General features: G+C 40.6%; 3 protein-coding genes across 3 annotated transcripts; 1 reads left to right on the top strand and 2 right to left on the bottom strand.

Moving 5' to 3' along the window:
* Positions 1-54,355: 54,355 nt before the first annotated feature.
* On the bottom strand, positions 54,356-235,178 carry Cwc27 (CWC27 spliceosome associated cyclophilin). The gene is made up of 14 exons (XM_028884035.2): positions 234,767-235,178; positions 227,722-227,818; positions 224,287-224,399; positions 220,725-220,868; positions 219,205-219,303; positions 218,557-218,660; positions 216,665-216,734; positions 206,317-206,396; positions 205,419-205,452; positions 201,889-202,046; positions 131,203-131,300; positions 89,662-89,771; positions 85,510-85,613; positions 54,356-54,774 (listed from the first exon to the last, which is right to left on the bottom strand). Exons 1-14 carry the CDS (start codon positions 234,806-234,808, stop codon positions 54,612-54,614), a joined length of 1,416 nt encoding a protein of 471 aa, XP_028739868.1. The 5' UTR covers positions 234,809-235,178; the 3' UTR covers positions 54,356-54,611.
* A 59-nt stretch (positions 235,179-235,237) lies between these two features.
* On the top strand, positions 235,238-258,318 carry Srek1ip1 (SREK1 interacting protein 1). Its single transcript, XM_028884047.2, has 5 exons — positions 235,238-235,425; positions 245,749-245,796; positions 252,130-252,273; positions 253,378-253,450; positions 255,779-258,318. The coding sequence occupies exons 1-5, from the start codon at positions 235,413-235,415 to the stop codon at positions 255,960-255,962; spliced, it is 462 nt and encodes a 153-aa protein (XP_028739880.1). The 5' UTR covers positions 235,238-235,412; the 3' UTR covers positions 255,963-258,318.
* A 4,317-nt stretch (positions 258,319-262,635) lies between these two features.
* Positions 262,636-278,465, bottom strand: Shisal2b (shisa like 2B). Its single transcript, XM_028885119.2, is given in 4 exon segments — positions 262,636-263,370; positions 273,372-273,529; positions 277,922-277,964; positions 277,967-278,465. Coding segments are annotated over 4 exon segments (480 nt in total). The 5' UTR covers positions 278,112-278,465; the 3' UTR covers positions 262,636-263,236.
* Between the last annotated feature and the right edge of the window lie 9,893 nt (positions 278,466-288,358).

The raw sequence follows: 288,358 nt of genomic DNA, 5'->3' as shown, positions 1-288,358 counted from the left end.
CCTGGACCCCACACCGTGGAAGAAAAAAAAAAAAAAAACAACATCTGTAAGTTGGTCTCTGGTTGCCACACTTTACTGTGGCACACATGCCCACATCCCCCTTTCCCAAATAAATAAATAAAATCTTGAGACAAACAAACAAAAGCCCCAGACACTAGAACCTTATGATGAGACCAGTTAGCGCCTTATTGTTGACTGGGGCATTGTGATTGACCTGCTGGGGCTCTCTGCCTTCAGTAGCCTCTAATGCAGAGAACAAGCCGCATATTCCAGTCTGGAGGCCGAGCCAGGAAGGAGAGTAACTTTCTGTTCCATCTCACTGCCCCATAGACTCACAGAGCTTCTCGCCGCAGTTGCCCATCAGATTGCAAGGCTGACAAGTCCTAAATATTCCAGATACAGGCCAGAAGCCTCCTTAAATTTCACGTCTAGGGAATTCATTCCTGACTTTCTCTGAGTCATGAAGAAAAAGAAATGCTCCTTTCAGGGGCCTTCAAGCTCACCTTCCAAGCCACAGTAATTCTAGCTCTGTTCTGGCGTCTTCGACCCGGCGCTCACTGTGCAGCTGCTCCCGCGATGGTTCCCTATGTCCCTCGGCCCGGAGAGCTGCAGATATTTTCTTTTTTACAGATCATGTCAGCCCTTTAGGGGTCTTTAACTCCAGCACGCATGCCATCCCCATTGGGTTCCAACGTGCTAGCCAGACTTTCCTCTGCGCTTCGCCCCCAGCTTCTTCAGTTCCTCAGCCGGCTGAAGCAGCTGGCTGCTGTTTTCCTTGGGGGCTCTGTCACGTTCTGGGGCTTATGATAGACTTTCCTGATAGTGAGATTGTCCAGATCCTCGGTTTGTTTCACAGCCTTCTTAAGCTTGCCCATCAAAACTGCCACACATCGGGCCTGCTTATCGATCGGTGTGCCTGTCTGGGACCGTCTGGCGACGTCACGCGGTTGGTTTCGCCTTCGTTCAGGAGGGTTGCAAGTGGACATCTGCATCTGTATTGAGATTCCTCAACATCAGTATTCATCCTGGCAGACTCAGCCACAGCTCTAATATGCCCCTAAGTGCCACTTTCTGTTGTCCAACTGTCTCAGGGCATAATGTCTCACAGAACAATGCAAGAGTCCATTCTGTTACTCGCTGTTCATGATGAGAATCAGCCTGTAAGTCTCACATTATGTTTAATCATTTTTTTTTTTGTTCAATGAGAGAGAGAGAGAGAAACAGAGACAGAGACAACAGAGAGAGATTTTGTTCATTTTGCTCCAAGGTAGGCCAAGTAGAGTAACTTATTTTCAAGACAGCTGTCATTCTTCTCTGTCAGAGAGTGACATTTATGCCTCTGCCTCTCTGAGACTGAGCTGACCTGTGGACATCATGACCGATAGAATATAGATGTGATCTGGGTCATAGGAAGCTTTTCAGATTCTTTGTGGAATTCTCCTTAATTTTCTTTTCTATTTATACGGTGGGGGCTGTATATGCCGATGGTCCATGCCACACATGTAGACATCAGAGGACAACTTGTATGAGTCGATTCTCTCCTTCCATCATGTGCTCCTGGTACTCAAAACAGGTCATCAGGCTCCGCAGCCAGTGCTTTAACATACTGAGCCATTTGGCTGGCCCTCTTTGTGGCTGGCTCACTAGAGAAATCCAGTCACAATATAAGAAATCATACTATCCCGATACCACCATGCTATGAGGAAGCCCAAGGTGGCCACATGGAAAAGCAATGTTGATAGAAATACGGCCCATAAATCCTTCCTTCCTCCCGCCCACATACCACACATGGGAGTGATTGGGCAGGGATAGCTTGGTGATTGCATTTTTGCCTGGCATTGTAAGGCATCAGGTTTGATCCTCAGCCCTGGGCTGTGGGGGTAGGGAAGCTATAGCTTCTACCTCTGCTCCATGCAACTGCACTGTGTGAGAGACTTCAGAAGAGAACCGTGTGTCTGAGTCCTGGACCCACAGAAGTCAATATTAACTTGCTGTTGTAAACCACGAGGCTTGGATGTGGTTACTTATATAGCAACAGACAACTGAAATGCCAGGGTGTTTTTGTTTTGTTTGTTTTGCTTGTTTTTTGGGTTTTGTGTTTTGAGACAGTATCTCATTGTGTATCTCATTCTGGCCTTGAACTTTCAACCCTCCACCCTCAGCTTCCCAGGGCTGGAACTGTCAGTGTGTACACGACTCCCAGCTAAAGGAAAAGTGTTATAAGAAAAGATCTGTGATCTAAAGTAGCAAAGCTACTCCGTCTACCACAACCTGGTTTTAGAGGATGTGCCATGCTCGGTCACTCTAGAAAGGGCAAGGGGCATTTGTGCAGATGTGGGGGTGCTGTCTTCCAGAGCTTGGTGGTGATGAACAGGAGCTCAGTGCTGATACACTAGGGAAGAACTAGGAATTTATTCTTGGAGAGTCTAACTTACAAAAACTAACTTGTTATATGGCAGGGAAAGCTGTATACTTGCCTAGTATATAGGCCTTGGCTTTGATTCCCAGTATCACACCCACCACAAACTGTATAGGTTTGAAAATAGGCAAAAATCATTGAAAGTTATAGGAAGAATGCCCATATGTAAAAATAATCACACCATCGAAATAATCATCAAAAAGTTATAAGAAGAATGCCCTTATGTAGAAATAATCCCATCCAGCCAAATTTCTTTGCACACTCCTCCACATTTATCAGACAAGCAGATAAGCATAAGTACACAGAAGTAAACTGTCTTTCACGGATTTCAAAGCTGCATGATGATAATGCCCAGGCAGTTCCTCAGTTGGCCAGGAACAACTCCATGTACCACGCCATGCTGGTGCATGCACGCTGAGAAAACCAGAGTGCAATCTGGATGTTCTTCTCTTCCCTTTGTTCGTATTCTCCGTGCATTTCTTATGCGACAGCGATCTGTGCAGTGAGGCAAACAACAGTATTCCTTAGCCAGCGTTTTCCCTGCCACAGTTTTACTTACCTGTAGCCAATCATGTCCAAAAATGTTACATAGAAAATTCCAGTCATGTACAACACATCAATTCCAAATTATTTTTATCATAGCACATTGTTATACTTTACACTGATTGTTGTTATTATCTTGTCGTGCCTAATCGATGAGTTAAACTTTATCATAGGATTGTATGTGTAGGTAAACAGTATGTATAGGATTTGGTTCTCTCCACAGTATCAGATGTCCATTAAGAGAACTGATGCATACCTTGTGGACAAGGCAGGAATATTGCAGGTTTCCCCGGGATTTCTAGGAGGTGCGAAGAGATGGCCTATGGAAATTATTCAGCACTTGCTCTGTACTTAATAAATGGCAATTCCCTTCTTTCAGAGCCTAGTGAAACAAGTCCTCAAGCGATCATCCCAAGGGCCTTTAGGTTGAAAGACTTTGCCCACAAACAATACCCTAGGTATGAGAAACCCATCACTGGGGGCGGGGGGCAGGGGGGGGGACCACAGAAGGGAATTCAACATCTCACCCTAGTTCTAACCCAGACAAGGAGACATTTAAACGACCTGTGAGAAATGAAAGGAGCGGTTGTGGATAATTAGCCGGAGTGCATGGAATAACTTACCCTCCTTCGAAGGGAAGCAGACGCGGCTGAGTCAGCTCTGGACACAAGAATTAGAGGAGAGGAGGCCTGGATGTCTGGAGTTCTTTCTGTCAACTTTTTATAAAACTAAGTACCTCTAGCTGTCTGTCTGCCTGCTGAAGAGGAGATCCATCACCCAGTCTGTAAACGTAGCTTTCCTTGCGCCCGTCTCCCCAGACTTCTGTTGTGGTTACGTGTCTCGCTGTGGTTAGCCCCACGTCTGCTTCTCTGTCTCCCATGTATCATATGTGCTGCGTGTGTAAAACTCTTTATGTGGAGTCTGGGAATGTTTTTTAATACATTTGGAGCCATAAGCCAGAACCTCCACCTTTAATACCTGCTTCTGCCATTTCTCATCAGTGGGTCTGCAAACACATGTGGGAAGCAGCCGCCCATGACGGGTCGGGGCCCCGCCATGCAAGGAGAAGCAGATGGGGGAAAAGGGAGCTATTGTGCTGAGCACCTGTCCAGCCATCAGGAGCAAGCCGAGGAAGTGCTCTCGGGGCCACGAGGCACAATGGACAGAGACTTGGTATGGGCATAGTAAACAAGGGACACCCTGGGCGTAACTGTTAGGAGTATAGGTGAAGAGCAGAAAAATCGTTTTCACTTCTTTTGTTGTTGTTGTTGTTGTTTTGGGTACACTGAATTCTAAGGTGAAATAGCATGGCCACTGTCACGAGGCATCTTTGGAGGTAGACTGATTTTGATTGGTCAAATGCCAGATCCACCCCAGGCTGGTTTTACAATTTGTAGTGGGCTATTTAGCTCTGAGCTACAATTTTCTTGTGCCCTAAAATAAAGATAATAATGCTCCCTGATTTGCAGGCAGATTGTAAGGAGGATCACAGAGCAATCGCACAAGTGATATCACACAAGAGCATATCACTGCCCTGGCATATTGCAGATGCTCCATAAATTATAAATAAATTATTTGTTGATAATGATTTTCAACAGTAATGGGGGAAATGCTGCAGAATGAAAGATTCTAAACTAAATCTCCAAACCAAGACTTAAAATATCACTGGACCTCCTTCACCTTTCAGGAGGACCGTCATGCCTGCCTCCTTCAGACTTGAACCTGAGGTCTAGCAGGTCTCCTTTTCCCCTGGACCATCATGATACTTTGCTACAAAAGTTGTGAGGACCTTAGGGTTTGCCTGGATCTGTTAGGCGATGAACTCAGAGTTGTTGTTTTCATGGAAAATTGTTTCAGTTGCTTGTCAAAGGAACATGTCATAAGCATTTATTACTGTTCATGTTTTTTAAATGCGGTTGTTAGGTGAGTGGGATAACTCATCAGATAACTAACGCTTCTGCCGACAAGCCTGGCTCCTTGGAATCAGTCCTCAGGACCCACATGGTACCAGGGAAAAAAGCAACTCCTAAAAGTCGTCCTCCGGAGGAGGCTCATGTGCACATACACACTGAAATATAAATGCATGTCATTCGTAACACACTGTTGTTTGTCCGGAGATGAAAAGGAGCTGACAGGCCTGCGCACTGAGGCAGTTTTCAGTCAGTACCATAGTGGGCTGTGCTAACAGACGTCAACGAGCAATTAAAAATGAAATGGCGGCCTTCCTGGTGCCGCCTCTTAATGTACACCGCCTGCCTTCCTCATCTCACACAGAAGCCGAGGCTCCTGGGGGACCCAGCTCTCTGAAGACTCTGCTGGTCATCAGTGGCATCTGTCCCACAGCTTCTGCTCTGTCCAGCCCACTTTCTTGCCTCAGCTCCATTTGCTGGATGGTCGGTCGTAAGGAGTCAACAGGAGCCTGACCACACAGTTCTGCTGTGCCGTTTAGATCTAGAAAAAAGTCCTACCTCTCATTTTTGAAGAGGCCCAGCTGCTTCGCCCTGGGGACCAGACGATAGACACTCTCCCAATATGTCAGTTTATTGCAAGATGCTGAGTGCGAAACTTTTAATCAAGTATTTCAGGGAAAGGCCACATCTGGAAGCAGTTATCCAGATGTTATAAACCACTTTGGCCAGCGTTTGCCAGACTGCTGTCCAGGTGATGAGTACAGGACACGCCGCTCCATCTGTGCAAGACTGTCTGGACAGACGAGCTGGGAAACTTTTAACTACTGTGCTGCAGGCTGTCCTCAAAGGGACACTGGGACCTGCGTCTTACCCATCTCCAAGACCAGTGTGTCCTGATGACTCAGAACTGAGGCTCCAGGCTGCATCGCACTTGGTCTAATTTCTTCACCCTGGCACCTGTCCCCCATAGCCTGATTTAGCAACTATCGGCTTGTTTATGAGTTGCTTTCCTTTCCACTAAAGGGGAGCAGGGGACAGGGAGAGGGGGGATTTCTGAATTTCACAGCAGCTAGAATGAAATAAAAGATGTTCCTAGGAAATCGAGTTAGGGAAGAGGCACAAAGCCAGGCTTTGTAGCAACTATAGCACCATACAGCAGTGTCTGGGCTCTTGCCATAGTAAGACCAAAATGACATGGGTAACAGATTTCTTTTTTCCATTTCTTTTCATTTGTGTGAGTGTGGTATGTGTGTATGGTACATGGCACACATGTGGGTGATGCGCGTGAGTGTTGACATGGGGGTCCAAGGTTGATGTCTAAAATTCCCCTCTGTCTCTCTTCCACCTTATTCTTGGAGGCAGGGTTTCTCAATCGAACCCAGAGTTCACCTGGTCTCACCGGACTGCTCACTCTGCCTTACCAGGCTGGAGCTGCCTCACCTAGCCAGCAATTGTGTGGGTTCCAGGATCGGCACGGCAGTTCTTCTTTCTGAGTGTCAAGTGCCTCAATGGGGTGACTGATTTCTGGCCAAACTTGACAATTGGATCTGGTTCACACAACCGTTTTGGTTTGGGCACTATTACCTGCTGATGCTCCTAGTTGCAGACTGAGCCCATTTTCCAAACCATGAAGCAATACAGCATCAGGTAGAAGAGCTGTGACGTATAGAAGTAGAGGGTGAACTATTTACGTTCAGTTCCCGGTAGCTAAAACATGAGGCAGAGGCTCTCTTCACATCATGTTTCAGATAAAGAGGCGGGTTCCAGGGACCAAGCAGGCATAACTTTCAAAGGTCTGCCCACAGCAAACTATTCCTGCCAGCTAGGGTCCACTTCCTACAGGTTCCGCAGCCCCCCAAAACAGTGCTATCAGTTGAGGAAGAAGCATCAAAACATAAACCCCAGCCGGGCGGTGGTGGCGCATACCTTTAATCCTAGCACTCAGGAAGCAGAGGTAGGCGGATCTCTGTGAGTTTTTCGAGGCCAGCCTGAGATACCAAGTGAGTTCCAGGAAAGGCGCAAAGCTATACAGAGAAACCCTGTCTCGAAAAACCAAAAAAAAAAACAAAAAACAAAAAAAACCCATAAACCCCACCACGACCTGTGTGACCCAGTATGTATTCACCTTAACTGTAGCCTCAGTTAGCTTTAGCCTAAGGTTAGGCTTTCTTCTTGAAGACATAGGAACAGTGAGAGGTCTGGGTGAGTGAAAGCATCCACTGTGCAAATGTGGTGATCTGAGTTTTATCTTCAGATCCCATGGTGGAAGCAGAAAACTGACTCCAGGGAGTTGTCGACGTAATCCGTGGCATGCTCAACACCCCGCCACCACCACCCCACCCCACCCCACCCCCCACTAATGTAAGTAAAATAAGGATTAAAACATAGGGATGTTGTAGGGCTGGGGATATAGCTCAATGGTAAAGTGCTTACCTGGTGCTGCTGAGATTCTGGGTTCAATCCCAGCATGACAAAATAAGTAAACAAATTAACACACAATGTGAAGATAAAGGAAATAAAAGGCATATGGGCATATTGCATATATTGCACTTGCTTATAATTCCAGAAAGAAGGAGGCTATGACAGGAGAATTGCCAGTTTGAGGCCAGCCTGGGATACAATGTGAGCCCTTGTCCAATAAACAAGTAAATAAACAGAAACAAATAAATAAATAAAAAAAAAATGACTAACGTTACCACCAACTGTCCTAGCCTAACTCGGAGGATTCAAACAGATAATGCATACAAAGGCTTAGTGTGGACATTTGTGCTAAGCAAACTTGGGCGGGTGTCTTCCTGTTAGTTGGAAGGCCAGCAGCCCCCTCCTGGGATGATGGGAGCTGGGATCCTTTGTGTTAAAACTCAGATGCTTGGCTTGTGACTGGGATCGGGGAAGGAAAGACTGGGGGACGGCTTCAAAGTGGCTGAGGCCTGCCACACTCCCACTTGTCATCTGTCCCAAACAGCCTGATTCAAGAAAACCAGCCTCCCCACAGGAATTTCACACATGCAAATGAGGAGTTTGATGGTCCTTATAAAATAACCTCTAGTTTAGTCTGAAGAGCTCTTGCCATTTGCACAGCCAAAGTCCCCAAGATGGACCCATTGACTGCACAATCGCTCTTGTCTGAACGGCCTCGGGGACCACAGAGCGGCTTTTCTCAGCTTTCCAGTCTGGGAGGATCCACGGGCCTGGCTGCTGAGTTGAGTGTGTTATTCTGGTTCGGAGTGCCAGTCAGCACTCGGTCAACCCCAGACCCAGGAAAACAAAAGGAGACCCGCGTTAGCTCCCACCTTTCAATACTGGGATCAAGCCAAAAGGTCGATGCAGCCTGTCAGAGTGAGAATCCTAGTCGGACATGGTAACACATGCCTGTCATTAATCCCAGCATGCTGTAAACTGAGGCAAGAAGATCTAGAGAGTAAGACCCTGCCTGGGGGGGGGGGCAAGCAACATGCATGTATGAAAGAGATGAAGCCCACGGTACTTGCTAAGGTGCATTCACATATTTCCCGCATTTGGCAAGCTGGTCCTCCTTTACATGTCTCTGATTGCTTACTAATGCTTACTTACCTCTTCGAAAAGTTTCCTCTTTAATTTTTGTTCAGGACAGTGAACTAGTTGAGCTCTTGGAAGGATTTTAGCATGGTTTTACATTGCTTTATCTCGTACATCTGGATTCATCCCCCCCCCACAAAGATCCATTAGCATCACATCAAAGTGTATTTTTTGATGGAAAATTTCTACTTTCAAGTCAATGACATTTTTGTGACTTGATAAAAAAAAAAAAAGGCTTACCCATACTCTTATTTCTTAGATGGTCTTTTGTACTGACTTCTATTTTCCTTGACTACCCCAAATATATATATATATATTCAGTCTTTTCCAGTCTCAACCAAGCTGACCTCAGAGATCCTAGACACCCCTCTTGTTATACCTGTCCCCACTCTTCAGTTGCCTTAAAAAGAACCATGCGAAGGAACAGACATGAATTACCCCTGCATTATAAGTACTGAGTTTGGAGCTAGTGATGTTGCTCAGCAGGTAAAGAGGCTTGCTGTGAAAGCCAAGGACCTGAGTTCAATCCCCAGAACCCATGTAGAGGTGGAAGGAAGAACCAGCTTCATTAAGTTGTCCTCTGACCTCCACAGGCACACTATGGCATAGAGGCATCCCCTTCCATCATATGTGCACAAGCGACAGTAATAATAACAATAACAATAACAATAATAAATGTTTTTTTAAATGTTGAGTTTGAACCACAGGATATCCAAAGAGAAAAGTCTAGAACAGTGGTTTTGAACTTCCTAATGCTTTGACTCTTCAATACAGTTTCTCATGTTGTGGTAACCCCAACCACAAAATTAATTTGTTACTTCATAACTGTAATTTTGCTACTATTATGAAACATAATGTAAACATCATCTGTGTTTTCTTATGGTCTTAGGTGACCCCTGTGACAAGATCATTTGATCCCCATCCCCCATGTAAGGATTATGTCCTTAATTACATCACCAGCCAGCGACAGCATCCCCCCCCACTCCCTTTCTCTCCCAATAAAGCTCTAGAAAGGTAACCATGTGCTCGTGACTCTTCCATCACCAATACATCCAGCGCTCTCCTCCAGCGCTCTCCTCCAGCGCTCTCCTCCGTCGGCAGCGGCCAGCCATGAGCGCTGCCGCTTAACCAACAACCGACAAGTTAAGAATTGCTGGTCTAGCAATAGTCTGGCATGGTGATGCAGGGCTACAATGCCAGTGTGTGGGAGGCTGAGGCAGGAGGATCACAAGATCCAAGTGAAAGCTGGAGCTGCATAACGAGACTGTAAAAACAAACAAACAAACAAACACACCTTAGCAGATTTATTTTCCCCAGAGTGCACAGAGTGTCTTCAGCAAAGGCCATACTCATTTTTGTCTTTTCCACTGTTATGCCTTGGGAAAAGTTCTGTCTTAATAGCTACAGGTCATTTCTGCCTGTTAGAAGTCTTATGAAGCAGGTCTCTCTTTCTGATTAAAAAAAAAAAAGTCTATAGAGTCTTCCATTTCATACTTGTGTTTATTCATGGTTTATTTGCAATGTCCTAGTAAATGCCTATGCTATGGGATCGTGTGGACATGAAGCCTGGCTCAGGTATTCCCCATGAGTGCTGCAGTATTTAGGAGCATGTGATAATGTTTTACTGTCAAAGATACAGGGGTCTCACTGTGGTACCCAAGTCAGGTTTCATGCTCTTGGCTGAGGAAGACATTCAGGAAGAGGACCAAAAGTTTTACATGGGTCCAGTCCAAGCCACCATTGGTTTAGGAGCAGGAAAAGTGCCCATGACACCCTTCCTTCAATTGAATGATGATATTTGGGGAATAAATGACTTCTCTAATAAAATTTTGCAAGGTCTAGTACCCCTAGGATCTCTTGCCTGAAGATAGGACCGAGACCTATCAGCTCCAAGCTCCTTCCCACTGCTGTCTTCATCTCCACGGGAAGTCCTGAGGCGTCTGTCTGTCCTGCCTAGGGTTAATTTAGTCTGTCTGGCCTTCAACTTCAGTCCTTCTGGGTGTTGAAACTATGGACAAACACCACCATATCTGGTTTTGTCACACTCTTTCTCACTTGTCATGTACTGTGAACTTTCTTCGATGGCGAAGATTTTTTTTATGATTTTTTTTATGTAATAGAAGTCAGATGTATGGTTTATTTACTCCAATCTATTTTTGTAAATTATTTACAATAATAAATTTTCTGTGTATTTGTAATTATTGTCATGAAATAAATTCCTGGGCCTGGATTTGGCCAGAGGTGCTCATCACAAAAAAAAATTAACATTAAATAAATAATGATAATGATTTTAAATGTTTTTAAACATTGAACTGATGTTTCTCAATTTCTCTGGTGACAACTATTTTTTAATTTTAAAAATTAATTACATAATTTTCCTCTTTCCCTTTCCTCCCCCAATCCTTCCCATGCCTTAAATTCATGACCTCTTTTTCTTTATATATATATATATATATTATAGAAGCATAAATATATAAATACAGACTTCTGTTGCTTGCATGTATATTGCCTTCAGGGCTGACCACTTGATAATGAATACCAATTGGGGGCTCATCCCTGCAGAAGACTAATTCTCTCACTCTCAACATTCCTTAGTTGCCTACAGTTCTCGTTTATGGGTGGGGCCCTGTGAGCTTTTCTCCTTCCATGTTAGTCCTGTCTATTAGCATTGTCCTTGTTTAGGTCTTGTTTAGGCAGCCATATTGTTGAGGTATCGTGGGTAAAGCTGTCTGTGAAGACAAACTACCAAAAACAAAACAGATGCCAGCCTCAAAGGAATGCATTTCAAGGAATAAGAACCATTCATCAACACAAAGGAAGAATTTTGAGTATTTGAGAGCTTGTTAGAAACTGACATTTGCGCACTCTAAAATTTGAATTAGATACAGTATTCATGCGTGGAAATTTTCAGCATTTAAATAAAGGGAAATGTAAATCACTAGTGATATTTATCAGTAAGTCATACAAGGTCAGGCAGACGTGCTATACTTTACTTAAAAGCACGCTGAAGTTTGTGAATTCTCTACTGGGAGGTATTTTAATGTGCTAATGGTCCATAAAGGATTGATTGGGATATATGAGTTACATCCTTCACTAGATTTTAAAAGAAAGGAGTTGTCCCCAGTATATTTTGACCAAATGAAAGTCACCACCAAGAACCGAGCTTGGAAAAGTAAGGGTAGCTGGCTGCCCCTGGCAGGTCCCTCATTCTGCACTTTAATAACTCACTGGCAACATGAGAAAGTAGTTTGTGTTCCAGACTTTGCCTCCTGGTATCTAAATTTTTATAGGTGTTTTGACTGAGGTGTAGAAGAGGCATTTTGGGGGCTGCTGATTTCTATTCCAGATTGTGGGATGTGAATAATTTGGTAAATTAACATCAATGGGTTAGACTGTTCTTTGTAGCCAGCAGCCTCTGGGCTGCCTGTTCCACTGGATGGTCACATTAATTTGCAACCCACAGGAGGATGGCTGCTGGGCACATACGCCCAAGCTAAATTTCCTTTTTCAGATTTCCCCCCTATTTTGGATATTCAGGTAGCCACGAACGTCTGAGGCAGCTCTCTCTTGTGCATTCATAATTCTGGCCAAACCTAGGGCTTCCAAAACTAATATCAGGCAGGAAAGATCCAAACCTTAGTGCTTTTGTGGCTTTTTTTTTCTTCCTGGGGCCAGTTTTCAGCCATATTTCCAATGATCAGTCTGTATTCATAGTTATACACTAAATACTTAAACTGTGTGTGCTACAAATGATGTTTTTCTAGCCTGTTCATATAGCCTATTAAACCAGAGTTGGCAGTTTTCCATCCCTTAGGAGAAGCATTTGGCATAAATAATATTGTCATTTGGGCAGGCTAGACATGGTCTGAAGAAGTGACCTTGTATAAATATTGTCTGAGGTATGACTGAGGCTAAATTATATGACAGGGAGCTAGTGTGTAGTCTGGGCTCTGGGCCCTCTTGGTAATGAAGTTGCTTCTTGTAGTAATGAAGCCATCTGAATTCAAAATGCAGTCAGATATACCAGAGGTTGTTAAAGACCCAGGAGCCAGCTTTGTTATGAACCCCTGATGTCCTGAGGATGGCAGGACAGGACTGGAGTGTCTTCGTTGTTCAAATGGTTTTGTCTTTTCAAGAGACAAGTTGTCCTGGAAAGTGCCTTTGTGCCACCAAACTTCCCTCGGTGTTGAGACTACTCAGGAGGCCAAGTGTTTGTTGACTTTCGGCCCACTCTTAGGATGAGTGGCTGGCACTGAGCCTGGAGTCTTGGGTATTGCTGGGCTGTTTGTGGTTTACCTGGTATATTGGTACCATAACACAGTGCCGCCAGAGACAGTTGCTTTCTATATCCTCTTTCAACACCCACATTTAGGATTTCATTTCCTCTTTCCTGTCCTCCGTTGTCCGCCAGTCGCCTCATTATCCAGAACATCTTTCCTTCCTTCTCCTCCCCTTATTAATTGATCTGCCAGCCTTGTCTTTCAGAAGCATGATTTCATTTTCGGCGGTATGTCTGTTGACCCACCCAGTCAACAAATATGTACTGAATGCCAATTGTGTGCCAAGCCTTTGGGTCTCTATCATAATAAAATTTACATAGTAGTGGGAGAGTTAGATACTTGACCGATAACCACACAACAGGCATAGAGTTGTAAGTTAGAGTGAATGTTCTTTAGGAAAAAAGCAAGCTTCTTTGCTAGCCTACAACAAAAGAGCTGAGCCTGGGGGTCCAGGAGAAGCTCTGCTGGGAAGGGACAGAGGGCCACACCAGGAGTGCCACGTAGACCCCATTAAAAATTGGTATTTGTATTCCACCAGCAAAGGGGAGTCACTAAAGAATTTGTTTTAGCTGTCCTTTATTTTACTTTATTATTTTTTAATGTGCATTGGTGTTTTGCTATGGGTGTCGGGTCCCCTGGAATTGGAATTATAGACAGTTGTGAGGTGCCATGTGGATGCTGGGCATTGAACCTGGATTCTCTGGAAAAGCAATCAGTGCTCTTAATCACTGAGCCATCTCTCTAGCCCCACTAAAGGGGTTTTAAGCAAGACAGCAATTGGATCGGATTTGTAGTGTGGAAACCCCACTTGGTTTGCAGTGGGGACATATGACTGGCAATGACCACAGAGACCACATGGGAGAGGTCAAGGCCAATCAGTTACAACAGTGGAGTTGAAGCACCGTGCATGGGGACAGGGAGAACAGGACTCCAGGTGGGCGAGGGGCAGGAATTGTTAAGGATGACTGAGAGCTTCCATTTGAGCAATGGTTTTGGTTGCACATTTACTGAGGGGAAAACACAGCAAACGAAAACTAAATTGCATGCACACACACATACACACACACACACACACATTTATTTTAGTGTGTGTGTTTGTGTGTGTGTGTGTGTGTGTGTGTGTGTGTGTTTCCTGAGCAAAAGCCTTAAAGCACAAAAATTCTTGGTGATTTTCAAAGAACAAGTAAGGGTGGGGTGGGGTGGAGTACAGAGTATCCATAATGAGAAAATCTGGTGTCTGAGGTACCCTAAAATCTGGACCTTTTGAGTACCAAAATGACGCAGGCGGAAAATTCCATGCTGCAAGTTGCAGATAAAATGCAGGTGCACTGAAGATATTGTGTAAAATGACCTTCAGCAATGTGTATGTGAAACACATGAATTCTGTGTTTCCACGTGGGTTGAATCGTCAAAATACCTCATTATGTATATGCAAATATTCCAAAATTTAAAAAAAATCAGAAATGCAAAGCACATTCCCATAAGGGATGGGAAATTTGCCGTAGGAGATAAGGTCACGAAAGCATGGCAGAAGAGGAAGGCAGTCTGAATCAAAGAGCGTTGAAGGGCATTGCAAAAAGGATTTTTATACTTGAGCTGGACAGTTTAGAAAAGTATCAGATTTCAGGCAGAGGAATTATTCGGTCAGAATTACATTTTTGAAATGTTGGAATAGCTCCTGCAAACATAAAACATTCTAGGGTCAAGGCCAAAATCAGAGACCAGTTGTGTGACAATCATAACATCCCAGGTAGAAGACGGTGGGATGACTTAGCGCAGGGCGGTAGCTTAGAAGGTGGTAAGAAGTTAGGTCCCAGTCGGAACTTGAATGTCAGAGTTACCATTTTCTGACCAACTAGATGCTGCCAGAGAGGAAGAGAAGAAGAATCGACAAGAGCAAGATCTTGACTTGAGCCCCAGAAGTGTGAATGACCACTGACTAAGATGTAAGAGACTCTGGGGTAGCCTAGGTTTGAAGTTCTTAGTAGACATCCAAGAGGAAAGATGGATTTGGCTGTTGGATGCATGGACTGACTAAAATTCAAAGGAACCATCCAGAACGGAAACATGCATTTTGGGTATATTTGAAGTGAAGAAAAGAGATTCTCCAACCCAGAGCAAAGCATGAGCTCACTAAGGAATAAGAATATTATAGAAGAGGAACAAATGTTGACAAGTTGAGCATAAGGATGAAGATAACTCAGTGATGTTCGAGGTTCACGTCATCAGTAATAACACATAGTGACATCAAGGGCCATCCTGAAGCTATGTGCAACATCACTTCCTATGTATTTTTGCCAAAAGAATGCCATTTCATCTGTGTAAAAAATATCAGACAAATCTACATGGAGGGGTATTTTACAAAATAACTCACTGGTTGGTACTTCTGCAAAGAGCCTAGGTCACAAAAAGCAATGAATGGTGGCACTAACTGTCATAGCTTTGAGGAATCTAAGGCAATACAGGAACCTGGAACAGACAAATGGTATTGGGGGGAAATGACTATAATTCAAGTAAAGACTGTAGTTCAGTTAATAGTTTTGTGCTATGATTATTTTGCTGTTTTGATCAACGGATTAAAGTTATATAAAATGTCAGCATTCAAGGAACTTGTTAAGGGAATAGAGGGATGTTCTATTTTATTGTAACTTGTCTGCAAGTCTAAAGTTACTTTAAAAGAAAAATTAAAGAAAATCAAATTTGTGGCTTTTGGACATGTACCCCCAAGGATGTTACCACCCTCGTGTCTAGTCTGCTAGCTTAGCCCAGAGATGCTAGGGATGTGGGCAAGGCCACCCTACGGAGCTCTTAGGCTGTGTTACAGCTTTTGGACTCTCTTCTAAGAACTAATGAAGGATTAGACAGGCTATGTGGAGGGAGATGGGAAAATGGGCATGTTTGTTTTAAGCAAACAGAGACAAGAAAACAGAATAAATACCGGGTTAGGCTTGGATTCAGGCAAACACTCAGTTACTTTCAATTATTCATCCTGTTCTCCAAACAGAGCTGACCATGAGTTAGCTCATGACTCACAAGGGTGTTAGCACATCGTAACGTCTGGCTGGGAAGATTGCTCAAATCCCTAAGGATTATCCTCAAGGAGCCTTGCAGCATCCTGTTTCCTCCTAAATTCAGGCACAATTGCAGTGGGGGATTTTAAGCTTGTGAGCCCAAAAAGTAAATTATAATTCCAGTACACATATCTGATTCTCCCTGTGTGGCATGACTCCAGAACAAAGATTATGGTTGGATTGAGATACCAACTTGTAGTACATGGGAAAATGCCCAAAAGAGACCTCTTAGGGATGAGCGGAGAGACTCTTCCTCAGTCAACTATGCTGAGGGGGATGGGATAGAAGCCTTCACTATAACAAAATACCTGAGGCTGTTGGATATAATAACTAAGAAATAATAATTTAAAAATCATATATTGTAAAAAAAAATTCATAAAGAAGACAGAGGAGGGCTTTGAAGCTGTGGAGTCCATACTTTGTTCAGAGAAGCAAAACCTTCACTGTTGACTTCCCTGCTGTCCCATGGAAAATGGGACAAAAGTAAGGAAGGGTATGTGTATGTGTGTGTGTTGGATAAAATGATAGCTTTTGAATCAGTTACTGTCACACAACACCTGACAGAAACAGTGTACGTTTGGAGAGCTATTTTTAGCTCATGTTTCCAGGTCATCAAGGTGTGGGAAGGTTTGGCAGAGCCCATGGCAACTGCAGCCTGTGGTGGAGGTTGTTCAACTATTTCAGGCCAGGAAGTAGAGGAGGCAGGGAATGGGGCAGGAATAAACCTTCAAAAGACCACTTCTCCTGACCATTCCCTCCTTTCAGTTAGGCCCCATCTTCTGAATGTTCACAGTCTCCCCAAAATAGCACTTCTGCTGTGGAACAATCCTTTTCTACACTATGAGTATGTATTACTCTCATTGGCTGGCTAACAAAAAACTGACAGGCTGGTAGCTGGACAGGAAGTTAAGTGGGAAAGCCAAATAGAGAATGATGGGAAGAAGGAAGATGGTGTCAGGACATGTAAACAATGAGGTAACAAGCCATGAGTTGTAGTTGGATAAATCTTTCCTGCCCACCGGTACTTGAATAACCAGTCAGAGGCTTAATATTAACTACAAACTGTTTGGTCTATGGCTCAGGCTACTATTAACCCATTTCTATTAATCTATGTATTGCCACGTGGCTGTGGCGTTACCAGTATGCTGGCATGTTGCTCCTTGGGTGGCCGGCTGGCGTCTGCTCTTAATCTGCCTTTCTTCCTCCTGTATCTTTGCTTGGATTTCCTGCCTGGATATAACCTGTCTTGCCATAGGCCAGAGAAGCTTCATTATTAACCAATGGTAGCAACACATGTTCATAGCATTCAGAAAGACCATCCCATAGCAATGAGTCATGTGGCAAAGCACAAATAGAAATATGGCTTAATTTAAGTGTACGAGTTAGCTAGTAACAAGCCTGAGTTATTGGCCAAGCATTTATAATTAATATTCAGCCTCTGAGTTGGTTATTTGGGATCAGGCAGTCGGGACAGGAAATGTACTTTTATACACTTCAGCTAGAGAAAAGGCTGGAGTGGTTTTTTTTTTTTTTTTAGACTAATATAATTATATCATTTCTCCCTTCCCCTTCCTTCCTTTAAACCCTCCCATATACATTTTCCCACTTTCTTTAAAGTTCACAGCCTCTTTTTTCATTGACTATTGTTATATGCATGTAAAACACCCTCTATAGGATATTTCAGTTCAAATCATGATGAATTTTACTGTGACATTTCCACACATGTGTGCTTTTATCACAGTCTCCCCACCCGTCTTGTTTAGACTCCTTCCTACTCCAGACCCCCTTCCTCTTCAAGGAAAGTCATAAACCTAGCTGCCTCTCTCCATGAGCTGGCCTCATTGCCTGGCACGGTAGCCAATTACATGTCCATACTTTGCCCTGGGCCTTCTGAACTCCTATAACCTTCCCCTAAGAGTCTATTCCTATAATAAAACACCGTATTAAGTATAACTGTCAATTGCTGGGTGTTTGTCTCACAATAGATTCCTTCCACAATTGCCTTTAATCCTTTCAACAGCTCTTCAAAGCAGTCTTTATCATCTCCATGCTTACAGGGTTTTTATGGGTGAAGAAGTAAAGTCCTGACTTGTTGAATGTTAATACCCAGTGAGTTGCCCAAGGAGGGATTTGAACCCAGGTCCTGGGGACATGGAATTACAGAGCTTTCAGCTTGCCTTGCCGCCTCCTCTGTCTTAAGGGAACTGAGTGTCGTGGTGGTAGTCACCCCTCAGGGGCCCTCAGGTGGTCTGGAAAATGCAATGAAGACCACCCTCGGTTGCTTCCAGAAGACCCTTCTTGCACACCACTAACCGTAGGGGTGTAGGCAGTTTCCCTGGGGCCTGGAATCGGCAGTGACCTGGAGGAGGAGAGGGAGGAGAGGGAGGACAGTGCCTGCTGGCCTGCTGTCGGCAGTGACAGCTGTGGAGGCCTGAGAAGAAGCGAGAACAGCACACCTGGGCTCCTCATGTTGGAAAATCACCAGGATGTTCTGTCAACATTGGCCTGCAGCTACATTTCTGGCCGAAAATTTGGGTGGCTTTACCAAACCTCAAAGGCGGAAAGAACAAATCATGCTGAAAGAGACAGGCTCTCTGACAAGCGAGCCGGGCTAGGTGCTGTCTGGCTCCCGGCCAACAACTTGACACATTGAAAGGGAGCAGAGATGTCCCTTCTTACTACCAGATCCGGCCATCTGCCCTGGGCATCCCACAGAAAGGAGGCTCAGCCCTGCCTCAGTCTGTGCAGTAGGCCTGAGGAGGCGAGGGGTCCAGGTTCACAGAAGACTCATAGTGTGGATAAAACAGTCAGCTTGGAGTCGTTTCATTCAGGGCAAACAGTGGGGCCAGGGCATCTTGCACACTGGGCGAGTTTTAGGAAGTCAGCGTTTTCCCCAGAAAAGGTAAAGAATAACAGATTGTGGGTGTGATGGAGAAGAAATTGTGACTTCCGTGGACAAGATCCGCCCTGGCCTCACCCATTTGTAGCTCCACCTTTTTTATCAGAGGCCACAAGGCCCTCCTGCTTTTCTACCCAGAGGAGCCTTTTCCCAGCTGCACCGCATTGTCCCATAATGCATCCCCCATAATACAGACAGGAAATTTTCTCTAAATGGAGCCAGCTCTCCAGTACCACCCCCACCCCCAACTGTTTTTTTTTTTTTTTTTTTTTTTTTTTTTAGACAGAGTCTCCCTGTGTAGCTCAGGTTAGCTTTGAACTTACTACACAGATCAGGCTGGTTTTGAACTTGCTATGTAACCCAGGCTGGCCTACAGTGCACATGGCTGGGATTACAGGTGTTTGCTACTCTGCTCAGCTAAAACCGATGTTTTGCAGGGCAGACGACAACACGTGGGAACACAGAGAGAAGCAGCTCCTTCTAGGTATAAATTCAGCTTTCTAAGAGACACAGAATTCTTTCTGTGCACTTGGTTGGGTTTCTCTGGCTGGACACTCCCCCTCTGGACCAGTGTGTTGGCCAGAGTTCTGCACACAGGTGAGGGGCCCTGTGTTCCTTCCAGGTGTCAGCATTGGCTGCTGGACTCAGGACCAGCTTCTCAGCCTCACTCGACACCTCCAGCTGAGATCACGTGGGCTTGAGTTCCTGTTAGTAAAACAAATAACAACAAAACCAGAGCGACCTGTCCAACCAAAGTGAAGAAAGAGGCCTGTAATGGCTAATCTTGGTTGTCAACTGGGCTGAATCTGGAATAAAGGAAAAATACAAGCTGCTGGGCATGCCTGTGGGGAATTATCTTGATCAGGTTATCTGAATCATGAAGACCCACTCTAAATTCGGGTGGCAGCCCAGGATAGAGAGACACAGAGAGAATCTTACCTCCTTTCCTGCTTGCCCTCCCTCTCACTGGCCAGTTCTCTCCTGTGCTGCAGCATCCTCTTCCGATCTTAGATCCAACATTTTTGGGATGCTACAGTACATTTGGTGCCCAATCAGGACTGCTGCAACACCCAGCCTGGTGGTGGACTGTGCAACTATTGGATTCTTGGCCATGAGACAGCTGCTGTTAGATTACCCAAGATGTTTCTCTAATACCCATCCTGTGTGTGTGTGTGTGTGTGTGTGTGTGTGTGTGTTTACAGAGAATGTGTGTGTTTATAGAGAAATGTGTGTGTATGTATGTATATGTATATGTATATATATTCTTCGTTCTGTTTCTTTAGAGAGTGCTGACTAACACAGAGGAGATGCAGGGGAGCAGTTATGACCTTTCCTTTGTTTGCTTTGAGCACACTGTCAAGCTGTCCTCAAATGAAAGAATCTCTAAATTTTGAAAAGTCAAGCAATCGTCGGAAGGCAAAGATTTGGAAGTGCAAGGATAATCCTCACCCTGAGGCTTTTGCGTAGGCCCAGCAATCTGATGGACTGGAAGCACTTGAGAAAGAGGAGACAAAACCTAGAGTTGGACCAATGTGGAGACTGGAAAATGAGCCTGGCACAAACTGGCATGAACTAAAAACCAAAAACAACAGCTCTGCACACGGAAAGGAGGTCGAGGAGACCTGCCTGTATTGGCCTAGTTTCCAGGTGGAGAGACGAAGCAATCTTTTCCCAAAGATCATAAACCTTCACTGGGCCCTCACAGGATGTATTGATTTGAGTTCACGCCACTAAGTGGCCGGAACCCTTGGAGTGAAGAATGAAGCCTAAGTCATGCCGTGCTCACTGTCCCTAGGATGCAAACAAAACCCTTTGGTTCCTCTCGACAGGAACTCAACTTCAGCCCTGCCCTCAAGGAATTTTGCAGATAAAGCTGACAATAAAATAAAATAAAACTTAAAACCCAGGCTAGGGGAGCAGGGCCCTGTGAATAAGAACAAAAACAAAAAACAAAACAAAACAAAACAGAAGCAAAACCACAATGGTCAGTTATCAGAAAAATCAGACAGAGAATTCTAAAAACTGTGTGTAGTTGATTTAAGAAAAAAAAAAAAAAAAAAAAGACTGAAACACACTTAGGGAACAAAAATGGATTTGAAAAAGGACCGTAAAAGAACTTGAAAAATAATAATAAAAAATATGAATTGAACTTTAAAATCCAGTGGGTGAGAACTAAGTAGACGGCATTGAAGCTAAAGAGAAAATTGGCAAACTGGAAGACAGAAAAAAGAAATTAATCAGAATGCAGCACAAAAAGATAAATAAAAGAATAATAAGAAAGATTAGATGGGAACAGACTAGAAAGGCCAGCATACTTTACTTATTTGTTTATTTTTTTATATCCTTGAGGCAGTCTTGTAGGTGGGGTTTGTTGTTGGGACAGTTGGTCAGCTCCCAAATAACCACACAGAGACTTACTATTAATTATAAATGGTCAGCTGATAGCTTAGGCTTGTTACTAACTAGTTCTTACAACTTAAATTAGCCCATATTTCTTATCTAAGTTCTACTACATGGTTCATGGCTTTCTACACATTTTCTACACGTCCTGCTTCCTCTACGTCTGGCTTGAGACTCCTCACATTCTGCTCTTCTTCTTCCCAGCATCCTCTTAGTCTGGCTCTCCTGCCCAATCTCTTCCTGCCCAACTATAGGCCAGTCAGCTCTTTATTAACCAATGAGAATCATACATACTTACAGAGTACAAAGACTGTTCCACAGCACAGTCCCACGTAGCACAGGTTGGCCTCAAACTTTCTATAGAGCTGAGGATGATCTCGAACTATTGACCTTTCTGCTTCTTCCTCCTGAGTGTTGGGATTTCAGGCAAGTGCTACCATATCCAGTTTGTGCTGTGCTGGGGTGGAGCCGAGGTCACCATGTAAGCACTTTACCAACTGGGCTACATCCCAGCCCACAGGAAATAATTGGTAGAACACAGAAGGGATACTGGCTGACCATTTTTTTTCTTTTTTTTTTTTTTCCTTTCTCCTTCATAAAACAATAAGAAAACTATCAAGTTTAGTTCCAGGAACTCTAATGAAGAGATTAAAAAAAACCACACTTAGACATTTAATAATGAAACTGAAGGAGACAAAGTATAATAAAAAAATTTAAAATCCATCAAAGAATTGTGCAGCCACTTTGATAAGCAGTTTGACATATCCTTACAGTGTTAAACATCAAATTACCAAAACTCCCTGTAATTCCACTGGCTAAGTATATACTTCAAAACCATGTATCCCCACGAGGCTAGAAGATTTGTGTTCACAGTAAAATTATAGATATCAGTACCAGATTGCAAATAACCCACAGTCCTATCAACCAATCAACAAATAAACAAAATACAGCATATCTATACAATGAGGAATATTATACATCCATAAATCAGAGGGAGGACTGATATTCTATATGAATAAACATTGAAGGGCTGTGCTTAAGTGAAAGAAACCGGTCAGGAGAGGCCATGCACACTGCAATTACATTCATGTATGATGTACAAACTGAAGGGACCGGAGTCGGCACAGGACACACCAATACCAAGTTCTGAGCACAAAGATTTGTTTGCCCCAGAGGGACAGAGACAAGGGATAGACAAGGGAGAAAAGGAACAAAGGACTTCTTCTGGATAGAGAGGAGACAGATGTGGTGGCCCGTAGGCAAATGGAGGTTTATAAAGGGTTAGGGAGAAACTTTGTGTTAGTGTGAGTTAGTTTGTTTTGGTTGGGCATATTAATTGGGTTAGCCAAAAGGGAGCTTTTGATTGCTGGACTTCAACACTTTGATAGCTGGACCTTGGTGGTCAGCCTCAGGAGGAGGAAATGGCCATTAAGGGAATAGACCTTGGGGATTAGCTTTAGGGATGTAATCTATGGTTTAGCAAGGGAAAAGGCAAGGCCTGCCAGTGTCATGCTTGCCATGCTCAGGCCTGCTAAAGCCCCTTCACAAACAGAACAAGGAAGAAAGGTTACCAGGGCGTGATAAAACATTCTAAGTTCGGCTGGAGAGATGGCTCAGAAGTTAAGAACACTGGCTGCTCTTCCAGAGCTCCTGAATTCAATTCTCAGCAACCACGTGATGGTTCACAACCATCTAAAATGAGATCTGGTGCCCTCTTCTGGTGTGCAGGCATACATGCAGGCAGAACACTGTGTACATAATAAATAAACTTTAAAAACAAACAAACAAACAAAAAACATTCTAACCTGGTGATTGTGCTTGCATAACCATGTACACTAGGAACCTCTGAATTACATGCCTTAGACAAGGGCTACACTGTGTGGACTATAGCTCAAGCTACTATTCAAACAACAATCAAAGAGCAAACACTGGTCACTTTCCAAGGACCAGGGTTCCCATAATTCCCTCTTTCTAGCAACGACAATGAAAGCCAGAATATAGTAGACTAATATCCCTAGTCCTCCGCTGACAGACTAAAAACATGTTCTATAAGTAGTCAATCCTTATCTTTCAGTAAGAATGCCCTTCTGCAGAGGAGTGATGAACAAACAACAGTACTATGAAGCACATGGGCAAAGCAAAGCTAATTGTGTGTATCTAACAGCATTGAGACAACATTTAAATGTGAAGAGTAGGCAAGAAAAAAATCAAAACCATTCAAAAAAAAAGGCAACAGTGGAGGAGGGGCTGGGAGAGGTGGGAGAGAGCCAAACAGACGGCACATGATGCTGTGGTGGGAACAGGTTCAAATATGTTGGCATTTGTTGTGAGCTATATCATGCATAGTAAGAAGACAACACACAGGCTGAATAAAATTGAATTCTATGTGGGTGTTGTTTTGAAGGGAGAGACCCAGCACAAGGAGGCAGGAAGACTTGCAGGATGAGAAGGGAAACTGGGACCAAATGAAAACTGAAGTAGGTGCTGGAGAGATGGCTCAGCGCTTAAGAGCATGGGCTGCTCTTCCAGAGGACCCGGGTTCTATTCCTAGCACCCATGTGGTGGCCCAAACCATTGAGTTCCAGGGAACTCCAAAGCCTTCTTCTGGCCTCCAAGGATACCTGCAGGCAAGACACCTATACACACAAGATAAAAGGTCGAAAAAGAAAGAAAAAGAAAGCTAAAGTCATATTAATTATATAAATATATAATGGAAAAGGAGATTCAGGACATAATGGACTTTTAGACCTGATGAAAGTCCTTGTGTGTAGTAATAGAGGACTCAGAACAAGATGGAGGAAGAGATAGCCCAATGTTCATCCAAGAACAGCAACTTGGACCTCCATCAGTCGGTGAGACTACTTCTCAGGACCCAAGGAATCCAAGCTCATGTTTTAGTGGAAATACTGAAAGATGTATGTAGAAGCAAATCCAAGAAGAAAATATGAAAGTGGTTTGTGGAGAAAATAATAAACTTTATTAAAATAGATTAAGAAGGACCTAGGAAATGGAGCTGTGTGGCAATCTACAACAGAATGATTGATAGTGCATGTATTGATAGACATAAACACTCCATAGAATTCCAGTCCATATTCTATTGGAGATTCCTCTGGAACTTGACAATATATCTTTTTATGTGAGAGCAGAAGTCTAGAAAAGTCAATAGTCTCTGGTGAAGAAAAATTGGGGAGATTTTTGACCATTTACCAAAGCATCCTGAAACAAGAGGAATTATCTGTACACGTGAAGGAACAGATAGACCAATGGAATCAACTAGAAGTCTCTAAACAGTTTCCAAAGCACGTATGGAAACTCTAAGATACAGCCACTGTAGATTAATGTGGAAAAATACATGGTGTTGGGTCAATCAGTTATCCTTCTGCAATAAAGTCAGATTTCTCCTTTTCCCATACACAGACATGAAGGCCAAGTGGAATAAAGACTTAAATGGAAAAAGAAGACAAAAACACTTTTGGAAGACAAATTAGGAGGATATCTTTATGATGTTGTAATGACAAAGAAGAATTTCTTTAAGTAAGATATAGTAATATAAATCATAGAAAAATGGAAAATTCAATTCTGTTAAATATCTGTCATCACAAGGTCATCATATATAAAGAGAAAAGTCATTAAAGTGAATGTAACATTCCAGGGCATGAAATAGAAAAGCCCACAATTCAGAGTATACTAAAGTGTCCTACAAAGACAACTTAGTAGAAAAATTGGAAAGGAAGACAGGAATGAGAAAAATTGAACCTTAGTAGTATGCATCTTTTTTAAGACGTCAGGAAAATCTAGAGTAGAATTATAATTTCATATAAAACTAGTTTTGAAAAAAAATTAATTTTGGTAAATCCACATACTGACAAGGACGTGGAACAATGAGATCTCTAACTCATAGTTAGCAGAAACATAATTTGGTATAAGCATTTGAAAAAGCCTTCCGTATACCTAATAAAATTTACCTGTGGGCCTAGTTAGTGTTTTATTGCTATGAAGAGACACCATGACCACAACAACTCTTTTTTACAAAGGAAAGCATTTCATTGGGGCTGGCTTACAGGTTCAGAGGTTTAGTCCATTATCAACATGGTGGGAAGTATCGCAGCATGCAGGCAGATATGGTTCTAGAAAGAAAAAAAAAAAGCTGATAGTTCTACACAGGGATCCACAGGCGGCAGGAAGAGCGAAAGCCACTTGGCATGGTTGTTCCATTGGTCTATCTGTTCCAACCTCAGTGACACACTTCCTCCAACAAGACCACATCTACTGAAACGAGACCACACCTCTTAATAGTGCCACTCCCTGGTGACCAAGCATTCAAATCTATGAGCCTATGGGGGCCATTCCTGTCTAAACCACCACACTATGTATATCTTAAATCTGTCTATTACTGGTCTCAGTAAATGACTTAAGAGAGACTGCCGGTAAGCATTGATAGCACATAGAGGAAACTAACTAGCAACATTGTGTATAACCGCGCTCACTGATCATCTTTCAACTGTGTCTTAAGAGTAGAGTAGATACATTTATACAAAGGAATATTTACATGACAGAAAAAGTGAACCAACTATTGCGGCATGTACCAACATGGAAGAATCTCAGAGGCCACAATAAAGATAAAGAAAACAAGCCACTTGGATTACCAGCACTGTAACCCTACTTATCCAAAGAACAAAATTACTTCAACTATGTCTCATACTTTAATACTCTTGGTCAACTATAAAGAGCAAGGAATGGTTAATATAAAGTTCACACGCTTGTTAGGTTTGATTTTTGTTTTGTTTTTTTGTTTTTTTGTTTTTGTTTTTTGAGACAGGTTCTCATTGCATAGCCTTGACTGGCCTGGAGCTCCCTATGCATATGAGCCTGGCCTCAAACTCACAGAGATCCTTCTGTCTCCGCCTTCAAAATACTTGGATTAAAGGCAAGTGCTACTACACCCAGCCACATGCTGTTTCTCTTACAGTGTGGAGTGGGTAATTAGAGAGAGGTATATAGAAGTCTCAATAACAGTGGTTAATGAAGAGGCCTAGCTTAACATTAGTACAGCCATGACAGCTGCAGACTAACAATACTGGGACTAGGCCTCTCTATTACAATAAATAAGCAGGAAAAGCCACAAACTGTACCCTGCATGGGACCAACCTGAATTGAGACAAGCAAGCACTAGATGCTCCAGAACACTAAAGATAGCTTACATCACTTGTATATAGGTTGCCAATTTCCTTGCAGCAATGCGAGTACCAATCTCTGTTTTAAAAGACTTCTGTTGTCCCTCTCCTGTCCAATAAGGAGTTCAACCCCCATCTGAATCCAGAATTCCCCTACCCCCCATCCTTTACTCCCTAAAAACCCTGATATAACTGAGCTCAGAGAATGGAAAGAGAGGCCAAGCTTGGGCTTGCAATAAAGAAGGCTCTTTGCTCTTGCATACAAACTCGGATTCTTGGGGGTCTGGGGGGGGGGTTCATGACTCGGCTATAACAGATAACAGTCTAGATTTTTAAAATTCTGTGTTTATGATTTCTTAAATTCTACAATAAAAATTGTTAATTTTATGCATATATAATATACCTCCCCCCAATTAGATTAAAAACTCAGTTTCTTGTTACTGTGGCAAATATTGAGGCTCTCAGTATCTAAATCTAAGAAAGAATCAAAGAACTCTTCAATGGACTAGTGTAGGAGGCATGCGGGCCAGTCACAGCGCACCAGGCTGTGGCTAAGAGGCACCTACTCATGGGCCCCTCACTTGGGATGCAGAACCCAGGCATGGGCTGGAGCTCATCCAGCCTTGGAGGAATCTGCCAAGCCAAGTGGGCAGATACATTCCAAAGGGTGGAATGTTTGCCTGACATCACTGTCATAAACCCAAACAGGTCTTTTTAATGTAAAAAAATGAGCCCTCGGACGTTATAACCCCCCAATGGAACTGTCACAAATCTGTGTGGGAGAAGATGATCTTCTTCTCTGTGCACCTTTTTACACACCAGGCCCGCAGAGATTCAGCGGAGAGTGATGTTGCTCACGACCTCTCTTGGTTCACAGATCTCCCAGATCTCCAACAGACCATCAGAGAGCCATGGTTTTGTTTGTTTGTTTGGTTGGTTGGTTGGTTAGTGGCCTTCAAGATTTTTTAATAAACCTTAACTGAACATCTAATAAGTACAAGGCATTTTGCCAAACACATGACATTATGTGTTAAATTTTGTATTCCCAAAAGTTAATGAATTTTTAACAAATGTGATCTTATCTAGAGATAGGGTAGATGATCAAATTACGACAAGGTCTTTAGGTTGAACCTCAATCCCATCTGAATGGTGTTCTTATAATAAGAGGAACTTTGAACACAGAGAAATACATATATGAAGAACGTCCATTGATCAAAATTATACTGACACAAGACATGGAGCTCCCAGAAATTAGGAAGGAGGCTGAATGCTTTTATCTACTCCCAAGTTCATATGCCGAATGCAAGGGTACACCTTAGGGAGTTTCTTGGGACATTAGGATGGAGCCATTACAAATGTAATTAACACCTTTCTAAGAGACACCCCCCCCCAAAGTCCTTTACTCCTTTTGCCATTTAAAGACACAGGTGATCATCTGTGAACCAGGGCACAGGGCTTCTCTGGATGCTGAATCTGGTGACTTCTGAGGCTGGAAATCCCCAGCCTGAGCCACATGGCATTCATTTCTATTGTTAATAGACTGCTTGGTCTATAGCATATTCTGAAGCAGTGGGAATGGATGTGAAGCACGGGCTAGAAGCAGATCCCTTCCCAGGCCTGCAGTGGGGCACAGCCCCAAGCACACCTTGAGACAGATCCTGCTTAACTGTTACAGAAGTGGAAACAACCCCCATCCGACAAAGAAGCTGACTAGTCATCCAACACAGACTGTGTCTTCTTACCGCATTCCACAGTAGAAATAAACAGAAAGCACTGGTTTGCTTGCCAGGAGAAAGCTCATGGTCTGGTGTCATCCTGCTCTGAAAACCGGTGGAAAAGTGAACGATTTGAATGTAACAGAACTAGTACCGATAGTGAGAGGAATCAAAGAGAGCCACGCTGGTTGCATCTCAGCTTCAATGAAGCATTTATCTAAATTGCTCTATTATCAATAAAGACTTGGGAGTCAGATATTGGGACAAAAACCTGATAGATTGAAGAATCAGCAGAGGAGCAACCAATTGATCCTCTCTCCACACTTCCCAGATGGAAAAGAACCGGGAATCTTTCTAAGCCCTTCCCTACACCTTTCCGTGCCTCTCTGTCCTGGGTCATCCAAAATCTCTATGGTCAATTCTTGTCAGTGGGTCACTGGCTCTACTCCCTGATCCAAGTTTAACTTTATTAACACAGTCTTGGAGTATCACAGTGTGATCAGATATCCCTCAACACTTGAATGTGGATCTCTAGGCTTTGCTAATGCAGACAGCAGTTGGTGCTGAGGATGAGCTTTGAATCGTAAAGTTCGTCCAAGAGAGGACCGCCCCAAGAGCAGAAATGAGTATATACACAAAGTGACAAAAGCCAGGGAGAATAAATGACATTTGGAGATTGGCAAATAATTTGTAGCCAAAGCACAGGCTTCTAAATGAAGAGAGAATCCTGGGGGAAAATGGGCAAGAACCATACCTCAGGAAGCTTGCTTTGCCAGTCCAAGGCATTTGGATGCCATTTGTGGGTAATACAGAGAGTTTTGAAAATAAATATGATAAGTGAGAGCAAGTGGCCTTGAGATTTGTTCTAAAAGACTCGGCTTTAGGTTTAATCGAGAGGAAACAAAAGATGAACAGGGGCCAGTTGAGGGGTGGTTATCACATTCAGCAAGATCACAAACTGAAGACAAGAACTAAGTCAGGGGTGGGGAGGGAGCTAGTGTAGTAGTGTCAGTTGATAGCTGAGAGTGTGAGTATGCGTGCGTGCGTGCGTGCGTGCGTGTGTGTGTGTGTGTGTGTGTGTGTGTGTGTGTGTCTACTGCACATTTCTTGACCACCCTCCCATGCTGATGAATTTTCTAGTTAACAGGTCTATCTCTACGGGATGAAGCCAGAAACTCTTTCCCAGTCTCCTAAACTGAGACCCAGTCCTTGCGCATCTGGTGCCGCCAGACTTTGATTTGGAAGAAGGGGCTAGAAAGAAGGAGCTGGCACATGGAATCTCTTCTAGGCTGGCGACAGGACACTGAAAGCAGCAATCCCAGCAGCTGGTGTCACCCAAGATTTGGCATGTGTTGGCGGCAACAGCAGAGTCATAATAACTACTTGGTTTTCGCTTTAAAAATGAAGTGGCCAAAGCATGATGAATCTCAAGCTTAGGTTTAATGATTTAGTTCTCTCTCTCTCTCTCTCTCTCTCTCTCTCTCTCTCTCTCTCTCTCTCTCTCTCTCTCTCTCTCTCTCTCTTCCTCCCTCCATCTCTCCCTTCCTCACTCCTAGAATACATGTTATTGTTTGTCACTAAGAACCCAAGTTAATATCCATGGAAATGGCAGGTTGTTGATCAGGTGGGATGGTGGTGAGGAAGGTGCTTGGAAGCATCCCCAGACACTGTGTCTTGTGTGCTGGGTGAATGAGAATGATGTCACCTAAGTTTGAAACGACTGGGAAAGGACAACCAGGAAGCCAGTGGAAGTAATAAAGAGTTGAACTTTCTGCATGCTGAATTCGAGTGTCCTTTGGGACACACAGTCAAAGACAGTGAGAAATATGAATCTCAGTATCAGTAAAAAAGGATAAAAACCAATTTAGGGTTTGTCAGGATGCATTTCCTTATTAAATTATTATTAATTCAGTCCTTGCCTTGTGCCAGACAGTAAGGAAATGGCTATGAATAAGAGAAGACTCTGCCTTCATAATCCATTTAAGCTAATAGAATAAATCAGAAATAAATAAACAGCAATAGAAAACCTGATCTCAGGAGTGATAAACAGCATAAGGAAAATAGATCAGAATGAGAGAGATAAAGGGCGAGGCTTAAGGTTAGAATAGCGATTTTCAGCAGTATCCGATCTCTTTCTGGAGGGACATTTGGGTGAAATTTGAGAACTCGGGCTACACAGGTTTCGAGACAAGGAAAGGCAGTCTAATCAAAGAGAAAAACACGTACAAGGAGGGAAATAAGTGTGGGCATTGAGCGCCACAGGGAAGGGAACGAGAGGAGAGTGGAGATGACCCCAGAGAAGGGGCCAAGTCCAGGTCCTGTGGTCCATGTTGTTGCCCCAATGAGGAGGTTTTAAATCTCTTCTGAAGTTTGATAAGATCCACTACAAGACTTTGGGTAGTAGAGGAATGAGTTGACTTCCATTTTCAGGGCTTCCAAGAGGCATCTTGAGTGTGTAATGAATAAAAGAAAATAGGAATAGAGGGAAGTTTTTAGCTTCTGGATGGAGAGATTATCGCATGAATGTGTGCTGAGAGGGAGGAGCCAGCAGAGATGTAAGGAGAGAAGATTGAGGCTGGGGAGCTGAGTCAGGGGGGAGAGGGGGCTGGCTACTAAGACCGCCAACCTGAGTTCACGCCCCAGGACCCGCATGGTCCTGAAAGCTGGCCACTAATGGCCACACTCAATTTGTGGCATGTGTATACCCGAAACCACGCATACACAAATAAGTAAATAAACAAACAAATAAATGTTAAGTTACTAAAAAAAAATGATGAAGGATGGAAAGAGAGAATGGGGTTTAAAACACTGGATGAAAGAGACAACTTTTCCTCTGTTGGGAAGGAGATAGGGGGAGAGAGAGGCAAAGAGGGCACCCAAGAGTTAGGAAGCATTTGTGGATGACTTCTGTGTTTTCCCTGAGTGGGGGAGTTGAGACTCAGTGGGGGAGGGATTCAGTGGCGAGAAGAAAGGGCAAAGAGACCTTTGGAGGTGCTAACTCACCGTCTTCACAAAGGGCATTATCTATCTAACATTTTGGTGTTGTCTATAGGTCCCTGTGAATCTCTCTACTTAAGGCCAACAAGCTGTCTCCCTCCTCTCCCCTCCTGCTCAAAATCCCTGCTCAGATATCCCACCTGTAGCCATGGGAAGCTCCCTGCCCAGAGTGAGTTATAGAAGGAGTCTTTTATCTTTCCTCTCTGGCAAAAGTCCTTCCCCAGGAGGTCTGTGCTGATCCCACCACAAGTAAAGCATAGAACACAGGAAAAGCCGAAAACCAAGGCAAGAAATTTTAAAGAGAAGCACATTGCAAAGCATTGTAAATTTTAAAAAAATGCTAGACGAGTGAGTAGATACAGATTATGTGCTCCATAGTCTCAGATTTAAACTCCTGCAAGGCAACAGTAGGAAGCAGTTTAGAGAAATGGTTAGGGTCACTGGCCTTGGAGCGCTAGGGCTAGCTGTTAACTCTCTCAGTGCGCCGGTGTCTTAATATGTCACGTGGACATCGCAGTAGACCTACCTCATCCGTGTAGATCATTGAAGCAATTAAAGGGTTGAATGTAGGTGAAGCCCAGGTACTCTGGTTGAAAGCGTTTGAAGATTGCTAGCTGTTGGTGCTAGGTGGAAACATGGGCATATTCCTCCATAGGAAATGCTCACAAAGAAACTAAATACTTCCCTAAGCATGTTGTTGGGGAATGTCATGTAAGGTGGGAGGACACCCTCTGATCTTAGATTTCTTTTCCTCCTTTGGGGAAACTTCACTGCTGCCTTGGAGCACACAGTGGTGGCCTTAGGACAAAGTGTGAGTTTGCTGAAGGGGGACTTCTTGGCCACCATTCCCTGCTGCCTTCTTCCTTGAGATGTTTACTCTTGCCCCAAAGAGCCCTATGACCTGCACGCCAGGCAACAAGCTCTGAGTCAGCTTGTTAAATCACCTTTCCTGAGTCCCCAGCCTTTAGATGAGAGCCAGAAACATTAACACATCATTCCTCCTTTCAGGCCGTGTTTGCCTTAGGTCAGAGGCAGTAGAGTCTGAGCTATGAATGAGCAGGCACACTCCCGCGAGAGACGAGAGAGGGGAATGTGGAGCTTACACTGGACAGATTGGTGAGGACAGTTACAGGTACCTGGGGTTCTTCCAAAGTGTTTGAATCCCTTAAGAGAATTAGCCTGCCTACAGGTTAGAGTCCATCCTCACGGGCGGGGGGGGGGGGGCAAGGCAGGAGAGGACAGGGGAACAGAAACAGAGACCATGGAGGAATGCTGCTTACTGGCTTTGATCTCAGGCTCACATTTGACTACCTTTCTTACTCCTCTCAAGGCCACCTGCCCAGGACTGGCATAGTCCATAGTGGGATGGACCTCCCCATATCCATCAACAATTAAAATGCCTGATCGACAGTTCACAGGCCAACTACAGGCATTTCCTCAGTTGAGGCTTCCTCCTCCCGTGTGACTGTAGTGAGTGCCAACTTGACAACACAAACAAACAAACAAACAAACGGAACAAAAACCAACCAGCATAAGCAGGACGGAATTAAATTGACCTGAATTCTGAATCTGCAAATCAAAAGCTTTACCACATCTCTACGTGGCACCAGACTGCATTGTCTCTCTCTGCTGGGAAAAGAGAAGGTCTTGAGTTCTGGGAAAAGAACGGCAAAACTCTCAGGCTGCTCTGCACTGCAGTGCCGCCGGGTCCCATGCATCCCTGGTGCTATGTGCAGTTTGCACGAAAATAAAACAAAAGCTCTCACAATAGAGTTATCCACCATGTTTCTCTCGGCACTTTACAGTGGTTACTGGTGCGTCCCAATGGCAAGCCCTCTCTGTCTTTTGTTCTCAAGGTTAGGAGGCAGGTTCTGGTTGAGTACTTAAAAGAGCTGGAAGGGGTTATCTTGAAAGGAGAAATCTCAACACTATCTCCGGATCGTTTTATAACTAAGAGGGCAACCAGTGAAAAATCTGTGCCCTCTGTTCTAAAGCAGTGGTTCCCAACCTTCCTAATGCTGTGGAGTTTCATACATGTTCCTCGTGTTGTGGTGACCCCCCAACCATAACATTATTTTCATTGCTACTTCATAACTATAATTTTGCTACCGTTATGAATCACAATGTAAATATCTGAAATGCGGGGTGTCTGATACGCGATCCCCGTGAAACGCTCATTCAGCTCCAAAGGGGTCGCGACCCGCTGGTTGAGAACTACTGGTCCGCAGCCACAGCCAGCTCTGCACAATGCACAGCTCCCGCCTGGATCCGGAGGAGTGGAAAACAAGAAGTATAAAGGCTATTTGGGGACAACTGAAGAAAGGTAAATGCAGAGTGTATGTTAGATCCCTGCTGCTCTGAGTTTGGGCTGTGCACCAGCCCCAGTCGCACCATTACCTGGAAACTTGGTAGAAGGAGAGAGTGGCAGCCCCCAAAGCAGTGACTGACATGCTGAACAAGTACGACTCAGACAAAATGATCGCGTCAATGTTAGATATTTCTTGTGTTTCATAATGATCTGGCTGGAGAAGTGTGTGTGTGTGTGTGTGTGGTGTGTGTACATGTGCTTTCTAAGAGGAAGAGTTCAGAAGCAAATCTCCAACTCATACCTCATACCGAAGGTGAAACTTAAGGAAACAGGACCCAGACTCTTGGGTAACACTTTGAATTGTCCAGATGGAGCCATTAGCAACTTCCAGGTGAGACAGGCCAGGCAGAAAGACAGGTGGAGGGCAAGCATGGTGGCATGAGACCACCTTCTCAAAGGAAGAAGGCCCTACCGCACATAGAGATTGATTCCCACTGCAGACAAGCCAGCAAGGTTGGAGGACAGTTGAAAATTCCTTTTTTCAACTGTTGCAATTCTTTTCTTCTTTTAAATTTCTCCAAACCTTTTACCACCGTGTCGCGATACCCATGACCTATCGCTGGTGACAAGACAGAATGTCCAGTGCTCTTTGTGTGCTGGTGCCAGGCAAGGAGTGAGACCTGTCCCCTGGTGGAGGCGTTTTGCTGAGTCAGCAGGATTAGTCCAAGGAGTGGCAATTGCTGGACACCAGGATGCACGTCTTCGGAGATGTCCAGAGAGGCTGCCAACCCCTGTGGCTCTTTGGAAGAGTCATCGTCTCCTCAGAGTATCTGAGTGTTGTGCTCAGGGCACCTAACCTTTGCTGGGACCTTCTCTAGAACGGTCAAATCACGTAACAGGAAGTGGTAGGGATGAACTTTCCACAGCCTCATCCGTCTGTGGCTCTAGAGGCTATTGAGTCATGGCAGGGCATTTATTTCAAATAAAACCCAGCGTAAAGCGAAGGCTAGAGGAAGCTTCTCCACGCCCACCCCCACCCCCAGTTCCACATTCCACTCAGGTTTGGAACTGAGCTGAACAATTTTCATTTTGAATCATGAAAAGGTGGAAGAATTTGGCCTCTTCCTGCTAACAGTAGACGAAGATACGCATCTCTCTCCAAAGGTACACGATCATGTTTTCTCTTCTGGAATCCTCGTCGCCAATTCCTCTTGTTTTTTTTCAGCACAATGCTACCCATGAGGCCTAAACCAAAAGAACCAGACATTCCAGATTGACTCAAATAATTCCATCTTCTAAATGTAATGTTCTGGCACCTCTGCGATCTCCGTATTGGTTCCAGTTTTCATCGCACCCTGTGATGCTGAGTGGCAAGATCGAGAACAAAATGCTTCCCGTTGCCCGGCTGCCTGCCTACCCCACGAGACTGCAGCTATAGAGAGCAGGGTGTCTTCAGTTAAACGAAAATTCCATTCAAGGATTTCATTCTCTTCCACGAATGAGAGGTGGAAATGGTTTTGTGGTTTATTTTGGTGAAGGGACATCTTAGAAAACAACAAAAGGCAAATTCCTAATGGCAATTATCGACTGTTGATGAAGTTCTCATTCCTGCCCGATTAAGGAAGTCACTAAAAATCCCACAAAAACACCTTCAAAATATGTCTCGTTGTGTCCTCCCCAAGTAGTTACTAGGGGACAGAAAATGACATTACTGACTGCTGAGCCACGTGACTTTTAATTACAGAGTAATTTGACTCTTCTGAAGGCAAGTCATGATGTATCTAAAAATCCCAAGATAGTAATGCTAAATCCTTTCCATTTTCTTAGGTAAATGCAGACGTATCCACAGCCAGGAGCTGGGATGTCTGTGTACAGGCGATGTAGCATAGAGAGATGCTTTCTCTCTCTCCATGAAAGACGACTTTCCAGACCAGGGAGAGAGCCCCTTCCATACCATGACTGCTCCATGCAGGACAGACTTACTGGACTTCAGGATTCTGAGATAATTACCCCCTTGCCAAACATACTTCTCTGAATTATTCCATAAAATACACTTGATAAATGGTTTTATCAAGGCCATTGTGTCTTGAAGAACTTAAATTAGTCCCAGATGAGTTTCTTTTCAGTTAAGATAGATTTAAATAAAATGTAAGTGTAAAGCTGTTTCCATTTTAACGGCTGGAGCACATTCTGGCACTAAAAAGTGCACCACCTCCTTCAGACATTTATGACTTTTGTGTTTGTTGGAAACGAGCGAGATCTCAGGTGGCTGCATCTACTTCTTATATTTATGACTTTTGTATTTGTTGGACGCAAACAAGTTCTCGATTTTCTATCTGTAAAATAAAATAAGAACAGCTGCTCCAGAAGGCTCTTGGGGTGATTAAAAGAGATAGCAGACCCTGAGTGCTGGCCACTCGGGGGATGCTTCTTAACGGTTCCGTTTAATTCCTTCTCCTCAGCAGGCGCACATGGTGTGCGGAGGAGCTGATTTAACTGTACTTTTTTTTTTCTGTCTGTTTTCAAGTGACCGTCTGTTTTCAGGTGAACATGCATTATAAAGCAATGGATTTCAACAGCAACTCCAAACTGTGTGCATGCTTCCTAGATGTTTTAACACTTGCCTGAGCTATAGCTCAGGGGGTAAAGCACTTATTTAATGTTCAAGATTTGATCTCAGCACCACAAAATAAAGAAAAAAACCTTAAAATTTTATTTTACGCTGAGGTGCCTCTGCTTTTCCGTTATTATGCCACATTACCTCTTTATCACTCAGTTGTGCAGTTGCGGAGAGCTCTTCACTGTCCCTGTACAGACGCCATGTTCCTTGTATTGTGTCCCTCCCTCCCTGGCACCCGCCCTCCTGTTTTCTTTTCTAATGACCTCCTTCTTCCTTTATGGCTCTTTTCAAATTTCTTTTTATCTATAAAGTCACTTCCAATTCCCTTGATACACGACATTTAAAAAAAATATATAATTTTACATTTAAAATAGGGCTCATGCACAAAAGCTGTAAAAGTTGCAAAGACGGTTCTCATAGACACCTTCGGTCAGTTTCCCCTAATGTTCACATCTTAGTATGGTGTGTTGGCCAAAACCAAGAACGATTAGCTCATATAAAGGCTGAACACTCTGGAAACATCATAGAAGAGGAGGAAGAAAGGAATGTAAGAGCTGGAAGGTGGAATGGAGCGAGGTGGAAGGCTGTTTTTAGAACGAGACGATGTTTTGGCATTCTTGGTCTCAAAACATTTCTGTTTGCTGACAAAGGACCCACACAAGAACTGGCTATCCAGCCCCATGCCATGAGTGGCAGGTACTGATTTCCCCAGGAGATCTCGTCCTTCCCTGAGTAGCTACAGGCAGTTTTTAATGGTCGCTGGGAGAAGAAAAGGGCATTTTTTTCAGCGGTATAACTACTGGCAGGGACCACACTTCTGTAAGTGATCTTCATCCAGCTAATCCAGGAGAGAATAAGAAGCCCAAATAAAACACAATGGGGGGGGGGTCACCAGAACAAGAAGACGGAGAGAGGAGAAGAAGCAGCTGAAATACGAAAATATTTTAAAAAGTGAAAATAAAAGACTGGGAAGAAGGGAGAAGCAGTGTGGAAGGGAACAAGAGAGCTGTGGGATGAACATGATCAAAATATATTTATACACATATGGAAGTGGTGTAATGGAAACCATTATTATCTATAGTTAGTATATGAGTTAAAATAATTACCTGTCTATCTATCTATCATCTATCTATCTATCTATCTATCTATCTATCTATCTATCTATCTATCTATCTATCATCCCTATCTATCTATCTATCTATCTATCTATCATCTATCTATCTATCTATCATCTATCTATCTATCATCCCTATCCATCTATCTATCTATCTATCTATCTATCTATCTATCTATCTATCTATCTATCTATCTATCTATCACCAAGCCAGGTTTTATGGTCCCACACTTATATTCTCTGTAACAGATCCCCGTGTTTGCTTACCGACCGCAAGGTGGACACTAAAATTATGCTACCAATGAAGGGCGGGACAGCCTCAGCTGCCTACCTCAACCAAATCCCGCTTTCTCTTTTTCAAAATCACACTTACTAAAGTCGGACAAATATATAGAAAAATATGACTATAAATAAACCCAATGAATTGTGACGGAATGAAAACTACCAGCCAGTTCTTCAAATAGAAGGTTTCCTGCACTCCAGCAGCCTTCCACGGGTCCCTCCCAGTAACTTCTGCCCTTCATCTCGACTTCCCAGCCTGTCCTCACTTTCGTTTTAATAACAGGACTCCGTTGTTGCGGTAAGAGTTATAACGCAAACCACGTTTACACTGTAATTATATCCAGACAAAGTGGCATGAATCTATTAAAAAAAAAAAGTTCTGATTAAAATCGGCACATGCATCACAGTAGACACTCCAACAACCAGACAATGCCCATTGTCCCTTCTGCATTGTGAGCTTCTGAGTTGAGGCTCAGTTTGTGGTTGGGTGTACCCGCTTTGGATGGAGGGCATTTCCGGTCCTGATAACAAGCAGGCCAGTGTAGGGAGTGGGACAGAAACCATTTTTGTTTCTGTTCCCTTAGAAACACATGGAACAAAATAGAGTTTGCCAAATGGAAATATACAAAACCACTGAGGAAATAAATGTTATTTTTAAGTTTCTAAGAAGCCATCACAAATAACTGAGAGGAGAGTGGAAAGAATTCCAAAACCCGGTGACCTTTAACAGGACAACACAGCAGGGTCAAAAAGTGTCTCCGAGAATGTTGTGACTGGGGGAAGGGTGCGGAGAGCCCAGGCCGGGAGAAGCTGACCTCACTGGCTATGATGAGAATGGAGCTGGCTTTCCTCCAATCTTGTGTGAGCTGGATGGCAAGGAGGAAACCATCCTTCAGAAATGGGAACAGTGAGGATCCCACTAAAAGAAGGGAGTGGGTCTGGAGGTCTGGGTAGAGGTGTTGTTGACAGGCATCAAAAGACTGGGTCTCTGCTTTCCGGCACTATGGCTTTTCAGCGAGGTGGAGGTCACAGATGACAGTCAAGTCAACTAAGAGCGTGATGGCTTCACTGCCAGGGAGGGCACTGTTCCAGCGAGAGAGGCGCTGCTACTCACCAACTCTGGGACTGGGAAGGGAAAATCACCATGGTTTTGTCTTCTTCCTTAGGACCCTGACATCATTGTTACTCTGGTCCATCTCCAATGGCCCAAGGAACTGATGGCGCCATCGACAATAACTTACCAACGCCTTTATAAATCTAGACAGAGAGTGTGCGCCGTTGGTCAGCTAGCCTTCCTCACAGATTAGTACCGAGAACACTGACTCAGCTGAAGACAAAGTTTGTGACACATTGTCTCTCGTCGAGAGTCCCCCCATGGCAAACGCGGGCCAAGTCAGGTTCTTCCTGCTGAAGCTTTGGTCACACTCCCAGACAGGCAGCAGCCACAATGGCTAGACACCAACACAATGAGCGTGACTGCTTGCCCTTTCCTAACCAGGGTAACTACCAACAGGGCGTCTAAGTCCTTCAGGACTAAAGGCCACCGGGGGGGGGGGGGGGGGGGGGGGGGGGGGGGGGGGGGGGGGGGCGGAACTGATCCTCCAGCCTATCTTCCTCCCACCGTTCTCTTCTATTACCACCACTTTCCGTCAAGTTAGTTTTTAGGAGACGGGAGCCCAGGCAGGGACTCAGAGAGACATTTCAAATGATTCACGACCTGGAATCTAGCGGAAACTTAATCCCACTGTTTCACAACACGGGACAAGGACTTCAAGGGGCGCAGGCATGCGCTGAGTCCTGTTACTCCTCGCTCACTTAGGCTAGCTCTTATGACCACACTTTTCGGTTCTTTTAATAAAAGAGACAAGTACAAAACCCACGAATAACGCCGGGGGCTTGTGACTAAGGGGATATTGAGTGTTTGCTATCCATGTCCCCCAAACCACCAGTCATTTCTTTTTCTCAGAGCGCTGTCCGCTTCAGACCACGTCTGGCCCCTCTCCCCTGGTTCCTCTCCTTGTGGCAAGCTCTGCCCCCCTAATGCAGGCAGGACTAGGCCTAGATCATAGACGCAGAAGCTGCCTGAAAGAACCTGGCCCTGCTCGGCTTCCCTTCCATCAGCAACATGGAAAAGAGCAGATGTTTTCCAAGTTTCAGCAACTCCACCACCTACAGGGTGTCAGACTACCAGGTGTGTGTACTCCATGGGCCATCGAACACAGGCCTGCGGGGAGCGGCGTGGTGTTGAAAGGGTTCTCTACTCAGCACTTAGTAATTACAACCAATTGGAAACATCAAGATAGGGGATGCTCCCCAGTAGAAAGAACATTTCATACTTGATGGCGTGTCAATTACGACGACTCTAAAAGCTTTACAGCAACATTTTGTAAAAATTCACCTTTTTTTTTTTTTTTTTTTTTTTTTTTTGCTAAAAACAAACACAACAAACAAGACCTCATAAAAGGTCCGTAGCTGAGCAATATTAAAAACCTAAAAATGTGTTGCCCAGGGAAAGAAAAAAGACTGGAAAGGAATACATCGAAATGAACAGATGTTTGTCTGTAGAAAAGGGCTTTGGACGATTACGTAAGGTTCCCCCTTTGAAACTATTTTGTTTGAGACACCTCAGCCCAAACAAAGGGATTTACACCCACAGGCAAGTCTCTTACTACTAAGGTACCTCCTGGGCCCTGACACTTCACCTTTAAAAAGCCCCATGTCCTAATTTTACAATCATGATGGGAAGGAATTTTGTATTTAACTAGTCAGCAGAAGCAAGCAGGGGCACTGTGGGTAGACTTGGCTGTGGCCTTGTGGGCCTGGGTGTGACCGTCTTGGGGAGCCATCAAAGCCCTGGCTGGCAGAGATGGCGTCACCCTAAGAAGGACAGAAAGCGGTGATTAATCAGAAGTCGGGACTGACCTCTGAAAAGTAGGGCACGGGTAAGATCCCAGGGAGTCCCAGAAGAGATAGATAGCCATCAGCCTCTGGGCCCTGCCTGGCCTCCCCGGGACGCCTTGGGACGCACGTGTGCGCACAGCAGGAAGCAGTCCTCCGAGCTGAGGGTTCATTCCGTACCGGCTACAGTCGCTTCTGCTAGCTGTGCTCTTAAAGATGGGTATCACCACTGTGGGGAGACAGTTGTTTGGCGGAGGCCTACTCGGGTACCAGAGCCAAAATGGGTAAATCAGATCCTGGACCGCTTGGAAGCCACTTGGAGGGAGAGGCCACGCTTCTAAAGTATAGGGTTTTACAGCAGGGGAGCTTTAATGAGATCTGTACCATAGGCACACGTCATTCGCCATTTTATTTTTCATTAAAATCATTTTAACGATTTCATCTCGTTAGAACACGGCAATCCGTAGCTTTGGGGACGTTTTCTCGGCTCGCAAGCGTGGGTCCCAAGCCATGCTGGAGGCTCACCTTCCCGACCAGCCTTGAGAGGAGGAATCAGGGACCGAGAGGAACACGGGACCTATGAAGACCACATGAAGGAGAGTATGGACTTGGTAGATTGAGACTGGCCTATCCTTGCATAAAGAGAGGGAATCTACATAGACTGTGTCTTCCAGAAGGGTGTTTGAATGTCAGTAAAGAGACGGTATGTTCATATTTGGAGTGGTTTGTTTGTTTTTTGTTTGTTTGTTTGTTTTTGGTAAAACTTAAGGATTCTGGGTGAGGCTAGACCTTGTTTTCAGTTGGGCAAACAGGAAGAACAACTTCAGCATGTGAAGTGGGCAGTCACTGGGCTCGGTCTGGAGAGACCACGGAGCAGCAGATCGGAGCGAGGGAGCTGCCTTCAGTGATTTCCGACTGCGACACTATGTCGGCCTCCAGGGTCAGTCCTGAAGGGGTCCTCGCTTGCTCCGGGGCCTCTCAGTCTCCAGGTGCCCATCTGTGCTGTCTAGTTGGTTAGTTAAGTAGAACGCCCTTCCACGGCCCCGGAGTGGTCAAGGTGTAGGACATGACCTGCACCCTGCACCCTGGGGGTGTTTAGGTCCACAAGGCAGAACAGGCATCTCTCGACAATATGGCCCCCTGCCACAGGCCCCCTGCTCGTTTATTTCAACCACATCAAGGCTTTCCCCACAATCTTCTATTTTCTTTCCCTTTCCCTTTCTCTTATAAAACAAAGGTCCCCGGGTTAGGAGCACAGTAAGTGCTCTGGCGTGTCAGATTGCCTTGGCAGAGAGCAGTCCTTTTTATCTGCGTTTTGATCGGTGGTGTTGAGTCTCCGGCCTTTAAATCTTTTGAACTCTTATCCATTGTTCCAAACAAGCTGCTGCTGATTCGACAGGCCCCGTGTTCTCTCTTGATTGTATTACTTTGGCTCCAATTTGATGTCCTTGTTCTCTCCTGGGCTGACGGGGTGAGGGGTGGGACGGAGGGGTACAGAAGCCATAATCAGCGGCTGGATGCTCTGTGATCTGTTGGAAGCACATGGTGACTGTTATCAAAATAACAGGATAACTGGCAAATTTTATGTGGTTCGGGAAGGACAGTCCAGGTCCAGGAGGAACAAACTGGGGGCTATTCTCAGCACGGTTTCCAGCCCGGGGTCATCAGGATGGCCCAAGAACCTTTTGAGAATGGGGTCCCCGGTTTGGGTGCCAGCCACCTGCTTCTCCCCACCTCCCCCGCCAGCTAAAGCCCCCCTGTGATTCTGCACCAGCCAGGCAGCACCTCTGGCTTATGGCCTTGGTTACCTAATATCCAGCACTGCATTTGGCTTAGGCACCACAGTGCCTCTCCTGGGATGGATCTGCTGATAAGAACGGCCCAGGTTTTGAGAAACACTTGGCCCAGCTTTCCACAATTCTGGCTTTGCTGTTGTGGGTGACCTTAGGATTTGACCCGGAGTTGAAGGGATCTTCAACGAGGACTTAGGTTTCTGATCTCCTGAGTGACCAGGAGGAAAAAGGCACTGAAGGATCAGGAAAGGATTGGGGCGCAAGTCCATGAAAGAAGGGGGCAAGGGATTAGACCCAGGGGATGGCTGCACAACTCTTGATTTGAAGCTCATCTAGCCTGCAGTGAGGGGCTGTAAAGTCCCTTTCCAGGAGTACAGAACCCAGCCTGAGCTAGGTGTTCTAACACTTCCAACTGACGAGGAAACCCTAATGATAACCATTACTAAACACTAACTAGTACTTGTGGCCAGCACTTACCAAGCTCTGTCTCACTTGGGCAGAGTTAGCCTCTACACGCCCTTGATCCTTTGGGGGTAACCAATATGTCCAGTTTCCAGATGAGGGAACTCAGAGTGTAGGCAGACCATTGAGGGATCCAAGCCAGTGGGTGGCAACAGACAGAACCTGAACTGTTCATTTTATTTTTATTTCCTTTTGGTTTTTATTCATTTATATTTTTTGCTGGGCTGGCAGGCAAGTGACCCAGGGGCATCATCGTGCATGTCACCCCTTAGGATTTATTTAACTAATTTTATTGTGTGTACAGAACTCAGACTCTAGAATGTGGCCTTTTTTTTTTTGATGTTAGAAGGCTTCTACAGACTTTTGAAATCCAGAAAGGAGTAGAATACAAGTTGAGGAACTGGGGAGGTGGCGGTGACAGCAGCTGGGGGGAATGAATGACAATAATACTGAAAAAAAAAAAAATGCCAAGAGCAGTTAGTCCTAAAACCACATCTTACATATACAAAGTTGCTCACGGACTGAGCGCTTCGCAGGTCTATGACATTCTAACGCCACCCTGAGAGGGTTATGTGGGGGCATAATAAAACAAAGTTGGGGAGTGGTGAGAGGGTGGCTATTAAAATCACATTTTACTAAATAACTATTCCTAACTCTCCAGAATATTTCAAAGGAAGCCAGTGCTAACTGTCAGGATGACTTCCCACTTTAGTGGTGTCTGGGAAGTGTTTACCAGTTGGTTTTGCAGAGATTGGCGATGACTTGCGGAGCTTGTTGTCCTTGTAACACCGGCTTGAGGGTTCAGTAAGGAAGAGTAAAGGAAATGACAAAGCACCCTTTGGGGGAATGATGACAGAAACCTGCGTAGGAAAATAATCACACCTTGGGGACCTCGGAGGATCTGTAAACACTACCCATTACTCACCAGTTGTAAGATCTCCCAGCATTAATCCACCTTGGCAGAGAGAAGGACATTACCAAATGACTACATTGCCTGCTGGCTTCTCCCAGACTCCTGGCTGGAAAAGCAAACGAGTATCCACTCTGGAAGATGCAATTGTTTCCCGTAGAGTCCATCTCATGGAGGTCCTGCAGGCGAATCAACCAGGATTTGAATTTTTTTTTTTTTTTTGGTTGAACCATTCCAACAAATCCTGGAGCATATGAGTCCTGTGTTGGAAGAAGTTTTCTTAAGGTTTAACTAGACACATGTTGGGTTTGTGGCCACCAGGCCATTTTCTCACTCTGTAGTAATTTTAAAAGGTGATGGGAATGCCGGAACTTGCCTCTCTTAATGTGGGCCCAGAAGAGTGAGAACTTGCTGGGTTTTTGAAAGTTTGAGCATTTGTAGATTAAGTACTTTATCCTCAGTATGGAGAGAAAAAAGGAGAACGAAACAAAACATTTCTTCCTCTCTTGTGATAAGACCTTAACTACCAACAGCAATGGGGATACAGAATAAAAGGCAAAGAGGGCAGATGTCCAGAACCCAGAAGACTTCTTTGGCTAGTAGATTTTGGAAATGGCTTCCTCGTTTCTACATGGTTCTTGATGGGATTGTTGAGAAACAGAAAACTCTGTTACTAACGAACAAGCCTGGGAGGTGTTGACTATTTGGGATATTCAAGGGGTTAGTATATCCTCCTAACCCATAACTAGCACTTGACACAAAGGGCATTTGCTCAGGAGAGGAGACACTTCCACACACATGGGGCATATGCAGAGGGCTCCCCCTGGGTGCTACAGGCAGAGGATGGACCATATCAGCATGTTTCCAAGGAGAGAGTGATATACCAGGCCATAGGTTGTGGAGACCTGAGGCTATTACCAGCCTGCAGAAGAGGCATATTCACTAGTCATATTCCACAGGGCTGGGAAGAATGTCTTTGTTTCTTATTTTGTTGGGTGGCCATTGGTTGGCAAGCTTGGTAAAGAATTATCTTTCCCAAAGCCAAGTGTCAGAGGCTGTGGTTGGGATCCTGGTCACTGAAGGCTCTGGAGTTCCAGTCTAGTCTGAATTTCCAGGACTTTTTTTTTTTTTTTTAAAGAATACCAAGCCTCTGCAGGTAAGACAGAGACAGACCAGGCCAAGCAGGGCCCATCTGCTGAACACTGGCTCTAGGGCCATGCTGTCACAGGGACAAAAATCTAGTTCCTCAGAAAACTAGAGTGGAAGAGAGCTCACAAGCAAACAGTGGGACAGACTGCAGATTGAGTAAAGGATTTTCCCAAACGATACAGTACATTCTTGGAATTCTGATGCATGAGAATAAAGTGTCTTGGGAATGGTGCCCTTTTCCAGTTTATACATAGTCATTGTATGGGCTGGCAATTTCCCTCAAGGGGGGAAAAGCATACAATACTCAAAAGCCACTCTATGTGATGAATCACCCTAGGGTAGTAGAATCTACTAAGTACCTAAAGAACCATCTATGAAGCGTTTGCCCTTATCGCTGCTGTGTTCAGATCAAGGTGGTGAACATTAACCTATTTATATAGACGATAAGAAGATCAATCAAGGAAATGAATCTTCCTGTTTGGATTTGTTTCAGGACACAAGACCTTTATGTTGTGAAAATTCCCAAGGGTTCTCTTTCACAGGCCTCTCTTGCCAGCTCTCCCCCTGTCCTGGGTCCCCTCTACCCCACCCCCAAACCCCCTGGGATGGGGCATGACGCAATTGCTGTTGTTGCTAGAAGGGACTTGAAAGAGGCTGGAGTCCATAGAAGTGGGAAATAATCATCACTCAGATCAAAAGGAACTGGCTTGTATTTGAGATGTCTGGTATATTTAAAAAACAATGAAGTGAGTTAAACACAGATTTGACTTTCCACTTTGCCGCTTCATTGGCTTTTAAATAAAAAGTCTCCTAATGTCTACTTCTCCTACAGCTTGGGAAAAAGAAGGTTGGAGAAATAAGTTGATACCAGGACAAACGAAACCATAGTTATCAAGGAGAAAACAATCCAGTCCTTTTTCTTGTAGTTTGTTCTGCCAAAAGGGCACCTAAGAGAAGAACACTCTAATCTTGGTGTTAGGGCGAGGACATTCCATCGATTAGCTTTCTGAAAGAGTTGCTGCTATCTGCTAAATCTAGTTCTTCTAATAGCATGGCTATGGGAAGCACATAGGAAACACCTGAATCCCTCATTGTTTCAGAGAAACCAACTGGTGTTCTATTTGGTAAATGAGTGACTCGCTCAGCCTTGGAATACCAGGAAAGACTTATCAAGATCATTAATTACACCCCCACCATGCACCAACAGTGTTCCTGAGGGGGTGTAGCAGTACTGGGAACTGAGAACAGACAAGGGTCCTACTCATCTTCTTGGCTCCTCAGGCTCATTCCATCAGACTTCATGCAGTTTCTATAGAAAATTCTGCCCTTAAAGAACATAGTGAATTTGCCTAGGAGCTCATTTCATAAAGGAATCTTTAAGGTCATGTGATTCTTAGGTGAGAAAAGACATTCAATCAATTTTTTACAGTTTGAGAGTCTCATATCTGTGTTAGGTGTTTCTCATTCTTTACTTTTTGCTTTTTTCTTTACTTCTTCAGCCTAGTGAAAAACAAAACCAAGCATGAGAATTAGTTGGGGGAGCTTAATAAACACACACACACACACACACACACACACACACACACACACACACAAAACAAAACAAAACACCTAACCAACCAACCAAACAAACAAACAAAACCAACAGGCCAGGCCCCTGGACCCCTACCCAGACCAGTGGACTTGTCATTTCGGAAACCAGTGATGACAGGATTCCTGACCCCTTCATCTCCTCAGGGTGATTCTGCCACACAGAACACATTTCAGCTCTAACGGATTCTGTGTTCTTCTAGGGTGTTGGTGGGGCACTGGGGGCGTGGTTGGGGGGAATAGTGCAGAAACCTTGAACAGAGGGAGCTTCGCCTCTCTGAAAGGCTTTTTCTCTTGTTAGTTTGTTGTTATTTTGGGGGACTGGGGCTTGAACCCAGGGCACTGCACGTGCGAGACAACGCTCTACCATCGAGCTGTATTTCTAACTATGGAAAGAATTGTTTTGCTTTTTATTTATTTATTTTTTTCTCCATTGAACAAGCAAGCATTTGGAGAAGAATCTCAGTGTGTTTCTAAAGGGCACCCAACCGGCTGTGTGGGCCGAGAGGCTGGGAGCTGAAAATGCTGGGAGCCGCACATGCACAAAACCACGAATTCCATAAATACTCAGGATGCTTTTCCGTAAGCGAGAGCACACACCCTGTGTTAGCTTTCCCTCACTGTGACGAATACCTGAGATGAATCAATTGGAGAGAGGGGAACATTGCTTTTGGAGCATGATTTCAGACGTTGTGATCCACGGTCACTTGGCTACGTTGGTGTGGGGCATGGGAGCAAAACTCGTCATTATGGGAGCATAGAGGTCGCTGACCTCAAAGAGGGCGGGAAGGGAAGAGAGAGATAATATCCCCTTCCAGGGCATTCCCTCCATGACCTAACTGCCATCCACTAGGTCTATGCCCTTAACTTTCATCCTAGGCTAGGAACTAAGCTATAAACAGATGGGCCTTTGGGGGACATTTGAGATTTAAACTGTAGCACCCTTTCCTGGAAGCATCACGGGGTTGACTCTAATAAATAGGAATCCATGACTATGTCTAAGGAGCAGCTTGATTCTTATCAAGTAAGATTTGAAAATTAAAAAAATATTCTGCGAAATATCTACCTCAACCAAGGCTTGTGATCTCCAAAGTTTTGCAAATCCGACCTTTAAATAACATAAGCGACCACTTGCACTCAGCCTTATTAATGCCTGGCTGTCTGCAGGCTTTTCTTTCTTTCTTTCCTTCCTTTGTTTCTTTTGAGACAGGGTTTCTCTGTGTCAAACAGTCCTGGATGTCCTGGAACCGATTTGGGGACCAGGCTGGCCTCAGACTCACAGAGACCTGTCTGCATACGCCAAACAGGCTTTTTAAATGCTAATCTGTCAAATCAAATAGGTACTGTGCAGTTTCTCATAATCTCACTGCATCTAATTACGGTTTATATTTCTTAGCTTGTGTTACACACTACAGGAAAGCCAATGCCATTAAATGCTGTTTACACTTTTCACTGGTTATGTCCACCCGAGAGTGTGAACCTAACACTCTCGGTCCCTTCGTGAAACAGTCCTTAAAGAGGAAATCGATTTAGGAAGCACTCAACTAATGAGGGACCCTGAATCTGAAGTCTCTTCATCCTCCATACCTGCTGATTATAGGCCTGGCAGTGGCCTCCGAATGGAGGCCTTGGGGGAGGGGTCTTTTGGGGATTCCCTCTTGGTTTACTCCTGTGGCGAGACTGCCAGCAGCTGCTTTCCCAGGCTCCGTGGTCTCCAGCCTTGGGGTGATGTGCATTTCACTCCTTCGTCTAGCCCATCACGACTTCCTGTTCTTTTTCTGTAATGCTTTTCAGATCCGCTCCTTCCTGTTGCCTTCTCCACATTCCCGTTCAGGCTTTAATTACCTCACACACACCTGCACTCTCCTAAGATCCTCTTTCCTGTCTACAGCTTTCCTCTCACGGTTGCTTTTTGATTCTTTTCACACACAATTCTCCTCCTGAAGCATCATTTCCACCGCACACCTCTCGCAGCAGCTCCCAGTTGCATGCGGGCCAGGCCCAGGTCTTCTGCTCCAAAGCCCCCCCTCACTGCTCGGACCATCCATCTCCTTTACAGCTGGACCCCACTCCAGCCAAGCAATGTCCTGACAGCGTCTGTACAATGCTACAACGTTTGGCTAATCCAGTCAACTCTGTCAAATCTTCAGTTAATCATCTGGATGTTTTGTCTACAAGACGCCAAACATCTGGATTGACTGAAGGAATTCACTACAATGATGGAGGTTGGTTTTTTTTTTTTTAAAAAAAAAAAGTGGAATCGACCAGATGTTTTGGCATTACGTTGACACAACATTGTCCCTAACATTTATCTTAATAGTCCGTCTGCACAACCTTTTCTCCACCTGGAACAAGACCTGTCTCCTCAATGTCTTGTTTTCCTTTCCTTTCAGATTATGGTCAGAATTCCCTGTCAGGAAGTAGTTCTAGGCTAATCTCACTAACCCCATCTCTTGGTCCCTCCTGGCATTCACTTCACTTTTACATATATAATTATTTTCAATTGAACTCCTGTGTTCTAACTGGATTATAGATGGTAGATGGTCTACCAGAAGGACGCCTTGGTTCAGTGAGAGGCTCAGCAAACTGGTGACCAGGGGCAGAGAAGCTCTGGGGTCTGAGTCTGATAGTCGAGCTCCGTTGTTCACCATGGGACATTGATAAATTACTTAGCTTCACTAAGGCCCAAATCTTTTCGTGATTTGGAAAACAGAGATAAAGATAGAGACGAACACTTCATATGGTTGTTTATAAGAGTCAAATGAGTTAGCACACAATGCTTAGAAGAGGATCTGGTATATAAAGTTGAGCATCCCTTAATCTCCAGCATTACTCATTACAGTCTTCACTTGTGAAAGCAGTTTTCCTGCCTGTATTGTCTTAGGCTATGACAGGGTCTTGGTGGAAGGTCAGACGGATGTTGTTTCCATCTGAGAGAAGGGAAACTGGGAGATTATTTATACATTGTTGGAGCAGTCCCTGAGCTGAGGTTATATCCTTCTGCATTTTTATCATAAACACAACCTCTCTTCATGAAGTGATATTGAACTGTGAGCATGTAATAAATTCATATTGGCCCTCAAAGGTTCTTTCTGGGATGTAGTGGTTTATCTGTCAATTTAACAAATATCGATTAGGTATTTGAACAATATACCCAATCTGATAGGTTCTGAACACTGAGATACCAGTAAAAAAAAAGTTGACAAAAATACTTGTTTTAATGGACTGAGTGCAAAAAAAGAAAAAGAAACCTTTAAAAAATGTACTTATTTTTATGTGTATGGATGTTTTGCCTGCATGTATGTATTTATGCTATGTACATGCCTGGTACTGGTGGAGTCCAGAAGAGGGCATTGGATCTGCTTGGGTTGGAATTACAATTATGAGCCAACATGTGGGTTCTGAGAACTGAACCCAGGCCCCCAGCAAGAGCAGCAAGTGCTCTTGTTGGCTGCACCGTCTCTCCAGCTACAATAAATATCTAACCCTCAACTCCCTCACCTGTAAATGACTAGCAAGTTCTGACCTCGTAAGACCGTGTGAAAATGAAATAAGTTAATCGGGCAAAGTGCTTCGGTTCATAGTATCTACCACTGACTGCCAACGCACAGGCAGATTGAGACTGAACATGTGGAATGGAGAGGGTTGCAGTTCCAAAGGAGGACTGTGACTCTGGGATTCTCTGAGGCATCATTTGAACAAAGACCTGAAGGAGCCAAGGGATGCGTTGTCAGGATGTCATGGGAAGCATGTTGGAGATAGCAGGAGCAGCCATTACAAAGACCCTGGGATGGAGGGAAGAGACACAGCTGACTTGATGGGCAGCCAGCGAGGAGAGTGGGTGGGGGTGGTGGTGGAAGAGGAGGCCAGAGAGACTGGGGAGCAGGATGGCAATGGCACGGAGCCGCATACACCACCGCAAGGGCTTGGGCTCTTCCTAAACTATATAGGGTGTAAACAGAATATGACACTGTGATATCCTTTACAAATGTTCGCTGACTGCCATGATAATCAGCTCCAGGGACACAGGTGAGTGCAAGGGGACTGGATATGGCCCTCTTTTAGGAGTCCACGTGCATATGGATGGGATCTTTCGCTTGAGTGGTAACAGTGGGAAATAGTCATATTCTGGGTCTGTTTTGAAGGGAGAATCCACAGAATATCCTAACAGCTTGAGTGTGCGAGGTAAAGACAGGGACTCAGGTCATGTGCCCTGGACAACTAGGAAGCTGGCCTTGCCAGTGCAGAGGTGGGAGAACCGTCACGAAGCAAGGCTGGGAGTGGCAGCTGTGTTCAACTCTGGATGCATCAGGTTTGAAACACATGCCATTTCCTAGGTAACGGACGTAAACCCTGCACATCGCACATCCCTTTAGGTTCAAGAATCACGTGCTGAAGTCTTCGGCTGGTTGGGAAATACCACTGATTCTTAATCGGTTTATTCATTTTGCACCCATAATACAGTATTATAATGAGAATTTTTTAGAATAGAGGAAAAATGTCCATGCCTCTCACCCCAAATAAAACATTTGCCCCAAATTGAAAATTCAAACATTTTATACATATCACATGGAAAAGAGAAGGAAGCCTGCAGATTATAAACTCACTGTAACAGTTGAGAACCAACTACAAAGCATGTATTTTAAGGGGGATGATATATTTTCTATATGTGGGACCCTTCATTTCTAGTGCATTTTTATTAAAGTATTTGAATATCCTAATACAGTCATAACCTACATTAAGCACAGAAAATAGATTCAAAAGCCACTTGAGTGTTTCTTAATTTCAAAATTATCTCCATCGTTTAAAAAAAGTGATAGCGTTTAGCTATAAGGAGCACATTTGGCATTATGAGGATGAGAAAAATAATAATTTTTCTAGAAGACAAAAAAAAAATCTTTTTCTTCTTAACTGGTGCAGTGAAGAAAGCCTCCAGAAGATATTTTAGCTGATCAAGTAACATAAATTAATACCATGATGTAATCTTCAGGGAATAATTTCCAGCAGATGTGGGAGACAGAGAGAGCAGACTTCTGCCTGCACTGCATTCAGAATCCATGTTTTTCTTTGCAGGTGGGAATCCCCGTCTCCTAACTCAACACTGCTCTTTTAAGTTAAATGATGAATTTGTACATTATCATTTAAAGTGGGTAAATCAAAGACCCATCATTCTATTTCTTACATCTCCTTTTCTCCATAAGGTTTGGTTCCTTTTTGAGCTGAGCATAAGATTTACTGGAATTAAAAAGTAGGGGAAAAAACCCAAAGAGAAGCTTTGGAAAATGTCACCAACAGAGAATCTAAAGATACAAATCCATCGTAAACTGGTAATCGCACAAAATAGAGAAGCGGACTGTGGCTCTGGAAACGGGGTCACAATAGAGTGAGTTCTTCAGTGCCCATGCGAGAGTCAGTGTACGAAAGCATTAGCCATGGAAGCGGATGGCAAAAGGCTCTCTCAGAGCAGGGCTATATCAGGGTTTAAAATGAGCCATGGGAGACACTCTGACAAATGCTGTGCATTCTTTCTGAGCTTGCTTGTCACCACATCACTGGCAATATTTCTCCACAGGGACTGAGGAGACTTAGTGGCTGTGACGGAGACGTGGTCTATGGGTTTGGTGAGGGGTGTGTATGTCTGGGAGGTGGTGGGGATGGATGGCCGTGCTAATGAACATTCTTTCTACAGACCCAGTACTTCTACCACCACCCTAGTAAGGGCTGATGTCTTACCACTTTCCTTAGAATCTGAGTTTCATCTAGCGAGGATTTCTCCACAGTGTGGTGCCTGTTTCACATCTCTCCATTAAAAGCTGAAAAGAAGCAAAGACAGGAAATGTACTGTGCTTCCCAGTAGGCAGAAATGGGGCCACCCGACGGACGCCGAACTGCTCGGGTGTTGGCTGTCGCGGTGATGGGGAAGGCAGACCTACTCTTGTTTGTGAATGGCAGTGAAGAACGCCACCCCTCTTGACTTCTCCACATCGACACCCCCGTATAGACAAATTGTTCACACCGATAAGCCCCTCAGTGGCAACTCACTTCACACCTCCCCTCTTCCTTGTTATCACTAAGATAAAACAGCATGTTTCAGCTGTACTCTACCTCTATCTAACCTTTTCTACCCAGGCCACATTGACACGACGTGGCAGGTTTATGTACCTCACACATCCGATCTTATCGAGAACCTGGCAGTGAAGGCGTGAGAGAGACGCCCACCATCACTCACTGAGTGAGTTCTAAAAACAGCAGCAAACTACTCATCCCCTCACACGCTTTAATGACCCGTGTTATGATGTCCCCATTTTTAGATGCATTACCGACTACGTGGCCTCAGAGGGGCCACAGCTGAGGGCATGTGGCCATGCACATTTTTATAACATCAAGCATCCCAGATGGATCTGCATTCACTTCAATTACCCTTTGAGAAAGGAAAGGTCGAGGGCTGGTTTTAGCTCTTACCTGCCACCAGCTTCACTCAAGGCGGAAGCCATAATGAGAACAGAAATGCCAATTGTTTTCTCTCTTTCTAGCATTCCCAGGCAAAGAACAAGAACTCTGACAGGCTGCTTTGTCTCAGGATAATATCCCTGACCAAAACACATAAACAAAAAATAAACCCAAACTTAAAAATTAAGTGAATTTAAAGGCTATTTTTTATGTTTATTTTAGTTTTTTTCTTTACATTTATTTGGCTTAAACATTTTCCTGTGACTACAAGCATGTTTTATACCAAATTTAGGATCCTATTCTTTTTGAAAATTACTTACGTAGTTAAATTGAGTGAATTTTGTAATGGTGAAATCCCACAGTCACTACTACATTTCAGAATCTCCTGCTTCTTAGAGTTAAAATGGGATGATCATTTAGCTAAACTAAGATCTTAATATCTTTCATGGTTATCATCAGAAGGTGCCAAGCAAGCTTCCAAAGGAGGGAAGCAACCACCAGTTCTACCCAGCTCTGAGACCTATGAGTCACAGCCATCAGCAAGATACTGTCAACCTGAGTGCTGTAGTGGTACACACACCTTTGTGGTAACCAACCACTCTCTAATTGGATTCAATACCCACTCAACAAGCATGCCTAGTACTAGAAACCGAGTAACTATCCAGGGCTAATGAAGTCATGGATCTTGGAAGAAAACCCCCAACTTCCACTTTACTAAACCAGCCTAATCCCTCACTACATTCTCAACTTATATTACTTATCTGCTTTACATTTTGATATATCTAGTTTTGTTTGTTCCTTTTAAGATACAGTAATATAGTTCTGTTTACTTATTTTTTTTCCGTCCTGAGGATTTAGTTCAGGGTCTGGTATACTTTAGGCAAACGCTGCTCCTTTAGATACATTCCTGGAGTTTAGTGGTCTTTATCACTATAAAGAATTCAACAGTGTGGCTATGTAACACATATGTATACTCTGCTTTATGATGCTTCAATGTAGGTTAGCGCCTACTCATCTTGACCAGTGTCTGAAAATTTCTTTAAGGTCCAGGCCTAGGATTCTAACTTTCTGGTCATGGGCTATGACATTTTTAAGTTCCCTGGACACCGACAGTCTAGAGAGGAGGGTGCTGCTGGTGGTGGCTGGCAGGCAGCAAGGCAGAGACTAGGGTTTCTCCGTCCTTACGTCTGCTGCCAGGGCTGCACCTGGGATCACAGTTGAAGAGCCGGCGCTTTAGGAAGAGGAAACCGATTTCATTACTTCTTCTGAAAAGATGTGGCTGGTGAAGTTTTATTAGGTGACTGAAGTCAGCCTGCTGTACAATTTTAGCAAGCAGATTTTAGAACTAAAAATAGGTAACAGAAACACCCGGTGTGAATGATTGCATCAAGAGCTAAATTCCTGATGTGATCTACTGGTAGTACGGGTCCTGTGCACCTACCTGCTCATGGTGCCGCTGCGTTGAGGTGGCCCAGCCTCAGGATGTGGTGTTTGCAGAGCATGGCAGCAGAATGCTCCCATCCTGGATGCATTCCTAACACCCAGGCAATGGCCTGGGTAGAGATGATTAATTTGCCTGTGTATTTCTCACAAATTAAAGTGAGAGTCCTACTGGTCTGACTATTTTTATATGTTTATATACAAAAAGAGTCATCAATGTTAATGTTTTTATTTTATAATTTTTTATTTTATATCAAAGTGTCAGAGAAGTTCCCCTTATTCTTTCTGTGAGCACTTATAAAAATCTTGACAAGAAGACTTCACACATTTCAGGGTAAAGGGACATAAACAGACTTATACAGTCTGCAAATGGTTAACATTTAAACTGGAAAGAAACTGATTTTATTTCAGATTTAGCAATATAAAAGGTCAATTAAGGACAAAAAAATGTATCAGTAACCAAAAGCATTTGCTTACATCATTCCAAATTTACAAAACAAAGTATCTGTTTTCTGAGCCAGAGAACAGGTTCAGACATACTTTCACACCCGTCCGCCGCGGTCCATGGCTGTCACAAGGACACTGACTGCGGGCACGCTGCCAGCTGCTCTGGCGTCACCACGCTGCTCTCACCTCCTTTCCTTCTTCTCTCTCAGCAGCTTCTTGCTCTCCTCTCTTCTCCTTTTGTTCACTGGGTTCCGAGGATCGTAGATCTCAAACGTGTCTGAGTCCTGCATGCTCGCATCCTTCACCTTCCTGCTTCTGTCCTCAAACTGGAGCACGTGTGACATCCTGAAGAGGAGGAGAGAGGCCCAGTGAGCTCAGGCTGGGAACCCCAAGTAGAAATTTATCCCCCACTCTCACACAGGGAACCAGGCAGCAGCCGGCACCAGGAGGGGTCGCTGCTTACAGGTGCCCATCTCACCTGGAAAGCAGTTCTACAAAACACATGCTGTGGTGAGCAATCTCACTCAGGGGCGGAGTGTCGAGCCCTGGGTTTGGGTCCCCAGAACTGGATAGCCAGAAACAAAGCAAAACTTTGGAAAACATGCCCGTCTTCTCCACTACTATGCATTTCTAGGAGTCTTTGCCCTCATGCTCAGTGCGGATTCCTCCCGGTGAGAAACTATGATGTCTACCTGCGAGTCTCCTAAAACCACATTTGGAACTCTGTCCTCTTTCTTTAAGAGTACACTCAACCATAGAGAGCCAGCTGTGGAGCCAGATGCCAGCCAATAACCAGACCTATCTGCTGCTGTGTTCTGAGTGGTTCAAAGGGTCAAAAGCAAGGATTACACTAAAACCAAAACAAAAACCAAGCCCCCCCCCAAAAAAATCCCACCTTTAAATGATGTGTTAGGGCTGGTGTGCAGCTCAATGGCAGAACATTTGCCTTGCATGCATAAGGTCCTGGGTTCAATCCCCAGTACCACTAGCAAATTAACAAAAACCAAATAAACAGTGACAAACAGAACAAAAAAAGTGTGCATCTATAAGACAAATGTTTAAAAAATAACCAAAAGTGATGTTCAAATTGTGTTGTGGCTGTCTTTTCTGGGAGGGTCTGAGCTTTCTATCCTAAAGGGACTGGAACTTCTGGCGCAACTCCATGAACTACTTTTCTCCTCTCACTGTGGATTACAGAAAGTTTACTATCCTGCCTTCCTACTTCAGCAAATGCTCACTGGTCTTAAGGTATCAGCATGTGCTTGATTTCTAAGTGGTCATAAGCTAGCTATCCTTAGCAGCAGGGAGCTGTGCCAGCCGTTAGCTGTGCCCCCATTGTGAGGAGCCAGCAGGAAACAGCGGAGTCAGAAGACGTCAGGGCAATTGAACAAATTAGAAAAGAGAAAAATTCAGTTTTTACATGAATAAACAAAAGTGGTAAGAATTTTCTACTAGTTATTTAAGTGAAAAAATCCAGTTAGTATCAGTGCATCTTAAATACGTATTTCCTTCATCATAGCAGACAGGGAAAAAAACAAAACAAAACCCTGCATATGCCCCTTGCAACTTTCAGAGAAGCTCACATATGACAGTGATTTCCTTTGATCTGTCTAAGCAGAGATTTGGACAGTTGGTACTGTCGGGAACTCCTGCTCTTTTCCCTGCAGCGCCATAGATGATGAGTGACATTTATTTGTATAGAAAACTCTATGAGTATATTCAGATTTTGAAGATTCCTCAGGAGATTTTGGGAGGAAAGGAAAATATTACAGATACTGCCCTTTTGGGGATATGCATATGGACCATTGCTACTTCCTTCTGTTCTACTTTAGAAGGTCATGGTGATGCAGTGAGTATCGGTGACATACAGATGACCTACATCATATTTACACGGGGTAAAACACATTCAAATTACTATGTGTTATCATTAATAATACAGTTTGTTCTGACTTTAATAACTGATCTCAACACAGGAATGAGCCACATCACATGTGAGAACTTCTGACTTCTAACAGGTACATGTGTACATGTGTAGATTCCCTACAGATTCTGATTTTCTTGTGTTTTAAATTTCCTATGGTGTTTATTTGGGTGTTAACTTCTGAGAATGGCCAATTCCTTGAAAAAGGTTGATTTTTTTTTTCCAGTAACCAGGGAAACAAGGAACCAGTAGATCCAGCTGGAAACACAACTGGATTTAACCAATTAATGCTGACTTACCTAGGTCTAAACAATCAGTGACAGCTCATGTCACTTCTGAAAGCCAACTACCAGCAACAGCTTCTTGCTTCTGAACATTGGCTAATCGATGGAGACTCACCCAGTGAAGTGCTTCTAAAAGCCAGCTAAACAGCATCAGCCTCTACTACTGAGGCTGCTGCTAAGCCCTAAGCAATTTCCCTCCTCCGGACTCTACAGAACATCTTCAACTTGCTTCCCTTGGCATGCTGGACAGGTGAGAGTTATCTGAGAGGAGAGAACCCCAATTGAGAAACTGCCTCCATAAGATCTGGCTGTGAGGCATTTTCTTGGTTGGTGGTTGATGGGGGAGGGCCCCGCCCACATGAGTGGTGCGTCCCTGGGTTTGTAGTCCTATAAGAAAGCAGGATGAGCAAGCCATGGGGAGCAAGTCAGTAAGCAGCACCGCTCCATGGTATCTATATCAGCTCCTGCCTCCAAGTTCCTGCCCGATTTGAGTTCTGTCCTGACTTCCATTGACGATGAACAGTGATGTGGAAGTGTAAGCCAAAGAAACTCTTTCCTCTCCAACTTGCTTTTTGGTCATGGTGTTTGGTCACAGCGGTAGACACTTGGAGTCACTGAATAAAGTAAAGCTCTTTACATTTTGGTAGTGCACTGTATGACGAGGCCTCTCCTCCCATACTCTTGCAGTCTGTCCTGTGCACCCCACAAAGTGCACCCTAGGAAGGGGAGCACGTGCAATAGCGTGGCAAGGCTGTCCTGCTAAAGGCCCTTTACACACCACGGGAGCTCAGGCCCTGCGCTGTCACTCCTAACAGTCTCCCATCACCGACACCTAAGCGAACACCTAAGTTGGCATCACATGTCTTTCAAAACAATTGTATTTAATACTTCGACATCGACGCTTCACTTACTCCACTACCCTAGTTAGGTTATTAGCCTTTCTACAAATTCATTGTTCTATTTTAAAAAAGAATCCCATATTCTGCCTCCAATACAGATTTTTTTATAACACCTATTTCTAGTAGAGATTATTCACATGTTTCAAAATGACTTTATCAGACTCTGTCAATTAAAAACATAAAAAGGTACCTTCCTCCTTTCAATGCCATGAAACAATCTTGTAACTATCGGACCTGCTTGGTTCTGGTATAATAAATGAAATCTAGGCAAGTGAGCCACAGAACCAAGTCTACAGGAAGAAACCTCTCTCACAAATCTGAAAAACACAGAAAGCCATAAATTAAAGGAGCTGTCTGCTTCAGCTGTTTGTTTCATACGCCACTGCTACACAGGCCCAAATTTTTGATTAATAGCAATCTTCAACCCAGAGGAAAGGAGGGGCTCTCAGCTTACAGACCACTTCAGATTTAATACCACAACACTTGGGATGGCTGGCTACTCCACAATACTGTGGAATCTTTAATAGCGAAGAATGGCTCACCCATTTATCTTTCAACATGCTTTGGTCACTTCATTTTTAAAGTGAAAACAAAGTAGTTATTATGATTTTGGGTATAATAAACTCCTGACCTCTGTGCCTCCATAAATCACACACTGCATGAATTGAAAGCTTGCCCACACTTCAGTCTCCTGGGAGGGTACATATGTGGACTGAGAACTTATTTCATCCATCCTGGAGGTGCTGGCACTTCAGTCTTGTACATCCCAATAATTCAGTCTTATCCACTCGATGACTGGTTATAAAACTGACCAATCAGAGCAATGACTTCTATGGAGTTAATTACACACTAATCATTTACATGTGAGAATTTCAGAACTTGTTTACTTGAAGGCAAAGACAGAAGTTTCATTCGGATTAACACAATCTTTAGCATAGACTTATGAGATGGGGGCTTCCTACCTCCAGAGTGGTGTCATACAATGAATTTTATTCTGATGTAGGACTGTGTAAAAGTATAAACCAAGTAAATAAATGGCTCTTTCCTGACATGACATTCAGTATTAAAGTTCTCAGATAACTGGGAAGACAAATTATGGGATGGCAGTGACATTTATACAAAAGCCAGAAGATCCAATTCTGAGCTCAGTCAGAATCCCAACATTAGCAACTCATTTCTGATTAAAATGAAGTGAAATGATTTATCCCACGAGAATGTAAACAGCTCTCTTGCTAAAAGATTTCATAGCCTTTCCTTCTCATTTCCAAGTCACCCCAATTTAAGAACATTTTTCTCTTGAAATAAACATGTTTATTTTGTTTTCTGAGATGGATTTGCTATGCACCCCGGGCTGGCCTGGTACCTTTCTGGGTGCTAGGATTACAGCTATGTGCCTCCATGCCCCGCTCAAGAAACAATTACTCTGCAATTCTACTTTATTGTTTTGACTACTTAACTATTCTTCCTCTTCAGAGTCTTCTAGATTCTGAATAGCGTTTCTTATTCATTTTCTCTCATCATATGCCTTTACTCAGGAACACTATCAGATCAGACTAAAGTAGTTCAGGCAGAAGCATGCGGCATTCCAACATGCAGCGCCTCCTATCTCCCCAACCTTGTCAGCTGCTCATCACCGCTCACTGTTTTGTAACTGTCTGTTTACTGAACTGGAGGAGATGCAGGTGTTTGAGACAGTAGACGCCTGCTTCACAGCTGTATGCCCAGTGCTGAGCACGGTGGTTTCTAATGAGAATGAAATCTTCAGACCCTTGGTACTGGCCAAGCCTGGCACCAGGTTTGCTAGGCAACCACTTGACCTTCTGTGAGTAGGAGCTGTCTTTTATTTTAATGATAAGCTTCCTGAAACACCTACTGGGCTGCAGAGAGTCTCAAGTCCATTTTCCGTGACTTTTGCCAGCTCAGCACACACTAATGGTTGCTCTTAGAGTGCACTCTATCAGGCACTGCAAGGTCTTGCTCCGACAGACTTCAGTGGGAGACCCCTCCTGCTCCTCTGCACCTCCCACAGCTCCTAATGGAGAGCTCCCTCCGGGAGAGGATTTGTTTTGAAAGCAACATTTTTCTAAGTGCTTTTAGAACCCTTCCATCAGACACAGGGTGCACGTGAAAATCAGCTGAGTGTTTTTAAAAACCATTGCCGCCAGGCTTCTATCTTCAAAGGTATCCTAGAATTTAATTATTCTAGCATAAGGGTCCCAGAACTAATCATTAAAAACATCTCACTGGTTACTTTTAAATTTAAGGAGCATAGAGCCAAAGATGAAAAACTTTTATATTTCTGCACTGACTGATTTAATTCCATTTACCTTTGCTTTGTTCCTTCAGAGTGAGAGAACAGCAGGTTCTTTGGAAGAAAAAAACCCTTATACTATTTTATTTTTGTGTATGAGTGTTTTGCCGTATATCTGTATACCATGTGTGTGCCTGGTGCCCATGGAGGTCAGAAGAGGGTGCCAGGTCTCCTGGAAGTGGAGTTATGGTTAGTTGATAACTACTGTGTAGCTGCTGGGAACCCAAGCCAGGTCCTCTTGAAAGAGCAGCAAGTGCTCTTAATTGCTCATCATCTCTCCAGCCCCAAGAGTGGGTTCACAATGACAAACTATTAACACACCCGACAAGGCTTAAGTGGTCCTGAGTCTGCTCCACAAACTGAGTCATTCCAAGGGCATAGTCCAGTCCCTCTCAGTGGTATGAAAACGAGGCAATGTGCTAGACTCAATCATCCACTCGACAAACATCTGAGGGCTTCTTATGGGTGAGTCCACTGCTAGCTACTGACGGTAAAAAGGCAAATGTGACCCAGGCTCTGCTCTCTAGAAGCAAACTGTTTATTTGGGAGAACACATAGACACCACAATGTGGCAAACATGTGTTTTGGAATGTTAACAAAGCGTGAGACAATAATCAGAGCATCCCCTGATAGTGTTCTCCAAAAGCTTTCCCATGCTGCCTGGCGGTGTCTGCACTGGCTATGGAGAGGCAAGAAGAGGTTTTCACCCCCTCCTTTTTCTCTGCAGAGCTGGAGGCTGAATCCAGGCCTGAGCAAGCTGGGTAGGCACCCTACCACTGAGCTACACCCCTAGCCGACCAGTGCAACTTCTGAGAAGGCAGAGGAGTCTGCAGCTGCTGACCAGGTGGTTTCATGACAGTTTTCAGAGGCAACAGGCTTTCATCTGCAATGCTGGAGTTTTAACCCTGGGAATCAGTCAACCGTTAGTTCAGGCTAGGTCTAGGAAGACAAAAATCAGAATGGGGAGTGCTCATTCTGGAAAACAAGAAATTACAATGTAGCTCTAAAGGGAGGATCATAAGGGAACCCCAGGCTGGCCTTTGTTTGAAGCAGTTCCAAAAGAGACACTGCAAAGGCCTCAAGAACGAGGGCACATCTTTGGGGAAAACACTGCTTAGAAACAGCATTAACTTCCATCATGAATCTTGTTAATGTCTTAAACCCTATTTCTGGAATTCCAGTCCCAGCTTCTTTTTCTATTTACAGTTAAGATGCCAGCTATGACCCCATCCAACTGCGGGTCTTGAGGGGAAGAAGCAGGGCTCAGGATCTGTCCCTGTGACGACGACGGGTGTCTGACAATGTCAGGGGTGAAATCACAAAGGGCTGTAGGGTTGCACTGTGGCCCATGACAATTTCCCCGTCTTTTCTTCTTTTTCTCTCCCCACCTTCCCTCATATATATTTTTTCTTTTTTTCTTCTCCCCCCTCCTCCTTCTTCTTCAGAAAATGCAGCAAATCTAGCTGTGAAAAACTTTATGGTTTAAACCCTTTGGTCCATTATCTACAGAAGGAACCCTAAATTTCTTATGTGTCCTCTTTTTTTTTTTCTTTTTTCTTTTTTTTTGGCTGTGGTTTTTCGAGACAGGGTTTCTCTGTGTAGCTTTGTGCCTTTCCTGGAACTCACTCTGTAGCCCAGGCTGGCCTTGAACTCACAGAGATCTGCCTGCCTCTGCCTCCCAAGCGCTGGGATTAAAGGTGTGCACCACCACCGCCCGGTCCATGCCTTCTTTAATCTGGCTTTCGCATGCCTGACCATGATCTATCTACATGATCCTCTATCTTCCATTCCAGACATGCTAGACTCTTGGGAGCTTCCTGAAGAATGCCTGCTCTCTCCAACCTCCTTGCTGCCTCTGTATTTCCATGTCTTCTCTCTCTCTCTCTCCTCCCTGCCTTGGCTGTGCCGTCACCCCGGCTCCTGCTTGGCTTGCTTTCTCCTGGCCTCCCTGACAGTCCTGACCATGGCTCTAGCCTTCTTTTTGCAAGCCCGCCTCTCTGGGGTGCTGTGAAGAACAGAGCTGTTTCATTGGCCTTTGCACCTCATCATCCAGCAGTGCTTGTTCAGAAGAATGCTGATGATAAGTACTTGTAAACAAGTCAGTATTTCTGGGACTCCTATCACCTCTAAAAAGACCTTTGGCTAGAATACTGATTGTCTTTACTTTTCTCCTTGATAGTTTTAATATACAATTCCAAATTATTTAGCAATTACAGGTTGTATAAACTTAGTTTCCAGCCAAGTAATTCACCTTTCAAACGTTCTAGCAAAGAAAAGGGCTAGTTAGTACTAAAAGCAAGGAATTTCTTCAGACAGCACGTTTGTGCTATAATAATCTAGTGCTGACCTGTCTCAAAAGGGCCAATTAAAGAGCTTAAAGATTAACATCTGCTCATGTTTGCTCACACTGAAGTGTGGGAAACGCACTCACCGTCCTCAGCCTTCTCCTTCCTGGTTTGAATGACCTTGTCACTCTTTGGGAACACACACATAATTTGTTATAACACAATTAGTTTGCATATTGTTATGACTTTGTATTTTCCTATTAACTTAGAATTCTTAAGAAACCCAACTAAATAGCTCCTGGTTGTTATTTAAGTTTGTCATTCTCTAGACTACAGATCACAAATGTACATGATTTGGGGAAATAGTCTGAAAGGTGGAAACAGCCTTTGTTTGTAAATACACATTTCAGCAAGACAAAACAGTTTCTAAGTGTTGCCTCCATTGAGTCTTTGAAGGACCACAATGCTCTACTAGAAACAGACTAAAGCATACTTTTTTTCTGTCAGTGTCACTTCTCTGGAATGTTCTATCCCCTCCTTTTCTGGTCATTTCAAAGCCCATTTCTTCCTAAAACGGTTTCTTACTGCTTTGGTCCTTAGAATCTGCTCCTACATTTGAAGTTCTTCAATACTTCCTAGGGAGACCCGCATGAATGAAGTCAGACTTGAGTTTGACCCACTCACAGGCCTGCTTCCTTACCTGTGATGAGAAGATGGTGAAGTCCAGCCTATTCACTTCACACAGTGCTAGAAGGCTTGGCCACCATGGCAAAGGAGTCTGAATATCACTTTAACCCATGTGCTTCCTGTGTCTTTCTCAGGACTATAACTAAATTCCATGGACTTGGTGTCTTACAAACAGGACTTTATTTTCCCACAGTTTGAAGACAGAAACTGAGTCACTTGACTAGGCGCTCTCTCCTTGGTCTACAAGATGGCTTCCTCTTACTGTGTCCCCACACAGTGTGTGTGGAAAGAGAACTCTTGTCTTTTTTTCTTCCTAGAGGAACACTAATCTTCATGGTGGTCTCACCCTTATAATCTATCTCATTGACACCTAATTTCTTCCCAAATGCTCTACCTCCAAATACTATCATATAGGGTATTAGACCTTCAGCACCTGAATCTGTGTGTGTGACCAACTATACTACCTACAAACTATGTTTGTACAAAAAATATTTATCACTTTCATAGTTTGGCATTTATAATATTGACATTCATTATTTTTATGTTATATCATCATATACTTACACTTTACTTGGACCCAATCAGCCTTGGATGCTTACATGTACATTTATTTCGAAATATGATCTGCTTCTATCAGACCATAAACTAGTCAGGGACACTATTTATAGTAAGAATTAAAGTAGACTAATGCTGAGAGGAAAAGGAAGGATATGCTAAAAGGTTTCTTCAACTTCCAAGAAGGCACACTAGGAGTATGTGTTCATAGTGGACAGCCTTTGGGACAAATTGAGACTGGTCACCTGTAATCCTGAAGTGGACTTTTTACTAGGTATCGGCCTTACCAGTATTAAATTCTCTAGCTTCCAGTGCCCAGGCTATGGCAAAATAAATGTCTGTCAAAGCTATCCAGCATACTGATCACACTAAAACACTCACCATTTACCCTATGTCTTTTCCCTTGTGAGGACTTCATCCAGGACATCTGAGTACATTTCACCGTTGTGTTTCATTAGGCTATATCTTGTCTCTCCCTGTGTGTGTGTGTGTGTGTGTGTGTGTGTGTGTTTTTTTTTTTTTTTTTGTGTGTGTGTGTGTGTGTGTGTGTGTGTGTGTGTGTGTGTGTATGCAGAGGCCAGAGGAGGACACTGGGTGTCTTCTATTGCTCTGAGCTGCATTCTCTTGAGGTAGGGTCTCTCACTGAATCTGGAGGTAGACCAGTAGTCGGCAAGCTGCAGTGATCCTCCTGTCTGCCCTGCCCATCCCCCAGTGCTGGGAAAATAGGTATGCTTGAGGCCAGTCTGGCTTTTCTTTTCTTTTTCTTTCTTTCTTCTTTCTTTCTTTCTTTCTTTCTTTCTTTCTTTCTTCTTTCCTTCTTTCTTTCTTTCTTTTTTTTTTTTTTTTTTTTTTTGTAGTTTCTGGGGATTTGAAGTCAGGTCTGTTCAGCAAGTGCTTTTACCCACGGAGGTGTCTCTGCAGGTCAGAGTGTCCTGGTTTTTGATCCCCTTGTGTATTTTGCGGAGTGCTAGTCAGGTCTTTGCTATGTGCCACGCCACTGCAATCTGATGATTTTCTTATGGTAAGAAGTGGCTTCAAGGTTCTTGAGCAGGTGGCATTTTTAATCACATGGCATCCCCTTTCTCCTTTTATCAGAAACTATGCTGGCCACTTTTGTTTGTTTCTTTTCCTCCTTCTACTGGTATTCTTATTGGATTATATGAAACTTACAGGATAATACTGTAAATTGGAAAGATAGTTTGGTTTTGGATCCAGAGGTGGCACTTACCTATCTCTATAATAGTTTGCAGTTGGTCTTTTACATAAAGATTCAGAGAATTATTAAGTCTGTTGTAACATAATTGATGACTGATGGGTCAGGTTATTTTTAAGAGTTGTTATTTCAGCTCCTCTGCCTTTTATGGATCTGTTCTGTACCTCACCACATACTGAAGGCACTCTCAGGACGTTCAGTAGACATGAAGGTCAGCTGGAGTTCTCTCTTCCCTTTTGCAGATAACAGAGCTGAGGCTATGGAAGGGCCCAAAGGAAGTTCCTACTCTGAAGTCAGAGTCCTAGGTCACAGTCCTGAAAACTGGGAAGCCTAAAGAGAACTGCTGCTGCTGCTGGAGAAAGTTTTCTGCTAATGAAAAAAAAAAGACCAAAATAGTTTCCAGAAATTTGAAAACTGCTCACAAACACTTGGTGCTTACTGTGAGTTTGCTAAGAAGGTGCATTACAAAGTCACGTGTACTTCAGCTGCTGTTTAAACTACAAATGGCTATCTGATTAAAATTGAACACTTCTTATATCGCTTAGGATGTTTAAACACGTTCTAAACAACACTTTTATTTCTGTTTTTAACTATCAGAACGTTATTTTTAGGTTAAAAACTTAAGGATTTTTAATTTTAGATTTTTCTTCATGTCTGATTCCAAGAAACTTACTTAAGAATTAAGAGGTTGGGTTTAGGTACTAGCATGCATCAAAAAGAAAAGTGTAAATCTTTTTCTAAAATGAAGTATACATCTGAGACCACAGTAACACATGTGAGCAGATGGGGCGGACAGAAAAACAGACACGTGCCCTGAGATGGAAGCAGTTAAAAAGAGCCCCAGAGAAGCGGGGCCGGGCACTGCTTGGGTCTAGCAGAACAGGTGGCACAGACAGAGATGCCTAAGAAAGGGGCGGTGGGAATAGGAAGAAGAATCAGGATGGAAGGAGGCTTAACTGGGCAACAGAAACTGACCTAAAGGAATTAGACAGACGTGAAGCCAGAAACAAGAGACATGTCTAAAGCTGACAGTAGGAGAAAAGGAGGAACAGAACTCAAGCTAACAGAATGAAGTTCAGGAAAAAGGAGCTTAATAGGCACAGACCTTTGGAAAAAGACAACAACTACAGAAATCAGGGTACTGTCCCTGTTCACCACTAACATGGAAAAATCTCCTCGTTCGGAGTTTTAAAGGAACACTGCCCCTCTGGGGTTTTGAAAAGCCAACTCCAAACACTGTCTTTCATTTTACTTAGTTAAAAACGATTAGTAAATACTGGGTACTGTTAGACTAAATGTGGAAGATATACTTTTCCAAATAACTTCGGCAGCAGGAGAATGCACTTCCTCGGCTTTCCTGCCCATCTAACAGCGTAACACTGAGCAGAACCAGGTGGAAAGATTTAAGACGCTTTCCAGAAGACAACTGCAGTGTGTGTCCTTATACCTGCTGGGAGCTTTAACTGACAGTTCAGCCAGGAACAGGAACTCTGTGGCCAGCAGACTAACTGCCGCACAGAGGGAAGACACAGCTCCCAGTCAGAAGGTCTCTGAAGCAGCTAGGGCACAGGGCTGGCTGCTCATCTCACTCAAATCATACCCATGATCAAAGCTTCCCTCATGATAGAAAAGTATTTCAGGACAAATTGCATGCACAACAGAGTCAATGCTGAAGAGCTTTCTTCACTCAGAAGACAAAAGAAGCAGCAGAGGTGACTTCAGAGGCTGGCTGGAGAGCTTAGCATTAAAATAATCACCATTCCAGAGTCAGCAACTCTGATGAGGCCCTATTTATAACGAACCACACTGGCCTTCTGCAGGATTATTTATAGTTCTGTATAAAATGAACAGTAACCAAGGACCCTGGTCTATAATCATATTTCTTCTGGCTTCATTTGATCCCTACCTAAAACCTGGCTAAGAGAGAGGAATGGAATAAAACATTTGTATTACATCGAACTCACGATTTTATGCTATCCAAAGTTGAACAATGTCTGTTCTGCCATATCGCTTCTTGTTTCCACACTTTCGAGTCTAGTCTCATGGAGAGAGTCACTACTTCATTAATGAAGCATTACTACACATAAATAAAATAGACACAAAACCCCCAAACCTCAAAATGTATCTCCACTGTTAAGGATTATGATAGAAACTAAGCTCAAGTTAGCCACTGTAAGTGGTTATAGGTCAACTAAAGAAAAGTTCTAGAAGTTATCAACTGTAACAGAAATGGTACAAATTCCAATTACTGTCCTGACAGATCTACTGACTTCAGTGGTGACTTGAGAACAACGGACAACATCAACGATGACAGCGACACATTTACAGATCACTGACTGCTCTTAACGTCTTACTAACCCTTTATAAATAGAACTTCTCTTGATCCCAAACTGACCCCAGCCCACAAACAAAAAAAGTGCCAGTATTACCCTCACTTTATAATCTGAAAAACAATGACAGAAAGATTCCATAATTTCTCCAAGATCACAGAGCTAGGAAATTTCCAAACTGGGATTCAAGATTAGGTCTAACCTTAAACTCCCATGCTCATAACCACTCTATTATTTATATTTCTATGAAAACACACAGGAACTTCTAAGTCGAGCTAAACACACCTATAACTTTCTCCCCAAATTTTAATTCTTCAAATAATACAAATAATGTTAGGGATGTGAAATTTAACATCTTCCAAGATTTACAAGAGGTTGGACAATTTTTTATTTTAAGAGTTACTAAGTCCTAAAGTTACATTGGCAGCTTATTGCTACAGTTGAAAACAACAATGCTACTGTATCAGGAAACATGAAAAATATGCAGACTAATTCAGAAAAATCGTTGCTTGGGTGGAAAAACCTCAAATGGCATTTGAAATAGAATGCCATAAAACACTGATATATTAACTTTCCTTATCTAAGGGCTGGGAATGTGGCTAATTTGGTAGAACATTTGTATGGCATACAGAAGACTCTGGGCTTGAGCACCAGCACTGTGTAAACTGGACATGATGGTACAGACCTTAAATTCCTGCACTTGGTGGCGGGGGTGGGGCATGTAAAGCAGGGTGACCAGAAGTTCAAAATCATCCTTAAATACTTAGAGAGTTTCAGAGTAGCCTTAGCTATATGAAACTCTGTTACAAAAACCAACCAACCAACCAACCAACCAACCAACCAACCAACCAACCAATCAGTTTCATCAGAGTAATGCTTTACTTTTTATAGCTTGCTATGATATCTTAATCATTTTGATCTTTCACCATCTCAAGTTCCTCCCATATAATATACTAACAATATCTAGCTTGTAGGGTTAAATGGGATTGGTGATATGTGAATATTTAGTATTTACTTATACTTCTACTTTTTTATTTTTCTAGTCAAGGTCTTATTGTAGTCCAGGTTGGCCACAAGCCAACTATGTAGCCAAAGCTAGCTTTGAACTCCAGATCCACCAGCCTCCATCTTCTGAGTGTTGAGATTACAGGCATGTACAATCTTGCCCAATTAAATAATTTCTTTCTTTTCTCCTTTTCTTTGAGACAGAGTCTCATTCTGTAGTCCTGGTTGACCTGGAACTTGTTATACAGATCAGGCTGGCCTCAAACTCAGAGATATCTATGAACCTGCTTCTACCTCCTGAGTGCTGGGATTAAAGGCACATGCCACTCTCTTGCCCTGTTTTCCCTTTTGTTTTGAGACAAGGTCTCACACTGTAGTTCAGACTAGTCTTGAACTCAAGGCAACCTTTTTGCCTCAGCTTCCTTTCAGGTGCTGGAATTTTATAGATATATACCATGCCACACACAATTTAAGTTTCTCACTTGGAGGCATGAGGATCAGAAGTTCAAGGCCACCTCAGCTACACTGCAAGTTTGTGCCAACCTGAGTTATATGAGTATTTACCTTAAAAGAAACCAACCAACTACCAACCAATCAACCCACCCACTCACCAACCGAAATTCAAAACAAAAGAGCTCAAGTGCAACAGTTTATCAGTTTAAATAATTCCTCTAAACAAAGAACAAAACATTATTGCTACATTTGACTAGGCAGTTAACTGCAGTAGTACCAGAGAGGGAAGGGATTATAACTAATTCAAAATGTTAAGTGACTGAAAGCCTAAAGATCTTTGGAAGAGGATTTTGTAGCTTGCATTTATACTTGGCCATCCTTGCCATGTTCTGGGGATTCACAACAGATAAAGCATGAGGAGCTGAGACATCTATTCCGAGACTTGGTTCAAATTTCATGTGTTTCTGGTCAGTGTACCAGAGAGGAAATGGAAAACACCTTACCAAATGTCTCATTAAGAACACATATATACCTGGACCAGAAAGATGGCAATTAAAACACTGTATTCCATTCTTTTTTTCTACATGCTAGTTATTTTCCACGTGTGATCTTTTCCATTTCTTTGAAGGGTTTGTCTAAAGACTAATTATTTCCTTCTTGGCACCGAGGTTGCAATTCAGGTAGAGGCCACCTGTTAAATAATGGGGCTCTTTTCTTCTTTATTATTGATTCCATGGTCTATTGTCTAAGTTTCTTCCAGGTGTGGACAACTCAAAGAAAATACAAATGTAGCACATTATCCACGCAAGCTTTAAAAGTAAAAATGTAAGTGCAGAACAATAAAGGTCCACCTTACCCTCCATGTACTAACCAGTAACATGCTGCCAATAGCAATTAAAAAGTGGGATACTGGCAGAAGAACAGACAAAAAAATTAATATAAAATAATGAAATGAACTTAAAAATATTCCAGACCTCACTCTGATAATATCAGTTGAAGAAACAGGATTATTCATTCGGTAGTGTACAATTTAGAAACAAAAAGTTCTAACGTTGGCCTAATATAGCAAATCAGTTCCAGGTGGGCTTTTGATGGCAGTTAAAAACAAAAATAATGGCACAGAACACTAGGGAAATATATAAGCATATTCATACAATACAATTGGGATTATGAAGACTACAAGAATAACATCAGGCAGAAAACATGTAGGGAAACCCCCACATAAGTAAATTATAAGGCAGTGACAAGTTCTTAAAAATATTTCGACAAAAATAATACCAGTGATATTTAGTAGCTTTTGCATATCAATTAGAAATGTAAAAATAGGGCTGGGGACATGGTTCATGTGGTAAACTGCTTGCATGAAGGCCTACGTTCAATTCCCATCACCATATAAACTTGATGTGGTAACACATATGTGTAATCCCAGTATTTGGGAAGTGGAGGCAAGCAGATTAGAAGTTCAAGGCCACCCTCAATTACACAGTGAGTGTAAGGCCAATCTAGTATAAAGGAAACCACATCTCAAAAAACAAAAAACAAAAATCCTAACACTAAATACAAAAGACATAAAACATAAACTTCATTACTAAAACCAAGGGCCAGATAATGTTTTCAAAGTGCTCAGTTTCACTATTAAGTCAAGAAACACAAATTAATACAAAGTTGCAGAGATTAGCAAATATGTATCTCTGAACTGGGATGTAACACACACCTACTCATTCTCTGAGAAGGGAACTAAAGGCCTCTGCCTTGCTGCTGTGGGTACAGAGGGTTCGACCTTCTCCAGTGCTGTCTAGGGAAACTTGTTGTCGGCTGCTGGGGTGGTCCTTATGAGTGGCTAAGGGAGACGCGGAGCAAAGGGGCCCAAGGAACTCTCCAGGGTGACGCAAATATTTGATCTTGTTTGGTTGATAGGGGTGCACATACTTGCCAAAATTCATCACAGAGATAACAACTGTTTTGTTTGTTTTCTCATTTATAAATTATACTTTAATTAAATTTTTTGTGAGGTTTTTGTTTGTTTGTTTTTTTGAGACAGGATTTCTCTGTGTAGCTCTGGCTGTCCTGGAACACCCTCTGCAGACCAGGCTGGCCTCAAACTCACAGAGTTTGCCTCTGCCTCTCTGCTAGGATTAAAGGTTAAAAAAAAAAATCCTTATTTAGCAGTTTTATTTCCTCTTAGCCTCAGGAAATAACAACCAATTTATTAAACAGTTTATCAGTTCATTTACTCATGAAGGGTTATTAATTAAAAATTAGATGAATTTTTCCAAAAAAGGACAAACAGTAAATTTTGCTTATGACAGAATATAATACATCAAATGAGACACTGTAAAAAATGATGTGGAGAACACTGATGATCCACTGAAAAGACAGAGCATATAAAAAGAAACAAGGTATGATGGCATCCTGGAAAAAAATCTTAATTAGCTTTTTGGGCCCCCAGCTGGATCAGGCCCTCTGAATAAGTGAGACAGTTGAATGGCTTGATCAGTTTGGGAGGCAACTAGGCAGTGGGACCAAGTCCTGTGCTCATTGCATGAGTTGGCTGTTTGAAACCTGGAGCTTATGCAGGGACACTTGGCTCAGTCTGGGAGGAAGGGACTGGACCTGCCTGGACTGAGTCTACCAGGTTGATCGCAGTTCTTGGGGGAGGACTTGTCCTGGAGGAGGTGGGAATGGAGGTAGACTGAGGGTAAGGGAGGGGTGGTAGGGGGAGAATAGGGAACCCATGGCTGATATGTAGAACTGAATGGTATTGTAAAATAAAATATATATTAAAAAAATAAGTAAAAAAAATCTTAATTAGCTTTTCCTAAGTATTATTTAATTTGAGATACGGCTAAAGTCTCAGATCATGTGATGATTTATTAGTTGCTTGTGTACCATGGAAACTAACATTCTCCCTCTCTCCACGCCCCTTACACTGGCTTTGTTCCTGTATGTAACAATCACAATGAAGTGACTTTCTCCACTACGTTATACCCACCCTTAGGACTCTTACTCCTTAAACTTCATTTCTAATAGAAATAGTGGGCTTTACGTGTGCACAGGTTTTTGTCCATTTAAGATGATCTTATTAATAAAATTAAACAAACAAAAGGCATCCTGAAGAGAGCCCAATGGCTTTATATTTCCAACACAGAAAAGGTAATCTCTCTTCTAAATTTATATTAACTAAACTCTGACAGCCTTAGCATTTTATAATCTGGATTCAGCTAAAAAATTAAAAAGTCCATGGTTTCTAAAAACAAGTCCACTGTAACCAGCACATACACCCATTAAAGCAGAAGCAGCAGTTATGAGTGGTACACTGTGGGGACATATCCACTGTCTCTCCAGGTCAGAGACAGTATCTTTGTAACATTATCTTTCTTCTACTATTTCTTTCAGGGGATTAGGCGAAGAGAGCTGGATCGGTAACATTTTTGCCAGTTTACAGTGTTTTCATGCTGCTTAGCAGTGGGTCAGGCCTTGCTAAGACGTCCCAAGCCTTTCTCTCTCCAACACCTGTTTCCAGAGCTTCTGCTAAGTGCTAGGCACTGTGGCGAACGCCTTACATGAGTGTGCTAACTCATTCTAATAACTGTGCTGAGCATGGATATCTCCATTTTAGAGGTGAAGTTAGGCTGCTTCCTTGAGGTCATTCAGCAATCAGTGTCTGAGCAGGGATTCGAACCCAGGCAGTCTAAGGAGACAGTCTACTGTATAAATGTGTGATAATTCAATACCTGGGATGACAGTAGATTTTGAACTCTGAGTAGAAAAAAGAATGTGCAATGCACTCCACAGCTGAGAATGGATGATACGTGCTATAATCTGCTCCAGAGGGGGGTACTGTTGTTTAGAAGCAAAGGCCCCTAAAATTCACCTCTGAAAGTCAAGTTCAACTTCTTTCTTGTCCCAGTGGTCATTATTTCATGGTGGAATCACTGTTGGTAGAATCTGGTGTTCTGAAAGAAACATGTGCTCTTAAAAAAATTGCAAGCAGGTCTGGAGAGGTGGCTCAGTGGTTAAGAGCACTGACTGCTCTTCCAGAGGACCTGGGTTCAATTCCCAGCACCCACATGGCGGCTCACAACTGTCTGTAACTCCAGTTCTAGGGGACCCAACACTTTCACACAGACATACATGAAGGCAAAACACCAATGCACATAAGATAAAAATAAATGAATTATTAATTTATAAAAAAAAGTCTATATAAAAAAAGAATTGCAGCTGGGCGGTGGTGGCACACGCCTTTAATCCCAGCACGTGGGAGGCAGAGCCAGGTGAATCTCTGTGAGTTCGAGGCCAGCCTGGCTACAGAGTGAGCTCCAGAAAAGGCGCAAAGCTACACAGAGAAACCCTGTCTTGAAAAACCAAAAAAAAAAAAAAAAAAAAAAAAAAGAATTGCAAGCAACCCTACCATTTACCATGGGGGCAAACGGTTTACTTTCTTTTAACTTCAGTCCTACATTTATAGAATGGGAATAATACTAATTATCTGATGGAGTTGGGCAAACACATCCTGCCACAGCAGTCCCTTACCCTACAAACCTGTTCTTGTGAGGCTAATGAGGATGAGATAGGATACGGACATGTAGGATGCCTTGGATGCAGTGCATACAAGCATGTGTTTCCTGAATAAACTTGTGGGGACCAGAGCCACCTCCATCAGCAGAAGTGTTAGAATGAAAGACCATGGGGAAAAGGGAGTTTATTTTATCAACAAGAAGTGATTTCTATCATGAGTTACTTTGTATAATTTTAATAATCTGAATAAATGACAGCTGCTTAAGTATAATCAATTAGGGCGTGAAAAGAAATGAAGGGATTCCATATTAAAGTGACTCCTGAGGTATGTCCAAACAAGCAGAAGAGTCTGGAAAACCTACATTCACTTCGGGCAGAACAAATTCCGTCATTTTAAGCCTTTCCTTGGTTTCTATACATTTAATGTAGTGTACTGAGATAAATCAAATGAGTTGGACAAGTAATAGTACTCTCCAGAACCTCTCTCGGGCCAAGTAAACACCTAGCCAAACACTGAAGGGCTGGTAGTATTATAACCCCTCAGGCTTCAGTGTCCGGCATATTACTACATCCTTCCTCCTGTGGTCACTCATGCTCTTTCTAGGCAACAAGAGCACAAGGGTCCCAACGTCAGGGTCACATCAAGTCCTACTGTGTAGGCCAGGCTCTTGCTGCAGAAACACAGCCTTCATTCTCATTGTCACCCTAAGCAGAAACCGTCCTCACCTCGTCACACCTGGACCAGTGTCCTGTCTAACCTCACTTCTCATTTCATGTCTCACATTATTTACATTGAGAAAATTCAAGTAAAATAAGGATAACTTTCACAATATGCAAACCTACTTGAATAAACTGAACCCATAAACACTGTGGCATCACGGATGACACTGTGAGGTTAAAGCACAGAAGCGGGGAGGGTTGGTATTTACCAATGATAGACCCCACATGTTCCAAAGCACATTTTGGGGGGGGGCATGTTGTCTAAGTTCTTTTTTATTTTCATTTATTTATTTATTAAATCTAGAGTCTCTACTTGATAAGCAATTAAACAGTGGTTTAATGAGACTCTTCAACTGAATGTAAGCATACAGAGCAAGGGGAGGCAGATCTGCTTCTTTGAAATTACTCAGTAACAAGTGTTTACAACAAAACACTCTCCTTCCGACTTTACAGACTACCAATATTTTGTTCTGATTAACTGAACCAAGTGAGTTTTATTAACTTGATTTATGGCTTCAGGCATTACCCTGTTATGATAATGAAAAACTATTGCATGGGTCTTAGCTGGGGACCCCTGTATCCCTCCATACTCATGGAAATCCACATCCCTCTAGGGATTTCTGCTAGCTGTGATCATGCCTATGCTCTGCAGGCTTCACGTGCTTTAGTTTGCTCTGGTATACAAAACAGATTTGAATCTCAGCTTTCTCAAGTCTCCAAGCAGAGACCACAAATATGACAGCTATGAAAGCATCACATCCCCACGGCACCTGCCAAGTCTCCCCCTTCCTTCTCATGTGTAGCAGCAGTTCGGCGATCTCCTTCTATGCCTGAATTCAGAGTGCTTCTAAGAGTGCCCTTTAACCCGTGAGGTGGTCAAGGCACAATACTCTTCCCAAGAAATGCATTATTTCACAATGTACAACTCAGCCATTAAGGTAGTTTTTAAGGAATATACTATTCACATTAAGAATTCAGTAGTATTTGAATTTTCTTGAAAAAAAAAAAAAAAAAAAAAGGATCTTACAGCATGTGGGACCTGAAAGAAAGAGGACATTCTGCTAGGGGAAATGGTGTACTATGACACCATTCTGCTAGGGGAAATGATGCACTATGACATGGTCTAAGGTACTCACCAAGCCTAAGTCTTCCAAGAACAGCAGGAACAGCAGCTTGGATATGAGAATCCCCCAAGTGTGTGTGTGAGGGTCTGGTACTCATACTGGCCTAAGAGGGTGGCCTAAAGCTTTATGGTTCTCTGCCCTGTGGTTCCCATGCTACTACAGCCTGGTCCTGAAGCGAGCTCATGCTCTCACTTTCTGGCTGAAAGATGGAGAAGGGAGATGACTGTGGAAGATGTCAGTATCGTGAAGAAGGAGAGAGACCCATGAAGTCAGTGCATTTGGGAACCTTACTCTAGACTGTATAATAAGAGATGTTACATGAGAGACAGACCTCTAGCCAGGACTCAGACTGGCAGTGCTCAGGTAAGACAGACGCACAGCAATTTAAGGCACCAGAATCAAGACAGATAGTGAAATCAGATTCTGCACAAGGCTGTCAGAGTAAAACCAAACAGGCTACTATAACCATTAGCATTCATCACAGGGTTCAAAGAAGACTCAGAAACTTGTAATATTCAAATGTTTAGGATACAACAAAAACCAATCAGCATGTAAAGACCTAAGCAAACCTTAGTTATGTGGAAAAGCACAGTCAACAGACACTAATAACAAAATGACAGACATTGACAGAATGTGACTTAAAAATATGCTCCAGGAAATAAGGGCAAACACTCTTGGAATACACAGAAAAACAGAAGGAAGGCTTCAATGTAAAAATAAATATAAATAAAAATTTTAGAACTGGAAATCACAAAGCTCAAAGCTAAAAAACCATTGGATGGGTCCAGTATCTGCATGGCTGTGATAGATAAAAAGGTCAGTGAATTTGAAGACAGATCATCAGAAAGTATCCAGTCTGAACTGGAAGAAAAGTGAAAAAAAAAATTTAATAGAGTCTAGGGACTTATGGGAAAATACTAAAAGTCTAAAATTCAATACCGGAAAGCCAACATGGCAAGGATACCAATTGATTGATTAATAAACAATGGAATTCAAATAAAACTATAGCAGATTTATTTGTACTTAAGAGAAACTGATTCTAAAATTTACATGGAAAGGCAGAGCAACTAGAAAGAATAGTCAAAGCAACTTAGAAAAGAGAAAAGTTTCGAGATTTCTATTACCTGGCTTCAAAAGCTGCTCTGCGAAAGCCAGTGTGGTGTTAGGGTAGGCACACAGATGAACCGATAAACAGGAGAGCCGGAACAAACACAGAGAACCAAGGGCTGCAAGGCACTCAGGAGAGAAAGGCAGTTTTTGAAACAATTACATTGTAACATCCAGACTCGGAAATGAAGAAAATAAAACTTGGCCTGAACCTCATACAGTCTCTTACAAAAAATGGGTAGTAGACCTAAATGTAAATGAGTGAAACAGTTATTGAAAACTTAGAGGACAATTCTATGTGAAAGAGGTCTTAAATACGATCACTCAAAGCACAATCCATAAAAGAAAAAGAAGTCAGTCAGACATTGTATGAATAGTGAGACACTGTTAATGAAAAATAATAATAAAAATTTAAAAATTAAAAGCATGAGAGAAAAGTAGCAAATATGATCAAGAACTCTGAAATCTCAGGAGCCAGAAACAACATAAAAGAAAATGGGCAAAGGCCAGAGGCAAGCACAGGACATACTAAGAATGACAGTTGCCTTTCAGAACACCAAGTGAAACAGCTGAACGGTATCGAACAGGAGTTGGTACATCTCTGCACACATGCTTGTGTTTGTTGCACCTCAACCCCCAGGTTCAGTGGGAACAATGTGGCATACACTGAAACACTCCTTTCCTTAGGAAAGATCTCCATGAAGTCAGCAAAAGTATCTGAAAGCTTACTATAGGCCAGGCATCAGATAAATCACAAATTACGTTTTATTAAATCTATATAAGATCACAATGACATTTTGACTTAATTTGCCTCATTTATGTATCTTATAATCAAAAAGACGTGACTAAGGTGATAATCTATTTTGAGAGGTTAGGCACAAATAAGTAATAGAAAAAATGATTCAAAACTATAAACACTGCACAGTATTTTCAATATCCCAACACATTTAATTCAGAAAGTACCATGACAGGACTACCTGAAATCCAAATGGTACTCAGGAAACAAAGCTTTGAGGACCAACACGTTTGGTCCTAACCTCTGATAAATATGGACCAACATGACCTCAGAATTAGAGAGTCTTGCTGCAAGCTGCAAAAATATATGAAGCAGGATTTCAGCTGATTATGACAAGCTCATACGTGGAAGAAGCCAAGGGCCTTCCAGAAGTCAAGCTGAGGCTCAAGGAGCCTTGGTGATATTTGGCTTTTGATTATCAGCCGTTTCCTGCTATGAATTTCTCGTGTGCTACTGTAGCTTTTCCATCATTTATTGGACACCATTTCTCCTCTACTAATGGAATATTTAGATAACCTTCTGCGCTGACAGCTATGCATAGCCAGAACCCCAGTTCAAGCCTCCCTGTAATTATCATCATTGGCAGCATCTGGCCAGGTCTATCCCCAGACAGAGGAAAGTACCTTATCAGACACATTTCTGTACTCTCTAAGAACAGACTTAAGTGTCCAGACTACCTGTTTGAGAAGGCGGGCGGATGTGCTAATTAAGCTTAACTTTCTCCTTTCCAAAGTCTTATCTCTAGTTTTAGTTCCACCCTTAACAACTAACTCAGAACTAAGGGTTCCAACTGTGGTGGTATTCTAATTGTACTGAAATGTGATTTTGATTGTATGTTAATAAATAAAGTCGCCCGGGGGTCAGAGCTATTAGAGCCATAGCAAGATTGTGGTGGTGGTGGCACATGCCTTTAATCCCATAGATCTCTGTGTGTTCAGGGATACAGCCAGCATTGGAGACATATGCCTTTAAGACCTAGGGGGCTGTACATTCAGACAGTGACGAGGCAGTCACGTGTTTGGGTTTACAACCAATGAGAAGGCAGAACAATACTACAAAAAAGACATACAGACAGGAAGTAGCTCTCTTTCGGGAAGCTGGGACACCGCAGGCGGAAAGGTGAGATTTTAGCTCTGAGCTCTGACCTCTCGGCTTTCTCTTTTACATTGTTTCTGTGTTTCTTAATAAGACAGTTAGTTACATCTACATCAAACTTACAGGTACATCCAGCTGTGGTGGAAGTTACCTAGCCAAGTTGCCTGGCGACTGATCACTCACCAAAAATGGTGGGAGCAGAGATAGCTTGGAGAGATAAGGGTTAAAGGAATAAAAAGGTAGTTTTATTTTCAGAGACGAGATGGAGAAGAGAAAAGAGAATGGAAGTACTAGATGGGTAAGAATTGGAGAGGAACATGCTGAGATGGGGAAGAACTAGATTGAAGGGCTAGAAGAGAGTACTAGGGGTATGACATGGAAGATGAGGAAGAGCCAGACGGGGAAGAACAAGATGAGGAAGAATGAGATGGGAGAGGAGCTAAGATGGGAAAGAACTAGATGGATGAGAACCTAGATGGGGCAGAACTAAGATGAGAGAATTAACATAGAACTTAAGAGGACAGCAGTTAAATGTAGAGAAAAATCAGGCAAGAGAGGAGCTAGGCACGAGAACAGAACTGAAGCTGTGTAGATAGGACTTTATCCCAGAGGAAAAAAGTAGATGGACAAAAAGCTTGGTGTACTTAGATTATTTTCCCAAAAATAATTCTCAACGTTTGTAGTTTCTCTTCTGGGCCCCTGGGAAGTATATTATTAAGGCTGGCCTTCATTAATATACAAGAGAGTCTGAGTCCAGCAGTCCTCCAAGTATGGTATGGGAATACTGTGTCTACAGGGTCAAAGTCACGTATGAACACCTATGAACACTGCATTTATTTGTTGTGGGATAGAATATTTGTTTAACTATGTAAAGATGTGTTGTATTTGTTTATGCTTCATTTGTTTAACTATGTAAAGGTGTACTGCTGTTTTACTTTGCCTAAGGCACTTGACTGATCTAATAAAAGGCTGAAGAGCCAATAGCTAGGCAGAGGAGGGATAGGCGGAACTGGTGGGCAGAGAGAAAAGGGGAGTCAGTCAGCCAGCCAGGGAGGAAGCAGGAGAGCAGGATGGACAGTACTTAGATGAAGTAAATGAGCCTCAGGCAGCATATAAATGAATAGAAATGCATTAATTTAGGTTAAAAAAAAAGCTAGCTAGAAACAAGCCTAAGCTAAGGCTGAGCATTCATAATTACTAGTAAGTCTCTGTGTCATGATTGCCTGCTACGTTTATTTGCCATTTTTATTCTCATTCTTTCATGAGGATATAGTGACATCTTAAAATCACATTCATTTATTTGTGTGTCTGTGTCCATGTATGTGTTACTTGTCATGTGCATGTGGAGGTCAGTGGACATCTTACAGGAGTTGGTTCTCTTACCATGTGGGTCCACATGACCAAACTCGGGTTATCAGGCTTGGTGGCAAGTACCTTTCTTTACTTGCTGAGATTTTTTTCAGAGAGTACATGTGAAAGATCACAACATTACAAAGTACACATACCTGCTCCTAACATGCTAGACTTTAGAGATTTGAAAAGTAAGGCAATGCCACTCTTCATGAAAATTTTCTGTTTTGCAGTTATAATTAGAACCACAACAATGACCAGGATAGAAAAATACCCCTAAGGGGACAACAGTGACATCCATATCTCGGCAGTCACCAACAGCTTCCTAATTGGACTTATGGCATCTTCAACAGGAGGGAAATCATGCTTGGTACTGGAAACCTAGCCAATTGTCCATAGCCAACAACTTCATGGATCTTAAAGGGGAATCTTCACCACTTTACTAAACTACCATGATTCCTAACTACATTCTATATACTTATCCTTATACAGATAGATAAGTATAGCTCAAACTCCTCATCAAAGAAGCTTCTCTTTGCAATAGAAACACACATGCACGCACGCACGCACGCACGCACGCACGCACGCGCACACAGTTGCAGAGAGCAACTGATCACGAGGCCCAGTCCCAGTGGATACCTTTACAACTTAACTCCTGCACATAAGGTTCAGGGAACACTGTGAAAGAGGAGCTAGAAAGACTGTAAGAACCAGAGGACCTGAGAATCTGCAATGATATTGTGTCTCCTAGAAATGACAGAGAAATTTCACCCATGATTCTTCACAATATGGCTCCCTAAACAATAGACATGCTAATGGAGAAGGGGGAAATCTCATGGGGTAGGGGTACCTCTAGCCAAAAATCTACAGGCAACTAAGGAATGCTGAGAGAAGGAGAATTAGTCTTTCCCAAAGGTGAGCCCCAACTGGTTATCCAATACCAAGTTGTCAGCCCTGAAATTAGATACAAACAACACTCAATGTACTCAGTCGGTTGTTTTATATATTAATGCACATATATATGTAATAATAACAATTAAAGAAAAAAAGGCCATGAGTTGGAGGGGAGTGAGAGTGAGGGGACATGGGAGGGGATGGGGGGAGGAAAGGAAGGGCAGAAATGGTGTAATTATATTTTAATAAAAAAACCCTGCTATTTATGTTAACATAATGGCTTTAAATAAGTATTTTAAGGATTTTTAAGCCTTCTTAGTTTTAATTTCTAATAAGGCAAACACTGGGAGTAATAAAAACCATATAAACAAAGTTCTCAGGCTTGTCAATAATTTTTAAAAAGCTCAAGGGTCCTGAGATCAAACTTTGGAGAACATTGCCAAGCTAGCATTAAAGGAGACCCCACATGGCTAACGTGGGTTCTCATTACATGTTGGTGTGTACCAAATTGTTACTCAGGCCTGTATAAGGTGACGGCCGTTACTAAAACATTTATTTATTGATACTCTGCCCTTTGTTCTCTACATGGCTGAACTATCTACAAATAATAGTATGCATGAATATAAAATACACTTAAAGCTTTACCCTGTATAAGCAACAAGATGAAGTTATGTTCAAAAATGAAATTTTATGATACGATCTGACCAGGTGGGTCTAAAAGTCAATAATCATTTTTCAAAAACATGTGCCTTTAAAAAAAGTCACTGTTTTGGATACTCAGACAAGTGGTATTCATTACTTCTGTTCTAATAACTCCAGAGGAAGGTTTTAACATTTCTTCAAGTCAAGTCTTGGCTCACAAAACTCCAATCTCTAGCAGAAACAAACTACAACTGATGGATAAAACTGATTTTTAACGCAAGCCCCGGTGTTGCAATAAAGTAGAGAGAAAAGAAATGCAGACTCTAAAGTCCTAACAGGCAGGGCTATTCTAGAAGGCCAGGTTTTCAGAGTCAACATTAAGAGTATGTAGGGATGAGGCTCCTGAGAAGAGCAGCTATGCTGAAGATTGTACAGTTTTATTAAAAACAGAAGCAAACCAGACCACATGAGTATTTTCGTTTTTTACAAAAGCAAAGCATTTCTTTTAAAATGCTACTCTCTTTCACTAAAGCCAGCAATGAACCTTAATTAATTCTTGAGACGTTAACTACCCTAAAGGCAAATCTGAAGTGATGTTTACTTGTGAGTATAAACTGGAATGACATTTGGGGAGGGACACAATGAAAATATTTAGCAGAGGCCTAACACGTACCCTCACTGACTAAGCAATTCCAGTCTTAGCAACTGAAAAAATGGGCAATGAAATAGATAAAAGGAAATTTCTTGTAGTATTGTTCATAATACCAAAAACTGAAAACTGGAAAAGAGCCTGAATGTACAGTAACATGGTCAAGTAAGCCTGTTCTTAACTACATGATGGAATATCACACAAGATGAAATATTAAAATTATATAAACATTATGCAAGCAGAAGTAGTCCCTATATATTTCTGGAGGGAAAAAATGAGATAGAAAATCAGACATTTTATTTTTGGTTAAAACAGGCATGTACAGCCGGACGGCAGTGGTGCTCGCCTTTAATCCCAGCACTTGGGAGGCAGAGACAGGCGGATCTCTGTGAGTTCAAGGCCAACCTCATCTACAAAGTGAGATCCAGGACAGGCACCAAAACTACAGAGAAAAACCCTGTCTTGAAACACAAAACAAAACAAAAACTCAAACAAAAAACCATGCATGTACAAGTATGTGTGGAAGAGGCTAAATTAATATATATGTGTGTATATATATATACATACATACATACATACACACATATAATATATATACACATATATACACACACAATGTAAATACATTTTTATACATTCCACAGACTATCATATAAATTAGTATATATAGTATTTATCTTTGAGTTTGAGATTTATATGCTCTTTATTTACTTCTTTGAAGGGTATATCACTTACTTTTCTATAGTAAATATTCTTACTTCTGCAATAATCATTAAAGTACTGATTTGACATAACCATGCAATGTTAGGATATTTGAATTCTTATGATATGGAAGACTGTATATACTAAAGAGGAAAGTGTTATAGGAAAGAGATGAAGAGAAAGAAGGCGGCAGTGGACTAGCATATTAGTTATCACTTTATCATGTGTCTTTGATGTACAGTTTTAAGACAATCTTAGCAACCCAGGAAAACATTTTCAAGAGAACCTGAAAGTACACAGTGAATATCTCCAGGGTTTCAGTCAGCTCTCACAGATTTAATATTTTTGTGGAAGAAGCAGGTGTCTTAAAAAAAAACAAAACAAAACAAAACCCAAATGTCTCTCCACTGCCTTTTTAGCCACAGCTAGCTTCTCTCTACCCTTGTTTGGAGCTAATCAAGTTTTATCTAAGCAAACTCAAACTGGCATATTGACTTCATTCGCATGGTCATATGAGTCCTCTGGCTGATGCCTCCCGCCACGTGTCTAAATCATTTTATGAAATCCATGCTTGAAGCAGGTCCTCCAGCAGCATGCCTCTGATGTGTGGGACTAAGAAATACAGTGCCACAGAGACCACTCAACCTGCTAACCCTGAATCTGCTGTCACCACTGCCACCAAAACCAGTGGATGTCTGACCAAAGGAAAAATTCTAGTAATTTTGAGTGAGAAGTTTCTCTCATGCACTTCAGCTTCGTTTACCAATAACACATTTTAAGTGCCTTGCTAGACAGTGAAATCTGGCAATAATTATCAAACACCATACACACTGTTTACAATAGAATCCTATTTCTTTCCTTTCTTTCCTCCTTTTTTTTTTTTTTTTTTAATGAAAAATAGAATGCTGCTGCTGAGTGGTACCCAAACGCCTGCTGTACACCATGCCAGCACAGCAGCTCAGCCAAAAATCTGAAGAGAATGGTTTGCCAAGGAAAAGAAAACCTAACAAATTGGTAATGGTTTCTATCTTGACAGAAACTGAAAATGATCCCTCAATGTGTGGCCACTCATGTGGACACATAAAAATGTCTTAGAAGCAATCATTTTACCTCAGATAACAGACCCTGACAGTGCCATACAGCATACTGGCTGATTTTCACGTCTCAAAAAAGCGGCAACCATGACCTACAAAACAGTCTGGGAACCATGTAATTTATGCATAACACACATGCACATGCCATGCACGCCTAACATTTGCTATAACTCATTTTGAATATGAGACCCCCTTTCCCGGGTAGAATTCATGTTTATGAGGGAGAAGCTAAATCATCAGAGACCCAGTGAAGCTGAGTTGGCCACTCTGTGAACAGAAGTGATGCAGTTCTTATAAAGCTACAGAATTCCATGGTCTGCAGCGCAATGCAAAGGCCTTACATAAGGACATAGTGCGTTCTAGAGGGTTCTGCATAATGCTGTCATCACTAGAGATATTCTTATTAAGATGCTACATTAAGCAAATACCAAAAATATCCTGGAGGTACATGACATACAGATTTGATTTTCTGCTTAGAAGGCGACCACTGGAAGGAAAAAATGAATTCCCGAGACTGGCTGATGACCACTTGAACTTATCTCCCTCTTTTACCACGTTTTTTCTTCTTTCCTTTACCACATTTTTTTCCTTCAGATGGAGAACCAGCCAACATCACAGACCGCTGACCTCCCCCCGCCCCCCATTTAAGGAAATTTTCTTATTTAACTTTCTAATGAGGAGATTAGATGGAACATTGATTATATGGTCAAATCCTTTAAAAAATAAGAGTGACCCTTTGGAAACACATAATTGGTATCTGAAGATAAAGAGGAATTCAGGATGAGGAAATACTGAACCAAAGACCTAGGAAGAACGTTAGGAAGTTAACTGATCTTACCAAGTTGAAGGTAAATCTGAATCCTGTGGGTTATGAGATTTGAATGAAATTTCTGGGGTTTGAATTTGATGGTGATTTTCCTGTTTAATAAAAAGTGCTTAGATGGCTAATACAAAGGTTAGAAAAACTTAATGGGCATCAAGCTGCTCTTACAAAATGCCCATCTTGATGAGTTAAGTGTAAATGAATCAGAAACACATGGGTCATGTTTCCTGAAAAAATGCATAGATTCAAAAATAAGGGGAAGAGGACTTGGCAAAGTGTGTATGTGTGTCTGTCTGTGTGAGTGTTAGCTGACCCCCAAATAAATATTTGAAAGATATTTTGAGACACAGAAAGAATTCAAAATAAAACTAGCCCCGTGGAGTTACATAAAAATGGAATGTTCTTCTACGCACTTGTCTCTATGGGTCATCAACACTCATGGAGCCTTTGGCACAGAAGTGCAGGAGTAGCCAGCTTCTGCCTTCAAGCAACTTTGAATTTGGGTATAAACACTATATAAGTACTGAAAACTGGTTACAAGAGATCAGGGATTTTATAAAGCTTGGCATCATAACCCAGATCCTACGGAAACTATAAATTAATGGAGAACAATATAGATATTTTTCAGGGCCCTGGAGTAGGTAGGCTTCATTCTATCCAAGCCATTCTCATGGAGCCCTATTGGCTAAAGTTACATTCAGTTGCAGAGTTTTACTTGTTTAAATGTTTTCTTAATAAGTGTTTTTATGTCTTTTTAAATGTGTGTCCAGCCTCTTTCCCCACCCACTAGATTTGTGAGTGCTCCACAAATCTTGCTGACTGCTTTCCTGGAGGATGGGAGTGTTGAACAGTTTTGAAATAGGGGAGATACTGGCAGGGCGCATGGGGCCATGATTCTAGGTTGGGGTAATGGCACACGTGACGGTTCAGAGGCTCCAGAGGGTGAGTCATGCGTGTGGGGGGTACTATACTGGTTGGCTTGTTTCAAATGTGCCTGAGCCAGAGTCCTGTGGGAGGTGGAGGCAGTTAGGTGTGGGGAGGTCTAATATACTGCATGTGAAGTCAACTTGAGGACAGGGGTGTGATAAGGGAAGACACGGCCTGACTGCTTTTGGTCTTTGCTTATACCTTCTTCCCCAGAATAAGATCGAGTTCTCAGCACAGAGCATGTACATGTCTTTGCTTTAAGAGCTGAGAAGTATCTAAAGATAAAATTAATCATGCACATGTTCCTAGGATCCTGTAGATTCACTTGAACAGGAAGTTGGAGGGAGTATGTTAGTAAAATAGATGACTGAATTCTAAAATGTTTATGGGAAAGTATAAGAAGATATTGATTTACTGTCTTCTAAGTTTGTTTCCTGGCTGTCTAACATAAATCTTATCTTTTTTTATAATTTAGAATGACTTAGGGCATCAAATCTTTCTTCGACACTTTTTTGCTGGTTCACATAATACTGACATTAAGTGAATGATTGGCGAGTTCGTCTATTCCACTTTGCAGCCAACATGAAGCAGAAGGGCGAGGAGGCCTGCAGAGCTGAGGGTGAAGTCTGAAACGCCCCGGTGTCTTCATGCCAAGCCACCTGTGCAGGGTCAACACAAAGAAACCCACGTCCTTACCATCCTTCATCGTCTTCCACCTCCGCTTCCGGAACGCTGCTCTCAGGCGTGTCAGTGATTGCTTGGGTGAGCTTAGATTTAAACTGGCTGAGCAGTGCCAGGGTCTGAAATGACAAGAGATGCTACGCTGGTGATAAAGGGCACCCCACGAGAGACACTGGTAGGAAAGAAAATAGCCTGCTGGGATGTCAGACACAGGGAAACGTTGGCCTTGAAATATCTTTTTAAAATAAAACTGCTTTCCGGCTATAGCAGCGGCCTTAGTAACCCAACACTGTCCTGCTTGGATCCGCACTGGCATCTTCCCTTAGAGACATTTCAGTCTTTTCTATCCCAAGACTTAAATGTGCTCACACTGGAGACATTCTAACTCTGGAAACTACATGCTCATTGACACGTTGTTAGCGCTTTCCCAACAGAAGAGCAAGACACCAGCATATGCTGAATCAAATACAAGATGTGAAAACATCCACACTAGGGAGGTAGAATGAATGAACCCGCCAATTGGTGGACTATGGGTAAAGTGAAATAACATTTTAAGAAAACTCTTGACATGTCTTAGAAACTAAAGTGAGCATTCCCTCTAATTCAGCAACTCCAACCTGGGGACACACTTAAAAAATAATCGGATGCCAGAAAATGACTTGAGTAGCAATATTCATCTACACGGAATAAGAATGCTATCTAGAGAAAGAGTATTTCTCACCAGGCATTTTTTTTTTTTTTTTTTTTTAAGAAAAAGAACATTACTTTAGATTATTAGTTTTCTCTTAGCCTTTGTGGGCAAGAAGCAACAAATGGCTACACTTTTCTAATCACATCTCCTGGCTATAGTTAACAGTCTTCTAGACTATGAGCAGAAAGTATGGGCTAGTAATGAAAGTTTTCCAGTCTAGGTTTTAAAGAGTTCTTCTTTGTGAGGATGAGGGATGGAGCCCAACCTGCCTGAAAAATCAAGGGCCTAATAACAAGTTTGGTATTTTAATTCAATTCTAAATTCCTCATTCTTCAAGGGATGTGTGAAGCTGGTGTGCAGCATATGAGTGACGGGAACTGGAGACAGGAGAGGCACTTAGCTCCATACTCGATCTTGAGATCATTAAGATTGTAGTTCAAGAAACAATGAAGTGTATTACAGTCTAGTTCAATAAAGGTATCAAAATACTTGCAAGAAACATGGCAGCTATTGCTAAAAAAGGTAGTGAAAAGTATATTACTTTATAAAATACTCAATTCCCACATGGGCAAGAATGGAAAATATACACATTACCATGGTTGCGACATGAGAGAAACTGTTAAAATGTGTACATTTCAACAAAATATCATCCCAGGCAACCTGAAGGTCGCCTGTGTTAGGACTTGGGCATTTTTATCTGCTTTTAGAGTAGATATTCTAGAATTAAGATCTTCAAATAATGTTAACATTCCTTGTTTTTAATTTAAATTCGACTCAGTAAAAACACAAAACACTGTATTGACTATAATTTTTATTGTGTTTAATTTATACTAAGAAAAAAAGATTACTGCAGAGATTTTTGAAAAACAGAGAAACAAAACAGAAACAGCTACTGCTTCATCACTCAGAACAGCCAGTGCTAACAGTTTTGGTAATGTCTTCACGACTGTGCATACATGCTTGTTTATGCTTTAAACACGAATATCTCTGTATATGCATCTCCATATCTAACTAATTGAATCTTAAAAGTAAGCCATATGAACTTTTAAAGGTGATCTCTTATATAATTGGAAATATATACATCATTTTAAACACTTATTTTTATTTTTAATTACGTGTGTATCTGTGCATACACACAGTGTATGTCATTTGTGTGTGGGTACCCACAGAGGCCAGAGGCATTGGGTCTCCTTGAAACTGGCATCACAGGCAGTTGTGAGCCACTCAACATGGACTCTGAACTCAGGCCTTCTGCAAGAGCAGTATGTGCTCTTAACTGGCTGGGTCATCTCTCCAGCCTGCAAATATATGTTTCTGGGAAATAAAGAACAATTAAAAACAAGGAACAAGAATTTCTTAGTGGAACAAAAATGTAAAATTAAGCTAGATGTGGATCTTCCCCCCTGAGTTAGAGTGGAAAGGTGGTTCATTTTTAGGGCCAGGTATCATGCTACTGACATTTTCTTTAAACGATAAAAAAACAAACAAAGATCTCCTTGCTCATTCTGAGCTTCTTCATTTAAGAACATCAGATTTTGTCTAGGTACAGCCTAAAGAAACAGATGCAGGTCATAAGATATGACACTGCATTTCTGGGGCACACTTTAGGTGATGATAGCATCCACAATGGAGGCATTTCTGGTTGGCTTGCTGGGGAATGACTCAGTATGCTGGCCTTCATTAAAGGAATATCTATAACAGGCCTTCTCGTTGACGGCTCTGCTTCCAGTCTGCTCTTGACTGTTTCAAGACTGGGATAGATGGTCCCAGAGTACAAACAATACCATGTTACTTCCTGCTAGTGATGCTTCCTTACTGCATAGACTAAATCTAAATCCTTAACAGGATTCAAACGAGAACACTCCTGATGACAGACTTTCCTCTCTCAGTTTTGTCTTCTAGTTGGGTTGGCCATACTTAGCATCCTTCCTCTTTTAATGAGGGCGAAGACTTTTCATACAGACTCCTCACACACTGATCCTTCTGCCTCACCACATACTGCTTCTACTTCTCCTGGGTATCTCCGGGCTGATGTGTAAACTTGGAAAGATCCTTTTCTCAGAGAGACCTTCCGAGCTCTCTGGTCATGTGCAGAGCCTGCTGTCACCACTGATACAGTTCCTTGCGACAACGCTCACAGCCTTTTGTTGGTATTACTCACTCAATTGGATCTTCTCCTGGATAGTCCAGAGAAGTCAGAGAGCTAGCTACCTACTTGTGGAGATACACTAAAAGTAGAGATTAGGTTCTTAACAGTTATTTGCTTTAAGGCTGGGGTGGGGTGGGGAACTATGACAAATGTAGTAGCTATACAGAAACTTTATGACTCCACGAGAACAAGTTAATAATGTGTTTTTTCTTAATTTCATTCGGTGTATCATTTCTTTTGAAAACTGCATATGTTAGTACTCTCTAATTAAAATCTCCAACACCAGATTTCTTGTTGAACTCTCTCTATGATTATTTCCATGTTAACTATCAGGATCATGATCCTTTATTACCAGTAGTTAAATGTCATTTATAACACAGTTTCTGATTAGATTAACTTAACCAAATAGGTTTTGGATTTTAATATGCTTTTATTTTGCTTGTTTTATTTATATCTCTAAAATAGCATATGCTCATATGTGCAAGGTAACACTAAAAATCTATTTTAGATACCCCCTTAAGATTTTAAAATTTCATGTGTATGAGGTGTTTGGCGTGCATGTATGTATGTGCACTATGTACATGCCTAGTGCCAAAGGAGGCCAGCAGAGGGCGCTAGATCCCTTGGAACTGGAGTTACAGACAACTGGAGTTACAAATGGCTGGGAGCCACCATGCGGGTTCTAGAAACTAAATCCTGCTCCTCTGTAAGAGCAGCAAGTGCTCTTAAGCACTGAGGCAACTCCACCTCCAGCCTCAAATCTTTTCAGTGTAAAGGGCAATGGGAAGATTTGTTTTATCAAGCACCATACTACCTGGCCAGCTGGCCAGCTTATTCTATTTCTTCTCAGCTCCTAACTTTTTCACACTACTTCTTTAAAACACTGGGAAATTTTCTTGCAACAAATAGGGAAATCAGTGGAAATCTGTACAGGGTAAGAAACCCTGTAATCTTAGGCAGTGTGCTATTTCATGTCCAACATGGGGCACACCGGGCTAGAGGAGGTCCTCGCACTGTCTGGAGCCATTGCTGCTCCATGGATTGCAGGAGGCAGACTCACTGCATTTCTGAAAACATGGGGCTTTATGAAGCTCTTGTATTTGACATGAGGGGACCAGTTGACATTTCAACGTTTCAAGGATTTTTCACATAAGTATCTGAAAAGAATTTTAACATTTGGATCCCCATGAGTAGCCAAGGTCACTGCATTCCACCCCATACATTTTCTTCTTCAGGGCTTTCCTGGACACATAATCATATTACAGCATCACTGGAAGAGAGTAAAGATAAGCATTGAACTACACATGGACTTTGGTTCTGAAGTTACCTGATCTTCCCGGGAAGTTCCCTTCTTCGGCTGCTGCTTCCTCAGAGCTTCGTACTTTTGCTTTTCTCGCCTGTATTCTGCAACAGCGCCATCTGGGGCAGCCTCTTCCTCTGCAGAACAGGAGCATGTACTCAGTGCGGCTGCACAAAGGTCTGGGAGTCATGTACACACTCAGCTCTCCAAATAGGGAGCTCAATTATGCCTTGTTTTCCCCCATTAATTAAAACAAAACCAAAAAGAAAAAACAAAAAAAAACAATGCAACGTGATCCCCCAAAATCTATTATTTTTTTCAACTACAAAGTGACCTGCATTCAATTTGTTAATTTTTGCAGTTTTTCCTATACTATACTATTTTGTTTTTCTTTTATATACTCACTTAAGGCTGACTGTAAAATAATTTATTTCACTTTAAAAATAATTTAGATTTTTCTAAAATTCAGTAGTACTACTTTATATTGTTTCTTTCCTTATGATATGCATTTTCAAATATTGGTTGATGTTTCAATTATTCATCAACTTTGCTCCTCCCACAGTTAAAATAACAAAAGTGAACTTCAGCTTGATGGAAAATAGAAAATAAATATGCCTGCAAATTAAGTCAAGACAGCAGAAGGAGAAAAAAAAAAGTAAGTTTTACTAAGTCAGAATTTGGACAACCAATCTACACACTCCAGCACCACAATGAACAAATGAACAAACAAACAACGTATAGTAATAGTGTCAGAAACACACATGCTTAGTAACCGCATGTGAGGAGAGGATCCCTAGATGTGCTGTACATAAAATGATTTTCACACACACACACACACACACACACACACACACACACACACACACAAGCCAGGCGGTGGTGGCGCACGCCTTTAATCCCAGCACTCGGGAGGCAGAGGCAGGCAGATCTCTGTGAGTTCGAGGCCAGCCTGGGCTACCAAGTGAGTTCCAGGAAAGGCGCAAAGCTACACAGAGAAACCCTGTCTCGAAAAACCAAAAAAAAAAAAAAAAAAAAAAAAAAAGATTTTCACAATAGATTGGTAGAGATTCCTTTCACATTTCCCCTGGAATTACAGTTTCAATTCTCAGTCTCCTTACTGTCCCCTCACAGCCGCGCTTGCACCATCCTGGGATCTAGCACCTTGGTGCCTTTAAGATCCTTATATGAGGCAGTCAAGGCTTTCACACCCCGTGCCCCACTCCCCCCACCCCCCATGGTGCTGGGGCTCAAGTAAAGGGCTTCAAATTTGCTCAGCACATGCTCTACCGATGAGCTACACACACCCTGGCCCTGATGCACTCCTTCCTAGGCCCATCTCTCACTTTGCCCTGTCCACCTCAAAGTGTTTTCCTTCGCTTTCCATTCCTCTAGAAACTCACCCTGCTGTCTCGACTCCCTCCTTACCTTTTGTTGTTGTTGTTTTTTTTTTTTTTTCTTTAAGGAATACTAAGAACATTCCATCTCCATTCCCCAATTACATTTTCAGCCTAATTCCTGCTCATTCTGTAGGTCTCAGCCGGGCTGGCACTTGGTCCCAGCACCCTTTCTGGTTGTAGTCATTGATTCTGGTCTGGAGGTCCCTCTGAGCTTGTAGACTGCCTCTTAGCACTTACCAGACTTTATGGTAATTTATTGTTTACTCTTCTTTCCCCACTAAGGGACATTAAAATCCTTGAGGGAAAGTCATCTTTTCCCATCGCTTAGAGCAGAGCTTGGCAAGTGGTACATGCTGATAACTAACAAAGTCAATAAAAATGAAACTTAAGAGGAGGGAAATGAACAGGCCGTGGGTCAGTCTGATCCCCAGGCTGCAGCATAACTATTGTGGCTCTGGATCTGTCATATTAGGCAGTCAGTTATATTCATATTCTGCTGTTTTCTTAGGGCAGAATTTTGTAAAATTCTAATGCTAACAAATGTCCTCAGAACTAGCTAGTGTTAAAAACAAAAGACAGGTCTCCTAAGATCTTCAGGTACAAGACAGTGAAAGCCTTTTGTGTGTGTGTGTGTGTGTATGTGAAGAACTTAAAAATAAAGGGGAATATTGATAGATGTGTTGAGCTACGATTGCCACAGCTAAGTCAAGTTAATATTCAACCACGCTTATTTTAATGATTCTAACATGCATTCCTTTATGAATGACCTCTGTTAGTAAGGGTTAGTCTCTTGATTTCACTTTTAAGGAGTGTTTACAAAGTCGACTTTAAAAACATTGAAATAAGGAAGGTCTTACTCTGTAGCCCAGGCTGCCCTCAAATGTTAAGATCCTCCTGCTTCAGCCTCTCCAGGGGCTGCAATTACAGAGGCTTGCTACTGCGCCCAGCTTCAGTAAATATAGTCTTTAAATTGTGCAACAAGGAAGCCTTCTAAATCAAAATTTAAAAGCCAGCGATAGATAAATTTAGGCATATAATAAAGCATGAAAATTCTACAGCTGTGCTGGCTAGAGTAGAAGCCTTCACATAATTTATAGAATAGTACTAACTTCATCTTGGAGTCCAGTAACGACAAAAGTTTTAAAGAGCTATATTGAGGGATACTTTATATACAGTGAAATTCATTTGGGGTATAAAATATAGCCACTCTGGTATTGTGTGTAATGTGTTTTTCTACTCTCTCTCTCCCTTTTGTGAGCTATCTACGAATTGTTTACTCACTCCAAGATCACAGAAGTTCTTTTCCCCCACGTTTTTCTTTAAAGTATACAGTTTCAGCTCTTTTTCATACTTAAAAGTAAGAAATTTTTACTCTGTTACTGATTTTGATCAACATTCCAGGTATATTTTCACTCTTGCTTGAGGGGGGCTGATCTGTACCTTCTCTCTACTCCTGTCATTATGAAAACCATTTATTCTGATTGAGGGAAACACACGTTACTTTGAGCGGAGTCTAAAGCTACCCAGAGTCTGACTGAGATAAGGATCCCTGAGTAGGTATGCTTTTAGATATGGAAATAGTTCAGTTTCACTCTTTCTCTGCAATTTCCACATTTTAAATTACAGGGAAAAGTAAAGGTAACTTTAATGAATCACTTTATCCCCTCCATATTTATTCAACTATATCTTTATATATTTCCTAGTCATGATAATGAAAATACAGGTACGTAGTACAGCTATAACTGAACACATTGCCCTGATAATATCCGAATATCGTAAAACTCAGTCATCCTTCCTAAAAGTATGTTCATACCTACTTTCACCAAAGTGTTGTATAATGTAACTGGTGGTGTTAACGGCAAGCATCTAAAAAGTGAGTGAGTCACTCATGAATTTTAGAATCTCTTAAATGCAATCTCTCTGGTAAGTCAAATTAAAATGACCGAAATTGTTATCTCCAATTGACAAGTGGCAGAATCAATTGTAATGTAAAAAATGTTAAGGAAAAGTTGGATAAAACTGTGGGACTTTCCATCATTACTTAAATTATTCCAGATCAAATAACAACTATCGTTATCTCCACGCTCTCTCTTTGGGGGTTTGAGTGTGGTCTCTAGCACTTCTTGTACTTACCCCCTCCCCCCACCCCGTAACTACATCCATTCTCAGGAAAGCTCCAGGTCAACAGTTCTCAAGAGGCACACTGAAACTACGCAGAATTCTAGACTACCACCTATCCCCCACCTATCCCCCATCGCTAAAGCAACTGCCATCCAACACAGTTCTGGACTGTAATCTTACCTTGACTACAGCTTTGCCTTCCGAAGAGGGATACTGTAAAAACGAGACTTTTAACTCTCTAGTGACAAGTAAAAGCATTTTGACTTTAATATAACTGACTGAAATTTGTAATGAAAACTAAGAATGTGAATACTTGGAACCTTATGGTTAAATAGGTAAATCACAGACTGCAACCTAATGCTCCCCACCCCTTAGAATGTTCTAGAAGGACCCACAGATTCTTCGGTGTCACAGAAGTTACATTTTTCAGCTGTAACTACCTTTGTGCTTGATTACTTGAGTGCATTCTGGAGGTTCTTAGTGTTTATTGGTGATTTATTCCAATTTAATTTGTGTTTTTAATGATATGCTCAATATACTCAATAGAGGTAAGAAAATGCCAGAGATCCACAGCCAAACACCAGGCTGAGCTCCAGGAAACCAGTCAAAGAGAGAGAAGAGGGATTCTATGAGCAAGGGCATCAAGATTATGATGGGGCAAACTACAGAGACAACCAAACCAAACCAGTGGGAACTCATGAACTTTAGACCAACGGCTGTAGAGCCTGCATGGGACTGGAGTAGGCCCTCTGAATATCGAGACAGTTGTGTAGCATGATCTGCTTAAGGGGGCCCCTGGTAGTAGGATCAGAATCCATCCTTGGTGCATGAACAGGCTCTTTGGGATTCTATGATGGGATACCTCGAACAGCCTTGAGGCAGGGGGAGGGGCTTGGACCTGCCTCTACTAAAGGTACCTCCCCATGAGAGGCCTTCCTGTCTTGTAGGAGGGAATGGGGGGTGGGTTGGGAATGGGGAGGTTGGAGGGGCAGGAGAGGGAAGAGGGGGATCTTTGGTATGTAAAATGAATAAATTGTCTTCTTAATAAAAAAAGGGGGAAAGGTCTATTTAGTTATAAGAGAAATCTTTAATTAAATGAAAACAGATTCTAATAAATCATTTCTAATAGAAAAAAAGAGGTAAGAAAGTGCCCCATTGCTTCTATTTACAGTAGACTGGTAAGAAATGAGAACACAGATGCATTGCTTGAGTTTGGGGATAGGGCAAGACAGACGGCTGGGCCCTGCAGATTGTTTTAAGGGTGGTCTTGCTAATCTGCTTATTTCCAGAACAGACAATTTTAGTAGTGAAATGTGCTGCACTCTGGCTCAGTCTGATCTTATCCTGTGATAATTTTCTCACACAGTTATAAAATAAAGACAGATGCGCTTCACAGTACTTATGAAGGGAAATTGGTGCTGCTTTGTGTTTGTATGCCTGCATGTAGGGTTAAAATTTGTTTATTATTATTTTTACTTTTATGTGTATGAACATTTTGCCTGCATGTATATCTGTGTACCACCATGTGCCTCACACCCATGGAGGGCATCAGATCCTCTGGAACTAGAATTACAGTTTTGAGCAGCCATGTGGGTGTGCTAGGAATTGATCACAGGTCCTTTGGAAGAGCAGCTAGTGATCTTAACCACTGAACAATCTCTCCAGAAATGGATTAGTTGTTTTGATTCACCTCCAAGTAACTAAAATACAATATACGATTAAATGTTATTTACTAAGATACATTGATGGGATAAAAGAGAAAGAATGTATCTTATGGAACTGGTATTTTCTTCTAAAAATTTAAAAGATTTTCTAAACGAAAGTTTGTAAAAAATCATTTCAGTTATAGCTGAAAATTACCTATATATCTACCTAAAGTAATATTCAAAATCTTTAATTCTTACAAAAGCAATTTTCCTGTTTGCTTACAAAAGCAAATTTGCAACTGTTTCACAGTAAATAAGTCTCTTCTTAGAAATGTAAGTTTACGCCGGGCGTTAGTGGCACACGCCTTTAGTCCCAGCACTCGGGAGGCAGAGGCAGGCGGATCTCTGTGAGTTCGAGGCCAGCCTGGGCTACCAAGTGAGCTCCAGGAAAGGTGCAAAGCTACACAGAGAAACTCTGTTTCGAAAAAACCAAAAGAAGAAAAAAAAAAAAAAAAAGAAATGTAAGTTTACTAATGAATTCCATCTCTTACAACCACAAGAAATAATGACAAGATTTGGTTGACTCTGTTCATAGAAATTAAAGGTAGAAAAGATTTATTGCATAACTTCTTTTACCTGTTTGGCAAAGAAGCGTTTAAAAATGAAAGTCAGTTTTGGATCAAGAACCAATACAATATAATAGCATTTGAGAGTCGTTGCTGCTCTTCCAGAGGACCCAGGTTAGGCTCCCACACCAATACAGTTGCTTACACCATCTGTTACTCCAGTTCCGGATGACATGATACTCTCTTCTGGCCTCCACAGATACTAGGCATTCACATGGCACACATACATACATGCGGACTCATAAAATAAAAATAAATTCTTTTTTAAAAAAAGAATTAAGATAATCTGGCCACTAATTTTTTATGTGGGAAACATACTAGGCAAAATAGAATGACCTAATCAAATTCATCATATATAATTTTCTTTTCTACAAATTAGTAATTCTAAAGCCATTAAAGCTGGACAAGTCTAGGTAGGCATATTGCCTTCAAGACATATTCTCTGGCCATTCTAGCTCTTTGTTTAGTGAAGTGAGGTGGTTTTTAAAACTGATTAATTAATCTATCTATCTTAACATCACTTGCCTTAAGGATGTCTTTTCCTTCTGCTTTCATTTCTAGTCAAAAAGATGAAGGGCCTGAGATGGCTGCGGGGTCCACGGATGCTTCACTGGGAAGGGTCTGTGACACCAGGATGAAGCCTAGTCAGGTTCCATCTGAACTGAATGGAAACTGTAGCTCAAACACTTTGACAAGGGCAATTCAGCTAAAGGTAAATGAATCTTCTATACAAATGCTGTTAACTCGTTCACTTCCGAACAGTGTGTATGCATGCTGTGTCCATATTAAGATAAAGTATGATATACTATGAATACTCATATAGTCACGGAACACTTATTTTCCATGTTTTCAGTTCTCATCAGTAAGCAGATTAATTTTCTTAGTTCTGAATTTCAACTTATCAATTCTGTTTAGTTGTGTCTAATCAGTTTTGAATCGCCTACTCAGATACTGACTTTAAAAGCTATATGATTTTTATTAATTTATAGAAGTTATATTTGGCTCTTTTTCAAATTCATTTACCTTTTTCATAACTATATTCATCTATTCTGGTTTTTATTCTTAAACAGCCTCTCCAGCTATTAAAACATACTTATTTCTTTTAGACTCTTGGGGTCCTTTTGCTATGCCTTCTGGCTTTGCCTACAGAAGTTATTTCTCATGTTTCTAAGATTAGTTTATTTCAGACACGTATGTATTTTCATCATACTCCACAGGAAATTTTGTCACATTTATTGTGTAAAGGTTCCTTTGCATTTGTTTCTCCAAGACAATCAAGGCATTCTATTGGCCCAAGGCTATCTTTTGACATTTTGATTTAACATTCCTATACCATACAGGTGGCCAGACTTTATAAGCATGTCTACTGGAGGCTTAGAGTCTTGTTTTTGCTTTAACGAGAAACTTTCTTTTTCCTTCCTTTCATAGTCCTGAAAAATGTCGGGTTTTTTTTTTTTTTTTTTTTTTTTTTTTTTTTCCTGGATCTTTCCAACTTAAGACTGCATACTCTGTTCAACTCTGAGATTAAGACTTCAACTCTGGCTATTAGAATGAGCTATGAGAGCATACACCTGGGTCCAGTGCCCTCTGGGCAAGCACAGTCTAGCAGCAGCTTGCTCACTGGACATTCCCTCTGTTTCTAGGATCTAGGACTACCCTTCTTTCTGTCTCTCTCTTCCCCCACCCTCCTCATAAGCATGCACAATTGCCTAAATAATAAAGTGGAGTTGGACCATAGTTTATCTAGCACTTCCATACATCTGTAGAACAGAGTTGGTGAGAGCTGCCAGACCAGGAAGTAGTGCCTTTGTTCTGCCTACGTTTGAGTCATTCTGAACAAACAAAAACTGAATACGCAACTGGATGTTTCTAGTAGTATAAAACTGGACAATAAAGTATGCAAGAAATTAAAAAACATTTAGTTTCAGAGTGGTCTATGTTTTATTAAGCTTCTTATAAATCTCAATTAAATTGGACTATGATGCAGTAATACAATATGACTACTTATCATCAACCAAAATTTTTATGGAGTATATTATAAATAGGAATTTAGGGCAGAAAGAGAGAACATTTATAAAAGACCTGCTGCATGTTAGGCAACAAGTTGAGATACTCTTGATAGCCATGAAAGAAGTGTCCAAAATTTATTTTACAAATGAGAAAAACAACAACAACAACATAGGATCCCACAATAAGATCTGGTGATACAGGCTTAGCCCAGGTCTACAAAATAATAGAGACCTACAGTATTCTTGAGGTTTTTCAATTAAAACTTCAAGTTCAGAACACTTCATGTGCCTAATACTCAAAGAGATGTTTGGAAAGGGATGTGAAGGGTAAACAAACATAAAATATGTGAAAATATTAAGAAATCCAGCTACTTATTATAATGTAAGCACCAAAACTGGCTTCATGTGTAGAATACCACTATTCTAGAGGGTTTAAACATTTCTTGTTAGAGCATTAGGAAAAAATGTGAAACTATTAGCTCTCTCTGACACCAAGACAGGTCAGATCTTGAAGGGGCTTGAGAGATGAGTCCCAGTAACACCAGGACCACACCCTCCCAACTGGAGGACCAGAGCCATATGGTAAGCCGAGAACCTTCTAAATCTAAGCTCTTTGCTTACGGATGAGGCAACTAAGTGCTAAGTAAATAAAGTTACTTAGCTAGTGTTCCATGTGAGGCAGTCGCTACAGCTTGTAAGAGTACAAACACCTGTGTTCCTGCCTGCCATAACCTTCCCTCTACAAGCTAGTCAGTCGTTTTTATCTCCGTTCCACCTGAATTTCTAACAAATGAACTGATGGGATCTACCCACAAACCTCATTCTACAGGTAAAGAGTTTAATTCTTCTATGGCTCTGGGATCAGAACTCAAGGAGCTAGCAGCCCCATCTAAGAAGTAATAAATTTATTCATTAAACCAAGCACGCATCAAGCAAGTGAGCACACAGCAAGCAAGGCATTCCGCAAACATGCAACTAACAAGCCGCCAACAAACATGTATTTAAAGGCTTCTGTATGCCAAAAGCCTGCTTATAAATGGTTTTGAGTGCTACTGGATCCATCACCTCAAAAACAGTTTGTGAAATTTCCATAATAAATAAAAATTTGTATGTAAATAAAGGTGGTCATAATAATAGTAAATATATTTGGATGACCAACGGCAAAGACTGCTACTAATGTGCCGATGAGTTTATCATACAGTCTGGAAATGACAAAACATTTTTTCATCAAAATTTTAATTTATTAGAACTTAAATCCAGGAAAAGTGTGCCACACTTGACAATAACTACCACAACAGTAAATATTTAAAGTAAAGACTCACTATGTGCCAAATACTAGTAAATGAAGTATGTTCTTATAACCATCAACCCTATAAGGAAGGCATGCTATTAATCCCATTTTGCTGATTGGTAAATTAAGGTACCAAAAGATTTAATCAAGTAACTCATAAATATTAAACTGGGAGTAGAGTGTAAACTCATGTCTGGCTCTAAAATAATAAGCTCTTAATTAGTTTAGGGGTGTGTGTGTTGCGGGGGTAGGCAGGCAGGGAGGCAAGACAGACAAGACAGACAGAGACAGAGAAACAAAAAAGAAAAGGAAAGTTATAATTGAACATGCAAAGGAATCAAGAATACAACCATGTTTTAGTAAATGAAATTGAATATAGAAAAGAGGCCTTGTGGGACTGAAGAGATGGCTCAGTGGTTAAGAGCACTGACTGCTCTTCCAGATGACCCAGGTTCAGTTCCCAGCACCCACATGGTAGCTCACAACTGTCCATGTAACTTCAGTTCCAGGAAATCCAACACCCTCACAGACATACATGCAGGCAAAACACCAATGCACATAAAATAAAAATAAATTAATTTAAAAAAAGAGGTCCCATACTTCCCTCTAGTTTCAAATATACGGCTCAATGGACAATGAAAGAGTACAAGAACCACGATTTCTACCTCCAAACAATCTCTTCCGGACTTTCCTTGACTCCCCACAATCCCAGCTCCTCAACCACTGAACACATACTGTAACTCCTAAGGGACTGTATGGTGAGCGACTGCTTTTGTCTGGAGCAATTTCAGTTGTGAATTCACAGCAGTTCCTGGCCTTGCCTAGCCCTTGGACTGTATTAGGTGCTCAATAAATAGGCGCAAAATGGACAAATAATCTTTTTAAGGCACTGAATTATAACAATGTCTGCAGTCATCTTTACTTCTACTGGATGGAATAGGTCTTTGAGGGTTGTTAAAGGTTCTAGGGCTCCAGAATATACAGACTTTTTCAATAGGTGGCTGACTAATCAAATTGATTTGTAAGGAAATTTGGGATTTCTAACCATGGTCAAATTGATGGGGAACTTGAAGCAGTTCTCCCTGAAGAAAGCCATGGATAACAAATGTCCTGGGTAGACTCTCTGCAGGAGTTGTAACCATTCACCATCTTTACCTTCTCCCATAAGAAGCTTCTGGGGATAAAGGACATAGTTCCCTAATCCCAGTCATAATGACCTTTCTTTCTTTTGAAAATCTATTATCGCAATGATTGTAACAGGAAGTCCTGTGATACCTAAATGACTGCACAATGCAATACATTATTTACTATTGTTTTTCACAATTATGGTAAATAATATTTATTATGTGACCAGAATATAAATCCTTACCTTATCTAAAAGACATGTTAGATTATAATAATAATAAAAAAAGTTTACTTTGCTATGAGTGAAACTTCACTTTGGCAATTTCACTGTATACACAGGCTGGGTTTTTTCTTCTTCATCTTTGAAGCATCATCCAGTGTATTTTCATGCTACAATGAAACAATACTGGCTCCATCTGGTGGTCAATACACCTCTATAGTTTCATAAAATTCAGTCAAAGCGGTTCAAGAATTTCGGGGTTAATTGCAATCTATCTGAACACTGAAATAGCTGAATGCTGATATTAAGCAAGTTTAATCCCATCTTATTTAGAAGGAATTGCTATTTTTTCCTCTATACTTACTCTCACTGCTTCATAGTATGTAGGTGCTTACACTAGTTCTTAAATAACACAGACTGCTTGCCTCCGTGCTTTTCTATCAGCTAATTTCAGAATATGCAGGTAACAAGTTTCTGAGAACAATAGTCAAAATTCATCCAGATTCTCAGACTGGACTCCAGTTGGACTATAAAGTATAAAAATATTCACTGATCTCCAGCTGTATTTTCCATTAGGCATTTGTAGAACAGTAGCCTGTGGGAGCTCAGATTTAGGACTTCTGTACATGTGCATTATAGTCAAAGCTTCATCTTGACTTTTAAATTATGTGTCAGAGGACTGAGTCCAGAATCACAACATGAACCATCAATGTTCAAAGTCCTTAGGCATCTGCTAGCATCTGCTAATTTTACAGACGGAGAAAATGAGGCTCAAAGAAGTTAAATGTGCTAAACTGGGAATTCCAGAAAGCAAGTTACTTAAACTGTTTTTATTACTTTTATTTATTTCCTGTGCGTGAGTGTGCATGTGTCATGGTGCATATGTAGAGGTCAGTGGACAACTTGCAGGAGCTGTTCTGTTCAGCAAGCACGTTACCCACAAAACATTTTTCTGTCCTACCTCAGTTCTGAGGCCAGGTCTGACTAGACTATTGCTCACCGATGCAGCTCTAGCGACCAGCCCGCCTCTGCTCCTCAGTGCTGGGGTTACAGGCATGCCCAGCCATGTCTAGCTTTTGTGTGGGTGCTGGGGAGTTGAACTCAAGTCTTCTTGCTTTCACAGCAAGTGCTCTTACCACTTGAGCTATCTCTGCAGCCCTGAAATGAAGTTTTCTAACAGGCCAATGCCTGTATTCCACATGAACTAGTATGTGCATTTCCTCACTGCCGATGAACACTCCCTGCAGACATTTCTCCTCCTCCTCCTTATTTTTTTGGTTTTTCCAGACAGGGTTTCTCTGTGTAGCCCTGGGGGTCCTGGAACTCACTCTGTAGACCAGGCTGGCCTCGAACTCACAGAGATCCGCCTGCTTCTGCCTCTCGAGTGCTGGGATTAAAGGCATTTGCCACTATGCCTGGCATTCACTGCAGATATTTTCAATAGCACAGTGTGATCATTTATGAAATGGACTGTATCCTTAGCACTTTAAAAATTATGGAGAAATGGCTCAGTAGAAAGTGCTTGCTGCTCTTCCAGAAGACCCAAGCTCAGTTCCCAGAACCCATGTTGGGCAGCACAAAGGCACATGGAGCTTCAGCATCAGGGCACCAGAAGCTTACTCCCGGCCTGGTGCACACACAAACACTAACATTTTAAGAAAAATTCCCTACATACTTCCTTTCTTTTACTTATAGTCCCTTAACATGCTAGAAGTAAAAAATGTTTTAATATCCCACTTTTATCTAAATGTAAAATTTTACTGCTTTTACTCAGGGTCATATTATTTTGTTGGGTTTATAATTCAAGCAACAGCTTTTTTGGGTAACAATTTATAGTCACAACAATACTTAATTGAGGTTACTAAAAAATATCATACTAAAATATATTTAAATTGATTTAGGTCATATTACTATATTTATTAAAAAATAGGGAAAGTAAGGTGAGGTTGTAGATGCTTATAATCCCAACAATTGGGAGGCTCAGTCAGGAGATGAACTAGTTCAAGTTCAGCCCTGTCAGGTACATAGGGCGGCCTTGTCTCAAAAGTCAAGAGTTGGGAATATAGCTCAATGACAGAGTGCCCTGCATGCACAAGGCCCTGAGTTCAATTCCCTGGTACTATTGTAAGGATGGATTCTGAACAAAAGATATTAAATTGGGTTTTACTCATTACTAAATAGTGGATTTACTCTGTCTGATAAGTAGCCCTTCCCCACACTTCCCCATTGTTAATGATTCCAAGAAAGAACTATAATATACAATTGACTTTTAAGGGTTACTGAGAATTACTGGGGGACACGAATAGCTTTTCCGTGAGGAGATGCAGCTTTCAACTTATCAGCTATAGTTTGTTGCTTCTGTTCAATTCACAGTCTCAACAGATGTTGACTAATGTCCCCACAGGTCCCTCTACAGAGCATACTTTGTACTTCTCCAGATGGTGTGACCCACAATTCTTACAGTTCAATAGCCATTTTGACAACATCTCCATGATACTCTACTATTCTGGATGGAGAAACTACAAATTACGTATGTAACATTAAAGCAATAAGGGGAAAAAAAAAAACAAAACCCAAAAAACTCCTTAAGTTCAAGATAAAAAGTTTTCTGAAGCCAACTATGTAGACAAAAAAGAGTGGCTAATTAGAAATTGCTGTCGGGCGGTGGTGGCCCACGCCTTTAACCCAGCACTCGGGAGGCAGACGCAGGCAGACCTCTGTAGTTTGAAGCTAGCCTGGTCTACAGAGTGAGATCCAGGAAAGGCTCCAAAACTACACAGAGAAACCTGGTCTTGAAAAAACAAAAAACAAATAAACAAAAAGAAATTGCCTACAGCTATGATCATATAACAGCAAATTAAAACATTAGAGAACATTTATGATTTTAGTAGTACTTAAAGGAAGTCTTTACTGTTTTTATTAATGCATGAGATAACATTCTCTAAATAGTAGCAAGAGTTTACATTAGTCTGTAAAATACTTGCAAGTGGGGCGTGCCAGGGCATTCATTATTTCTCCTATGTGACTGTAGAACTGAAGCAATAAAGTGAGTAAAATACAACAACTACCATCCACACCAGCACACTTTTTGGGACCTGACGTGACCGAGACACAATTCTAAGAAGACTGTGTGTGCTTTCTCACTTCACTCCATTCTGCAACAGAAGGGGTATTCTTATCCTGATTTTACCGGAGGAAGCAGAGGTTCAGAGGGTCAGTCTCCTTCCTTAGGTTATAGGGCCAATAGATGCAAGGGCAAGGGCTTGAAATCAGGCCTTTCAGACTTCTATCCTGTAACAAGGCAAACAGTTATCGTGGGGCGGGGGAGGTGACGTTGTGTATGGAAGGAAGGGAAACAATACCAGCTCCTGACATTAAACGTCAGTACACCAGACAAGAAACAAGACACACCCCACCAACTGAGGTGGGACAAATGACAGGAGAGGTTCTGAGGAGGCACTTGGGAGATTCAGGTAGCTGAGTGACAGGGAAAGCCAGACAGAGAATGAGGTGGCAAAACGGGCCTCGAAGGAGAAATAAGATTCAGTCACAGCAGATGCAAGGGGCCAGAGAACCACGGTGTTAGGATAACTCATGCAGGATGCACATGAGGAAGAGAGGGAGATCACTCTTTGAAAATGAAGAATGGATGAATAAGATGAGGAAGAGAAAAAATAAGACAAAAATGTGACCCTGAAAGTGCTAGATCAAGGGACTGAAACTTGGTAAAAGGCAGGGGTTCCCATTTATAATCTTTGGGCCAAGACTGCAAGAAACCATTCTTAAGTGTGTTGAGTCTCTGTGAAACTCCAGAACGTTTGAAAGGGTTATTTTTAAAATTATAGCTCTAGCTTGGGGTAGTTAATGGGATAACAGGTCCAAGTTTCTTACCCTCAATTCTTTTAATCAGTAGTTTTAGTCTTAGCAGAGTGCAGAGAAAAGGAGGGGGAGGGGGGACAGGGAGAGAAGTAGAGAGGGAGGGAGGGGAGGGAGGGAAGAAAGGAGGGAGAGAGGGAGGGAGAGAGGAGAGAGAGGAGAGAGAGTGCACGCTTTCAAACTTTGGAATTTTCTCCTCCTTTAGGTAAAGCTATTTCTTCCAGCCTTTTCAGAATACTACAATCTAAATGGGAAAACACACATGACTTTTAAAAGAGCATGGTCAGTTGCTCTGGCTTTGCTTTACTGTATCAGCATAGGTTATCTGTTTGACCATGTTTTCTCCCTATGAACTCAGTTTACGTGCAATGGTCTTCCCTAGTCTCCAGGGTTAGTGACAGCCCTAACAAATTAAATTGTGAGATGGAGGGAATATAGGAAAAAGTCACCAAACTGTCTCCTCTGAGAAGTGACTGTGTCCAACTGTCTTTCTGGAACCTGAGTTTAGAGCGTGGGTGGGGCAGGGGTCCCTCGGCTTAGCTTTAGCCTGATGCTGTGCATTGCATGCAAGTACTCAGTTTGCTGAGCCCAGCACTCAGCAGCAGGGCCTGTCTTTTCTTTTGAAAGGCAACAGTGCTTTGCAGCTCTACAGTGGAAACAGCGCTTGGTAAACTTCTGACTCCTGAAGCGCACTGGTAAGCTACAGTAGGCACTAAGTACCTTCAATGGTTCAGACGCCTCATTTGCAAAGTGGAAACTCTCCTGGGTTAAGTTACTTCTCAGATGGGTAAGAATGAACTGTAATGAAAGCTGTGGCAGGACTCTGCACAGTGTCTGTGTTATATAAATATGAGGTATTATTATTTGGCAGTGACTAATAGGCACTGTATTTTACACTTATAAGCAATTTTTTATAGTCATAACTCCTTTCAAATAGTTAAACCTCACTTGAAGAAGCAGAAAGTAGATACAATTTTTCATTTAGTTACATACATGTTTGAATAAAATATATTTCTGTATATTCAATTCTATTTTCAAGGCACCAATAAAAGTCTAAGGAGGAATGTTAAAAATTCTTTTGTGAAATGATCAAAACTTAATTTATATTTTCTATGTATTTGGATGCTCAGATGTATAACAGCTTACCATGAGGATTACCTATAATTCTGAACTTGCTTAATGGAACCCTGACTGGTGGACCATGCTTCGCCGTTCCTGTTTTCTGTTTACAGCATGCACTTTCACGGAGCCCTGAATGAGGGCTTCGGGCACAACTCACTGAAACAATTGGGAACTGGCTGCACTGGAAAGCGCACGGGGTTCCACTTGGAAATCCGTCCATTCAGTAAAAGCTGCAAACTGGAAAAGCATATGATGCCCAAATGTCCACCATTCTGAGGCTACCCCACGTGAGTTTCCTAAGGGAAAGACCGTTTCTTTTTCATTAATTTGTGTTTACTATCCAAATTGTGCCTCGGCTATCATGCACCAGATACGGTCCATCTGAGGAAATGAACGAATGTTTAAAACAGGGCAAGTGACCATTCAGTGCGAAGGTATCTTAGGAAGGAAGATGAACTGTGGGAAAGTGGAACGAGGTGCAGCAGTGAGGGTTTGTGGCTCTGGCTCTTCAGGAGGCAGCAACAGGATGAACGGCCTGAGCCCAGTCTCACAAAAATGTGAAACTTCACCTAGGGGAAGACAAAAGGGAGGAGGGCGAGGGAAGAGATGAGAGATGGTATAAGCTGATGCTTCCTGGTCCCAAACCTTGAAGAGCTGTGCTAAGCAAGTGCCTTTTTAGGCTACTGTCTCCAGGCATTTCCTTGGACATTCTAAAAGCTAGACTGCTGGCAGGGAGAGGATCAACCAACATCAAGGACCTATTAAAAGTATTAGAAAGAGTCCTGTAATGGGAGAGCTGATAAAAATAAACAAACAAACCATCTCTCTCCATCTCCTACCAACTGAACTTCCTGAAGTTTACATGTTAGTGCCCTAAATAGATGAGTAAAGCTGCTCCGATCCCAGTGCCAGCTGGGCTACCTCCCTCTAAGTGATGTGTTAGGGAGGCCTCTAAACCCCGCCCCTACCGCCCTCAAACAGGCCATACAGCACTTGGTGTGGCTGCTGGTTTCCCACCAAAAGTAGACGGCAGGATCCTACTGCTGAAGACCCTTTTGGTCATAGAACATGAAATCAAGCTGAGGCTGAGACAGAAGCCCCTTCCTTATTGGTTAGTCTCCAAAGTGTCAAGAGGTACTATGCATACTCCATACTCCCGAGGGAGAATTGTCATCCAAAGTCCTACTCAGCTGAAGTGCCCACTGGCACAATAATGCCAAGTCACACGAGCATAAGCAGTCATCCTTTGATCAGATTGGAGGCCTACTTCACAGGAGGCAATCCACATCCTGTACTTGGTCAAAAGCCTATGGTTGGGGAGTTCATAGGCCTTAGTGTTGCTGCTGTTTTGCTAAGTGGGCAAGATGTGACCATCAAATTGCCACCTAAATAATTAAATTTGTGCCTACAGATTAGTGCTCCTTTCACAGCAGGCAGCAGTGACTACAAGGACCCATAACTGGTCAACATGCTGTTGAAATGTGACTGTTGAATGTGTAGCCGTAAAAGGGACTTCCAAGGCTCAGGGGATCTCACAGAAGATGGGGTGGAAACAACATAAAAGGTCGAGGGAAGAGTGAAGTAATGCAGAATGCCGTGTTGGGAATATGACATCTCTCTTTCCCTCCTGAGTCAGAACACTTGAGATTACAGGCACAAACCCCATGCAAGACTGGGCCTGTCAGTATCCTGTCATGGGGAGAGAGGTGAGAAAGTAAGAAAGGCCCCTGCGGTATCCCTTTCTCAGGACCTAGAGGTCCATAACAGAAACTAGGGGGAAGAGGCTCCAGACCTCAGCCCTTCCTGAGTATGTACTTAATTGTCATTGGGGGAGGGAGAGATATTTTCTTCAGTAGTGTAGCCACTGATAATGAGCCCACGGACCTACAAATAATTCTTCACTTAGGACCTGCGAGCAACTATAATAGAACTCATTAGGTAGCTGAAATAAATAAATAACTGAAATGGACTAGGTGGGAAGAGATAGGGGATCAGTGGAACAGAGGGGAGCAGGAGAAGGTAATGGAGTGAACATGATAAAAAACATATTGGAAATATGTATAAGATGTCATGATGAAACCCATTATATACAATCAACACATTCTAATTAAAAAAGAATCAATAGAAATATATTGCTCATCAGGATGACTTATCAAACTAAAGTCTCCAGATGTGGTATTACAAAACATACTTTCTAGATAAAAGACAAAATTCAAAATGGATTCTGTTTTGAAAGAGCATGAATTAATACTTTAATGCAGAGGATTATTTGGGTTTGTCTGAGAAGTTCCATAAACAGAATTGCCACTACAGTAATCTTACACTCTTTCTTGGTGAAGTGAAATATTTCTCACTCTTATTTTGGATTAGAACATAATTAGAGTCACATTCTCACTGATTAATTAAAAAAGTCTTTGGCTTAGTCACTGAATAAAAAGAACAAAATGAGTAAGTAGATGGGATTGAATATTTGGGGTTAGCAGCTTCTTAAGGTTCCAGGTTTGTCCTGCAAATTCTTTGTCTCCATTTTCAGAAGAGAAAACACTACTAATTAATATGGTCTTCAAGGCATGTAGTAAATACATTAAGTCACACAGATTAATAACAGTTCGAATGACAGAAAAACTAAGTAAAGCAACCTTGAGAAATATTTTCTGAGTAGCCAACTTTATTCTATTCTTTCCCAATCCTCACCCAGCATCTTTACGAAATACATGCCACAGACTAGCAAAATCTTTGGCAGAGTAGAGTAAATTTTGAAATTGTTTTCCCTTCAACCACACCCAAATGAGTGAAAATAAGCACAATTATTCTTCTATAGATGCCTCACATGGCAACTTAGTAGAACATGGAATAAAGTATGAGGGATTTCTGTGAGTTTTGTAGCAGGCATGACTTCTTTTTGATGTTGTTTTCCTAGAGCCGACTCATGTCTCCTAAAGTCTCCAATGATGCTGAGCTAAGATGTGCAGAAATGAACCGGAGGGATGAGAAAAAGGAAAGCAAGGTGCTGATTCTTGGCTTGGCTCATATGAAGGGAGTCCAAGGTGTAAGGATGCTTAAGATCTACCGGTAAGGTATGCTAACACAGTGCTGGGCATGTCCTGCCACCAGCAAGAGCACGACTACAGATCACGAGGTGAGCACTCTCTTATGCGACAGCCTTTGCTGGGTGCCCGAGAGCAGGCAGCTGTTCTGTCACTGCTCTTGAAGTTATCCTCGGGAAGGAAGAGTGGAGATGACTGAATGAAGACCCACACCCTTTCCACCCCGTCCGGTTCACACACACACACACACACACACACACACACACACACACACACACACACACACACACAGTTTACAGGAACCGTATCATTCCTGCTCTCGTCTGTATGAGCTCACGGCGCTGTATCCTGTCTGAAGCACTGTCTATTTAGCTAAATGTACTCATCTCAACCAGGAGCCTAAACATGGGTATAAGCAAGGGCCTTTTAGTGCAGAAGATGACCCACCTAGGAACGGAAGCAAAGTGCTGGGATGCTACTTACTTTTTACTGTATCTTTTAAACTTTTTTCTTTTGCTGTTATACACAGTATACAACATACACATTTAGCAGCAACTACTCGTGAGTACACAACTTGAAGTATTCCAAATTTATTTTACAACCTACCTGTCTATCTATTTCCAGATATTCAAAATATAAAATAGGCATACAATAGAAGCTATTTGGTTATTAAAAGGCAAAGAAGTGCTTTGACACATGCTATACTATGGATGGACCTTGACAACATGCTGAGAAGAAACCAGTAATTTAAAAACTATATATGTCCTGCTGTGGTTGGATTTAGAACCACTTAGGAGACTAGTGAGCCAAACCTCTGGGATTGGCTTGGATGGCATCTCCAGAGATGATTAACTAAGGGAGAATATATGGACCCTGAATGTAGGTGGCACAATCTATAGACCAGGTTTCTGGAGGGTCTAATATGGGGGGAGAGGGAGGGAGTGGGGACAGACAGACAGACAGAGACAGAGTCAACTGACTGCTGGCATTCTCCTATTCTCTGCTTTCTGGATGGCCATAAAGTAATTATCTCTCCTCTGCCATATGTTTGTCTCCTCTGCCACATGCTTCCTCTGCCACATGTTTCCTCTATCATACATTTTCACTGCCACAGGCTTCCTCTGCCACAGGCTTCCTCTGCCATGTCTTGTCCATGGGACCAAACAATCACAAATCAAAGCCTGACACAGTAAGCCAAAATAAACTCTTCCTCCTGCTTAAGTTGTTTCTGTTTGGTATTTTGTCACGGCAATGAGAAAAGAAACTAAAATGTCCTGGACAGAGAAATCTCTAGAGATAGGGAGTTGATTAGTGATTGGTTAGATCTGGAGACTGAGGCTGTAACAGATGCTAGCTAAAGGTCATAAAATGTCCCAAAGTGACTGTGACTAAAAACCATTAAAACGGGTGAGTTACACAGGATGTGAATCACCTCAAACAGCTTTACAAAACGACCCACCCTCTAGTCTACAGGTGGAATGGATGCCCAGTGCCAGCTGGTTCTAGCTGAATTACTCTATCCAGAAGCTGAGCTAGAGTGAACAGCCTCAACTGTCCTTTCATAAACCATTCCATGTTGATTTAAAAGACACTTTGTCTCCTTCCCATGCTACATATAAACCTCATTCATATCATGGGTTAAAATAATTTTCAGACTGCTTAAGCAACCAAAAGTAAATCATAAAATAATTATAAGAAAACATCAACAAACATTTTAATGATTTTCCTCAGATATATTGGTCATTGGAGACATATCTCTTGTAAAAATGTCTAATAATGAATACTATCATAAGACTGAAATCAAGATACTAAATATAAACTGGAAAACAAAAGCAAAAAGAATATTATGCTTATTTATATAAAAAATAACATAACTGTATGAAACTTGCAAAAAAAGGAGTGGGAGATGCATGTGTTAACTCCTTTTGAGTCAAATACTAACTTGATATAAATTCTATGCAGATACTGAAGCCTCCTTCACTACAAGGGCATCTGCTGGTCTCAATAACTGACACTGAATTTGATGGTGAAAGACTGAATGCTTCCCTTGGAAGACGTGGAACCAAGCAACTATATGTGTTCTCACCGTTTCTGTTCCTTATGCCCCAATAATGCAAGAAAAAATCAGAACAAACACAATGAAATTATCTTTGTACATAGAAAATTCAAGTAAAAAAATAAACCTCAGAAAATCTACAAAAATTTACTAACTAGTACTACTGACAGGCTTAGTTAGCAAGGCGGTAACAGTTACTAACTAGTACTACTAAACAGGCTAAGCAAGGCGGTAAAAGTTACTAACTTCTATTACCAAACAGGCTTAGTAAGGTGGTAAAAGTTACTAACCAGCACTCCTGAACAGGCTTAGCAAGGTGGTAGGAGTTAAAGTTAATATACAAAATTCAGCATTTTTTTTTCAGGTATTAGTAGTGGACATTTAGAAATTAAAATAAAAATATCACTTAAAGTGATATTTAACATAAGTAGGTAGGAATATATTTCTAAAATAAGTGAAATATCTCAACACTAGGAAGCTATACAACACAGCTGAAAGAAGTGAAGACTTAAATAAATGGAAGAATAAAGTATATTTGAAAAAATTAAATATTAATGCCAATTCTCAAATTATTTGTAAATAACAAAATTCTAGCAGCATTTTTTTATTATTAAACTTTAAAAAAAAAGATTCTTAGCCAACCAAACAACCAACAAACAAAAAGAGGACATGAAGTTGGGAGAGGGTGGGGAAGTGGATCTTGGAGGAATTAAGGGGAGGGCTACATAGTGAGACTCTGTCTCTACATAAACATATGTGTGTGTATACACACACACACATATAAACATGTACATATATACACACATATATGTATATATATATGATGGATGATAGATAGATGTACATTTTGAAGAGTAGGTATTTTAATTATAGTTAAGTCCAATTTATTAGTAGTTTTCTTTTGTTCTTTTGAGATTTTAAATATCTGTATTCTTTGAGGATTTCATACAGTGTACTTTGATCACATCCAATAATATCCACTGTGATGGATATTATTAGTTGTCAACTTGACTATATCTGGAATGAACTACAATCCAAAAGTGGAGAGCACACTTATGAGAGATTTTTTTGCTTGTTTTGAATGGGTGAATCCACTTCTAGTCCTGACTTTCAAAATAGGAAGACACACACTTGATCTAGATATTGAAGCAGGAAGACACATGACTTTAATCAGGATCTTGAGGTAGGAAGACACACTTTTAATCTGATCCATATCTTCTTTTGGAAGTCTATATAAGGACATAGAAAAAGGAAGCTTTCTCTCTTTGCCTGCTTACCTTCACCTTGCTAGCACATCCATTCCTTCACTGGCATTGCAGCCTACTTCTCTGGGATTCAAGCATATCCTGAAGACCAGCTGAGACATCCAACCTTGTATACTGAGCAATTACTGGATTCTTGGACTTTATATTCACAGCCAGCCATTATTGGATTAGCTGGACCACAGCCTGTAAGTCATTCCAATAAACCCCATTCATATATATCTCCACAGAGATTCATTTTGTAAGTTCTGTTACTCTAGAGAACCCTGACAGCAGTCCTTTCCTGACTGAAACATTATGTGATGTATGACTATAGTTCAGTATAAATTATGATTTATTCTATATTAGCATTATCAATAGAATTATAATGAAAGCCACAATTAGAATTTAAAATAATCTAGCAATTATATTAAAAATAAAAGGAAGTAGATGAAATTGTAATAGTTAAAAATACTTAATCTAATATTAAAATACTGTATCAATATACAATTAACATAATTACTAATGAGCTAACTAGTAAGTTTTGGTTTTAAGACTAAAATCTAGTTTATATGTCACACTTATAGCACATCTCAGTTTAGAATAGGGACAGTTCAACTCAGATTAGATTCACCTATAAGGCTTCAAAAATTACTGATGCCTACGTCTTACATCCTGGACTTTGGAAGCTCCAGGAGACTAAAATGCAGACAAGTTTGAGAACAAGCAGTCTAGCAATTAGGAGGTATCAGGAAGGGCATCTTAGAGAAATGATCTTAAATAAACACTTGAATACTAGCACTCATTAGATACAGAAACCTTTCCAAGAAGAGGAAGCTGTGAGGCCAAAGGCCAATAGGTGAAATCGGTCTGAGTGTTAAAGAATTTAGTCTGGATGGAGCATAGCATCCAGGGTGAGTGATGAGATCTGTGTGGGAGTCACAGGATAGGCCATATAAGGCCTGCATTCTGTGCAAAGAACTTTATCCACCAGGAAATGAGACACTATTAAAGAACTTTATGAAAGGGATTGACACATGATCATGTTTGTTTTTAGGAAAAGCCACACACAGAATGAACTGGCAGGTTCTGAGATTAGCAACAGCAATCTGTTGGCAGCCTGTTAGCAGGTTGTTAAAATAGCCCAGCAGAAACAGTGTGGCTAAAATGGTCATGACGGGACATAAGGCTCTGGCTAGGAACTTATAGGGAGAGTATGCAAATAGAAAATACAAAGAGCATATATATCCCAGGATAACCCAAAATTTTGCAGTTTAAATCTAATTCAGAAATCTAATTCATTCAGAAAACGATGGATTAGAAAGCAAGATACTTAAGTCTTCCCTAACAAAATCTTCCTGACACTAAATTAAAGTTGGTTTTAAAATTATTTTCTGAGCCCATTTCATAAGAACTGTCTACTATTGACAATTTTTGACTAAATATATCTTATTTCTTCTACGGACTTAAGTCTCTTTAGATTGTTGCTAACCTCATATTCATCCACCTAGCTCAGTGGGGACACTTCTCGACATTCACTCCTGCTGATGAGCATGCCTCTGGAGCATATGCACACCAAATCTTGGCTCTTCAAACACTGATCACTAAGAATGAATGCTGTGTAATGATGACTGTTAGATGATCATATCTTAAGATATAGGCCACAAGATAGTTCCTTCATTTGACTTAGAATTGTTTTGTCCAGCTGAGGCTAGCTCCTTTAGAGATAAGGGAAGTGCCTTGTGGATTTTTCTGGGCAAACCACAGTACTATTACACATTTATTCTAACTCAGTGGCATCTGAATTCTTTTGACTAGACACAAGTGGCAGATATATTTTTATAAGTTTACTATTTATATAATATATAAAACGAGTATCAATAAGATTAAGGGCTATACAATTACTATTTTTATCAACAAAGATGTCAACTTTATATTGTTTAACAATAAAAAATTTCAAAATTCACAAATAATATTTACCCTTACTATATATGACCTTCTCCAGCATGTTCTAGCCTATGCCTTACCACTAAATAACAGCAACAACAATAAAGCTGATTGAGACAAACTATTGCTTTCATGTTCTACTAGTGAATTTCTGTCTATAATTAAACTTTTTCTACCCCTTAATTTATACTGTGTTAAGAAAATAAAAGTTTTTTTTTTTTTGTTTTTTGTTTTTGTTTTTTTGAGACAGGGTTTCTCTGTGTAGCTTTGTGCCTTTCCTGGAACTCACTCTGTAGTCCAGGTTGGCCTCGAACTCACAGAGATCTACCTGCCTCTGCCTCCCGAGTGCTGGGATTAAAGGTGTGCGCCACCACCGCCCAGCCGAAAATAAAAGTATTTAAGATAATATATCTGTCTGGAAACTCTAAGTACCTAGGAGTACTTGGCAGAACTGATAAGGACCATAGCAAATGCAGGTGATTCAAAGATTGAAGAATTTCTACTAAAGCTTTTCTGATTTAGACATAACTAAACTGATCATATAACACAGTTGATTCTTGTGGTGGTCTGATGCTCAAAATGAAGATCCCTGAATCCAACAAAAATGATGACATTACATATAACACCAAATTCCTTCTACAGAGGAAAGCTGGAGGGAGTATTCTGAGCTTTCTGAAAGATCACCTCCAGTGAGCTAGCATTCAGCTATGGAGCATTTTCTGAACGTGAAGACGATTCGGTTCTATTAATAACAGTGAACTGGTACAGATGATGAAATTGTAGATAAGCTGCTGTGTTCTGATTAAGCTCTGTACCTTACTAAAATGGTGTTTATATAAAGATCACGAACAAAAGCTTATTAACAATTTTGTCAAGGCAAACCAGAAGAGAATGCATTCTTGTCCAAATGGACTCAACTGTTATCAGACAGATGCTCATACTTGCAAGGGCAAGAATCACCCTCAGCACCAAGGTACAGATAAATCAGACTAGACTTCAGCCGAGCAATGAATGCAGGCTAAGAAAGACAAGTGGGAATGCTGTTAGGGCTGCTCATTGGTGATGGTGTGCACTGCACCAAGCTCATCCTCTGTGTTACCAACAGCAATTTATCTGATGGACTAGTGTTGACAGAACTTGGAGTGGTGCCAACCCTACTGATGAGAAACAAGGTGGAACAGGCTGGCTGGAGGGAATGCTTCCTTTTTAGGAAGCAGCAGTAAGACGATACATGGAAACAAGGGTGGAACAGACTATCATAGGCTGCTGATACAAGAAACGTTTCTAAGTTTCGAAAACAAAGAATCAAAGAATGTCAAATAAATGGCCAATGTGTACAAGAAGTTACTCAAATACTCACATGAAATACGTGTCTAAAGGAAATAAATGGTCACCTAGAAGTGTGTACCCGCAGCCGACACGAGCTCTAGTTGATGTAGTCTTTTTGCATCAGGCAGATTATGCAATAGAAGACAAAAACTGAAGACAAAAATAGTAAGTCCTAGTCTGTGACAGGCCTGACTACTTACTATGCCAATCAAAAACCACATTCAGCTTATGCTGAAATATAAAAAGCAGATGGAAATCAAATTGCTTGCCTAATTGCAGAAAAGAAGTAAAACCTGAGACAGTTTTATTAAGCTAACTAAGGGCGAGTGGAAACAGTTTCATCAATAAACCTCTTTCTTTCTCAACACAGATGTCTTCGTTCAGTCCCAGACCAAAAACCCATCACTTTCATCTGTTTCAGCCCCAGACTTATGTTCGCACAAGAGGGTGCCCACTGCGCTTTCTTCAGTGAAGGAAGTCCGAGGGGCCATCACTGTTCTCCACAAGTTTTGTGAATGAAACATCTGTTTATCTATAGTGCAATGATCTGTAGGTCCTGACAGACACAGGAGCCCTAAAATCCCAGAATGTATTCTGAAGCAAACGGAATCAGTGACATACACAGTGAATTAGTGACTGACACAGTGAATGTGCTGGAGTTCAGCATATTGTAATTACTAGGAATAATTTCTTCTCAGTGAGAGAGTTTACGGATATCTGTGGTTTTTCTATAAGCTAACCAAAAAAGTAACAATCATATTGTTTTTATGTTAATTGGTTGATTTATGATCTTACTGACAAAAATGGTCTTCCCTAGGTTTGCTGTGAGTATTTGGCTGTGCTTTGTTCTTGAATGAGTGCTGTAGGCAGCAACTGCTGGCTGAGAAGAGGACGATGCTGGGGAAATATGGAGGCAGCTGCCCACAAAGGAACATAGTCTCCATTTCATTGTCTAAAAAGTATATAAGATTAGAAACTAACTTCTTGGTTATTTTACAAGAATTTAATTCACGATACAGAAAAAACTAAAATCCCAAATACACAGTCCATTTCTTTTCAAGTTATAGACATTAAACAATCATTTTTCTGGAGGAAAGGCTAGTTTCTTGACTTACAAGGATTATACAGCATTTTACAAAATAGTATTACACAGGACTTTGACTTCTAATTGTATATATTCTTGGACAACATATGTCCCGTCAGCTACAAGGTGAACCATCAGCTACGGTTCTGATCCAGGAGGCTGCTGGGCTGAGAACAGAGTGTGGAAGAGAAGCACAGGAAATGGAATGAGAGTGAAGGACAGGAGCCGAGGGTGCAGACTACACAGGCTGCAGGAGACACACGAGGGCTCTGGCTTTAAGAAACCCACTGATGCTGGTTTGCTCGTTTTTTAAAGCACTGATAGGGTCTGATGCATTTCCAAGGAGACTGAGGAGAGAAAGAACTGCTACAACGACATCGGAAGGAGGTGATGGGGCGGGGGACGAGGAACAACCAGAAGAACTGGCCCAGCACCACGAGCTGTGCAGTACCGTTCCCAGAGGGCAGGGCAGCAAACGGCATGGGTTCGGGTGAGCTGGTAGCAGTGGCAACAGCAGTTTCCTTCCAGTTGTTTAGAATTAGGAAATCCTACTCTTGCCCAGTGATGGTCCAGATCGTATGCATCCCAGACCACATTCTGAGCAATTATGTGCCAAACAAAGTCAGGGGGAGCTGCAGCAGGTGTTTAGGACTAGGAGAGTTAAGTGGCAACTCAGTGGACACAAAGGTTCAGGAGGGCAGAGGGGAAGACAGGTGGTAACAGGGCTAGTACAGGAGGATAAGTAATTGAGGCAGACCTATCTACCTACGGTCGACTTTGAAAGATGATCTACTTCCTGGCATATCGTAATGACAAGCAGCTTGCCACTCGGTAAATGCTGATAACAAAATGCTTTTCTCTGTGTTAGGAATTCTGACAGCATGAATTCCTTTATAATATTAATTTGAAAACAACAACAATAACAACAACAAAACCTTCATAAACTTAGGGTTTTTTCCTTAGTAAGAAATATACAAGGACATGATGTGGGGTGACAGTTGTTTCGTTCATTAATGTCATACCCCTCCCTTTGTCTCTGTCTTTTTTCTTTTCTTTTAAACAAGCAGTATCACCATACTGATGGAACATTTTACCACAGCTATCACCAGTTTATACTGAAAAGCATACAAGATAGCCTGCTATAAACATTTAAGAGTTTCAGGATCTGCTTTTTCCTTTGGAAGAGTGTTGTTCTACATTCTGTACCAGCACACTCCCCCTTCATTTTAGCAGATACCATTATCCTTTACTTCTAGAATTACTTCTGTATACCTGAACCCAATGACTCATTCCCTGTTCAATAGAAGATAAAATATTTACAATTTTATTATGAAACACATATGGGACATTGCATGAACAGACATAAAATTAAGCCTGAAGTGACCAAAGTCTGGACTAAAACCATATTTATGCTGCTGAAGGCAAGAAAAATTATTTAGTCTACAGTAATGAGTAAGTAGCAGCAAAACAAATATTTGGTTGGCTGTGGAGAGCCAATGTTTTCATTACGGGTTGCAAGCATGAAGGCTAAAAACAGGCTGACCAAGCACATTCTGCCAGCAAATAACACATGTATTCATCACGCCTTTGTTGCACACAAAGCATGATTCCTAACTTATGGATTTATATGCTTTAGATGTATTATGTACATATTATATATAATTTATGTGTGTGTGTTAAATGTTTTCACATCACTCATTTGTTTAAAAAGGATTTTTAGCAATACTTAAATACTTAACTAGTGTAAAGTACACCATGTCTTAGCCTTGAAAGTGCTTCAGGATAGGGATGTCGCTTAATGGCAGAGCATTTGCCTAGCACATACCAGTCCCTGGGTTTGATGCTTGATACCACCCAAAAACAACTACAACAAAAATGCAGAAAAAAGTGCTTTAATCTCAAATAATATATTCCTCATACCAACAAATTATGAATGTGTTATTTGTCTACACACGCAAATAAGTGCTTTGATCGTTACATAATGGTTGTAATTTGCTGACTGCCATGCTAAAGATTAGTTATTAGTGATCACACACACACAAAGTTTAATAGACCACAATGAATTTACTTATTTATTACTACTTTCAGGCAAGGAAACTAGGCTCAGAAATTACAGACTCAAGATTGCCGAGTCACAAAATCAGATCAAGGGAGCCCAGCTGTAGATGTCTGTGACAGCAGTATATGGGAGAACACACTCCTGATAGTGTGGCAGAGGGGCAAACATGCCCCATAAACACTTACCAATGTAATTGCCAACTTCATTAAAAGTATAAGAATCCCTTATTTCTTTATTTTTATACCTATATGATCATAAAAGAAACATGAATGGAAGTAGAATTATACTGGTGATACTAAGAACAAAGGTAAATTCTTTTCTCTTATGATTAAAAAGAGAAACAACAAAGAACTGTAGATCCTTCCTGCTGGAGAACACAGTTAGAAGAAACAGGCAGACAAGAATGTGCCCTGCAAAGGAGGGCTGTTAGACTGTGAGGGCCTCTCCTTGCTCTGGAAACAGGAAAGGCCTAGCAGCAACATCCATGAGCACCCAGCGACCAGACTTGACTGCTAACATTATTTCATGGTGGTACGCACAGCTCCTGAGAAAACAGGATGATTTCAGGCCTTCGGAAGGCAAAGGACACTCTGCAGCTAGAAGAGCTTGTTAAAGAGCACCAAGTGCTGAACACCGTCAGGAGTGTGTCAAAAGAAGACAGGGAGGAGGAGCTGAGCTCCTGCAGCAAGTGAAAAGCCAACAGCGGACAACTGGAGTGCATGGACTCGGGTTCCATGGCTTACCCGAAGTAAGCAAGCAAGGAAGAGAGGAAAGCTGCTTGTCCAGTGGGATGAAGACTAACGACCGGCCACTGAATACTAGAACTAAAGGATGAAGTCTGAGGAGGAATGAGACCACAATCTTAAAGGCTCCCACAGAGACACAGGTGGCATTCTAATGGTTTAGATCCCAGCTAGGAAAACAAAGGCAACAGCAAAACTCATTTGAAAAATAAAAGATGAAGCTACAATTTTGACGATGAGTGTTACTAATGTCCTAATTCTGGTAACCCTACCAGTTACCCAAGACAAATCCTAGAGAAGCTTCTGTTTAGTGCACAGGAGACATGTGTGAGAATGCTCTCTGTTAAGTGCCTGAACTAGGAAATACACAGAAAGACCCTCAAAATAAACAGAACAACCGGCATGTAAGTGTAGTAACATGCACCACTCAAGATGAACGAATATGTACTAACTATGAAGACATAGACAGATGCTAAAGGTGTATGCCAAGGAAAACAGCACAAGGAGACCAAGCACTTGATCTTACATGATGCAGCACAGGATGGTACTGTCACTTTGATGACTGCACAGATTACGAGTTGCAAGGTTTAACACATACACAGAGAGAAAAGAGAGAGAGACAGAGAGAGAGAGAAAGAAAGAGAGAAAGAGAGAGACAGAGAGAGAGAGACAGAGAGACAGACAGGGAGACAGAGAGAAAAAAATCACACTCATTTCTGTATAGTGAGGACATTATATGGAAGGGGGGAAAAGGAAATTAGAGAATAAACAGGGGTTTATACTACATTCATGCTCAATTACATTAAAGTCCAAAACAAATATAAAATATATTAAGGCAAGTTGGGTTAAAAATGCAAAGCCCCTGTACTCTGGTATGTTTATCACATTTTACAAGATAAAGGAAAATTTGAAAGAAAAAATGATGGCTATTAATTTGAATAAAATTTAAAAATCTTACAATATTTTTGCATCCAAATTCAACAATTCTAATACTGACATGCTTTTACTATTTTTCCTTTTGCATAAAAATATTATGATCATCTCGATCTGTTATTTCACAGTAGTACTGTTTAATGGGAAATCTGAAAACTACAAGGTATCTTCTAATTGGGCTTGAATTAGTTTTCTGTTAACTCTACATAATGTGACATCACTCATCTTAAGTAGAATGAGGTTTATTTTTATTTTTATTGTTTCAGTTTTTTTCCTGCTTGTGCTTACTGATTTAATATTTTAAAAAATATAGAACATGAATATATTTCCAAAGTTAAACTGCTCCAAAAGATAAACGCAGGGAGGTATTGCTGCCTCCCAGCACTACCCTCCACTCCTCACTCCTTTATAAATAACCAGCACCACTGTTTTCTGGCTTCCTTTTGTAGGTGTCATTTTGCAAGAGCAAGAAGAGGCAAGTATGCACCATAACTGTTTTGTATTGAGTTTGTCTCAATTTATGTCCAAAAAAATGAACAAGCAGAGCTCTTGAAAAGGCATTTCTCAAACAGTCCAAAATTGAAGACTGAGAAGTAGCAGTGAGTGCCTTTGACCCTTATAAACACTCAGGACACTGGAGAAATTGATAATGTGGATCTCAGGACATGTCCGGGAACTTAAACAAGGAGTTAGTACTTCTCCTTTCACAAGGAGGTGACGGTAGAGGTCAGAGTTTAGGAGGAAGCACAGAAAAGAAACAAGGTTTGAAAATTATCTATGAGTTAATGAAAGGAATGAATGGGGTGAGATGGAGAAAAACCTTAGTGGCTATGAAGAGACTTCCACAGAGGAATATGGAAGAGAAAGTTCCTAAAGTCTGTGAGAAGGCAAGTGGTGGCTACTGTTGAAAAGAATTAGTGTCACCTTATCTGAAGACAAAGGGCATGCTGGAGAACTGTGTGGGGCCAGAAGCCCTGGGGCCAGGAGTAAAACTAAGAGGAGCACACTAGAGAGCATGCTTACAAGGAGAAGACTAGGCACAGATGCAGGGTATATGCCAGGGATGTGGACTCTGAAGACAGAGGCCATGTGCATGGTAAAACTCTGTAACCATGGCAGTCTCTTGGGATTTCTTCAGCTGTGAGAATTTTATAAAGCAGAATACATTTAACCTATGTGAATATTGGTGATACCAATGACAAGCGAGCCTTTTAATCCTCCTTACTTGGCAAACACTGGCCCAATTTACCAAATGAAGTAACAGTTGGAAACTACTGTCATCCTTCGATTACTGGACTAAGAAAATTAAACTTCCCCATTAAGTCACAAGCAACATATCACCTCAACGAAAAGCTGAATTTAAAAAAATACAGTCCTTGTTCAATTTGACTTAGCAACATAGAGGTTTTGTGATTATATATGCACATTCACATTGTTGTTATAAACTAGCAACAATAATAGAATGAACCTTATTTCTAATCTATGTACCTATGGGAATGAACTGAAGTTTGATTTAATAAACACTGCTATTCCATACTCACACACCCCTCTTTGGGAACAGTTTCCAGGAATTTATCTTGGTTTTTAGGGAAAGTAAAGGAGACCCAGAGTTCCTAATATAAAATCATGGCTAAGTCCAGCTCTGAGACTGCAAAGCAAGGACAGCAAATGGAAAAGGCATTCTTCGAATTTAAGTCTGAAGCAAATTCAGCCTTTTCTTTGTTTATTTGCAATCCATAAACTAGCAATTTCCCTTATAACACAGAAATGTTGAGAACTGACTTTTTCTGACAACTCAAAGCTAGAATTGCCATTACCTGTCATTATACTGTGTATTTACTTCTTTACCGACAATCCACAGTCACTCAGTGTCCCACTGGAATGTAAGCCCCAGAGGACAGACACTTCAATAGTATGTTTGTTTTATGAATTATCCTGGAGAAATGATTAGACTGTAGAAAAGACTAAAACATGGATTGGAAAATCAAATGTAGACTCCCACTGTGTGTAACAAAAATAGCAAGTCTGATGTAAACAATTTTTTATGATTAGAAATGAAATTTTTATCATTTCTAAGAAATGACTATATTTGGTTTACTAGATCAGCAATAAATGTGAAATATAATAATATCAAGGGTTTGAGGTAAGACATGAAGAACAAACATTTCATAGGCAAAAAATTGTGGAAGGTGTTTCGGTCAATAGAACTGTCCAAGAAACCTGACACAAATAAGAAAGGGTGGGTTTTGTTATGGACTCATCAAGACAGTTTAGTGAGAATATTGAATTTGTATTCTCACTAATGGGGAATAAACAGAAGAAAGGCTCTTTAGTCTAATTATTGTAGAACTTGAAGGGCAGGATGAGAACACATGAAGGGATTCTGTTACAGTCTCAGATTCAATCCTTTCAAGAACCATATGAATTGGTATTACAGTTGTGTAGTAAACACACCTCTTCCCGAAAGCCTGGCTCCATGCAACTCCTCCCACCCCTCAAAGATTGATTTATTTTTATTTTATATGCATGAATCTGCCTGTACATTTGCACATGTAATGAGTACACAGTGCCCACAGAAGCCAGGAAAGGGCAATGGATTCATCCCTTGGAACTGGAGTTACATGTGGGTGCTGGGAACTGAATCTAGGTCTTCTGTGACAGCAGCGAGTACTCTTAACTGCGAGGCCATCTCTGGAGTCCCCTGGAGATGGTTATGATATACTTAATTTGGGTCACAATTAGTTTTAAGCAACCACTTGGAAAGAGGTGAGGATGTGAAGCTGTGCTCTGAGGTAGAAAAGTGGTTTCAGGAATTATATGTAAATAAGCAACCTCACTGAAACCTCCGTAATACTTGGTAAGTCTATATAATGACAATTTGGTTAAAAAGACCCAGCCTTGAACAAATACAAAGCTTTAAAACTTAGAGATGCACTGTGTTTGATTCTAAGAGACTGTTCCAGATTTCTAATTTTATTCTGGTCAGTATTTGTGATAACAAATTTATTGAGAAGGAATGACAAAATGAAGCAACAAGACCTAGCTTCAGTGATGACGCCTGCCAGGAGTGTTTGTGAGGAGTTCTGAAAATAGACAGTTTATTCAAGATCTCCAGCTGATTCAAACCAAGACTTTTCTCACTTCAGAGGCTGTGTTCTTAGTTGACTTTCGAAAACGGAGATCTGATAATGGTATGTGCCACCAATGGAAATTACAGCATTTTATTGATTTTGTGTCTTGAATTCTTTAGTAAAATATATATTTTAATAGTTAAGCTAACATGGAAAATCTTGTAAAATTACGTTATAAAACATAATTTCATTGTGAAAGGGAATTAGTTTTTAGTAGGAATATTTGAATTGGATTATTTGGACGTTATACTAAAGGAACAGCCAAAGATACAAAAAAAAAAGGTACCTGAGGTATGCTAATTCTTAATGAGAACATATGAGGATGAATTCTTAAAAAACTTTCCAGAGCATCACGTAAAGAGAATGAAGAGAACCCATGCTCTCCAGTTCAGGCTAGTGTTAACAGAAAAATCCAAACATCCAGATGCTCCACAGTTGTGTGACTTAGGCCTGGCATAAGTGTATTTCCAAATGGGAACACTGTTTATAATCAAACTTTTAATGATATTAGTTCTTCCTGAGAGAATCTAAATACTAAAACAATTGAGCAACACAAGTACACACACACATACAGAGACACACCCACCACCACCACCACCACCACCACCACCACCACCACCACCACCTCTTCTACTTTCTAAGTGGAAAAATCTATAATTATTTCAATTTAGGATCCAAATAGCTAACCTGACTCCACTCTTTCCTTGCTGAATATCATAAGTCATTTCAGAACGGAAGAGATGGCATACTACCAAATCAATTAGGGACAGTTTAAAATTATGATTTTTTTTTTCTTCTTTTGAGTGAGCAGTAGAGATAATTTAATTCTCAAGAATGGAGTCCTTGGCTGTCGACACTACACATATTTTACACCCTAGAGCTGAAGGTCGTGAGGAGTTTTTTTTTTTTTTTCTTTATACATATGGTTTCTATATCCATTATGCTCAATTCTTTATATTGGCTACAAGAACTGAGAATAAATATTTCTAAAGCAAACTGATCATTTAGGAGTTGTTGGTCAGTTTTAATAAAAAGATTTTTTAGAAAAGCATGTTACAGATTATAAGAAAATCACATTACTAGGGCAAAAGTATTATGTTTCTGTCATTAAGACAAAATCTGGGAAAACAAGTACTACATATTAACCACGGTTGTGTTGGTCAACAGGATTATATGGGTGATCTTTTTTATCTTTACACTCTTCTACAATTCTAGTGTCCTATAAAGAATATGTTACTTAATTTGATTCATTTACTTATTTTTCTGAAATAGGTTCTGATTATGAAGCTTAGAATGGTCTGGAACTCCAGACCTTCCTTCCTCAGCTTCCTGCCTGCTGTCCTTACAGCTAAGAGTCACAATATTTGTCTTGATACTTCAATTTTTTTTTTTTGCTCACTTATACATTTATTTATTCATTTCCTCTCCAGACTTCTCATCACAAAAAAAAAAGTTACCTTCCAACTTTTAATATCCAAAGGAGAAGCATTCTTTCATTCTAGGAATATCAGGAAGAGGTCTGCAACCAGTGATTTGCTTAAGTGACATGGCTGTCCCCAAGAACCATGGACTCACAGAGGGTCTCTCATTTATGTTACCAAAAGATTCGATTCTTTATATAACTACTGGCATACACACCTTGACATCTGCTAAAGACTTTTACTGAACATATTACTTCGTCCCATTTGTTAGAAGCATACTCCACACTGGCAGTATGGCTTTTAGTAACAGAATTAAAAACAAAGACACACACAAAGTAGTGGGCTAGAAAGTTTCACAGGGTAGCCCCTGCTCTGACTTTCTGTTTGCTAATTTACTCCTTAAAAAATAACTGAGATACAACCACACACTATGTTAGTTTGATGTCTACTTTACACAAGGTATGTAGATGAATTTCCAAATGGTCTTATTAAATAAAAAACACGGAGCCAAATATAGGGGTGAAAGCCTTAGAGAGATCAGGGAACTAGGGAAAGCCACCAGCCAACCTTACCTCACCAACTCTGCAGCTTCCAAATGCTGTGACTTCCTGTCTATCCACGCACATATGCCTTGCTGTTCTGCCATCTGATTTGCTCTCTCTGTCCAGCTACATCACTTCTTTCTGCCCAGCTCTGACACTTCTTGTCTGTCCGTACAGACCTCCAGACCTCCATGGTTAACTAGAGTTGGAATTTTAAGGCGTGTGCCACCACACCTGGCTCTGTTTCCAGTGTGGCCTTGAAAACACAGAGATCCTGCCTGCTAAGTGATAGGATTAAGGACGTGTGCTGCCATTACCCGACTTCTTTGTTAACTTAGAATGGCTTGCTATTTCCTCTGATCTCCAGACAAACTTTATTTATTAAAGCACAAATAAAATATCACCACATTTCAGCACAAATAAAATATCACCACAAAGGTAGAACTCTTTTAGAAAAAGAAACTTAACTGAGAAAATGCCCCCACCTGACTGGCCTATGGGCACGCCTGTGGGGCGTTTCCTTGATGAATGATTGATGTGAGAGAACCTTGGCTCCGTGTGGGTGGTGCCACTGAGGGGCTGGTGGTTCTGAGTGCTGTAAGAAAGCAGGAGGAGCAAACCATGGAGAGCAGGCCAGGAAGCAGTGTTCCTCCATGGCCTCTGCTCCAGTTTCCTGCCCATGTCAGCTCATGCCCTGACTTTCTTTGATGATGGACTGTGATGCCAAAGTGTAAGATGAAATAAACCCTTTCCTTCCAAAGTTGCATCTGGTTATGGTATTTGATCACAGCCACAGAAAGCCTAACAAGGCACATTCACCCTTTTAGACACAATTGCCCACATTTTCATTACTTTTTTAAACTGTTCTGAACCTAAGTGAGAAGAAACAGAATGACTGTTGGCCTGGAAGGGTATCTATGAATCAAACAAATATACTTCACCTTTCATTAAAATAAAGTTAAAATTAACAACTAAATTAGGAGGCAACTATTGAAGAAAGTGAATTCTGGAACTTTTGGCCTCTAAGGGGTTGGGGGGAAGACTCAGTAGGGCCTGGAGAGTGTGACAAGCTAGGGAAAGGACCCGTTTGCTTGGAGAACTCACCACGTGTGCTGTTAGGTTTGCAAGGAGCAAACACTCCATGGGGGTTTGTCTCTCATAACAACCAAGAGTGAGCTAGTTTAACATCCTGTGTCAAATAGATGGGAAGCAGTTAAATATTACAGACTGTCACAACTCAGTGAGGGCCCCTCCTCTGATCAATGCAACACTAAAGAGACAGTCAGGAGCAACTTGAAACGGCCTGCTGTGCTCAGAGGTGCTGTGCACCTTGGAGGTGTGTTTCCTTAAGAGGCTTTGGAATTCTTCCTTGATTTATAGGCTCAGATTGCCTCTCTCCTCTCACTTCTGGCAAGAATCACAGAGCAGGGATTGTCTGCTCAGAAGGCCAAGAAGGCTCTGACACCATATCTCCTTAAAGCTGATTAAAGATATGTCCCAACCTGTCCCTCTATGGGACTATGTTCAGTTTGTTACTAGTTCTAAGATGGAGAAACTTAAAAAAACCCAGAAAGGATTTAGACATAATTTAGTGAAGAGGATTATATATTTTATTAAAGAACTTGAAAGAGACAACACAAGAAGCCAACTTTATCACCCATTAATTATCAATCTTATTTTAAATTTATTACCTCCCACAGTAATCCTGTGCACAAGGCAGGGTGACTTACAGTGGGACTTACGGGACTCCACGGCTGTAAACAAGAGTGTCCTGCAGTAAATCTCTCTTGACTTTGCTGGTATCTAAACCAAACACTGTGTCCCTTGTTTACCTAAACTGGGGTGTTTGCTCTTAGAATCTACTGCAGATTCTGTAATCGACTAAGAAAAAGAACCATTTTCAATTTTGCAAGGTCCAATCTCACACTATTATGAAAATTTTAACTGTACTTATGGTTTTATTCCTTGACATTTGATTTCTTTTACTTACTGAAGCATTCACTTAGGTATTGTCTGCAGTCTTTCAAAAGTAAACAGGCCAGTGAGATGGCTGAAACCAAGTCCAACGACATGAGTTTGAGCTCCAGAACTCACATTGTAGAAAGAGAGAACCAATTCCTGCGAGTTGTCCTCTGACCAACAAGTATGTTTTGTGGTATGTTTGTACCCATGCATGTGCATGCACACACATACATGAATGGAATAAAAATTAAAAGTAAATAGAAGACAAGTGACAAAATGATGTGTTTCTCCTTAAGTGTCCTTATGTCTATTAACTGATAATATTGTATGGCTCAAGGGATGGCAAACTTATTTATCTCTATAAGGAAAAAATATCATGAGGTCAGATTTCAGAGTAACTTGTCTAGTGTGATAGAGCAGATTTAAAATGACTAAGCTCAAGTAATCAGTTATGAATATAAATTTGGATTAGGAAACTAGATAAAGATTATAAACTCAGAGGAATAGTAATTAAACCCTAATCAAAGGTTTCCTAAGATGGCCATACCCTGAAGTAAACATCACATCCATGAGAATACCTGACTTAATGGGGGAACGTCCATTCATGTAAGACTCGAACTAGTATTTTAATGCACAAGTATTAGAATGCAAGGCTTTCTTGGTCTTTCATGTTTCTTCCCAAGTGTGTTTTAATTCAACTATCATACCCTAAATTATAAAAGGAAATGTCTGTCATCAGTACGTGATCACACTTGCTGGATGCATTCAAAAGGCCAGGACATAATTGTCATTGGACACTTAAAAAGGTACATACATTCACACTTTCAAACAGAGTATCTTTATAGAAATATGACTGACAAACATGAAAAGGAAGTTTGTTTAAAGAGTTTTATAACATGTTTAAAAATGGCCATATCAACTATGAGCTTTACATAATACTAACAAGTACTAAAACTCATATTTTCAATTTGTAGGTTTTAGGCAGGAAACAAAAAAGAAAGCAGGAATAGCTATATGTTTTTCTTCTTGCAAATTTAAAATTATTATTTTAATATAGTAATATAATTTTATTAAAAATTAATTTTGTTAAAAGTTTTCTTAATAATAAGAAGCCTGAAGGTTATATAAGGTGTATAGCCCTAGATTTACAATAAGAAAACTGAGGCTTAAATATTTTCCCTGCTAGTAACTGAAAGTAGGAATTTTCCTATTTTCTTACTTATTTTGAGACTATATATTATAAAATTCTTTTAAAACTTAAAACATTCTTAGTGTGTGTGTCTGTGTCTGTGTATGAGGACATTCACGCACCTTTGGGCTGCAATGTGTATGTTGTCATAGGGCAACTCAGTGGAACTAGTTCATACCCTTCATCTACCCTGACAAGGAATTGGGGACTGGATTTATATCCAGGCTTATGCAGTAAGTATCATTCATTACCTGATGAGCTTTCTTGCTAGCCCCCAAATATTCTTATAGTGACTAGTGCTACTATATAAAGAATGAAGTATTATAACCAGAATTACTATTAAATCAGAATTATCACAGTTAATGTATTTTTGGTGTTTCCAGACCAACAGGCATAGTAACATGCATTAGTGAAAATTCACATGGAAGACAGATCTATATTACATAAAAAATTTGTCATTCAAAATTATCTGAAGGCTTTAGACTATTGCTTATCTAAGTTTATTAGTGAATTAAACTATGATATACAGCTGACATGTTCAAAAGAACAAATCACCCAGGTCCCATAACACTCAGATAACTTAGTCTTGGACTGAAATAAGATGCTTTACAAAAGCCAGACATGCAGCCACACAGCTCAATCACAAATCTTTCCTGAATAGGTTCATCAGAATATTTAGCTCAACTTTCATATAGCTCTACAAAGTCAAGGTCAAATAACACTTTCCAGCTTCTTTTCATGTGTGTACCTTACTATACAGAAACACACACAAGAACCTCTGGATTTCTTCCTAGAGTTCATGTAGTTCTAACCTTGGAATGAATATCTGTTGTCTGGGAAGGCTAGCTGAGTTCTAACATATACCGAAAGATATTCAAATTCTACTTTGTTTCTATAACCTTGTGTTGTAAGATGGCTTGTGGTATCATTTATAATGACAGGGAGAAGTTCCATTTGCTTAAAAATTGCATACAATACTTTTCTTCAAATATAAAATGTGTTTTCTGAAATTCACTAATCTTTCAGAATAATCATTTTTCTATTATCATTCCACCAATACATGCCAATTTTAAAGTTCAAAGTAGGTTTAGAGGATACCCAATTCCATGGTAAAGGTAATCCATAATGTGCATCCTAAGTAGGTTCCAGGAAAGGCTGCATCGAAGTACACACACACAGCACACACGGTGATAATAAAATAGGGCGCTGCTGTACTGACAAAACACCCATCGACATAAAATACATAAATAGCCCACTTAACTGTTTAAATACTGCCAGCAAAGAGATCTCAACGTTACGATTCCTGGGGCTGGAGAGATGTCTCAGCAGAACTTACTGCCCTTCCAGAGGACCCCTTCTCAGCGCTTCGTTCCCAGCACCACATCGGATGGCTCACAACCACTTGTAACTCCAGCTCCAGGGCATCCAATGCCCCCTTTGCCCTCTGTGGTACCTGCACACCTGCAGGGAAGATGAGCATATGCACACGCACACACACACACACACACACACACACACACACACACACACACACACTAATATAAACAAATTGAAAAAAGTGTTCAAGGTCATTAGAAATCAAGTAAATATGCTTTAAAATCATTTAAAAATAAAACAAATTTTAAAAACAGATCCCTCTGAAAGACTAGAAAACACGATGACATCAGCAAACAACTAAACCCATATTTTTGGAAGCTAGTTTTATCATTCAGATTTAGGACAAGTCCAATTATTTCTACATGATTTAAGGAAAATTAAAATGCTGAAAATCATCACCAATACAAATCTCTAATTATGACACAAAGACTTTATAACATGGCTTGTTTTCATTTACATATAGACCACACCAGAGTTTAAAGAGTCCTCTCATTTGTAAGGAAGCCAGTTCAGGCTTCCTCTCCCAAGTTATACTTGGTGTCTCAAAAGCAGACAGATGTTCACCGCACATCTGGTGAGGTCGTATAACAGCTCCAGCACAGCGGGCATCTGCTGCCCTTCTCTTCTTCTAGGCCTTGAGCTAGAGAGCAGGATCCACCCTACTGCCAACCCCATATCATGCTCTAGCAGATTTTGAAACATGTGGGTACTCATAATTATTAGCTAAAAAATGAATAATATACTTAAGCAAAACACCTTTCTAGTCCAACAGAAATGCTATCATGTATTTAACATGGCTTTAATATAACAAACAATCCCTTGGGAGAATTACATATAAAATAATCCTTACTAAACTTACATCACATCTATACTGCCAATACAGCTTATTCCCACTCCGGATTATATTTTAACTACATGAGCTAGTCATGAATAAATTCATCTCTTCCTTTACAATTTGGGCTATTATGGATGATTTAAAGTTTTAGTAACTTATTCAAATATATACTCCAGTGACTTGAATTTTTCATCAAGGGCCTGCCTTTATTCAAGCCACTGGGAGATACAGTATAAATACTCTCTGAATTGCATCTTTTAAGCAGCTACGGGGTACTGCTTTTACTGCCTACAATGATATGCTCTGCAATTGATATACTACAGTCTTGTATTGGCACATATATTCTTTAAGGCTAGATACATGACGCATGTTATTTTCTTAAGCAGAACTCCAATAACCACTTCACAATCTAACAGATGAAAACACTCCGCGCTTTACAAAAGCATGAGGGTGAAGCTGTCTGCACAAAGCAACATGTCACAGCAAATTTACTACACACTTTAGAGGCGACTGAACAAGACTTACGATTATGCTAAAATGGGAAGTTAGAATATAACACATGATTACAAAAAAAGAAAACAGATTTAAGGGTTCCAAGAAGTAATTCTGGAAACTGAACATTACATGCCTTATTGTGAAATAGTTACAAAGATTTTAGTAAAGTAGACTAGCTTTCTCTGAAGCTGGTCTTTTCTCCTTTTTTTTTTTTTTTTTTAAGGAAAAATCACCGTGACTCATAGAATATAGAAACTTGTATAACAGTAGAGTACTGTTTTGATGACCTTTAAATGCATCCGATTTTCTGTCTTATTGTAGAGGAAAACCAGACATAAATGGGATGGGTGGGATGGCTCAGTAGGCGAAGTGCTTATCACAAGTGTGCAGACCTACATTAGCATCCCCTGGAGCCACATAAAGCCAGAGATGGTGGTGCTCGTCTGCATTTTCAGTGTTTGTATGGTGAGATGAGAGACAGAGACAAGGAGATCCCTGGAAGCTCCCTGGCCTGCTGGCCCAAAGTACACAGTGGTGAACAACAAGAAACAATACCCCAAACAAGCTGAAGCTAAGATCTGAACTTGTCCTCTAACTTCTAATACTGCCCTCCATGTGTGCACCTCAGTCAGTGCACATGCAAATATGCACAAATACACACACGCGCGCACACACACACACACACACACACACACACACACACACCCGTGAATAAAAGATGATGTGACCCGCCAGAGCCCTTACCTTCACTCCCTTTCTCTGCTTTGGCTGCAGTCTCCTTTTTCTGTTTCGCGGCTAAGAGTTCCCGCTTCAGTTGCCTTGCTTCTTTTCTGAGCTCTTCACTGTAAAGCAAAGAAGACACGTGAGTTTATAATACCCCAACAGGGAAACAGGGTTAGCAAAGACACAACTGTTTATTTGTAGGTGTAAATCAAAGGAACATAATTAGTTTTCTGCTATGTACATGCATCTGTGGACAGGCTGCTCCTGAGTTGTCATTTTTCACAGTAACAGTCTAAGCACCTATAAATATTTTCCGCCTCAAACATACTAAACATCAGATGTGGCAGTTTGAATGAGACGTTCCCTATAGTGTCAGGCATTAGAATGATTGGTGTCTGGTTGGTGGTGCTGTTTGGCTCAGGAGATGTAGGCTTGCTTGAGGAAGAATGTCACTGGATACAGGCTTTGAGAGTTCAGAATCCTGCCATTTCGTGTTTACCCTCTTGGTTTCCTGTTCGCCACGTCTGCCTGCTGTTGAACGTCCCAGTGTGACGCTGGTAGATTCTTAGATCCCTGGAGCCATAAGCCCCAAAGAAACCCTTCTATACAGTGCCTTGGTCACAACAGAAAAGTAACTAATAGAGTAAGTGAAAACTGGCCTGCTGTTTCCCTAAGTTACTAGTGAGTTTAACACTAGTCTCGATGAGCAGGGCTCCTGTGTTAAAATAAAATTTAAAAATACATGTTTTTGAAGATAGGGTCTTTGTCGGTATCCCAGATTGGCGCGGAACTGGCTACATAGCTCAGGATGGCTTTGAACACAAAATCCCCCACTTCCTCCTCCTGTCTGTGGGCACGTACCACTATACCTGGCACACAAAAAAGGATTCTGTGTTCATCAAATCTGGATATACATAATACAGGTTGAATTCAAAACCTCTCAACTTACTGAAGATGTACCAGTAATTACCATTTATTAATCAGTTATTCCATGGCAGGTGTACAAGTAAACTTCTAAGAATTCATTTGATTTTTAGCTCTGGACAGTTTGCTCATTCAGTTTTCTCAGCACTTGGGAGGCTGAAGCAGGTGGAATACTGAGAGTTTAAGGCATGTCTAAGCTTTTATGGTGAGTTCCAGGGGAGCCTGGGCTAACAAAGTGAGACCCTGTTCTGATGTAACTCCTCCGCTCCAATGTTTTAAAACTCATCTAATCCCATAGTTGGCATGGAATTGCCTCTCTCGTGAAAACTTCTAGGCCAAAATATTCTGATAATTAACATGCTGTGTCATGTATTAAAAGCAAATGCTAATTTACAAGTTATTACCTAAGTGATTTGTTCCTGAAACACATTTTTAGGGCAGAAGATTCAAATTTACTTCCTGACAACAATTATTAAGTATTCATGTCATGCTCCCTAGTTTGGCTATGGTTTATTACTCCCCCAGGGTCCATGGGGTGGATGTTTGGCCTCAGTCATGGTATAGGGAAGAAAAGAACCTTTAAGAGGTAGGAAGTCCTTAGGCTAATTGGAGGGGGTTGTCCTTAGAAGGCATTGTGTTACTCGAATTTATCATTGGCTTCCTGTTTCAAGACATAACCTCCTTCTCTCCCCCCACCATCTCTCTCTTTGGTTTTTTGAGACAAGGTTTCTCTGTGTAGTTTGGTGCTTGTTCTGGATCTTGCTCTGAAGGCCAGGCTGGCCTCGAACTCACAGAGATCTGCCAGCCTTGCTTCCTGAGTGCTAGGATTAAAGGTGTGCGCCACTGTCGCCCGGCGACATAATCTGTCTTTTAATCATGCTTTCAACACTGATATTCACCAGGTAACACAGCTAAAGAGGGACTCTTGCCAAAGCTATTAGCCTGATTGGCCTTTTAGCACTGAAAACCATAAGCTGCATAAGAATATATACAGATATGTATGTATATATACCTATATCTATCTGTGGGTCAGTCTATCTGTCTGTCTGTCTGTCTGTCTATCTGTAATAACTAACACAAACCCTTAGAGTCAATTGTGCCCAGTTAAAGTCAGGCATAGTATATCCTTAAAAGACAAGTATTCATTCGATTACAGGAAAACCAGACTGGATCAAGGATGCTCACAGAAGACTGGAAGCTCAAACAGATACCACACCCTGACCTCTCAAGTTATTCAAGGCAACCTGAAGTCTAGATAGTTGTACACCGACCCTACTTTGCAGGTACATCCAAACAGCAGCCCCATGTGACAATGGCAGCTGTGAATGCAGCCAAACACAAAGCCACTTAAAACATTAGGAGATTTCTGCAATTTATTTTTGTAATGTAATTTCACAGTTCTTGAGTATGAACTTTGCAGATGATCATGTTGCATCACCACGTCAAAAGGATGGACACCTCTGTGTATAAAGCTTCCTGTTGGTCCCGAGTCCTCTCATAGTACTTATTAACACAAACTAGGTTTATCACACTGAAAGGCCTTAACCCATGCTTGCTTCAGTTCTTTCAACCTTCTATGCAAACGCCCAATGTGGTGTCCACTCGCTTTCGAGATAATAAATTCCAAAACTACCCTCTCTGATCTAAGTTCACGACTTCTTAAATGTTTTCAGTCTTTCATCTCTACTGAGCTTGCAGTCACTCTTAAAATCATCAAGCCACTTCCACTTCATGGTCTACAATGACATCATAGTAATTTGACATCATAGTAATTCTGGATACTATATGGATAGTCATTTTACTACTGTCCTCATCAGAACTCTCAATTTTGAATCATCTGACCCAGTGGATATGACATAACTGCTTGGAATAAACTGAATATGGTTCAAGTTCTCCCCTATCCCTTTAGGGGCCTGTTCTAAGAGACAAACCTTTACAGAAAAGGGTAACCTTTGACATGAGATGATGCCTGGGGATTTGCCATTGTAATAAATGCCCCTGATAACTCCAGTATACACTGAGGTTTGAGAGCCAATGTTTAGCATTCTACTATAGAAATTATCTTTCCTCCTTTACAATCAAGCACTCTTACTCACTAATCTTTTCATTCAGCAAACAAACAAACTCAAATTTCTCCACAGTCTGCTGGAATCAAGTGATTATTATCTTTACAAATGGACTCCATCCTGGAAAGAGCAGTTTATACAGTCTGCTTCACAATCTATTGCAATCTACCCCTCTTACAGTCTCCTGAAACTGTTTCTACACCAACCAAATTCAATGGCCTATGTTCAGATCTCCTCTTTCCAGATGGTCTCACTGTCATTCAAAGATGTTAACTACTTCCTTTCTGAAATTCTATCTGAGTCGGACTTTTCAGCATTCTGGAGTCAAGATTTCCCAATTCTCTTTGTCTTGGTTACTCATTCTTTTAACACAAAATTGTTAGAGTCATTCTCTAAATAGTCATATATGGCCTCTGTAGTGACACTTTAATCTCATATCAACTATTCTTACTATACAGCTATTTCCAAATCTAGTGTGGATGCTTTGCCTTGAGTTTGGCCCTACCTTTCTAAGTATTACACATCTCCAAATAGAGTCAGAGAATGCTGCATGAAAGAAATATAAGATATAACATAAGCACTTAAAAGATTATTAAAATTTAAAAAGAAAATCTTAATTATATTCAAGATATTTTTATTTCAACATGTAAAAAATATTAAATTATATCCAAGGTATTTTTACATATTTTGTTCTAAGTCTTCCCAATCTGGTGTGTACTTTATTCTTAAGGAATATTGCAATTCTGCCTGGCCACATGCCAAGGACTCTGATCTAGATGGACAGCAGGTCAGATGTTTCAATAGACTCACTCACACACGCTCACATATGAAGCAGATGCCATCGCTTCTTCGGACAAGTCCGTTTTTTCATGTACCTGATGGTGGAACCATTACCTATCTTGAGAGAAGACTGCTCTTTTTTTTTTCATTGGGTTAGCGTTAAAGTATATATTACACATACAACACTTCCTCTTGGCACTCTCCATCAATGCCAACTTCAGGCTCTTACACACACCTCAGATGATACAATCACTTCTTTCTTGAAGCTTGGGGGACACAATGCTAGAAGTCCCAGCATGAAGTATAACTGAATTGTGCAATCACTGCACAAGGAACACTAACCAAGTCTCTCTTCCACCTGCTAAGTACTCCAGCCTTTTATCATGCTAGTTTTCATTTGGGTAAGTAACTCAGTCGTGTTGAGGATGTTTCTTGAAAACTAAGATCTCTGAGGTACAGATTATTTTGTGGGTTGAAAAGCAAATGCTGCATTTCTAGGCCAGATACGTCAGCTCTGAGAATAATTAGAAGTATATAAAGAATGAGGCTAAGAAAGTTTACGCCATGTAAGCCACTACTGCACCAGAAAAGAAGACAGTTAACTAAAAAAATGAACTTGGATTAAGCAGTCTGGATTTAAAAGTCAACTCTATCAATAATCAGCTGAGAAGTGACTTTAAAAGTTATTTAATTTCTCTGAGACTCAGTCGTCCCACTCTATATAGTTGAGAAAGGTTATAAGATATTGAGCACACAATACAGATTCAATAAAAATATTGATTAGGTGTGTAGGGCAGATATTCAAAATAGCACTATTGCTTAGAGCTGTTTATCATCCAGGAATATTTTGTCATTATAAATTTTAAATGAAAGCCACCCCTGGTATATACGGGTTTAATTTTGTTCATAATTTTGAAAGTGCAAAAAGTAAAGATCTATCCCTAAATAGTAACAGATTTAGATATCTTGTTGATGTAATGTGGCATAAACTGAACAAAAATGACAAAAAACTCAAAAAGGACAAAGTGAGGCAGGAGGGTAGATATCCCGCATTATTAAAAATTGCTCACTGTGTGAAAATTTTCAAGTGATTGAGGGTTTCCAATGCTGTAAAAATCTTTCAGACTAGTAAAATACCACATTTGTCAAGGCTTGTGGAATTTGTCAAGGCTTGTGGAATCCATACTCTTGGAATGAAGTATAACTTTAAAAATTAATCTTTAAATCACAGGCTAATTTTAGGGATTCCCAGTCTTACATTCTCTAGAACATAATTCTCCTATCCATTGGCACAAAAATATATTTAAATCTGCTAAAATAAAAATGAAAATTATAATCTTGAAGTCTATGTCAGCATGTACTGCCAAGACTATGGGCCCGCTTCAGGGTCTAAAAAAGGTCCTTAGCCTCTTCAAAGCCCACTTTCTGTTAGTCTAATAAGAGAAAGCAACTTTATAAATGCCTTCTGCTGTTATAAAGTCTAAGATAAGATTTTTTCTAATTGGGTATGTTTTTAATTATGTATTCATCTGAATTTTAATACAGGTTGAATACAACACTATTAACCAATAAATAATTCTGTACTGCATTATGTATACATTTTATTTTTATTTTTTTTGGTTTTTCGAGACAGGGTTTCTCTGTGTAGCTTTGCGCCTTTCCTGGAACTCACTTGGTAGCCCAGGCTGGCCTCGAACTCACAGAGATCCGCCTGCCTCTGCCTCCCGAGTGCTGGGATTGAAGGCGTGCGCCACCACCGCCCGGCCTATGTATACATTTTAATGTAGTAAATCTACACTACTTTTCCTTCTTACTAGAGATTACCAACTTAGTCAACAATTTCTAATATTTGCACATACCACTCCCAATACAGGCACAGATATCAAGATAAGCAAGAAGAGATGGGAACCTAACTTCAATCAATTCTTCAATTCGGTTACTTCACTGATGACTTAGTCTTCTTAATATCCTATAATACAGGCAGAGTATAGGTCAGAGGCTGAGTTTAAGCAGAGTAAATACAAATCTCGCCTGTAGTCACACCACCATCCACTGAGGGAATTAGAAACTGTAAATCCCAGTCTATGCTAACATAGAAACCTTTCTATGTTAGCACACTAACACCTACGCACACTCTTCAAGGAGCTTCAACTGCAGAGAAGGACAGAAATCTTGTCTACCAACAATGAAAACAGTACATGATAAAAATAATAAAGAAGCTGGGCGGTGGTGGCACACACCTTTAATCCCAGCACTTGGGAGGCAGAACCAGGTGTATCTCTGTGAGTTCGAGGCCAGCCTGGTCTAGAGTGAGATCCAAGACAGGCACCAAAACTACACAGAGAATTCCTGTCTCAAAAAAATAAAATAACAAAGAAATCAGTGAAGCATGTAGGAATTTAGTGAAAGAAGGATTACTGCAGGTTAAGTAAGAGATGACTTTGCAGGAGAGGCACGTGAACAGGACCCTAACAATAGTTAGGAACATGCCATGTGGAGCCAGGATGAAGAGGTACCCAAACAGTAGGCTTAAATCTAGAGAAAGCAGAGAGTAAAAGGGTATGGGAAGTTCTAAAATAAGAAAAGAAACAAAAAATGGAAAACGTTAATTGATTCAGCAGGTAAGGGTGCTTGCTCTACACACCTGATAACTGACTTCTGTCCGTGGAACACAGGAAAAAAGCTTGATGTGAGCCAGGCAAGGTGGTGGATATCTTTAATCTTAGCATTCAGGAGGCAGAGGTAAGTGGATCTTTCTGAGTTTGAGTTCCAGGGCAGCCTGCTTTACATAGTGAGTTTCTGGGTTAGCCTGGGCTATTCAGAGACCCTGTCTTACAACAAACATAAAAATCCTCTGTCCTATTTCTGACAAAGTCACCAGAACCTGGTGTCAGGCTCACTTTCTGGCCTCAGTTGTTAAGCTTGAGAACTTCGAGGAGAGAAGACCAAATCCATGACTGTCCCATTAAAGCAAGCTATAGGGGTGTACCTGGGACTGGCCAACTGGCTGTCTCACACCAAGCAGGGATTTGAAAGACCAGTGCCTGCTGGCCTCTTGAGGTCCTTTCTATAGGGGAGATGAAGTGTTCACAGGGGGATAGAGTCGGCTCTTAGACACTCTTAGAAAACTACAGTGAAAGGGAAGGGACAAGACTAAGGACGTACACTGTGTGAACGGGGCTGCAAGTCTAGTGGAGGAAAACACGTTTGCAGTTTACATCGGATCTAAGAAACAAGAACTTATTCTTAACTACAAATAGAAACAATAACTTGTGAGGACTTACTAACACAGGACAAACAGGAACTACAAACAGAAACTTTAAGCTACACAGGACAAATATAACCTTACTCCTAACTGTCTTAACTGGAAACAGAACCCTTAACCGGTGAGGTCGATTTTCCTGTTTTGGTCTCCCGTTGATGTGCAAGGCAGACTGTTCCTGTTTGGGTCTCACACAGTTCCTGCCTCACCACACCCTTCCTTTCTCATCACAGCGTCTTCCTGTCTGTCTAGCTTGAGCTTCGCTTTACACAGGTGTGCCAAACTCTACAACTCTCGTCACCTGAGCTTGACATAAAGCCCACTGAACTGTGCACTTCTGTCCACAAAGTCTACTGAACCATGCACCTACTTCTTTCTCAAGTGTTTAAGTCCTCTCCCGAGCTAGCTTCACAACACATTTTCTACTTTATCTTCCCGTAGACTATACAGTTACTCTACATTTCAGTCAAAACATACTAGTCATCAGTATCTTGGCAAAATTGAAGCTTTGGCACACATACCCTTTGTTCATGCCATTTCTGTGACTTAAAATAGTGTTATTTTACTATTGCTGTTTACTAAAATCTTCATTTCCAGGCTCCATGGAAAAACTGGCACTTAAGCTGTGGCTCTGTTCAGAACATACTATTACGAGAAGGTTAGTACAAAAAATTAAGGATTAATATGAAAAAGTACACTACCATGCATTCAGAAGAAACTTGTGTCTATTATCAAAATATGTCACAACCAATTCAGGAATGTTAAATTACAGCAGCAACTTAATGGATTACGATTTTTAAAAGAAATGATAAAATGATACTGAATATCATACTAAGATCTACTCTGCCACTGATTTTTTTCTTTGAAAACTAATGTGAGGGTTATGAACATAGCTCAATTAGTAGAGTGCTAAGGAGATATATATAAAAGCAACTATGTGTTATATGCTAACTTTAAAATATTATTAAAGTTTGCAGGAGATACCTTGAATGGGTAGATAATGCCCCTCCCAGAAGCCATAAGATACTAAGCAAAGATCTCAGTGCCAGCCGAGATACCTTTGTAGGAGTTGCTGCTTAGAGATATTCCAGAGGCCCCTAACAATGCAGGTGACTATCATTGCTCCTGGTTTTCCACCGGAATTAGATGAGAATATCCCACTGCTGAAGGCATCACACACTTTGTCTGGGGGACACAGACAAATCGACTGAAACTGAAATGGAAGCTCCCTTCTACCAGCTAGCTTTCACAGTCCTGTGAGAGGCTATGCAGGCTGCTAGGGGAAAAATAAATTCAATGGTTTTGCCCAGCTATGAATACCAACCTGCCAGGCAAGGTGTGGTCACTGGTATAATAGTGGCATGACTCTTATGGGGTAATTAACTGCTCTCTGGTTGAATTTGAGGCCTGCTTGAACTCATGCCTGGTACAGTAAACCAGATTAAAAACTCATGGCTAAATTGGAGGTCTCCGTTGTATCCCTCCCCTCAGAGATGAGTGAACCCCGTGGAAGAGGGGGAGGAAAGACTCTGAGAGTCAGAGGGAATGGAGGACAACAGAAGAACATGTCCCACCGAATCAACTAAGCAGGGCTCACATGGGCTCAGAGACTGAACACCTAGCAGGGGCCTGTATGGGTCTGCACCAGGTTCTCTGCATATATGTTACGGCGGTTAGCTTAGTGTTTCTGTGGGACTCCTAATGATGGGAACAGGTGTATCTCTAACTCTTTTGCCTGCTCTTGAGACTCTTTTCCTCCTATCGGATTGCCTTGTCCAGCCTTGATAGGAGGGCTTTTGCCTTGTCTTATTGTATGTTGTTTTGTCCTATTTGGCTGTTGTCTCTTGGAGGCCTGCTCTTTTCTGAAGAGAAAATGGACAGGGAGTGGATCTGGGGAGAAAAGAGGTGGGGAGAAGCTAGGAGGAATGGAAGGAGGGGAAACTGGTGGGATATATTATATGAGAGAAGAATCTAGTTTTAATTAAAAAAAAATGAAAGGGGAAAAAAAAAGCTCATGGCTAGAAAAGCTCACTGTCCATAGGCTTAAGGACAGTGGTTCTCAATCTGTGAGGGTTGTGACCTCTATAGCCCTTTCACACGGTCACCTAAGACCACTGAAAAACACAGATATTTACATTGCAATTCCTAACAGTAGCAAAATTACAGTTATGAAGTAGCAACAAAAATAATTTTATGGTTGGGGTCACCACAAAATGACGAACTGTATTAAAGGGTCACAATATTAGGAAGGTTGAGAACCTACTACTGTTCATTTGCTGAATAGTCACATTGTACAACTCTGCATGAAATATTTATGTTTACACTTACATATTCATAGGCGAATGCTGCTCTGAACTTGGGTAAGAGCGGCTTCTATTTGCAGTAGGTAGCAATTAAGCAGAGATTGAGAACTGGTCAAGGTGCTGAGACTAAGCAACTGTTGAGTGTTCGGCCCTAGTAAGGACATCTACATATCTCCTCAAGGGAAGACTGCAGAAGAGGAAGTGGAAGAATGTACGAGCCTGAGGATGAGAACGAGTGCTTTGAAATACTGACTTCTGGGTAAGACACGGTTGCTGCACCCATGGTATGACAACAGTGGTGGCTAATGGCACAAAAGTGGCCGTCAACAGTCATCATGGATAGAGGAGGGCCCACAATGTCCTAACCCCTCTGTAAAGGTGACAGTTGCTGAGTGGGGGGAGTCATATGCTTCATTGGGTTAGCAACTGCTAAACTGCTCCATGCTCATGTAAGCAATCAACCATAATTAGATGTAATGGGACACAAACAGAAAGATATGAAGTAGGAGGAGCCTGTTAGAAAGAAAAAGGGGTTCATTATGAGAAGGGAGAGGATAGTGAGGAGATGTGATTAAAGTGCTTGTGTACGTGTGCATGAAACTGAAAGAATAAACAAAAAATGTTCCAAAAGCAAAGCAAACCAAAGAAACTAATGTCAGGGATAGGGAGGTAATTTTGTTGGCACATTGCTTGTCTTGCAACCATGGTAACCTGAGTCTGAGCCTAAGAAATGCAAGAGAAGCTGTGCATGGTAACATGTGCTTGGGCACAGGGGAGGCAGAGAGAGGAAGGTCCTTGAAGCTCTCTGGCTAGCCAGCCTATGCTAACTGGGCAAGCTCCAGCTTCAGTGAGAGATCCTGTCTAAAAACCAAGGTGGATGGTGCCTGAGGAAACACCAGGAGACATTGATTTCGGTCCTACACACATGTGAACCCTCCAACCTCATATCCATGTCAGCATTCTAAAATCTTAGACAAAACATTTGAATGTGGATAGGCAGGGTTATTATCAGAGATCTAGGGTCAACATTATTGTGTGGCCACAGAAAGCAATTAATCTGGTCCCTTAGTCTTATCACAAAAACAGTCTGGGTAAGATATACATTAATATTTCAGTGCTATATTATCAAAATTTTAAATGTAAATAGTTGTTACATGCAGGTCATTTTATTTAAAGTCTTTTGACATTAAAGCCCATTATGAATTAAATTATTTCTTCTCAGTTCTCACATGTAAGAAAATAGTGAGATGTCAAATAATTTAATATTCACCTTGGACACAGACAAGAGTAGAAACAATATGAGTCAAGGCAGAGCTGCACACTGACTCTGACAGCCCAGTTCTTAATGCATTTTCCTACTGAACTGAGAGCTGCCCACGAAAGGAAAAGTTTGATTAGACTTGCACATTTTTAACTAAAGACAATGAGTAAATAGCTACATAGGCAAGTTTAAAATGATAGTATACAACAGCAAGTTCCCATCTTACCAGGATGTTTGCATCATATTATAGAAGTAGTTTTTAAAAATCCTGTCATTTTTTTTAATATGCAAAATTTGAATTTGAGACTGAGGAATTTACAATGGCAAAATTTTCACTCAGTTTTAATTCCCGCTGCTACTTCTCTCACTTTCTTCAGGGACCATGAATTTTATATCTGTTCTTTTTTTTTCTTATGGAATGGTAAATATTATCTTAACATAAGTTGCTGAATTTAAACACTGAGCATCACTAACATTTACCTATAAAAATGGTTAAAACATTATCAAGCCCTAATTTTTTGATATGTCCTAAAGAGAATTTTAGTCAACAAAAATGAAATACATGTGTTTCTTATATAAGATAGTAAATAAATTTGCTTTAAGACTTTATTAAGCAAGCTGAGGGCTAAACACAAATCTACTACAGACTGCTATCTCTTGGATTATGAACTTAACACTTGAAGTTAGCTTAAGCCTGCTATTTCTCAACATCTGATGAGTTTATAACACATGGAAATGGCTGATAGCCAAACAGTACAGCCTTTATGACTTCCAGTTTGCTGCTTTAATCGCAACAATATCAATTTGTTCATAATGACACAATAACTTGTCTATTGATGAAATCATAGAATCATTACAATAAAAGCCTTTCACAGGTATCAAGACTATAGTCATATGACATGGTTTTTACATTTATGGTAGTATCAGATGGAGCAGAGATTTAGACTTGCCATATCTCATAAATATTGTAATATGCTGTAGCTTATGCATAAACATAGAAAGCAAAATCAGGTACATCTCACTGTCATTCCAAACTTATTCTATGCTGCTGGCAGTAAGGCATCAGACAACCAAAGAGACCACCAAGCGGTCTCAGCTTTCCAAGCATGAGAAGGGAAGAGTAGATTGAAAGACAAAGATTCATTGGAAGTTAGCAGGCCTCACATCATACTTGGCCTAGAAGACACACTCAACACAGAACTCTTCCTATGGTGACAATGGCTTTCATTTCCACACAGACATTACTATTGTTAGTATTCAGAGTCTAGAACCAGCTACCAACAAAATGAGATTCCAGTCTAACCAAACAAACAAATAAACAAAAAACCCCTTGAATCTCTGCATATTTTTCATGGGCATGTAGATTTTCAAAATCTTACTGATAAGTTTCTTTTGTTTGACTCACTACTTGAATGAAATATCTTTTGTTACATAAATTTTCAGAAAACTCAAAATCAGAAGACTCCCATATTCTAACTCTTGTCATTAAATGCTTGGAACCAAACTGCTTTTCTTTTATTATAATCCCATTTAAATAGAAATAAACAAGGCAAGGAAGAAATGCATATACACTTACACATTTTATGAGACATCTAACAGAAAACATTAGGCAAAGTCATTATGAAACACTATCAGAACATAAGTTCAGTCTGAGAGACTGTGTTCTACATGTTCTCTATAATCTGCTACATACATAGAAACAGAAGGCTGCCCCTATCCTAAGTATATTACAATTCAGAAAGACAAGAGAATCGAAATGCACCTGCATGTAGCCTTTATACTTATAATCTAACACCCTTGATATGAAAGATCACATGGTTTTTAAACAGAAACTAGACATCTGACAGATAATTGCCATCAGTCGTTGGGAGAATCCTTTCAAATTTTGGATTTCTTTCAAAACAAACTGAACAAGAGTAAATGCAACAGCAAGATATAACATGTCCAAAGTAATAGTAGATATCGCTATTCTGTCTAAACAGTCCAATTTAAGAATCAAACACGTTATCTGACTTCATGAAGTAAATTTGCTATGGCTGAAAATTATCTTTCGTCATAATTTATTCCATGTCAGAGTTTCTAAATGGCTAATCAATCTTATCTATAATAACTTTATTAAATTTTCTGTAATCTCACCAGTCATTGGATTTTCCAGTTTTAAAGTGGGAACTTGACTTCATATAGTCTATGAAAGCTGCAGCAGTAACTGCAAATAAGTAAATTCCAGTATTTCAGGTTTCTATGAAGATCAAGGAGCCACTGCATAGGTCCCATCTTATGTGACAGAACATGCAAATAAAGACTATGGAGACTCTACTTGCATAAAATTCAATTATAATTAGCATTGTATGCAGGAGCAGCAGATGAAGAGCATAGCTAAATGCATGTACAGTGTATAGTTAGACACAGTTCTGCAGTGACTTGTAGGGCTAAACACTGTAGTGTTGAGCCTAAATTTCAACCTATTGAAGTGCTGAGTGGGGGGCTGGTAAACCAATAAATAAGTAATGATTTCAGTAAAGAGATGGAAACTTTCATATTGATCATTAGGACTTCTATAGTTGAAGTATGATGATTTGACATGTCATTAGTTAGCTTAAATTTCATGCAGAAAGTATGACATGTACTATTTCTCTGTTATTATTTTTATATTAGGTTTTGTGGGGTTTTCTTTAAAACCTCAACCAATTTATAGTGGATTAGACTTAATTATTAGTGGAAGGATTGAGTGTGGGTTTATGTGGATATACAAAGATCTTTTTTAAACCATGATTTTCTTACCAGTGTCTAAAGACCCTCCCTTTCTTTCTTCTCCTTCCCTGTTGTGCAGTGATTTTTTTATTTGTGTATCTTTGACACATATTCCCATATCTCATTTCTCTCTTATTTTTCTCTTCCCTCCTCCTTCCCTCCCCCACTTTTTTTTTTTTTTTTTTTTTGGACACAGGGTTTCTCTGTGTAACCCTAGCTGTCCTGGAACTTGTTCTTTAGACCTGGTTGACCTTGAACTCACAGAGATCCATCTGTTTCTGCCTCCCAAGTGCTGGAATTAAAGGTGTGCGCCACCACTGTCTGGCTTCTCTTTCTTTCTTATCATCTTTTTTTCTTCTTCAATAAACTTCCATTCAAATACTTCTTTAGTGAAACTGAAATGATTACATTCTTAACAATAAAAGATATGTTAAAACCAATGAATTTATCTTTACTTATAGGAAAAACTTATGATTGTTAATATGTTCAGGAATCTCTAAGGAAATGTTTCATATAGGCCTATCATGGAATCTTTTTATTGGCAGAGTTATAGTTGATATTTGGTTCCCTGTGTGAGTTTATGATGGACCACTCATAATGGTGTTTCTCCTGCATATTTTATGTATATATATAAAAGCCCCTTTATGGGTCTACCAGCTTCCCATTAACCAGAGCTAGAGTGGAGATTGGCTATGTGATGGTGGAGAGGACACCCCAGATACAGGTTCCAAAAGAAGAATGATCATCAGCAATAACTTCCATTTTCTCAAACTGTAAAAATGTTCATACTAGCCGGCGGTGCGCGCCTTTATCAGACTGGGAAGAGTGATCTCTTGAGTTCGAGCACTGTTCAAACATTCAGAAAGCAAAGCTACAAAAAAAAAAAAAAAAAAGAAAAAAGAAAAAAAAAAACTGTAAATAATGTTCTTAGATGTTTTCTGAAGCTCTTTATTTGAAAATCAAAAGCTAACATAGGCTAATGTCTATACAGTAGTGTTGACTGTGGAAGAACAAATTGTCAAGGGAAACAAAACTTGAAATAAGTGAATGTCTTAGGAGTAGGATGCAATCTGACCAAAGCCGTTGCTTCAAAACTGTCATCAGTCAGGTTCTTGCAGATAAGATGGACATACAGAAGTACATTTCTGGTTGTACATACCTTAATCTGCTAGTTAAATTATTATGCACTATCAAAGCTAAAATAATTTTACATTATTATTCAGTCAGTATACTTTATGATGTTCCCATTCATTGACAATGCAGCATGTATGTATTTTAGTGCCTTAAAGTATTTTAATGTGGTATTTTGTTAATGGTTAAATGAACTGTTCTCTTAAGGATGAAAAGCTATTCATTGAAAGGACCTGCGAAACAATCTGCATGTGTTATAAGATAGTCATATGTGGAAAAAAAGAAAGAGACTGTGTTTATTAAAGAAAAGGTTAACTCTAGGGAAATAAACTGAATCTAGATATAAGCTGGATATTCCTAGTAAGGAAAAGCTAATATAAAACAACTGATACTGTTTTATCTTGAGTATATTAAGGAGCTTCAAGTATAAACAATGAAATCCTCAAGAAATCTGGGAATGAAATCAAGTTCTCTGGGCAGAAAGACAGAGGGAGGTGTCTTTCTGACATAGACGGTGCAAGAAAAAACAAAACAAGGTGAAGCCAGTCCTGAGGGCATGAGAGCTGACCCTGCCACCCCCTCATAATCCCCCTACAGCAATCAGGAGAGAGGGCCCTGAACCTTGCAGGGAAAAACAGTACAGCTGGCCCTGGTGTGAGTGAGGGTGACCCAGATTTGAGGACCTGAGAACAGGAGAACTGGCCCTGCTCCTTGCTGCAGGCTGCCCTGGGTAAGCTAACTGAGGCTCATCCCTGTATGACATGAAGGAAAGATAGTGAGCTGACCAAGCCAGCTACCACCCAGACTCAGAACAAGGGCTATGAGTTGACCCACCCCAGCATCCACTGCATCGATGAACTGTTGGAGCACGTGAAGGGGACGAATCTACAGATCCAAATCAGCAGGATCTCTATGACACAGGACAACAGGCTATCCAAGAGGAGCCCCAGTGAGAGCCCAATATCTGTGGTGTAGCAGAAGCCAGAGGCCTAGAGCCAGACCAATGACTGGAGGCAATGAACATTTGCAAGTAAAGATGAGTGGACTAAAGGGTAAACTGTGTGACTCAATGGGCCACACTACAAATTCCATGACAAGATTCTTCTATTTTTTTGTTTTCTGTTTTGTTTCTTTGTTTTGTTTGATTTTGTTTTTTCTTGTAAATTTGGTATTGACTTGGCTGGAAAGTTTGCAAGGGCAGATGGCAAATTCGAGGAGACAGGGAAATAAGTGGAATGAGAATGCATGATGTGAAATTCACAAAGGATCAATAAAAGTAAGCAAACAAACAAAAAACCCAACAGGAAAATGTCTAGAACTTACTGAGGAAGGGAAATAGGGTCCAAGAATATTAGAGCTAGAAAAGCCTCATGCAGTTATAAAGACAACACACAATCTCAGCTACAAAGAAAACAGATTAACAAATTCTGTGAGACCCTTTTCACCACGAGACCTTATTATTATGCAACTAAAATTTGAACTCCAATGAAGGATACCAGGTGCTAGGGAAGAGATGAGGGATGATGATGAACTTCAGTACAGAGCTACAACAATGACCGTCACCATGTCCGGTGGAGATGTTGCGCACTTCTGCAGCATGAGCGATAGTACAGCTATCCCGAACTCAGAAACAGCCTGGGAAACTGAAGGACACCAGTTTCCTGACTAGCAGATTAAGTTTCTCAGTACCCATGTATCCTAGACAAGTCACCTCGCCTCAGTACTTTCTTGTGTTTGTAAGATGAGTTTCTTAAAACAGCTCTGAATAAACATCTATATAAAATGTAGGAATCTTTTTCCTTTTTTTCTCTCATTTAGTATTTTTAAATTCAAGTAAAATACAACATTTTTTAAATGTACTATAATTCACTTTTAATAAAATTTTCTACTTAATCTCATTTCCCTCTGTATATAATAAATACAGACATTGCTTTATTCTGAAGAACAGCTATTGCTGGCTATCTTTAGGTGTTATTTTCAGTTTCTTTGGTTGTTTTTCTCTTGGCTACACTGCCTTTTCTTTTCCTTTTCTTTTAAGCCAGGCCTATGCTCTGCATCCTAGGCTAGCCAGAACTCTATCTTTCTGCTTCAGCTTCTCAAGTGCTGGGATTGCAAGGATATGCAATCATACCCAGCTGCCTAAGTTTTCTCATGACCAGGCATTTTTGTCAAACTTTTAAAATTAATAATTCATTTTTGCATGTGTATGTGGTGTGGGTGTTTGTATATATGAGTGTTTGCATGTGTATGGGTACAAGTATATGTGTGGGTGTGAGTGCACATGTATGTGGAGGCTGGAAATTGACAGTGAATGCTATGAACATCAACGGAATGAAAATATTCTCCATCTCTATGGTATTTACTCAGTCAGGCTCTCTCTCATGGAACATGGAGTTTGAGCGCTCCAATTTTGGCTAGGCTACCTAGCCAGCATGCTCGAGAAATCTCCTGTCTCTGCCTACTGGGTCTGGGGCTGTAGATGACTGCCACACCTGCCTAGCTTTTACTAGGTTCTGGGGTTCATCATCCTTGCATACCAAATGCTTTATACATTGAGTCATCTTTCCAGTCCACTAGGCATAATATTTACAAAAAAAGCTGAAGGCATTTGGAAAAAAGTCTAACCAGCTACATTAACTACAGTATGTTGATGAAGTTACTCAGTATATTGCTGGCGCTTAATAAACACAAGCATAAACCAGAACAGTATCATAATACGCATCCTGGAACTATTGAAGGAAAATGTAGAGGCTTGAGAATGGGGGGATTCTGTGAGGAAAAAAAAAACCACCTCAAATGTAGCACATATAATAAAATCACCAAGAACACAACATTAGACAAAACAATGTACACATGAAAAAGATGAGGTCATATCATGAAGTCTATATCCACTGGAAATAGTAACTGTTAGAAATGACTGAAGATTTTCCATTTCCAACAGAGTTCTTTGCTTACTGACACTAAAATGCTTTCCACATTACATAAAAGAATGAATGTATGGACAAACAATTTCAAATGCAGTACACATGGTATGGACTAAGGAAAAAAGGATGAGGTAGAAGCTTTTCTGGATGACCAGCTAGTCTTTTATCAGCACAGATTAAAATCACACAAAGTGGCTTCTAGAAGACCACAAAGCTTTACAGTTTCACAAAGTAACTTACTTGTGTGTAGGGAATCCTCTTAAATCACTAAGATTTCACATTTTAAGTTTGGTGATGTTGGCCCTGCCCTTTTCTTCCAATAGAGAAACAAATGCTGAGCCCCTCTTTTTATCTGCAAGCCAATTGTATTTGTGATAAGCAGAAAGGCATGAGCTTTGTCCGAGCCACTCAAGAACATGGTCAAAACCAAGTCATTCTGCTTCAGGTCCATCATCAAATATACCTAAATACAAGCCTTCTTGATAATAACTACATAATATAATGACGAGAATGTGGATGATAATTTACATCTTGTTCTTCTAATACCAGATTCTTCACATTGGGTAGTATGGTAGTTTGAATGTAACTGGCCCCCATAACCTCATAGGGAGTGGCACTATTAGGAGGCGTGGCTTTGTTGGAGTGGGTGTGGCCTTGTTGGAGGAAGTGTGTCCCTGTGGGGGTGGGCTTTGAAGTTTCCTATGCTTAGGATACTGCCCAGCGTCTCAGACGACTTCATGTTGCCTGCAAGATGTAACACTCTCAGCTCTAGCACCACGTCAGCCTGCATGCCACCATGTTCCCCATCATGATGATAATGGACTGAACCTCTGAAACTGTAAGTGAGCCACCCCGATTAGATGTTTTCCTTTATAAGAGTTGCCATGGTCACAGTGTCTCTTCACAGCAATAGAAACCCTAACTGAAACAGGTAGGTAGGAGTTTTCCAGTCTGTACTGTTCCTTTGTACTGTTCTTCATCTGGTGTTGACAACTGTCTGCTTTACTTACTGCCTTTTCTAACTGGAAGGCTCAGTCTCTCTCAGATCAGCTGACTATCTGAATTATGGCCACCATACAGCTCTGTGACTTTGTATGTCTTCAAGTCCCTATGCAAACTAGAGCCATGATCATTTTGTAATCAGTTTTGTAAAATTAAATTTGATCTCATGTCCTTGCTCTAGCATCCCTTAAATCTCAAAGTCCAAATTCTGAGCACAACTATGGGGTTCCTCACGGTCCCCACTTTATTCTCATCTCTATTTCTTGCCTTATCCCTTATATGTAGTCCATACATTTACTTTTTATGTATCTATGTGTCTGTCTATATGTCTGTATGTGTATCATGTGTGTGCAATTCCCTGGGAGGCCAGAAGAAGGTGATGGATGTGACAGTTGTGAGCCACCTGATGTGGGCGCTAGGAACTGAACCCAGGTCTTCTGCCAGAGCCATCTCTCCAGACCCTAGTCCATATATTTAAAAACCACACAAGTTCCTGGAACCTATCATAATCATTGCGCCTAACACTTCCCTTTTCCCCACAGCTCATATGTGTTACTTTAAATCTTCTCTGTCATTTTCTCCACAAAAATTTCTCTCAACTCCAACATGGTATTCAAGTACCTTCATTTATCCCTACTGTGTCGTATTTAATATGACACCTTTTTGTATGTCTTGCAGCCATATAAAACCATTATTTCATTGTGCAACTCAAACAACTAGCAGAGGAACTGACAGCATTCAGTACTCAATGAATATGCCACACTGACTAAATTATTTAGTGCTAAGTGTTAATGATTGTTTTAGATCATCTAATGTTGTGATTTTTCATTACTAAGTAGGTTTTCTAAAAAGTACACTTAACATAAAAAAATTTGGCTCCCTTAAGTTCTAGTAATACGTATCAGTGATAAATGTCAGGTATTGATCCTAATAATCCAAAAGTGTTCAAGCTTCTGGACGCACACACAGGAAAGGGTGCACTGGGTGTACGTTACAATCCTGCTTACCATGGGAGGTTTCCAGTTACACAACCATGTCCTTAAAGTTGTGTGTATCTTTAAAACCAAAAATAAATATAGCAAAATGAAACCAATAGTTAGCCCTGAAGAATGCAACATTATATGACTTAATGATTTTATAAATTGTTATGTCTGATTACAAAGATAAACTCACTTTTGTTTAGAAAAGAGGTTTCTGTGGGGAGTATTTTAATTCTCATGAACATTCCTTCTGTCTCCTCCTCTAGAAGGACACACGTCATAATTAAGAAGTCAAATTTAATCAAATAAAAGTATTCTGGTGTTCAGAATATTATATATTTAATAGATATTTCATGACTATATATTTGATTTATACGGTGGTAAAACTGAATATCACATATTTTTCATATGAATTCATTACGTCAAGAACCGAACAAAGGATATGGCATGTCTCACTTGTGGAATAAATGAATTTCATCACAAGGTATATTCTAATTTGCACTAGGTAACAAGTCTATTACTACAATGCATGTACAGACACTTTCAGTGTAAGTTCCTAACATTTCCAATAAGATTCTATTATCTATCTCCTTAGAAACTGGCTGTATGATTGATAAGACTACAGGCCCATATCATTAAAGAAAAGAATGCTCTAGTTCAGTCTTTTGTTTCAAAAGAAACATTTAGTGAAATACACTGACACATATGATAGTTTGGGAATGAGTCAGCTTTTGTATGAGTCTACAGAGCCACTTAGATGGCAATTTTGGAGATTTAATACAAACTTGTACCTCCCTCTTCAATTTTAAATTCCTTCCTATCCTGAGAACCATGGGGAGAAGGAGAGGTAGAAAGGGAGAAGAAGAATTGATATAATTTCCTCTAACAGTAAACAAGCGCTCTTACCCACAGAGCCATCTCTCCACATTCACCTTTATAGATTTAGATCTGCCACTTCATGTGATCTGTTTAGTACTTCGGAGCAGTTTGGGAATAGAGAGAAAAAAACAAAGGAGACATGAAATTCTAATTATATTATTTTGTTGGTTATAACTTTATTGCACTTGTGCTATAACAGAAACGTTTTGTTTATTCACAAAATTAAGGGCAAATATTGACTCTTGCCACATGTCTTACTAGTTTATTGACAAGTCAGTCGTAAGGGCTCATGAGGATCAAAGTGCGATGTATTTTATATACTGGCAGTTTTATTCCTGAACCAAGAATTAGCCTAAATTGAGAGCTCATATAACTAAATGCAAATAAAGCATCTTTTCTGTTTGGACTGATGGGATTCACTTTGGATTTAGTTAAATTAAAATGTGTTTTATTAGGTGCAAGAAGTTTCCAAAGTGATTCTCCTGGCCCCTTTTTGTCCCCATCGTTTCTCGGGTGCTGGTCTAGCAAGTCAAGCAAGGTTTTGATGCTGCTCTTCTGCCAGAGACAGAAGACCACACTGTAGTTCAAACTCTCCCTGGCTGTGTGACATGGGGGAAGTTTGCACATAACTTCCTAATATATAAAAAGGAGGACAGAGCTTCCTACAAATCTTGACTTTAGTGTTATACATTTCCCCCTAGTCTTCCCTATACCATGTAGTGAGCGATCAAACGTATGGCTGTCATCTGTAGGATACTTCATCCAAGGGCAGGATCTGGTCTCTTCAATACATAGGAAACAGACTCAAATGGACTATACAGTAGCCCACAAACATACCTCAACATATTTAGAAGGGTTAAAAATTGAACGGTGTATGTTCTTTAACAAGAAATGAGATTTGAAATGAAGAAGAAAGAAATATTTGAGAAATTCACAAGTAGTGGGAGATAACATTCCTAAATAACCAAAGGCTCAAAGAAGTCACAAGGCAAACCAAGACACTTTGAATAGAATGAAATGGAAGCAGACATATTCAACCTCAGAGAATACATCCAAAACAAGGCTTTAGAGAGAAAAATCTTACTTTTAAGTTGGCGCTATGTCAATAGTCTTCATAATATAATATTCTACATGGAGAAACTTGAACAGTACTTTGTCTAGTTTTGGTATACTATAAGCCTGAGGCAAACAAGTCATCAACATCATTATTCGCCTAGTTCTCTTTTTCTGTCCCCACCCCCCTTTTAAGGAGCATAAAACATATTTGGGGGGGGGGAAATCAGCCAGTGACCTCTCTCTTGGCCACAACTATTTGGAATTGTTCTTCTGGGGGTCCTAAAAGTTAATGTGATGACTTGAAGATAAAATTACTAACCATGGCCTTTGAATCATAACATTTTCTTATAATCAACTGAGTGCATACACATACAATCTGATGGAGGCCTGGAGAGAGCAGAACATGGGCTAATCATCTGTTTTATAGATGAGAAAACTGAGGCTCAAACTGAGAAACCTCTTTGACAGACAACTCCTGTCTCAAGTTTCTTGACTTTTGAAATCTGTTATGTACATTTGTGATCATTTTCACTAGGACTTTTTCATGTGCTTTGTTATAATGAGGTAGTCTAGTTTGAGCTCTAAACATTTTAAATCTGGATCCATTTTCTTATAGGCACAACATATAACAAACAGATGTGGCTAGAAGACTTTAAAATAAGTGTAGCTCTTAAAAGATGAAAATTACACCCAACATCACAGCTTTTCTTTGCTTATTTGTCAGCTGTTAGGAACCAGAGTACTCAGCAAAAAAGCATAGTTTCACAAATAAAGAATTCAATAGTATAAAGTAAAAATATCAACCTAAATAAAAAGTACAATCCTAGGGCTGGAGAGATGGCAGAGTCATCAAAGGCCAGGCTTACAACCAAAACGATAAAAGCTACAATCCTAAATAAAACCATTTCCCTCGAAACCAAGGCAGGCAAGTTTACTCTCAGGGAAACCTCAAAAACAACAACACAATCACTGATCCAATCACTAACCCCTATTTGATACCAGCATTTCCATCTAAATCCTTCCTCAAAGCCCTTGTTTATCACACACACACACACACACACACACACAGAGGGAGAGACAGGGCTATGACTTATATGCTACCCTGCATGACAACATCCTTTTCTCTCCTTACAGATTTGTACCAGAAAATTCTTAATGGTAATATTATAAAACTTTTAACTATTTTTACAACAAAATATTCAGTTCTCAGAAAGTGATGGAGAATAGGGCCGTTTGGGTTTACTACAGAGTGAACCAGGTCAGTTAAGTCACAGTCTCAAAAAAGTTACTCTTTAAGTACTAACTATAGTCACATTCTGTCCTGCTATAAATATTAAGTGTAGTCTCCTTGACCAACACAACAATATTTTTCTATGCCTGATGATGCTCCTAACATTTTTTAAAAAATCTATGTTACATCATATTTTAGGACAGACACACACTTTGATACTTAAGGAATGTTTGTGGAATAACTATTTTAAAAACAATTTGCAGCCAGGCAGTGGTAGTGCATACCTTTAATCCCAGCACTCAGGAGGCAGTAGCAGGTGGATCTCTTTGAGTTCCAGGCCAGCCTGGTCTATAGAGTGAAATCCAGGATAGCCAGCGCTGTTACACAAACAAAAAAACCTCAAACAAACAAAAAACCTCAAACAAACAAACAAAAAACCTCAAACAAACAAACAAAAAACCTCAAACAAACAAACAAAAAACCTCAAACAAACAAACAAACAGACAGCATTCTTCTCTTTAACATGAGTCAATGCATAGTAGTGACTAGTTAATAATAATGTAGTGTAGGTGCTGGGGAGACAGTTCAATGGGAAAAGTGAGGGCCTGATCCCCAGTAACCACTTAAAACTGGGTTTGATCACACAGACCTGCAACCCCCCAGCACTCCTGGTGGCAGAGATGGGAGGATTCTTGGAGATGGATGGTCAGCTAGTCTAGCCAAATTGATGAGCTCCAGGTTCAGGGAGGAAACCCTTTATCAAAAAAGTAGTTGGAAAGTGATGGAGAAAGACTAATAGCAATCTCTGGCCTCCATAATACATTCTGTACACACGTGCATATGCAACTGTATGCAAATATGGACACACACAAGAAACACATAAACACAATAATAATTAGTGCAAGTTTCAAATTGCTGCATCAACAAACTTTAAATTATCTCAACACAAAAAGATTGATGTTAATTACTTCACATAATCATCTATAACATATATACCTGTATCAAAACATCACATTATACTCCATAAATATATATAGTACAACAATTAATTGTCAATAATAAAAATAAGAAGCATATTGATCAATGATAAAAATGCATTATGAGCAACGGATTAGGATTTGCATAACACTAACTGAGGCACACAGTCCTAATCATTCCATAAAATACATTAACATAAGAGTATGTGAAACTAACTAACCAAGGGAATCATTAAGGATTACTAAACCAGCTGAGGAATTCCTAATGCTCCCATGGTTGCCTTGGTAGGGAACACTCAGCAGTGTTCCTGCATTCTGGAAACATTCTAAGATAGGCAGAATGTAGAGCCCTGCTTCTACTTCAGAAGTCAATGATCTGGAAAGCTCTTGTTCACCTGACAGCTACAGCAATGCATATAGGACCTCAGCAGAGACAAGCAATGCTCTTGCCCAGGACCCTAAACTTTAAAGGAGCTTTATACAGTCAAAGCAAAAGAGCACACTGATGTAGGGATGCTTATTATTTCACAGTATTGAACAATTACCATCCATACTCTAAATAATACGATAAAGACAAGCAAACAAAAAATTCAATAGTTACCCATAAAAATGGCTATTGAGAAATATTAGAATTAAAAGTTTATCCTGTCACTTGGATAAAAATAAAATCCAGAACAAGCGTTATTCTATAGGACAACTGGCCCGGCTTTTTCAACAGGTCAATGATGTGAAGAAAAAGCGAGCATGGGGTGGGGGTGGGGTGGGGGGACTGAACATTTGAGTCTCTTCAACTCCCACAGTGAAATTTAATCCTAATATTTGGTATTTGGAGATGGGGACTTAAACAGGAGGTTAAAGCTTTCAGGGAAGGACTTGTCCTTGCTTTAAAAATGCCCCCCCAATACCCTGCCCTTTCTTCCATGTGAGCACAACAAAGACAACAGCAAGTGGCCCCCACCATAACCCAGTGTGCTGGTGACTTCATCTTGGACTTGTCTGACCTCTAGAATTTAGAAACATCAAATTCTACTGTTTATAAGCCACTTGCTTTAAGGCATTTCATTATAGCAAATGAAATGAAAGTAAGAATAAACAAACGATAAAATTCACCATGTGCACCTTAGCTGACTTGTGGCATGAATGCATCGGTTGTAATACACACTTGTGAACACAGGGAAGTCTGAATGTGGCTTGATAGTAGACAATCATCATGGAATTATTACTAATTTAATACTTATAGCTATGCACGTCCATTTCAACAGATGAATATTACAGTTTTGTAGTTGCATCCCATGGCTTTAGTTTATTTACATGCTGAAGCATCTTTAAAAAAAACAGAGGACACTGTTAGACCCAGGCAACCAATATGAGATCCTTCCCTGTTGGTACTATTGTTATTTACTTTCAGGATTCTCCAATTTTTTTGAATAATACAAGATTTTTAAAGGATTGTCTGAACTGGCCATATGAAATGGAGTCTAGTAACACCACAGAGAATAACCATTAGGACTGTGGCAGCAACTGTGGAGGCAGACCATGGTCATGATGCCACCAGAAGGGGCAGTCTATATGAAGAACCCAGGCAGAGGGACTGTGTATTTCCTCTCTCAGGCTCCTCTCCAGCCTTCCTGTTCTTTAATTAAGGCACACCACTCTGATATGTTCATTTGTAGATTAACCAAGTGAGTTCCTGCTAATGATACCAAGAATTTGAATAGATCAGACTGACTTGATATCTAGTACCCTATGCTTCTGCACGTGGAAATTATCATAGCATGGAATTTTAATTCTTCAAAGCAAAGTGCACAGGAAAAGAGGGACATCAGCATAATATTCGAAGAATCATGACTTTCAAATAGCTTGACACTCTTAGGGGGCTGACAAGGTGATTCAGAGAGTAAAGGGCTTGCTGCCAAGCCTGACAAGTAAAGTTCAGTCCCTGGGACTCGTGTGGAAGGACACAACCTACTCCCTCAAACTGTCATTTGGCTTCACATCTGCATCACGGCGTGGGTACAACTCATCCCCCACCACAATAAATAAATAAATAAATGTAAGAATAAAAGAATATTCCTTAATATCTCAATGAACTAAATTCTGCTGAGATATAAATAATATATGGAAATTACAAAAGCCAGCATACTGGCGGGTGGGATCCATCATGCCCTGACCTCAAGCTTGACCATGACTCCCTAAGAGACTAGTTGTAAACAGCAGCTCTGGCCAACAAACACCAATACAAAGAAACAAATACAAATGATGCAAGAGAGGCGTGGTCACCCCTAGAACAACTGTGCTTGTATTTTGAGAGTTTGTGCTCTTTGAACCCAAGCCCAGCCCGCAGTGCACAATTACCAACACTAGTACGAAGAGGAGAAGGGAGGATGCTCCAACAGGCAGGGTTAAGACGGGACTGAGACCCACATAAGATCCCCTGGCTCCTAGCGACTTGAGTAACTCCAGCTGAGGTCCCATGCAGTGCAGGGAGACTCAACCACCCACTTGTACTCTAACCCAGCTCCTAACATACAGACTTAAAAGCTTTTGTGTAGTTACTGAGCTGGGGGATGGGTTTTATATAATAGATAACTGAAACAGGAGCATATATTATGATGTGGAATCCTTTATATTTGACAACAAACTATATGCACCAAGAAGTTATCAATAAGTGAATATCTAAAGAAACTCTTTATTTCTAATTCTGAACCTCAAGAAGTTGGACTACATTATCTGGAATTATGAGAAAATATTAGTGTTCAATTTTACAACAGTTTTAAAATACCACTATATATGTAGAATTCCTACTCAAATTTGATGGAAAGTTTTATATCACAAAGACTGATGCTGTGGTCCACATAAAATACCACAACTGACCTTAAATAAGATCCTTATGTTGAAGAGGTGCCCATCACGAAAGTAGCCAAAACAATGCAAGGTAAAATTGAAAACCTGGAGTGCGGCTGACACTTTAACCTTATCTGAAACAACGGTGGAGTGCGTTGAAACCCAATCTGTGCGGGCTCCTGGGGTGGGGTAGGGTGCAGACTCTCAGCTCAACAGCGCAGACAGCAGGAACTTTCTTCCAACAGATGCTGACTTCTGGTGGGTGGCTTACTCTAATAAATGTTAATGAGTTTTGCATTTTATTCACATTGAAATTTTAAATATATTTAAAATTTTAGTACTCTTGTGTTAAATACTGTATTTCAGTAACAATTCATTTAAGTATAAATGAGTGAAGAAAGTGATTCAACTGTAACGACTCCTTGAGGTTAAGAATGCTGTGGTGGGGCTGGAGAGATGGCTCACCACTGGCTGCTCTTCCAGGTCCTGAGTTCAATTCCCAGCAACCACATGGTGGCTCACAGCCATCTATAGTGGGATCTGATGCCCTCTCCTACCATAAACGGGCACATGCAGATAGAGCACTCATATACATAAAATAAATAAATAAAACCTTAAAAAAAAAAAAAAGGAACATTTTGGTAGGCTCAGTGTGGCACAGCACCACACTTTGAAATGAGATTACAGGACTGAAACTTTGGCTCTGATTTTTCTTTGCTTTTTTTTTTTTTTGCTTCCAACTATAGAGACTCAGCTCAAAAAAGGAGTTTATATTTAGCTGGGCGGTGGCGGCGCACGCCTTTAATCCCAGCACTCGGGAAGCAGAGGCAGGCAGATCTCTGTGAGTTCGAGGCCAGCCTGGGCTACTGAGTGAGTTCCAGGAAAGGCGCAAAGCTACACAGAGAAACCCTGTTTCGAAAAACCAAAAAAAAAAAAAAAAAAAAAAAAAAAAGGAGTTTAATAACAGTAACTGCCCTCAGAGTTGGTGAGAGGTTTAATGAGTTCACATGGAAGACTGGACACAGACAAACCAAGTGAACACTCATTAAACAATGATAAAATGACAATACAGCCTCAGAAGAGAAATAACATCTTATAAACTTTCATGTGCTTTAGAAAAGGCCTAGGAATGAGAAAATGAATATATGGGGCTTTATACAGCCTGTAAAACAGTATATGTGAAACTAACAGATGGAATTCTAATGGAAACAGATCTAACGACATTATCTGATTCATCTTCTATGATGTGCCTTCTTGTTGTTTACACTTATTTATTTATTTGTGTGTGTGTGTGTGTGTGTGTGTGTGTGTGTGTGTGCGCGCGCGCGTGCGCGCGCGCCCACACACATGGCTCTTTTCAGACAAGGTCTTCCTCTGTAGTGAAGGTTGGACTGGAATTCACTATATATGGCTGGCTGGCCTAAAACTTGTGGTGACTCCTGCCTCTGCCTCCCAATGCTGGGATTATAGGCACGAGAGACCATGCCTGGCTCTTCTACACATACCCTTTAGTCAAATTTTTCTACACATGGTCTACTTGGGATTTAACTATGCTCAAACCCTCTAATAACTTTACCATTCTTGATAATGTGTACTGTCTTGTCTATGATTTCAGTTATGTTTGCCATTCTGTTCTGAATTTGAATCAGGTTTTGCTCTTTTAGAAAACAGTGAAACTGTCTTTCTTTGAGGTATAGCTTAGCTATAGTACAATGAGCAGTATCATAAATGTACATAGTTCAAAGGATTGTGACAGATACACATCCACACACATACACCCACTGAGGTTTAGTTTAGGATGCAGTTCTCATCACTGAGAGTTCCAGGTCAACCTAACCAATGCCATTCCTCCCTACCACTGCCCTATCCTACCCCAATAGCTGCTCTGCTACCAGCACGCATGGAGTCATACACTATGTTTTCATTATTATGACCCAGAGGTCATCATTCAACACAAAGTACTTCTGAGTGCCCCCAGAAATTGTTGTGGTATATGCTACTAGTCTGCCTCCTTTTATAGATAACTAGTATTCTGTATGTATATTCTCCATACAATTTGTCTATCCACCAAACAGCTGATGTAAATTTAGGTGGCTTCCATTGTCTAGTCAATAAGAGCTCTTATGGCATACATGCACAAGTCTTCTAGGTGGGCAATGCTTTCATTGCTCTTGGCTAAGTACCTGGACATAACGGTTCATAGGGAACACGTATGTATCTTAACTTTACAAAAACTATCCAACTGTCGTCACATTTTATACTCACACTGGCAACCTGAGTTTAACAGTTCTGGTTTTCTACACTTTATTTACTTTTTTTTTCTCTCCCTGCTCCTTCTACTCCTCCTCCTTTTCCTCCTCTTTTAAAAGCTAATCTACTGGGTATTTGTCTTAGCTAGGGTTTCTAGCACTGTGACACCATGACCATAAGCAATTTGAGGAGGAAAGTATTTGCTTACACTTTCACATCACAGTCCATAATGGAAGGAAATCAAGGTAGGAACTCAAGTAGGGCAGGAACCTGGAGGCAGGAACTGAAATAGAGACCATGGAAAAATTCTACTTACTGGCTTTCCCCCTTGGCCTGCTTAGCCTGCTTTCTTATAGCACAGAGGACCATCAACCCCGAAGAAGTACCACCCACAAAGGGCGGGCCCTCCCCCACCAATCACTAATTAAGGAAATGCCCTACAGACTTGCCCACAGGGCAGTGTTTTCTCTGTTGAGACCCCACTTCCCAGATGACTCTAGCTTATGTCAATTTGACATGAAACTATTAAGGACAGCATCACAGTGGCTGGATTTTGTTTTACTGGATATAATGACTATTTTTATGGATTAACAGCCACTTACTTGTTTTCTTCCATGAATGTTCAAGTTTTGCCAAATCTTAAAATAGTCTAATTCATTTTGGATAGTAAATTTCTGGATCCAAGTCTTTTATCAAGTACAGTTTTGCAAATATTTTCTCCTAACCTATAGCTACTTATTTTCTTAATTTTGCTGAAGTCTTGCTACTTCTTTACAGTACAATTGATACTGAAATGATGTACGGTGCAGTCAAAATCTAAATGCTCACCTAATAATTCAGAAAAAAAGGCAAGCCCAAGACAAGCTTTGATGAAGAGACTGGCCACTGGCTCCCACTCTAGGATGCGCTCCATCCCTCTGATAGATCTCACCTAACCGAACTGCTTTCCCGTTTTAACGACCACCACCCCTGCCCGCACTGCCCCTGGCATCTAGTATTTTAGTCAAGCTAAACATTTATACACATATATGGAACATTCTCTCAACTCCTGATTTTCAAAGTCATTAAACTGGATGTTATAAGGAAGGGGCACACAATGTATGCTCCAGGTTGTCCATAGCTACTAACAGGTTCTTTCTAGCTATTATCCTTAAATCAAGTAGTATAGGTCCCTGCCAAGGTCTTATTTGCTAAACCTGGTAGACATCACGTAGCCATCCTGACTGCTCCTATTCTACCCATACAAAGACATCTGTCTTTGTCTTGTTTGGACAGCGCGGAATACCCGTCAGCGAGCAAATGTGGTGGAAAGGAAGTGCAGTCTTTATTAGGCAGTGATGAATGGACTGAATACTGAAATTTAAACTGGTAATAAATAGTGATGCCTAGACTTTATTCTTCAAAACAATCTACTGCCCAGCTGCTAACTCACTCAAACTTTAAATCAAGCACAAGCTTACACGTCTGCCGTCTGGTACCTTTTTAGGGAGAACAGGCTGGAAAACGCATTGTCAACTGATACTTTCCTCCTTGCTACTAAAGTATTACTATTCTTTACAGGCTTTCCTACCTTACAAATGTTAATCAAAATACTTACACTTTTCACTTGGGCTAACCACATTAGCCAGGAACTGCAGGTGTATCATAAGGTATTAATGTATATGATTGTTTGCAGAAATAATAAAATTGAAAGCAGATCTGATTTTCATTGCTATGATAGACTTCCTTATTCACAAAGGCTGTGGAAAGACAGCTAAGAATAAGTTAATTTCTACTGTTCCTAAGTATCCCTCAAAATGTTTACCTTTGTTAACTCAGTTTCTATCACTTGCAACTACCACTTACTGAGTATGATTTTTTTCTTACAATGAACACAGCATCCCCAAATGATCTAAATTTCTAAATTCTTTCTGGAATTACTTTTTGCAACAAGCAATCAAGTTTGTATCCTGCAAATCCAGAGTGTGTTAGTAGCACACGCCAACACAGATGGTGCAGGTTTGAAATTACATCAGCTCAGCACACCACAATACAACAATAAAGATGGACTGGTCTGTAATCGCAGCAACACACTATACTATACCATAACACACCACACCACACCACAATATAACAACACAGTGCAGACCTGTAATCACAACAGGTCACACCATATCACAACATAACACCACCATGGTATATCACCACCACCACACTATACTGTAACAACACACCACAATAACATAGATGGCCGTGTGTACAGGCCTGTAATCACAGCACTTGAAAGTAGAAGGTAGGGGATTGAGTCAAGACCACTCTGCATTATAAGAGATCCTATTTCAATAACCAGTTAAAAAAACAAAAAGAGACAATGAAAGGAGCAACAACAGCTCTCGTTTAAAGACTAAAAAGTTTGGATTAAAATCTAGGAATGTGTTACATTTCAAAACAGGTTTCTAAAGAGAAGTATTTCAGAAGGGCATATTAGTTCTCAGAGCGCATGTATATGAAACTGTTTTAAGTAAACTTTGAAAAGCGGGCAGTTAATGACTGCTGGGGAAGAGAGTTGGTTTTCATCAGAGGTGCAGCCACAGGTGAGCTCTCTACAATCCCGTTAATAATGCCACAACTGTGTGCATGCAAGCAACCATAGTTGAACTCGGTGGGTTACCCTTCAGACAGACACTGAAGTAGAAAAGGGAGGCATGGACCGGGAGAAGAAAGGGTAAGATGCAGTGGAAGAGGGCTAAGAGGAGAATGGAGAGTGAATACGATGAAAAACGAGATAGAGCTACAGCCATGTACAAAATTATCAAAGAAGAAATTAAAACATTAAATGCTTCAGATTATTTCTTTTAACCAGGAAAGCATTCACATTTGCTTTTAACAATACTCACACGTTTTATTGCAACATAAATATATTACAAATTTCAAAAACTAAAACAATTTGATTAAATCAGCTGTTTCCATAGATAATGATATTGGGTGGCATGGGCCGAGACAAAACTGGCCCATCACAGAAGTCCTAATTTGCTTAAGAAAATGTGAGGTATCTGCTAAAGAAAAAAACAAAAGAACCAAGCATTGCAATTAGTTTACAGTTATCTAAAACCCCAATGCCTAGAAGTACCAAGAATGGCGTGTAACTCTTTGGTTTGAAGAGGATGGTGATGCCAGTAGCATGTTCCACAAGCCATGCTTCCTCCCGACAGCTCATGTGCCTTTCACCTGGGCTTATTATGAATGTCTTAGGAATGGCTGGGTTGTTTTTGCCATCTGCTTCTTCCTCATGTCCCAAGATGAACTTTCTCCTATGAAAGCACTAATAGTAGTTACTAAGACTTCTCCTCATCTGCCTTGTCCTCTCAAGTAAAAAGAAAAACCTGAAAAATATGTTTGAAGAAACGTTTTGATCACTGAGTGAATGTCATTTGTGAAGTGGTTATAACACACTGCTATTTAAGAATGTCCAGTATTACCACATTAGGCCCCACTGCTCACTGTGGAGGTTTGCTTTGGTCACTACTTAATAAACATGTATCTGGGTAAGACAATATATTTTCTTCCTCCAGTAAATCTCCTGGCATTTGGTTTTGATTCACAAGTACAGCTGCAGCTTAGATAGTTTTTATATCACTCTAAAATTAAAAAAAAAAACCTCCCAAATTAATTGAAATATCCCAACTTTCAACAGAAAACTAGCCAAGCCCAGCTCTGCTCCATGTCAGCACTATCTACACAAGGTGAAACAGCTCCAAAGCATAATATGCCAAGAAATTCAGAGATCTCAGGCACATATTTTCTAGCTGCAATCACAACAATCTGTGAGAATGGTGACCTCACTCACTGCTACCTACAACATTCTGCAATAACTACTTGGGAGTGACGACTTACTCCTCTTCTATTTATTTCAAAATCATTTTCCCCAAATATGACAACAATAAATCTTTTTCAAAAGGCTTAGAATTGCTCATTGTTAGAACATTAATATTAAGGTTACCAGTTTTATTCCAGTTAGCAAAAGTTTAAACATGATTACACTAACTATAAACTTGGCTCATAACACTAATGATTTCACACCAGCCTGTAGGCACTACAAGGGGGAGAGAGAGAGAAGAGAGAGAGAGAGAGAGAGAGAGAGAGAGAGAGAGAGAGAGAGAGAGAGAGAGAGAGAGAGAAAACTAAGTAACACAGCCCTTGAATGCATTTAGCAATAGAGCTTTTTCTTGGCAAGAATCTAACAAAAGTTTCTAACAAAACCTTGACTCCTAGGTGTACTGAGTGGATTTCTTATAGAAGGATTAGTATGCCTATCTTTTATAAATGTTATAATAAACTTTAAGAATCAGGAGAGCAGACTACTAAAGTCAAAAATAGCTTATGATGCTAAGCAAGGGCTGGGATGGATCTCTATGAGGACACTTATAAATAAACCTCAGTGCTAAAACTGAAATAAATAGTTGCAGACGTGGCTATTTCTAAGAAGTGTTTCCTTGATTTTATACTAAAGTACAGAACATTGATTCTATTAATAATCTCTGACAAAGATCAACTGTATGAGGCAATACACTATGAAAACAAAACAGTCCTAGTACTTCTCATCCATAAGCAGCTTTCACAGCAGCTGCTATGTGTAGGGAATTGCCTAAAACCCCGAAGTCAAAGCTAGGTCAATACCTCTCAGGCCCACTAGGATAGATACTATTGAAAGAAGTCAGGCAAGGACCAAAACAATCAATCCCGAAGGCAAAAATAATGAGTGCTACTTTCTGGAGAAACTGCTATGCTGTACTGTTAGTGGGTATGTGAAATGGAACAGTTGCTATGGCAAAAAGTACAGCAATTTCTCAAAAAATAAAAACAGACTTTCCATATGAACCAGCAATCCTACTGAATATGGGCTGCCAAGGAGATATTTACATGTTTGTGTTTGTGATATCATTCACAACAGCCAAGAGGTAGAAGCAACTGTAGTGATACTGTGCTCCCCAAAATATCATGCACCCTAAAAAACTTATCTGGGGTCAGAGAACAGAACAGCCACTAGACAGATATAGAGGTCAGAAAATGGTGGCACACACACCTTTAATCCTAGCATTCCAAAGGCAGAGATCTGTCTGGATCTCTGAGTTCAAAGCCATACTGGAAATAGTCAGGTATAGTGACACACAACTTTAATCCCAGGAAGTGATGTCAGAAAGCAGAAAGGTATATAAGGCATGAGGACTAGGAACTAGAGCTGGTTAAGCTTTTAGGCTTTTGATCAGCAGTTCATCTAAGATCCATTCGGATGAGGACACAGAGGCTTCCAGTTTGAGGAAACAGGATTAGCTGAGGAACTGACAAGGTGAGGTGGCTGTGGCTTGCTCTGCTTCTCTGATCTTCCAGCATTCACCCCGATAACTGGCACCCAGTTTGTTTTTACTAATAAGGCCTTATAAGATTCATGTTACAAGCAACCTAAATATTCTTAGAGATGAATAAAGAAAATATGGTATATGCATATAGTGGAATAATATCCACACTTAAAAGGGAAGGAAATTCTTATAACACAACATGGATAAGCCCTGAAGAACATACGCTAAGTGAACTGAGCCAGTCACAAGACTGTGGGAGTCTACATACACACCTTCAATCAGAAAGTGAAATTCACAGAAACAGAGACCCAGATTCTACACATAAAATGGTTAAGCTCGTAAGTTTTACATGATTTCTACTTTGCCTACAGTTAAAATAAAAAACATTCTTAAAGTGAACTCTGGGGTGGAAGAAGAAAATTATTATGTCAATACTTTGCTCAGCGGTGATTAGGCAAAGTGGTGATGGCATGTAGAAGTAAGTTTCGTGAAGCTTCCTCAGAGGGGTATCGAAGTTAATGACTCACATCTCAGAGAGCTATAAACCTCATTTTTACAACAGAAAATTGTTTTTGCCCTTTATCACCCGTAGCACAGTAAATCCCACAAGAGCACTGGTACTTCTCTGTGGTATGGCAGCCCCACTCCATTCTGAGCCTTGTCTGCCTGCTAGAAAGTTTGTCCTTACTTTTGAGTACGAATTTGCCACCTAGCTCCTTTCATTCACTGCTCTTGGTTCTGCCCTGCAAACACAGAGAGTACAGCAATAACCTAGCTGTTTGGTGTGAACAACTTTTTATTGTGAAAGGCTTCACAGATAATGCCTTTCTACTCAAGTCTCTGGTTTCTTTATGGTGAGTCCATCAGCCCAGTGCTTTAAATGATAAGCAACAGGATAAAATAACACTTTCAACTGTTTTCTCGTACAATAGAGTTTAAAGGCTGAGGCAGGAGACTGCCATGGCAGAGGCCAGCCAGGAGTACCTGGCAAAACCCGCATCCAAAAACAAAACAAAACAAAACCCCCAAATCCCCATGGCTCAAGATATGAGTAGACACAAAGGTATGCCACTTTATTTATAATTTTAGGCATTCTATCTGAAAAGTCAAATATGAAAGGCTCTTTACTGACTGAATTTTTTAATTAACAAACAGGTCTCACTACAGCATTTCTGGACATCGTTTTGTTGTCGCTGTGGCTGTCCTCTGCTCATCTCCTGCTCACTCCCTGTACCCTGCCATTTCCAGGAGCCCCTTCTGGAAAGCTCCCACTTCTGCAATTCCCTGGAATCAGACCTTGTAACACTGTCTGGCCTCTTGTTCTTCCTGAAATAACCCTCAGAAATCTACTAAGTGCTGGTCAATAAAATACTCTGGGCTTAAGATTAGAACAGAAGCATGATAGGTTCCGAGCAACCATCGATCTCATTTTCATTTGTGTTGGAGATTTCAACTATGGAGTACTTACAGCCTGAAATGATAGAATGTTTTCAGTCACTGTCATCTCTGGGGTAATTTGCACATACATAAACATGAAAAAACTAAGCACTAACTAGCATCAAGTACTAAATTATTGAAGCACTCTCATCAATTACTTACATTTTCATCCCTAGGAAAATCTCTTGTGTCTTAGCACTCGAGCTTTATTTCAGGAAATAAGGAAAGCAATTTGGGTAATAGACCCATGTTCTCTAAATTACAGTGATAGGCTACATTATGTACTGAAATTGTTTTTAAATGTTTCTGAAAAGTCTGGTTTCAAGCACTTATTAGAAGCTTTATTAGCTTTTAAAAGGGTTGGAATTCCCTGAAAATGGGAAAAAAAATGAATCAAATAAAGTAAACGTCATTAAGTTTTCAACAAAGTACTGAATTAATGAACATCCAGTGAACTTCCTTACATTTAGTATTTAATTAATAATAAATCTTCAACTGAAATAAGCAAAGGTTTTTCTTTATATCTTTTACTTGATTATCATTTAAGTTAAACCACATGGATAAGTATAACATTTGTCAATTTTTATGGTCCGTTTTAATTTTAATAACCATGTAGGTGATTAAGTGACTACAACTATATTTCTACTTCGATTTTTTTCAGAACTGTACAAATTATGGCTGGATGTGGTGACACACTCCTGTAATTCCAGTACAGGCTAGATGGGGGAATGCTATGAGTTCAAAGCCAGGCATGAATCCAAATCAAGATCCTCATTCAAAAAACAAACGAGCAAATTTCTGCTCATGTTTAGGAGGAGACAAAGCTACTGTTACTATGTGAAGTGCCTGTGTTGTTCTGCTGCATAGAAGTTCCTCCAAGATTAAAACCTTCCATGTTGGAAGGAAGCTCCTCAAGAAACACGGTGTTCTAAGACCTCTCAGACAAGCTGAACTCCTGAAGAAGAGACCAGCCAACTTGCCCACAACAGGCCCAGAGCAACTGAGCCACATGGAAAGGACACTTTCTGACTTGCTGAGTTTCTTGAGAGTTGTTCAGTGTACCCTAAGTGTCCAGCTTTCATGAGCTGTACCTTGATGGCGGGTTTTGGATGCAGCTGTCTTTGAGTCTTTTCTGCTCCTGTAACCTCTCACTCAGACTTCTGTTAGTAACCCCAGTAAAACTCACTGGCTCGCCTAGTTGGACTTTGGTGGTATCTGTATTTTGCTTTGTTGTTGGTTCCCTGTTTGGGGAATGTTCACATCTCCTCAGGAATAATGTTACTCAACATCTTCCTCAAATTAAACAAAACAAAACCTACCAATTCTTTCCTTTACTTTCTTCCTAGAAAATATTCTTCCTGTCATTATAATTCTTTTCTATAAGTGCGGATATATGAAAAGTGTACATAGTTTTACATTCTGTTAGGATAGAAATTAAAAGGGACTACCACTATCTTTGGGGAATTATACCATTAATAGAGTTCATAATTAAACTTGAAAGTGAGTGCTCTTAACATTTTAAGTATTCTCCTAACATTACTTAATTAGAATTGAGATACTAAGCCAGGCATGGTGAAGCATACCCATAACCCTAACACTTGAGAGGTTGAAGCAGTAAGATCAGAAGTTCAAGATCAGTCTTGGCTACATAGCAAGTCTGAGACAAGGTTGCCTCTAAAAATAATAATAATAAAATTTAGATATTAAAATTAATATATGCATCAAATCCTTGATTGCATTTTCTTTTGCATAGAAACTACACTATGTTCTTTTGCTTTTTCTATGATGAATGTGGATGCCAGAGAGAAACTGTCTGAGTTTCTTGATTATAGAGTCACAGTGGTATTTTCAGAATCTCAAAGTAAATACAAATAGCAAAAATGTTAAAATCTTTCAAAAACCTTTAAAGGTTCTTACTGAACAAGTAAAGCTAATGTTGTGTCTGTTTACCACCTTCCTTCTTACTGACATACGCAACTGACTATCAAGTAGCTAGTGCTTTTCCAAGGAATATTACTTTATAAAATTAAACAAAACCAAAAAAAAAAAAAAAATCAAACCACACAAATTCATGAAGGAAACCCTGTATTGACCCTGGAAAGATTAAGCCTCCAAGCACCAAGGAGATCAGCTGTTCTTTTTCAGTGACTCTCTAAAAGGACTTGAAGATGACCATCAAGTCTTTACTGGCAAAGGCATTTCGAAGAAGAGGTAAGACTTTGAAAGCTACAGTAGACTCTTTTACCTGCCGTGATAAGAAATTGTACACTGGATTCGGGTTCTTGCTGAGATCTAGTATAGAAATAGGAGCAAGGGGATATGTGGCAGGGCTAGAGTGTCCTAGGGGAACCAGGCCAACAACACAGCAAAAACCATTGGAAGAAAGTGGGAGAACTAGAGATGGTACAATGTTGAGAGCCAGGGGTCAGCAAACTTTCTGTGGGTATGTCCCTTTTGTAACTAGATTAGGCCTGGGGGGCGACATGCTATGGAGCACAACTGCACAGGTCTGCTATCACAGCACATACACAGGAACAGATCAGATGCAGTCTAATTAAAGTGCCCTTTTTCTACTAAACTTTATTTTATTCTAAATTGGACAAGTTGGATTGGGTTTGTATAATTGAGGTAAAAGATAAATATTGGAATTGGCAAAGATGCTAGTGAAAAATATAGAGAAGTGGACCTAAAAATTTAAACATAATCTGTCAGGTTTTAGGGACTGACTAGTTGTCTTAGTAGACAGAAAGAATGTTCAGGATGACTTCTAAATGTCAAGGTTGAAACTAGGTATGTAAGGATATATTTACTGCACAAGAGAATCTGGGACAGGTAGCAAACATGTTAAGGATAATTCTACTTTATTTGGGGCACACAGAACTTGAGGTTCTGGTGGGACATCCTGTTGTTCTGTCTCCACGGCTTATCAATGAACACAGTGTGGCCATGACAGAATACCTAACAGAAACAACCTGAAGAAGAAAGGCTGATTCTGGCTCCAGTTCAAGGGTACAGTCTACCATGGTGGGGAAGGCAGGCAGCCCGAGGTAGCTGCTAAGACTGTATCTAGTCAGGAGGAAGGACAGGTGAATGCTGGTACTTTATTTTCTGTCTCCCTTTCATTTAGTCCAGGACCCCAGCACATGGAATGGAGACACCCATATATGGAAAGCTTCCCACCTCAGTTCAGCCTCAGAGACACTTCCAGAGATTATTTTCTGTGACGATTCTAAATCTTGTCAAGTCAGTTTTCAAGATTCACCATCAAACTGGCAAGGCTCTCAGATTCCTCCTCATCCCTATTCTCAACACCTTGCTTAGCTGTCTTTGACCTAGCCTCAGAATTGGCTAGTAGGCCTAGACCATAGTACTTTCTGACCCATTGTTTATACTAGTGTAAAATCAAAACAAATCTAAAGTATGTATCTAGTCATGCCAGGTCTGTACTTAACCTCTAAATGCTTCATAACAATGCACAAGCCCTATTTTATGAGTGAACCCCTGTCTATACAATAAACTGACAGTAGCAGGCAATTGCAGGTCTTTCTTGGTGGTACATCCTGTTACCTTCACCTGAAAAACTTGCTTCATAAACACTTGTAGCTATTACACAAAGATCGTAACATTCTGTGCAAATGAAAAAGCTCATAGGTCCCCCCCAAAACATCTTTTATATATAAGTTTTCTATATGAGTATGTATTAGCTTTAGAGTGAAGAAGAAGAAGAAGAAGAAGAAGAAGAAGAAGAAGAAGAAGAAGAAGAAGAAGAAGAAGAAGAAGAAGAAAGAATAAAAACACACAGATCAATACTAATTAGCTCCCTTTTCTGTCCATTGCTCAGAACTTTGAAAGCGTCTTCATCAGTTTGTTATCACAGAAGTCTGTTGGGTTCCTCCATACTGGTTCTTGCTGCTGGCCCTCCTTAGCATGGCAGCTCCCTTGAAACTATAGTCTATACTTGGCAATCAACTACTGCTTCTGCCATACGGACATTTGCACTTCTGATTTCTAAGCCACAGATCAGAGACGTGGCTCTTGCGAGGGCCTATATTCCTTGTCTGAGTGCTATCTGCAGTTGGGTGAGAGGTCATCTGAATTAGGGTTCTCCAGAAGGAACCATGAAGGACAACGAAGGGAATTTATAACTGAAAGTCTTTTGTCCACAGATGGTCCTGCCCAAGTGGTTCCCGTGGCATTAAGAGAAGTGTGGATCATTTCTTTACTTCTTTGTTGACTCCATCGGTTCCCATCTCTTCTTTTAGAGCCAACTCTTGTGTGTTTCTACAAGTGTTTTAACCTTCCCTTACATAGCTACCAAAGACTCTTAACTCATCTTCTGCTTCTAGTTTCTCCCACCATAAATCTATCTTATCAAGGGGGAAGTCAGTAATCTTAAATAAACTCCCCAAGAAAGTTGAACCTGTCTGCCTCCTGTTTCCAGCATTTGCCTAGAGAGATGGCTGGACCTTCCCCATCCCTTCTATTGCCAGCCCCCATGCTCACTGGCTTTGATACTTTGTCCTGAGTTCCTTCTACCCGTCTTTACCCTTCTAGGTTTCAATGCTTTCTATTCTATTATGCTTTCTCTGTTGACAAATGTCAATGATTTTTCAATTAAATTCATTGACTACTGTTTAAATATATATGCCTACCCATAAACTTCTGTGCCTAGTTCCACTACATTTTTAGAATATAGTTTTTTTCCTCCTTGGAATCTTCATAGGACCCAATATAATAGATTGGAAATAAATACTAAAACTATGTTTCCTCAGAACAAATATTTTAAGGGCCAAGACTTTAATTTTACATCTTTATGTCTATGTGCCTAGTACATTTAAGGGCCTAGTGAATGTACCCAGAAGATACAAGAACTTCATGTATTCTTTCAAGTAATAAACATTTCCTGATCACCTAGTGTACGACAGACACAGAGGTTGGGAACTCACAAAGAGGATTAAATTTAAGAATTGAAAACGATTCAATCTTCCATTGTTTTGAAATATATTCTATTCCTATCAAGAAGAGACAGGCCAGACAGCTTCTCAGTTCTTCTGGGTCAAGTTTTCAGAGTGTGACTCATTACTTTTCACAAATTCCCTAGGCAAAGATGCTCAGTCACATTTAGACTTTAGTACAAAAAACATTCTCTGTCGAAACAATTGATTTTACGAATTTAGTCAACTTAGATTATCTTGCTCTGTTCTTTTCTCTTTGATGCAAAAATGCAAGAGCTCATTGGTTATTCTACAGCTCAGGGTTATAAAGGTCAGTTTTAATACTTCTAGAAAATGGGCTTTCCAAAACACTGTGTGTTACAGAGGGGACACCTGAGCATTAATTCTGCTTTCTCTCTCTGGATAAAAAGTGCCCTTGCTGATCCAAGTTTGGTTCAAGAACTAAGAAAGCCTGACAAATATAAACATTCCCTTAAAAGGAGAGCCACAGATTGTTAGTTCAAGTTCTTCTGGAATAGAGATGAAAAAGAAGAGTCTACAGATTGTTAACTCTTTCGGAACAATGACTATAAAAGCCAGTGATATAGGAAAGGAACTTTACTGACTCAGTAACGCTGTCTTGCTTGTATATGTTTCTTAGCCATTGCGTATTCTAAGTCATTGAAACCAAAAGAAACTATGCATCTGTTTCTCCCTCACTTTACTCCTGGGAAAACAAAGGATCTTTTTTAATTAAATTGGAAAAATAAAGCTAAAGGCATACAAATGTTGTGTGTTCTCCTATTTATCCATAACTTACCCCAAACATTGTTTTTTATTAAAAACAAAACAAAACAAAACAGTAAAACCTGTCTAATCACTTTCACTGAATAAGTTTATTTACCACCGAGGAATGGGACAAGCACACACATACACAAAATACTAATTGTGCAGACAGTCTTGCTCAGATACACGAATATATCCAATATCCAAAAATCTCTAGGGAGATTGTTGTATCAGTAAAGGGTTTTTTTTTTTTTGGGGGGGGGGGATAGTTCTCTTTTTTTTTTTTTTTTTTAAGAAATGATATATCAAACATTGGAAAGAACATAACACCTCAGCAAAATACTATTAAAACTATTTCAACCTTCAAAAACTTCCAGTGGGAAACAGTTTGTAAAATAACAACTGCTAGTACAACTTCATATGCTGGAAGACGTTTAACACAATTTCACACTAAAGTAAGTGATAAAACTCTACATAAAAAAAGACTGTTGTGAGGTGAGGTTTCCTTTCTCTTCTTAAACTGGGAAATATAGCAGCAAAATGTATTTCTTTAAGCCTGAACTGTTTTCTTACTGGCTATAAGGAGAACCCACTCTGCTACTAGTAAGTAGTAAAATTAATACTAAGTAATTTTTTTTAGTGTGTGTGGTGTGTATGTGTATACATGTGAGTATGGAGACCAGAGGCTGACATCTATCTTCCTTGATTACTCTCCAATTTATACATTGACACAGGGCTCTTGAATCAATCCAGAGCTCATCAATTCAGCTTATCTCAGTAGCCAACTTCTGGGGATCCCCTGTCTCTGCCTCCCAAGTATTGGGATTACAGGTAAGTCTCTCCTGCCCCCAAGGCATCTGCATGGGTGCTGAGACCCAAGCTCTGTTAGCCACACTTGTTTGGCATGTGCTTTCATTCACTGAGGCATCTCTCTAGCCCCCACACTAATTATTAAATACAGTGATGTCACTGACACTTCTTTCTGTTTTTTCCATTAAAAAGAATTTAAATCTTATTAGTTTTAAAACCAAACTTGGTATGTTAGTAGCCAAAGTAAGCAATGGAGTCACATTTTAAAACATATTAGCATATAAAAATTCTATTTAAAAGAGGGCTGGAGAGATGGGTCAGCAGGTAAAGGCACTTGCCACCAAGCCTGACAATCTGAGTTCAATCCCCAGAATCAACACACTACAAGAAGAGCTAACTCTGGCCATGGCACGTGTGCGTGTGTCTTTCACACACATGCACACACACACAAAGAAATAAATATTAAAAATTAAAACAAAAGTAATTAAGTAGGCTATTCAAGAATGTAACATTTCAAAATCCTAATCTCAAGAAACAAAAATGTAATTACATTTGATAGTGATCACGGTATTGTCATTTTATACCAAGAGTCCACTCCCTGATATATTTACTATTATCAAAAATACACTCATAAGCCTTAAAAGCTGAACTCACTACATAAATAAAGAGGGAGTATTCCTTTTTTTTTTTTTTTTTTTTTTTTGGTTTTTCGAGATAGGGTTTCTCTGTGTAGCTTTGCGTCTTTCCTGGGACTTGCTTTGTAGCCCAGGCTGGCCTTGAACTCACAGAGATCCACCTGGCTCTGCCTCCCGAGTGCTGGGACTAAAGGCGTGTGCCACCACCGCCCGGCGAGTATTCATTTTTAACGTTTCTCATTTAGACCTGGAAAAGGTCTGAGCTTGAATGACTTGATCGCCATTATGCAATCCACAATTGGCCTACTGCAGACATGAATGTTTGTTTGTAACATTTGGTGGGGATGAAGTGGCAAGCACAAAGGCCATCCTTTAAAAAAGTTTTCCCAGTATATGGAAAATCTTACTTTTTCATTTATATAAAGCAGTCCTGTAACTCAGATAAATATAAGTCTTCCGAAATAGAAACATCACAGCGGCCTTACTAAACTTAGCATTGTTCTCAATGATGGGCGTATTTCCTAGCTTCACCTTTAGCACACAAATGTAAAAGGACTGAAAAGTAAGCAGTCTTTATGTCACAGAACTCCATGTTTAAGAATGAAGAGCGAAGTGATGTCACTGACAGTACTGTTACTCCATTGGGTGACTTACATGATGCTGTGTATTGTTTCCCTCCAGTCTGAGTTGTGAACCACAGACTTTTGTCAAAGGTTGTACTAACTCACATCAAATCAGGCTCGATGTGAATAGGCCAACTTGACTCTAACCACATACTAAATTAGGAACATGATTTGCTTCTTCTTTCTAAAGGTCAGATGCCTGGGACCTCTACAAACAGTAGTATTATTACAGGGAAAATTCTACATGGTTCCAAGAATGGTAAAAACATCTTCCCAGAGGAAACTGTTGATTAGCAATTGAATAAAACTAAAAGCACAATGGTAAAGTGGAGCCTAAGAATAGGCAGACAGAGCTCCGCAGAGCTCCAGGCAGGCAGTGCTATTTGTGCAGAATGCCTTGAGAGTCACCTCTTTCCTTTTCCTTCCCACTGTCTCCTAGAGCCATGAAAAAACAGTAGCTTGCATCAAGCATTTTGAGAAAAAAGCAGCCTCAGTAATAAATTTAATCGTAAGCTGTCAGCTAATACACTCTCATCTAGTAGTTTAAATGAACTAACTGCTTATTCGAATAGAATATTCACAACTTGTAAAGTGGTGTGTCATATAATTTAGATGGTAGCTTACATGGTTTCTCAATCTCTTCCTTAGCCAGGCATTATGGCTCATGCCTGTAACACCAGTGTGTTAGAGACTCAGGCAGGAGGAATGCTAAGAGCAGAAGGCCAGCCTGGGCTATGACACACAGGAAGAGCTATTAAGTGAGAGCTTTGCTCAAAAGACCACCCCCCCACCCCCACATATCTCTCTTGTGCTATGCAATTTAATGCCATTTTATCACTAAAATTAGCCAAACAAGTTTTAAATCTCGTTTGATTTTTATTACCTACATATCAGCAATGTAAAAAATAAGCTCAAAAGACACACGAGCACAAAAACAGCATAAAGAGTACAAGAACCACATCTTTTTTTCTTTAGTCAAGAATAAAATAGGGGCAAGAGAGATGGCTCAGTGGTTAAGAACCTTGTACTGTGATTGATTTTGCGAGGGATTGGAGTTCAATTCCCATCACCCAGATCAAGCAGTCTACAGCCACCTCTAACTCTTGCTGTAGAGATATGAAGCCTCTGACCTCCACAGGCACGCACTCACAGACATATATACTTAAAAAAAAAAAAAGAATAAAGTGGGATTTTTCCATAAGAATTATAAGAAATATCTTACAGATAAAGCCAGAGAAGTTGCTCAATTTATAATCCTAAAGAAATTTAGAGGGAAAAAGAAATTACTAAAGATATGGAATATTCCAATAATGAATAAATAGTTCATTATAACAAAAATTTCACCATTAGTTATGGCAAACTATTCCTTCTCACAGACATGAATGCACACTATCTATATTTAGTAAGATAACATCATAGAGCAATATACAGCTATTTCCACCACTAATTTACATAATGGAAAGTGGAAACCTTTGCTGTTTCCACACCCCAAGCCAAGGTATATAATTATCTTTGCCAAATGTTCAGCAATCTACAGGGTTTGAGTGCATGGCCAGGACTCCATCTGTTTTAGAGACATTTATGTGAGGAGAAGGGAGAACTCTGACCTAGTCTATAATCCTGGAAAAACGTGGTTAGACTTTTATTTTAAATAGAAAATGGTCATAAAATCTGCAGCTAGAATATTTTAAAATCATATTGTTTAAAGATACTACATAAAAGCACGGTGAAAAATTTAGGGAGAAATAGTCTATTGTTGGGAGTTTTTTTTTTTTTTTTTAGTTCACCATTGTGTGATTTAAATGATAGCTTTATACATAGCAAAATAAGTAAAGCTGTACTTTAAAACTAACATTTACACAAAAGCCCTATGTTTTCACAATGCTCTCCATTTCCATTTTGCTGATTTGGTTCTTAAAAGATGTGTCTCTGTGCCATTAAAAGGGGACCTATGCAGGCTCCCAAAACTTCCAGCTTTGGTGATGGGAGCCAGGGAACTCCCAGAACTGCAAACCTTTTTCCTGTTCTGTAACTGCATCCAAGGACAATCTTTAGAAACAATTCCTGCCTCACCAAATAGGAACCTTACTTTTGGAGATGGCTCAGGGGAAAGGATTAAGAGCTTAGGTGTACACAAGCTTGAAGAAACTACATGGTCTAAGCATATGAAGAGCAAACTCATGGCCCCTATGTATAGAATACATATGTGTCCTTGGTCTATAAAAGAACAATTTAGTTTGTTTCAGTAAAAAAAGAAAAAAAAAATCCAGTGGCAATACAAGGACAGACATCAGTACAAGTAGAGAAGAACACTTGGAAAAGCCTCTGAGGTCCTCTGAAGATGCCACTGCACTGAGAATCACCAGACAGAGGAGTGACTACTGTCTACCCAACAGTGTGAAAGCCATGTCATGGAAATCCAGAGAGCCAGATTGTCAACCCAAGGAAAAGGAAAACAGGAAATCACTCCAGATCTCATGTGTGGACCTAAACAACTTCACCCCATCAAAGCACCCTTGGTTTAGAAAGAGAGCATTTAGGACAGGAAGAGACAGTGGCACAGCATCGTAGAGGCGCTCACTGAGAGCTGGCATCAGAAAGTGCAGTTAGGTTGCAAAGAGGACAGAAAACAAGGTTGTACTGATGATACTGCTATCCAAACAGATGCAGTAAACTTCCAAAACACCAAGTTGGCTTTAGCCTCCTTAGAAACTAAAGTTTGGACACTAAAAATAGATCATTCCATAAAAATAAAGAACTAATTGTGATGTCACATGCATTCAAAGTTCACAGGTGATTTCTTGTCCATTTTGTTTAGTGATGTACACATGCAAGCAATTGTTGTTTATTATCCGAACAGAGTAATTCTATACAGTGTGACAAACCAATAGCACAAACTCCTCTAGGCCCTCAAAGTTACTTTCAGAGTCAATCAGAAGTCCTAGCAAATAGGTTCAAGAAAGAGAAGTAATGGATAGCTTGAGTGTCCTGAGTAAATAACTAATTTAACTTAGGAAATACTAATTTCCATTACACTCAGAATTTCAGCATCTCTCCCTACATTTCCTGGCAAACCTGATGACTACCCTCTCTGAATGAAAGCCACAGGAAAATGAGAACCCAAACTGAGGATGCCTTGGGGAATCAGCTTGCAAAAGCATCCAGGTTACAAGAATACAAGAACTGAAAGTACAGCCTACAGCAAACATCACAAATAGTTAACTGGGGATTAGCCAAGTTGTGCCATCAAGGAAAACAATCTAGCCACTCCTACATCCCACTACATTTGGCTTTTAAGGCCCTTTAAAAATCTGCAGAGAGATTCATCACAAATGTCCAGTTATAAAGCACATTGAGAACTCTAACTCCTCTATCTCTGCTATCAAAGCATCTCCACGTGTGCTCTCTGCTTCCTGAAGTATCTATCTAGGTAAGATATAAAGAGAAATCCTAGAGCCTTCAAACTAAAACAAGCATCATCAACCTGGTCTTTTTACGTAGGATTTGATTTGAAAGCTTAACTAGAGGTGTTGTTGTTTTTTTATCATTCAGAATTCGGAGATTACACAAACAAATTGGTATGTATGTGTGAGACCAAACCACTAATAATTTATTATATTCCTACTGCGGTAGGAGCTTTTTATACATTAACTCATTGTTCCCCACAACAATCCTTTCACAAGTTTTCCCCATGTTGATTCCAAATCTAATCCAGGTTCCCCACTGCACTTGCTTGTTAAGTTTTTGATTCATTTTATCTCTGCTATGAACAAGGACCTGACAGATAAAACTTAATGAAGGGAAGAGTTACTTTACTTAGGTTTTTAGTGCCTCCAGTCCATTGTGATAGGAAGGCTGCAATGAAAAAGAAACCAGAAGAGGAAGGAGCCAGAGACAGGGACAGCCAGTCCCCAGGATTTGCCCTCTGTGATCTCCTTCCTCTAAACAGACTGCCTTCTACAGTCTCATCATCTCACACAGTCTGTGGAAAATGTGAATCCCAGGTGGGCATGATGACCTGCACTTAGGAGCGAGCAGAAGGATTAGGAACCCAAGGTCATTCCCTGCTGCAGAGTGAGCTTGAGGCTAGCCTGGGCTATATGAGAACCTATCTTAAAAAAGAAAAAAATTAACAAGTATATTAACCATTCATTAGATGAATGTCCCCATGATTTAACTGTCTCAGGCAATGAGCCCACAGATATACTTGGATATACATTTTACTAATACCCTAAGATTTCTCAATCTCATCAATCTAATCTAATTGGCAAGATTAACCATTACAATTTCTTTAGTTTTCTTTTTCAATGTCCCTTCTCCTTTAAGAGAAAGAATCTCACTATGCACCAAACTCTAGACCTCAAATGTTCTTCTATGTCAGCCTCAGAATAGGCAAGATCATAGGCATGGACCACTGTGTCCGTTGTTGTAGATCAATCTTATTATATAGTACTATTGTAAGTCACTTTAAATGAGAAAATGGGGGGTAACTACTTCTAGATCTCTAAAATCCAGAGCTAGGTAATGCCAGATTCCTTCGATCTAGGGTCTGCATTTTATATTCATAAATTACTAGAGAAGCAGTTCAAAAGTACAGTTCATGGACCGTAGGAAATCTCAAAACCATTTCAAAAGCTCAAACAATTACAGCAATAACACCATGCTGTGATTTGCCCATTTCACTGTTTTGACGTTTGCAGTGATGGTAGAAAAGCAACAAAACAAAACAAAAACCTGGACTGGCCCATGCATTCAGTCAGTGGCAGCACCTGTTGGGAGGCCTTTGATTTCTGCATCTTGTCAGGCACTCTGCAGGGACTAAACCTAAAGGCTTGTTTCAGCTGATAATATCCTGATGAAAAAGGAAAATTCTCTTAACTTTTTGAAAATCCAACCTTTGCCATAATATTCTTTCAGATGGACTCTGAACACAAGAGCTTGATGGCTGTTTTGATGGAAAACACTTGTGCAATCATTTCAATTGTGAGCTAGGAAAGTAAGATTCTTTTCAGATACACCTGAAATTTGAAAGAACAACTCACAAATTTTGAGATTTTGAACATTCTGACCAGGCAAAAAAGTGAGTTTCTCATTTCAAGAAAGACTAGAAATTTTCATTAACAATAATAATGTGAGTATTCAATAGAAAATTACGATGAATCAATACTTTTCAAATTACCAATGCATAATGTTATGAAGCCACAAACCGGCAAATGATCATTCAAAGTGTAAAATAAAAAGTGGATTTTAATGGCAATTAAACACTTCAGATTATGAAGTGTTTATTGATTTGGTTTTAGATTTCACATTACCCATAGCACAAGGAATTATTACTTGTTGGATTTTGGTACAGTGTCAAAAGATAATTACTGCAATTATCTGAAAAGGATGCTAAACGCCCTTCCTTCTCAAACTACATATTTGTATGAAGCCAGATTTTCCCCTACAACTTAACCAGAACAGCTTAGTGCTTACAACAGAGTGAATGAAGAGACAGATAAGAACTCCATCTGTCTTCTTTTAAGTCAGTAAGAAAGTAGGCTGGGGAAAATGTAAACTATTATAACTCTTCTAATGTTTTCTATTTGAGGAATTTTGTCTGAAATGGATGCTATTTATGTAAAAACCTATAATGGAGTTTTATTATTGTTATTTCAAAAGTACTTACAACATGTTCTAAATTTTCACTTTAATTTCTAACAAAGGAATTTTGATAAAAAACAATCCCAATAACCAAAGCTCTTTGGTTCGAGTCCTTAATAATTTCTACGATTCTAAAGAGTCCCAAGACCAAAAAGTTAGAAGATGTTGAACCAAAACCATACTCTCTTTCTACACATGACAGTAAGAGCATACATACAGCTGAGTTTAGGGACAGGAAACACTAGCCTTTGGCTTCTCTTCTATTCTGGAGTTTTGTATCTGACTGCTAAAGTAGGACTCCCCTACCCACACACACACACACTACACTTCACTGCTAAGAATATGGTGACTAGCAAACATGAAAATTACCTTACCAACTCTAATTCTACAATTCAAGAAAGTATTACTAGTTTTGAAAGTGTGGTGTCTTTACTAATTTGCAAATAACAATACATAATTGGAAAGTTAAAAGGATCAAATGGCCAGCAAACATAGCTGAATAATCCTGTGTAGAAGAACAAAAAATTCTAATGTGTGATTTACAAATAAACTGTATTTCTAATGAAAAACCAATACTGACATAAGCACGATATGATGTAATAGTCATCTAGTCAAACTCTCAGGGTACAGCTGCAGCATAAACCTCTTCAAATGTGTTCTCATCACAAATCATGTGCTCAACACTCCTTCCTCTGAATTGCCTCAGAAATCACTATTACAATTATTTGCAGCCCTTTATATTTCATAGATATTACATACACACAGTGTACAAATACAGATGTTTAATTCTTAGTACCAGTGCTGCTTCTTGAATAGTTCCAAATTAAATTTTTCAAATTAGGGAAAAGCAATTATTAATTATATTGCCTGTTTCTAGAGGAAAAAGTTTCCTAAATTCTAAATAACATACAAATAAAACTGCAAGCATGAAACATTCATAAATCGAGTCAGTACATATCCTGACACTGACCCACTAATTCTAAAATTGGAAACTGACTGAATTTTCTGGACTTGACAAGTAACCTCACAAGTAAAAGATTAAAACAATGAGTCATAGCTCAGGTAAGGGTTGTTTACAAAAAACCTAAAAACCTAAAGCCAGAAAAATAATTTTTATCTGTTGCAATGGAATAGTCCTAGATAAACACAACAGCTATAAAAATCTTTTTCTTTTCTTTCTTTTTTTTTTGGTTTGGTTTTTAGAGACAGGGTTTCTTTGTGTAGCATTGGCTGTCCTGGAACTCACTCTGTAGACCAGACTGGCCTTGAATTCACAGAGATTCACCTGCCTCTGCCTTCTGAGTGCTGGGATTAAAAGCATGTGCCATTACGCCTAGCTAAGAATCTATTTTTATTTCATGCAATTATTGGTATTTTCATTTGTGATCAGAACATTTACTCATTCCTGCACAGGATAAATGGACATTTAATGTAACATGGAGGATTGCTGCTGCAATGAGCTTCCTTAAGGCCACTTCTTGTCCTGTTGTTTTACAGGTTCCCTTAATCATTGGGTGGACAAGGAAAGACACTGAATTTAGTAGCTGCTGCAAAGCACAGTATGCTGTTTTAGACTGGTGAGTGGTTTGGGAGATTTCAGAAGCTATACTACAGGAAACAGTAAATCACACTTACATTCAAACTCAAACTGTCTACACTGTCAGTAAAAAAATGATCTTCAATAAATCAGTTAACCTTCTAAGACTTCATCTACAAACTTAGTGTTGTGCTCTGAATGCTGACATCCTCATAAATAGGATTAGTGCCCTTACAACTATGAAGGCCCCATATATGTCTCTTGACTCTTCTGCCCTATGAAGACATTGCATAAAAATGGCCCTCTGCAAAGAAGGAAGTGGGTACTTAGCATAGACTCTGACACCCCTAAATCTAAGACTTTCTAGGTTCCATAACTGTGAGGAAAACTTTGGTTGTATATAGCCAGCCCTGCCTATGTTATAGCATCCCAAATGAATTAGTGCAATAGGAGAAAATTAAAACTGCAACTTCAAACTTCCTTAATTTTACTAGTACTGTGAACATTTGGTATAGAATGATTAACTGGGGCAGAAATTAAATACTATTTAATGGGAAAACAACAGTGGTATTAATGATTCATCCAACCTATTTTAAAAGCATAATCTACATTACTGTTCTTTAAATTAAAAATGTCATATCACAAAATGAACAAACATTATTCAGAATCACTTGAAATTTCCAGAATATATGTTAGAGAATATCTTTGTGTATAGTCCCTAGAAGACAAAGGCAATAGAATTGATGTAATTTAACAGCTACAATTAATTGAATGCATATTAACTTGTTCTTACAGCAGTCTAGTGAGATAGGTACTGTTCCCTCTCCTTTAACCTAAGACACTAAGGGCAAAGAGATTAAGTAATTCATTAAAAATCATGAAGTTAAACAACTGTATAGCTGATACTCTAACTTAGATGTCTTTAACTCTGATTCCTACAGATTAGCTCCTTTCTCAGAGTCAACTTTTAATGATTAATGACAACAGGAAAAGGAACAGAGTGTAACTCTTTCAAATATCTTACACAAACACTGCCTTAATAACTGGAGACATGGATAAATCTAATGAGTTCTGAGGTGGGGTGAGACACTGGACCAGAAAGCATCTCGGGCACTTTGCAAATACCAAACTTAAATGATACAATAAATGCGTCGAAACCTAAGCAGGTAATCTAACCCACTTTCCTACTCACAGCAGAAATGTCTAACTTTATGCTACATAAAATGTAAACTAAACACAAACAGCAAGAGCATTATTTAAAGGAATACAGAAAATCTAAGGAAAGAATCCAGAGACCAGCACACATTGGAAATACCAATAACTAGATCCTATCATTTTCTTAAAGAAAGGGGAACAAGATACAGAACAATGTACTGATTTGACTTTTTATTTCTATCATTTTATCTATTCTTGGGATGAAACAAAAATTCCCAACACACACACACACACACAAAAGAAAAAAAAATTCAGAAAAAAATTAAATACATCCAAGAATATTTACCACTAAAATTTTATTCTTGGATAATCAAAAGAAAAAGAAAGTTCTAATTAGCACAGAAGGTAAAGCATGTCTTCATGAAGACATGAAACTAACAGTTATATTATGACTTGCAGTAAAAACCAAGTCAAAAATTATGACTAAGATTATACAGAATAATCCATGCACTGTACAGTCAGAACTCACTATGTACTCAGTTTTTCAGGAATACACTCCCTTCAAAAAATATGACTGATCAAGGAATTTTCAAATAACTTGATATAATTTAAACAATAATGCAAGTTTAATGTATCATCTAAAACAATGGTAGCCACTAATAGAACATTCTAAGCAACTATAGCAGAATTAACACTCTTTTAAGTGCATGTGAAACATTTACCAACAATTCCCCAACACACACACAAATATTTATTGTTTTAACAACATACCATCTGCTGAACCAAAAAACAAAGTCTTATACAGAATCATGAAGAGCATGTCCTCTGTCTACAATGAAATTAATTAGATATCAGCAACAGAAAAATACCTGGAAAATTCCCAAATATTTGGAAATTAAACAGCACACTCTGCATCAATGCACGGGTCAAGGAAGAAGCAACAGGGAATGAGAAATATTTTTAGATAACAGAAAATACAGAAATAACAGAAAAGCATAATTTGTCAGTTCCACTTCAATAAAGAAATCACCTGGGGGCAGGGAGGTGGCTGTATTACCAAGAATGGGTATATTTGTTATGGGTGCTGCTAGGAAAGTGAGTAAACTATATATAAGCATGCCATCAGGTAGGGCAGCCTGGAACTTTGGGGGCATGGATTGAGAAACCTCAACATTCCTTACAGGCTTTCAACTAACTGAATTAGGCCACCAGACATCTGGAATTACCTGCTTTACCTAGCAAAGTCACCAATTATAGACTTTATCACATCTACAAATTTGCTTTGCATGTGTTTGAGGAACTGGTATCTGTAGCCTAGCCAAGCTGGCACATAAAAAAGGGGATCATCAGAATAACAAACCAAAAGTAGTGAGGGGCAGAGAAAGTAGTGGCAAGGGGTATCTTAAGCTTTAACTGCTTGTTACATCAGGAAGAAAATCCAAAAACCAACACCCCAAATTTCTATCAGAAATTCAAAAAAAACAAACAAGACAGAAGAACAGGGGAAAGGAAAGGGACAAATTAAACATGTGGAAGGAGGAAGTGGATTTCAGACCGACTATTATAGACCACACAGGTATTTCAAGGACTCGTTTCTTTGGTAGTGGGGACTGAACTGAGGGACCTCCTGCATCATGGAGCTGCTCTCCATGGAGTTGCACATCCAGCCCTCTGTTTACTTTTAAGACCAGATCTCAGGAAGTTGCCCAGGCTGATCTTGAACTGGCAATGCACCTGAATCAGTTTCAGCAACAGTTGGGATTACACACCTGCTAGCTTCAAAACCTTGTAATGACATATAAAACGTTTTAACTGGACAAACTTAGCTATAGCCTCTCCCTGCTTACATGGTCTAGACAGAAAATTCACAGAAGCAAGAGCTAGATGTGCACTTCCAGGTGGCTCAATTCCTCCCTTTCCTTTTGCAGGCATGCATGTGTGTGTTGCATATGTGTGTACATGTTTTTATTGTGTGTACACTCATATGTAGATGCATGCATTGTGTAGAGGCAAGGTGTGATGTCAGTTGTCTCCCTCAATTACTCCTCTACTATATTTTTTTTGGGGGGGGGGTTCTCCCTGAAATGGCAGTCACTGATTTGGCTAGACTAGCTGGTCAGCAAAATCACTAGGGCTCTTCCTGTCTCCACATTCCCAGCACAGCCCTGAGATTACTGGTGCACAAGGCCACTTCTGGTTTTTGATGTGGGTCCTGAGGACCTGAGCTCGAGTCCTTGCGCTTGTGTGGCAAGCACATTCCTGTCTGCCCATTCCCTCAGGCCCTATTCCTTCATTTTCAAAGTCAAGCAGGTGGAGGTGGTGGAGAAACAGACATGTGCAAGACCTAGAACTGGGGTTCCTAAACACCCTCCTGGAACTCATGCTGTGGCCCGGTTGTCTTGCATATTACTAGGAAATCTGCACACCTAGATACCATTATGCTATGGTCACAGGGGAGAATGTCATCCTACCTATCTGCTCCATTTCCTTCTTTCTTTGTGGAAATTTATATTGTAATTTTATGATGGTAAAACATAAATCTTATGTTTAATATCTTTTTACTTTAAGTTCATCCATAAGCTAACATATAGAGCAAATTTTTGTCAATCGGAACCCCACACACTGAAATACCTACTAAAAAATAAACAAAATGAAACAAAACCAACCAAGAAACAAAACAAACTTCCTTCTGTAGGTTAAAGATAACAAGACATTCATTCTTCACAGCTGTCCTGAGCAGAAGGCCTGAGGAGTAGATCTCAGTTCAATTTCAGTCATCAAAACCCAAGTTAAAATTCCAATTCCTAATCGATACACGACCTCAGTACCCTCTTATTAATCATTCATCATTTTGTCAATGCCAAATATCAAGTAATGCTGCTCATAATAATAATCACACTGGGAAAAATTTAAACCACTTCCTTAAAACTCTTGCCATATCAAACTTCAAAAATTTTAAATATTCTAGCAAAATCAAAAGAGCAGAATAGGACAACTTTATTGCCAAAATTGCAATTTTATAAAAGTGATATTTTATATTTATTTTCCTTAGTATAATATGAAATGTGTCTGTCAGTGCTACGTTTAAAAAAAAAAACACATCAATTTTTTAAAAGTGAAGTGTTTTCCAAAGCAATGAATGCCACCCAATTATAAACAAGGATATTCATCTCCTTAAAATAAGACAGTTGCATATACTAGCTAGTTAAAATTAGAATGTTATCTTTTAAATTTGTTTCCTTGAGTGAACATGTCCACAATCACGTTTGTAGATGAGTTATTTTTGTTCCATGAAGCTGTCATAAAATTTTTATTATAAACAAGATGTTCTTAAGAGTAATATTTTCGTTTTATAAGCATTCAGAATTAAACAAATGAAATAAAAATAGTAAATACTGATTCAAGGAAAATGTCATATATTAGCAAACCCATTTCAAATAAGAAGCTTTCCTCTTTTTCTTAGCAAAATTATCCACACACTCTCCAGTTTGGGTTCCGGTTGCTGCATTATAAACCTCCTTTAATAGCCGGGCGTTGGTGGCGCACGCCTTTAATCCCAGCACTTGGGAGGCAGAGCCAGGCGGATCTCTGTGAGTTCGAGGCCAGCCTGGGCTACCAAGTGAGCTCCAGGAAAGGCGCAAAGCTACACAGAGAAACCCTGTCTCGAAAAACCAAAAAAAAAAAAAAAAAAAAAAAAAAAAAAAAACCTCCTTTAAATACACCTTCAGGAAAACGAACTTCACCTAACCTGAAATTTTACTTGAGATTTCCTATGCATTTAGAGTACTAAATAGTCTATTCCATCTGATACTTTTATCATATCTTGTGCACAATTTAATCAATATGTGCATCTGATAAGATTACATTCTCTGGAGCCAAGAGAGATATATGAGTGAGACAACTAGGATTCTCATAAAGGACGGGAGCTTTTAATCCAGTAGATAGGCTTAGCTTGCCTCTTCAAATCACCCAGGAGCTGTGTCCATCTCTTCCCTTCATTGGTATTATATACTTTTAGTATATACAGGCCTTTAAATACTACTCAGGTTACTATATATGCTTAGTAACTATTAGCAATTAATTGACATCAATTTTTCAGTTTACTTTCACTATGTCACAGTTAGAAAAAAAATACTAGAAAGTGACCTGTCTTATAATTATAACTGAGAGAACTAGAGTGAAGGGAATCAAAGGCCATTTAAAATTTATCAATATATGCCATCAGTGGCATCAAGCTTTTAAAGTAGTTTTATATGTATTTTTATTTGACTTCATTAAAATGCTACTTAGTAAAAAGATACCAATCTAACTTAAAGATAAGAACATAATCTGAAAAACACCGATTTACTCTGGTCTCATTTATAGTTAGCAACCCTGAGGGCTTCACAGATCACAGTTGCTACTACTAAACTGAATAATTGACTACTGAAAAGATATTTAGATAGGCTTAGACCTAGAAGGAAATCTGTGTTCATCAGGTCACCAGTAGATCCATACCTGTCCTTGAGCCAAACTCCCCATTCACTAATGTGCTCTGTTATTGAGTTTCAAACTAGAGAAAGTAAAGTAGCATTATACAGTAATTTCATTAAACCTTCCATTTTACATTACTCCTATCTAAAAGTGTGAAAAACTCAATATTCTCCCAACTTTGAATCTTCCAAATTTATTTATTCAATTTGAAAAAGTTTGATTTATATTTGTTGCAGTACATTTGACAAATACAGAAATAAAGTAAAGTAAGTTATATTTATACTTTCATTACCCTAAAATTTCCCTTGTCATCTGATCCTAGTCTATCTTTCCTGCTTCATTTCCAACTACATCCACTCTTCTAGTCACAATAGATTATTCCTTAAGAACACCCTGTACTTTTCTTGGTTTCCTCTGTTGGAAATTCCCTTTCCCACCCACTTCCTCTTATTCAAACCTTACTTCTTCTTCATGGACCAGATTAATACATGCAGACTTCCTGATCCATAAAATCAAAATTAATTTCTCCCTCCTACATGCTGCTACTGTGCTTTCTCTGAGCTTGTGTTTCATATAGAGTTCACTGTGCTCAGATGGTTATCCATCAGGCTCAGCTGGGAGCTCTTTTTGTGGGCGAGGGTAGTATCTTTATATCTACTGCATGCCGTCATCAGTATCTGGGGGTGATACAGGGGGGCTTGCTGAGTGTAAAGCACCTAGCAAACATAGTGCACCTTGGCATGTTTACCTCCTTAACCTCTCATCTGGGCTCCTGCCCCGTCATTACAAGGGTGACCTTTCAAAAAAGAAACTAGATTATGTAACTTTCCATTTCAATCTTGAAGTTGTTCTCTACCACCTAAAGGACAGGTTTAGAGCTCAGGTTCCAAGCACATGATTCAAGGCAGGCCCGTCACGACCTGCACTACCCTTCTTCTCTAATACTTTCTACCGACCTTCCGGAGGACATGCAAATCTGTGTACACAGACTCCTTCAGGTACCACCATACCAATCTCACCTATGCCCTGCATCTACTGTCTGCATCCTCGGTACCCAATTCCAACCCCCACCTGGTAACCAGATGCAGGGAAAATGTAAGATGGTGCTTAAGCTCCTCTAGTCCAGGTATAAAACTATACCAAAGAATCCCATTTCTCCAATCAGATGGAAATGCAACAGCCAGTAATGAGTGCTGAAAGGCAGACAGACTGCTATAGAGGAAGCACTATATGGAGGCTGTGTAGCAGCTCTGTCAGAAAAGTAGGAGTTCCCAACCTTTACAAAAGATCAGGTGAGGTGAATCCCTTCGGGACAGTCTACTTACATGTCTGATTTACAGTTTTGTAAAGGTTTTGTGTGTTTGGATTCTGTTTTAACCTATTCAGATGGCAGGTGTTCATCTACACTAATCTATAGCAATTTCAGTGTTCATAAAGATCTACACACTATGAATAATCAAACATACTTTTGTTTTGAAAAAGCAGACTGAAATTATTTTTTTCGAATGCAAATATGCCTTTTATGTTGTTTTACTTTTAAAAAAAATAAACCAGTGTTTTATGAAAAATCCTTGGAATAGTGACTTTCACTTTTTGTGCAGTCTGGGGACAGAACTCAGGGTCTAATGTATACTAGGCAAGTATTCCCTCACTGAGCTCCATCGTTGGCCCCTAAAAAACTTTACTGAGATAAGGTCTTACTGGGTTGTCCCAGGCTGGCCATGAAATCACTTTGCAGCCCAGACATGCCTGGACTTGGAATACTCCTGCCTCAGTTTCCAGAGCAGCTGGAGTTATAAGCAAGTGCCAATACTCCAAGCTTACTACGAGTCTTATACATAGCAAGAGATTTGGAATTTCTTGGATTTACGTCGTGTAAATTATCATTTCATATTACAATCATATTTACATCTCGAATAGTTTCTCTGTCCTTACGCTGCATTCTCTTTCTGGAGGCTGGCGCCCTAGGCTTTGCTCCAGGCCACACATCAGGACATTAGGAGATGTTCTGTCCCTTCCACACACTGATAATTGTTACAATCAACTGACACACCATAGAAACAAAACTATGGAGGGTCACTTGGTCTCTTTACAAGGCCATTGTCTTCTATCAACATTTGGGTATAATATCAGAAAAGACAAAACAATCTGCATACCAACTTGCTTTTAACTTTATTTAGCACAGTCACCAATGCTACTAATAAATACGAAATGGCTAAGCAATGAACATATCTTCATTACTAGTTAATTGAATAGAAAAGCCTAGTAAAGGCCTTTATCCATCTGCTAAAATGTAAGCACATTTTATTCCAAAAGTCTTATAATATATAGCACAGGCTAAGGAGGAAGAGGAAGAGAAAGAAAGAAAGGGAGGGAGGGAGGAAGGAAAAAGAAAGAAGAAGGAAGAAAGAAGGAAGGAAGGAAGGAAGGAAGGAAGGAAGGAAGGAAGGAAAGAAAGAAAGAAAGAAAGAAAGAAAGAAAGAAAGAAAGAAAGAAAGAAAGAAAGAAAGAAAGAAAGAAAGAAAGAAAAAAAAAAAAAAGAAAGAAGAAAAAGAAAGAAAGAAAGAAAGGAAGAAAGAACTTTATTTTTACTTCACTGGAATATTAATAAACTCTACCTATAAATATAATAGTGAACATAAGAACAAATAAGTAAGGCTAAGGAATGAAATGTTTTCTTAGCCTTCAAATGCTAGGCCATTCTCTGGAGGCATGGACATTAGAAAGTCTCACCTACCATCATAATAAATGTACTGTCACAGGTCTGTTACTGGATATTTCTGTGGTAACAAGGCAAGTACATGTAAACTTCACTTAAAACCAAATCTTCCCGACCTCCAGCAGATATCAAACACAAGGGCCCCGCCCACTCCAGTCTTTGTTTCAGGCCAGCACAGGATTTGCCTGAACACTCTGAAGCCATGGCAAGGGTTTTTGGTTCTTTTTTTTAAACTTTTTTCGCAAAGCTGGTTTTTAAGATATTTCAAGTTACTGCAAATATTTTGAACAAATAAGCATATCTAGAAAACTTCTAATAATTTGTAATGATTAACAGAACTAAAAAAACTAAACACCCAAAGGAAAGTAAATGGGAAGATATTACATAATGTTCAAAGTTAGGAAAACTCTTTATAGAATCAAGAAAAATCAAATACACAGCAAAGAAGAAAGAACAAATCTAACTTCCTAGCTGTCAAGTATATATCTATCTTTGATCTCATGAATCTCTAAAGCAAATAAAGAACACAAATTAGAAAGAAATTATATAACAAGTTAACGCAGCATGTGAATTAATATCTGTGTTTAGTCACAAGGAAAGGACTTTTCAGTCACAACAGAAGCCTGTCAATTCCATTTTGAGACTGTTTGAACAAGATAATTCTTAAAAAGCAGCTAAGTCAATGCCATACATTTTAAAATGGAAAACACACTAAGTTAACTATACAGATAGGAAGTAAAAACAGGAAAATGAATTAAAGAGATTAAAAAAACTCAGAGTAGGAAAAAAGTCACATACATACAAAGTTAACCTTTAAAAATCTGGCAACCCACTAATATACTTCAAAGTAAAAACAGAGATCCTCTTTAAGGCTTCAAACTCGCACAGGTGCATGTAATGGTAAATGACTTTTAAAACAACATATGTGCACATATACAATGAAAGGACTGAGCTAGACGGTGTACTTACAAATATATGCACATGTAAGCGGCGCCGGCCAGGGCGGTGGCAGGACAGTAACACTACTAACCATCCAAGGTAGCAAAGGAATGGATTACTCGAGAGACTGCTGACACTTTCTTCAGACCCGGTCTTTATTAATAGTATATACTGTATCTGCTTTGAAAAGAACAACCTGAGTGTTTTATTCAATAAAATAAGTCCATTCATCTAGATGATTCATATTGATGAAATACTGTATTAGTGTTCGTTAAATTTTAAAACTCAGTTGAAAAGTGGATTTTCTTTGGTTTTCGGTTTTTTAGAAACAAGATCTTACTACGTAGTCCAGGCTGACTTTCAACTATAATCCTCTTGTCTCAGCCATCCAAATGCTAGGATCACAGGCATGAGCCACTATTCCTAACTTTAGAAAGCAGATTCCTAAACTACATGCTAGAGCTACCAGTGAGGATTTGTCTGTTCAAAGAAGAGTGGATCTAAATATAATGTTTGCTTTCTTTCTTTCTTTTTTTCTGTTTGGTTTTTCAAGACAGGGTTTTTCTGTGTAGCCTTGACTGTTCTGGAACTCACTCTGTAGCCCAGGCTGCCCTCGAACTCACAGAGATCCGCCTGCCTCTGGCTGCTGAGTGCTGGGATTAAAGGCGTGCGCCACCACCGCCCAGCCTAACATATATATCTGATGAAAGGCGAACACATCTGATACGTTTTCCTAAGGTCACTGGATGTGTGCTCACCACAGGGATGAGGCTCCCCTTCTGAAGTACAGCCTGAGACGGCCTCTCTGACAAGGCACTGAGCGAGGGCCGGCTGAGAAGAGGGAGTGGTTTTACAGAGCAGCTCAAAGGAGAGCGCTGAGGGAACCAAGTACAAGGCCCAGCACAGGAACCCATTCACAGTGTGTGCGACATCACCGGGTGTGCGACGTCACAGTGTGTCCGACGTCACAGTGTATGTCACAGTGTGCGACATCACGGGGTGTGATGTCACAGTGTGTGTGATGTCAGAGTGTGCGATGTCACAGTGTGTGCGATGTCACAGTGTGTGATGTCATGGTATGTGTGATGTCATAGTGTGTGTCCGATGTCACAGTGTGTGATGTCATGGTATGTGTGATGTCATAGTATGTGTCCGATGTCACAGTGTGTGCGATGTCAGTGTGTGATGTCATAGTATGTGTGACGTCATAGTGTGTGTCCGATGTCACAGCGTGTGTGATGTCATAGGGTGTGCGATGTCACAGTGTGATGTCATAGTATGTGCGACGTCATAGTGTGTGTCCGATGTCACAGCGTGTGTGATGTCATAGGGTGTGCGATGTCACAGTGTGTGATGTCATGGTATGTGTGATGTCATAGTGTGTGTCCGATGTCACAGTGTGTGATGTCATGGTAAGTGTGATGTCATAGTATGTGTCCGATGTCACAGTGTGTGATGTCATAGTATGTGTGATGTCACAGTGTGTGATGTCATGGTATGTGTGATGTCACAGTGTGTGCGATGTCACAGTGTGTGCGAAGTCACAGTGTGTGCAGGGCAGTACACGGAAGCCAATATCCCTGATAGAAAAGCAAAGTCTAAGTGGTTCACATCTGCAGAGGCAAGGAGCAACAAGAGGCATGGAGGACCCAAGCATGCACAAGAAGACAGACCCATGCCTTTGCCAGATGAACATGGACTCGGGCACAGAATGGTAGGCTTGCTGGTAGGGAAAAAAAAAAGAAAACATTTTCTCTCACAACTTCGGTTTTCTTAATGAAATAGCAAGGTTATCCTCTAAAAGTAAGCAGTCAGAAGTCCTGAATGTTGCAAATTTAAAACAAGTATCTTCTAGGAAAATAAGACAATCAACAAAGGCAGCTGTCAGAAACAATGAAGCAGTTATTCGTCACCAAGCGGCTCCCGTCTCCTGGAGCCCATTCCCACCTTAGCGGACCTGCCTTCCTCGCAGTCCTGAGAGAAGCAGTCTTACTGTATCACTCACATCCACTGAGCTGCTGCTTCATGGAACAGAAACCCCAAATAATATGATCGACATAATTTGAGGGTTATTTTGGCTCGTGTCAAAAAAGTGTTCAGAGTAGGAAATGCAAGCTGGAACTCTGGTTCCTCCACTCCTAAGAATCCAGGTCCCTTCTGCAGTCTACACGACAGGGTAGAGGTTAGCAGGAGGAAGAAGGGGTCAAGGAGATGGCCTCTTCTTTGGTTCGTAAAACAAAACAAAAAAAAGGAAAACACAAAAACTGTTTGAGGAGCATGAAAAGCCCACATGGAGACAGACTGCAACCCAATGAAAAATGTAATCAGAGGGGACGTTAGAATCCATGTGACAGGAAACAAGTGGGGAGAACAGTGGGGGGCTACAGGTTTAAGTGAAGATGGGGTGAGGGTAGAGGGGTGAGGTGAGAGCAGGGAGTGGCAGAGACTAAGGACGCATTAATAATTCTTAAGCCCCACTGCTTTGTAAGCTAATAACAAAATCTACTTAAAAGATAAAAAGGAGCTTGAGTGGAGGTAACCCGCATGGGTGGACAATAATGTTCCCGGGAGACAGGGTTATTAAATGGAAACCTCAGTGCCAGGAACGGATTGGCTCCCTCAAAAAGGTCCTGCAGGTCTCTAAAACGGCATGTGCTTCTGGCACCGTCTTCGGTTGCCTACCGTAAAAGTAACTATACACTAAGACGCTACTGCTGAAGACACCATACACTTTGGTTGCAGAATATAAAACAATAAATCTTGAATTGACTGAGAAACTTCCTTCACGCTGGCTAGCTTTTACAGTGCCAGAAAGCACTATGCAGACCCTCTAGGAGAAAAGACATCAAGGGTCTGGACCCCACATTCTACAGCAGTGATCTGCCAGACAAATACATACCTACTGGTGCAATATTGATATGACTGTTTTAGGGGCAACAAACGACTTTCTGATAGACACAGGAGAAAATGTATAACTGGTACTATAAACCTGGTCAAAAGTCTATGGCTGCTGAGGTCATAGCCGCTAAACGGGAACCTACTGTCGATATTTTGCTAAATGTTCGTATTGTCAAACGGACTTCCAAGTATTTATGTTTATGCCTGTAGATATGCATTGCTTTCAAACTTGGTCCAGAGAGAGTTCTTGATGCAGCTGGCAGAGGTTAACATGGAGACTCATAACTAAGAATAAGACACTGTGAATATTCAGCCCCAAATGGGACATCTGTGTCAACCCAGTCCTCAAGGCTCAGGGAACATTGTGGGAGAAGCAGAAAGAAGGCAAGAATCCAGCCAGTGACTCTGCTGCAGAAGACAAGAGCCCTTCCGACTGAGACCCCACCCCAAAGCCCCTGACTCCTTCCTTCCACAGGCCATCATCCAGCGCATGCCTGTTACCTGCTGCGCTGACTACAAGGTCACTGGTCACTGCCACGTGTGCTGCACATGTGGTACCACGCCCTTCCTGATGAACATCCTGAAGGAAGTCACCCAATGTGTCTCAGTGCCAGGCTTTGGTGACTGGCTTTGGATTTGTGTTGACTGTTCATACTTATTTACTATATAAATATAATTTATCATTTGTATCATGAAAAAAAAAGAATGTAAGAGTTATAGGATGGGGAAGAGTACTGTGAGATGCTGCTGCATTCTGGACACGGCAATGCTACCTACCACACTCATAAACTCACCCAGCTGTGTTTTCCTGTACAAGATCAAGCCAGTCAAAATTCCAGCATGGTTAACACAGAGGCTCACAAGGCCCTACCCCTAGCTGAGAAGCTCTTCACAGTTGATGGCTTCTGGGGGAAAGCAGGTCATTTTTCTTTGGAGATGTGGCCACTGGTAGGTTGCTAATGCTCCAGTAGATACCCCTCCCCCCAGGTGTACATGGGCAGCACTAACTACTCAGTGGGATATAAAATGATAAAGATAGAGCACATGATATTGGGAGCTGTTGTGTTGGGAGGCATGGGGGGATGGAAGGTTGAGTCCACGGAGTTTTAATGGGGTTATGGGGGTTGTATATGATCAAAGTACACTATAAACACACACACACACACACACACACATATATATATACATATACATATATATATACACACACACATATATATACACACACATATATATACACACATACATACATGAAGTTCTCAAAGAATAAAAATTATTTTTAAAAAGAAATTTTATTTTATGTCTATGAGTGTTTGCTTTCACATATTCATGTCCACCATGTGAATGCCTGGCACCTACAGAAGCCAGAAGAGGGCAATGAATCCCCCAGAACTGGAGTTAGAGATGGATGTGAGCTGCCTTGTGCGTGTTGGGAACCAACCCCAGGTCCTCTGAAGAACAGCACATGCTCTTAACCACTGAGCCTAGTAAAACACTACTACCACTACTACTACTACCACTACTACTACTACCACTACTACTACTACCACTACTACTACCACTACTACCACTACCACCACTACCACTACTACTACTACCACCACCACTACTACCTACCACCACCACCATTACCATTACCATCACTACCACTAATAATAAATATTAGGCCACTCCATGCTTAATAAAATTCATTGTTTTAAAAAAAAATTGCTCCACAGTGTGGCATACTTTTCCCTTACCTCATTAATCAGAATATGGTTATATGGCCACTCCCAGCTACAAAGGAGAACGGTGACTATCTTTTATCTGGGCAGTTATGAGTTCTGCTAAACACTAGAATACTGAGTAAAAGGGAAGACTGCCAATAAGATTCTGTCACCTGGGTAATCGCATTTGGAACACAAATCAAGACAATTTTTCTCTGAAGAGCTTGTGTACACTAGGAAACCAATTACTGCCTACAGGGAAACAGGCTTACAGAAAAGAAAAAGAACAGAGGAAAGTAGAGTCTACAGCTGCAGAGGAAGAAAAGATGGAACACTCTGACACCTGCTTGTCAGGAAGAGCCACAGCAACACTTTTATCTGGAGTCTGATCCTTCATCCAGAAACTCCTGAGTTTGAGCTAATATGAATGCATTTCTACTCCTTACAAGGAAATGCTCCTTAAGGTACCTCACCAGGAATTTATAATTTAATGTTCTGTGCGTGTGAAGGGTTTCTCCAACACTTCTCAAAGTTATGGAAGACGTCCAGTGTCATCTTCCTTACCTCCTACATAAAGACCGGTAAAAAAGTGAAGTACAGAGCCACTTGGGAAAAGTCTTCAATAACTAGAAATTGACACCCCTTTTGAAATTCTAGTAATGATGACTATATAGTCTTTGTTACTTCTCTGCTTGGGAGCAAGACAAAAATGGCAGAAAAATGATGATCAAACTTACTACATAATCACAGGTATCCCTAGAATTCCCGACCAAAGCAGAAACTACAGTAGATTCCATGGCTGTTCTAGCCATTTCCTGTTCCTGGCTGTGAAGGGGCTAAATTTCACTGAATGGACACCAGGCTTAACCACAGTGCCTGCGTTAGCTTCTGAGATGACGAAGTGATATGCTGCCTCCCAGCAGAAACCTGAGCTAGCATGAGTCCATCATCACTCTCCCCTGTCATGTTGTTATCTCAGAAAGAAGCTGCACTAGGCCTTAGATAAAGACAATATGGTGCTGACCCGGAGCTCTTCACCAGAGCAAGACAAGAGCTGTTTCAAGCTACTGAAAATTTTGCCTGTCTATTTATATATTTACACATACATACACTTACTTATTTATCTGAGGGGATTGCCTCAAATTATTTATTCTCTTTATCTAACCGTGTGTGTGTGTGTGTGTGTGTGATGTATTTGAGTGTACTGGCCTGTGTGGGTGGCCAGAGGTTAATGTCCTGGTGTCTTCCTCAATCACATCTCCATCTTACTTCCAGAAATACGTTTTTCACTGAACTTGGTGTTCCCTGTTAGAAAACTCCCACGCCACGTTCTCTTCAGCTGGGCACATCTGCCTAGATCCTGTTCTCCAGGCGGGAAGAGGTGCAGATCATAACCTGGGTACTGGCTTTGCTACCATGTAGCCATGAACAAAAGGCAAGACACTTCACATTTCAGAAGTCTAGTATTTAGGTTTCTTTGTTTCATTTGTCAAAATAAGAATAACGACACAAAGTATACCTTGTAGTTTCCTTGTGGGGGAAAAATACTTGGCAAAGTGCCTCGCCATACTGGAAAAGTACAATACGTAATTGTCGAAGCCCAGAACAACTCCCCGGCTTGAGAAACCTAAGTATACTCAACGAACATGGAAAATCCAGGAGCTATCTGAAGGGTGGCAAAAATCTCAAGAGTTGGGGCAGAGTAAGGGGGAACAGAGAAGACAGACCTAGACAGAATCACTAGCCATAAATTCCCTCAGGTCCTTGTACAATGTTACCTACTTTGTGTAAACAGAGACATTTGAATCACTGGTGGCCCTTCTCTTCTTTCTTACAGCAACTGCACTTGCCTGTTTAGTGAACAGGTGAATTCACAGTGAGCAGCTGGAGACAAGAAAGCAACCAGTGGTTCAAAGTTCTTCAATGGAAATCCATTTTCCAGGGTAGAAAAGACTTTATCAAATGCTGAATGATTAAAGAAGGTTTCCCTGTAAAATTTCAATAATACATTTCAGATGTACAACTCTACTCCCCATAAACAGCAGATGTTGCAAGATCAATAGATTGCAACTCTCAAGGGTAGTACAAATAAATATATTCTAAAGACATGCAAATGCCTCTTGCCTGTTTTGACAGGACGCTCTTCCCCCAATGTGCATTGCACAGCTTCCTGTCTGCCATACGGAACCTAATTTTAAAAACAGCGGAGCTGTCATATTTCTGGAGCACTTAAGTTCAAGTCTATGGGGAGTGAGGGGTTAGTTTGAAGGTGACCCCTTGCATATGGATGAACTAGTTCTCAGTGAATTGACTTGGCATTTTTAAAGTGGTATATTATTTCGAACAGTTCAAGAAACAGTTTTGTTGAGAATATCCCAAATTCCTGCAATACAGCTCCAAACAGAATGATAAAGGAAACTTGCCAGAAATACTAAAGTATAATATGGTTTATATTAGAACCGATACTATTCCAAAATTTTAACCATAACAGGTAAAGACAGTAAAACAAACCATCCAGTCTGCTTGGGGAGCCCAGCAGCATCACTCTAAAGAACTGAGCTTGATGCACGCGTGCTAGCATTTAAAGAGGGGCTCCAAGAGATGCTTTCTTACTAGAATCGGGTGACGCATACGAACCCTGTGGTGCCTGACATGCTCTGCAGCCCAGGCCGATCTGCAGGCATGGGCCAGCACCTCTGCCCCTCTCTTGCTTTTCCTAAGGTGGCCTTTGATGTTCTTCTGGGATATCCTACCACCTTCTCATTGTCCACGACACTTGGCACACATGTCTAGTAGAGAACCTGCCATATTTACTTTCTACAATTCTTAATTTTTCACAATTTGTGTTTGTTAAGAACAAAATAATTCGTTCTTGAGTCTGGGAAGGTCAAGTTTAAGCCAGGTGCAGCTGGAGAGGGCCTGCTCTGTGTGTGTCAACCCTTTTTATCAGTAGCCCATTGCCCAGATAACTAACCCACTGTTAGAGTAATCACATTAATTAGTGTGATTGCCCTCGTGCCCTGATAACCACACTTCAGCCCTCCATCTCTCAGCGCTGAACGTTGGGAGATGCATCCACACACCACCAATTAGACAACGGACATCTGCTGCACCTGAACGTTGGGAGATGCATCCACACCACCAATTAGACAACGGACATCTGCAGACAGAAACCATTTCTCTTTTATTTTCAGGTTTCCGGGGCCTAGTACACAGTGTTCAGCCAAAACATCTCCTCGAAATATATTTAGATCACTATTACTCCAGACTAAATAAATAATTGCAAGTCTTATGTGTAGACCAATTATCCAGAATTGAAGCCATGCGTTTCTCTTTATGTCTTTTTACTCCTTGCTTCAGTCCACACCACAAGACAAGAGAAAGCAATGACAAACTGTATCCTCCAACTGCTCAGTTCCATTCATTGCCTGTAAAAGTCTGAGGAGACGGTAGATGATGCTTCTAAGGCTTTAAGTTAACTGGCTGGAAGGCCCACATGCTTTGATCTTTTAAATTTTACTATCCTTTAAAAATTGTGCCATCATTTTTAAAGTGTGTTATCTTTACTGTTTAGAAATTTAATTATCAAGCTACCTTTTTTTAATTTGCAAAAGGAAGAAAACAAAATTCATGTACCATGGAAAATTTACACTTTTAAGTGTGACTTTGAATCAGAAGCAGAACATGTGTGTGATAACACTCAAGTCTGAGACTTAAACTTTTTTTTTTTTTTTTTTTTTGAAAAATCTAGAAATCCTAGAGGGGAAAATAATTCAAAATTCCATGAGACATCATAGTCACATATTGCAAATTCAACAGAGGAAGATGAGAGGGATTAAAGTTAGTTACATGAAACTTAAGTGTTCATCCATGCCTCAGGAGTTATTAATATATCACTTATGACTTTATAATAACATATCGCATAATTTGAAGCCTAATTCACAAGGTCTTCTTTTTTTACTTTAATATTTGTGTCTAACCACTTGGAACCATGATTGCATTTTTACACATTAAAAATTAAATCACACAATAAAAGACAGTGGTTTCATAATGATTGCAATCATTACAACAAATGATCTGACTAGTCTACTTGTTCCGTGTGATTTTCGTGTCTAGCTATTTATTTTGAAGCAGAACACAAAGGCTAGAAATAAATAAGCAGGGCAGAATCCTCAATTTGGTTTTTACATGATGGACTTGTAGCCACTGAGTGCCACCTACAGGCAAAAATGGATTCCTTACAGTTAAGCTTTCAGCTAAGATTTCCATCTCCAGAAGGTAAAAAGGTACCACCTTAACTGTCAACCAGGGTTGGCATGTGCATCTTAAACTGTTAACCAGCCTTTGGTGCACATGAGAATAAATGGGAGTTTAAGGTTTCTATGACCCTGTAACAAGAATTCTGGTTAGCTTTTGAGGCATGGCTAAAGGATGTGGATTGCAAACATTTGAGTGATCAGAGAAATAGTTATTTGCTTCATGTTTTCTAGGAACACATACCAATTGCTATACTTAAAAGATAAAATCAATTAATATTCATAATGCTTATATTTACCCAAAGCTTTAAAACATAAGTACATTTATTTAAAATGACCTACACAAATGTGCAAGTCAGAGGACAACTTGCCAGCATCAGTTTTCTCCTTCTACTTAAAATTTTAAGACCACTTTTAGAGAATTAATTTTCTTAAATTTACTTCCTTGGTAGGCTGGCAGGTACTTGAGTAAAGGTTCTTCTCCTAATACAGTAAATGTACAAAATACTCATAAACTTAATATTTTATGATTTAAAACATGCAAATTATACTCATTTATAAAAACAGGAAACTGATAAGGTAACTAGATATTTTCTAGGTTGTGACTGTGTAAGAAACCATTAGAACAAGACAAAATGACAAGATCAACAGTACCTCTGATTCAAACATCACATCACTCTTTCCACCCTTTAGCAGTGGTTCTCAGCCTTCCTAATGCTGTGACCCTTCAATACAGTTCCTCATGTCGTGGTGACCCCAATCATAAAATTATTTTGTTGATACTTCGTAACTGTAATTTTGCTACTGTTATGAATTGTAATGTAAATAATCTGTGTTTTCCAGTGGTCATAAGCAAACCCTCTGAAAGGGTCTTTTGACCCCAAGGGGTTGTGCCCCACAGGTTGAGAACCACTGCTTTAGAGTAACTATTTCAGGCAGTCACCAGCTCTCAGGCACAGACACTGACAGAAGCCTCCCAACTCATCTTTCAGTCTCTTCTCTCCTTACCAAATGTCAATGGCCCTCCAACATGATGCCATGCAGTAACTAAGCTTTGGGGAAGTAATTTAGACTCTATGATGAAATCAGCATTGTTTGAAAAAGAGACCTCATAGGTCTCCACCATATGAAAAAAAAATCAAATTTATTAGCAGTCCTATCTTTGATTTCAGAGCTTCTAAAACCATGACCAATAGGATTTTTTTTTTTAAGTCAGAACTTCCATCAATTTTCTTTTTTCTTTGTTTTTGTTTCTCTAGATAGGGTTTCTCTGTATAGCCCTGACTGTCCTGGAACTTGCTTTGTAGACCAGGCCAGCCTTGAACTCAGATATCTGCCTGCCTCTGCCTCCAGAGTACTGGGATTAAAGGTGTGTGCAACCATCCCAGGCTCTAAATTTTATTTCTGACCACAAAAATTATGTCATCAGTACACATTTCTGAGGATCACTTTTATTTTTGGTTAAACAAAGCAAATAGAGGGACCTCTGCAAAGGAAATGCCTTGATCTTAAATCTTCCCACATGACGCTGGGAAACACACACACACACACACACACACACACACACACACACACACACACACGTTATTTTTATGTACTTCAATTGTATTGCATAGCTCAACTGAAAAAAAGACATCCCATGACTTTGCAAAGCAGTGATATTTAAGATGTATATATTTTAGAGTTGCAATACAGAATCACATAGGAAGGGAAGGGGTTTTAATTGAGCTGAATTTCAAAAAAGGAAAGCATTAAGTCACAAAATCCAACAAACTTTTTACACCAGACAGTACTTCCAGCATTTACTGCAATTTATTTTATAATGCCAATGATCAGAGAGGCAAGTGGTTTTCAGCCAACCAGACTTGAAAAGCTGTCTAAGAATGGTTTCAGGCCACTTTATTCACCAGTTTGGACAATTTTTACTCAGCTAAAGTTTTTGAGAATGTCTTTCTCATACAAATCACTCAAAGTTCTCATTACTATTGAGAAAACACAATTTCGTACAAACAGCTAATATACTATTAACTGTACATTAAAGTTACTTGAATTCTGGTCTCTCTTTTTTTCCACAACCTAACAATGAACAAACATTATGCCATTTTGAGTTTAAAAATTAGTGAGTGGAGTACTCAGTCCCAGGTGAAGAGAAGTATAAAGACAGAAGTATGGATGCCCAAAGCATAATGGTGGACTCACCTGCGGCTGGCCGGCTTCTTTTCTCCTTCTCCCTCTCCAGCTGACTTCACATTTGCACTTGTGTCTTTTTTTAACCTTTTTGCAATTCTTTCTCTCATCAGGTTCTTTTCATCGCCATCAATGGATTCATCCTGCTCTGCACTTTCATCTTCTCCATCCTGTAAAAACTACAAGTGAGCATTTTCCAGGCATTCGGTTTCCCCTTGCACTTCCAGAGGCTCATCCTAGATGCTTGCTGGGTTCCAGGCCAGCTTTGTTTAGATTTGAACTAGTAAGGGCTTGAAGACTGTTCTCCCGTTGGGATAACCCCTGCATTCTGCTCTAGGCTAAAAACACACAATGGGATCCCAAGATGGATAGTGGGCTCCCTTTACAGCAGCTCTTCTGTATGGCACTTCCTGTCTCGCCCAGGGTCTGCACAGTCTTATCCTTATCCCAGTAGGAGATGTGGTTTGGAGGCAGTTGACCAGCATAACATCAACCAGGAATTCATTCAAAGAGAAGGGGGCACTGCAGAGGCTGAGACTTAAGCACCTTGGGACAAAACTCATCAGAGTGCCCCACACCATAGCCAAACCAAACCAAACCAAACCAAACCCCCTTAGGCTCCTAACTAAGACACCGCAGTCACTGCTCCTCTGAAAGCTTTACAATGAGTCCCCAGCTCACCCGAGGCTGTCTACCTCCTCCCTGATATAATCTCCTTAGAGTCATTCTCTTTAGCCTGAAATGCTCTTATTCTAGATAACTGAATGTCTCCTTTTTCCTCACTCTTGACCATACTATTAACAGAGAGAAACAAAAAACAAGACCTTCCCACCTCATATTCTTCTTTCCTCCTTACTTCTACAGCACATATTATTTACATGGTTTTTTTGTTTGTTTGTTTGTTTGTTTCTCAGACAACTAAGGCGAATACTCCATGAGAGCTAAGTCTGGTCTACTTGCCTATTAGTTTAGTCATCTTTTAGAATAGCTCCCAGCATTACTAAAGAGGAGAGAGTAGGGAGAGAAAGAAGAAAGTACACAAAGGGGTTCTTTATCTCTTGTGACTCTTTGGCCTGCCAAGCCACAGTGAGACAGGATTCCTGACTTGAGGATTATGAACCCCACAGCAGTGATTTTCAAAGTCTGGTTCTCTGACTCCTCATGTCGTTATTAAAGATAAAACCCACCCAAGTGTAATGGCACATGCCCTTAATCTTAGCACTGGGGAAGCAGAGTCAGAGGTAGTCCCTTTTCTAAGAGTTGAAAGCCAGCTTGACCTACAGAGCAAGTTCCAGGCCAGCCAGGATGATATAGTGAGACCCTGTCTCAAAAAAATAAAACAAGCCAAGCAGCGGTGGTGCACGCCTTTAATCCCAGCACTCGGGAGACAGAGCCAGGCGGATCTCTGTGAGTTTGAGGACAGCCTGCTCTACAGAAAGAGATCCAGGATAGGCACCAAAACTACACAGGGGAAACCCTGTCTCGAAAAACCAAAAAAGAAAAGAAAAATACCCACATATGTATATACTTATATTGATTTTCATATGTGGAAGGTATTAGTACAGAGTCAATCAAATTATTGCTTGATTACATATAGTCCCAAGTCTTGTTGCAGACTGACTAAACCCCAAATCTCGGTGGGTAAAAGCTGCATGTATTCAGCAAGGTGCTTAAGGTATTCTTAAGTACTGACACAGACCTGTCATGTCTGAGTCTCAGCAGAAATAAAACAAATCTCCTGCCAAGTCATCAGATTCTGTTTGTGAGTGCTGGGATTAAAGGCGTGCGCCACCACTCGGGAGGCAGAGCCAGGCGGATCTCTGTGAGTTCGAGGCCAGCCTGGTCTCCAAAGTGAGTTCCAGGAAAGGTGCAAGGCTATACAGAGAAATCCTGTCTTGAAAAACCAAAAAAAAAAAAAGATTCTGTTTGTGAGTATAGGACACTTTCTGGGGGAAAGGACCCACAGATTAAAAGGCTTTGGGACCTAAAACAGGTTAGAGACCAAATACTGTCTTAAAGTGTCCTCACTCCACCCATAAACTTAAGAACAAACTCGTATTTTCTAGCCCATAATATTGTAATCAGATGCCTTTAAGATACCTCATCTCAAAAATATACAAATTGGTAATTATTTCATCTACCACCCAGCCTGAAGCCTGTTCTGTCTTTGGTAACTTGCTAACAAGGCCAAGCCAGAAACTTGTGGTTATCTCAGAGTCCTTCCTCATCTCCCTCCTCAAGTATTCCTCCTTCAGCAGCTTCCCCACGGCCCCCTTTACCATGGCTGCTTCCGCTCACGGGTCCTCTGTAAGACTGCCAATGGTGATTTCTCAAATGCAAAGTTGACCGCAGCACCCTTCATTTGAACCAAGACCCTTCAACTGCTATTCGTGACCTTCCAGATGAAACTCAAACTCCTTAGCATGGTTACGGCACTGTGCAAGCATGCCAGCCCCTCACTCCCCGCCCCACCCTCCTCATCACTACACTGGCCATAGCGGCCTGCTGCTGTCAGCTCCTGGAGTAGACCAAACTCTCCTATTTAGGACACTGGCACTGGTGGCTCCTTTTCTATTCGGCCTTCTCATCTCTCCACACAGCAAGTTTCTTCAAACTTAAAGCTCAGCTAGCATTTCCTGAAGAAGGTGTAACCTCTGCTTAGTTTTAGAGATGCTGTACCCTCCCCTTTCCCACCTCTTCTTCTATGACTGAGTTAGCATCCAGTCTCCTATAAGATCCAAGTTTCTTCTCTCCCAGGAACGTTTTCCTCACAAAGTCATTCTCTCCGCTACAGCTAATCAGAGAACCCCCTTTCAGACTGTGGGAATACATAAGTCTCTTTACATGCTAAATTACATATTTTCTTTTGAATTATGCAATGTATGTTTTAATAAGTTTCATCCTAACATGGTATTTATATAATTTGAAAAAGTGCATCATTCACATAATACAAGAAAAATTTCCTTTTGTTTATTTTAATTTTTTCTGTATTTGTGTGTGTGTGTGTGTGTGTGTGTGTGTGTGTGTGTAGCTGCACACTTGCCACAGCTTGAGCTCCTGTTCCCAGACTCCACAGCAAGCACCTTTACCTACTGAGCCAACTCACTGGTCGTTCCTTCTGCTTTTTATCATTGTTAGCTAGTAATAAAGGTACAATCTTAAAAGAGACTCTTCTCATATAAATGTATAAAAAGGAATATACTATTATAAAGAACTCCTCTATGCACTTCCCAAATAGCATAAAGGATGCTCACTCATCACATTTAAACTTTTAACATAATAAAATTATAACATTTAGTATTCATATAATGTTATGTGACAGAGAGAAAAGGCAGGACAGAAATTCACATATAAGACTGCAGTTCTGTGGGGAAATATGCAAATCTATTTGGTAGCAAATATTCTAATAGCAAAAGAAATTATTTTCATTTTAAAAATTGCATATATTTATATATGTTTTTAAAGAAAAGGTAATTTGTTTGTAAAACTTTGACCTATCTGTAAATTGTTCAAGCTATATTTGTACTAAAATGAATACTCACATCTTCTAAATCTCCTGTTGCATCATCTTTTTCACTACAAAAATAAGTAAAACAAATACATTTTAGCTTCAAAGTGAAACTAATTGAAGTATTCATTTATATAAAGTGTAGACTGGAATTTACAGCTAGTTTGCTAAAATTAATGTTCTGCTTTGTTTTTCCACCATAGCACTCTTAGGACAGCACTGTACAACAGATGGGAACATGCTCCAAAGGAGTCACCTTTTATAAACAGAGGAAGAGACATGCTCCATTAGCAGATAAGAGAATTCTCTGGATTTTTTTTTTCAAATATAAACATCCACTGTCATGCTGTTCCATTTACAGAAAATGATTTTTCTATAGCTTAAAAGGTTCTGGCTATAAAGAGACCAAATCCTACGAATTAAAGGATATCAAGAACACATTATTTTGAAACAGGATTTTTGAAGATGACCTAACCTCAGTACAACAGTATTTTATCCTTGTCTGAGACACTGGCCCATATATCATATGTAATTAATACATTTAACACTAATTAATATCCCACCTCTCAAACAGAAGCAACAAAGACAATTAAGGCAGGTCTCTGTCAACTCCGACAGTTGTAAGAATGTACACACAGTACACTGGCCCTGAACGTGGTCATTTCTTCCAGTTACCTTGCACTCTCATGCGTACTAATTATCCCCAAACCAAAATGCCCCTGAGACAGTTAGCAATGCAACATGAAATTATTACAAGCTTCTAGTATTCAGACTAGCCTAAGATTAATCACTTATCAAAATGTACTATTGTTTTGGCTAGACTTAAGAAATGTATTTTATGAGCTCTGCTTGCTAACAAAGACAGCAGGAGAGTGAGACGAAGCCTAAAAGCAGGAAGTCAGGTTCCAGCACTAACTGGTAACTGCACTAACCTTTCCACAGCGGGGACAGAGCTGAGGTGTGGATCGTCCTTGAGCAGATCGTGGCTGCTTTTACTTCTCCCCTTCATGCTCTGGGAAAGAACACACAATAGAGTTGACAGTAGGAAACGAAAGTCTTCCAAAAAAGAAAATTAACAAATTCACATGAAATTTAGTAAGGACATAGTATGATTAGCAAAAGACATGTGTCTGGAAGGTTCATTATAACCAAAGCTTTAGAAATAAGAACACTTTTACTGACTGAAAATGGGATTTTTATTTAGCTGTTTAAATTATTAATTTTTATTTGTTTTTTTAAGATACAGTCCTATCATCTAGTTCTAGCCTAAGATAGCCTTGAGTTCTCTATGCAGGCCAGATTGACCTAGAATTCATAATCTTTCTGACTCAACATCTCTTGTGTTGGGATTACAGGCATACAGCACTACTTGTGACTCACCAATACTTTTTTAAGATCATCTTTCCTAACAAAAAGTGACACTGTTAAAAGCCCTGTGGTTTGACAGCTCTGAGTGCTCATGATTTATATACAACTGATTAATTCCCACAACCCATACATAAAAACTTGCAAGGTAGAGCCCAAGAATAAATGGAAATAAGTGCACACTACTATCCTTCAATATACAGTCTATGCTGCACACGATGACTTTTACACAGCATCCCCAAGCAATCACCCGAGGTTGCTGTGTAACAAACAGAAGACAGACACTCAGAAGAGCATCTCAGGCATGAAAACACTCACCAGGGACCAAACAGCAAAGTAAGGGCTTTAGTTTCAAAGTTCACCTTCTCCATAACAACACTTTTATAGGGAAACAGACGAGAAATGATTACTATAAAAAGTTACTAGAGGAAGTAGAGCTGTATCACTATTGTCATTGTTTATTAATTTATTAAGTGTGTACTTGGTGCCAGTCACAGAGCCCCACACTGCACTTCTACCCCTCACTTTCCCTGTCTAATGGAAACACACAATATAGCACACGGCTGCATTTTACAGACAGTTTGAGATTAAGCTATTAATGAGGAGTCACAAAGCTAGTCAGTGGAAGAGGATCAGGATTTAAATTAATACACCAAGAATTTAAATGGATCCATTTCTATGTCCTTTAGGTTCCCATAGACACAAGTACCGCAAACCCTATCCTATATATTTCCTACTGCATGGTGGGAATCTTCTAAACTGGCCTTCTGTTTTCACTGATTACCTTGTGAACAGACCCTTAAATTTAATAGCATTACTCTAAGATGGGTATATACCTTTAAAAATAAGCTTCCATAAGAAATAATCAAAGATTTAAACATTTCTGTATTAACATGGGCTTCTCTATGCTTTAAAGATCAAATCAAGTAAATTAAATATAGTTTAAGGGTTTTATTATTATTTTGCATTCTCAGCCTGTGCTTTATTGTTAAAAGTGTCTACACACAGTGCAGAGTTTCCAACTCCCAGAACAGTTCCTTTTTCAAAGAGTCAGATTTCTGCAAATCTCCCAGAGATGCACAGCTTATGACTCAATCTTTTGTGAAGCTTCAAACACTGAAGAAAGCTTTAGCACCATCTTTAACAGCAACGGCGCAATGGAGAGTGAGTGCAAAGAAGAGCAAGGAGACAGCAGCAGCATGTGGGGTGAAGAACCCTTCTTCTTGTCTGTCTGTGTGCAGGGATGGGTGGGTTAGTGCCCGGACTACAAGTGCTGTTCCAAGACTGAGGATGCCCACAGAACACCCTTCTGGTCCTTGGAATGTCAGTTCTGGGGATCAAACCCAGGCCCTCACTGTACTTAGCCAAGTGCTCTCTGAAGCTACATCCTGAGCACAAAAGCACATTTTCAAGAAGGACATAGCATACTATCACCAAAGGTTTTGAAATCATCAGTAACCATAACTATAACATTAATGAGTTTAGAAGTCTGGGTTTTTCCAAATACCATGGCATCTTTTGCTGTTTTGATTTTCTGTATCATCTATTTTATTTTGCCTTACTAGACCACTAGAAACAGTGTTAGAAGTACTCTGATCTTGCATCTTTATTGGTCGGCAGATGTATCAGCATGAGGTAGAGAGCATTTTTATTGGGGATACATCTTACTTCCCGTAATTCAGTGGAAATCGAATTTCACATTGGCAACTCAAGTCCAGTCCTGAAGAAAGTTCAATAGTCTGGTTTTTAATCACAAAACAAGACAAGTGAATTTGACTACACTGTCATCTGTGGTTTTCAATTAGGTCATCAGTCCACACTGGCAACTGCACAGCCTCTTCTGACGCTCAGGAGGGACGAAGGGGCAAAACGTCAGCCGACTACTCACCCACGCGCTTGTCTGACTAGGAAGACAGGAAAAGTTGTTCACAAACAGAACCGAGGGCACAGGAGAAATGCATGGGACAGTACCACAGCTGCTGCCCAAAGCGAAACCTGCCTGGGCTCAGTGCCAGCTACTCAGGCTGAGCAGGAGAGTGGCTGCAGCAGCCCTGGAGGCAAAGGCCCACTGAGGCAACACCTTAAGGTCCCATCTCAAAGCAGCAACACCAGCACAAGATGGTGATCTGGTCCAGTGAATTTCAAATCTAACACCCCACAATCTTATAATTTCTAGCTCAAAACTTATCATTGTGGAAGCAATAAACTTTATAAGATCTCAGAACACTTAGCCACAAAATCCAATAACAGCTTTATCTATTTCACAGAAGAAAATTAAATGCATGTACAAAATTTGTAATGTTAATTAATAAAAGTGAATTCTTATACTCCTGAAAAGTCACAAAGATTTTTTTAATTTATTTTTAATTATTTATTTCATGTATATGAATGAATGTTTTACCCGTTTATATGTATATACAGCACATTCATGCCTGGTGACCTCAAGGTCAGAATGGGTCACCTGGAACTAGAGTTACAGACAATTTTCAATTGTCATGTGGGCGCTGGGAACCAAACCTGGGTCTTCGGAACAGTGCTCTTAACCACTGAGCTGTCTCTCCAGCCCCAGAGAAAGATTTTTAAATGTTCTTACCACAGCATGTATGTGGTATCTGAGATGGGTATAACTCAGACATTCTACTGTCTTAAAACATTATATAAATGTAATATATATATATGTGTATATATATATATATATATATATATATATATAACTCAGACATTCTACATATTTAAAAACACTATATTGTACACTCTCTCTATGTATATATATAAAATTTTATTTGCCAATTTAAAAGAATCATTTTTAAAAAAAGCAAGTTCTTCCCAAGTACAGTGTTACATGCTGTAATCCCAACCTTCAGGAGAATAAAATAGGAAGGTTGCATATTTGAAGCTAGCCAGGGCTACCTAGCAAGACCCTGTGTCTGAAAAGAACCAAAAAAAGAAAAGAAAAAAACAAAAATAAAAAGAAAGAAAAAGAAAAGAAGTTCTTGTTGAGCTCTCAAATGGAAACTCACTTTAAAATAAGCTTGTTTCACGGTGACTTAAAATAAGACCTGAAAACAGGAAGAACTTGTAAATTAAGCTGACTAGTCATTGCCACTCCAGATTTTCATTAACTTTTCAAACTGAGTTAGCATGGAGATGGAGGCTCCAAAGCAGATTTTAAACACACACCCAGTCCCACTACAGCAACTGCCGAAGCAGGGAAAGGAACTAGGGAAGAATGGAAAAAGTTAGAAGAGTCTCAGAGGCTGGGACAGCAGTCTGACTCTCGCTTTAATGCTAATTCTTCCTGAATGACCTATTTTAAGGTCTTTATTTGGCTAAAGGGTTGAGATGCTGAAAATAAGACTAAATATACTTAGTGAACTCCACATAAGGAGCTTCACAAGACAGTCAAAGCTGATTGCAAGCATATCTAAAAATGAACACCAAGTGGGGTGGACCTGGAACTTCATACCAAAAAAGAAAGAGGCAGCAAAATAGCAGAAACACAGCACAGCAGCAAAACAGAGTGCAGGAAGGAAGAAGCAGGCCGGAGAGCCGGAAGGCAAAGCTGACGGAGGGGGACAACACTGGTCCACCAGCCAGGATGTCTGGGCTCGGCCTCTGACTGTGTGATGGTATTCATACGGTGACCTCTCCAGGCCATGATGCCCAGCGCTACAGGCAACACTGGTCTAGATGTTGTATTTTCTGTAGATGGGATGAACTTAGATCAGCAGTCTTTGGGATTATCTTCCATAAGGTGAGTGGGCCTCATCTGAGCACCTGGAGACTGAGACCTTAATAGATGAGCAGAGCACTGTTTGTGAGTTGAGCACTGCTACAGTGATCCAGAGAAAGCAAACTACACAGAAAACCCTGAAAAACAAAAAAACAAAAAAACAAAAAAAAAAAAAAAAAAGAATGAAAAGCAACATAAAAACCACCCCTGAGTGTCCAGGGTACAGTTTAAGATATACCAACTATTCTGTCTTGCCCTACAAATTTTGGACTTACTGAACTAATATACAGAATTTACAATTATCCTTACATTTCAACTTAAGAGTTAAAAAAAAAAAAAGAAAACAAAAAAAATATCAGTCACAGATTGACAAGACAGCACCCTCTGGGCAAAAGTACTCAATTAGCTACTCTCCGAATCCATCTGACAGTGTTATCTCGAAGATTAGATTTCTCAACGGGCTCACAGGAACACCATGGGAAAGTCAACAGAGTGCTTTTCTGAGCCTGAGATATGGTTATTACAGCATCCTTCCATCATGAAATCCTATCCAAAAGGAAACAGGTGAGTCTGGCAAGTCACTTAGCCAGGGTCTCGGTTTCCTCGGCTATAAAGAAAGGAAGTTAGACCAGATCCCTTGGAGCTATAAAATCCTATGATTTCAAAGAGGTTTTCATCAGGTAGTACATAGATACTGAAATAAATAAAGAAAAGCTAATCCACGTGGGAGAGACACCTTGTCATGAATAAAGGAGTGAGGTGAAAGAGCGTGTGTAATCTCACACTGATAATCCACAAACCAGAGGGGACTCAGGTTTCTTCTCTCACATACAGTAATGCCTCAGTTGAGACCGGAACAATTATTAACTCACAATCTAGCTCTGGAATAACGCTTACCACTGTGGAGTTGCTGAAAAGGGAAACCTGATAAGCAAGTGAATAATGGAACAATTATTTTTAAGCCTTTTAGAAATATTTAATTTCATGCAAGCACTGAAACTTCCCATCGTTCTGAGCTAAAGGATTCGCTTGGCTTTGGTTCTAGCTATTTCAACACTTAGATGAGACTAAATTTTAAAAGCATGTCTAATATTCAGTCTATTCCTTTTGCTTATGGCATCATTCACCGCAAAAGGAAAACACATTGGAAACAAGCTCATGGTCTGAACAACTGTACATTAATTAAATAAACACAAATAAAGTTAAATTCGGCTTTTATCCAGATCTTAGAGGATTTCTGTCCTCTAAGCCAGTGAATTTCAAACTAATTTTGTTGTTTTGTCTTTTTAGACGTAACTATCCACTTGTCTATTGCACAGTAGATGGAAACAGATAAATGGGCTGGAACAAACTGCTAGTCACTAGGTGGAGGAGACACATGTACCCCAAGCTTGCTCAGGCTGCCTCTTAGAAAGGACACTGGCCACTTCTGTCCAGCCCACGGTAAGATTTCTCAGCAGCTCTCCATACTGCTCAGACAAGATAACTGTGATCATACAAATCAAACCGTTCAGCTTTTTAAGACCAAGAATAAAATACCAATTACAACATAAAAGATATCACTCTAATTAAAGACACAACCTTCAATGGCATCTTTCAGGATTGTTTAATGTATCAAAGTATCTTTATTCAGAACCCTAGCAGGCATATCTTACTTTTATGTTACACAAAGAAAACCCGAAAGCAAGAGCTATCATTCAAGATCACACAGTACCAGTGGGAAGTGAGGTCTCAATGCATTTGTATGATTTCTATGACACTGAATCTAAGCCACTGGTACTCTCCTGTTGATTCGGAGATGAACAGAATCTACCTTCAAGGAGCTCACAGCCCAGAACGTTATGCAGCAAGTAAAGCAAAGAATATAGAGTGTAGGACTGGAATGATCTACTTAGAGTACAATCACAGGCTTCCTTTATAATAAAACAAAAAAGCTCCTTTGCAGAGAAACGCAGGGTAACGTGAACAGCAGACATTCGGTTAGACCCAGAACAGATCCACAAACACTGGAAAAACCGTTTAGAAAGGGTGGTGTTCTGGGTTGAAAATAAATCTCTCTCTAGCATCTAGATGTAGAACAGGACACTTCAAGCAGGAAGACTGCAGACAGAGACCCACATAGAGTACCCACTGTGGTGACCCTGACAGTGCTCTGCTGCGGACTCCAGGAGAATTCAATGGGGATAGTTTCATCAAGCCTCTTATGAAAAATTCTGACTCCATGGATCTGAGGGAAAAAACGTTTATCTCAAGTGAATTAATCTGAAATAAAGCTTAGCAAGAAGTGGGTTGGTGGAGAGTCAAGGAAGCCATGGCTATGACAACTTTCAGCTTCTCGAAGGTGACTCTGGCAGCCATGAATAGAAGGAAAAGAAGAGGGAGAGGGCAGCCCCATGGGTAGAGGGCAGCAGCCCAGGCCAGAGATACAGAGGCCTCCACAAGGGTAATAGCAAAACAAAAGGGAAAAGAATGATTTCAAAAACTTCTTCAATGAAAGCTTGAGACTGGGGGCTGGAGAGATGGCTCAATGGTTAAGAACACTGGCTGTTCTTCCAAAGGACCCAGGTTCAATTCCCAACACCCACATAGCAGCTCAAAACTGACTGTAACTCCAGTTCCAGGAGATCTGACACCTCATACATGCAGGTGAAACACCAATGCATATAAAATAAAAAATAAATTATTAAATACAAAAAAAAAAAAAACACCATGCGGTGATTGACAGAGCAGAGGGAAGTCAGAAGTGAAATAGGAAAGTCACAAAATGCAGGGTGGCAGGGGTGTGAGGTGCGGGAGATAAAGAACCCGGGCCAAGGACTGAGAAACTAGAGAGCACTGCAGAGAGGTAGACAACTGGAGGGAAAATGGGCATGCCAGGACATACAGGTACGTAGCAGGATGTTATCCCAGCAGCCCTCCCCTCCAGAACAAGGTCGGTGTGCAGGGCTACAGTAGCGCAGCTTTGGGATGGCAATTCTCATTGAGAAAGAATGGTGGCTTGTAACCTCCTTGGCAGAGTGAAAGGCTTTATTCTTTCTCAGTGGCTGGGAGTTTCTCAGGTTCAGGAAAGAGGAGACCAGGGTTATCTTGATGGAATCCTTCCCCATTTCAGTCTTAGAACAAGCACAAAGTGATTCTGGTATGTAAGTTCATAGTACACAGTAGAATTTAAGCATATTATTTTTTTTTCCTTAGGAAACACAAAGCAGAAGGAAGACAAGCTTTGAACATTTAATTTTACCTAACAGAAAAATTTCAAACTAATTTCTTAGTCCACCTCAAAGTAATTATAAGCAAAACTTACTTTATTATCAGAAACATCATTTCAACAAAAATACAAGACAACTCCATCCTCCCATCTTCTTTCTCCAGAGTTGCTGGACATTAGCAAGCAGACCAAGCGCACTGAACACAGCCTTCCAGAAGCCACGCTGCCAGGGAAACTTCTCCAATGCATCACCAATGGCGTGGCCTTGGAAGACTTCTGCATCACTCACAATCATCCCAGAGACCTAAGAAGCCTGTACCTCCAGTTCTCATCCCACCATCTCCTAATTAGAAGTTCCCTGCGGCTGGGCGGTGGTGGCACACGATTTAATCCCAGCACTCGGATCTCTGTGAGTTCGAGGTCAGCCTGGGCTACAGAGTGAGTTCCAGGGAAGGCACCAAAGCAACACAGAGAAACCCTGTCTCAGAAAAGCAAAAACAAAAACAAACAAGCAAAAAGAAGTCCCCTGAGTACTGACAGCTACAAAATAGAAATAATGGCTACTATACAGCATAGTTGTAAATGAATTACATAAAATAAACATTTGTAAGTAGAGGGGATACGTGGTCATACTGCAGTGTGATTTGTCCTTTGATGACATAGACAAATGTCAGAGAAAGGCATTCGTGGCTCAGCTTGAGCTCAGGGAGGAGGAGAGAGGCAGTGGGAATGGCAGTGAAGAAAATTCTTGCACAAACAAGAACAACAGAAGAAATGTCGAGAACGTGCCAGAAAAAAGAAAAGGGGGTGGGATACCCTAAGAAAGACAGAGTTACAGAGGAAGACTGGTATCTTGTTTTGTTATATAGCTCAGGTTGGCCTCAAACTTGAAATCCTCCTGCCTCTGCCTTTCATGTGCTAGGACTACAGATATGCTATACTATGCCCTGCAGAATTTGACATCTGTAGATAACATCAACCAAAAAGAACTGGTAATTACCAGATCTAATAATTATGGTTTTGTCCATTCACAAATAAACCCCCAGAATCATGGCATGTAGCATCCTATATTTTTCATTCTGATGAGGTACAAATTTGAATCATCAACAACACAACACTAATCACTGGCATCTACAAACAATAACTCCAATACTAATTCTTGATGCTTGTAACAGGAATATCTTCATTTAAAAATGAATTTACTTTTGAACTAATATACAAACATTTCCTAAAATGGCTCAGAATGAAATTTAAAAGGCAAAAGAAATATTCTGCCTATCTCTGAGAATTTAATATACTGGTTACAGGTAAATAGTAACTGATCTCCTATTATTAAAATTGATACTATAAAAAGAAAGCAAAAATCAGGGACAAATTATCTTTCTGCATGCCCATTTTAATTTATCTTTAATGCAAGCATATAAAGAGAGTACTATTGTATTGCAGTTTCCTCTGATATTGAAACACACCATCTTGCAGGGAAGTTTAAGACAGAAGGTAAACAACTCAAAGTAGCTTCAGGAAGTCCCTGAAACCAACCAGATTCACTAGACCCCTGCCTCCCAAGAGAAAACAATGAAGACCACAGAGAATCACTCTCAGATGAACCAAGCTGCAAAGACGACTCTGGAACCAGACTAGCTGCCTGGAATAAGCAAAAAACAGCCAGACTGCCTGGAAGAGGTTTAGATTAACTGAGCCACTTGGAAGGGACACTCTGCTAAGTTGCCTGCTGGCTGTGCAGCATGCTCTATGTTCCCAGCTTTGTGAGCTGTCACCCATGCTGAGACGGGCTTTGGTGATGCAGCTGTCTGAGTCATTTCTGCTCCCGTAAGTACCCTTAACCCATAAGTAACCCCAGTAAACTCAATGCTTCACCAAGACAGACTTTGGTGGTATCTGTACTTGGGTCTATTTGAGCTCCCTATCTGGGGTGAGAGAAAGAGAGAGAGAGAGAGAGAGAGAGAGAGAGAGAGAGAGAGAGAGAGAGAGAGAGAGAGAGAGAGAGAGAAGCATCCCCCAGGAAAAATTCTGTTGCACAGGTGTTGGCTCTGTGCTCAGCATGACCTCCCTGAACCATGCTCACTGCTGATGAAAGCACCAGGATGAAAAAGACAAGTACAGCAACCGTGTGCTTTTCAGTCTGTCTCACTGATAGCACTGGTGATAAACAGGAGGCCATTGAAGCAAGGGAAGCAGAACTGGGTCAGGAAGCTTAATTAATTATTAATAAAGATGCTAGATCTAATCCTCAGGTCTCAGTGCTCACTCACTTCCAAGAAAGAAATAAAAAGCACAACATTTGGAACCAAAAGCCTCTAAAGGTGATTTTCTTTGGGTACAAATATCACAATCTGCTCCAAAAATAGGCAAAATACTGAAGATGTTCCAGATGATTTGTGATGAAACTAAAATTAAAGAAAGCCTCACTCAGAGGTCAATCCCAGCTGTAGGGTCTTACTAGGTGTGTGACTTTGAACAACTATAATTATAATCCATAGGCATTGTTGTGAACCTTGTTTTCCTTATGAATAAATCTAATTATTTATATAAATAAGGTTCATAACAACATGTATCACAGAAGGCAGTGATAGAAATTAGTTGAGAATAACAAAGCAAACACAAAATATGGAAATAACATTAAAATGAATATTAAATAATTGAGTCATTGACTATTATGATAATCATTGTCAAATAGCAAAATAAAAGGCAAGTATCAACTAAAATCTGAATCATAAAGTTGAGCCATTCAAAATACTTTAAAACTGTTTCAACTGACAGAAAAATGAAAACAAAAAGTAAACAAATATGAACAATGTTTCTATGAGAGCAAATCAACACAGAATCTGTACAAGTGACTCTACACAGCAGTACAATGACAATGTACACGTACTATGCAAGTGACAATCCACCACGCTGCTCCAGGATGAGCAGGAGACACAGGAACACAAAGGAAGGGCAAGCAGGAGCCTACCTGACTGACTCGGTTCACTTCCTCCTCCTCCTCCTCAGCTTCTTCTCCGAAAGAGAGTAAGCTAAAGTTCCTATCAAAAAAGAAAGAAAAGAAAATTCAGGAGAAAAGTTAGACGAATTTCATACATGTCCCATTTTCAAGCGATAGCACAGGTTTCTAAGAAATACATTTTATTTGCACAGTATCACTTAGTCTTCAGCAGGAGTGTCCCAGCATCCACAGCTCTGGGCAAAGGGTTTGGCCTCAGAGTAACTACGTTCACCAAGTAACCTCAACTACTTCCCACAGATTCACCCCGGCTGGGTATTACCATAGTGCACCCAGTCACACATGACAGAAATAAGCTTTTGATAGTTATCAAAGCTGGAAGAAACCCCGAGAGCACTACAGGTGAGTAATTAACCTAATTTAATACCCAACAAATATATCTTAATGTTTTAAAACTAAGAAACACAAAAAGTTGATGGGAAGAAAATATCTCAGGTCTTTCAAACTAAACAACAAAAACTCAGGTAAAATGAACTGTAAGTTATTACAGTGCTCTCGAGTTTCAGAAAAAAACAAAACTTTGACAGCAATGGAGTATTTTTTTATTTCTAATCTACATGTAAGCAATGACACATCATCTCTTGCTCTGAATGAAAGGAACGTTTTCAGTCATTGTTCTGAATGAAAACGAGGTAACAGACAACACACAGAGACCTCAGACTTGTCATCAGGCCAAAGGGCAATACTGAAACAGTGTATCCTAACACAGTGACAATGACCTTTCAGCAGCAATGAACTGGAGTAAGAAATCAATGGTGGGATCAAAGAAAATCAAACATACAGCGCTATAAAAAGTGACTTTGCCATAAGACACCTACTGTTTGTTAAAGTGCCCGGCTCGTCTTTGACAGTATATTAGCACACTTTAATGTATTTACTTTGTGGGAACCCAGTATGTACTGATCACCTATACTGCAGGGTGCTTGTATATGCGCCCTCTCAGTTAACTTCCTAACAACCAGGTGTTGTGCTGAACATCACCTTCACTGTATTTGCCATGAGATGACCAAAGCTCAGAGATTAATACACTTTGCTTAAGAGCTGGGTGTGGCAGGCCCATACACAGAATTGTCTGAATCTAATACTGATAAGTAGGATGCTACAATTAAGCAAAATGGTAAGTTGAAATCCAACGTTTTTATTGAAAGTATTATTTTTAATGAAACAGAAAAAATATGGAAACAATATTGGCATAAACTTTATTAAAAATAAATTGCTATTTTAAGAAAATAGCTTTAAGAAAAACAGAATAATGAATAAAATGGTTTCGTTTAAAAATATTTATAAAGGGGGGGGGGGTGTGCACGCCTTTAATCCCAGCACTCGGGAGGCATCAGCAGGCGGATCTCTGTGAGTTCGAGGCCAGCCTGGTCTACTGAGTGAGATCCAGGAAAGGTGCAAAGCTACAGAGAAACCCTGTCTTGAAAAAAAAAATATTATAAAAAGATTATTGTGAATAGCACCAAAGTAGATTAAATAAAGTATGCAATCCTATAACACACATTAAAAATATTCTTTATATTGTTCTTGCCTCCCCAAACTCTTTATACTAAGGATACATTAACTTACAAACGAGCAGATGTTTCTCAATAGCTCAACTATGTAAATAGAGTAAATACTAAATATTTATTAACACATGTTATATAGCTACCTGCAATGATACATTTCTAGCTTAAGTTAAATAATGTCATTAAATGTAAGAAATGTTCACTTGTAACACACACACAATTCTGTTAACTCTCTGGTTCAAAATGACATTCCCCTTTTTAGTAAACAAAGATTACAAAAACAAATTAAATAAACTAGTGTCACTATTAAAGTGAAGGAAAATCTACTATGATTACTTTGTGCCTTTGGGTTTCAATTTCTTGTTTTCCTCCTCTGGTTTCTCTTTTTTGGGCCTTTTAATTTCTCTTGGAATGATGTCATCAAAAGGATTAAACAAAACCTATGAAAAGAAGCATTTTAAAGATATTATTCCAGTTTAATTTTACAAAAAAATTAAAAACAATATCAACTGTACTGACATTCATATCTAAATCTTCCCTCCACATACTTTATTAGAGCAGTGGTCCACAGGGTCCACAGTGCACTTCCAGTCACGTGGCCTCACTGACCTTCCCAAAACAGTATGTTCTTTTCAAGTAAAAGACACTATCTGATACCTATTTTACAGAAGGAAAAACATAAGGAACCAACTCAGACATTTGGACTCCGTATCAAATGCTCTTAAGGATTACCTCACTTCCTCAATAAAGAATAACTTAATTCAACTAAAATCCACTTCTTTGAGCAAAGAAACCTGATTCTTTTAACTTTTCATTATGGGTTGAGCTTTTCATTCTTTATATTATCAGCTAAAGTTTCAGATCGAATCCAAAGCCTTTAATTAAAACTGTATCAGAAACTGTTCTTAAATATGGTGTGTAGTATAACACTTTCGTCGAATGGTTTCAGTGTCTATGAAATGGCACTTGACAGCATGCTCCTACCTCACAACTTTTGATTCGATGTGGATTGCGGGGTCTTTCATCATCATCGATATCTACCTCTGTCAGGCGCAGCATGTTGTATACTGTATCCCCTGTAACCTACCAAACAAAAACATAAAGCATGATCGCACACATCTCTATCCATCTTTTCAATAAACACAGGAATTCTGAAAAGATTTTAAATAAATACTGGACTTCTGAAAAAAAGGTTTTAAATAATTAAAAGAGAATATTTGATTTTCACTGAGACTATGTACAATTAACGATGAAAGTAAAGCATGCTCACTTTAAGGCTAAAAAACACAGATGGGCTCAGTCTCTTAATAAGCCCTTACATGTTTCCAGTGTCTACTAATGTCAGTTATTAAAAATAAATATACAATGTCAACCTTCTTACTAAATGACAGTTCACTCAAATATTACAAACAAACTTGGACTTAAAGCAGCTTAAGCATTAACAGTATGATAAATATTTTGCAGGTTATTGCCTAATTTAATCTACACAAATACCCTAAAAATGAGAAGTAATACTATCTTCCTTGACAGAGGCTCAAAGAAGTTACCAAGCTGACTAAGAGCTTCTCCACTTAGACTACATGTTCTCTTGTGCTGAGCCATGTAACAGCAATTGTAAAACACAGTGCAAGAGAGAAACTCAAGTCTCACCTTGTTAATAAAAAAAGCTAGAGGTAGGAAAAATCTGTGATTTCCAGAAAAGCCTGCGTTAGGAACACATCAAAAGAACATGACAATACGTATTTCCTGACTCATGTCCTTAAAAATGAGCAACAATGTTACATTTTATGATCTGAGTATGACTCGAATTCCAAGGTTCAGTTGTCTAACTGTACTGAATTGTTTCCCTCCTCTTATAGTCAAAGTCCACTTTTGCCTAGGATGTAAGGAAGCAATTCTTACTGAACCAGCAGAGGGGGCTAAAAAGCTAATAATGTCTACTATGTCTAAGAATTAAACACAGGGATATTCAGATGAGAAGGGAAGAGGATGAGAGAGAGATGCCTTCAGGATCCCTCTTTAAAGAAAACTGTTGAAAATTCTATGGGAAGATCATTCTGTCGTTTGTTGTTAAATGTCAGGAGGATTAAATAGATACCATTCAAAGTAATATTTCCAATAAAATTATAAATACTAATACAACTTCCACTTTAAATTTAAGGGAATTCATCACTGGTAACTTTAAACTATGAAATCGTTTTGGCTAAGTCTTTTTAAAAGTATGAACAACATTGGCTCAGTGGCCGTAAGCAGCTAATGCCACCACTGTGACAAGTAACACATGTAGGCCATGACAAATGACTGACCCGAAGCACCCAGAGTTCTGGTAGCCCTGGACAGTTCATCATAACAGGAACATACTCCATCATGTTTGAAAACAATAAGTAAATAAATGTAGCATTTTTGAAGGTACTTATTATATAAGTTAATTGTATGTATCATAGAAGCTTAAAGAATAACATAAAACCAAAACCAAACCATATACTTAACATACAGACACTAACCTTTCCAAAGATGGTGTGCTTATTGTTAAGTTCATCTGCTCGACCCAGGGTAAAGAAAAACTGGCTGCCATTATCATGTGGACCAGCATTTGCCATGGCAACCAGTCCTCTCCTATTAAAACGCAACCTCGAGTGAAATTCATCCTGCAAGAATGAAAGAGATTTAGTGACTGTTCTCAGTCATAAGACCCTTCATATTCAATCAGCTATGCAGCAGACCAGCGAGGCTCAGACAATTTCTAATCAAAAATGCTGAAGCTTTATTTAACTGATTTTGAAGTACAATCAAATCCAAATTTACTATCTGTTCAATGCTCTTCAACCTGAATTCAGCAGCTTGTATCTCCTAAATATATTCAGCCCCCTTGCTGTTTTATGGAAGTCTTAGTACACAGAGGAAGGGTGCTCAAAGGGGCTTGGTCTAAGTCCCATTTCCCTACTCAAGAAACCTATCTTTGAACACTGGGAAACTGCCAGCTAGTCTCCTTCCCATCTTGTTCCTCACAGTGTGAGGCAGTGGCTTTCTTCCTGTTTTACGAGTCAGAGACTCCACCAAGTGTGTGTTAGTGTGATTTAACTGTGCTTTTACACGTCCTAAACTGTCTTAGTTGACTCTTCTCAAGGATGGCATGAGTCTCATTGGGCAGATCGTAACAGTGCAAGACCACTGCTCCTTGGGTGTTTTCCTTGTTCTGAGAGCTACTTAGAATTGCCCCTCAGACTCCACTGAGATCATCTGTGACACACCCATCTCTATTATCAGTGCTTTTCAAGCATTAGAGGCTATTTTTCTTTAATACATTGTTCTTCAGATCTGAACTCAGTCCATCTCACTAGGAACCAAAGAGCCTAACACCTTGACCTCTGACTTGATCAGCTTTCAGAAGGACTGTGAGTAGAACATTCCTGCTGTTTAAGTCCCCTGAGTCTGTGGTATTTCTATACCATGTGTCCTGGGCAGTTTTATGTCAAGTTGACACAAACTAATGTCATCTGAGAGAAGGGAAACTCGATTAAGAATATACCTCCATAAGATTAGGCTGTAAGGCATTTTCTTGATGGTAGAGGGCCCAGCCCACTGTGGGTGATGTCACCCCTGGGCTGGTGGTCCTGGGTTCTATAAGAAAGCAAGCTGAGCAAGTCATGAGCAGCAAGCCAGTAAGCAGCACCCCTCCGTGGCCTCTGCATCAGCTCCTGCCTCCAGATTCCTGCCCTGATTGAGTTCCTGCCCTCACTGCTTTTAATGATGAACTGTTACATGAAACTCTGAGTGAAATAAACCCTTTCCTTCCCAAGTTGCTTTTGGTCATGGTATTTTACCACAGCAATAGAAACCCTAGCTAAAACACCAGTGTTTAAAGTGATCTACCTAGATGAAAGAAGTTAGCAAAGTAATTGTAGTATTTTAAAATAACAAAGCAAAAATCTCTGAAAGGAAATGCCCACAGGAAGTTAGGATAAATGATGGGATTAACAGGATACAGGAGTATTTCCTATAAAGTGGAGGTCCTAACATTATGAGATCTGATTAACAGTGATGGCTGAGATATTTTAAAATACTATGTCCTACTTTCCAGGGCCGCTATCATCTGGAAAACAAAGTTTAAGGAAAAAAAAAAAAAGAAGTCCCACTGTTTTTCTCAACAATCACAATCATACTGTGGTACATGCCAGCAACCCTAGCACTCAGGAGGCTCAGGCACAGAGTCACAAATTTAAGGCCAATCTCTACTGTATTGCAATTCCAACCAAGGCAACATGGCAGGACCCTCAATAGAAACCTTTAAACAATTAAAAATCACACTGACCCGGAAAAAGATGAAAGGAATCTCCAGACACCCTTTCCCACTAGAATAAATACATAGTTTTCAAAAGATTCCCAATTTTAATTGGGACAGTTATTTTCTCAAAGAACCTAACATTGCTCTATAATTAGACTGATAACAAATACAATTTTTGCTGTATTTGAACCCATTATTGTTCCTAATTTCCTAAATAGTTTAACTTAACTCTTTTCCTTCTTAAGTTTATGCTGGCAGTCAAGAAATCACAGGCCAGGACTGGAGAAATGGCTCAGCAGTTAAGAGCACTTGTTGCTCTTACAGAGGACTTGGATTCAATTCCCAGCACCCTCATGGTGGGTCACAGCCATCCATAACTCCAGCTTCAGGGATCCAATGCCTTTTTCTGACCTCTGCTGTCAGCAAACAACACATGATAAACATATAACATGTGGGCAAAACACTCATACATAAAATAAAATGAATAAATCTAATAAAAAATTTAAAATAAATTATATACCCATTTTTGATTAATATATCTTTTTAATAATATATTTGGCTCTTCCTTCTGCTCACTTTCTGACTGGCCATCATGCATGGCTTTGTGCTATAGAGTTCTTTTGTGTACAGTAAGTACATAACACACAGTAAGCTCCAGTGTGGGAGACTGGTCCCTCAAAAGCTTTATATTAAAGTCTTAATCCCTGAGGCAGCCATATCTGTGGCTCTGACAAGGTGGTGAAGGTTATAAACGTGAAAAAGTAAGATGAAGTCAAAGGTTTGGGCTCTCATTCTAACCCAATAGGGTTTGTGTCCTTATAAGAAAAGATCAAGACATCAGACCCGGCGTTTTCTTCCCCATACCTCTTCAAGGGAGGAAGAGGGATGGTTAGACACTGTGACTTGGACTTCCTAGCCTCCACAACTGAAAGAAAATAAATTATCATTTACCCCCAACAGTCTGTTGTAGCAGCCCAAGCAGACTGCTGTAAATTCCATATAATATTTAAATCAAATTATTTTAATCTAAAATAGCACATGCAATGTTCTAAAAATTGGCTGCTGAATCAGACACAGCTGCTGTGGGATGTTCTGTATGGCAAATTGCTCTGATTGGTCAATAAATAAAACACTGATTGGCCAGTGGCCAGGCAGGAAGTAGGTGGGACAAGGTGAGAGAAGAATGCTGGGAAGCAGAAGGCTGAAGCGGAGAGACACTGCCAGCCGCAGCCATGACCAGCAGCATGTGAAGACGCCGGTAAGCCACCAGCCACGTGGCAAGGTATAGATGTATGGAAATGGATTAATTTAAGCTATAAGAACAGTTAGCAAGAAGCCTGCCACGGCCATACAGTTCGTAAGCAATATAAGTCTCTGTGTTTACTTGGTTGGGTCTGAGCGGCTGTGGGACTGGCGGGTGACAAAGATTTGTCCTGACTGTGGACAAGGCAGGAAAACTCTAGCTATACACAGCCAAACATCAGGAAATATGTCATATGGACTTCTTTCTGAATCCTGCTTCTCTCTGTCTCTGTCCCTCTCTGTCTCTGTCTCTGTCTCTCTCTCTCTCATTGCAATCTTTAGTTCTACCTTAACTTAATCTAGTACAAAAGCTTGCCATAAAATAAATCAGAAAGAATGGTAAGATAATATTTGCCCTTATCTTTGAATAATTCTAACTCCACTGATTTTGTATACTACATGAGACTTTTTCTTGTGGGACACTATCACTTTCCAAGAAGCATTCCAAGCTGACCTAGAATACAGTAAATTGATCTGACCTTGAAAGGGGCTCCATAGATGGACTCTCCACCAGTCCCGGTGCCTGTGGGATCCCCACCTTGGACTATGAAGCCAGGTACAACTCTGTGAAAAATGGTATTGTCGTAGTAGGCTGAAAAACAATTAATATATCAATTTCTAAAACTCAGTATGACTTTAGTTATCATAGTTAATATACAAACAGAGCCACAGATTTAATTTCCAGAATGGTAAGTATGCTTTTAGACCAAAACCTTTCCTTACTACTTCTTATAAAACATTCCATCTTCAAAACACTGTTATGTTTCAACAGAAAAAATGGTGGTTTAGTTTTTGTTTTATCTCCAGAATTTTCTCACAGTATGGATTACTGTTTTCAAAATAAAAACAAGAAGTTTAATACACATCAATGCTTTTCAACTGGAGGAGAGAGAGGAGCAGCAATTCTGCATCCCAGAGGACATTCATCAACATTTTGAAATACTTGGGTTATCACAACTGGGGAGTACTACTGGAATACAAGATGGCAAGAATACTGCTAAGCATCCTAAAGTACGAGGGGTTGTTTCCACAACAAAGAATAACCCATCCCAAATGCCAGCAGTGCTGAGGCTGCAAAGCCTTGATAGAGAGGAATAGCTCATTTCTTGTTTCTTCTCTTCTCCTGAGAAAAAATTAACTAATACACAAAAATATAGAAACCAGAGATAAAAGTTATTAACTGATCATAGTTCTAGCACTGTCCACTGCAGTCTCCTCAATAAAAGTTCAATAAATGAAACAAATAATATTATATATTTTAGTCCAATTAAATAGTCATTCACTTTGTTAAGTGATTTTCAGAAATCAGTACAGAATTAATAGAATTTAAATATATTCCTATATTATAAATATATTTCTAGTCACAAATATGCAGCAGAGATGAAATATGGTCTTCCATAGAATTTATTCTCTGAAACCAGAATCATGAAGGAAAAAGTTAATGTAGATAAAAAGGAAGCATGGCACCCATTGAGTTATAGGGCATCCCCTGTGAAAATTGAAAATTAGCATCTTTTTTTCCTTCTTAGTAACAGTTTTATACCATGTTTTAGACTGGGAACTTTCAAAACTTATATTTATCTTTAGATGTTTCCCTAGCTATATAGCAAAGACCATAAAGTCCAAAGTTAAATCTGTAAACACACATCTTCAAGTTCTGCAAAGAATATGACCATCTTTCAACAAGAAAGCCTGTTTCATTGAGGGTCACATGAGAAACTGAGCTCCCTCCCTCCCTGGTTTTCATTCATTCTCTTTTAATTCTGAAAACTACACATTGCTGCTGCTGTTGTATTGAAAGGTGCATTACAAGTCCCAGAAACAGCCAAACTCCTTTGAATCATACACTCAAAGGATTAAATGGAGTTCTCTGCATTAGTTTACTTATTTTTTTAAATAAGTGTTGTGTGTTTTGCCTGCATGTATGTCTATATATCACATTAATGCCTGATGACCTTGAAGGCCAGAGAGCACATTGGCTCCCCTGGAAGTGGAGTTACAGACAGTTGTGAGCTGCCATGTAGGTGCTTGTAATTGAACCCAGGGCCTCTGGAAGAGGTAGCCAGTGTTCCTGACTGCTGAGCCACCTCTCCTGCCAGGAGTGTCTTTATAAAATTAGTCTTCTTAGTTTTTAGTTAGCCTTCTCAACAATAATTCCATTAAATTCTTGCCTGTTTCATTAAGAAAACTGCTTTGGTTATTTCTATAAATTTAAAAGTCTTTACCTCCATCTCCTGGTCTTCTTATAAGTGGGAGAATAATTCTTTTTTGATGCAAGTAAGCTTTGTCAGCACCCAGCTGGACCTCATGTTTATTTCATTGTCACATTCTATCCAGATACTTTCTGTTTCTTCATTCACCTGGTCCTGGGTTGCAATTTACCATTCATTTTTTCTAGTGTTTTTGTAATTTCACTCTCCTGTAAAATTTGAGCTTTTGACTTCTTTAAACTTATTACCAGAAGTCAGACTTCTCTGTCTCCCTTGTTTTTTAGCTTTGTTGACAGTTACCCGAGGCCTCTCTAACTAAACTACCTGTCTGATTTTACTTCCTTCCTGCCTGCCATAGCAATTATTAATAATGGTCTTTGCAGACATAGTTCCTTTGTCTCATCTGAGGAATTGGATTCTTTTATTATTCTTTCTTTAGTCTCCCCCCTGCAGTGTTTTATTTATCTAATTTCTATTTGGAGAGCTTTGACTATATCATACTACAGGATACTTTGAATTCTTAAATACCTTGTTTCTCATCCAAAACATTGTTTTCTGACACCATGAATAACACTGTCTCTAAAAATTAGTTATGACTAGAAAACAGTGATTTGCCAGCACGAGAGTATTTAAAGTTGTATGTAATGTAGTCTACAAGCCAACCAGAATCTGTAAAGAGTATGGACTGTATAGCTGCATATACAAATATCCATGAACAAAAAATACCCAAGTGAATATAAAATTTTGCCAAGTTTCTTACAAAGAAAAATCATCATGTTATGACTCAAGTTGATAACAAATCAGTGAATGCCAGGTGGTAAGCTTTGTGAAAAAAACAGACTTGGAATGAAATAATAAAAATTATTTATACTTAAATGAAAACAGGATGAGAAACACACCAAAAACAAAAAAAAAACAAAAAACAAAGGAGAGCTAGTATGAGGATGTGCAGAAGAGGAAAAGGAATGTTTGGGAAATGGAGAGAATGGCTGACCAAAGGCACATGATTAGTGGAATGGAAACTAATGGAGAGTTAGGGATAGGAAGACCAGATAGGAGGCAATTACAGTCATGGAGATCAAAGTCCAGGTCCTCTAGGGAAGAAGTTGAAATTTGGTCTAGCGGTAGCTAACCGAAGTTTCCAGGAGAGAAGACCATCACACCATCGGATAAAGTAAGCACGGGAAGGGAAGAAATGAAAAGGGTTCTGAAAACAATAGTCATTTGTCTAGAGACAACACAAGAGTGGAGAGGATAACAGAGAACAAGAGGCAAGCTTAGGGAAAGTCCATATTTGAAGAATGAAAGACGGAATGAGTGGCAGTTAGCAGAGGAGATCAACATCAGGCAGGACTGTGTCTGTTTACCTGGAGGAGAGCTGTTATCCCTGCAGTCCAGTTCCTTACACACTGCTCAACATCATGTTGTTAACCCCAGACCTCAATGTGAAAAACACATTGAAGCTTATTCTTTTTATTCTTTAAAAAAGCTTATTCTTTTTATTCTTTAAAAAAGCTCGTCCATCCAGGGTTTTATTTAGAGAGTCTCCCTGTGTTGCCCAGACTAGTCTGAAACTAGAAATGTTTCTGCATCAACCTCCCGAGTGCTGGAATTACAGGAGCAGGCCAGAATGCCCAACACACTGCCATTATCTGTAAACTAAGGTAAGTCCCTCCCCAGAATGATAATGAAGGCAATACTGACCTTCCAAACAGAGCTGAATGAAATTTCTGCATGCCTTTGGAGCTTCTTTTGACCACAACTCTATGTCAATATCTCCAGCTGTAGTTTTCAATAAAACCTATAGAAAGAACATGACATCATATTAAGTATTTATTTTGCTTGATAATTGGCTACGCAACTTGCGATATTAACTAATGAGTTTTCAGTTTAAAAAAAAAAAAACATTACAAACTCCGCTTGGGTTTTGTTGTTATACTGAACAAATATCAAATATTCATTATAGCGCAATCATCATTAGATGATTCAACACACCATTTTCAGAAAAAGCTAAGGATAAAAAAAAAAGAAAAAAAGCACCTACTTTTTCTAATCACAGAAAACAAACTTCATTCGTTTAAAAACCAAGAGTGCAAATTTATAACTGTTTCTCATCACTTTATTTCCAATAAAATTGGTTAGCAAATTATGAAATTAAGAAGTTAATGAATCCATTGAATTATGACAGTATTACACAATTTTGCAATCATTCATTTGAAATTATCCTAGAACTCTACTTTTATATTAAAATCATGCTAGCTCTAACTAGGAAAGAAATATTATTCTGTGCATGCATGTGTGCAGGTGCATATACACGTGTGTGCATGCAGAGGCCAGAGGTCAACATTGAGTGTCTTTCTCAAAAGCTCTTTACCTGAACTTTTGGATACAGCTCTTCTGCTGACCTAGAGCTCACCAATTCAACTAGACTGGCTTGGGAGCAAGTTGCAGGATCCACCTGTGTCTGCTTCCCCGACCCACTGGTCTGGGGTTTCAGATACATGCCACCATGCCCAATTCTTCACAAGGATATTGGAAATCCGGACTCAGGTTCAGGTTCACACATCAAGCACTTTACTAACTGAGCTATCTCTCCAGCCCACTGATGTTTTGATTTTTCAGCCAAAGTCTTAGAGCCTTGTAGTCCACACTGGCCTCAAACTCCCCTTAGACTCCCGATCTTCCTGCCTCTATCTCCCAAAGTACTTGGATGACAGGCGAATATCACCATGCAGTGCTGGAGACTGAAGCCGGTGCCTGGTGCACACTAGGCGAGTACTCTACCAACTTAGCTAGAGTCCTAGCCATATATATATATCATATTATGTTTTCGAGACAGGGTTTCTCTGTGTAGCCTTGGCTGTCCTGGAACTCTCTTTGTAGACCAGGCTGGCCTTGAATTCAGAGATCTGCCTGCCTCTGCCTCCCCAGTGCTGAGATTAAAGGCAAGCGACACCACACCCAACCTAAAGGATATTCTTAATCGAATACTAGTTGTGACTTGCTAAGATGGTTATGCCTTAAAAGTCATCATCTCCATAACAGGTAGTATATTTAGTAGTCTCCTTTTTACTGATTCATGGCAGCAGTTTCTCTTTGGTGGCATCAGCTGCTTTATAACAACCAGAACCTCTGTGAAGCCCAGATGATGAAACAGTTTATTCAACAATTGGCTCAATAACAACAAATAACCAAAAAGAATGTTAGTCCTAAATTTGAACAGCGTGGCACAGCTGGAAACTAATTTCTCCAGTATCAATTTTTCTTTTCCACCCCAACTGTAGAAAAGTTGATTAGTATCAACAATCTGTGGCCACCACACAGAACGTTCTTGCAAAGAAACACTGCAGAATAACTAAAACTAACTAAACTGACTCTCATGAGGAGTCTGTATCAGGGACAGAAGTCACACTTTCCTTATTTTCTAAAACTGCTTTGTCACAAGTACAGTTTTGGAAATGAGGGGAGTTTAAAATTGTGGTGGTAATCTAATTGTACTGAAATGTGATTTTGATTGTATGTTAATAAATAAAGTTGCCCGGGGGTCAGAGCTATTAGAGCCATAGCAAGAGTGTGGCGGTGGTGGCACACGCCTTTAATCCCATAGATCTCTGTGTGTTCAGGGATACAGCCAGCATTGGAGACATATGCCTTTAAGACCTGGGGGGTTGTACATTCAGACAATGACGAGGCAGTCACGTGTTCGGGTTTACAACCAATGAGAAGGCAGAACAAAATACTTAAAAAGACGAACAGACAGGATATAGCTCTCTTCGAGAAGCTGGACACAGCAGGAGAAGGTGAGATTTAGCTCTGAGCTCTGACCTCTTGGCTTTCTCTTTACATTGTTCTGTGTTTCTTATTTAATAAGACGGTTGATTACATCTACATAAAATCATTCAGGAAAGCCCTGCCCTTTAAGGATGCCCTAGAAGTTGTAAACTGAATGAGAAATCTTTTCAACAGTGAAGTGAGACGAACATCTCACTCTCCTCCCCTACCCCATCACCTAGTAGATTTTTGCTACCACTCTGTTTCAGAAGCCTAGGGAATGTTGTAATAAATTATAGAACACTGATGAACGCATTACATCTTTGGGGGCCCTTTCTGGCAACACACAGCTCTTTTACAACTACTCTCCAGGAACTATGAAAGTGAGAGAAGTGAAAATATCTACATTAAGTGAGAGATGTTTAGTGGTTTCCTTAACCCATAAGGAAGTATATAAAAGCCAGGCATGGTAGCATGTGCCTTTAGCACTCAGGAGGCAGAGAGAGGCAGGCAGATTTCTATGAGTTCTAGGCCAGCCTCTATGTAGCACGCCCTAGGTCAGCCAAGGCTACATAATGAGATCCTGTCTCAAAAAATTTTTCCCTTTATTACAATTTTATTTAGTGTGTGTGTGTGTGTGTGTGTGTGTGTGAGTGAGTGATACAAACTGAGCTTGGATTACTCCTTCTTTCTCAGAATGAACCTGAAATGGCACTAAGCACTCTTTCCCAACTTTCCATAAGTCCTGATATATATTATGCCCTGACCAACTTCATTATAACTTGTATCTTTGAAATGAAGCACTATTGTTAGGAGGATCTAGACTTTTCTTCTTAGCCAACTTTTTAAGAATTTTGTGTTGTTACAAAGACCGTATTTTAAAATAGTTCTGATTTTATTTTGTAAAAAACATAGCAAAACATTAATAATATTTGAGATATAATCTACTTATCAATAATTTGACCCTGCTAAAGAGTTCACTAGCTTTCAGTACATTCACCGAGTTTGGAAACCACTGCCACTACATTTCATTACCCTAGAGTGAAACGAAACCTTGACCCATTTTCCGTCCCTCTCTATTCCCCCTACCCTCACCCTTTGGCAACCACTGATTTTTCTGTCTGTATGGACATTACCAACTGAACATTTCATATTTATAAATGGAATCATACAAATGGGCCTTTTCATGTCCAATTTCTTTCACCAAATATGTTTCTTTGAAATTAAAGATATCTGTCTTCCTTTTCTCTATATTTCAGTTTAAAATGTTTTTAAAAGCTCAGTAGAGCATAAACATTGGTTTTGTAATCTTACTGACAAATATTTTAAGACAAAACTAATATTTAATACAAAGTTCATTTGTAACAATAATAAATGGAAACATGTATTCCCAACAATCTCCATAAGTTCTAATTATTCGACAGACTTCCTATGCTTAAATGCTACCAATTTATTACAGTTTTCTTATATTTTTACATTGTATTTATTTTGTTTTGTTTTGTTTGAGACAGAGTCTCACTGGGACTTTCTCTGTGGACCATCCTGGCCGTGAATACACAGAGGTCCACCTGCCTCTGCCTTCTGAGTGCTGACATTAAAAGCATGTAACACTACACCCAGCAAGTATTTACAATTTTTGTTTGTTTGTTTGCAAGACAGGGTTTCTTTGTGTAACCCGGCTGTCCCTGAACTTGCTTTGTAGACGAGAGTGATCCTGTACTCGGAGATCAGCCTGCCTGTGGCTCCCAAGCACTGGATTAAAGATGTGTGCCACTATATCAGGCTAAATTTTTACATTATTAATGTTATCTTTAAAAGGAAGTCTTTGAAGGCTGGCTTAGTTAATCTAGGTACCATCTACCCATGTAACTAATCATTAAAAATTACAGCACACTATTATAAAACTGACTGACAAGTACCTGGACTGTGTGTGTGTGTGTGTGTGTGTGTGTGTGTGTGTGTGTGTGTTTAAAGTGGATTCTGGGAGAAGATAATACAAATAGATACATATTTTCTCCCAGTACCCCAAGAATAGTGGTCCAGGCCCTAAAGTACGCCCTCACTAGTTTAGTAACCACCTCTGAAAATAAAGTAACACACATTACCCTACCCTCCATATGCTCTTGCAGCAAGCTGCTCAACTTCAAAGTTGAGTCTTCCACCTACTAGCTTGAACTACCTGGACATGACATCTATCAGTTCTCACCCAATTTCCTTCTATAAAAGCAGAGATACTGGCCCCAAGGGTTTGTTGTGAGGACAAAATGAGCTATTATACATATATTGCTAAGAACAGCTGCACACAAATAAGTAATGAAGATACACTAGCCATCACTATATATATTGCTGCTGAGAACTTTTATCTAGAAAAAAAGGTGTGGTTGAGACACACTGCACACCTTAAAACTTTCCACTGATAAGCTACTTCATTAATAATGGCTTTTTCCTCCTTCAGCCATGATGGCATTCAGAGGTTAGCTGGTGTCACACATCAACTTCTTCCTATGTAATCCATGCTTACTGAATGAGGGAAATTTTCCCTCTAGAAAGTAGAGGCTCTAAACAAGCTACAGACTATGCTTTCTGTTCCCCTTCGATCTGTTTCTATTCAGAAGAAAAACAGTATTCATCATAATTTGTAACTATATTTTTATTTACAATTACTTTATCAATACATGGTTCATTTGACTAACTCAACAATAAAAGGGATGAGGATGGATTTTCTTCCAATGCATCCTTAAAACCTAACATAAAACTTTGCATGTGCTTTGCAGAGGAAAAATGTGCTGAGGAAATAGTTCAATGGGTAAATTGCTTGGCATACAAGCCTGAGGACCTGAGTTCAAATGCCCAGATCTCACGTAAAAGCCAGATGCTGTAACATGTGTCTTTAATCCCAATGCTCCTATAGTGAGCTGAGGAGCAGAGGTAAGAGACTCTCAGACGCTCACAGGCCAGATACTCAGCATTAAACAACAAAGAAAAGAGACGATGCCTCAAACTAGGTGGACTATGAGACCATCTGTTGTAGGTTGTTTTTTCTCTTTTGGGGGGCCCGCCACCCAGTTCCCAAACAATTCACAAATGGAGGCTTATTCTTAATTACGAATGCCCAGCCTTAGCTTGGCTTATTTCTATCTAGCTTTCCTTAACTTAAATTAACCCATCTGCCTTTTGCCTCTGGGCTTTTCCCGTTCTCTTACTTCTGTAAATCTCTTATTCCGTGGCTTGCTGTGTAGCTGGGTGGCTAGCTCCTGGAGTCCTCCTTCTCTGGCTACTTCTTTTTTCCTCCCAGATTTCTCCTTCTATTTATCCTCTCTGCCTGCCAGCCCCACCTATCCTTTCTTCTGCCTTCTTTCTTCAGTTCTTTATTGGACCATCATGTTTTAGACAGGCACAGTAACACAGCTTCACAGAGTTAAACTAATACAACATACACAAAAGTAACACACCTTAAAATATTCCACAGCAACCCTCATCTAAGATTATACTATGAACCTTCACAAGTGTGCTGTGGGATCTGCATGTATGTATGCTTGAACACATGCACACATCTCACCCATGCATACACATACACAATTTTTAAAATATTGGTTAAAAGAATGAGCTCCTGTTCAGAAGTGCTTTTACTCTAGGATCAGGTCAAATCATTCCTTAGAGTAAACAACCAGTCCCAGGACAGACAAGGACTCATATGAGACCGTTTTGTTTCTTTAAAAAAAAAAAAGTCCTTAGAGTATGAGAGTAGAAAACTGAAGATGCCTGTGACTCACAACAGTTTAACTTCGCCCTCACCTGTGCTTAATACCGCTAAGAAGCTAAAGAAAACAGTATGAATTCATCTGCCCAGCCATTCTTTCTTTCACAGTATTTGAACTCCATCTACTATGTGGCAAGCATTGTCCTAGATGCTCATACTCTGACCCTACGTTGTTTGTATTCTATATAGGAAAAAAACAAAAACAAAAAGAAGATACTGTTAAAAACTATACCCCGAGGGCCAGAAAGTGCTGTGACCCAGGGAATCACTGAGATTTGCTATTTGATAGGCCTCTTTGTTAAGAGGGACATTTGAACAGGTAAAACAGCCTACGTTTTCAGCAGATGTTCAGCAATGTGAAGAGCCTGCATAGCAGAACAGTCCGTCTATTTGATCTCTATCAGTATTTATTAATTGGGATTGACACTATCAAGAAATATAGTTTGATCACAAAACCTATCAGAGAATCCTTTCCCATTCCAATGTGGTAATAGTCCTTACTGTCCTGCTGCTTCTGACAATTAAAGATTATCTCCTCCAAGATGTTTTTTCCATCATTCCCAGTTTTTCACTCCATCAAACTGTCGTGGCAATAAAATCCCTTCAAACACCTGACTTACCAAAGCCAGGTGTGGTGATGCATGTCTGTAACCCCATCACTCAGAGGCCAAGACAAGTTAGGAAGTTTGCAGCTAGCGTTAACTACATAATGAGAACTTGTCATAAAGATTTTCCTTAGCTAGCCAAATCCCAAACTAAGCTACTTGCTCTATCAAGGTATCAATCACATAACTGCGTACCAACCTTTGTATCATCAGCACCTAATAAAGTGTGTGGTGCCTAGTAGGCGTTCAATAAATAATTGTAGAGAAAGGCACGATCTCCGAATTAAACAACAACAAAATTTAACAATCTTAGCATAAGTCTTTTTTAAAAAAAACAACAGACACTAGAAGGCGCCCACATGAGTTGGATCAAGGAAGTTAAGGGGCCAGAAGACTAGCGAATAGGGAAGCTGCTCAAGGATTCTTTCAAAAACATGCTGAGACGTGTCGACGTAAATCATGTAGATGCAACACTGTCCACAAGCAGTGTGTGGACGGCAGTTCTTTTGGTGTTTCCAAACTCCGCGATACCCGACACTTGCCCCCACCTTTCCCTCCCCAAATCAGGGAGCTCTCAATTGGGGTGTCCAAGGGATGGTGGAGAGGTTCTCACCTTCCCATTAGTGGGCGGCTCCTGGATGTAGATGTTACTCATCTTGGTCAGTGCTCAGGACTCCGCTCTTTAGTGTGGTCCCGAGCGAATGGCGGGTCTCCGAAGGTGTCCGCCTGTTAGTAGACAATTCTTTAACTTGGGGAAAACTTCACTCGGTCAGAGTCGGGCAAGACAGCCTAGTTAGTCCCCAAACTAGCCCCGCATGGACGCCGCCATGTTGCTCCCGGACCCGAGCACCGCTAACTCCGCAGGGGGGGGACTCCGTGTCCTTCGGGTCACTAGAAAAGATGATAAGACCTCTGCAACTTTAGAGAACTTGTCATGCTATCTGTAATAACGGTTAAATGGGCCAATCCATAAATCCCAGGGCTGCGTCCGCGTCAGGTGTTCGCAGATGGCCCTCACCTCCCCGAAGCTGGCCGAAATGGTTCCGACCGTGTGTGCTCCGCGGTAGGACTCCCCCCGGAAACTGCATCCGCAGCGCCCGAGTTCCGCGAACCCTGGAAGCGCATCCGGCCTGCCCCTGCCGGGAGGTGGAAGTTGGTGGGGGCCGGGTGGGAGAGATCTCTCTGATAGTGCGTTGTCCCCGCAACGGATCTGAACCTAACACGATCTCGAAAAGCCCAGGACTCTGCTCCCCTGCGTCATGGCAGTCCCAGGTGAAGATTAACCTCAGGGCCCCCTTCAGAGGAATGGGGCGAGCAGTGGAGTCCAGGGAGCGGGGCGGCGGGGGAGACCCGGGGATTCGAGCGAAGGCCTGGAAATGCCCGGCGTTGGTTGGTTTCCATGAAAAAGTTCACACTACAAATCCAAAGGGAGCGGGGAGAGAGGGAAAGATCATCTCCGTCGCTCCGAGGCAAGCCCGAACTGTATGGGATTTCAAGGAAAGTGTATTGTGGGAGGGAGAGAGGACGGGGAGCAGTGAACTGTAGGCCTAAGAGGACAGGTTACCCAGAAGACGGACAGGAACTTTCACAGGGCTTCCAAATAAAATCCGAAATGTGAACATCTGGCGAACCCAGGTAGCCATACACATTGTCCTGAAAGACACCAAGTCCAGAAGCGCGCGCCCGGGGTTTGTTTAGCTTTTCCTGTCTGTAGTTACAGTGTGGCTGCAGGCCGACTGCTGTGCCCTTCTGGGCCTCAGTTTCTCTATCCGTAAGAGAAGGAGCTTTGTTGAATTACATCTAAGATTTTTTTATAGGTTTCACTTTTGTGTTCAGAGATTTCTAACCTAGAAACGGCAAACTGTGCTCCGGGGATGTTTTTGTCTGCTACTCCAGTTTACTGGCCGTGTCAGGAGCTGCAAAAAACTTCCCCAAACCGTCTTTGTCAAGATGTGTCTCAGCAGAACTCTGTTGGTAGTTGTTTTTAAGAGATATATATTCTCGCCTTGAATCTTGGAGATTCACAATGCACAGTACTGTAGGAAAGACCCTGAAAATGTTTCCAAAGCCCCGACTTTGCTTAAAACTGCCCTTCCCGCTACTCTTTGAGCTTGTCTTTGTTCTATGGCAGCCTTTTCTGAACTTGATTCTAGAGACGGGTTGGGGGTGGGAGAGTGGCTGCTTTCCTAACTTCTGCAGTTTGCAAAGAAGCACACTTGGAACTGTGAGAAGAGAGGTGACTGTACACTCTTTGTTGTGTTGTAGCGAGCATGACAGACACCCTTGCTCTCTTAGAACTCAGCAGGGAAAAGGGAGGAATTTGCAGAAAGTCGAACTAATGCCGTGGCAAGTAAAATAGTAAGGACACCTAGCAGGATATAGAGAGTACAGAAGGATGTTCTAGATGAGACCTAAAGAAAGGTGAGAGGGAGGGGAGCCTGCAGGGAAAGGGACTGGATTTGGAGAGGAAGAGGAAGTAAGAAGAGGTAATGAAAGATGCCTGCCTTTGGCGAACCTTCAGTATGCTGTGTGAGAGAAAAGAGAAATTAACTAGAGATAATCACAGTATGGAACATTTACTATGTAACCCATGCATCCGATACTATGTCAAACATTGTAATTTTTTCTTTCTCTTTAATGTAACCACTGTTTCGAGATAGCTGTTAATATTCCCACTTCACAAATGGAGGAACATAGACATCACGTAACTTGCCTATTACAAGAGCTAATGGCTGGTTATTCTTCCCCACCGTGTGTGAATGCATTTCCCAACCTGTCCATGGCACAATAAGGAGATGTCCTGTAATTGAAGTACATTAAGCAAGAACAAAGTGTTTGGATATTGATGGACAGTAGGAAACGGCTTAAGGGTTTTAAGAAAAGTTACATTTTAGGATGCAGTTAACCTGGAGGAGAGTTAGTGAATTTAGAGGCACAGTTGGTAATTAGGGGTGATTCTGGTCCAATAAGAAGCAGCTAAGTTGATGGTATGTTTTTGGTGGTAGAATCACTAGGAATTGATGATTGCTTTGATAGCAGTGGAAAATGAGATTCACTTGGTTCTTGATGTTAAATGATTGGGGAGGCCTCATAACTGAGAAGACAACTCCCAAGAGCAGAGTTTAGGGGGATGGCAAAGTGTTCAGTTTGGAATTTGTGTTGAGGTTGGCCAGACACAAAATGGAAACAGCTAATAGACAGCATAGGATTAAATAGATCTTAGGCAAGAAGTTAGTCAAAACCAACACATATAAGAATTAAGGGATAAAGCATGAGACTGTATAGACAGAGTGTGTAATGTGTGAAGGAGGAGTTCTGACTGAAGCCTAGGGAATAATAGCATATAAGGAGATATCAGAGAGAAACAAGTCTGAACAGTAGCTTGCCTAGGCATTTCGAGAGGCTCTGGTGGCCTCTGCTTCACACATCTGCACCAGGAGTTGGCCCACTGTCCCTGTTTATTATTTGAGCAGGCTTTCTGAGCACCCGTGTGGTATGAGCACACTATAAAACTTTAGGAATGAAATTGTGCTACTTAAGAAGAGGGACAAAAATCGACTTTTCTTCTAGCTTTCTTTGAGATGTTCTTAAACTTAAGACCAGTGTTAAATTCAAAATAATGCTTCAAAGCATAATAATAAATTGTGTCATTAAGCTAGATGGAACGACTTACATACTGCTTAAACCCACCAAAAATCAAGATAATAGGCATGACAGGTGGCATGAACGCACAATGCAACCACTTTAGAAAATACAGACACAGAAGGTGTTAAGATAATTTCTTGGCTGATCGATCCAGACACTGCATGGGAGGAAAATAGGGCTCCATTGAGGCGATCATCAAGGGGGACAAGTATTGTGTCATGCTCCTTTATTTTAGGTGTGATGGATTCGGCTTGGGGTGATTCTGCTGCTGGTTATTATAAGGTATAACTATAGAGTAATGAGGCTGCTTTTCACAAACCACCAGCCTTGTCTGTTTCCCTGGTCACGTGCTTCCACGGCTGTTCCTCAGCATTGTATGCTAGCTTACACCATTATGTAGGTAACAATGAGATACTGAAGACCTTAGAAAAATCTTAGACACTTGGTTATTTGACAAGTAGCACTGAACATAAGATTCAGTGAAGTTTACTTCCTTTGGAACATTTCTTTGCTCATTCACAGTTGTTCAGATTAGCTCAGTTGTTGAAATTGTATCCGTGAGTCACTGTTCTCCACCAAGAGTGGACCAGGCACAAGTGGCAATGCGTGTTAGTGATATGCATGGCACAAAAGCTAACCCTTTTAGGTCTCTCAGGGAAGTCTGTCTCCAGGGTAGAGGATGACAATGCTACATTAACATTTCAGTCTCACATCTGGTCAGCATGTTGCTGAAGCATCTACATAATACGGGAAAAGTGAAATCACACTACAACCTGTTTCCTTCATTCCTCAGCCATTCTATAGGTACTTCTCTCTCTCTCTCTAACATGGCTGCTGAAATAATGGTCATAAATTCATGTCTGATTCTATCATTCCTGGGAGGCAGACAGTTACCTGTGGATTTTGTAATTTTCTTTAAGCCACTTAACCTCTCATAGGCTGTTTTGTTGTCTCTATAACTAAGGGGACAGTGTTTTGAATTTCTTCAGCTTCTAAAATATTAAAGCTTCCTTCTCTACAAGAACGAAGTGTATAGCTCTGAGCATGACCAATTCTTTTCTACCTTTTCTGCCCTTCTTATGTATTCTTCGATGATGCGAAAACCTGACTTGGCTCTTTCCTGACCTCTCACGTGTTTTTCTGTGCTGTGTGGCTTTGTTACTGTTATCCCTTCATTATATATTCATACCTGCCTCAGGTTTTCAGCTGACCGTCTTGCCTGCCACTTTTTATGCTTATTAGCAAAGTTATGTGCTGTTTTTCACATTGCCCAGCACAGTCAGTCATGCGTTACAACTATGAGTACACTACCCTAGATAACCTAGTATGATGTAGCTTTTTGTAGTGAGGGACTTCATTCATTTTGATGACTTTTCTAATGCCAGTTCAGAGTTACACACCCATTTACAGGATTTATAGCTCACTCATGACAAGCACAATACAGTGCTGGCAGGCTTGATTGTTTCCTTAGACAACAGATTAAACTGTTGTCCCGTGACAATAGTTTTTGGTTATGTACCCAGGACTTATGGGTACCTGGGCTCCCCTGTTAAGATGTCACTGATTTGGGCAGAGTGAAGAGAGAAGTTAGGGATCATAGGGTCGGGAAGGGCCACAGGCTGTTGTTCTCTTAGTTGGAGACAGTTGGAACCTATTTTTAAAGGAGACTTTGGTGAATTCTCTAACTGTCCCTATAACTTCTTGCTAAGTGTACCTCAGATCTGCCTGAAACTCACGATACAGCAGGCTGGCCTCAAGTTAAAGGCAACTATCACGAAGCAGCCTCTGCGGTTGCTAGCGAGTGGCACATACCCAGCTTAGCTTTTCCGTCATTGATTATTTTGTGAAGCAAATAGAAGGAAGAGTTTTGCCGGGTGGTAGTGGTGCACGCCCTTAATCCCAGCACTCGGGATTAAAGAGGCAGGTGGATCTCTGTGAGTTCGAGGCCAGCCTGGTCTCCAAAGCGAGTTCCAGGAAAGGCGCAAAGCTACACAGAGAAACCCTGTCTCAAAAAAATCAAAAAAACAAAAAAAAAAAAAAAAAAAGGAAGAGTTTTATGCATTTAAGTTAGCTATTTTTGTATCAGTAGTTTAAGGGGATGGATTACTTTCATCCCTCTTTTAGAGATCAAATGATTAAGAGACATAAACAATAGGACATCTGCTCTTTCAAAGAATTCCATCAAGAAATTAATTTAGCCTACTGTTTAAATTCATGAGACATTTCTATTTCTGTTATTTTTTTCTATTTTAGTTTCATTATCCATGTGAGATCCCAAAGGAGGGTATATCTACAACTATTACTATAAACCAATGGAAAGGTTTAAACACTTGTTTTATTTTTGCATTCAGCTTTCACAGGATAAAATTATATATTGTACAGACATTAGCATTCCTATATTTAATATCCCTACTATTTGAGGTTAAATATACACACACACAATAAATTTATATTCTATAGAAAGAGCCCCACAGTATATTAGCTTAAATGATAATAAGATTATCAGATGGAAAATTTGTTACAAAACAGAAGAAATCCAACCCACTGTTACTGAATCTAATCAAATTAAAAGTGAAAAGATGGCGCCCTGTGGTAGAGGTGATGCAGTTGCTAAGTGATACAGAGAAAGCTTAATTGCTTTAACTGCTTACTTTTGGCATTAAATGATTATGTCTTCAAAGTACAAGGCCGATAATAAAAGTCGGAAGCTGAGTCCTACTCATTGCTGTATACGAGGGACTCAGTAAAGAAACCGCCTAAATGCCTGCTCCATGATTAAGGGGGGAAGTTTTTGTTGTAGATAAGAGAGGGAGAATAGCCAGAGGCATCTAGGAGAGTCTGCCATGGCTACATCTCAGGAACAGAGAGAAGAGCAGAGAGAAAAGAGAAGCAGATTGGCAGTTGCCTCGTATATGGGAACAGAGAAGATAGCAAAAATGATTGGAGAGTCCTGCCTGTTATACGGGGTTATGTTGCAGGGGGAGGAGGACAGGTTAGCCGGAACAGCCTGGGAACTAGTGAGGGAGGGGGTCCTGATCTGATCAAGGCTTGTTGTTAGAGTTAGTAGAGAACTAGCTGCCCTTTGCTGGAGATTGCGGGGGAGGGGCGAGTAGGAGGGGATGAGAAAGTAACAGCTTTTCCTGGCGAGCAGAAACAAAGTTTCTGAGGAATGCTGAATGTCCAGCCTGTGCTGAGCCCAGACGGCCTTCTTGTGTAGTTGGGACCTGACAGTTTCAGTTTTCAGTGGCTGAATGTTGACTTTGAGCCTAGCGTGGTGTACCTGCCTGGAGCCACAGCACTGGGGAGCTAGAGGCAGGAACAGCGCCATGACTTTGAAATCACACTGGCCTACAGAGTAAATTCCAGGCCAGCTAGGTCTACAGAGCATCGCTCAAAGTTAATCTTCGGCTTGGGGAATCATAGGCAATATACCTTCCAAGTAACTGCGTTTATGTCAGATCTGATCTTTTCGCCAAGAGAATCTCCTCACTTGTTTTTCCTCCCTTTCTTTAGCTGTTTTTGTTTCAATTTTTGAAACATTGTCTCCACTATGTAACCCCAGGAGCTCCTGATCCTTCGGCCTCAGCTTCCTTCTCGTATCCTTTTCTCGCTCTTGCTTTCTACTGTTGCTTTTTGTTAGTTTTCCTTCAGTGCCAACTGCTTTACTAAAATATAACTTACGCAGGGCGGTGGTGGTGCACGCCTTTAATCCCAGCACTCGGGAGGCAGAGCCAGGCGGATCTCTGTGAGTTCGAGGCCAGCCTGGGCTACCAAGTGAGTCCCAGGAAAGGCGCAAAGCTACACAGAGAAACCCTGTCTCGAAAAACCAAAAAAATAAATAAATAAATAAATAAAATATAACTTACATATATTAAAAGACCTGCAGATTAAAAAAAAAATGTGTGGCCCAAAGAATTTGTGTGTGTATGATAGATAGTGGTTCTCAATCTTCCTAACGCTGCGGCCCTTTAATCTACAGTTCCTCGTGTTGTGCTAACCCCACACATAAAATTATCTTCATTGATACTTCATAACTATAATTTTGCTACTGTTATGAACCATAATATAAATATGTTTTCCAGTGGTCTTAGGTGACCCCTGTGAAAGGGTCATGAGAGTTCTTGACCCACAGGTTGAGAACCACTGCTCTAGAAGGAAAGAAATAGATAACTGAAGTAAAATTCAATTTCCTTCTTATATATCACAAACAGTTCTGTGATACAAATAGTATAGCTTTCTTTCCTCTTCCTGTATGTGTTAAAGATTGTTACATTTCTTTAAACACTGGCCCCATCCCCTCATACCATAACTTATGCAGTATACTCCTTATATTTAAACTCCTTCTATTCTCAGAGTTACAAACAGTGTTGCCGTGATGAACTTGATCATAGCTGGTTTGCATTTGTGCAAGTGAACTGTATGCGTTCTCAGATAGGGGGTGTTGGATGAAAGACCTTGTGGTAGGCTCTGTGCAGTGCTGAGTTCCACCCCACTGACCCTTCCAGAGGGTGCCGCACTCAAAGCTCCCCTCGGGTGTTTCTACCTGAGCTCCTTTGAGAAGTGAAAATGGAGTCCTGCTACCTTTTTTTTTTTTTTTTTGTTTTTCGAGACAGGGTTTCTCTGTGTAGCTTTGCGCCTTTCCTGGAGCTCACTTGGTAGCCCAGACTGGCCTCGAACTCACAGAGATCCACCTGCCTCTGCCTCCCGAGTGCTGAGATTAAAGGCGTGCGCCGCCGCCGCCGCCGCCGCCGCCGCCGCCGCCGCCGCCACCACCACTACCATCCAGCCCTACTACCATTTTTAATGGGCATTTCACATACAGAGGAAAGAGAGCGTCTTGTCCGCGTTTTAGGTTATTCCTATTTCTTTTCCGTGTACTTTCTGGTCCACTGGTTGCCCCTCTCCATTTTTTTCCCCAGTGGCCGTTGGTCTTCTCCTCAGGATGTGTTGATTTTCCACAGTGGGGAGTCTGTCCCTCCTGCAAGTTACAAATGTTGTTTCACAACCTTTCAAGTGTGTTCTGAGTCTGCTCCTGGAGGTTTTCACCACTGGAATGCAGCCGTCAGTGTCGCCACGCCCCCCCCATGACACATACACACACACACACACACACACACACACACACACACACACACACACACACACACACACACACACACACACACACCCTGGCCCTGTTATGCACTTTTATGGTGACCTTTAGATTGGAGGTCCCGATTACCATGGATAACATGAAGAGGGCAGGAGGCATCACTCACTGCCTAAGCCAATTTAGTGTGAGTAAACCAAGAACAACATCCAGGAGCCGCAAATAACTGGGAGAGGGGATCTCTGCGCTGGGAAGGGACCTCTCCACATACCAGCCAGAGTTCTTGCTGAACAACAGAAAACTAAGGTTAAGTTGAAAAGAAAAGTTGCCAAGGAGTTTATTAAATCTAAGAAACCCTTCCTGCCATGCTCAGAAACCAGAAAAGGCGAAGCATACCAAACCAAGCACTGTGCCACTGCCGTAAGTGCTTTGGAAAATGGACTTTTCCTCCCAAATAGGCCAAACTGGCCTCACACTAAGTAGCCCAACTAGGCTTGAACTCAGCATCTTCCTGCATCAGCCTCCAGATGTTGAGATTACAGATAGTGAGCTAGAAGCTAGGTCTTGACAACAGGGTGAACTGTGATTCCATCACTTTTTCCCAGGTCTGGTGTCATTTGCCTTGGTCTTGACGGCCCACGTAGAAGCTTTTCACTGGCCAGGCAGTCTGGTCGCAAATGGTCCCAAATGAAGCTGGGATCTGAATTTAGACAAAGGCTAGTGAGGAAGGAGCTTGTAAGAAGATCTGGTTATTTCTCTGTCATAGAAAGTTTCGTCTTGGTTAAAGAAGATAGCCTGAGAAAAGTTTCACATTCTGTTCATTCTACAAACAGGAAGCACTTGAAGAATGAGTTCACATCAGTGTCTTTTGCTATAAGTGAGTTCAGTTCTAGCACAGGCAGAGGTGACTTCACACCTGCCTGTTACTGTTAGTCTGTGGCAGCAGTAATGGTGCATGAAGCAGTTATTCAGTCTTTCTCAACATCTGTGGTTTCTATGGAAACAAACTTAACACTGACCCATATTCTCTGAGCTTTATTGTCAACATGCAATTATTTTCATAATGGAGAAGCCTTAGATTATATTAATCCAGCCTTATTCCACAGTGGATGCTACTAACTGTGGCATGTGGGTTCTTACAGGACAAAGTGGAGACATGAGTCTAAAGGGTAAGGAATCGGTGTACAGTGCTCAGAAACTTCAGCAGTGGCACCTTTTCTGATTTAAACATGTAAATACTGTAAAAAAAAAAAATAGTGACACTCTAGAGTTTGAGGTGAAAGTAGGCTTCAGAAGAACTGCAACTAATGAGTTCTTAGGAAGGTGGAGAAGGAGGGTGTGATAAGTGACGTCACATGATAGAGCTGTCACTCAGAGAGAGTCTAGCGGGGAGATGTTTACAGCTGTGCTGTGTTCATGGGAGGCTCAGATGTCAGCAGCGGGATGCAGCATTCTCCTGCTCCCGTCACCTGGATGCAAGGTGCGTTCCACTGGGATGCTCTCTAAAGATGTCAGTGGCAGCAGAGCAGTGCTTGTTATTTAAATGCACATTGTAGGACCCTGTTTACAAGAACAGCTCAATTAGTGTAACTTTTTCCTCCAAATTAGGAGTGGGGGAAATAACTAGTGTTTCAAGCTTATCATGTTGAAGAATTGGTTTAAGAATCATTTTCATTTATAATTACTAATGTTTTCTACCTGCTCTCTACATTTTACAATAGTCTCTCACATTGGGATGGTAACTTCATTTGAAGGATTTAGAAAGCGGACCCCCTTCCTCAGAGAAAGGGAATAATGTTCCCCTGGGCCTTCCATTGCTTCCCAGAAGCCGCTGTCAGAGGTTAAAGATATTTTAATGTTCAGTGGAATATTCAGCCACAAAAAATATTACAATTCTGGTGCACGCTGTAATATGGATGATTCGTGAAAACATTGTGTCACGCTTTTAAAAGGGACAGATATTGTCTGGTTTCTCCAGAGAGGCAAATGTTGTTAGAAAGTAGATGGAGTAGCTGAGACGGGGGAAACATGAAGGTGTTTAGTGGGTGTAGTTGCTCTTCTTGATGGTGAAAATCATTTGGAGAAGGACAGTAGTTGACAGCTGCATGTCATTGTGGCTGTTTTCCTTGCTGCCGAAACAGACATTTGAAGGGATTCAAGTCCTCTCTTTGGTGTGTATTTTGTCACAGTTTAAAAATCAGTTTCTTCCATTCTTTCATTCGTAGTGTTTATGTCTTCAGCACCATCCGCATGCACTGACTTCACAGAAAGACTGCTGTGAATGCTTGGAGCTTTTGTCAGAACTGGACATGTGACTACTCTGTTTTCACTTCTCAAGGTTCAAGTGCTGACTTAAGTTATTTTTTAATGATACCTAACAATTACAGTGAATTTTATGGAATTTTACCATTTTCTTTGAGAAAGGTGGAATTATTTTTTTCTACTGAAACACAAGAACATTTGTTACATCTTAGTGTGTGTGTGTGTGTGTGTGTGTGTGTGTGTGTACCATATATATAGTAAATTAGTTAATTTTCAACAGTAAGTTATAATATCCTAGAATTCCTTCCCCAGTAATGTGGGATCCCTAAAATGTTTAAGCTCTCAACTATAATGCTGTGTTCATACTGAATTAGAAAAAATGTACGTTCTTGAAATATTAGCCAAATGATTTGGGTAAATTCACTTTCAGTAAGTTGACCGTTAAAAAAGTTGAGTAGTGTTGCTAAGATTAGTTTTTTGTTTTTGTTTTTGTTTTTTTTTTTCTTAGAACAAAAGGTTTTCTTAGAGTTTTATCTTAGGATAAAGTTTTTATTTTTACTTACTTGTATTTCCCCAAATGTTTTCTAATTGTGTTTCAGGTTGCAACAAGGACAATGTCCGGGCAGGCTGCAAGAAGTGTGGCTACCGTAAGTACCTGAAAAGCGACGACGTCCTGTCTACCTTGTGTGCTGAGGCCATTGCTTCCCGGGCAGGCTGGCTTGGCATCCTGACTTCAGCAGCTCTATGGCTGGCCCCTGAGCTCCTCCAGGGTTTGGAGTTGACTCAGTGTGTGATAACTAGCAAAGGTGCCGTGAATATGAGGGGTTGAAGGAGATTAGAAGTTTGGAGAAAATAGAACTAAGATCATTTAAAATATAAAAGTAGAAGACTGTGTATTTAAAATATAGGTGATGCTGGAGAGATGCTGGAGATCTAGGCAGTGTAGAGCACTTATTGCTCCAGTAAAGGACCTGGGTTTGATTCCCAACTCCCATGTGATAACTCATAACCATCTGAAACTCCAGTCCCAAAGATCTAACATCCTTTTCTGGCCTCCACAGGCACCAGGCATGCACATATGCACATGATACACATACATACATGCAGGCAAAAAAAAAAAAAAAAAAAAAAAAAACATACATGTAAAATTAAATAAGTAAATCTTTAAAAAAATTTAAACATGTGTGTGTATGTATGTATGTATGTATGTATGTATGTTTGTATATACTTTATATGCACCTATGCATTGCTTTGTTTCTGGATACCAGATGAAGAGTAAAGGCATTAAAAGCAATTTTTGAATGCTTTCTGAACTTATCCCTTTGTATAAGGGTTTGATTCCCAGAATTTCTCCTCATGTGCAAATAAAAAAAAAAATCTTGATTTCAACAATGTTTCCAATGTGATTAATATAATAGAATTAAAGGGTACACCCAAGCCTATGTAATTACATACAGTGTCATATGATTTGATTCTGTAATCAGCATTCCTGGAGGAAAATCCAGCAGCTCCACGGGGCTTCCCAATAGTTATTCCTGGCAGCACTTGCTGTCTCTAAAGTTGTTTGACATCTGTGCTGACTACACTGGCTCTTAGAATATTCCACTTCATTGAAGTGTTATTTCTAACAAGTATAACTGATTTAACAAAGATTTCCATGAAGACCAAGACATTGATTTATAAACTTCGTTATTTAAAAAAACTTACAAATAAATATCACAGACCACAATTAGATAACTGTGAAGGTTTCTGGTCTTCATTTTCATGAACATTCGCTTCTGGCAGTTCTGACAACAGATGTTTCAGGTAAACCCTCAGACGTACTAGCTGTGCGACAGTGGCACATGGCTTAACCGTTCTGTGTTGGTTTTCTGTCTGCAAAATGAGTTAATTATAGTCCCTAACCTCATAGAGGTTGCTGTGAATATTAAGTGAGCTTGTGTAAGTAACGACTCTAGGTCACTGACTGGCCATAGTTGGTCCTCAGTGCGTGACTGTTGCATAGAAAACTGAGGCTCTTCCATTACAAGATGGGAAAGTGGAATTTGAGCTCTGGTTGTCAGACTTCATGCTGTGCTGTGCTTTTTCTGTTTTTCTTACTTCCCGTAGTGGCAAATGTACCAGATGTAAATTTTAACCATTCTTCCATAAACCATTCTGAGCATTAATGACCTTCATAGTTCTAAACAGCCCTCCCCACTTTCTATTCCAAATCATTTTGGTAACCTCGAATAGAAACTCTAGCCGTGAAGTAGAAATTCTGTGTACCCTCCTTTTCTTAGCTCTTGGTAATTTCTGGTACTCTACATAGTTCTTATTGGAGGAACCATACACTGTCCTTTGCATCTTACTTAGCATAATGTTTCAAAGTTACCCTGCCTTGTACTGTACACACATGTTGACATTGTTTCTTATGGTAGAATGTTGTTGCATTGCATGGATATACTACACTTTCTTTATCCATTCACCTGTGGATAGATACTTGATTGTCTTTACCTGTTAGGATTATAAATAATGCTATAGTGATCGTTGATAGGTCCCTGATTTTCATTCCTGTAGGAATATTCTTAGGAGTGGCATTATTGAATTGTCACCTGGACTTTTTTGAGAAGCCACCTAATTTTTCCACCCTGGCTATCCTTTATATTCCTACTAGGAATACATAAGGCTTCCCTTGTTTCCACATCCTCCCCAGCATTTATTATTGTTCCCGTTTGATACAATGTATACACTTGGGTGATACTAAGAAGTATATATTTGGTTTGATGACTGTCTCTAGTTCCAGATACAGATCTGGTTTAAAAAAAAAAAAAAAAAAAAAAATCCTTGGATTTCCCAAGTGAAAGAGCTGATAGGAGTATCTTTTGTTATCTATAGGGAATACTTTTCAGCCAAACATGAGTTTCTTCTTATGACTCTTAGTGCATTCAATGTGGACACTGATTGCCAGAGAACCACACAGATGTTTAGAAGGCTGAAACCAGCCCTCCAGGGAAGGGAGAGAGAATTCATAGAGGGTGGCTTCAGTCACCAGTGGCCAGTGATTTAATTAACCATTCATGTCTGATGGAAATCCATAGACACTTTTACACTTCAGAGTTCTGAGAACTTTGGGGTTGGTAAATATACTGAGGTACTGGGGGATGGCACACCCAGAGAGGGCTACCCCCCCTCACAGACACATCCAGATTTTCCCTGTGCATCTCTTCCATTTAGCTGCATGTGAGCTGTGTATGTCATAATAAATGTGAATGGTAAGTCATCTGCTTCCCTTGACTCAGTGAACCATTATTGTGAACCACCAGATTCGAGGAGCTTCCGGGAACTCTGTGACTTTAGAGCCGGCCAGTCCATGTGAGTAGCCTAGGTTTGTGATTGACACCTGAAGTTGGAGAACCTTGTGAAACTGAACCCTTAATCTGTGGGGCTGCACTAAGCCTAGAAAGTGTCCAGGATGAATTGAACTGGTTGTTATTTTGATATTTTTTGTGGGACTCCTAACAAACACAGTAAGAGTTTCTGACTCTTTCTCCTCTTCTTGGGACCTCTTTTCTCCTACTGGGCTGCTTCGCCATGCTGCTTTGATATGAGGGTCTTTAGCAAGACATTATAGCAAGATGTCTCGGTGGTTGGCATGCTCGCCACATGAGCCTGCCGGTCTGCCTGTCCCTACAGTGCATATAAACTCTGCACAGCTGCCCTCTGACCTCCATATGCACCCCTTGGCACAGGTGTATGCTCCCCCATAAGAATAAATACAATTCAGGAATGGATTTAATTGTATGATACCCAGTTAGTACCCAGAGAGTGAAGAACTAGTTGTTGGGATGGAAAGAAAGTTACATTTTTGCTATGGGAAGTGTTGGGAGTACAGTCCAGACCATCCTAACAGGTGTGAAGGTAGTTGTATTTCATTTTTGTTTTGATTTGCTTTTCTCTAATAATTTGGAACCACTGCTCATATAGTTTGGGCCATTTGCATTTCTATTCTGGAGATATTTGTTTGTCTTGCCTTTTTTTTAGACTAGGTCATGCTTTCACTGAGTTTTAGTTATTTCTTACATGCAGTGAACAGATATCAAACTCTACCAAACATGATTTTTTTATAAGTATTTTTCCAATCCTATGTTATGTTTCCCTTTCCTGATAATGTTCTTTGCAAAAGGCTCTTTAGATTGATAAAATTAAATTTGATGAATTCCTTTTTCTTTTGATGCTCTGTGCTTTTGGTGTCCCATGCTAAGAGTCTATTGGCAAATCCCAAACGGCCAAGATTTACCCCTGTGCTTTCTTCTAAAGGTTTGGTGGCTTGGGGCCTTGTATTTTATATCTGTTGATCCTCTTGGAGTGTGGTTTGGCATGTGATGTGATGCGAGGTCTGTGCTATTATTTAAGGTGTAGGAAGACACTTGCTCAAGCAGACTGTTCTCCCCCTGAGTGGTGGGCACTCTTGACAGAATTCAGCTAGCCGTGGCATTTTTCTTTTCTGGTCACTCTGACAGAATGCCTGACATAGCAACAGAATGGGAGGGATTGCTTCCTTTAGCTTGAGCTTTCCTGGGTCCCTAGCTATCATGGTCTGCTCTGTTGTTTCTGAGAACATGATGGCAGGTGGGGTGTGATTCACCTCACTGCTGACAGGACGCAGAGAAGTCCTGTGCTGCTGACATCCCTTTCCCCTTTTATTCCATCTGGGCCTCTACCCCATGGGAAGGGACAACCTACATTTGGGGTGTGTCATCCTGAACGTGGCCTTCACTAAACCCAGAGCTTGATGAGCTGCTTGGATCATGCCTCTGCCTCCCAGGTGCTGGGACTGCAGGTGGCCACCATGCCCACCTGACCATTTCTATAGGGCTGTAGGAACTGAGACTCTGCTCCTCACACTGGGATGAAGCACTTCGTTCACTGAGCCAACTCCCCAGCCCCTCACATTCTAATAATTTTTTACCCTTCATCCTCCTAGAGTATATTTAGAAAAGAAACTGTGAGGGAATAAATAGCTAGGAAGACAGTGATGTCCTAAGCCTCTTTCACTTACACCCAGTAAGAACAACAATCGCAACAGACACAACCCGGACTCTGTTTGTAGTTTCACAAGTAATGGTCGTGTCACTTAAAGAGAAGCAGAAACAGTGTGTGTTCCTTACATGTTCATTGCAGTGCCTGGCCTTTGGGTCTTGTATGAGGCATTCTGGTCGCGATGGACAGCTGGCCTGCAGTGGAAAGCCCGCTTTCCTGTGCCAGGTACATAGCGCTGGAGGGAAATATTGCTTGAAGAGCAGAGCCAGACCAAGAAGCTGAGCTCCCTGAAGGAAGTGCAACCTACCCAGTGCCGGGATAAAAAGGGTCTTAAGTGAAGCAGGAGTGCATGCTGAACACACAGTGAGTCAGTCACACACACTGACTGAGCGGCCTTCAGAACTGTGTGCAGTGGAGCTTTGGAGCCCTGATGGTGGCAGATGGCTAGAGTGGAGACCCTCGTATAAAGCCAGGATCCCTACCCTAACCTAACTGTCAAGATGGAATTAGGAAATTTTCACTTAACCGTCTAGGGGTATTAGCAAGAAGGCTCATGGTCTGTTTGAGTGCCTATAAAACAGCAATTACAAGGAAAAGAACCATGCAGACTTGGCAACCGAACCTTGAGCTGTATAGCTTACACTGAGGCAGGTACCATTTTTCCAGTGCCGTGAAACTATTGTTCAAAATTGATGTTGTAGAGGTTGATGATATAGCTCAGTTAGTAGAGTATTTGCCTGGCATTCGCTAAGTTGTGAGTCCAGTCCCTGGCGTCACATAAACTCCAGGTATAGTGACCCACGCCTGTAATCCCAGCACCGTAATCTCTTTAGAAGGTAGAATGGGATTGGCATAGGACTGAGGCAGAACTTGAGAAAGATGATAGGACCCCTAAAGCACTCTCCCCTCCTCCCGTCTGTCTCTGGGGGGGGGGAGGTGTGCCTGTGTGTGTGGTGACTTATGTGTCATGGCAACATGTGGACAGCAGAGGGAAACCTGTGGAGTGTGTTCTCTCCTTCCACTGCGTGGTTCCTAGAGATGGAATTTAGGTCCTCGGGCTCAGTGGCAAGTGCTCTTACCCGCTGAACCAACTTGTCGGCCCCACTTTGTCCTTTTTATTCAGTCTAGGACCCAGCCCATGTGGAGGGTGAGTCTTCCCACTTCCACTAACCTAATCTAAGCCCCCAGAGACAGCCAGAGGCTTGTCTTCAGATGATCCTAGGTCCTGTCAGGATCAAGTCAGTGATGACCATCACAGTGAACAATTACTGAAGTCTTCTTACTGAGAGAATTTTAGGCAAAGTGATATCAGAATTTAAATATTTCGTGTTTTGAATCCTTTAGAGAAGTATTTTTAGTTTTGTTGCTGCTTATGCATTATGACCACTTTAATTAGATGAAAGATAGAACCGCATGAGTTAGTAGTCAAGCAGAGGAGGGAAGACTAGAGTGAGGGAATAAAACATAAAGTTTCATGTATGAGAGTGTGTTTTTAGTCACCTAATGTAAATCATGTAAAATAACCCTGTGCTGATTCAGTGTTCTGAAATGCATGACAAGTGCCCCCACAATGTTTCTTGAATTAGAAGTTCCATTGAAGGCCAGGCGGTGGTGGCGTACGCCTCTAATCCCAGCACTTGGGAAGCAGAGCTAAGTGGATCTCTGTGAGTTCAAGGTCAGCCTTGTCTACAGAGCAAGTTCCAGGACAGGCACCAAAACTACATGGAGAAACCCTGTCTCAAAAAAAAAAAAGTTCCATTGAAGATGGGAAAAGTTCTGTTGGACTACTATATTCAAGCAAAAAACATATAGAATACTAAACTTCAGCAACAGAATAAAAGTTTAGGCTTTTGTGTTGTGATTAAACTAGTACTCTGTTGCCTCCTATGAAAGCACCAAAGCAGAGAGCACAGTGCATGTGTAGTTTGATCCTTCTTGGGTTTGTTTTCTTTATCTAGCTGGTCATCTGACCTTTGAGTGCCGCAATTTTCTCCGGGTCGACCCCAAAAGGGACATCGTGTTGGATGTCAGCAGTACAAGTAGTGAGGACAGCGATGAAGAAAACGAGGAGCTGAATAAACTGCAGGCTCTGCAGGAGAAACGTAAGCAGTGGGCTCCCCGTTCTCCCCTGGGTCGTGTCTCACTTGTGGGACTGTGCTCGTCACCAGGTTGTCTTTCTTATTGCATGCAAGGGCTGCAGCATAGCTAAGAACATGGCTTTGACGGAAGTCGTGACATGAGGTTAGTGATCAGGAGGCAAGTCATCATGCAACATCATGTGTATAAAAGCGTTGTTGTTGTAATGGCATAAACATGATGTTGTAGGTTTTATAAATTTTACACCCTCTATATAGATACAATACAGAAGGAAACTCATTGTGTTGTAGCTTTTTGGAGAGCTTTAAACAGTAATATTTGTATTAGTCTCACTTGAGGTAAAAGAAGCAGTTAAACACGAGGAGCCCAGCGGGGCAGTCTCCGATTCTTGTTGGTGCAGATACCTAATACCCTGTTCTTACTTCTCCATCCCCTGCGGAAGCCCGTGTGCCCTGTTTTCCCTCTTCTTTCCTCTCCATCCCCTGCGGAAGCCCGTGTGCCCTGTTTTCCCTCTTCTTACCTCTCCATCCCCTGCGGAAGCCCTGTGCCTGTTTTCCTCTTCTTTCCTCTCCATCCCCTGCGAAAGCCCGTGTGCCCTGTTTTCCCTCTTCTTCCTCTCCATCCCCTGCAGTAACCCGCGTGCTCTCTTCTCCCTTTCCTCTTTGACTCTTAAGTTGGGTCAAGGTGTGTTGTTTGATTACACATATTTGTAACTTTTCCGTCTTCCTCTTGATACTAATTTCTGATTTCATATCATTGTGATCAGCAGGATGCTTGATATGATTTCATTCTTAAATTTGTTAAGACATAATTTATGAGCTAATGTGATCTCTGGGTTTCCTAATTGGAGATACCGCCATTATATTGTAATTACCATCTATGAAAGAAAAGTCATCTTGCAGGCCCTTGCCTGTGTTTACTTTCTACTCCTGTGTCTGTTGACTTCATCTTGCTAAGTATAAACTAAAATACATGTGCCCACACATGCACATGCAGGCAGACACGCATGCTCGTATACACACACATGCGCGCACGCACGCACGCACACAGCATATTTGTCCGTAGACTCATGGTGACTTGATTTTTTTCCTCTACCTTCTCCCTTACAGGAATAAATGAAGAAGAGGAGAAGAAAAAAGAAAAAAGCAAGGAGAAAATTAAATTGAAGAAAAAGAGGAAAAGGTACATTTTAACAGGTTATTTGGGTGTTGAAAAAGAAAACCATATACTGTTAGTCCAGAAAGGATCATAGATTTTATTTTTCACGTAGTACAGTTAATTTACTTTTAGAGTTTTCTTAGTGAGAATAATATGTTTGTATTTGCTCGAGTGAAGTAGCAAAGCCCCCTACCTTAGAAATCATGTCACTTTGTACATTTGTATTCTGGATTTCACATTTAGAGCAAAAGCGGAAGTTTTGATTAGATACACATCTAAATTCTTCATATATATTTTGTGCTAATTTTGAAATTGGCTTCTAAATGTCTGTATTCTATCATTATCACGACTAAGAAATTAATTTATTAATGGAATTTAATAGAATTTCATAAGCCCAAACTTCCTTCAGATCTTTCACAACCCTCATTAGCCATTTGTGAATTTTTTTCTGGTAAGATTTTCAGTGACTAATTAAAGAAATTGATCAAATGCAGTTAAGAGACAAATCCTCCCCCTGGTTATTAAGTACAGTCTTATTCATACTAAAATAAGTAGACATGTTTTTGAATGTTTGTTCATAGTTAGGTCTGCTTTGGACTTTATTCTCCCAGAATGGCTTCATTTCTTTTTTTAATCAGGTGTTGCCACTTTATAATTTTATAATGCACTTGACTGCATATATTTTAATACTTCAGAAAACTTGTGAATTGTCAAAGTTAGCTTACTTTCAGGTGTTGGGAGTTAATCTCTAACATAAGACCTGCTAGGAGCAGAGACTTGGATTTCTGACTAGTGTTTTGTTATTTGTGCTAAGGCAGCAGACTGCATTGCATGCAGGAAGCGTGAGGCTGTGTAGTCTTCCATGATCTGGCACATTTAGTTTGTAGTTAGAGATTATATTCAGACCTGTCCATATCAAGCCTTGCAGACCTTAGGCCCTAACACCCAAACTTCTCCATGTGTGTACAGATAGCCGTCTGTTAGTGTGCTGTGCCCAAACCTAGTTTTGCCTTAAAGGTGCAAATCCAGACCAAAGAGATGTGCAGGCTTAGAAGAAACTGTGTGTGTGCAAATAAGTAGGCCAGCAAGAGAACAGGAGGGAAGTGAGGAGAAGCTTGGAGTCAGGGGCATACTCAAGCCTCTCCTAGGGACAGGGATCCCCGAGCCCTGCAGGACATGGATTCACTTTTGCTCCAAGTCTGTCCTGAAGTTTCTTAGCTTGGGTTTTAGTTCCTAAATTGCTAAGCTAACTTTAAAAAAAAATTTTAATTAAAATATAATTACAGAATTTCCCCCATCCCTTTCTTCCCTCCAACCCCTCCCATATACTTTCCCTGCTCTCTCTCAAATAAATACATGGCTTTTTCAAAAAGGCTTTCAAATATTATTTCTATGTAGGTAGGTAGGTAGATAGATAGATAGATAGATAGATAGATAGATAGATAGATAGATAGGCTTCTAAACATATAAATAGAACCCGCTCAATCCATATAATGTTACCGGTATGAACTAACTTTTAAGGTACCTGTTGATTTTTAAATTAATTCAGTTTCTGTCTTGTCACATATATTTTTAGTTTGGACGTAGGTAAAATGTACTGTATATAAGATCTGAAAAGGTGGAATTCTTGTTTGTTTCTTTCCTTAGCTCAGCCCCTCCCCCTGCTGCAGAGCCCATGTCAGGGAAGGCAAGTCTATTTTGCGTTAAAATATTAATAAAGTATAATGATAAATCATCCTCATCTACATGCAGTGTTCATTTAAAAGCTTGCTTTCTGTAACAGATAAAAAATTACTTGGAAGTACAAGTGTTCTTTTCTAGCCCTGCAAGCAGAAGGAATCAAGTTCATTATCATGAAAAATCACAGGAATTACAAAAGTGCTTTTATTTTGTTAATTTTCAGCTCTTATCCATTCATACTGAGGAACAATTAGGATCCTTTTTACATTTAGCCATAATTGCATCCTTTTGTGACTTAAGAGAATGTGCTAACAAGTTATTACCTATACAAGTGGGCTCTGTGCATGAGGTCGGTGAGCTCTGCTTTAGTTCTCCCTGTAAGATTCTGACAGGCAGGAAGCATGCACGCCTGTCACAGCCCCAGAAAGATAATGTCATTCTCGCCCCATCGCATTACATTGCTGCAGTTGAGCAGAATGGAGATGTAGCTTTGTCAGCTTCTGTGACCAAGCGGCAAAAAAATTGAATTCTGCATTTAAAGAGAATATAAAGCGAATTTTCAGTATCTGTGTTTACACTTCCTCTTCCAGGAATTAAGGCAGCTCAACTTCTACTTAATTCATGTCTCCAGTCCTAAGTGCAGTGTTAGTCATAATGTGTTCTTGCCCATAGGTCTTATTCCAGCTCCACTGAAGAGGACTCTTCAAAACAAAAGAAACAGAAATATCAGAAAAAAGAAAAGAAAAAAGAAAAAAAGAACAAATCAAAAAAAGGAAAACATCACAAAAAAGAAAAAAAGAAGAGGAAAAAAGAAAAACGTTCTTCCCCTAACCATTCTGAATTCACCAAAAAGTAACCGAATCTTTGGCCTAACTCAGGAAATTGAAGAATTCAATATTTTTCATTATTGTACCTTCCTTGGAATAGCTATGTAATTATGCTTTGCAGAAAATCCCAGCCTCTTCCATAAAGACAGTTTTCACATGTTGAGACCCTTATCTCTCTGCCCATCTGTATTAAATCCATCTTATTACTTGACAGCCATGTCTCAAGTACAGATGTTTGTAAATGCAAAGCACATCCTTTTGGGTATGTGTGTTTCTGGGTGTTGGGCATAAGTTAATTATCACAGGGCTTTACTGAAGTCCAACCAAGTCGTCTCCATAGCAGCTCCTGAGTGGTGTCCGCCTTCCAGTGACGTAGCTAGGTTGGTGGTAGTGATTTGCTCTTGATACTGAGGATTTTAATAGCTTTATCTACTGTGTAATGTATAAAGATAGTGAAGTTCTTCACTGTTGTTTTTAAATCTCTAGGCTTTTTAAATAGTATCATTGAAGAGAAAACTGCTTTACCGATCTCAAATTTTTAAATGAATGGGATCTATAGGAAGATATTAATGAAAGTATTTATAACAAGTGTCATTGTTTTATGAAATGCATGTTTCTAGCCCTTGCCTCCCATGTTTTTATAACAATTAAAATATCCCCTTTTTAAAGAGAATCACTTAGCTTACTAGAAAGTCTGGCAGGGAGATTCTGTGCTGGTCAGGATTATTAGGTAGATCCTGGGTTGATATACACATGTGCCATATTGGCATGGCTTATGGTGATACCTCAAACACCTTTTTTTGTGTGGAAACAGCAAAACCCTCATTAAAACTGATTTTTATTATATCTAGTGTATATGATGCTTGCAAATACGAGTATTGTGACAGTTTTTATGAATGTTTGCCTATATATTTATTTTTTTCTGAAATGATTTTGGAGTGAGTTTTACACTAAACTTACAACTTCACAGATCGCCAATGTTGATATTTCTTCTCTCACTTCAGTCACAAATCTTAGTAGCACTGTAAAAAATTTAAAATCAAGAATTTCATCTATACTTTCAAAATAGAAGACTTGGGGGTAGCATCTTGAAAGCCTTTGTATAATAATGAAACTTGTACATAAATAAGCATTCTCAATGACCTGTTAGTAGATATAAATGTTTCTCACATTTTTAATTTCATGGTCATCAGTGTAGTGTATCTTAACATCTAGTATTCCGGAATCCCAACAAGTTAACTTACACTGTAAAAGTGTTGAAAACCAGCCTGCTAGCTTGGAACAGCATCCAAGTTTCCAAGTACGTTGCTCTGGTGCACTTATATATCTTCAAGTTGATTAAATAGAGACGCGGCTGCAAGCAAGTTTGTCAGGGAAGTATACTTGGTCTTGCAGGCTGGAGAGCTTTACCTATCTTCCCTTGCTCTGCACCCAAACTTGAATGCCCTGAGGGCCTCATACATCCCTTAACATACTCTCCCCTCTGCTCAGGTTTCACAGAAGCTGCACCCACACCCTTCCCTAGCGTTGCTTCCATGAGGTGCACGTATCCTCAGCCTTTCCACAAACGGATTACTCTCTTGGCCCATAAAAAGAAATTTTGTTTAGAGTTTAGTCAGTTGTTAGGACTAAAGCACAAAACTTTTAGATTTTTTTATTTTTTTGAGACAGGGTTTCTCTGTGTAGTTTTGGTGCCTATCCTGGATCTCGCTCTATAGACCAGGCTGGCCTCGAACTCACAGAGCTCTGCCTGGGTCTGCCTCCTGAGTGCTGGGGATTAAAGGCGTGCGCCACCACCGCCCGGCAAACCTTTAGATTTTTAAGGACTTGTTTTGTCTACACTAATTTTGTGAAAGTTCAGTTCTTTGGTTATCTGGATTAATAAATATTCTCAAGATCCTTTTTTAAAAATATCAGGGAGCTGAATGGTGACTCAACAATTAAACACTCTTACTGCTCTTAGAGAGGACCTGACTTCAGTTCCCAGCATCCTCACTAGGCACCTATAACTCTGTTATTCCAGTCGCGAGGGATCCGATGCCTACATCTGACCTCTGTGGTACCCATGAGCACTTAGCAGCTGCTCACACAGACATATGCATGTGCATGTAAATTTAAGGTTTTTTTTTTATTTTAAACTTAAAAAGCAAATAAAGAAATAAATGGCCTCATCTCTTTGTATGTGTAGAATTGTTATCAGTGACATCAGTTGTAAATGAAGAGTTCATCATATTTGTGAGTTTTATTTCTGTTAATTGTAAGAAAATATAAATTGACTTATAAGGGTTTGCTTTCTAAATTTAGCTAATGATTCAGATGTTATTTATATATACAATCAGCCCTCACTCATTAATCTGCTATAATAAAATAAAAAATTTTAATGGACCAGTCATTTCCCCCAGGAATAATCTTTTTTTTTTTTTTTTTTTTTTTTTTTTTTTTTTTTTCCCGAGACAGGGTTTCTCTTGTGTAGTCCCCCAGGAAAAATCTTAACATGATTAATGAATTACACTGTCATATTAGTTTACCTTATGAAGTATCAAAGTAGAAGTCATTTATTTTTACTAAAGTAAGTTGTTGGAATGGGATGCAAATTTCACTGATACCTCCTAGGAAAATGAATGCATGTAATTTCTTCTTAGGCAGTATGAAACAGAAAGAACACTTCATTTAGTAGCAGCAGTCCCGAGGGCTGGTGTGGTACCTCTCTGTGTGGCCTGTGCCTGTACAACCCTGGCTGCACTCTGTCTCCTCTAAGCCCCTCTGCAGCCCTTGGCCATGCCACCCTGAGCACATTCTATCTCCAACGCCCTGTGTAACCCCCAGCAAAGTCATTTAACTTCTTGGGGCCTTGGTGTCTGTTGCCTATGAATATTGCACTGTGTTTTCTCAGATCACTTTTAGTGAAATTCAAATAATAGTCTTTTAAGGCAGTATTATAGACAGGCAGCCAGCATTCTATAAAGGTTGCGTTTATTATTATGACTGCTAAACATACCAACTTAAGTAAATAAATGGTGTTTGATTCACTTCGTTCTGACCTAACTGTATGTCATTTTCACCAAATGCAGACAGAATTTACATGTAGATTTCTGACTGTAGCTAGGTTATCTGACACTTAGAAGCTACTGTTTTTAAGCTGGTGAGCATGCTCCCTGGCTTTTCCATTCTTTTACTCATATCTGTTGTCTAAAAGCTCTGTTTGTTTGTTTGGGTTTTTTGAGACAGGGTTTCTCCGTGTAGTTTTGGTGCCTGTCCTGGAACTTGCTCTGTTAGACCAGGTTGGCCTCGAACTCACAGAGATCCATCTGCCTCTGCCTCTTGAGTGCTGGGATTAAAGGCGTGCGCTACCACCGCCCATCTTGGATTGGTTTTTGTTGTTGTTTTCAGTTCCTCACATTTAGTATGTCACTTACCCCTTTAGTTCTTGCAGGCCAGGGTATTGACAAATGATAACTTGGACAACTGTGTGTGTGTGTGTGTGTGTGTGTGTGTGTGTGTGTGTGTATTTACAACTCTAGATTCTAGGTTTCCTTCAGCCTTGAGGTAGGTAGCAGAGTTCTTACTAGTAGCTGTAGATCATTCCTGTCTGCTGCCCTGAAGAACTCACAGTCCAGCTGGTATAAGTACCATGAGAACTACAGTCATGTGAGCACAGTAATGAACCCCAAGATTCATGGCAAGAAATACAGACGCTGCCTTCGTCTGCAGCAGTTAGAGGGCTGCTGAGAGAACATAACACCTGAATTTTAGGTTATTAAGGTTGCCAAGAGGAGCCTGGGAAGTGCTTGATGAGGGAGTTCTGTGCAGAGAGAAAACAATGACATGAGTTGAACTGTGTGCCCGAAGGAATGGAGGCCCCGCAGGGCTGGTGTGCCTGTGTAAGGCTGAGTGGTAAAAACTGAGACACCATTGCAGGTTCCTGCAACCAAGAGACGGAGGGAGGCCTTAGGCTCCGTGTTGGCAAGCATAGATTTTACCCTCTAAGCCGTGAGACATGACAGCATTTTAAGGAAGGAAATGGCTTTTACCGGGGTTTTTGGTCTTATCTCTTTCATAATTCTACAATTTTTAAGAGATGAAATTGCTGTCATTGAAAGTGTACATGGAAGATAATCTTAGGGTTTTATGCTCCATTGCTTATAAATTACGCAATGGCTTATATTTCCTAAAACCAAAAAAGTAATAAAATAAAAAGGCCTTACTGTACCATCAGATGGTCCTCAGCATTTATATGCAGTACATTTTTTCAAAATGTGACTTGTTAATTTCACTTTATTCTTGATGGGCTTAAAACTATGTGAGTATTGGTGAAGCCCAAACAAATCATTTAAAATGTATTTTAAATGTATAGACTGTGCCATAATTAAATAAGGCTTCCTGCTTTTAATATTTTGTCTCAGTTTTTGAGGCACCGCTGCTCACTGTTACAGAAAGACACATCACTTGGTCCACTCAGGTAACCTAAAGGTGAGCTACTTCTGCAGGTCACATGTCAGGGATGCCGGCCGATCATGGTACTAGGTTCAGTGTCTAAGAACAGAGGTGACAATGACCCCATTTGCTAAGGTCATCTGACTCTACTCATGCCCTTCAACTCCTTCGTAAGTGCCCGGCACAGCAGGGGTCCAGGACCCCTCTCCTTGGACACTCTACACAGCCATGTGCGGCTCCATTTTGCCTTTCCCTCAGATAGGGAGAGTGTGGGCTGCAGTCTTAATTTCCTCTTCTTTATGCCATTTATGGTCCCTTCCCTTGCCTTTCAGCAAAGAAAATAAAGCTGTACTCGTTCGTGTCTTGACTAAACACTCCACCCAGACGTCCACCTGAGATGGTCTAGAAATATCGTTACTGACTCTTCTATATCAATGCAACACATATTCTGGGGCTTCTTTCCCTCCCTCCCTCCCTCCCTCCCTCCCTCCCTCCCTCCCTCCTCCCTCCCTCCCTCCTTCTTTCTTTGTGGTAGCCCACAGATGTTTCCTAGTGAGATCTGAGCTTGCTTTACCCAGCAGGCTGCAGAAGGGGGTGACTTGATCATATGCATGGTTACCGGGTGTTTGGAAGGGTCTGTCTACACTGTTGGCTGCACTTGGCTGTATATATTGATCTAGCAAGGGGGAGGTCTTTTGCCCCACCCCTTGGCATTGTTATAAAAAGCCCTTTTGAAGAGATAGAAGGGGCCATTGGGTATTGACCCAGGTCCTCCCGAAGGTATCCTGTGTTTCTGCCTGTCTCATCTCTGCTATCTTTCTAGCTACAAATTCCTTATTCCTCTCTCCTCCTCATAGGAACCCTGTAAAATGTGGGAGCTGGTCTCCCACATTCTTTTTCTTTCTTGCTTGCTTTTTTCTTTTCTTCCTTCCTTTTTCTATCTCCTCCTCCTTCCTCTTCCTCTTCTTTCTCCTCCCCACCCCTCTTTTTGTTTTTTAAGAAAAAGTTTCCCTGTGTTGCCCTGACTGCCCTGGAACTCCCTCTGTAGACCAGGCTGACCTCGAACTCACAGAGATCCACTTGCCTCTACCTCCTGAGTGAAGGGATTAAAAGCATGTGCCACTGCTGCCTAACATCTGGGGCTTCTTTTTGAAAAAGTTGTTGGAAAAGATCAAAAGTGTCCATGAAAGTTCAAAGCCTGCACAAAATGAACAAAATTTCTTTGCTTTTTTGATCTAAAAAGAAAAACAAAACCTGTCATTTTTATAATTAAAAATGTCTGAACTTTCAAACTTTAATTACCCTCTAGCAATTTAATATTTAAATCTTAGTGAAACTATTCTATTTGAATAGGGAAGCCAAATGTAATCATTTAAATAAAATAATAAACACATATCACTTCCGTTACATCAGCCGCATTTCAGGTGCCCAGTAGCCGCTGAGATTGGTGTGTCAATGGTACCAGACTGCAGATAAGAAGATATTTCCATCCCCTCAAAACTTACTGCTAGCCTGAGAGAAGCCCATCATTTTGATAGACGCGATGAAAAGTTTCTACCCCTGAGCTTTGCATGCACAAGAACCAGGAAGTATTGCTTCTTGATATCAGACTAAAGAAGCCATGTTCAGCGCATTTTGAAAGACAAATCTCCAGCTGTGAAGCCTTACCCAGCAGAGGTGTGCAGTAACACAGGCTCTCGTTCTTCTTTTTCTATTGAATTCTGTTTTTAAAACTGTGTCTATTTTCCTAATAGATATATTTATGAAGAAAAATCTTTTGAGATACAAGCTGCTGAAACCGTTTTTATATGTTAGATGGTAGCATTAGATGGGACTACACTGAATATTTATGAAACCTAAGGAAATCATTTGAAAGATGTTTTCCACTATTTAAGATGAGCTGCAGTTTAATAAAGCCTTTTGCTTTTAATGTTTTGTGTCAACTTATGAAGCACCTAATGCTTGTAAGTTGCAGAGAGATGCATCAGTTGGTACAAGGTGGTGGGGGGCGTGGCTTTTCCTTGGGTAACCCAGAGGTGGGCTTCTTCATCAGGGAGTGTGTCGAAGGTCCAGCCAAGCCTACTGCTCACATTCAAACTTACTTCTTTTATAACTTTCATTACATACATTCTTCAGGAAATGTACCAACAGGATTTGCCTTGTATACTCGAAATACAGGAGGTACTCATTTACAGGTTATACACTGATAATCTTTGACATTGAATATTAACTTTTATGAAGGTAATATATTCTAGTTACCAAAAAAATCCTTCAAAAACATTGATTTCTAAGAGAATTGAGAGCCTTTGGTTTATGAGACAAGTCCCCCCAAGATTTACTTACCCATTATTATCCCTTATGGCAGTTATATTCTATAGCAAATAACTGTGAAATGATGATAATGAAACAAACCCATTTATTATGCTTCACTGAGATTGGTTCATTTTCTGTCATTGTTAAACTCTTTATTTTGAAGAAATAGCATTAGTTTCATGTCATACAGAAACTTGACAAAGTAAACTTATGCACAAAAACATTTACCAGAACCTTAGAGAGTGTTTAAATAAATGAGCTAATTAAAACTGCAGCTGGTCTTGCTTTGTGAGTGGCAATTATTGAAAAAGCAATGTTAGAAGCTGATTGAAAATGCATTCTTGCCAGGTGTGGTAGCACACACCTTTAATACCAGTACTCAGAAGTCAGAGGCAGGCGGATCTCTGTGAGCTGGCCAGCCCTGTCCACATAATGAGTCCCAGGATGGCCAAGACTATGTAGAGAGACCCTTCTCAAAAAGCCAAATAAAATAAAAAGCATTCTTTATTCTTAATGTTCCATCTCTCCAGTAAGCTTTTAAAACAGGGATTTTTAGCTAATAAGCAATATTGATTTGTGTTGTATCCATTGTTTTTTCTTGAGTTACATCATCGGCTTCATAGACTGTCTCATTTGTTGAATTTGATGCTGCATTTGAAATGAGGCCTTTGGTTTTTCTATTTAAGTTGCCTGCAAATACAGAAGACCAAATGAAATAATTAGTCAAACTTGTGACAGAATTTGTCTTTTCAACATTTGTGCTTGAATTGTTATAATAGTATTGAAAATCATCCTGAAAATACTGTATTGATGGGTAAGAACCAAGTCCTTTCAGAATGACTTTGAGCCATTCATTCTGAAAGCAAAGAGAGATACTCGGTCACAGGAATACGAATTTCATTTCCATCATCTTTTCTCCATGCCTCTATGAAAAAGCACACATTTCATAAAGAGGTAACAATTTCAGGGTCACTTAATGAAAATGTGACTGTCCCTACTCTATACATAAATAGAATAAACTGTATTAAAGTCAATCATGATGATTTCAAGAATCCGAAGGCTTTGCCACCATAAGCAATTTGGATGTGAGTTTTTAAAAAGAATTCATTCCACAATCCAATTCACTCCACAATCCAATTCACACACTGTATATAAATCCATAATAAGCAAGGGCTGGGGGATGTGGTCTTTACCCACCAGCATTTGAGCTAACAAAGGGGAAGTGGATCATTATTCTGTGGATTGTTACTGTGCTTGTATCTTACATAAGCATTTATTTAAAACACAAAGGCTTCAGTGTGGGGTGTTGTGGGGGGGGGCGGTTCTGAAAACTTAAAACCTAATGTCGGTTTATTGGACTCCTACATATTTCCTAAGTAATGCTCGCATATTTAAATTCATAATATTTGAGTTAAAATTTCAAAGCCTCCTTTCCCCTTCTTCATCGGTGCAGGTTCTGTTTTTTATAGCAATGGGGGATCTCTGGATGTTATTTCTAACCTAATAATTTGGATGCTCTGACTTGTCTCCGTTCTGGCAGGTTTGGTTTCCACTATGGATCTCTGTGGCAAAAGCTGGAGGAATTCATCAAAACTTCCTAGTGCTCTTTGAGTCGTCCAGCTATCAAACACATTCCAGTGTTAAAAATTCTCTGTCGTTAGCACACTTGCAAAAGCCCTTATTCCCCAGCCCTGATTCATTATTCACTTGGCTTCCAGATCCTTCTAAACACGTTAGCTTATCAAGACAATTTCCTAGGTTGGCTTCTAAATCCAAAGCAATTTTCTATTCAAATAAGAAAGATTGGTTGTAAACACCTGAACACTCCAGAATTTACTCCGGTAAAAATTCAAAAGCACTTTCAATGGGTTTCCCTCCAGCAGTTTAAAGTAATTGCAGATACAGAAAAACAGCAAGTGGAGCCCCAGTGATGACAGAGTCCCCTAACATCTTCTGGGGACCATTTTAAGAGAAGGGCCCACCTCAGCAACCTGTTTCCCCTGGGTTTTTTTTTTTTTTTTTTTTTTCCCGTAGAAACTAATCTCTTATCCAGCCAGGTAGGGATAAAGCCTTCTATCACAGGCTACAACATGGATTTGATTTTAAGTAAGAAAGCTGTGATGCCATTGAACTGCCAAGGATTTGTTACACGTGGAGGGTTTTCTTATTTAATTCCTATTTCTGTGGTTGAGTACAAATTGCCAAGACCCACCGTCATAGTTCTCCCCTTCAGTTCCTGGTGGCGAGCTTTCGTGTTTCCACCCTTATTTCGTTTCATTCTGGCTACTATATGTAAGTCTTAGCCTTCCTTTAATCCTGAATATCATAAGCTGGCCCTTAAAGCTTTGACCTTTGGCAAAATTTAAATCCAGCTCATCAAGCAAAATCATTCTGCCTATTCTCATTGTAATGATGCCAAACACTTGTTCTACTAACAGTTAAACTTGTATGTATTTCAGAGCTGGTCCTCAGGGACCAACTTATCACGTGATTGTGAACTTGGGTCTTGACAGGTATTTCAAAACAGAAAAAGAACATCGGGGACCCCTGCAGGTCTCTGTCTCCTGGCCACCTGGCGGATCTGTGGTGGAGCTTTCCTGCCATTATTCATCCAGCTTAACCTAGCTTCTAAGCTGTGGAACTCTAAGCAGCTCCTGGCTGCGGGTCTAGCTGGATAGCTTTGGGAAACAATGGACACCCCTAAGTCATTCTGATGTTTTGTGGTGGGGTCAGCTTTGGCTTTCTCGGAGCAGTCTCACAGACACGGCTAAGTCAGTGATCAAGAAGTTTGCCAATTGATTATCTCTCTTTCCAAGAGACTCCATGAGTGGCTTTTTATGCTACTAAATCCAAATTATCCCCCTTTTCACTAATATCACAATGAATTCTTTAAAAGTGTTCGTGAAATAAAGTATTACTAAGTAGAGTCAGCAGTCCAATTTAATGAATTTTGAGCACCTTCCCCCCCACAAGTATTAAGTATTTCATAAAGTGGCTCCCAAACGTATCTATTACTCTAAAACCATCAAAATATCACCTGTTTCAAAATTTTAGAGTGTGATCAAAAGTTCATTTGGAAACTTAAGCTTTACATACAAAAAGCCAAGACATTCTTAAAAGAAGCTTGGTGGAAGGAAGGAAGGAAGGAAGGAAGGAAGGAAGGAAGGAAGGAAGGAAGGAAGGAAGGAAGGAGATGGATTCTTGAGTTGACATTAAAATAATATAAATGCAATAATTTTAAAGTCTATCATAATTTAAGAATAACCAGAATGAAAAATTTAACAGAACACAGTCTAAAAACAGACCTGAGTATATATAACAATTTATGGTAAGTGACCATTTATGTTGACATTAGAAAGATAGACTGCTAGATATTTGGACAGCTGACTCATTTGGAAATAAAAGAGCAGAGTCCCTACTTTGCTTCTGTAGAGTTATTAAAGCTTTAAACACACATACACATATAAATACAACAGAAGGAAACCTTCATCATCTATGAAAGAATAAATGCCCTCATAGAAAAAATATATAAAAAATAAGCAGTGTGCCACAAAAAAAATGGCAAACATGAAAATGTCTAATTAGATAAATTTGAAATAAATTACTATGCTTTGCTAGGCGGTGGTGGTGCTTGCCTTTAATCCCAGCACTTGGGAGGCAGAAGCAGGTAGATCTCTGCGAGTTCAAGGCCAGTCTTATCTATAGAGTGAGTTCTGGGATAGCCATGACTATTTCACAGAGAAACCCTGTATCCAAAACCAAACCAAAACAAACAGAAAAATGCTATTCTTTATGAAATTAATAAAGTAGATATCTTTAAATAATAATACTCAAAGCCACAAAGATTGTGGAAAAGTAAGTAAGTGTAAAATAGTAATTTCTGGAGGGTAGGTAGATACTATACCCACATCTTTTGATATATGTGCACACTCCGATTAGGAATTCTACTGTTAAAGATTTATGCTAAGAAAATACTTAGGTGTTCAATGTATCTGGAAGAGAATGGTAGAAGTGGAAGTCGGTACCGTAATTAAATATGGGGTATCCACACTTGACTTATAAACACTGTTACCAACTGAAATGAACCAGGCTTCTTGAAGAAATGGTAGGCTGCAGTGGAGGAACAGGGAAAGTACCAAATGTCTTGGAGAACAATAACAAAAAAAAAAAAGTGCTCCCAAAATGATGGGCAAACAGGCATGGGATACAATTCGAGAGAGTTTGTTTAATGGCAAGAGAGATGTCTCAGTGGTTCGGGGTGCTTTCTATGCAGTCATGAGGATGTGAGCTTGGATCCCAGCATTCACATAAGAAGCCGAAGTCCTGTGTATGGCTGTAATCCCAGCACTACAGAGGATGGCACTGGAGGATCACTGGAGCTTGCTGGCCAGCAGCCTAACTCCAGCTTCAGCGACAAACCATGATCCAAGGAAGGAAGGAAGGAAGGAAGGAAGGAAGGAAGGCAGAACCTGATGCAGCAGGACACTCAGTGTCTCCCTCTGGCTTGTGCAGGCAATGTGCATATACTACATACACATATACACCCCCCAAAAAAAATTAAAAAAAATCAAATGAAAAATGACCACTGATCAAACGTAAAGTCATTCATGGGTCAAAATAAACAACAATAATAATATTTTAAAATCCACAAGTCCATGCTAACATTAAAATGAACGGGCAATCTGATGGTTAGAATGCATGTGTTCCTCTAAAAGGCATATGAGATCAAACTGGCAAGTATTAAGAGCTGAGGAACTTAGGAGGTGATTGGACCATGAGAGTTCTGCCCTTCCATGTGGAGTTAGCAATCCTAAAAAAGGGTGGAGGGGACCAGCTAGCTTCTTTTTGCCCAGTCTCTCCTTGCTCCGTGAGAAGGCACAGCATCATGGCACTCACTGAGAAGCAGACATCAGCTCTCAGTGCTCAGTACTCAGTCATCTTGATCTTAAACTTCCCAGCCTCCGGAATTGTGAAAATTAACTTTTCTTTATCAATTATACAGTCTAAACTATTTTGTTTCAGTGGCACAAAGAACTAAGAAAAATAACAGGGGAGCAATGAAATAATAAATTTAAAAGCTGTAAGAAGTTGGAAAATTGTCATTTATAAGTGTCATCATAATAACCGTTGTCAAAACAATCAGTGATTGAGCGAAAATTCATAGAGTAAGATATTTTCATGGTTTCAAATACCTCACTATAATCATGTTACCATAACTAATAATCAGGCCAGCCAAGATTGTGTGCTGTCTGTGGTACTTTGATACTACTATACCTTCCGTGTGTTCTTATAAAAATGTATGCTCTCTCTCTCCAATCATGAGAAAACAGACAAACAGAAATTGAGAGACACTGCACAAAATATCTGGCTTTTTTTTTCTTCAAAATTGTCAAGGGAATAAAAGCAAAAGAAAGGCCAAGGATTAAAGGAAACAAGAAATAAAAGGATGCAAATGTAATTCTGGACCAGATCCGAGATAAGAAAAAGTAGATATTGAGATTGGAAAAGTTTAATATAAACCCCAGAGTGTATGTTGCTGTGTCAGTGTTGTGGTTGCTGACTTGGAGTGTGGGCAGGGTTCACACAAGAGGAAGTATCTTTGTTCTTAGAAAGTGCTATCGATTTTATAGTTTAAAAGTCATATAGTTCAGAAAATATGCAGAAGTACCAATGATGGAACTAATGAAGCAAAATCTTAACCATCAGTAAATCTGCAGAGATATAAAAATGCTTATTGTATCAACAGCAAAAGTCATGGTGCGTTGTGAAGTAATAAATGGGTTAAATGATAACAGAGGCATTTGTTTATTGGAAAAGAAAGATGCAACTATCATGTTTTTGTTTTTAAGGGAGATGGGGAGAGGGAGGAGAGGGAAATAGACAGACAGACAGACAGACAGACTGTATGAAGAATCCCACTATATAGCCCAGGCTTGCCTTACACTTGTGACCATCCTGCCTCACCCTCTGAGTGCTGGGATCAGACCTAGGCTGCCATGTCCCGCTGTTTCCCACTTTGCTTTCTATGTGATCTAGGGATACACAGAAAAACCTCCCTGGAGGATATTTACTGCGGTGCTAACACCTTCCACCTCTGTGCTGAGAGCATTTGCTTGTTTCTCAGGATTTCCAGAGTTTCTACAATGAACATGAGCAGAAAGAAACTTGCCTTTCTGAGGAATCGAGAGCATCTTCTAAGAAGAAACACAAAACCATTTCAAGTCACCCTAAGACTCCTTTCGCTCATGGGCACAATAAATGATGATGTGATTTTTCTCCAATATACTCTCAGTATTCCATAGGCAGTTTTATTTTTCCGCCCATGTAACCGTGTCTTACTGCTAATTTACCTACCTTTATTCATTTCTATCTTCCACCTTTCCAAGGCGACCAGCAAATACCAGCTTGCGGGTGTTTGTTATTTCTATACAATTGTATTATCGCTCCTACCAGTTCTCCTAATACCGCCTTCCTATGTTTTATCAGACACACCGTTTCTCAGAGTCCCTGCCATTGATCAGTCCCCATCCCCTCCACAGGACCTACTCAAACCTACTCGAACCCTCAGGGTGAACAGGCTTTATCTTCCTGAAGCAGCAGTTTTTACTTAGGTCTGAGTGACAGATGTCATAATTAGAGAAGAGCAAGCTTTACACTGTGCAGTCAGTTGAAAACACCCACAAAGTTTAAAGCAACAGGAACAATTAAGAGATGAAACTCAGAAGGTTTAAGGCAAACCTTTCCCACTCTAGCCCTGAGAACTCTGGGGCCGTGACTTCATTTCTGATAAGGCTGTTAAGACCTTCCCTATGGAAACATTTGAGAAGCGATGATCTATGACATCATCCCTCTGACTGCTCCCTCATTGGCCCCATGAATATCCTCCACAACCTTGAAATGAGCCCTCATGGTGAGGACTGTCTTCACATAGGCATCTTTTGCTTGGCAACTTAGTGTCCAAGAGACAACAATACACGCCATGGCATTCTTCTGAGTATTGGCATTTGAAAAGTGCATAACCCAAAATGTAAAAGTTTAAAAAGAAGAAAACAGTGTAAAAGGCCACCAATCGCTCAGTGAGAGGTGCTCAGTACAGGGTGGACAACAGAGGTTATGCCACTAATGTCTGTAGCCATGGCCAGAAGAGACCTACCTGCATTTTCAAGATCAACTCAAAGACTGTAAAGCCTCAAGCTGTACACATTTAAAATCGGAGTACCATGGAATGAAAATAGGCTGAGGCAAAGTCCAGGCATTGTAATCTATGATTAGCCGATTTTAGACCTATACCATTGTCCCTATATTCATTGTGATATGTACAGGAACACAGTTCCTCCTGTGTGATCCATTCAAATTACCTATAATGAAAACACTCTCCACTATACAAATTAATCTAAATAGTTTTCCCAGGGAAGAACACAACAATGGATTATCTAATGACAATGTTCAGCCCTGAAAACATAGTTAATGTAATATTATACAGAGTGAGTAGGTTGTACTCATGTATTTAAGAGTGTGTGTGTGTGTGTGTGTGTGTGTGTGTGTGTGTGTGCGCACGCGCGCGTGCGCACAACAACAATTAATGAAAAAAGAGGACATTGAAAGGGAACAAGGAGAGGTATGTGGGAGGGTTTTAAGGCAGGAAAGGGGAAGGGGGAATTATGCAATCAGAATTTCAGAAAATAAAAGCGATAACATTAGGTATTAGTCTAAAATAATGTCAGATACATTTTTAAGAGGAGATAGTGTTGAAATAAAAGGCTTGTAACTGGTGAAATCAATTTTCCCTCAGATATACTACTTACAAGCCTGATTAATTATGCAAACATTTCCTTATGTTTCTAATCTTTAACACTTTTCTAAATGCAATAATACCCCTAACTTGTCTTTCCCACAGCTTGAACAACAGCATCTTTTGCTAGGATGCAAGAATGGGACACTCATATTTAATAAAGTGCACAATGTTTAATTATCATTTCAAAGGGTTGATTCAAGAGGAACCCATTCCAATAGCAAATAGATTACCTATTTTTGTTTTGTGCTCTGCACTATGATTTAGAAAAGAAAAAATCAACCCACAGGACCAAAATGCCGTCCTTTGAAAGCAACAGCAAGGCACTGGTTACTTTAAATTTTGTATGCTGCATTTTAATATCCAGACTCTGGAAAGGTCTATTAAATTAACTTGCTACCTTGATACAACATTTTCGTGGGGAACAAACTGGAGAGATTTCATTGCAAGTAAGCAGTCTCATCTAATGTCCTAAGAAGTGCCTTAACTGGCTTCATCCACTAAATAGCAAGAAACATGCCAAATCTGAATTGACATGCCAGTAATTCTGCTTCTGGATTCACAGAGCAAACATGAAATGAAATTTTGCAATAGTCCTTGAACTAAACCAGGAAAAATGACCACTTTGATTGAGCACAGTGAATTACATAAAAGACACACTCAATGCCTGTTCAGTGACTGCAGCAACGACCGTACTTGGTCAGTGATTCCAAGATACGGTCCTGAGAGCAGCAGAGATGTAAGACTAGTCAAGACCATTCCTTCAAGGAATGTTTGGGTGTGATAGGCACCTGGGATATCACCGTGAACAAACATGACAGAACTTTTTACTTTGCTGGAGTTTAGTTTCCAGTCAGAATGTCAGAAATTTATAGACAACAAATAGATAAGTAAATAAATAATAGTTAAGTCAAATGTGTAGTCTGTTAGTAGGAAATGCTTGGGGGGGGGAATTGACTAGGAAGAGCAGGAAGGAAGTTGAGAATGCGCGTGAGGAGGAACTCCTGGGAAAAGGACATTTCAGGAAAGAGTTAAAGACACTGTAAGTCACCCAGATGTTGGAGGAAATGGTGGCGGCATGTGCCAAGGCCCTCATCAAGAAGCTCAAGGAATGGCAAAGGGCTCAATGTGGTTTGGAAAAGGAGGTTAGAAAAAGAAAGACCTAGAAGGCTGACCACAAAAGGTTAAGGTGGAGAGTTGTATCCATCGAGAGGGTTGGTGAAACACTGGAGTTTGAGGAGGGCCTTAGTTTTGAATAGTCTCGCCATGACCACTACTGATGGAAAGTAGGAAAAGAGGACGAGGGAAAAGAAGAAGTGCTTGTCAGAAAAGCTGGGACTGAGAAGCTGTGTTGTTTTGTGCTTTTTTAGGGGGGGGGTGTTTTTTTTTTGTTTTTTTTTTTTTTTTTTTTTTTTTTTTTTTTTTTTTTTTTTTGTTTTGTGTGTGTGTGTGTGTGTGTGTTTTTTGAGACAGGGTTTCTCTGTGTAGTTTTGGTACCTGTCCTGGATCTCGCTCTGAAGACCAGGCTGGCCTCGAACTCACAGAGATCTGCCTGGCTCTGCCTCCCAAGTGCTGGGATTAAAGAGCGTGCGCCATCACTGCCCAGCAAAGCTGTGTTTTTAACATGGTCCCTCCCTAGGTGATTCTTGGGCAGAGAACAGATTCCGACCCATGATTTTCAATCATCTAAGCAAATGAGACAATAATTACTTTTACAGTCTGATGATGTGAGAATCACCAATCAATCGCACGCTTGTGCTTGTGGAGAAACTGGGTCAAAGTCACTTGGACTAAATTCAGCTCGGAGACTGTCAGTTTGGCCCCTCGTTATGAGTGCTCTGGGAAGAGAACTCCAGAGGGATCTGTCCTGCTGTACTGTGACAAGAGGACATGAGGGACTGGGGAGTTTCTTCTCTTCTCCTCAGAGGAGACTGCAGCTAATGCAGGCACACGGTAATGGTGACATATTTGATAAGGTCACAGGGCAGGTACTTTATAAACCTGACAGATTCCATCACTCAGTTAAAATACAGCCTATGCGCAGAGAATTCCTTCGTATTTTAAGAAAGATTCTCCTTTTTAAATGGAAGCAATAAACACTCACATGCTATTCTAAATATGTCATCATAGATCCTAAATTTATGTATTATTACCTACATATTCTCTAAAATATATTCTGCATACACACATTTCAAAATTTCATGATTGGTGTTTCCTAATACACTAGTAGAAATCAATTTTCACAGAATCTTGATAGTTTTATAACAATAGCAGCTGACATCTATATACTGCTTTATGACTGGAACACCAGGAAGATATAGAGTCCACAAATGATGCATAAAAGTTGCTTTCCACTTTATAGTTACATTGTGCACATAGACACACACCAATAGAATGAATTAGTTTGTAGGCTATTCAACAACCAGGAACGTTCTACTTGTTTTTCAGGCTTTTTGCAAACCTCTGAATGGTTTTAGATGTCCCCTTCACACGAGGTGCCTGTCTGACTACTGACGGACCAGTGTCAAGAGCAGTACCAAGAGTGTCCTACGGGGCATGTTGTTGTTTTATGTACTTGATGTCTTAGGTTCCTCCAGAAAACCAAAATGTAATTTTTTTTCAAGAGGATACATGTTGATAACTAAAAGGGAATTAAATACATCGAAATGAAGGTACTGGCCCCTGACTTGCCTCCCACGAGGGCATTTACAGTCTGCTAGTTTTCCTTGAACACAATTCCCCTGAAGTATCGCGTCACTTAAGGCTGATTCAACGTGAAGTCTTGAGAGGATACACGGTAAACGGAACCTTTAAAGAGCATTGATTCTTAACAGTGCGCCCTGTCCCCCAGCTGAGATATGGTACAGGTACCTGATTACAAACAGTAGATTCGGGTTACCTTCTAGGGTGGAAGCTGCCTCTAGGTGCTGAAGTTTGAGGCCGTTGTCTAATCGTTGAGGTTTTGTGTACAGAAATAGGTAGCAAAGGACACAGACGCTGATGACGAAGGCGAGCAAAACAAGGGCAGCGATTCCCAGTCCAACCAGAGCTCCGATGCTGGGGAAACAGAAAGACGCCATGTTATCCAAACTGCTGTGTGCTCAAGTCGGACCAGAGATGCCAGTGCTCAGGACCAGACACCAGTGTTCATTCTTGCTCTCACTCATTCGTAGTCAAATTCTGTTTTCCTACAGACAGTAAACGATTGAAATTTCCATCCCGGATTCCTGTCATAGTCTGTCTATTGTATTTCAGGACCTTTAAAGTTTGCATGTTATTACTAGTATGGCATCTATGAGACAGGTCAAAGGTCGCATGCTTCTCTAGGGACATCATAAATACCCCAGTCCAATTAGTCAAGTTAATCAAATTAATACCACACCTTAGAACGATCAGTTTCACAAACGAAAGATAAACAGGAAAATACTTGCTTCCGTAAGAGTCAGGAAACACACTTATCAGAGATGTAAGACTTCTCACTTAGAGATAGATATGAAAGACACCATGTGTTCATATACAAAAACCACAACCATCGCAAAAGAGAAGAGGCCTTAGTTAAAAGAAAGCTGTTCACAGAATGTACATGAAATTCACTTTCCAAGTCTGAGATTTTCCTGTCCTTTTCTCTGCACCACATTTGGAGCAATTCATTTATGTGCTTACACATATGGCTAGACACTGAAGTAGCAGTTTTCATAAAACCTGTGCACTTGGTACCATTAAATAAGAGAGGGAATTTGAAAAGCCAGCGCCACACTGAACTGTATGCAGACGCATGTCTCTTGAGTCTTATGTAAACAGCCATAATTAGATGTTAGGCTATTCACGAGCAGACTTCAGTTGGTTTCCCCATAGCATTGTGAATAAGTATTTACGTGTGTTTAGCTTGTAGAAAATATTCAACAGATGAGGGTAAACACCAATTAACTCACAATTGATCTGCCTGTAGCAACTGGAATGCTCATCACTGAAAAATAATGATCAGAGTCTTTATTATCTTCTTGGCTTGTCTTCAAGCTTTTGCTTTCTCTCAGGGATTAGGCCCTTGGCAAGCTTGACTTTTATCAAAAGGAAGGAGGTAGCAGGGGCAGGGTGGGGGAGCAGAATTTGATCAGGGATGCCTGGAGCATCACTGCTTTGAGAGAATGAACAGTATTGAAGGTGACAGGCTGTTTACTCTACTCTGCCTTGATTTGAGGAGATAAAACACCCTTGCACACAAGAGATTGTCTCCTGAGCTATAGGCAACATGGAGCCAAAGTTCCAGATTGTTGTGCTTGGTTTATTAACATTGACTCTGCCCCAACCGGCCCTGCATATAGTGAAGACTAGATCATTTTACGTCACGGTCCAAGCAGAGTTATGTATTTGAACTTGGAGGCTGCCATTCTGATGACCCTTTCCTCTAATAGGATTAGGAAAGAAACCCTCGTACCTTGCCTCCTGCAAACTGTGTCCGGGAGGGTTAGTTCCACCTTCCTAGACACAGACACATGAGAATGTAACCCATTTAGTATCACTTTGTGCACAAAGAAGATAGGTGAGGTATTTGGACAGACTCCTGAAATGAGAACCTGGTTGTTGAAAATAATTTTCAAGGTTAAAAAGTGATTTAGTGCCGGGCGGTGGTGGCGCACGTCTTTAATCCCAGCACTCGGGAGGCAGAGGCAGGTGGATCTCTGTGAGTTCGAGGCCAGCCTGGTCTACCAAGTGAGTTCCAGGAAAGGCGCAAAGCTACACAAAGAAACCCTGTCTCGAAAAAAACCAAAAAAAAAAAAAAAAAAGTGATTTAGTAAGTGAAAATTTGTCAGTCTGATGAAATCTAGCATATACATCATGAATGTTCAATGTTCAAGGTTTTTAAAACAATACACAATTTGGAGGAAACCCAAAGAACATGTTAACGCTGTGCCATGGCTCCATATGTGCCTGCAGATTTCCATGTAAAGATGGGGAGCCAGGAAGGAGTCTCCTAAATTGGTCATTTCCACACACACTTATTCAGCATCCACCCGTGAACGGCCCCGCCCAATGAGCCTCATTTTCTGAAGTCCTGGCAAAGGCTACTGAAGGGGACCCTTTGAATTTAGGGGTTTAGACGAGGAGGGAAGAAAAGAAAGGACAGGCACTGAAAAGGGAGAATCATCCTTCTTCCTGGCTTCCCAGAGCAGCTGCTTTGCCAGCCCTTGGAAAGCGTCTGAAGCTGCCATCCTCTCCACGCCATCATTCTCCTACACAGCACCTTCACTCGCCCCAAGGTAGCTACGGCTGTCTTTCTCTGGTAGCTGTGCAATCTCAATACCAACGCTGGTGGCTTCTGTGAAACATGAATTGCTGAATGGTCTTTTAATACAAATACCTGGAGCCAGAAATTGGGGTCAGTGCTGAAAGATCTGAGAGACAACGGAGCAAGCCACAGCTCACCTCGCCAACTCCACGAATCCTCTGACTCAATATCTCTGAGTTCTCAGCCGAAAGGCTCCAGCTGAAAAAGCCTCTAGCTAACAGGGACGCTTCTGCCGAAAAGCCTTTAGTTCCTGTCTCCTCATGCCTTATACACCTTTCTCCACCCAGCCATCACTTCCTGGGATTAAAGGCATGTGTGTTTCCCAGTATTGGGATTAAAAATGTGTGCCACCACTGCCTGGCTCTGTTTTCTCTCCTATACTGAGTTAATCTCATGTGCTCCAGTGTGGCTTTGAGCTCACAGAGATCCAGACGGATCTCTGCATCCTGAGTGCTAAGATTAAAGGTGTGTGCCACCACTGCTGGGCCTCTATGTTTAATCTAGTGGCTTGTTCTGTTATCTGATCTTCAGGGAAATTTTATTAGGGTACACAGTATATTACCACACCTCTGTAACATTTTTTTTTTTTTTGCACTTGGAGCATTTTAAATTAGCAGTGAAGAGCAAAGAATAGAAGATGAATGAAGCTCTAATAAATTTACCTCCCTGCGGTGTTTTCAGGGCTCAGAAATTCACAGGAAACCCTGGTTCAATGTTGCCGACTGATGCCCTTAGTTAATGTGACTGTTCTGTCTCCCTGACACTGAACTAGCTGTTCATTTTGTACTGATGAAGGTAGACCCCAGCAGGTTGTCCCTCCTTCATGCTCTCACAAACCTTATGAAGGTTTTATGGCCTCTTCTGCCTGCCACCATGGGAGATCGGAAGATCCTGGGCACCGTTTCCAACTGAGTTTGACTTGAACATTGCCCGTCTCCGTTGGAGGTGCTTCTGCCATTCAAACCACTCACAGATGGATTACCAAGCTAGTCTTGAAAAGCCCAAGTAATAGGGCAGAACATCACTTCTTCCTGCAAATAATCTATGGTGAATAAGTTGGTATCATTTTCTGCCAAAGTTTGTTCTCCTTAAGAGCCACCTGATCCGTTGACTTCCCAGAAGGAAGGCAGCCTTTTTGAGAGTTTATTGAAGTTTGCAATATAGAAAAGTAGTTATCTGTTCTATTGCCTAAAAAAATAAGTTTGCTGTTGATCTGGCATGTATGCCAAATTCTGGATCATGATGAGAGAGCAGAGCAATAGTACTGTACACACACACACACACACACAACACACACACACACACAATTTATGGTGGAGGGAATGGAAGTTCTTTTTCTATAATAGGATCCCACTCATTCTGTAGACAAAAGAAAAGAATCAAGTTGAAAGTGTCAAAGTTTGCTGTCTTTGAAGCGGAGCATTTCATCATGAAAACACCTGCATAACACTAACAGAAACAAGGAAAAGCCCCACTGTAGGAAAAAGAAGCAAGAAAGACGTGTCTTTGAAAGTAAAGCCTCTTGACGTCTAGCGTTGGTCAAATGGTGCAGGTGTAGGGAAGGGTGTCCAGAAAGGCCATGCTGCCTGCGCAGTCAGAGCAACTCAAGCTCTTTCTTCGTCTTCAGCCTGGCTGGGCAGTGACACTGTCCGAACCTCTGAGAAGAGCAAGTTGTTAAGCCCAGTTTGTAGACATGCACCTGCACACACACACACACACACACACACACACACACACACACACACACACACACCTTTAAAGACTCCAGCTGCCCAGTGACACTTGAGTACTCCTCTAGTCCTTAATACCTTAACCCGGGGGTTCCAAAGAAGCCTCCTTTCCATTCAAATGTATAAAATGAACAAACACCTAAAGAGGAAGTAAAACCTCCAGTCTCGTTAGTGGAGCCTCCAGGTTGTCGCGCAAGCAGTGGTCCCCGAGGTAGGCTGGGATGCACAGGGTGCCCACTGGTCTCCAGGGTGCCCTGCAGAGTGACCATTCAGAAGCCTGATGCCTTGGCACAAGAACCCGAATACAGCACGCACTGGGAGACCTCTCCATCCCAGCTTTGTGTCTTCCACTGGTCACTTTCCCAGGTCCGGAAGGGTCACCTTGCCTTGCCCTGCCCCGCCCTGCCCTCCGCCCTGCCCTGCCCTGCCCACCTGAGGCTCCACATGTAGCTGTGCTTGTAGGGGAAGTAGCTGCCGGCTCGCTGCAGCAGTACTTGAGGTCTGCGAAGCCGCAGCAGTAGAGCAGCGCGGCCCCGTCGCCGCGCCGCGGGCACTGGAAGGGCTCCACGAAGCTGCGGTTGAGGCTGTAGTAGCCCGAGCAGAGGCGGCTGCTCTCGCTCATCGCCGGCTGCCGTGCGCGCAGGATCCCCGAGGTGCGTGCGATGTGCGCTCGGACCGTGCGGTCCCAAGCCCCGGTGACTCTAGGCGCCTCCTGCGATCTGGGGGTCCGAGGGCTGGGCGCTCAGCCTCCGCGCCCCCTCGGCTCTCCCCGCCACCCCGCTGTCCACGCCGTGCTGGAGCGCTCTGCTCTCGTCGCTGGGTCTCGTCGCTGAGTGGTCCCTTTCTCTGCGTGGCCCGGCCCTCTGCCTCCTCTGCCTCTCCCTCCGACTGTTTTCTTTGCTCTCTGTGGACTCCCCTCCACTTTCAGGCTCTTCATCCACAGCCTGTAGTAGTCTTCACACCACATGAGAAGGATCTCTCTAGCGGGAACAGCAGAGGTGGACATGGGTGCAGTCTACACAGGTGCACCCTAAGTGTCATCTTTCTTTACCCAGTGACAAGGCAAATAGAGCCTGGCTCATAAGAGGCTTTACCTGCGTTGACCACTGATCCAGGAGGCCTTAGACTAGCGTAATGAGGGCATGAGGTGCTCAAAGCCAAGCAACAACATTCTCTCAAAAACCTAAAACATACAGCTGCAGCCCCATGTTGACCTAAACTACGTGGAAAAGGCAAGAGACGGCAGAAAAGAAAGTGAGAACCTTCTAGAAAGCGAGGCAGAAGGGGAAGGAGTCGAGGAAAGAGACTTTCAGTCACTTTTAAAGTGCAGAAGTACTTTTGCCTATGATTCTCATTTTCCTAAGTGGCTTGTTCAATCTTTTGAAATAACAGTAGTGATGTGTGTTTGTTAAAGCAAGCCAAACAATACTGAGGCATATAAAGGCAAAAATAACAATAGCTTTAATATGAGACTAGCGCTCACAGAATTTCCAGGACAGAACATTGTTCCTTATCATTTTCTCCTTCCTTCCTCTGGCCAGGGGCTTGATTGGAAGACAGACATGTGCTGGATATTTTTGTATTCTTATAAATATTCCTGAGCTCTGCTCTGGAATGCAGTTACTTGGAGACAGTTTGAGTCTTTCCATTTTTCTTTTTTCAAGCTTTGTTAGGCAGGACCAGCATGGACTCTGGGACTAAATTTTTCCCTACTGTGACCAATACCTTCTGAATATTCTACCCCATACCTTGTGAATTGCAAAGCTTACCACTGGGGGGAACCCCCCACTATCTCCAGATATGTAGGGACTCTAAGGATTGTCCCCTCCACCTGAACTCTCTCGCTGCACAGTAGCTATGCTCTCCAGAGGGGCCGGGGTCCTCACGTTGTCTTCCTTCACCCATTTCCCTTCTCAGAGACCACCATCCTACAGAATGTCATATCCATGGCCAGAGCCCATGTGTCATATTCTCTCTCTCTCTCCTCTCTCTCTCTCTCTCTGTTTCTCTCTCTCTCTCTGTCTCTCTCTCTCTCTCTCTCTCTCTCTCTCTCTCTCTCTCTCTCTCTCTCTCTATAGAGAAGGAATTAAATCTGGTTCCTAGCACTATCATGCCACAGACTCAGCCAGAGATTGGACCCAATTTAGTTAGGACAGGGGTGTATCTCTATCATAGAACTGCAGCTCCATCAGGTGCACAGGAAAGCAGTGAACGGAAAGGAGAAAAATGCGCCAGAGGGGGAGTAACAAACAAGCGTCTGACAGGTGGTGGTGGCTTTGCGGTTTCTGTTTGAGTTCTTTCCTGCACATGTCAACCAATCCCTTCCTACGCTTGAGTTCCTTGAGACCGCTGATACTCAAGAGCAAATGCCCCTTTCTGGTGAATGTGCCTTCAAGTTATTTTGTTTTATTCCCGAGACTGGCCTCAGTGGGCTTTGAACTTGCTCTGTCATCAAGGGTAACCTTGACCTTCTGATGTTCCTGTCTCCTCCATATCCTCAGTGCTGGGATTACAGGTATGCATTGCTATGTCCCATGTTTCTCATGCTGAGGATTGAACACAGAGCCTCCTAAAGGCTAGGTTAGCACTCTCCCAACTGAGCTGCATCCACAGTCCCCAAGTTGGCATCACACAACATTTTGATCAATGATGGACCACATACACAGGGGTTACAAGGAGTCCCATGCAATTTTATTGCCTCGTGACATCGCAGCAATCTTAGTTTGTGTAAATAGACTCCATGATGTTCACATAATGAAATCAATTAGTAAGAATGTGCCATTGGTGCATGACTGGAAACTGTTGATGCAACAAAAAGTTTCTGCCTCACACAGGACATTTTCAAGCCAGAGGGGGAAGTGTTGAAATAATGAGGCTCCTTAATCAATGGTCATGTGCCTTTGAAGGAGGGATAGTCAGACCACACAAACTGACATGTGGGTGCTTGAAATACATGGGAAAGATGGAGAATGAGCACCATGGGGACAGAGCTCGGAGGCAGGCAGGATGGAATAAGGAGAGAGAAAACTGCCAGAGTTCAGTCTTAGATGGCGCAGCTTTCTGGCAGAATCTCTCTGACAACCAATGTTCAGTCATTTAGTACAGAAGCAGAAGAAAGAATGGAAGAATTGGTCAGGCGATTCTCTGGAGTTAACACAAGCATCACAGAAACGCCTTAGCCTGCCCATTCCTTAGACAGACAAAATACATAACACACAGCTGCCAGACTCCACACAGCGGGGACTAGTCCAAGTTCAAGCCAAAGGAGAAGGCTTTTAACACACAGGATTCAGTGGCAGTGTCAAGACCAGGCTTTTGAAAAATGCCGGGGGGTGGGGGGTGGGGGCTGGAGAGATGGCTCAGAGGTTAAAAACACTGTCTGCTCTTCCAGAGGACCCAGGTTTAATTCCCAGCACCCACATGTCAGCTAAACTGTTTTCAACTCCAAGATCTGATAGCCTCACACATGTAGGCAAAACACCAAAGTACATAAAATAAGAATAAATAAATTATTTTAAAAAAGAAAATGCCAGCTGAATATAGTGGCGTAAGTCTGTACTCACAGAACTATGGCTCATGATTTCAAGACCAGACTAAGATACATAGGTTCAAGACCTGGCCTCAAACTACAGAGGGCCATGGATGTAGTTGGTAGTAGAGCAATTGTCTAGCCCCTGTAAGGCCTTGGTTCAATCCCAATCATCACCACCATTGATGATGATGATGATGATGATGATGATGATGATGATGATGGTGATGATGATGTGGTGGTGGTGGCTTAAATGAAATTCCTCTCATTAGGTCTTGGGCATTTGAAGACTTGGTCCCTGATTGGTGACTGAGAAGAACTAGGAAGTGTGGCCATGTTGGAGAAGGAGGGTTGCTGAGGATTGACTTAAGGGTTCAAAAGCCCACACCATTCCCAGATATTGCTCTCTGTCTCATGCTTGTGGACCAAGATGTGAGTTCTCAACTGTTTCTGCCACCATGTCTTTGCTCTGCCACTGTGGGCGCTAACCCTCAGAAACCATAAGCCCAATTAAATGCTTTCTTTAATAAGCTGCCTTGGTCATGGTGTTTTGTCACAGCAACATAAAAGTAACTAACGATAATAATACTACACAATGAAGAAAAAAATTTTAAAAGAAAATGCCAACTTGATCTGGCATAATCCCATCTGTGCTGGGGGCCAAGTTGGAAGACTACAAGCTCGTGACTGATCTGAACATATCAAGACTCTGTCTCAAAACAAAAAGTTTTTAATTTTAATTTTTATTACAGTGGGAGAAGGGTTGGAAGATGGATCAGCAGGTAAAAGCGCTTGCTGTACAAAGCTGAGTGACCTACATTCAATGCCCAGAGCCCTTGCAAATGAGGAAGAGAACTGGGTCAGCAAAGTTGTCCTATGACCTCTGTACATGAACCCAGGCACACCCGCCATCACCCCCTACCATATTTGCACACACACAATGAATAAATAAACAAGCAATATTTTTTAAGGCCTGGGATATAAGTCAGTGGTGGAGTGTTTGCCCAGCACAGCGGTTCTCAACCTTCCTAATGCTGAGGCCATTTGGTATAATTCCTCATGTTGTGGTGACCCCCATCCATAAAACTATTTTCATTGCTACTTCATAACTGTAATTTTTCTACTGTTATGAATCATAATGCAAATACCTGTGTTTTCTGATGGTCTTAGGTGAACCCTGTGGGTTGTGACCCACAGGTTGATAACCACTGGCTAGCACACTGTATCAAATATTATTAACAACACCAACAGAACAGCCTGCCATTAACCTGACATTGCCTGCTTTGTAGTGCCAGCTCCGAGGCTCCTCTGGAAGAAAATTCTGATAGAAAGTGCAGTGTGACTGGCCAAACACCCAAGGTCGTAAGTTATATAATTTTTCTCCTTTAATCTTATTAAGGAGAATAAGATAAGAGGCAAATTCCCCCCATTAGGGAATACTTTAGAAATAAGATGTTTGGGGTGTTATGACCACAGGGTATCCTAATGAACTGAGTGAAGTGAGCCTGAGATGCAAGACAGCTTCCCATTGGGCAGAGCTGCAGGAAGATGAGTGCTGCCTGTCACCCCGGCAGGTTCCACAAGACACCATTTAGGTGAAAAGCCCATTTACAATGATCTCAGCCTAGAACCCAGCCCTGCTGTATAAATATAAGCACAATACGCTTTTGAATTTTCCAGGAATACAACTCCTTGGTAAATTTGTTTGGTTTGGGACTTTGTCAAGAGTTGTTCACTCTTTCAGGAAAATCATGTGCCGGGATTAATACTGCTCAAGTTTTGTGTTGGCCTTGCCAGTACAGCCACCATGCCAGGCTGTGGTCACACTGTCACTCAACCATGGTTGATAGCTGTTGCGAGCAGAGTACTAAAGTATTACAGCTTTTGGTATAGCTGTACTTTGGCATTTTCATCTAAAGTGTGCATTTTATTGTAAATGACATTTGTTTCATACTTATATGACAATAAAATAATTATATATAATTAACATCCTTGTTTGCTAGGTCTGCTATAATAAAGTACAGTATCTTTCTCCAGTATCTCGAACAAATGATTATTCTGTTATGATTGTAGAACATCAAGGTGTCAGCGGACTTGCTTCCTCTGTATGCTGTGAGGGAAGACCTGTGCCAGGTCTGGCTCCCTGGTTAGTGGGTGATCTCAGGGATAACACTTCACTGTGCATGTCTGTGTCCACATTGCCAATTTTAAATAAGGACACCTGTCTCATTGGATTGAAGTCCATCTTAACGGCCTCATTTTATCTGAATGACCTCTTTAAGGGTCCATCTCCAAAAATATTCTGGGACAGCAGAGGTTAGAACTTTGACACATACATTGCTGAGGGTAAAAGGTGGGCCCCAGTCAATCTGCAACATGTTTAGGTAGATAAAGTATTACCACATATGAATTTTATTCTAAGATAGCAAAGGAAGACATTAGAAATACCTATTTCAAGGTAAGAACTTTGAGTTTGACGGTGTTGTCTCATGAAGACAATAGGAAATAGTATGCTGCAGCAGTGAGAGATGCTCCTGACAGCTAACTCTAGCCTAACAAGGTTTATCCAAGATATCCCTGCTAGAACAAGCAGAAGGAGACTAAAGATAAGAACCAACTGGCTAGTAGGCTGAAGAAGACCAGGTTCAACAAGTCAGCTTTGCCTGTAAAAACAGTGGACTCATGAGTACTTTGCTCAACATCTGTAGTAGGTCCTTATTTCCAAGGTGTGGATCATCAGTATAACTCTGCATTCCCAGCTTTATTTTTCTCTTGTTCGTCTTTAATGTGCCCTACTGGTGAGTCAGACTTCTTCCTGCCCCAGAAATAACTTCATATCTGCTTTTCTGTCCAAGGAATTCTGCAACTTTTTTTTTTTTGTTTCTCTCCAAATTGTATGCATTTTTCAAAGCCAAGCCACATTTTCTTTTCTCCCCAAGAAGATTCCTGCAACTAATACAACTGAGTAATTGGCAGGCAGAGTAGGGTTTGGAAAGATACATGTGTAGGAGCAAGGAGGAAATAGGGGTCGTGGGAGTACTGAAAGCATGGCTTACATTACTAAGAACCCTCGCAGATGAGTAAACATGAAGGAAACCAGAGTAAACTATTGGTTTGTGACAAAAGGAGCCTTAAAACCAAAAAGAAAGTGAGCCCAGTGTAGGTAGTAGATGGGACATCCATGGCTCCTTGTTACTGATGGGGTTAACTCACTTTGTCCCTTAAAATGAACTGTGTTCTTCAGAGTACCACCGTACATGAGAGTTAATGCATGATCTGAATATGAAATCTCTTCTGCAGGTTCATCAATGATTTGGTCCCCCAGATGGACACTTCAGGAGACAGGACCTTACTGGAGGAAGTGAAGACGGGAAGGATACCTTCAGAAACTAGAGTGGCTCAGGTCCCTTCCCTCTGCTCTGCTTCTTGTGTAGCATGAGGTTAAGAAACCTCCTCGGCTGGGTGCGTCTACTGCCATGATGTCCTGCCCGAGTGTCTGGGGCCAAGAATCATAAGCTTACTCTCCTGAAATCATGAGCAAAACAAATACTTCCTCTATTTAAACTATCTCAGGTGTTCTGTCACAGTGGAAGACATTCCTACATTGTTGCGAGTATCTCATCAACTAGACAGTTCTCTTTTTTGCCTACATTACAACTCTCATTTAGTCTTTAGAAACATGCACCCAGAATCAAAGAACCTCAAAATAGACATCCCTTCATTTTACGTTTGTTGTGTGACTTTTCCTGGGAAGATACAAACAAATGTTTATTTGCCTCAGATAGGGCATTAAAAATAGGCCAAGAGGGGAAGTCGGAGGAACTAGGGTGGATAGGAGGAGAAAAAACTAATCAGGATATGCTGATGAAATTATATGATATGAGAAATGAATCTATTTTTAATGGATGGGGGAAAAGAAAGGAAAAAAATCGCCAAATCAAAAAAAATAAAAGATCAAAGAAACAGTACCACCCAAATGCAGTTTGGTAAAACAAGTGTATTAGGGTCTCTTAGATCAGCACAAGTGACGAGTTCCTTGCATGAGGAGCTGCATTGTCAGAAAAGCCACTCCAACATGCATGACACACAACAGATATGACAACTCTTACTGTGTCCCTGGAGATCGGTACAATTTAAAAGCAGCTCCACCAGAGTCTTCTCCCTGCTCTCCAGGAAACTGTCTATCCTGCTCACATAACCTTAGGAATAGGCATTGTGAATCTTGTCATTTTCTGAGCTTTCTGAATCCCATTTTATTTTATTTTATTTTTTATTTTTTCTAGACAGGCTTTCTCTGTCAGCCCTGGTCGTCCTGGAACTCACTCTGCAGACCAGACTGGCCTTGAACTCAGAGATCTGCCTGCCTCTGACTCTTAAGTGCTAGGATAAAAGGCATGGCATCACTGCTGCCTGGCTGAGTCTCACACTATATCTTAGTCTGTTAAGAGCCTCCCTCCTCCATCCTGGAGGTGGTTGGTTCTTGATGCAGCAATATCAGAGGTAGGATTTGGGGAAGTGATTGGATGATAAGAGTTCTGCCCCATTCAGCTGCTGATAGAGTCAGGATTTTATGGAAATAATGGGAGGCAGTGGAAGCTTTCAGAGGTGGGACCTAGCTGGAGGAAATAAGCCACTGGAGGCTGTCTTCCTCCTGGTGTTTCGGTTACCCTCTGCTCTCTGGTTGCCATGAAGTGGACAGATTGTATCCTTACCTGCCCTGATTATCTACTTTATCTTGTACTCAAAAGCTGGCCATGGAGTAAAGCCTCTGAAACCATGACCCAAATTAAATCTTTTTCTTCCCTTTGGTTAATTTTCTCGGGTGTTTTTCATAGTGACACATGGCATGTGCTACTTACTGTCTTCTACCTATGTCTACCCTTCCCTTCCTCTGACATTATCCATACATTATTTTCTCCATGCAGACTCTGAGCTTCAGAACTAGCCGGTACCCGCCAGTGTCCGAGACGGCCCTTTGGCTACAGTCAATGACTCAAGGATTAAACATTTGATTAGGAGCGAGTTTCAAATTGTTCCTTCAGGTACTAGGACAAAAGCTATCTTCCTTCTGCTGGATGCAGAGGGACACGCAGGATGGAGCTGGCAGTCAACCCTCCTAGACAGTTGATGGGACTCTGCTTTGCCATGAAGAGAACTCTGCAGACGACGACGGTGACAGAGACAAAAGAAAATGTGTCCTTTTCTAACAAACACTGCCTCAGCCTGAGGTTTGCGCTGTACAAGCCAACTTGTCTTTATAGCTGTAATCTGGTTCTCTGAATCTGGGTTTTCTGTTACAACTGAAGGTGTTTGTGTTTTCTTCTCATTATCAATATTTATTGAGCATTTACAGTATACTAGAATACAGAAAGTATTTGTCCCTGCTCTAGAGGAGCTTATATGCTAAATTAAAAAAAAAAAAAAGTACACCTTTTTAAAACGAGACAGGGTTTCTCTATGTAGTTTTGGTTCCTGTCCTGGATCTCACTCTGTAGCCCAGGCTGGCCTCGAAATCACAGAGATCCGCCTGGCTCTGCCTCCCGAGTGCTGGGATTAACGGCATGTGCCACCACCGCCCGCCTTAAAATGGCATTTTTTTGTCTGGTGTTTTCTGTAAGGTACTGAGGAGATACTTGGTGGAGTATGAGCTTTGGGTAGGACTTAGCCCCCCCATTATTTGAGGAGAGGAAGAGGGAGGATTTTAAAGGGAGACGGTGACAGACCATTCAGGGCGGGATTTCTAGGGAGAGTAAAACCAAAGTCAACTGAGGAGAAGCAGCATTGCAGGAAAGAGGACGAGGGGAGGCTGTGGGATGCAAGTGGATACACACTCAGTGGAGCCCAAAAGATCGCCAGGCCTTTTCCCGAATCCATGGCCACCAAATCGGAATGCTTGGGGACAAGACAAAGTGAAAAGAAAGGTGACCCTGTCCATCTGACTAATAGAAATAAAGGATTGAAATCAAAGGCAGTCTGTAAAGAGCATCCAGAAATTCCTAAAACCAACAGCTATTTAGAAACACAGAACTTAACAGTTATTGCTGCCCATTGTCACTATGGGCCAAGAACGTAGCAGCTTCCTAAACAAACAAACAAACAAACAAAAAAAAAAAACAGCCATAGACCAAAAATTTAAAATGAAACACTTAACCTTTTGTAAATCAATCTCATCCCCCACCTATAAAAATAAAAAGTCTCCTTCAGTTTTTGAGGAGGGCCTAAAAGAGGGAAGGTATGGGCCGTGGTTGAGAACGGTAGTTACATTAGTGTTTTTCTCAATGTTGTTAGGATAAACTTTGCATTCAAAATTGGTGAAAGCCCATTAGCTACCAAGAGGGAATAAGGAGACAATTTTTCTTTAGAGAAGTCTTGAAACCAAAAGGTTAATTTACATGAAAAGCTGTAGAGAAAAGTAGCTGAAAAGTCCACTCCTAGACTTTTATTCCACTTACATGAACTTTAATATATGTATTCTTAACAACTATGCTTGAATTGTTCATGAGAATTTCATAAGACATTAAAACAAAACTAGTCATCATTTCAGACGAGATCGGGCGAGTTCAGGGTGGTATGGCCGTAGACGCTAGCCATCCTTTCAAACAACTGGAAGATTTTAACAGGCACAGTACCACCTGACATTCATCCATGGACGAGCTGCAGGAAGAAGAGAAACATTACACCTTGTGGGCCAGTGCGTGGTAACTTTATTTAGACGTTGGAGCAGAGAGCGCTGCGCTGAAGCTGTTAACGCTTGTTCTTTAAAGCCGGGTTTGGGAGCTTCATTATAGAGAGTAAGAGCTTAGGTCCCACTGCAAATGACTACAGAGAGAGTGAAATCATTCATATACAGCACGTGAAGCTAAAGCCACGTGACTTAGTTTTAAAGCTGACGTGTTGAAGTCAGCCACAACGGAGTCATCAGCTACCAGCCCTAGAGCCCTGCTAATATAATACGCACAGGTATAGCAAAAGGAACCTGCAAATCTTGAACACGCTGCGGGGAAATTATCAATCACTAATCATCCTTATTCCCATGTGTGGACTTACAATATCCCCTCGTTATCAAAGGAAAGCAGAGCGGCTCTCTGATCCTTCTGACTCATACCTCACACAGACAAGTCTGGTGCTAATGATCGCCATCTACGGGTCACTCAGCTTGCCAGGGGCTGCCATGAGCACTTCACGCATATTGCCTCACTTAAATTTTATAATGCTATTTGAGGTAGGAACTGGCCATTTCCTTCTCAAAGATAAGTAAATTGAAGCACAGAGAGTTGTTGAAGCTCACAGACCAGTAAGGTTCCATAGTTAGTAATGGGAAGAGTAAAGTTCTGATCCCG

The sequence above is a fragment of the Peromyscus leucopus genome, chromosome 11 (genome assembly GCF_004664715.2).
Source record: "Peromyscus leucopus breed LL Stock chromosome 11, UCI_PerLeu_2.1, whole genome shotgun sequence".
NCBI lineage: Eukaryota > Metazoa > Chordata > Mammalia > Rodentia > Cricetidae > Peromyscus > Peromyscus leucopus.
This window is presented reverse-complemented; position numbering and strand designations above follow the sequence as displayed.

What these genes read in the sequence shown, in the direction of transcription:
- Cwc27 (XM_028884035.2), bottom strand. Translation starts at nt 234,808, where the DNA reads ATGAGTAACATCTACATCCAGGAGCCGCCCACTAATGGGAAG. An exon ending in TTGAAACCCAAAGGCACAAA is followed by an intron (nt 216,735 to 218,556) that starts GTAATCATAGTA and finishes CTTTTTTGATAG; the next exon opens with GAACTTTAGCTTACTCTCTT. An exon ending in TCTGTCCCCGCTGTGGAAAG is followed by an intron (nt 205,453 to 206,316) that starts GTTAGTGCAGTT and finishes TTATTTTTGTAG; the next exon opens with TGAAAAAGATGATGCAACAG.
- Srek1ip1 (XM_028884047.2), top strand. An exon ending in CTGCAAGAAGTGTGGCTACC is followed by an intron (nt 245,797 to 252,129) that starts GTAAGTACCTGA and finishes TTCTTTATCTAG; the next exon opens with CTGGTCATCTGACCTTTGAG. An exon ending in GCAGGCTCTGCAGGAGAAAC is followed by an intron (nt 252,274 to 253,377) that starts GTAAGCAGTGGG and finishes TCTCCCTTACAG; the next exon opens with GAATAAATGAAGAAGAGGAG.